The sequence below is a fragment of the Lampetra planeri genome, chromosome 35, assembly GCF_965212315.1.
Source record: "Lampetra planeri chromosome 35, kcLamPlan1.2.h2, whole genome shotgun sequence".
Classification (NCBI taxonomy): domain Eukaryota; kingdom Metazoa; phylum Chordata; class Hyperoartia; order Petromyzontiformes; family Petromyzontidae; genus Lampetra; species Lampetra planeri.
In genome coordinates, this window is record NC_136141.1 from 6,994,954 (window position 1) to 7,283,311 (window position 288,358).

Here is a 288,358-nt window from a genome sequence, read left to right on the forward strand (position 1 = left end):
TTTGTTCATGTCCTCAATCTGGTGTTAAACCCCTTTTAGTTGTGAGCGTTTGGCTCTGAAAGGGGGCAATTTTTTCCGTTCACTATATTTTTCACATCTAATTTTTGCTTGTTGTAGTTTGACCTTTTTCAATACTAGTTTATTATTCCACTTGTTTAGCCAGAAAAAAGCCTCATGGAGTCTCATGACTCTTTTTCAGTGGGGTCCAGCCACGTTTTTACGAAGTAGGGGGGCAATGATTGCTATTTCAGATTTCAATGGAGTAAATTTGCCGTGAGAGCCTGAACAGCGAACTCTGGTCATCCTCACAGCAGCGGCTTTTGGCTAGCGATTGAACAAAGACGGCCACCTCATCGTGCGTTTTCAGATGCGCTTCTGCGGCCGTCTGGAACGCTCTTCCTTCCGATATTAGGAAGCCACTGGAGCTATGCACTTATAAATCGAGATTGAAAACGAATTTCTCTATAACGAATTATTTTGTTTAGTTTGTTGTCCTCCCGCATCTCTGATTATCATAGTTGGCTCAATACGGTGCGAAAGAAAATCAACATGCATACATACAGTAATAGGTTTTTACCCTTTCAACTGGTACAAAAACTGATACCTTTATACAAGGCATCATGTTTTCAATAACCACAACACAAGCAGTCAAAATGCAAACAAAAAGAAGCAACCCTGATAATGATATGCACTGTCCTTGAAGTTGATTGGTCCACACCCGAGACAGCTTTTCTTAGAGCCTAGTCTCCATTGGTGTTGGACCAGATGACACCAAAATGCGTACAACTCAAAAACCGTGCACTATCAGAGTATTTAGAGCTCGGGGTAAGCATTTACACTATGAGATATCTCCTTTACCAGTGGCAAAATATAGTAATAGGATTTTACCCTTTCAACTGGTACAAAAACTGACACCTTTATACAAGGCATCATTGCATTCTGACCATAAGCATTGTGGTTAATGCAGACATGATTCCTTGTAAAAGGTTTCAGTTTGGTGTTTTAAGATCTTAACACCTGTTTTGTTGCCAGAAAAAAACCTATTCTCATATTTTGGGGGGAATAATAGCCATTTTCTGTACTTTTGAGGCATAAGCAATTAAGAAATAACACTACCCAGGAACAAAATAAAAATTGTTACACAGTGTTATATTACATCGTTGTCACGACGCTCTCATTCTTGGCTTAGAGTTAAACAAAGTTTACATTTGCAATTGTAAATTTTATTAGCGTTTTCTCGTGACAACCCCACTCTGCAGCGGTGGCACGATCGAGTTTAGTGAAATATTTGTGAAATGCAGCTCAAACACCCTTTTCCATTTCCTTTCATTTGGACCGGAACAAAATTCTCGCATTTCGTGAAATGCCAAAGAAGTTGTCAGCCTAAAACAACTTAGGATTGCTTGCCTGTTGCATTGCAAAGAAAGTTAAAGGCGCAGCTCTGCTATAATATTATTGGTTCTTTCGGTAAAGTCACGTAGAAGGGAAATAATAAAATAATAAAAATTTAACATAATAAAATATTATTTTCACGACGTTTCAGCCACAATGCAAGCAGCTCCGTTTCTTCACCTGAGGACGGCTGCTTGTGTTGTGGCTGAAACGTCGTGAGAATTTGATTTTATTATTTTAATTTGTATTATTTTATTATTTCCCCTATACGTGACTTTACCGAAAGAACCAAGAATATGAATCCCTGCAGTCACGAAAGCTTTAAATCGAAAAAAGCTCTGCAATTGCTTACTCAACACCGCTGCTGGTTGAAGCGCCTCCACTGGCCCAGAGGCGTAGCTAGGATATTTTGCGCCCGGGGACGAACTATAAAATTGGCGCCCCCCCCCCCCCCATTTAATCACATTTTCCTATTACATCGAATAAGGAATAACAATTTAAAATTGAATGAAACATTGTATTTAAAGAAGTAAATTTATAGAAATTATATTACATGGCTCACTCAGTCACTGTCGTAGACTGGTTTCCATAGTCTACAAAAGATTAATTTTTCTTGATTTCACTGTCGCAAACTGGTCAATCAGGTAATCTAAATCTGTTTTTTACAATGTTTCTCTTTCAACGCTAAGAAGAGCAAGATTGCTGAGACGATCTTGTCCTATTGAAGCACGCAAATACGACAAAATAAGTTGCAATTTGCTGAACGACTGCTCACAGCTTGCAATTGAAACTGCTATTGTTAATCAAATTTGCAGTGAAATTCGCAAATTCGGAAATATGTCGTCTCCATAAAGCACAATAAAACCAAGAAGATCCAAAGGAGCTTCTGGTAGAACTTCATTCCGGTTACTGAGCAGCATTTTGCAATCTCCAATTTCTGTGAAAGGTTCGTGGCCATTGATGTCGGTGTCATAGAAATTTCCAAAATCTGTGCAATTTCGACGAATTGCATCGACATCTGATGATCTGTGTCAGATAGAAGAGTTTTGACGTCCAGCAGAAATCCAAATTTTGTGTTCAGGTCTTTTAGTCGTAAAAACCGTGTTGACATCTCCTGTTGAAGTCGATAAAATACGCTCTTCATAACGCGCAATTTCTTCTTCTGCTGAAAGTCCTGCATCTCTTGCCAGTTCTCCTGGCATCTTCCGACGTCGCCTAATTCTTCTGTCCACATTGGTCCCCCAGGCTGTGCATCTTGTTTTGGCGTTTTCTACAGCAACTTGGGCTCAAATCATCACGAAGCTTGACAAATTCATGCTCCAAAGATTCAAGATCAGTTGCTGCTTCCTTGAAATTCATAGTAGGATCCTGTAAGCACTTCTGAACACGATCAATTTTTCCAAGAATGACATTCCAGAAATGTAATAAAACTATGAAGTTAAAATTTAATACGCGTGCCTGTAACTGTTCTGCATCACTTCTGGTTTCAGGCGTCATAGTTACGTCCTCCGATAATTTGTCTAGCAGCCTTACTAGTTCATCCAGTCCTTCATAGATAGCTTTAACAGCTTCTGATCATGCACTCCAGCGTGTTTCAGACTCCCGCTTTACTGTGATTGGCACAGCTTTTTTAACTCTTCCCTACGAATTGTTGAACGAGAGAAAAACATATATATACTTTCAACTGTTCCAAAAAATGTGGCGACAAGTGGATCCTGTTTAGCTGAGTGTATTCCTGCTAAGTTTAAGCTGTGGTTGTCACAGTTGACAAACAACGCTCTGTGATTTTTGTCACATGTTCGTTGTTGAAGGCCGGATATATGCCCAGTCATCACAGCAGCATTGTCATAACATTGTGCCCGACAGTCGGCTAGAGGTATGTTTGTCAGATTTCAGTCTCTCGACGATGACTCTTTCTAGGCTTGCTGCATCTTTTGCATGTATCTCGATATAACCTAAAAAATATTCTTTGATAGCTACTTTTTTAGTTTGAAAATCCACATCCACAAATCTTATGACCTGAGAAAGCTGTTCCCGATGTCCTAGATCAGGAGTTGAGTCAAGTAAGATACCGTAGTACTTGTTTTTCCTGATATCACTCAACAATTGGTTCTTTACAGTCGACGCAAGTATGTGGATAAATTCATTCTGGATTTCCGGTGACAAATAACAAACTGATCCCGGATTTTCTCCTGCGTGCTGTACGTGTTTTGCTAACAATGGGTCATACTGAGCAACGAGTTTGATCAGCGCGAGAAAGTTTCCAACATTTTTATCCTCATCCGCATTCAAATTTTCCTCATGGCCACGTAGTGCCAAATGTTGTGAAACCAGAAACTTAATACAGGTGAGTATTCTTTGTAATATATCTCGCCAACGTTGTTTTTCCAAATGAATCTGAGCTTGAACCACTGCGTCAATTCCAGTACCATCAATTATCCTTCGTTCGGCTTCCTTCCATGTGTATTAAAGGACTCTTTAGGCGATGTAGGTCTCTGTTTGTCCTTTATTGGGTTCTTGTCTCGCACCCCGCGATGTCCGCGTTCTGGACCCGCGCCTCTTCTGTCGTGCGCCCCGCGCACCCGTCGTGTGCTCCGCACACCCCGCAGCCACACCGCTGCCCCGTGTGCCCCGCACACTCTTCTATCTCCTCACACCCCGCTAGCTATTGCTACTCCACGTACACCGCTGGCCGACGGTGCCGTGACTCCGACCACGTGGCAAATGGCGCCACTCTTCCACCACCACACAGCATGGCTCTCCCCTATTCCCACTCTCTCCCGACTCCCAGATCTCTTCCGGCTCTCACCCTATATCCTCCTTCTCACGTGACCCTGACTCCTCCTTCCCGCACTGCCCCTGTCTCCGCCCCCACTCACCCCAACTCCCATTGGAGCCGAGGTGAGCAGTGGCTCCTCCCACACGCCCCGTCGACCAGGCTCCGCCTCCCCAATACTCCGGCTCGTGTGAGTGGTGCGGAGGCAGCGCCCACCCTGTCCTTGCTCGCATTACACATGTAGTAAAAGCTGTGCGGTGACTAGGATTGTTTTCATGAGAATTAATTTTTTTTGGCTTTCTCCACTTGTTGAAACCGTTTGTTAACTCAAACGAAGCTCGTGAATTTGAACTCGATTATGTAAATAATAGACAACAGAAACAGTAAGCAGCTTTATTGATTGGTGAATATAATAGCCACGAACGATTCACTTCCTCTCCGTTCGCTAGTCGGCGTTTACACCATGCTGATGTAATTGAACGTTCTCTGGATACTGATGATAGATTGTCTCTGTGCTGAAAAGGCAAGGATCCGAGAGTAATCATTTCATTGCGAAGAGGCTGTGATATTTTCGATAGCTTTGTCGTTTTATCAAATTCTAAGTAGCCAACATCGTGAAACCTTAGTACAGCAGGAACAGCATCATAATGAGTATTTTCAGCTTTTCTATCAGAAGATTCTTCTATCTCATCTTCCCCGTTACTGTCAACAAGTTAATCATCATGTTGAACCTGTTAAACGACGACGCCCTAGTATTCAGTGTTTTCGGAGTCTTCCTCAGCATAGACAGTAACATCTGTCTGAACCATGTTTTTCTCCGAGTCCTCAATGTCTTCAACCTTCTCGTTTACATGCTCTGAAATAGGTGGTTGATAGCCGCCATCTTCTAATTCTGAAGAGTTGGAGTTTGCAGCTTTAGCTTCTTTCTTCTTGGCTTTCTTTAAAAAGCAAGCCAGTAATGAACTTGACTTTTTTGATGCCATTTCAGCTTCTTTTTTTCTTTTACGACATTGAGCTCCACTTCATTTTCTTCCTGACATGGCTGACAACAATTATAAATATATTATTATAACACTGAGTACACTGAAGTGAAAAAAACATGTTTAGGCCTAGACAATAACATAGTGGCACTGGCATAGCGCTACTACAATAAATGGGCTATACATGCAGATTAAAAGTACATAATTTATACGCTTAAAGGCAGATTATGCTGCAGATATAAAAACATATCGATATAATAAATTGTATTCTATATTTAACCAAAAATATTAATTTATTCAAAAAAAAATATCATAAAACATACCTCTTGTTGTTCAAGTAACCAAAATAGGTCGCCGCTTTGGACGCCACCGCCTATAAGCTTATACTGTCGGTCGTACGCGGCCATGTAACGGCATAGACTTACCCGTCGAGGTTGACGCTCGTCCGGTGGCTTGTAGTCGTGGCACGGTGGTCTAGCTAACACAGTAACACTCTCACTTAGTGTCCGCCAGCGAGCATGGCTCGGCTCTTAGGTCAGTTCAAATATAAGGTACGAGCGACGTACATGTATAAGTGAGCCTTGTAGTAAATGCTGCTAATTGAAGGCCACGCTATGTTGATGTGCGTGGGCTGCTCCAGCTGCTGCAGCCGCCTGGAGCGTGGTGTCACTAATAAGAACTAAAAATTGGCCGTTGTAGTTTCCGCCACCAAAAAACAGGCCAGTGACTAAGGCTGAAAGACTGCGCCTGTCTGTTGTTTGGGACGTTCCTCCATGTAAGTTCTTAATAGGCGCGCGTACCAAAATGTAATTACATGACTTGTAGGCTGTGTGTGGCGGGATATATAAACTTTTAGGTTGAGGTGTAGATTTGTGCAGTCGTTTCAGGCTGCCGCGCCCGCCGCAATAAGTTATAATGTAACGTTGTAACCCTCATTTTGGCGCCCCTTTACCTTGGCGCCCGGGGACATATGTACCCCCTGCCCCCCCCTAGCTACGCCTCTGCACTGGCCTACTCTTCCATGCTGGCCAGATATCTTAGAAGAGGTAGGCGTACAAACACATTAAATACGCACTGCAATGACAATAGTTTATAGCGATTTGAAGCATGTTTTTTTTTTTTGGGGGGGGGAGGCAGAGCTTTGTGACGTCATATTTGAGGGGGGTGGGGTCTGACTTTTCGTGACGCCGTGTGACGAGGGGGGGGGGGGTCAAAAATCGTCCAAAATCGCGTGACGTCATTTATGGACGGCCCCTAAACGACGAGGAAAACGCACGCACGTGAGAAAGTGCAGCATGCAGGCTGGGCAACAGTCGTCTGGCGCGAGTACACCTCTGTAGGTGTTTGAGGCCGCGGCGAGCGTGAGGTTACGGGAACACAGCCAGCACAGGGGACCAGTGTAATGATAGCAATGGTGAAGAACGACGAAGAGGCGCGAGGAAGAACCACGAAGGCGGATAGCCAGGCGGTGAGCTCAGCGCCAACGATTGCCCAAGCTCTGCGGTCCTCTACATATGAAGGTGTTATCGGCCAATGAATGAGCGTTTACATGTGGGGAGGAAACCGGAGCGCCTAGAGAACACCCACGTGTGCGAGGGGGAAACACTCTATCCCCGTGCAGATGGAACGGGTGGAGTCCACGTATGTTTGCTCTGTCACCTTCTCGTGGCGAGACAGGGTGTAACGGCGCCTCCTCGATGGCCACGGGCAGGGAGATGTTCGCAACATTTGGCGTGCCATCCATCAACCCCCTCGCTGCTGTCTCCGCAGTACCGGACCCGCGGGCGCATGCGTAGCAGCCACCGCGGGGCATCATAGCCAGGCCGTGGGACGGCGCCGTGGGAGGCTCACGCTTGGGGGAGCATGGGGCCGAGTTTTTGAACTTCGCAGCCCAGCAGCGGGACAGATAAAGAAAATAATCCCTCCCAATCAGAGACCCCCCCCCCCACATGGCAACGGTAGAAATAAAAACATCACCCGCCGACTCGAAACAGTTTGTATAGGGCCGTAAGCCCACTGTGAATAATTGAGCTGCATGGCGTGACTTGTCAATAACGCCTCCGATTATTGACAAACTGCATCCAGACAACGGTGGAGGACGGGGCGGGGAGGTCGAAGTCTTCCTCGACGAGCATCGGCAGAGATTTCAACAACAACGACAAAAAAACTCATGAACTTACAAAGCGCGGCAGATGAGCGCGGTCACCACGAAAAAAAAACACCCGCAAGTCAAAACACGCGAGCGACAATGGCACTTGGTTTTCACGCGCAGGAGGAGTTCGCTTTAAACGCGTGATTGGGGTGAACTGAGTTAGAAGCGACGTTTTGGCAGCCCTGTGTTTTTTTTGCCTTCGGTGTGACAAATCGCTAACTTTAGAGAACCGTTCGCATTTGTTAATCTCATGTGTGTGTGGCTGTGGCTTCATCCTCACCCGGTGTCCTCTCTCTGCCCTGCTCGCACGGCCACTTCAACACTTTCAAGACGGGTCGCTCGCCGGCTTCAGCGAACGCGTGACAATTGCTCCAAGCTGTGAAAATATTTCTTTAAGCGGTATTATATTGCGGTAACTTCCTGCAAATAGCTCGCCGTATTATGTTGAGTTCGAGACTGCCTTTGGCAAGAACGTCAAAGACCAGACCTGTCCTCCAGTAACAACATCGGAATAATCACGCTTGATTTTCTTTTTCAAGCCGACGCTCTTTCATTCTCAGTCAGTTTTGATGACGTTGGGCACGCCTTTAAAACATTTGCGCACGCTATTGATTGAATCACGCTGCACTGAGCCAGCCTTGCATGCATCCGTAGGTTCGGGGTATTGCCCACGCGACTTTCTGCGACTCACGCAGGCGCATGGACGCCGCTCAGTTGATTCACAAGTCAAAATATGTTTTTTGTTAACATTTTTACTTCATCAAATGTTGCACCGGGAAAATCCTTCGGAGATGTCACATGAGTCGACGTGCACTGCAGTAAATTTCTCTCTAACAATTTCAATAAAACTGCAGACGTTATGGGACAACAATGCATGCAGGCAATCGGCTGTTGTGGGGAAATGCATGGCTACCCTCCCCTCTCCCCCAAGCCCTCTTGGCCTCGACTGAGATGACACCCACTCACTGCCCCTCCGACCATGCAACCAGGGAAATTAGTAAGATTGAGGGTAAAGGATTTTATTTAAAAAATGCATCTTTTAAAAAAGAAATAAAAATGTGTGCCTACAACCAAATCGCCACGAATATATTGAGTAATAGTGTAAGACCTCAGAAGCTAAGCAGGTTCAAGTCTGGTTAGTACTGCCAGTGAATACCAGGTGGTATAGGATTTTGGCTGCAAGTTGGCCAGAGTAAGAGACTGACTATGTGTGTGCGGAGCTGTATGTATCTGCGAGTTTCCCCCCTCCAACCAAACGACCCTGAATGTATTATTTGGATCTTTCGGTAAAGTCACGTACGGTAGATAGGTTCAAAGAAATAACAAAAATAACAAAAAACTACGTTTCTATCGCAACACAAGCGGTCGTCAGCAGGAAAATTAAGACGACCGCTTGTGTTGCGATCGAAACGTCGTAGTTTTTGTTATTTATTTGAACCTATCTACGTGACTTTACCGAAAGACCCAAAAAATATGAATTCCTGCAGTCACGAAAGCTTTAAGTCAAGATTTACCCTGAATGTGCCGGCTCTCTTGGCCCTATGAAGTTAAGCCGGTTAAAACCTAGCTGGTAATTAGAGATGGGTAACCCCCAGCACTTGCCAAGGTACTTGCGACTTGCGATGTGGACTGGGGGTAGCAGTATCGAGGGTTACCCCTCGTCGTGTGTGCGCTGGGTTTTATCCGAGTCTCTCGTTTCGTCCTCCCTCATGAAGTAACACATTGATGAAATAAATTGGCCAAACTTCATAATGAGAGTCCACCATTACTGTGTTTTGTCAGTTTTGTTGTTGTATGTTGTGCAGGCCTGGACATTGCTTCAATCTGATTTGGATCGGTCGCAGTTCTTCCACGTGCGATGTCACCGTCGCGTCTGCGACCAGTCTCAAAGCGATCGAGGGCTCAGTTCGAGAGGGAGACTGCCGTCGGCTTTGTGGACACGTCGCGCCGGGCCCCACGCGTAAACTCCAGCCGCGGACAGCACCCACTTCAGTTGGCGGTCGAAGTTCCAAGTGGCCTGCGAACCTGGAAGGAATGGCGCCATCCCCCGTGGTCGGCCCCTGTCGTGATCCGTGGATCAAACAGGGCACTCGAGACGCCGGTATGACCCCTTGCGAACACAAGGGGTCACTCTACACTACATTACTATACACTACACGATACACTACACATTGGGCTCTATGGAGGCCCGTCGTTAAGTGATTAGTCGTTCACAGGGGTGGTCGTTGAGAGGGGTTCAATTGAATGTTGACACGTACCGGCAAGCCGACAGCGAGGTCTGGTCCAATAGACCCGTGGGCCGGCAATTGGCATGTTTTGTTTACGTGGCTAACCTTACTAATTGGCTGTGTCGGGTGGTGGCGACTTTAACGGCACATTTATATTCATGCGATCTCACCCCCCAAAAAACCTCTCTATTATGGATTATATTGGTCGCGAAAGCCTGCTACGTGTTAAACGGGTGAATTTGTGTTGAACTGGGAGCGAACAGCAGGTGCACAAAGCTCTGACACACGAGCGCCTTCTGCAGCTTACCTGTGGTTTGCTACTCCGAAAAAAAGATGCATCAACTCAAATTTAGGCTCAAAGACCTCGGTGTTTTTTTACACGCTTTTATTTAACTCACTCTGTTGTTGTTGTCGTTGTTGTCGTATTCTCAAATCTTGTAACGCAATTTTAACCCACTTCCCAATGTGGTATCGACTGCTAACTTGGTATACTTATGTCATACTGATGACAATACTATATTCTATCATAAAAATATATTTGTAAACAATATTTTTACACGCTTTCTATTAACTCACTCTGGCTGTTGTTGTCGTATCCTCAAATCGTGTAACTCCATTTTAACCCACTTCCCAATATGGTATCGACTGCAAACTTGGTATACTTATGTCATACTGATGACAATACTATATTCTATCATTCAAAATAAAAATTTACATTTTAAACAATTTTGTTATGTTATGTTTCCGCTTGGGTCTAATTGTCCACGCTCAACTCACGTTGGCTGTAAATCACCACGGCCCCTTACGTTATGTCAAGCCTCGGAGCCACTTCCTGGAGTCGTGGAGTTCTGCCATTACTCGTATGGTACATTTCATTAAAGCGTGTTTAAAAAAAAGTATTTTTTAATGTTACTTATTTCTGTCCCTGCATACGACCTCCTCTCTTTGAACTGGATAACTCCCCACTGGTCCTGCGCAGCGTCTTGTCGTGCAGTCACATTTAGAATGCATATATTTAGTGTCGAACCGCGTTGATGGTCATTTTGCCGCGTGAGAGCGCGAAGACATGTGCTTGGTAACATTTGGTTGTTCCATTTCATTACTTCAAAGTTTCTTTTCAACCACGGTCATTTGAAGGTTTTCTCATATCATACATTTTTTTACGTGTTTGCTTTCTTTGCTGATACATGCTTGGCCAACAAGATAACCATGGCCATTGCCAACCTTCAGGTATTTAAGATAACTCAGAGCCACGCATGCTGTTAACTAATTCGTTCTCCTAAACATTTCAAGAATGTTATTTTAGGTGACCGTTTTGGCAATAATAAATACAGTCAAATGATAACATGTATTACCCACAATGCTCTACTGCAGCACGGGGTGACATGTGACACAATGTTGTCTTCATAAATGGTACACGGTGGAGCGAGACGTCTCTCGCCAATACCATGTGGTCAACCTACGGGCTATCTGCCCATGGATCGTGACGATGATGATACCATCAGTACGGTATTTATCATGCAAGACTCTACAACTGCGTCTTGTGAAACCGGTCCAGTTCCGCCGGTTAAGATCAGCCTGGGAGGCCAATAAGCTAGCACATATACTCTTTGGTTCTTTCGGTAAAGTCACGTAGAGAGAAAATAGAACGATAAATCACGACGTTTCGATAGCAACACAAGCTATCGTCTTCAGGTGAAACAATACAGCAGGCGGACTGCTGAGGAGGAAATATAGCGTGAGAGCAACTGCAACCAAAGGTTATACTGGTTGGAACCTCCTGGTTACACAAGCCCACAGGGGATTATTGTGTCCGTCCGTCGTGTAGGGAGGGGCTGGGTGGGGAGGGGCTGGGAGGGACTGGGTGGGGAGGGTGGGGAGGGGCTGGGTGGGGAGGGGCTGGGTGGGAGGGGTGGGGCTGGGTGGGGAGGGGCTGGTCACCCCGTGGTGCCCTTATAAAACTCAACGTTTAACCTACTCACGCCGGCTTGTGCCCGCCCTCACATGGCATATTTGCGGAATACACCACGCCGCCGTTGACCCTGGCCATTGACCGAGCAACCCAACGTCCTACCAGCTCCTTCCGCAGAAATGTGTTATACGTTTGTGGTGGGCACAACCCAAGGGTAAGTGGGTGGGACTAGGGATGGAATTTGCAAGTGAATGTAATCGCTCTACTGCAGCACTGGAGGGGAGGGGGGGGCTGCTGTAACGGGCAGTCCGCCTGCTGCATTATTTCACCTGAAGACGATGGCTTGTGTTGCTATCGAAACGTCGTGATTTATTATTTTTTTTCTATCTACGTGACTTTACCGAAAGAACCAAAGAGTATGAATTCCTGCAGTCACGAAAGCTTCAAATCAAGCTAGCATATGTTGAGGTTTTATACAACTGCTTATTTCGTTTGGATTCCGTGAATAAATGCAGCCCGAGATTTTCCCGCGTGAAAATATAATTTATTACATTACAATGAGATTCCAAAAGCATCACATGGCTTTAAACAAAAGAAATCATGAAGTGCTTGGTTTTTCTAAGCACTGATAATACAATGCCACACATAGCGGAGATTGTTTTACATCAACTGACAAGTGACATGAACACCTTATTGTAGACCAGTGTTTTTACTTTTTGTTTCTTTCGGTAAAGTCACGTAGGTATCAAATCAAATAAATCACGACGTTTCGGGCGCAACACAAGCGTCCATCATAAGGTGGGAAAGCATGGTCTGCTGCTGAGGCAGGAAAGCATTGTCTGTTGCCCGAAACGTCGTGATTTATTTTATTTTCTACCTACATGACTTTACCGAAAGAACCAAAGAGTATAGATTCCTGCAGTCACAAAAGCTTCAAATCACCAGCGTCTTTGTTTTTATGTCAATGCAATTTCGTCTTATAATTACTGGGACTGAGAAAGATGGTATTATATCCGAATATTACACTTATCAGGATTGTTGCTACAATGCACGAAACTCTTTTTTCGAAAAGTGCCATTAAACTAACGTTGTAAACTGCACGCTAACAAAGAGACTGTATATCAATCAAGAGATTGGAATGAGCTGACAAAACAGCAACGAGTGTAAAACACAACCATCAAGAGCACTAAATTATAAATGCAAAAAAAGTTATTTTCCAACCGAAAACACAACACGAATCCCAGCATCCTTTGCGTGTGCAGATGACATCTGCTGCAAACCTTTTTGTGTTCGAGAACAGCCCACGGAAGGGGATGTCACAACAGAACTACTTCTTGAATCCCTTCGAGTGACCTCTGATCCACAAAATCGAGGGCAACACCTTAGCACCCACTTTGTTGTGTGACAAACAAACTATTATGTTTAATTATCAGAGCTAGAATGTCGTCAAATTAAATGTAAAACCAAATATAATGTCGTTTGGATTCTAACCCAGGACCTCAGTAGTGCCAGTTCAGTGTCCTGACCTCTGAGCCCACTAGGCCATTAGTATTGTGGCATTTGACAAGAGCCAAAGCGGATAAAATGAGAGCGAGCAAGTCAATTTAAGCACAAGGGAGGGAGAGCATGAGAGAGTTGAGTGACTGTGATACAACTGTTCAGTCACAACCATACCAGGGTTATTGCCACTGCCTCTTGATACAGTGCCAGCCAATACTACACCTAAAGGTGCACATTCATAGCTTGACGTACTTATGACCGGGGCTCGTTGCGGTGCAGTCCCGTCACAGTAGAGTGTGCATGCATCCATCGCTTATTTCTCCACAACTTCCTAAATCACAAAGGCGCGTTATGACCCGTCACTTGCTAGAGCGGCACCTGCTCAAATCCTGCCTGTCCACCACGCGTTGCCTGGACGGAGGAGCTACGCCTGCTGCATCCTGGCTCTGAGCCTCCCTGTTAAGCTGCTGCCCCTGGGACCGCCCGGTGCAAGACCTCAATTCGACTAAGCGACTCGGCGAGGCCTGGGGGCGGTGGGTTCCTTTATCGGCGGAACCCAGCCGGCTCAGGGCCGCGCCAGCGCCCGGGTGCCCAGGATGGAAGAGCATCCTCGTGTCGCCAATAGGCCGCTCGGCCGACGTGGTGAACCTGCCGACTCGGTGCAGCTTCGGGGAGGCCGAGGTTACCGAGCGGGGCCGGGCCCGTGCCGCGCACCGCGCGCTGCCCGGTGTCTCGCAGAAGCCGAGGCTGGTGAGGGCCCGTGCGAGCTGGGGCCGGGGGATGGAGGAGCTCGCCACTCTGCCGCTCGGCTCTCGCTTGAGCTTCGAGTCGAGCACCTCCAAAGGGGTCGCCATGGTTTTCACGAACGTCAGCTTCCCCAGCGCAACGTTCAGAACCGACGGCTCGGGCGAGCCGACGCTGCTTCGTGCCGCCTTGCCGCGTTCATGCGCTGTGGAATCCTGGCTCTGCCTGACGCCGTTTGGACACGGTGACTTAGGGCGTTCTGCTTTCGGCAGAACAATCGCTTCCGAACTCGTGGAATGTGAAAGCTCTACTTGGGGAGATTTCAAAGGCGATGGTTGGACCGCCGTCGATTTGATTGGATCCAGTTTAAGCCCTTTAGTGTTCAGCATCCCTGGCTGGTGATTTTTTTCGGTGTTGATGCCAAGCTGCTCTGAGCTCTGCTTCTGCCGCATTGCAGAGATCTTGAGATATATTTGATCTGCAGTCATTGGCCTCTTTTGCCAGTGGAGATCAAAGCTGCGCAGGACATCTTGTGACAGAGGTAGTGATGCTGTGTGTCCTCTCTCTAGAATAACAAAATAAATAAACAGTGCATCAATAAGAAAGTCACATGCTTCTCTTGAGTTAAACAGTGTTCCATTATCTTAATATCTTTGAAATGAAAACATTTTATATTTTAATCTGACATGAATATTTTTTTGTATTTAATATAATTATTTTCAAACGTATATGATTATTAATATATGTGCAAATACAAATAATTCATATAAATGTCACAATTAAAACGCTACACACTCTAGTTGAACAATTATCATAACATCTGACAGAGATTCATACAGTGATTCATACAAATAAGGCCACAAAATAAGCATTTAGCTGTTGCAACATATTGCATGACTAATTCTACAAACTTTTATCAACCAATTTATGTTGTTACTAATACTGTCTACACTGTTTATGTACACACACCTCGACCTTTGATGTCAAAAGATTCACTTCCAATGCGCGATGGGGAGGGATTCTCAACATGGGTGGCCCTGACTCACTGGCCAACACTCCTTGTTGCATACTTGAAGGCTCAGCCATGGACGAGAACTTTTTCTGCATTAATGGTAGCTTTGCATATTGCTGTTATCTTTAACACTTAGGCTGGCGCGACCAATATCATCCATAATACAGGTTTTTTAGGGTTTGATTGCGTAAATATGAATGTATAATGAATAAGCCAACCGGTAGTGGATACCCATTGTAATTTATACGCATTCATTAATCCCCCCCCCACTTCGTACAAGAATGGCTCACAAGTGACGTCATCACATCTACCCCTCTATTTAAGGAACCAAACGGGAGGAGGATTTCTCCACAAATCTGGCTGCCGCCTTATGGCGCCGGTTGTAATTACTGGCGAAACGTCGTACTCAGATTGTAAATGTTGTGGATTTGCTCTCCAACTGTACTAGTAACGAATTGGCATGTTCTGTTTACGTGAAAAAAAACTTACTAATTGGCGGGTTTAACGATACATTTATATTTACGCGATCTAACCCAGAAAAAGCTATATTATGGATGATATTGGTCGCGAAAGCTTACATGTTAAACTAAACCCATAACATTTATAATTCAAGTACGACGTTTCGCCAGTAATTACAACCAGCCTCATCAGGCGACAGCTAGAGTTGTGAATATATCCTCCTGTTTCGGTCTTAAACAGAGGGATGCATGTGATGTCGTCACTGTGTCAATTGGCTGTGTCGGGTGGTGTCGGGTTTAACGAAAAATTAATACTTTGGTTTAAAGCTTTCGTGACTGCAGGGATTCATAGTCTTGGTTCTTTCGGTAAAGTCACGTAGAAGGGAAATAACAAAATAATAAAAATATAAAACAATCTCACGACGTTTCGACTGCAACACAAGCAATCATCATCTGTGGATTTCACACCTGATGATGATTGCAACACAAGCAATGATTGCAACACAAGCAATCATCATCAGGTGTGAAATCCACAGATGATGATTGCTTGTGTTGCAGTCGAAACGTCGTGAGAATTTTTTTTGTTTTATATTTTTTTTATTTTATTATTTCCCTTCTACGTGACTTTACTGAAAGAACCAAGAATATGAAAAATTCACAGTTACGTGATCTAACCCAAAAACCTCTATTATGGCTGTTATCTGTGAAATACTGGAACGTTGCGCGATCAAATCCCAGCTAGGGGGTTAAGCAAAACCTTCACTCTACAGACATTATAACGAGTACTGCTTAGTACACGTGTACATGTACACAGACCCGTTTTGTCAATCTACTCCTGGATGGGGACATCCCCAAGCCGTGCGGGTCATGGAGGGGTTATTTTAATATGCTTCACCACACTGGCCAGTGCCGGTTGGTGGAAGTATATATGTACGTATGTTGAACTTCTTTCGCACTGTACGTTGCCAACCAATGCTAATCGGAGGTGCGGGGGTGGCGGCGACGGCGAGGGGGGGGACAACAAATTAAACACAAACAGCAGAGGTGTGGAGCACAGACGTGGACGTGACACAAAGTACAATTTAATTTTCCTGCACTGCCCATTGCTGACCACCACACAGCCCCGCAAGCCCTATAACAACCTGTTGTGCATGGTGGCAACCCATGCAAGCACTATTCTGGCTCAACCCTGCTCACCGTCCGAGATCTGATGAGATCGGGTGCACCCTGGGTAAAAATTGTTGTCGTTATCATCGGCACTTGGTGCATAATACGTACGTTTTACTTTGCGCGAAGTGGGAATTTTAACAGTGGGTTATCCTTTAGACATACTGGTCCCCACCATAGGAATGTGGAATTCACATCACTGGCTCAGGGCTACGAGCAGCCATCGTTATAATCGTCGAGACAATGTGAATGTTTTTCTTTTTTTTGTAACAGCGGCTGATCCACCATTACGGCTGAACTGAACAGGTGCCAGTGGCTGCACGACACCTGACTCACAAGGAGAACTTCAAATCCAAGTGAGAGTTTGACTCATTCCATCATCCTTCCAGGACACGATAAAATAAGTACCACTATGTAATGCATCAACAGTGGTTGCCCTGTGGTTAGACAGGTTCCGTGCTATAAACATGTATAATTTCCACTACAGCACAAGTTTAGGGCCGCCGACAAAGACGAGTGCCCTCCAGTGCTCGACCGATCATGGGAGACACTTTGACAGTGACTCCGTCGTGACTCCGGTTTCACGTGACGAACAGAAGCGACTCTTCAGCGATGCGTCAAATCGTGAAGACTCCCCGCGGTATCTTGTGGTGGCGAAAGCTCAGTAGGGAAAATACAACGCTCAACGTGCGGCCTACCACTCAAGAGATTATGAGTGGCTCGGATGAGGAAAGCCTACGGGCTTTAAACCGACGCTGCGGTAACTTCGTCCATTTACACCCCGATCGGAGGCGCACCTGTCAGTAGAAGCGGATGCGTCCCGGCTGCCCCGGTTTTGCCCAGTAATGCCGAGCGAGGTTTCCGGACGCGCCGGGCTCGTGTGGGCAATCGCCGCGGCGCTGGCGCTGCCGGCTCATTGCCGGGCTTCTCCTCCTCTCCCTCCTCCTCCTCTTCGACCGTCGTCTTATCCACGCACTCGCTCGCCGCGTCGTAATCCCACCGCACGTCTTCAAACTGAAACACCAGCACGCTCGTCGGCGTGTTGATCAGCAGCCTAACAGACGCGACGGGCAACGGGAGGGCCACTTCCCAGTCAGGACACGCCGCTGTTTGGTATATTCACTGTGGTATTTGTATATCTGTGATGTGTTTATGTAGTAGAGGTGTATCGTACGGACAGTGCGAAATAAGTTTAACATACATACATATTCGTATCTCCGCTTCACGAACAAGTCTACAGAATCAGGCCCGATCACGTCATATTTTGGAAACTAAGAGGGGATGAGACTGGATAGTGCTAAGGTGAGGGACCAACATGCACAACAGGTTGGTATATGCTATTACAGGGTTATGCTGTGAGCAGCAGAGGGCAGTACAGCACAATCCAAAGTTATCCTGTACTTTCCATGCTCCCTTGCCTTTACCACTTCGCACTCACCGGCGTGGTGAAGAATGGTGAGATAATGCCCACGACCCACATGGCGTGGGGCAGTCCTAGGGCTGTACACATGATCATACCCGCATATAACTAAGTAACTGTTATTATTGCATATAAATTAAATGTAGCTCATAATTTAGTGTCACACAAATGTCTTTTTTCTGAGAGCATACGTGATTCAGAATCATTTATACTGTTTAAAATTACTTCCAAAGTATTGACTTTTTATCGATATATGCATACAATATATAAATATGAGTGCTGAGCAGAGGTGTGGACTCGAGTCATGTGACTTGGACTCGAGTCAGACTCGAGTCATGAATTTGATGACTTGCGACTCGTCTTGGACTTGCATAACAATGACTTTGTCCCACCTATGAGATGTGGACTCGAGTCATGTGACTTGGACTCGAGTCAGACTCGAGTCATGAATTTGATGACTTGCGACTCGACTTGGACTTGCATAACAATGACTTTGTCCCACCTCTGGTGCTGAGTAATGTGCATTTCACAACTTTGCAGTGATATTTACGGTCTGCCTCGCATGCAAGAGGTGCCAGGTGAATGTTGTATTTGGCTTGAGCATCGATGTCATTATTATCATCATCACGCTTGTTTACCCAGGAAAGCCTCGCTGAGTCTCAAAACTCCGTTTCAGGAGTGTGCTACTAAGTTTTCGTAGTAAGGGGGGCGATGCTACTGTTTGTAATCCCAATTGAAACATCTGCAGGAGTGTTTTTTTTGTCAGAATTGGAATGTGTTGGACCAATACTAGTTACCTTGTATGTTTTTTTAAGCTATGGAAGAAATCTGGAGAACCCGGAGGGTACCCAGGCAGAACAAGGGGGAGAACGTAGATAATCCACACAGAAAGGTGACCGAGGCAGGGAATCCAACCCGGAAACTTCTTGCTGTGGGACACGAGTGCTCCCCCTGCGCCACCACCCTGCCACCCTGGAGTGTGATGTCACGGGACAGGGGTGCCACGGTGGCGAGATGTTAACTGCCTCACCTGGTATGCAGGAGGTCGATGGGTTCGATCCCAACCCCGACACCTGTATATTTGGAGTTTGCGGTGTCTCTTTCCCCGTGGTTGTGTGGATTTTTCTCCGGACCCTCTGGTTTTGCGCTCCACGTTTAGAAACGTGCGTTTAGAGTATTTGGCTGCTATAAATGTCCACATGATCAGCCACTTCGTTGGGCTATCATTTGTGGCCAGGTCGCTTTTGAAAAATAGCTATATAGCGAAGTGGGGCCTTACCTGGTAAAATAAAAATATTTTTTCTTAAGTTCAGTTTAGACACCTGCTGTCGCTTGTGGCCAGGTAAGTGATCGGCTCGGAGTGGCTGTTTCCCCGCATGACACGGAGGCAGTCGCCAGACAGCAAGTTGAACACGCGGATCTTGCCGTCGGCACAGCCGGTCACGACTCGCAGGTACAGCAGGGCCACGGACAGCACCTCCCTGTACTCGCACGCAGACCCACGCTCGCTTAGGTTAATGCTCGCGGTCACGCTACATTTCAGTGTGTGTGTATGTTGACCTTCTTTCACACCGTACATAGCCAACCGTGCTAATCGGAGGTGCTGGTGAAGTACAACAAACTAAACACAAAAAACTGTTCGAAAGAAGTTAGCTTTAAATCAGTTCATAGCTCCAGTGGATACGTAATATCAGAAGGGAGAGCATTCAAGACGCCCACAGAACTGACCCTGGAAGCGTGCGATGCGGTGATCGTCTTTGTTTGATGGCCAGCCAAAAGCCGCTGCGAGGATGACCATAGTTTGCTTGATTGTTTATGCTCCTTGACGAGATCAGCAAGGTATTGTGGTTTATTTGTGGCAAGCACTTGGTGTGTAATGAGTGCAACCTTATAATGTATTCATTCGGAAAGCAGAAGCCAATGCAGCTCGGCGAGCACTGGACGGACATGGTCGGATCTTGCAGTACCCGTCACGACACCGTGCCAGAGAATTTTGTACACACGTCCACACGGTCCCTCCGATGCGGTTGTTAATCCTCATCAATGAGTACTCGAAAACAATGACGTGAAATGTTTCTCCATCTCACTCTCACACCCTTTCTCATTCTCCGCAGTATCATGTGAACGCGTGTCCTTGTATCTAATAGGATCTCCACCTTTTAAAGAGACGTGCCGGCTAAAATGGGCTTAGGAATTTTTGTGAATAGTGCTATTACTGCTGCTGTTGTTGTTACTGATGGTGATGCTGATGATGAAATCGGTGTTGATGCTGCAAAGGCTGATGATGATTATACCTATAAGACTTGCTGCTGCTGATGATCATAATGATGATGATAATGATGGTTACTGCTGCTGCTTTTGCTGTTGCTGATGAATAATACGTTAAACAATGTGCCCTGAACTATACCTATTCATTTTAGGACATGTTTTCCACATATGTGGAAGGTGCAATGGTGCTCATTTAAAAATGAAAATATTCAAATTTAACCTTTGATGAATGTGGTATATAAAAAAGCATATATTTCAAAGATGACAACTGTGTGGTTATAAAAAGACATTCATGCAAATGCATTACGGTAAAGGTCATGATTGACTTCACAGTTAACCATCGAATGCACCATTCCAAGTCTACAATGCATCATGTTTTATGAGTGTCTATTTCACGCATATATACCCAACCTTACTGCGATTGTTCCAAATAGTTGTCATTCAGCATCATCAGGATTCTGAATACCTTCCCCATCATGAGCCATGTGAGCTGCACCTAGACTGTAATAACCATTGTCTTTGCATGTCAAGAGGTTGACGAGCATTGCTATTTTTAAGACAAATCACAATGCTCATTTTTACATATTGCCTTTTGAGAATGTATGTTCATCTTACTGTTATATTCGTATCGCTGTCCCTGCTGGTTTTAATGTACAGATGAATGTATTGGTTGATAAACTATGAACTAAACTATTTTTATTTCACCAGGTAAGGCCCACTGAGCTATATAGTTATTTTTCAGCAGCGATCTGGCTATCACAAACGATAGCTCAACAAAGTGGCTCATCACGTGGAAACTTATAGCAGCCGAATACTCTAATGGATGCTTCGAAATGTGGAGGGAAAAACCGGTGTCAGGGTCGGGATCAAACTCGCAACCTCCTGTATACCAGGCGAGGTAGTTAACATCTCGCCACCGTGGCACCATCGTGGTGATTCTCAGGTCATGCTGGCTAAAGACGAGCCTCACCGGGGATGCCTGAAAGCTGCAATGGAGAGTCTGTGCCTTCCCAGCATGCTCCAGGTCATGGCGAATCCATCCACGCCTCCTGTCACGAGGTGCCATGCGTCCAGCGCAAGGCTTGTGATGGCTCCACGATGACCCTCCAGAACCTTGATGAGAGGTCAGCACCACCACCATGATCAACATTACCACTGCGGCCATCACTACCACCATCACTTCCACTATTACCAACACTATCACCATATCCCCCTCCACCAGCACCACCACCATGATCAACATAACCACTACGAACACAACTACCACCATCACCCCCACTATTACCAACATTACCACCATATCCCACTCCACCAGCACCACCACCATGATCAACATTACCACTATGACCACCACTACCATGACCAGTACTACTATCGTTATTACAAAGACAAAGACCCCCCATATGGCCTTCACAGACTTTTGGGGCAAGTACTGTTAGCGAGCAGCTATGAAGGTCGGCACGGCACACGGGGTGGATAGCCAGCAACACGCCCGGCCGCGTTTTTCTAGTGATGATGTTTATACACCGCACCAGGTACTCATTTGAGGCTGAGTTGATCTAGGGAAGGCCCAGGACCGGTTTAGAAAATCGTCACGTGTTGGTCATGAGTGGGAATCGAACTCGGGTCGCCAGGTTCTTAGCGTAGCATGATAACTGCTACTCTGGCTACCACCATTACTACCACCATTTCCATCACTATTATCACCACCATCACCACCTTCTACATGTCTAAATCCGCTCAAGCCTCCTGTGAATCACGTGACTTCTATGTGGCAGCCCCCACTCTGAATCCCTCACACTCTCCCCGCCCCCTGTGAAAACAGACGATGCTTCGTGCATTAGTCGAGGCCCTTATTTAGCTTCCCTATCTCATCTCTCCCTTGTTTCCCTTTCTCCTTTCTTTCTCCATCCTTTTCCTCCCATCTCCAATTATCTCTCTCATCTCTTCCCTCTCTCTCCCATTCCTTTTCTCTTTCTATAGATTATATCGGTGACTCTACTCCCATTAACGTGGTGTGCCACGTGTACAGAGACGCTAGTCGTATTGATTCTTGAATAAAATTGCGAATCTCAATCAGAAACACTTCACCGTCACATGCTGACTTTGTCGGCGTACAAACTGTCGAGAGTCCAGAGCACAGAATGAGAAGAGTACTTCCTACAGTGCCGCGATATAAGCATGACAAATGCACGATTTGAGAGCGAGTGGGGCTCACCTTGATGAGGCTGCCGGATTCCAGGTGCCACACCTTGACTAGGCCTCCCTCGCAGCCGCTGGCCACGTGCCCGGCGTTCGCCCCGACCGCTCGGATGCACCGCCGGTGCTTGAGAGTGTGCAAGCAGCGCCCCGTGTGAACATCCCAAACTGCCGGAACATGGAAACAAACAACACAGGCCTCCCATCGCTTTACGCGGTCGATGCTGCGTTCCCAAAAAAAAGCGCACAAAGCGAAATCGCGTAGCATCAGAATCGGAATCTTTTTTTTTATCCTGGAGAAATCCGATGAGCTATGGAGCTTTTTTTCACAGATGTCCATTAGGTGCCGGTGAATTCGTTGATAGTTCAGCACATCGGTGTGTTGCAGAGTAAACCCACAACATTTATTACACTGGTAAATGTTGTGGGTTTGCTCCCCAACACACTCCAATGATAAATGTTGTGGGTTTACTCTCCAACACAACGGTATGATTAACTACAAACGAATTGGCACGTTCTGTTTACGTGACAAACCTTACTAATTGGCTGTGGCGGGTGGTGGTGGGTTTAACGACGCATTTATATTTACGCGATCTAACCCAAAAACCTCTATTATGGATAATATTGGTCGCGAAAGCCTACGTGTTAAACTGGCAATGATAGTAGCGACAGAGATGGGTTGTACTGAGAAATTATTCTGTGAGCGTAGGCATTGCGGACATCTTTTAAGCTTCCCCCCGAGGCTATCCTTTGGCTATCAGACTTCGACGTGGACTCGTGAGTTTCGATACACAGCAGTTGAGATAAGCAGGCGCAAGTCCGTGGATTGCTCTAAACGTCAGCACCTAGTACGCTTCGATGATCGTTCAGAGCAAGTGGTGCTCATTGCCGCATATCCGCGCGTACACAGAAGGTGAGCAGCACCTTTGACATGCGCGTCCTTGGCTCCAGACACTAAGCAGTCTCCGTGCAGGGCTAAGCAGGTGACTGTGCCCTGGTGTCCACGGAAAATCCGCAGGCAGGCACCGCTGTGCATGTTCCACGACCTACAGCACCACCAAATAAAGTAAAAAAAAATAACTTAAACAAATCTTGTCTTTTTTACCGGGGTGGTGGTGGTGCATGCCTGTAATCCAGCATTGTTGAGGCGAGGGTTGGTGGATCACATGTTTTGAAACTTCCTTTCGTCTGTATGGGATAGAGTGTTTCCCCCTCGCACACGTGGTTTTTGTCTGGGTGCTCTAGTTTCCTCCGACCTGCAAATAAACAGTAATTGGCCGATAACACCATAATTTCGAGGGCATTTGCTGGCGCTGGCTCATCACGTGCTGTCTTCCCGCTTGTCTGTGGCTCCTCGCGCCTCTGAGTTGTTCTCTCTCTACGAGAGTGAGTGGATACTGTTGCGGTGCGTTACATGTTGAAGTTCTTTTCACATAACTTTTCGCAGGCTGTTCTACAACGATGGGTGATGCGCGCTTTCAGCAAGTGTTCTGAATAAACAAATCATCTCGTGATGTGATGCTGAGAGCACAATTAGAATACATTTGGGAAAGAAGGCCCGAAAAATAAAATAACAAGCATGCTTGTGCATGGATTCTGTAACAGTGTCCAACATGTGTTTGTCCTTTAAACTATTTATTCGCAGTAAAGAAGCCGATGGGTAGGGCAAAATGTGATTGCATATTTCAATAAAGTAATTTTGGCTCTGGTTTATGTCTGCTAGCTTTGGCCATTTTTCTAAAGGGTGAGTCTCGAACAGCAACACAACTCCAAACTAAATTTACATTAGATCATCTTTGCGATAGTAATCATTACTCCTTGTTGCAGACAGATGGTCCGACTGACAGACGGACGGACGGACGTACAGACTGTTGTTAATTGCATTCACGCTCTCCAACTCAGTTGGAAAGCGTTAAAAGAAAAACCTGATGCTCAGGTCGTAGCTGCCGCTGAGGAGGAGGCCCCTCTCCTGGCACACAAGGACAGCGCGGACGCTGCCCGCGTGGCCGCGGATCACGGGGGGCACCTCCTTGGCTCGCTCCACGTCCAGCAGCCGCACGTGCCGGTCAATGGAGCCCAGCGCCGCCAGGTGGCCTCCCGCGTACGCCACCACCCGGCACGGCTCCTCTCTGCAACCACGGGAACACCACGTTAGCCGTGAGATTCATATATATGTATATATATTTTTTATTTAACCCAAATCAACAGTCGTAACGGAGGGCACATAAACGTACGAGCAAGGCTTGCGTGTCCAGATACATTTATTTTGAATTCTCCAGCAATTCAGCAAAGCAGAATTACTTTTAGCGGTTGGCAATTTTGTTGAGACAAGTGGGATGAGCGAAAATTATTAAGTGTGTTAGGTGTGCAACGATGTATCCGTTCATCAATTAAATGATGCTCACGATACAAGCGTTGAATTAAGATTCTAAGTATTTTTGAATTTCATTCATATGCCTTGTGTTTTATTTTTTATCGCGGACGCTGAGCACAAGCCCAAAACGCCAAGCGACAAACAGCACTTTCGAATGTGTTTCATGGACACAAGACTTTAATACGTTTCTGCAATTGAGTGAAGATATGAGAACTTATAAAAAATAAATGATGGGAGGGAATTCCGAAGTTGAGTAGTGCGAGGAAAGAAGCAGATTGATAGGTGTTGTGACCTGCAGGATAGTAGTTAAACACAATATAGATACAATGTGTGTATGGCTGTTGAACTTATTTTGCACCATACGTAGCCAAGCGTGCTCATCGAAGGTGTGGAAATAGCCAAAATGAAATAGCCAGTCTGGTAGACACAAAGCCCCTGACACTGGTGGAGGAAGCAATGTGTGGAATTCGCGTTACCTATTGGGATCACCTGACCCCTGCTGCTACGTTGACCACAGGAGAAAAAAATCACAGAATTCTTGAATCGAATCGCAGCCCCCAAAACTGTGACAATTCAACGAACTGTGAGGAACGTGAATTATGACGAGCTTAAAATACACATGTCAGCACCATAACAAGGTGACAACGTGCCTTATTTACAATGGAGACATTGACATTCATGAACAACTCATAAACACTGCCTTAATGTGGGAAAACATGAACAGTAGGTTGACGGCCAGTTGTTGTTATGTTTTAAGTTGTTGACACGTTCTAAGTTGTTGACACGTTCTGAGTTGTTGACACGTTCTAGGTTGTTGACACGTTCTGAGTTGCTGTCACATTCTGACCCCGCCCCCACTGGAAATCTGAAATAGAGCTTTGTAGTGCATCGGATTCCATCGGATTCCTCCAGCATGATTCTGAAGAGTGTTTAACTCGTGCCTGCACACCACCGCCAATGAAGTCCATACACCGACGGTACGTGTACGCGCCACGTAGAAGAATAAGCCAAGCGGCGCTTACTTACAAACAGCAACTCTTACTTTTGTAGGACAATGAGGACGTTGTAAGCGCTGCAGTAGACATTCCTCTCCTCCATGTGTACCACCCGTGTAGTAATGCCCTGCAGTGCAGAGGAGAAGCTGCTATTCACCTGCAAAACGCAAACACAACCAATCCGTAAGCCCATCTTTACATGTCACGAAAATAGCCATTACCTTCTCTGTGAAAATTATCAATGAAAAAGGTAAACACACTACATTTCTCCTTCGTATATATGTCTCCCCACGTAAAAACACACACAATAGTATATCTTACACAACCCATTGTCCCAACGGTCTTCTTGGAGTGCATCATTTCAGCAGCATTGAATAAGTACAAGCAAACTGTAGACCGGATTGAACAACTATGTTGTTAATTATATTCTCCAGAATGACACCATTTATTATTTTTATGCATTACATAATTTGGTATCGAACTAGGACCTATATCTTGAAGAAATGGTCCTTGACTATAACATCTGGCAGTTCACCAGGATTGATTCAACCTAGCCCAATTGTGCTGATGAGAAGCTTTGTGTCAAAACCAGTCCAGAAATTGGCAGGACTGAACCAATGCAGCTGAAGTAATGCACTCCCAGAAGGCTGTTGGGTCTGATGGCTTGGAAAATACACTTTTAGTTTTTTAACGTGGAGAAACAGACATAAGAAGGAGAACTATTGTTTGCGTATCTTATGTTGCCTATCTTTACAGATCATTGTCATTTATTGGCACATTCCCTCGCCGGTATGGATTTGGTTTCAATCATCAAAATGGACCGCAGAGCTTAAGCCTGATAGTTATTGCTCAGTCCTGTTGGTCACATCATTCACAAATGGATTATCTGTGAATCCCACAGAGAGTCGATTTTTTTACAACTGTATTAATATGGATCGTGGCGCAGTGGTGAGCTGGGGTGCGCTACGAAGCTGGCGCCCCGAGTTAGATTCCCAGCCGGAGCAACTCACGTCAGTGGCAAGTTATATCTGAACCGATCATGGAACCCCTCCCCACCACCCGTCCGTTCACCAACCAGCAATGACCAGCGTGGCAAAGTTTGGCCAAACAATCCCAATGACCAACACGGCGTGGGGACGCTTTCATCCAGTGATGGATTGACAGAGGGCTGTAAATGATTATCATTAACGAGTTCGTGTAGTGTCGCTGAGAGTGGCCACCTTGGTGGTAGCGCTGTGAGATGCCATGTCTCCAGTGGAGATGAGGTCCAATCCATTTTCAGCGAGCGCTGGCACTTCCACCTCTCGTAGCCTGGCGTACACTGGGTTCACCCTCTTGGCCGATGTTCCCTATTAAAAATACAATCACAACACGATCGGCATTCCTTTTCAAATGTATAGCCACTAAGCCTCATAATTTAAACACATTGCATACAGCATATATAAATAGGTAACGGTGCAGCCTTGCAATTGCTTGTTGTATACTCATTTCTACTGCTAGGTTGATAGAGGTGGGTGGGCTTTGAGAAATTTCCATGATTATTTCACCTGCTGCGCTGGGAGATGGAATCAAACCGGAAACCTCTGGACTGCAAGTACAATGTGCTAACCATTACACCACAGCAGTTCCCAACATAAAACATATGAATCTAAATAAATTTATTTTTACGTAAGAAGTTCAATGCATATTCCGTGATCTTCAGAATCGATAATAGTTAATGAACCTATTTATGATTATACCCCCAGTATTCAACACTGTGAGTACTGCACTGTGTTTGCTTTCAGAAATAACAGCGCTAAGTACAACAGGGGTAGTTGGTTCATATATTCGACCATGTGGCTGAAACATTAGCTCTTAAATTGTGAAAGTCAGTGCTCTTGCGACGCAGAAGTAAACAATAGTTTCAAGTTTACTCTGTTTAATCAGGCGAAAGTTCCAGAGATCAGGATCGTCCAATTTGCAAGAGTGATCTGGAAAATTGGTCTGTCAATAGGGGGAAATGTTTGCAAATGGTAATCCCAATTGAGCAATGTGCAGTGTAATTTCCGAATTTGGCAAATATTGACCCTGATCCGGGGCCCACAATGCCCCCCTCTTGTGAATGACGTAACGTCTGCTGTGAAGTGGATGGCGCGTAGTGTTATTAAGGTTAATACCGCGCCACAGTAATACTCAGGGCAGCCAAATGAGTCAAGAATCCGTGATTTTTCTCCTGTGGTCAACGCAGCAGCCTCTTGTGGCAATAGGGGGTCACGTGAAACCAACAGAAAATGTGAATTCCACTCGTTGATTCCTCCACCCATGCCAGAGACTTTGTCTACTCGACGGGCTATTTCATGTTGCAGCTACCTCTCGTCTAAGTCATTGGCACCATCGATGATGGTCAATGTTGATGGTGGTTGCAGTTGCCACCTGTTCGTGGTTTCCCAGGATCATGCTCTTGTTGAGGGCAGCTGTCCTCAGATATCCTCCAGTCTTCCGGGACGTTAAAAGTTCTCTGTTTTCTGAGTTGCGTAATAATACACTGCTCAAGACAATTAATTTACTCATAGTCCTCCCCTATCCTGGTTTTGTGTATATGTATGTTGAACGTCTTTTGCACCGCATGTAGTCAACCGTGCTAATCGGAGGTGTGATATACTTTTTCCCATGATGTCTCAGTTTTTGCTGTACCTCAGAGGTGGAAACCCTAATGGGTAGTGGATGAAGGAGGATGCTGTATATAGAACGTCGATGACTATGCTCAGTGGCAAAGGTGGCTTTGGATTGATATGGCGTGAGAAATAAATGACAGATGACGTCATTATTTGAGTCGATTTCGTCAGCAGTTGTGTCTGCAGAGCTAGAGCAGCTTGATGATTCCTGGACATTGCAGGCTATGCTCAAATGAGGGGAGGCTTTACCTGCAATGCCATGGCCTCGTCCCTGACCACCTGTTTGACGATGCTCTCCTTCTGCACCTCCGTCACGAGGTACCGCCAGTGAAGTGACACGTGCCGGCAAGCCGACAATGAGGCCTGGTCCAATATACCTGTGGGGACAATAATAATTATTTATTCATCCAGGAAAGCCACGTTGAGTCGTAGAACTTTTTTCTGGAGTGTCCTGCGTTGCATTTTTATGCTAAGTGTATTTTAAGCCAATTAATGAGCTTCTATACACGTGGGAGTATGTATGTATGTTGAACTTCTTTCGGGCCGTACGTAGTCAACCCTGCTAATCGGAGGTGCAATGGTGGGAGGAAACCGGAGCACCCGGAGAAAACCCGCACGTGCGAGGGGACAACACTCTATCCTCGTACAGATGGAAACAGATGGCGGTTGGACCACTCGCTGTACTGCTTGCTCCTAGCGAGTCAGGGTATGGCACCTCCTCGACGCCCACGGGAAGGGAGTCCCACAAAACCATTTGTGCGTTGCACCAACCCTAGTTTGCCTAAAAATTGCTGGATTACAGGGGTGCACCACCACTGCTCAGAGCAGGCATGTCGTACAAGTATCTGCTAGGACATTGTATAACCCAGGGGTCGGCAACCAAAATAACAAGAAGAGACATTTTTTTCTAAATCGGTAAAAAAATCTTTAAAGTGAATACGAGACGGTGGGTCCTTAATAAATTGCGTCACGAGCAGTCCTTAAAGAACCGCATGTGGCTCCGGATCCGCGGGTTGCCGACCCCCTGTATCAACGGTGCATTGTTTCCAGTGGGTTCTCTTGCTTCACGGTGGATGCATGCACAGTTGGTCAAAAATCGAAGTGTTTCCCTGCAGCATCCCCCTTCTTCACTTGAAGCCCTCCCTGCGCAAGTGGTTTAAATTCCATATTGCATTGACAAGGGACAGTCTCTTCAAAGGGCAACAGCAGTTAACCTCCCATTAGGAGGTATGGTGTAGTTTTTTTTAAAGATAACTTGACATCGATTCAAAACTACTTCACTCCCGGTATTGTCCACACATATATACGTGAACTTTATTTAAAAACTTAGGTGTGTCTTGAAAATAACAGTGGCAGGACATTTAAAAGCAGTCTCAAACTGAATCTGGGGATCTCGGTATGATATACTGCTACTGGCTGCCCCTCTAAAACCTATCTTGGCAAGTGGCAGTGCAAATCTGAAGAGATCTTTACGTAGCGGTAGACTGGGCATAGTGGCTGCTGGTCATGGTAAGCTTACGATGGCGCATAACTACAGTGACTCGATTTTAAAATTAACACACAAAAATGGTTTGTCAAAGTTGGTATGCGGGAATTAAAATGACAGAAAATGAATCTTTTACAGCAATGCACACAGTGCTAATTATGCCTGCCAAGAATAGCACACCTATAAGTTATCATACGTGTATTTCTAGACCTCAAATGCTTGACTTTACATTGGAGAGAGCAACAGCAGCATATTGAAACTGTCAGTGTTAGAAGAGCTGTGTGCACGTTACGCATGTCCAACGTTGCCATGTGGAGAAATGTACTATCATTAAATCCTGCATAATTTTCATTGATTTACAAACCTATACATAGCATGTTCTACAGATAGCCGTAATTTTTGCGGATATTAGTTATTTAAAATGTTTTGTCATGTTTTCTTACCAGATTATACAATTGTTTATCCCAATAATAGTTTGCTAGGCATGTACTGTAAGCCCACACATAGTTTTAGAGCTCATTAACATTCACATTTGCCAAAAATAAAATGCGTGTTTATATATATACAAATATTTTTGGCCAATTTGCAACTGCGGTATTTACCCAGTATGTATTTGGCGAGATGCACAGGAAGGCTCCGGATTAAGTCCCTTTGATTTCCCACACCAGCAAGGTGCCTTGAGAAGGTTTCCATTCCAATACGATCTCTACGTCTCTTGGTCTTGCTCTTCTTGGAATAAGGCGTCACCTCTGACCCTGAAGGGGGAGAGACAGACAGCTGTGACCTTTACACACCATCCCCGCACCGTCTCTCCCCCCCCCCACAGACGTTCATGCCCTAAACTGGGATCCACACAAAGCTTAAACATTTTTGGACACTCTTAGAAACACAAACCATGTTAACAATTTCAGAAATGCATTCATCATCTCTATAATTTCAAACATGCATTCTCCAAATTCAGTTCCGAGAATGCCAAGCGCATAAATACCAGGGCAGCATGTTTCTGCATAAAAGTTATTCAAAACTTCTGCATTCGAGTTGAGACTGGCCCAAGATATTATTGTTCTCACGTTATTAAATCCATCTTCTGTACCATAACAATGTGGGCTTTCATTATGGAAATCCACATAAAAGCTCTGTACGTGAGCAAAAGTGCCAATTAGAGAAATACAAGATTTTAAAAAAATGTATCTAGTTATAATAATGCTCTTGACCAAGGAAAGCCTCATTGATTCTAGACTCTACTTTTTCGGAGGGTCCTGTATCCGGATATTTTGCAATTTCGTGTCGGAGGAAACTGGAGCGCCCATAAATACAAGAGGGTAACGCTCAAAAGCTCTGCACAGATGTATGCAATAATCTATTGCTATAATGCCATCTCATGGTCACCATGCAGCCTAAGCAGGGCTGTATGCCTACGAAAACTAAAGGGCTTAAGACAAAAATGTGACCATGTTTTTGTTTGTATGAAAAACATGTAACCAAGATATCGTCTGGAATAAATATATTTATATGGCAAGGATAGGCACAGTGCATATACAAAGAGGCAGAGTCCTGTTAATAACAATAAAAAAAATCATAAGGTGAGAAAAATTTACACCGGAGATTAACTTTTCAAGATTTTTTCATTGCAAAATTAGCAATGACATTTTTTTCAATAATTTCAAATTAAATCTGCTTATTTGCGGCACACAGCATGCTCCCATATAATTTGAGCACAGACTAAATAATGAACATATCAGCAGTAACGACATCTGTCCACCGGCTGGACGAAGTCCGCGTGAAACAAGCGAGTGACAGTGGTGGTAGAAACACGTGGCAGCAACAGTAGCGACTGAAGTTATCACTGAAGGAGTAACAGCGGCGGTAGTAACACGGGGCAGCAGCAGTAGCGACTGTAAAAAGTTATCACTCAAGGTGTGACAGCGTTGGTAGTAACACGGGGCAGCAGCAGTAGCGACTGAAGTTATCACTGAAGGAGTAACAGTGGTGGTGGTAACACGGGGCAGCAGCAGCAGCAGTAGCGACTGAAGAAAGTTGTCACTGAAGGAGTGACAGTGGTGGTAGTAACACGGGGCAGCAGCAGTAGCGACTGTAGAAAGTTGTCACTGAAGGAGTAACAGTGGTGGTAGTAACATGGGGCAGCAGCATGGAATGATGCCGTCACCCTGCTGCTCTATTTAAGATCCGGAGGAGGTGGAGGGCTTCTCTATTGTGGCAAATCACCCGATGATGCTGGATGTAATTACCAGCGAAACGTCGTACTCAAAAAATGAAAATGTTGTGGATTCACTCTTCAACACACCGGTGGGCTAAAGTAGTGAACTATTTGTCTTGTGTCAACGTGACACATTTTTTACTGATTGGCCGTGTCGGGTGGTGGAGGGTTGCGACACGCGATCTAACCCAAAAACCTTTATTATGAATAATATTGGTCGCGAAAGCCTACGTGTTAAAATGTGCTTCAATCGAAAAAACGGGTTCAAGCATTCGGACAGACGTGGGGAAACAGGGGTTGTGCATGGGTGAAACAACGTAGCACGGTCCAAAATTGACCTCTCGACTTCATAATGGATGTGCCACTCCACATCTCCAGGAAACGTCAATCTATGCTCGCACCATTGCACGCCGTCACGCAGGCGGCATGGGAAAATACGGTACGCGCTTGAAAATCCCCGTGGGGAAAAAAAATGAGTGGAAGCTATCTCCACGTACCCATGACACCGACAATGTTTCGGCGCAGGCTCGGTGGCACCATGCCGGGTAAAATGGCGCAGTAATCCCGTCTGGCAGCCACCAGCAGCTGCAAGTCGGGATGATCTTGTGTCCGGAAGCTGTCATTTGAGCTTCGAGTCTCGCCAATTTCCTCTTCTTCCTCTTCTCCTCCTCCATGCCTGCCTTCTTCTCCTTCTGGAAGATGTGATTGCACACATAGTCAGGTTATTCTTATTTCAAAATACACACCTTCATTTTGCTTTTTTATCTACGTTGAATATAACCTTAGCATTCAAACGTTTTACGTGCACCAATGGATGCAACTCATGCACAAACATAGCATAATGACGTCGTTTGGATATTGAATGGTGGAGGCGATGGAGCGGTGGTGTATTGGCTGGTATAGTGGCGACCAAAATTTGATTCCCGGCCACAGCTAACATCGTTGGTGAATGATATCTGAACTAGTTCTGGGCCTCCCTCTTCACAAGCCCACAATAACCAACATACTTAAGAGGAAGCATTCATTCAGGAGCAGATGGACAACGGGCTGTGAACTATTTAATTAATATTATACTGTAATATTATAATCTAATCCAGCTAGCTGGGTGGCACTCTGCCACCCATATGTGGTCATTGGCTGACATAAATAATTTGTACATACATGACATATCCTATGGTCCACAAAAGTGTATTCATGGTGATTTTTAGGTAACCTCTTGCAATAAAACAATGAATGTATGTACTGTATGTTGAACTTCTTTCACACTGTACGTAGACAACCATGCTAATCGGAAGTGCGGGGGAAGGACAACAAACTAAACACAAAAAGCAGTTCTAAAAAAAATAGTTTCAATCTAGAATGAAAACTGCATAGCTCCAGTGGCTTCCTAATATCGGAAGAGCGTTCCAGACGGCCGCAGGGCATCTGAAAGCGTGCGATGCAGTGACTGTCTTTGTTCGATGGTTAGCCAAAAGCAATATTCGTAATATTAGTAATAATGACAATTTTTGCAGCACCGTAACATGGCAAGCCATTACTGCTGTATACTATTTTTCATATGGTTCCTGATTTGGTATGTTTGGTTATATCAGTGTTAAGGAGTGTTTGCTCGGCTTGCACCGCCTGTTGTTTGGCCAGATGTTGACTCCCCAGAGCAGTTCCTAGCACGTCAAATGAAAACCGGCACGTCATGCCGAACAACGCGCTACGTAACCTTCAAGTTCAAGTTCAAGTAACCTGAAAACACATCGGAGGCAGATAACCAATCGAGTGGCGGCACCTTTCCAGGCACCGTGCTCACCCGTTCGCCAGAAATGCTGCCGCTCCACGAGGGCTTGCACGAGTTCACTGAGCTCGAGGGAGAGGCATGGGTCGCACGCACGAAGCGCTCCCAGCAGGAAGAGGGCCTGGCTCCAGACGCCGGCGGACGAGAACCACTGCCACGCGCGGGAAGCCTCCCTGCCGGGGTGTTCCACGCCACGCAGGCTCTCCGGCACGTCCGCCCACACGAGCAGGTTGCTGGCTGTCGGCCAGCTAATGACCGATCGGGCGTACGTCAGGTCTTTGGCCAGGGCTGGAAGCTGGGGGAGGTGTTACACAGCCATCATAATGGTTTTCGTTAATATCCAAGATATTTTGGAAATACATTAGTCACAGTACTGAACTGGCACTGGTTGAGATCCTGGGTTCTCATCCAAGCAGACAGCTGCCATTAAACTGGGTTCTCGAGTGTAGAGAATTGATGATCTCAGCCCGACCACCAATGAATGCACAAAAAAACAGTGGCGATAAAGAAGACGATTGAAGAGACCTCACAGTTCTGGAGCCTCATCTTCTCAGCCCATTTTCTGACACAGTGTGATGAGCCGCTAGCTGCAGAGTTGCAAACGTAAATCTCTTTGTCTCACGCCGTGGCGCCAGTAGCACTAATGGAATGCAATTGAGAATAAGCCAAACAATAATTTGAGAATTATTTTAGATTACTTAGAATTATTTTCCTTTGCGAAGGATGTTTTTGTACGAATGCAAAGTTGACTAATTCCTCCACTCCAATGTTGCTGCATGCTGGCCAACCTGGATCGTCTGGGCGAGTTGACTCAGCGACTTCCTCGCTCTTGTGCGCAGCAGAAGGCCGGCCACGAAGTCTCTCTGTGCTGAATGTCCCAAGTGGCCCAGCCAGGCCGTGGTGCGGTCCAGCCAGCTGGTAAGCATGCACGCCTGGCAATGCCCGCAGCTGGTGAGCTCCCGGGGCACCGCGTGGCATCGCAGCTTGGGGTCAGCGTCCACACCTGCCGTGGTCGCTTCCCGCATGTCCAGCGGATGCCGATTGCCAACCTCGCAATGCCTGCTAAAGACGTACATGATTGACAAATGGCCACAATCACTGGTGTGGCCGTCACCATGCCAGCGATGCTTAGTTATTGCCGCAGGGTTTGTTTCAATTTCCGTAAATCCAGTGACGTTTGGGTAAAGGGTGGGTGAGTGGTGGCAGGTAGGAGTGTGTTAATGTGCACGTGCAGTCTACTGTATATACAACAACATGCTTTCACGTCAGGAGTAAATACATATGTACGATGGAGTAATGTATGTGTGTTGAACTTCTTTCGCACCATATGTAGCCAACCGTGCTAATCGGATGTGAGGAGGACAACAAACTAAACACAAAAAGCTGTTCAAAAGAAATTAGTTTTCAATCTTCATTTAATGACATATTTACTATTTACTGTAATGTATTCAAGGAAAGCCTCATCGAGTCCCAATACTAGTTTTCATATGGTTCCTGAATTGGGATGTTTGGTAATATCAGTGTTAAGGAGTGTTATGCATGTGACAAGAAACTGCCATACAAGCACAAACCATAGTCATACAAGGCGATAACAGTAAAGGGTTCACATGGATGGGTTTTAGAAGCCTTTTGCTGGATTACTATCTCCTGGTCATTTCGTAGGCCAGTGGTTTTAGGATTTCACAAATCTCTATGATATCCACCAACCCATGCTTCAGAAGAAATGCATATGGATGGGCATGCGCTTAAAGCTTATGCTCTTACCAAAGGCATATAGATTGATTTATATTAATACAAAAGAGGATGGGTATACGCACACCCCTTGGGAGCAAGTCCAGACAAGACAAAAATCCCCCGTATAGCCTTAAGAGACTGTTGGGGCAAGTGCTGTTAGCGAGCACCTATGAAGGCTGGAACAGCACACGGTGGGGGTGGGTGGCCAGCACCACGCCCGGCCGACTTTGTCTCCTTAGTGGCGATATTTACACACCGCACTAGGTATATGAGACTGAGTCGACCTAGGGGAAGCCCAGGACCGTCTCAGGTAATCGTCATTGGTGTTGGCCATAAACGGGAATGGAACTCGGCTGGGTTCGTAGCGCCGTACGCTGACAGCTTAAACAACACACACTGGTTTGTCCAGCAATGCTTATATCCAAATTGAATGTTTATTCTGAAGTTGCCCTTTTCTGTCCCCTCACCAGTGTCATATAAGGATGTGTTGCTTATATCAGAACTGTGCTTATGTGAGCTGTGCTCCTATTCAGCTTATACTGCACTGCCAAAATTTGCTTTGACCTTCAAAAGATATGTAATGTGTTTTAGTTTCATTGTTAAATGTTCCCAGCTACACCTCTGTAATATGAAGCTGAAAAACATACATTGATGGTAATTCCATATTGCCCATTGCTCACAGTTGGCATCGTCCATCTCGTGAATAATTGCTTGTGATTGCCTTATGGCAGCCTGGCACAGACAGATCTGCCTCCCGCTGGGCAAAGGGCATCTAATGCCAGCAATCAAACAGTAATTGGTCTGGCAGTGTTGACTGCAAATCAACTATTCTAAAAACACTACATCTCATAAGAATTCCATGCAATACCGGAGAGCGTTCTGTAGTTCGGATTTTGCCGTGTTATACAATCATTGGTTAGATGGATCACTGGTGTGTTTCAGATTAGGAATAAGTTAATATATATACGAGATAAATAAATACTGTTTTGAGAAAATAGCTTATGGTGAAATCACTTGAAATGTGCCCAACCTCAATGACTTTCGGAGGCAGAGCAGGGCTGTGCCTGGCTAGTCATTGTAAAGGGAACCACCAGACACGTGGTTGTGAGGTGGCCAGAATGTGGCAGTGTTACTCCTTTAATGTGTCGGGTTTATTTTATAGATGCTGTAACGCCAGTTTTCTGCTCGTGCCAAATACTAATGCAGACGCCTCCTAAATATGAAAAACAAATCGGATTTTCTGCTTAAATAATACATATAATTATTAAGTATTAGTCAAATTAACTGCAGTGGTTTCATGATTCCACAATACTGTACAAATTAAATCAAATATAAAAAAAACTTGTTGAAGGTGCAAGTTTCTGAATAAATTTCATCAGCACGTTGATTTATCATGCAGCAAAATGGTACAGTTTAAGAATAGTCTGCATTCCATTTACATTCTACACCACACTTAGCTGGACTCTTTAAATCATCATTATAATGGCCATTCAAAAACTTGAAATGTTGCAGCTTTTTCACTCCAGCTTCAAGTGAGTTGAGGACCTGTTGCCCTGGGTCATGTAAGTGGTAATATTCTAACACATGCATTCATTGCTGTCAACTGCATAGTGCTGTGTGTGTGTTTCGGATGTATGTGAATCGTATGATTAACGCAGGACAACTTTAGAATGTATTGCTTGGTCATACCTGAAGTGACCTTTTCTGTTGAAGAATTAGTATTGAATCGTGAGTACAGTTGTAGATCGCAATCCACGTGCGTCAGTAGCGTATTAAGTAGCGTTAAAAACGTTTTGCTTGCACAATACAAAACACAATTTGCACATTGTTCACGTAAATTCTCCGCTTTTTCTGTCCACAATTTGGAACCTGCGGTTAGAGTATTTGGCTGCTCTACATTCCCCCATTCATAAGCCACTTGATTGCGCTATCATTTGAGGCCAGGCCGCTACTGAGAAAGAGCTATATAGGTTAGTGGGCTTTACCTGGTAAAATATAATAAAACGTGTGAATGACAGGCACAATGGATGTGCGGATAACAGCAAGGCCCCCAATCGACTTAGGAGCATATACTTGGTATGGCGGGTAATAGGAGGGCAGAAAAGAGAGTATTCACCATACAGTGTAATACATTTAATCCAAGTGAAAGCACATTCAGCCAAGTCTAATTTATCACAAGGCGGACATGAATTAGACACACAGCTGGAACACGGGAATGGCCAGAATACGAGAAGAAAGGAACCAGGGGAAAACGCATACAGTAAAATGACTTTAAACAAACTCCATTAACTTTTAAATAAAATGATATTGTATTCCCCGTAAATTGAACGTAACATGGCAAAAACAATGAAAATATGCGCTTTAAGAGCACTGTACAGCATTACTTATGATACAGAAAAACATAAATGTAAAAAACGATTACCGTACACTTGAGTTACTAATCAAACAAATCAACCTTGTGTAAAGGGAAATAAGAATGTAGTATTGTTTACACAGTGCAATACAATATGTACTCAGGGTTGACTGCTGGCGCAGTAGTTAGCACTATGAACCCAGCCATTTGAGTTCCAATTCCCGGCCAAACCTCCCATCATTGGCGATATCTGGACCGGTCCTGACCTTACCACCTTCACCAACCAGCGTGGCTTACCTAGTAAGGTCAAAACATTTCCACGACACGACCAACACGGCGCGGTAATAAGGCCTTCATCCAGCAGTGATTGATTTTATTTTGTTTTATTTTAAAGCAAACGGCAATACATGATTACGTTTTACGAACATAATTTCAACTTGCACCTCGCACAGTATACGCTCACTCTCGAAAAGAGAGAACGACTCACAGGCCCGAGGAACCACAGACAAGCAGGAAGGCAGGCGTCAAAGTTTGCCCAATCTCTGTAGTCCTCTATGTCAGTGACTCCATCAATATTTATTTTACGTGCCAATATCGCCCTTAATAAAGTGGGAATCGGTGCACCATTACAGCAGAACCGGGAGCGGTACAGGGGGGGGGGGGGGCAGAGAGCAATAGGAATGAGAAAAAGAGACTAATCACGACCTCAGCGGCTAACACCGACTAAGCAAAGTAAATTTAAACTGCGCGCAAAATAAAGTGCAACCGCGTGTAACAGATAGCATAAGAAAAGTAAGTAGTAAATAACACATATAAGTGAATGAAATAATTTTCCTTCTTAAATTGTATATATTAAAGTTGGACTTGGTGACAGCCACACACATTGGAAGGGTAGACCAATTACCCTCTAGGCTCTGGAGCTCACTTGAATGAAGGCACTTCTGTCAGCAATGGGGTGACCACGCAATTGCAGCCCTGCGCCTTTAACTGTTGTGTGTGTATCAGCATTGAGGACCCTTTAATAACTATAAGCCCTTGTAGGCACTACAAATTGTACATAATTAGATCACAGCTAGAACACAATGCCTTTCTCCACTACAATTTGTTACAAACCCACGCACCGCGTAAACTTACACATGCACAACGGGCTAATTGGATACGCAGTACATCACAGCAGGGCAAAGTATATTGATTTCTTACGAGTGATTTCCATAATTTGTTTACCAATTAAAGCCTTATTGAGTCTCAAGGCTCATCTTCAGGGAGGGCCCTGCATTCCAATGTTTGGCCACATTCGTCAGTGGCTTTTCTTCGCGTGGAAGGACATAGGAAGTGCCCGGAGTAGCCCCAACCCATGAAACACAATGAGCGATAAACACTGGATAGGACCGCACATATGGGTTCATAAAACACATATTTGCTGTACTGCCACACGCGCGCAAGCCACCTCGGGTCTTTTTCATTTTAAATGCCACAATTCTCTACGTCGTCCACCAACCCTTGCTGGACTGCAGGACATACGGAATTATAATATTACAGTCACCAGGGCTTCATTGCAGACGGCGGAGCTATCCAGGTTACAGTTTCGAAAAAAAATGTGCTCCGAAAAAGCGGGCAGTTTTGTGGTTGTCCTTTAGAATATTCCATTGGACATCAAGCCCTGACAATAATGATGATAACGACGACGACACGCAGTATAAAACGGTGGATTGAACACGGCACACACAGCGTTTCTGAAACAATAGCGTCTTAAATGTAAGTGACCCTAACGTGGCCGCGGCTGAGTCGTTAAAAGTTAACACAGCACGGCGCAACAGAAGAACTCACCGGCTCCGCGCGGGTCTTAAACCACTTTTTTTTTGTAACCGTCTCACTCAACACCACCCCCTCCACCCCCTAAGTCACTTTGACGTACCGCAGGGATACTTCGCTTTGCCGGCGCTCGTTAGACCTCTGCCTTTAAACTCTTTCGAAAAAAAAGCGTCGCGGCTTCTTCTGTGGCGCCCTCGAGGCGCGTCGCCGCCCGTTGCTATGAGGCCCTGCAGAGATTCGGTACCGTAATGCGCCGAGTAGCGCGCGCACTCGTCTCGAGTTGCCATGGCGACTGCTGCGCCGCGGGCGCGCCGTTCGAATTGTCCCTCCCACCCGCGCCGCTACGCGGAGTATTACGGTACTAAACAACGCGGTCGGCAGCGGAACAAATACTCTTTTAGCTCCGCCCATCCCCCCAACACGTTCCATTCATTGGCTACTACATTCAAATAAGCCCCTCCCCCCTCCCCCCCTTAACTTGTATTTAAGAGCTTGTCTTGGAATTTTGCCTCACTTAAATTTTAGCTGTGACGGTCCCACCTGATGACGGAGACTTGTGTTGCCTCCGAAACGTCGTGATTGATTATTTTATTAATATTATTTTTATTATTTATTATTTATTTTTACCTACGTGACTTTACCAAAAAAACCTAAGAGTAGGAACAAATACCGTCAGTGCAAGGGGGCAGGGGGGGCATTGCAATTTGCGTGCCATTGCCTTATCTGATGTCGACAATTAGGGTTGTGTTCGACGCGCTGTATTAAATTGGTTAAAAGCGCTGTATTAAATTGATTTAACACGAAGGCTTTCGCGGCCAATCTTATTCATAATAAAGGGGTATTGGGGGGGGGGGGTTAGATAAGATAGAAATATTCTTGTTTTTTTCGGTAAAGTCCCGTAGAAGGGAAATAATAAGATAAGAAAAAATATTTTTTTTATTACTTTATTTCCCTTCTATACGTGACTTTACCGAAAGAACCAAGAACATGGATCCCTGCAGTCACGAAAGCGTTAAATCAAAATTTAATCAAACATAGCAACAAATATCATGCCGCAGACCATCAGCTTTGAGAGTTCCAAACATCTCTACTTGATCCACAAACCCTTACCTCCAAAGTCTCGAGCAGAGGTGTACCACCACAACGCTGGGCTCTTCGTATATGCTGGACTATGCATCGCCAAGGCGAGCAGGAGAACGTGCGAGAAATGCGCCTCAGTCAGGAATCGAACCCAGGGAACCCGGTCAGTACTGATTGCTGAAGGCGGGAGACAAAATACGTGGTAGCGTCGAATTACAATTCAACACGATTTGTTTCCAATGCGGTCTGCGAACCACCATGTAGGCCCGCATTTCTTAGCACCTATTATGAATGTTGGATTCCAATCCGTGCATGTACTATCCAGGTTTCTCCCCTGCTTATCTTCCTAAATCTGATGGGATGGGGCGAATTATGGCGAACTTGGTCAGAGGCAGTGATGTAAAAGGTAATAACGGGAATCTGAATAGTTACAAAAGCACGTTGTGTAAGGTTTAGGTCGTTTCCCTGCTCGGTACTCACAACTATGCTGGCAGTCGTGGCCCATTGGTGTAAATCTTACATTCCCACGGCTGGGTCAGTCTCTCAATAGGACGAGGCCAGCGTTGATTTCCCACAAATTGGTACTCGTTTTTACGCCATCGCGGGGACGATAGGCTTGATTTGACCCCAACTCGCATCTAACCCTAATCACAATCTTCTGGTTCAATCACTATAGCCGCAGCGCCACCCAGCCGTGATTATTATATTTGTAAGCCTCAACTAACTCAAAATAACATATATAGAGACCATTCAATATACACACGTAGCCGTTTACATTTCTAAGATGCTGTTCGCGAAGCTTAAGGGTGGTTACACGTGCATGAACATGACCCTTTGTAAATCCACTCAATGGAACATTCATGGTTAAATAAATATCAACTCTAATCCAGGCTTATACTTAAGATGCTTAAGATAAATAGGCTACTGGATAGATTATATATGTCTAATAGAACGCGTAATTTTACATATTTACAAAATACAATGTTTATATAGATGCACTTTAATCAAAAAATTGCTCCGCCTTTGTATTACCACATGCTATACTCGGATGCCAGATGACATCTATCACGAGTGATTTCTGAACGGGTACTCCACCAACCCACACTGATAAATGTGAAGTATGGCCAAACAACCCCCATATCCACACGTGGGAAGGCCTCCGTCCAGCATTGGATAGATTTAGAACCATACATAGTTAAAACAATATATTATTTATATAGTACTAGCAACCCACATGTCATTTGGACTTGACTGTCCATCCGTTCGTTCCACCCTCTCTCCAGATAGCGAACATTTTTTTCTAATATCGTATTATAATCCTGAAAGACTCTCCGAAGGGGCTTTGGACGCCTTTATGCCGCGCGGAGACTTATAGAGACCTCATTTAAAGCAATACAATGAACAGCACTTCGCACAGATTGCTATGAGATACCGTACAACAAAAGCGTATTTAATTTGCTGAAATTAAATAATAATCGGGCCAGCAGGACTGTCGTGATCAAAGCAATACTTTTCTTTTGTCGTGGTGCAATTTCATACCTTGGCAGTCATTATTCATCCACAGATGGTGACACAATTGACAAAGTGGGGTGCCTTGCGTGAATCACACAGGCAAGAGCCAACACCGTCTTCAGCAACATGGACAGCGTCGTCCTCCTGCGACTCATCATCCTCGTCATCCCCTTATTCCAGGCTTCCTTAGGAAATGCCACGAAAGACCGAACCCATGGGAAGACCAAGCATGGGCTCGATGCCCCTCGTGGCCTTCGTCCGAGAAGCCCTGAATTTAGAGTTGGCTTAATCGAAGAGCCTAAGGAGGCCGGCGAGATTGTGGGAACAGAATTATCCAGCGGTGAAGGATCTGAGAAGTTCAAGCATGATGCACCGAGACTCACGCAAGCACAAGTGATGGCCAGCGATGTTGGCGATGGAAAAGGCCGTGCAGAGGAACATCATGCTCTCGTCAATAGACTTTTTGACAACATCTTGCAGTATGCAATACGATCTACCTCCGGTCGATCCAACGACACCAAGATTCACAGTCGCACGGAGCCGGATCAGAAGCTTCCTGTAGAAGATGTCGATTCTGGAAAAACGCTTCAGCATAGCAAGCCCAGCCAAAGGTACCACGACCACCACTGTCACTCATGTACTCCAGGGGATGGCGATGGTGTTATTGAACATGAGAAGCACGACACTTCTCGGACAGAGGGAACACACCCAGAGGATCATCCTGCAAGAAAAACTAAGCAAGACCAACGCTCCTCCATAATGAAGTATTCTCATAGGAAGGTGAACAACACTGCCTCCATAAAAACGCTCAAGGTGTGGGTGCACGAGATTGCCAATGCGCTGGAGCAGATGACAGACCTGCACGACAGAGCTGCGTCGACCTTGGCCCTACTAGGTCAGCGAATGGCCGAGGTGGAGGCCAGGCTGTCGGCGAGGATTGACGCTTTGGAAAGAAAATGCGAGGCTTATGGAGACACACTGCAGCGCAAAGGTGGCCTCCTGGAGCTGATGGAGACCATCGTGGGGCAACTCCACGTGTTGCACAGAGAGGCATCCTCTGCACTAATTGGTGTGCGTGTAACGCCTATTCCTTAGCAATAATATCAATCTACGTTATGTGTAGAGTACAGTAGTCGACGTATATAATACAGAAGACGTGATTAAATGTAATTGTTCGAAAAAGTTAACTTTCAAACTGGGATACGATAAATGTTTCGTGGCTGTTTTGTGGAGAGCCTACAGACCCCTGCCGACATGAACGTGGATTTTCCACAATTGGCTCATGGTCTCTCATGAAGATGAACGCCACCGCGTTACATATTCTTGTATCTCAGTGTAACTCCAAGCAATCGTATATCTCCATGCTTCTCTGTGCACTGTTGAAATTTTGCTCCGGTTTTTGTTCGAAGCTATATTTAATTCGTGTCATAGCTGGCAATATGCAGTGATTTATAGTGATTTTCAGGTGTAGTGGAGTGGGTGTTTTTCACAAGCAAATTCATATTTACAAAAGTGCCATATCCTGCTCTCTATCGGCATTTTGATCAGAATCTACAGCACCTTCGACAATTGCTCTGAGTAAAATCTAGTGTTGTTTCCAAGTGGTTTCCCTCCGACGATTATATAATTTCGTTTAGCAAACCAATAAAAAAAATATCTTTAACTTTGCTTACATTTTATGTTGATTCCAAACGTGCAGCCTTCTTTACGAAGTTCCGCAAATCACTCGCCGTATTTTCTCGTGGCAATATTAATACACGAATATTAATTAACATTTGAGATCATGACCGTATCGTTGTAAAATTTGAGCCAGCTAATTCTCCTTTTTAATATTTCTCAAATCCAGTTTTTCGAAAATACCTAATGTTGCGGTGCCTGGGCAAAACTTAACATATCCTTGTCTGACTCCTCATTTTTTTATTCTGCTATTCTGTATGCAAATTCAATTAATCTGTTCTAGCTGTCTTTTTTGACAGCTTCTAAATCATTACAGCTAGTTCAAAGGGTAAATGAGCATGCATTTATTACATTTTCCTTCAATTTATTTAAAGCTGGGGTCGTGGCTACCGACACTGTAATTACAAAGTGAAAAAAAACCTTTCTAATCATGTTCGATGAACGGTGAACGTCTAAAAGTGTGCCGTTCTTAAAATACGGTTTGATATATTTTTTTAACCGAATTATAAGAAAATGGCTCTTCTTGTTAGTTTGGTTGCCGAACCATGATTTAACGCAACATCAGTGTCAGCACTAAGGCTTGGTGTTCATGTCATGTAAGAATCTTCACGCGGAATTGTGCATACACGTTGTGGACGTTTTTAATCGATACTTTGTAGTGCAAGATCGTACGTGTACGCAATTACAACGGCTCTGTAACCCAGTAGATTTACGCAAATCGTATTGCATTACTCTTTGTCTGTATTGTAAATTGTTGTAATCACTGCAATACATGTTTCACATGAGCAACGTCATCGTACATTTGGAATACACCAATGCAAATACAGTACGTCACTGTGCACATTGTAGTTTGAATAAACCAATGCACAGTCCTTTGCGTGCGTATTGTAGTAAATACAGGTATCCCTCGGTTTAGGAACGTTCGATTTACAAAATTTTGCGTGAACGCAAATTGACAAATTCAGGACACTTTTTGATTAACGAAATAGAAATTTTACACGGCATGCGCCCGTAAGATCAAACGAGAAGCCACACGGAATGCTGCGTCGTCAGTCATCCGCCACAGCGTTCACGGTGTCCCTGCAGTGCAACAGTAACGCCTCCACATCGCATTTAAAGTCATTCCTACATGCAGCAGATCTTGTTTGGTTGAGGTTTCCCAGAAAAGGTTAATTATTTTTGAACTAAATTAATTGTTATGCAATCATTGTAATATTAATGTTTTATTTTTGTGTTGTGAAAAGCCATGAGGTGGATATTTTTTAGGCTCGGAGTCGAGTTGTAATGACAGATTCTAGATTTGAAGCTTTCGTGACTGCAAGGATTCATACTCTTAGTTCTTTCGGTAAAGTCACGTAGGTAAAAAATGAAATTAATAAAAATAAAACAATAAAAATCACGACGTTTCGGAGGCAACACAAGTCTCCGTCATCAGGTGGGACCGTCACAGCCAGATTTGCTGCATCAAGTGAGGCAAGGATTCAAGATGTAAGCCCTTAAAAGCAAGTTGAGGGGGGAGGAGAGGGGGGGAGCTCATCAGAATGTGGTAGCCAATGAATGGAATGTATCGGGAGGGAGGGGGGCGGGGCTAAAAGAAGGCACAAAGTGCTACATAGAACGTATCGGGAGGGGGAGGGGGGCGGGGCCAAAAGGATGCACGAAGTGGTACGCGAGAGTCGGCGACGTGGAAGTGGTTGTGCGCAAGTAACTATTGTTGCACATGCTAACGTATTGATCGGAGAAGGGGGAGGGGGGCCAAAAGAGAGTGTGGGGTGCAAGTGTACGTGGACATGTGTATGTACAAGCACCTGTTGATACACATGATAGAAAAGAACGAAAAAGCCCATGTTTATACCAGTGCTGGCTGAACAATAAAGAGAGTACTGTTAAACACTGGGGATGTTAACACTCGGTAAAGTAAAGTAAAATAGTGCCTGTCAGATAAGATGGTCCAAAAATGTGTAATTACGTCTTTTTTGCATGGTTGATAACATCTTTCCAATGATTACTAAGTTTGTACCCATCATCACGGTTGAAATTATTTCTGTGTTTGTATATCTAAATGGCTTCGTGTACAAACCTTTGATGGTAGCCAGAGGGCTTGCCGAGCACCTTAGTCTCGGAGAAAACAATCTCATGAGAGCCCACCGCGTTGTAGCAATGATCGGCAACGGCGGAAGACTCAATTTTGCCGTGTTTGTAATGACAGGTTCGAAACACATCCCGAATTATTTTGTCTTGAGTTAATAGGAAAAGCCATTCCGATTTATTAAATTTCGTTTTAAGAGTGTTTTTGAAGAACAGATCCCTTTCGTAAATCGAGACATACTTGTAGTTATATTATCGTAAAGTAGTTTGTAGATTGAACTCGTGGGAGTACCCGGTCATTGAGCGGTCCCCCCTCCCCCCAATCTCCATTGTAGATTATTTAGATTATTTTGCTGCCATAATCCACTTTGTTGAGCTATCATTTGTGGCTAGGTCGCTTTAAAAAATAAGTTAATATCTCAGTGGGCTTTACCTGGCAAAGTTTTTTTTATTTGTATATTTTTGAAGTGATCTGTTTACCTTTCAGCCAATCAGAACGCTGGCAAATGACAACAGCAAGCAGACTCTGGCGTTGTTGTTTGTACTCTGTACATGATGATGACGTGCTATGAAGAAACGTCAAACTCAGCATCACCAATATGTTTTGATTATTGGGTTACAGATTCACTCTCCACATCCTTCATCCCCTGTAGACCTGCCTGTATACCCACACACAAACACCTCCTCACATCTATGCACACCAGATCTCTCCAGACACACACCCACGTCTCTCCACAATGTTGGGTCCTCCATATAAAGTAACTACCCAAAGGCTCACACACATATCCACATACTGCATACAAATATATCCACGCACCAATTTCCGTGAACTCGTACGCTAAGTACACACAATGATGCACACTGAAATTTGCACAGCCCCTGAACATACTTTTTGGGATAAGTGCTATTAGCGAGCACCTATGAAGGTCGCACTCATGTAAAATGCTTGCCACAAATGAACCACAAAACCTTGCTTATCTCATAAACCATCATGCGAAAACAGGTCATCCTCGCAAAAACTTTTGGCTAACCATCGAACAAAGACAGTCACTGCATCCAGTGGCGTCACTAGGGTTGGTGTTACCCAGTGCGGTAACTCATGGTGTCACCCCCCATGGACCTCCTCCCGTACCAGACCATGCAGAATCTTTAGTCATGTGTTTTGTACTAATGTTACTCGTAAATCGTAATTCTCGTGTATCACTGAATGTAATGGCAATAGTAGTGACATAAACTAGCACAATTAAAATTACACCTTTAAATTACAATATCATACGTACAGCCTGAATGTATTTACTTTTACATAGTTTCATGTGGTTGAAGTGAAAATTCTGAAAGAAAACAATAGAATTCGAAGTAAAAAAGTAAAAACATTTAAAATCAGATATATATTTGCTAAACAGTGATGTGTTTAAAGAAAATTAAAAAAGACTAAACATTTTTAAAAATTAATTTAAGATGTAAGTTATATTTCGAAACATGTATCAAGAAACATAGCATTTCCCCCCACTGCATGTTTAAAATTGTCAATTTCTCTATTTAGTTATCAAAGTTATATAATCAATAATTGTTCTACATGTAAGTTTATTATCAAATTTAATCAGAGAATAATATGTGATATCGTTGTAAATTGCTTAAATGTAATATTTCTTAGATTATATGAATACTAACAACATTTATTGTAAAATCTTTCTACATGAAATGACAACATTATTAGTTCCAAAATTATTTGTAATGGAGCGGACGCCTTTTTTTTCCTTTATTTACTACTTAATTCTCAAAAAAGTTAGTGATATAGGTTCACAAAAACGAATTACCACAACAATGTAGCTAAATCACCAGAAAATTTAACAAAATCAGCGACTATAAAAACACGAGCAGCGACGAACACAACAGCACGTGCTTGTAGCGCGTGCAGACGAAGCCACGTGACTCGACGCGTCACTGTAGTTGGGTAACAATGACAGCTCTAACCGGAGCACCATCAGAAGGTTCAAAAAGTAAATTAGCAAAGAGTTTTAGCCTTGTAGGTATATTGATACAGTACGTGTAAGCAGGGCTTACCAATATTTTTGTAATAACTAACTACAGGGATATTTTTTATATAAAAAATAATACATTTCTGCTGAAACACTGCACAACATTTTGTATCGACAGTCATTTTGGGGTCACCCCATCTGATGGTGTCACCCGCCACTGACTGCATCGCACGCTTTCAGATGCCCTTCTGTGGCCGTCTGGAACGTTCTTCCTTGCGATATTAAGAAGCCACTGGAGCGATGCACTTTTAAATGTCAATTTAAATACATTTCTTTCGAACTGCTTTTTATGTTTAGTTTGTTATCCTTTCCCCACGGTTGGCTACATACGGTGCGAAAAAAGTTCAACATACACACACACACGACGGGGTGGGTGGCCAGCACCACGCCGTCGTTTTTGTCTCTCTAATGTCGATGTTCACACACCGCACGAGGTATTGATTTGAGGCTGAGTCGACCTAGGGGATGCACAGGATCTGTTCAGATAATCGTCACTGGGTGTTGGCAGGGTTCGTAGCGCTAACCGCTGCGCCACCGCTCCCCATACACAACATCACACAAACACACAAGCCCACACACAGACTATTGTATTGCACACACATGCCTTCACACACGCTCACGACCACACATTAACCACACAAAGGCCTACAAACACATACAAAGATAAAGGGCGCCCGTGTAACCTACATAAGCTGTTGGCGAGGGAGATTTGGAAAGCACCACGCCCGACCGCCTTTGTCTCCCAAGTACTGACATTTACACAGCACCACGTACTAATTTAAGGATGTGTTCTGGACCTCTCCTGTGTCTACGATAATCACAGCAATAGCCGCTATTCGCCACTAGTTCGAGGCGACGTCTACACGGCGCATGTGCCAGGCTAGGTGCACTTCGAGGCTATCACGTAAAGTGTGAAAGGCCCGCTCGCTCGCTATAGCAGCAGGTCACGGGACAGACATAGGTGTTATAGGTTAGAAATCGCATACAAAGATAAACACACACACAGCTCAAACGAAGAGCAGACCACACACACGCAGTGCCGACTGTGATTTGTTTGCGTTGCCCATAGCAACGCGGTGGGTGGGAGTGGGGGGGGGAGGACGCTCGGTCGCGGTTGCATAGCAACAGTTGCTAGGCGATTGGGACGGCTCCCGGCGATACCAAGTGGACCTGAACACCCCCCCACAACCACCACCATTCCCGTTCTACGGGCTGGAAAATACCAAATGCTGAGGGTTCGAGTAATGCGCCTGATTTAATTAACTTAAAACAAAAAAAACTTAACGAGCAGAGAACGTATTTATGAATTAATCTGCCGTTATTTTACGTTGTGGTTGAGATTTGCGTGTGTGCGATATGGTCTCACTTGGTATGGTCCGGCTCGCTCAGCTGTTCGTACGCGTGAGCACGTGGAACTGACGCCTGCTTGAGCTTGTTAGATTTAGTAAGTTGGTGTCGTCGACCTTAAATTAAACGTTAATTTAAACGATTACTTTCATTCTTTTCGGTCAGTTATAGGTGAGGAATGTCAACTACGGACCCGTCTAATGTGCAGGTACTGTAAGATAAACACAAGTGTGCACGTGAGTTTTAAAACTTTCAGCGTTAATACTTATGCATTCCTTAACACCAGCCATGCCAAATTAATTGAGCGTTGTAACTCGCATAATATACGAATAATAATACAAATTATCCATTCACTGCTGGATGAAGACTGGCCATTGCTGGGCATTGCGGGTTGGCGAAGTGAGCTTAAAGTCTGGATAGGCCACTTAGCAGTGTTAACTTTGCTAAGAGGCCGAGTGCGAGAGCAACCTTTAATACACATAACACGGTCTAGTATAGTTTTAGTTTAATTTAGTTCGTAATGTTCGAACGACCCTTTTAATTATAATGATTGTGTCGTCCTCACCTCCGAATAGCACGGTTGGCTCCGTCCGGTGCGAAAGAAGTTCAACATACGTACATCTGTATGGGATATTCCTCCCACGTGTAAACACTCATGAATTGTCCGAGAATATATTAATATATAGAGAACCGTAGAGTTTGGGCAATTATTGGTGCCGGATCGCCATGTGGCTTGCTGTCTTTTTGTGGTCCTATGCATAGACATTTTCAAACGTGTTTTGAGTTCTCTGGCTTATTTATTATTTTCCCAATTATGTTTGAGTTTAGTGTATTCAATGTTTTGTCTTACATCTTCCTCCCTTTTCATATCTGCCCACTTCATTGTGTCCTTTGTGGGTTTAGTAATTCTCTTTGCCCTTTTCACCTTGCCCTCCACTTTCCGTGTACTAACCATTAATATGCCAGTAATTGCATAACGCTCAATAGATGTTACCGTCTACTTTCTCACTCCAATCCCAAATGTACAATCATCCTTAAACAATCATCCTCTCGTCACCGCCCCTTTCACCTATCTTTTACATGAGCACGGTTAGCCACGTAATAAGTTCAACACACAAACACACAAAGTCACCCATTACAATGTTGACATGTGATTTTCCCTCACGGAGAAATGTCTTCATTTATTCATGCATTTGGTCCATTTGTGCATGTTTGTGGCTTGTTGTTAGAGCCCATATTTAAATTACTGCATATTAACTGGTCTAGTTTTGAGAGCTTAACTCCATCAACTCTAATTCATATTCTCGGTTCTTTCAGTAAAGTCACGTAGAAGGGAAACAATAAAATAAGAAAAAATAAGAAGAAAAAACCGCCACTTTTTTCAAAATTTCTTGCTGTGGATTTCACACCTGATGATGATTGCTTGTGTTGCAGTCGAAACGTTGTGATAATTTTATTGTTTTATATTTGTATTATTTTATTGTTTCCCTTCTACATGACTTTACCGAAAGAACAAAAAATATGAATCACTGCAGTCACGAAAGCTTTAAATCAAAATCTATTGGATGTACATATTAGCATATTTGTTTATATTAAAGTTTTGAGAGCCTCAATATTCACTGGGAAACTCTATCCGATGTACTCTTACTTACAAAAAACTCGATTATTGATTACCTGAGAGACTTAAGAGGGAAATAATGGTCCTACTTGGGGTTTAATTTCAGCAGGAGCTGTTTGGGGCTGTGCTCTGGACCTTGGAGTCGGAGGTCGACAGTTAAACATCCTCGATAAATAAAACTTAATCCCCGGTCCTACTACATAATCCTCAAAACAAACCCAAGCACATGGCTTTAATGTTTTTACAACCGTGTCGGTCCACAGGTTTCCGAAGGGTCAGCATTTGGGAATGGAGAAACACAATGCAATATTGGTTCCATACCATCGCAGTCATCCTCCCACGCTGGATTCTCAGAGCTGTGCAAGGTAATTGCTGCATCCGCCTTGTTGCACGGCAGCTATAACAATAAATACATTGTCAACATTTCATTAATAGTATTTTCACTATTGCACCATGTTGTAGTCAGGGATGTGTTAATGCTGTGAAAGTCATATTTGCTCGTGTAATGGTAATAATGTTTGACAGTTCATTAGATTAGATTAAATAATCAAGTGGCTTGCCTGGATTTTGTTGGTTAATTTCCTGAAATTATTCCGTAAGATGGATAAAATTAGGACATATATAAAATATAAACACATCTATGCGCATAAACATGACGGCGAACCAGGCCTTTGTGGAATATTTCGGCCGTTAATTGGATCAATTTTGGCTCTTGCCGCCACTGAAACGTTCGAGTTTGAAGTAATTAAATGCAGTATTTGGACATGTTGCAATTGTTAAAGGACGAGTCGTGACCTTTCATGAGTTTTTTTTTCTTTCCTGGTAATCAAATGGAAAATAAAAATTGCGAACAAAAAAACAATCCAGTTTGCCGCACATGTAGAAATGTCTCGAGCAATAAACACAAGTGGTTATACTCTTAGGTTTTTTCGGTAAAGTCACGTAGGTAAAAAAATAAAAAAATAAAATTAATGAAAGTAATAATTGAAATAAAATAATAATTATTATAAAATAATAAATATTTTATTTTATTTCTATTATTTATTTTATTTCTATTATTGCTTTCATTAATTTTAATTTTATTTTTTTACCTACGTGACTTTACCGAAAACCTAAGAGTATGAATCTTTGCAGTCACGAAAGCTTCAAATCTAGAACAAGTGGTTATCTTTTTTTTTTACTTTGGAATTAAGGCACTTGTCATGGTCTAAACTTTGGCACATTGGACTTGTAATCCAGAGGTTGACGGTGTCCTGTCACGGCATTTTAAACAGTGGTGCAAGTTTATTAAATCCTGCGGAGTAATCGCCCCCCACCTCTACCGATGATGGTACCTAAACCCACTTGATCCAATTGCCAGTGCTATTACAGCTGCTTCCACACGAGATAATCCCAAGAAACTGAAGCGAAACACAGGGGGGCAGTGGCCGAAACCCAATAAACTGAAGAAAACCCTAAGATAAGACAGAATCCAATAAATGGAGTGACCAACCTGAAAAACTCGTGGCAAGATGTTAACTACCTCGTCTGGTATGCAGGAGATCCTCGGTTCAATCCCGACCCTGACGCCTGCCGTATAATTGGAGTTTGCATGTTCTCCTTGTGGTTAAGTGGAATTTTCTCCAGGTCCTCCTTCCCCCCCCACATTTAGAAACATGCGTTTTAGAGTATTTGGCTGCTATAAATGTCCGCACGATATGCCACTTCATTGGGCTATCATTTGTGGCGAGGTCGCTTCTGAAAAATATCTATATAGCTCAGTGGGCTTTTACCTGGTAAAATAAAAATAAACGTGTAACAGTTTAGTTTAATATCAGTCTTGTAATTCTTGTAAATGAAGAGAAACTCCAAAAAAAATGGACGCTGCTTGAAGAAACCCACAAGGTGGCGGTGTCGGACTCTGGCCAATTCTTTCCCTTTTCGGAAAGCCCTTGGCTGAGTTCACACGCAAAGCTGCCTTGAAAGAAAAACCATGGAGGGACAGATCCGATTGTGAGGGCCCATTCAATAACGCTGAACCCACAGGTGTGCTGTGCCACTGCCACGGAGAAGCGAGGCGTACAATTGAATCGCACACACGGTCGCTGCTGCTGGCAGGGGCCGTGGTGCCGCAGCAGTTGGGACGTGTGATAACCAGAGGTGTGGACTCGAGTCATGTGACTTGGACTCGAGTCAGACTCGAGTCATGAATTTGATGACTTGCGACTCGACTTGGACTTGCATAACAATGACTTTGTCCCACCTATGAGATGTGGACTCGAGTCATGTGACTTGGACTCGAGTCAGACTCGAGTCATGAATTTGATGACTTGCGACTCGACTTGGACTTGCATAACAATGACTTTGTCCCACCTCTGGTGATAACACCCTGTTACACATGGTACGAGGTGTAGGATTTGTTTTAAGCACTGCCGAGTGGAATCGTTGTTAGATTTGATTCATCGTGAGTTGTGTACTCATCTTTCTTTGTAACAGTTCTTATGAGATCTGTTGAGTACCGCAGCAGATCTTGGCTGGGTTCTTGGCCAGTCAACAAAAGGTTTATTTTGTTTAACCAGGTGACAACTGAGGAGACCTGGAGGATATATTTTGCAGGCGTGATTTGGGTCACCAAATTGGCAGCAGAGGAGAGAAAGTGCAGCGATTGTAGGTGGTCAGCCAGCTCCAGAAAACGTGCGACAGTGTCATCGTGACTGCTGTCAGTGTAGTCCATAGCCTGCTTGCAGGTCTTTAGTACTGTCAAATTTATTCTCTGCAGTAGTCCAGTATCGCACAGCTGCATTTTTATGGAGAAATGCATCCTCAAGTGGTGGTTGAGGCAGTGCTCTCCCAGGTGATGGAGAGGAGGAAGTGGTGGTGGTGGTCCCTTTGGGTCTGGTCGTGGTCCCAATAACGAACCTGATGGTCTCAGTGGTCTTGGTGATGTTTGCAGCGGTCATAGTGATTGTTGTTGTTTTGGCCATGATGGTAGATAAGTGTGGATAATAAGATTCATGAACGTGTTGACAGTATGATTTTTTATGGTTCTATTTGATTGCGCAGATACTAGAAAGAGCGGTTAATTGGGAGACAGCTACGTTTCAATATTATATAGTGCACGGAAGTTATTGGAATAACGCTTAGATCTAGATTTGAAGTTTTCGTGACTGCAGGTATCCATACTCTTTGGTTATTTCGGTAAAGTCACGTAGGTATAAAATAAAATAATAAAATCACGACGTTTCGATTGCTTGTGTTGCAATTGAAACGTCGTGATTTAATTAATTTTATTTTTACTGAAAGAATCAAAGAGTAACGCTTAGATCGTGTTCATATTTGTGTATTTTTGTTATTACTTTATTTGAAAGTTTACCCGCTAGCCAATACAGCCAAGTTAATGCCGTTAATCAGGTGTGAGAACTCAAGAGATCAGGATGAGTCTCACTTGCAAGAGTCACCCGGGGTCACCAAAATGAGCGGAGCAAAACAATGACAAATCAGCGACATCAATGAAGCAAATAGAAATCGCTGCAAAACACCCGGCGCGTGTAACGTGTGGAAATCGCAACATTTGCACAAACATGAATCGTTGTAAAATAATAACAATGTCAGCTCAGGAAGATTTGTTTTCATATTCATCACAATACAATTATTTATAAGTTACAGAAACATTAAGCAGATGTTTCCGGTGACTATTGTACTAATGTGTAAACAGACGAGGATAAATGTCGAATATGATTGCAATACCTAATGCTGCTGAGATAAGAAAGCTGAAAAGGTATTTTGTTATGTTATAAGCTTTTAAATTTTCACAAAATTATGAATGCACTAAATATGCGTAAGTGTTAATGAAATCATCGGCGAGGCATTCTCAGCCTGTGTTTATATGAGCATTTGTTCACACTTTGATATTGTGAGCTACCCTTCATAATTAATTTTCACAAAAATGGTGATTGTTTAGTGTAAAAAGACAAACATCCCCCATATAGTCATAACAGACTGTTAGGGCAAGTGCTGTTAGTGAGTACCTATGAAGGTCGGCACGGCATACGAGGGGGTGGGTGGCCAGCACCATGCCCGGCCGTTTTTGTCTCCCCATTGGCGATGCTTACACCACCGAACCAGGTGCTCATTTGAGGCTGAGTCGACCTAGGGGAGGCCCAGGACCAGTTCAGAGAATTGTCACTGGTGTTGGCCGTGAGGAGATGTTGAACTCGAGTCGCAGGGTTTGTAGCGCAGCGAGCTCACCGCTTACACAACACACACACACACTGGTTTGGGATTTATTCTGTCTTAATGGATAAAATACCACCTAGGCATTTTCTGGCTATGTATCTAAGCAGCCTGAGAGCTCTTTGTTGAAAAGGCACTCTACCTTTTGCAGCGATACAAACAGTACAATGGAGCAGATGGGTTTTGTTGAAAAGTAATATGTTTGCAAAACTAACACAGCTTTTCTGAAGCATCCGATTAATCCCGGTACATGACATTTTGGCTGTACAGCAAACTTATAAGTGCCACTTTCGTATATCAGACATCCACTATAAAGCTTTAAAGATTCCCAGGTCAATTCGGGGCACATTTAAAGCATGGATTTGGTTTATTTTTGGGTTTAATTTTGAAATGCATGTACATACATTTATTAATGTTGTATACTAGTTTATGTCATAATTTCAAGTGGATGAATTGAAAACATAATGAGCAGAAAGTGTTTATTTTGGAAAATCGACATTATTACATTTTATAACGCATTTACATTTCACGTATTTACCAAACGTCGTTTCTTAACTACTTACACTTCTTCTGCGTTGCATGACGTTAATGGACATAGCTGCAGACGATAATTCATACGGTAATTAAGAAGTGCCACCTAAACGTGTCGCTTGTGTGCTCTCGTAACATCATAATATGAATTGTTTCTACGTCATTCGTAAATTGGGTTATTACACAGCATATTTACGATATGTATTATATGAACGACTGCCATAGTTGAATTGTGAGCAAAACTTGTGAACGTTGCAAGGGAAACGTCACGGTAATTGATCAAGTGCTGAAGCCAACTGTAGTGCTCTTGTTTTTATCATGAATACCCTGGCTTTAGTAACACTTTGCACTCCTCTCCTCAGACCCCAAACGGAAGTTGCTACAGAGCCATTCGTAATGCCCAAGAGCATAGCAACGGCCTTGTGGTCTCTTTTGTACTCTCACAACAATCTTGGAAACCATTTCACCTCACGCATTACAGTCGTAATGTGCGTCCAGTTTGTTAATATTGCTGAAAGTAAAATATCTGCAGTGCGCGTTCCCATTCTGGCACGCAACACATTGATTGGCATGTTCTGAATTGACCAGGTAAATTGTAAACGAATTCTTCGATGATGTTGCATTGGCAGTGGTACATATGCACAATTAACAAACAAAAAACTCGACATACTCATCAACAACACTGTGGCCTTAAAAGAAAAAAATGTATAATTGGTGAAGTTTTGGGCAATTGTCCTTCTTTATAGCACATAAACAGAGAGGCCTGAGAGAGGGTAAAGAAGGGTTGGAGATTGCACTTAACATCAACAATTGGTTACTGCTTACTGGTGTTGAATCCAAAATCACAGTTTTGAAAATGACCCACAGCTACAATAAATGGATGTATTGGCTGTTACACCGGTACAGCATAATACACCGGTCCTCATAAAACCGTCTAAAATTAAAATGTTTTAAACGATATTCGTTTAACGACTGCTTCGACATCACGATAACTGATTTTGATGCATCACCACTTCGCAATAATTTCTGACCGGGGTTGCGAATCATTTCCTTTTTTTTAATACCGCACACTGGTGTACCGCCAATACGTTCAAATGTATAATTTTTCATGCGTGAAATATCAACGCAAGTTCCTACCATAAGGAATATACCATATTTTTGAAGATAGGAACTTGTCCTCCCTTGTACAAATCTGACCACACACACAAACACACAACCAACATTTTGCTTGAAAGTTGAAAATGAAAGGGCATCATAATCTGGGGAATACTTTTGGAATACATTGTCAGCAGAATATGAATAAAGCCACTTGAGTGGAAAAGAAAACCGTTAAAATATGTTTTCACGCAAGCAGCTTTTGGCACTCATACTGTTGTTTAAGTGGTGCCGTTAAAGCCTACACATAGGCAAACGTCGACAACTCGGTGTAGTGCATCTGTGGGTTTAAGTAACCTGCTCCTCAGCCGAAAGGTCCATACTGTGGTGCGGTCCGAGGTTTGAAAGTGTCAAGTGCCTGCATTGTATGCACATTGTTTGGACTGTTATTGACAAGAGCCGCTACATTCCACTATCTTAGTGAAAGGGTTTCCAATCTTTAGTACCTGCCTGCTGATGTATAAAAGAACACTTTACAAAACGTCATATTCGGGAGTGCTTTCACTCGGCCAGCTAATGCCCTAACTCGCTTGAACATTCTGTCCCATACAAGGGTATTTCAGCCTCCGTCATTGTATACATATATTATTTGCTAAAATCTTTTGGTGCTACGTCGTTTCTGGTCTTGTATGGATGAAAATCATCTGGCATGCTCGGATCAATGTTCAGACGTATGTTATCACGTCCCTTCGAACTAGTTCCTTCTGTTGGCCATAACACATTCACAATATGTTTTGCTTTCCAGGAGTGGAGTTAGTGGCACAATGGATCGTGCACTGCGCTTTGATTCCGAGAAACTGAGTTCAATTCCTGGCCACAGATAACATGAGTGACGGATGATATCTGCTCTCAAACCGACGCTGAGTATCACAGTGAACTGTGGTGAAACAACCCCCGTAAATTACACAACGTAATCAGGACCTTAATCAAGCAGCAGAATGACACATGGCTGTGACTCATTATTGATTTCCAAAGATACATTGCCATCCTTTATTGCAAAGTGTCCTGTTGGAAATCCTCAATTATATTATTGAATTGTTATATTATTGTTGCATCTCCAAGTTGTTAGGAAGTTAACTGATTATGTGTTTTGAATTTGTTGTTTTCACTTAAAGTCACATGGACCAATTTGTGAAGAATGCCCAATCAATCTAATGGCAGGATGTACTTACCCTCCTTCGTTCTGCTGCGTTTGTTTTTGTTGCTCGAGTTGGCTGGCTTGGTGGGTAAAACTTTAACAAGAGGCCCCTAATGTGAACAGAACAAAGAAAAGGGCAGCTTAGAAATCCCACGCAAGGAATAAAAGCCCACGGAGTCTGTGTGATGGCATTGCAATTAAAATCAGTCGTGCAGGATTTTATTCGCAAGGGATATCAATTATCTTTATTTTTGTACCCAGTTTTGGGTAACCCCCCCTCTGCCCCCAACCTCGCCTGAGAAGTTTGGCCAGCAGGGAAGAGTAGGCCAAACATTCCATATAGAGGAGCTCTCTACAGGTCCCCGTAGTGGAGGCTCTTCCACCAGCAGTCCAGCAGTGACGTGAGCAAGCAATTGCAGTGCTGCACCTTTACCTTTTTTATTGTGAACGGAATGTTGTATTGTACAATGTTGCATCTTACAATTTAATGGCGATTCATTTATCCATACATATCGTTTATTTGTTAGTACTAGTCAGTAATATATTTTAATGTAATAAAAATTGCATATATTTTGTTCCGCGCAGAACTGTTTTGGGCTTTTAGTTTCAATGCAGTTGAGCTCCATCACGCCGGTTGTAGCCAACAGGCAGCAACATTTCTCCACAAGGCGAGCCATCGTCCCTTCGTATTCTGTACACGGCAATTACGTGCATTGTATAATTGAAATTAGGAATTGGGACAAATCCGCCTAAGCTGAATCACATTTTAATTTCCGCAGCTGAGATTCCGAATTCAAAACGGAGTCTGAATGAGCCTGCGGCTTTATTGCTCGAGATTTAAAATGCAAAAAAATGCAATGATCTGTAATTTTATTAAGCGCTGCCAAGAGTGTGTGTGACAATAACTCAGCTCATAATTCTAGGGGTGACCCTGGTATGGCTCAGATGTGGTACAATGTGCCACTTATGGTCTAGGCTGGGAGTAAACCTCAGTTTTCTGTGACCACAAGTGGGTGTTGAAATTACATTTTGTAGCTTTAGTCAAGGTCTAACACAAACAAAATACTATTTTCATAGCGATTGGATTGTTAATTTTTCAAGTTAAGCGTGTTTTTTATGGCAACATGTATTAACCTATTTATGTTGTGTGGAGGTAGTGCAATTTAAAGACACACAGCCAGGTAAGGTGGCACCTGTCCTCCCATTTTACAATTCACATGTCTGGCTTGATGGATATCTTGAGCACAGGAACACTTTGCCCTCAGAGTTTTTGCGGGCGTTCGTGCCGAGACTTGCTGTTATCCTCGAGCCGTGAAGCACCTCACTCCTGCACAATGAGCAAGCTGAGGTTCATACACAGAGCAATTTTTTGTTCTCTGAAAAATGTGAAACCCTAACCCTGCCTTATTAAAGGTGCCCAATTGCCTTTATTTAATTGACTGCTACTGACGTCAGTATAAAAATGCGTACAGATCCCGATACCGGTAGAAAACTTCGTGTACCTTTATGCCACAGATAATTCAAAGCAACGGTCTCTCATTTTTGCCATTGCAAATCTCTAACGGCAATAATTTCGTTTGATATTTTTCTGTTATTGTTTAGAGCAAGTAAGACGTACTTTGGCAGTTTTGTTTTAGGTTAATTGAAGAAATGTCAGTAAATGGCACAGCACAGTAGTACTGCGTGGGATGTCAACAACGATCGTCCAACTATAGAGAGACTGGTTTGCTGTTGTCACTTGCTGACCCGCCCCCACTGGACATCCCTGAAAAATATCTTTATAGCTCATCGGATTCCCCCTGCAGTCTAAATAAATATTCAGATTTTGAACTGGGAGTTCAACTTGGAACTTTCCAATTATGAGCTGAGTACTATCACCAGTGCTCCTTGGTCAAAGAGTGATGTTACAGTCTATGCAGTTGTAAACACAGTGATATATATATAGTTTATATATTCATATACAGTAATATACTTTATTACCAACCAATAAAAAATTCTATAATGGAGGTTTTTGGGTTAGATCGCGTAAATATATAAATGTGTCGTTAAAACCTGCCACCACTCGACACAGCCAACTAGTAAGGGTTGTCACGTAAACAGAACGTCACCAATTCGTCACTAGTACAGCACACCGGTGTGTTGGAGAGCCAAGCCACAACATTTACAATTTGATTCATAATCAACGTTTTTTTTGGGTTAGATCGCGTTATTTATAAAAGTGTCGTAACCCTCCACCACCCGACACGGCCAATCAGCAAAAAAGTGCTCCCGGTCTTAAATAGACCTTAAATAGACTGGGAGCAAGAGCAGAGCCTCACCATTCTGGCGAATTGCCCGATGATGCTGGATGCAATTACCAGCGAAACGTCGTACTCAAAAATTGTACATGTTGCCGTTTTACGCTTCAACACACCGGTGGGCTAAACGACATGACACTTTTTTGCTGATTGGCCGTGTCGGGTGGTGGAGGGTTACGACACCCAAACACGTTGATTATGAATAATATTGGTCGCGAAAGCTTACGTGTTAAATTTACAATCTGAGTACGACGTTTCGCCAGTAATTACAACTAGCTTCATCAGGCGACAGCCAGATTTGTGGAGAAGTCTTACTTTTTCGTTCCTTATATAGAGGTGTAGATGTGGTGACCACGCTTCTGCGCTCTTGCACAATGTGGGGGGGGGGGGGGGTATTACTGAGGCAACGTACATTATGCATGTGCATTATGCGAGCCCTTTGAACTTGTCATTCCTGTCTATTGTGTTTATTAAAATAGCCCTACCAACGGTAATCCCTATTGAAGTACGCTGCCCTTTGTAGGCATGTAATTAAATAATGTATAATTGGATGATGTACATGACAACCCTTACTGGTTGGCTGTGTCGGGTGGTGGCGGGTTTTAACGAGACATTTATATATTTACGCGATCTAACCCAAAAACCTTTATTATTGATGATATTGGTCGTGAAAGCCTACGTGTTGAACCAATAAAAAAAATAGAAAGCAATCAATAACTTCACTTTAACTTCATATTTAATATCCATAAAGGAGATACCTCCATTACATGCAGACAGCGTGGCACAATGTGCCTATGAGCGTGATGCGCTGTTGTAGAGCACAGGTAGGCAATTAGGAATAACAATTCAAGACGTCTCACGAGGCTCACCCCATTTCGTTTGATGAATTATAAGTGGCCCGCATAGTGAGTTACAACACTGCCATTGCCAGTGGCATTACACAACCCCGAGGACAGCAGGCACCGTCGTTCCGTTGACGCGTGCGGCGATGACACGCGGGGCACTCGTATCTGGGGGGCACGACGGAGCTGGTGCGGCAGGACCGCTTTAGAGATGTGGTGTAGGGATTTAAGCCAGAGGACTTGCTCCACCTGAGCAATTCGTGAAAGGCTGGGTGAGGCAAATGCGAATGCATATTGGGAAAATATTCCGTTTTGTTTCATGAAAAGACATTATCCACCCGTTGACACGAACACCACGGCAGCAATCGCTTCTGACTTTATTTGAACGCAGAAGCTGTCCTGGAGTAGTTTGCAAGTCCACAACTGGACTTGCCAATCTAGAGGTCAACCGGTTTAATTCGACCTCTTGGCACGGCAGTTACAACAATGGGACAAGTTTTATTAAATCTTCCCACACCTGCCCACCAAGCAGTATAATCGAAGTACGTCACAGTTTAGTTGATCAGCAGATCACGCATTTTGATGGGATAAAGTGTTTGTACTCCTACCTCTTTTAAGAATAGGCCAACAATTTCCCTGAGTGGAGGCCCTTCAACCAGCAACAGTGTGAACAAACAATTGCAGAGCTGCTCCTTTAACTTTCTTGCCAATGCACCAGGCAAGCAATCCTAAGTTGTTTTCGGCTGACTTAACTTCATTGGCATTTCACAAAATGCGAGAATCTTTTTTTTCTGGTCCCAATAAAAGGAAATAGAAAAGGGTGTTTGAGCTGCCTTTCACAAATATTTCCCTAAACTCGATCGTGCCACCGCTGAAGAGTGGGGTTGTGATGAGAGAGCTTTAATACAATTTACAATTGTAAATGTAAAGTTTGTTACCTCTAAGCCAAGAACGAGAGTGTCGTGACAACGATCTAATATAATCTGTCTCTTCCGCTCCCTCCACTTGGATTGCGCTGATTGTCGAGGCTGTCATCAACGTACATGACAGTGCTTTTATGTCTTCTAATGAAATTCCTCCGCTAAACCACCCTTCTCACTCCACGGACCACAGCAAACCGCCGTGTCCTACAGAGTACGTCTAGCAATCACGACGTCTCCAGAACCAGAACTCTTCTGGCTCAGCGGAATTTCACCATAGCTGCACCGGCAGCCGTCTGGAACGCTCTCTCTCCCCGCTGCATATTCGCGGCAGCAACATCATTCATCTTCAAGCAGCTGCTCAAGACTCTCACCTAGATTCCTCCTGCAGTCTAAATAATGATTCTGATAGTATCAATGGGCCATGTATAATGTTTCTCCAGGTGCTGCGATCCATCGCCCCTCGCCTGGCCTCCCCCTGGGCAGGCTTCTTGTCTGCATGATGGAGCACGATGATGATCCGCGAGCAGCGCGGATCACCATCGAGCGCGATGATAATCAGTCAGCAGCACGACATTGAGCCTGGGCATCCCCTTGGGTCAAGCGAGCTCACGTTCGCTCGGGTTTTGTTCCGAGTCTTTTTTCGACACTCAACTTTGCAATATATAACACTTAAATGCACATCATGTCAGTTGTACGAGAACAATCCATCAGTGAATTAATTGCTTAATTAATTGTATGAAGCACCATGACCCACACCGTGTGAAGCCTTTGCCCATCCGTTGGTAGAAAAAGGGCTGTATGTGTACGCAATACTGTAACAAAAATATACCATAATGATTATAAAGGTTTTCTTTTGTCACGGGGCTCCATAAATGCGTTTGTTTTACAACTAGTATTGTCATTGTATTCGCAGACGGTGATGCACAGCAATGCACATCCCCCCATCATGCTGAGCGCATCCTGGACGCAGGCGGTGCCGTACAAGGAGCAGAGCTACCACCGCACGCCCAGCGAGTCCATCGCCAACAACTACACGCCCAGCGTGAGCGGCCTGCGTCTGCAGGCCCTGGCCCGGCGCTACGAGCCACCTGTTCCTCACGCGCGCACGACTCGCCACTCCAGCCCCAGGAAGGCTTCTTCCCGTATCCTTGTTGGCCGCAAGCTACGTTTGCCTTCGTTGTGCGTAACAATGAGTCCAGCGGGCGTATGTAGAGTTGCTTTAAGGGCGGCTTTTGTATACGCCACGAGCAGTCCACACGGTGAGCAGTCTACATGTAGGGAGGTCTCCAGTGGACCTCGAGCTTTCCTCGCCCGTCCCTCATATCCTCTCACGACCCCTCCTTCCTGAACCTCCTTTAAGCCATTAACGTCTTGAAAAACCCACGCACATTTTAATTTTAATTCCCCCAGCCAATCCCACAGTCGCTGGTCGAATAGACCATTGATCATTATTGGCTGTTCGAAACATGATCGATGGTCAAAAAGCTCTTTTCATGTTATAAGGATAATACATGATTGACTATTTAAAGTAGAATAAGACATGCAATGTGCAAAAGACATTCTCCGAATTATAGCACTCAACAGGAGGGAAAACTTACTCCAAACGTTTGGGTCATGTTAATAATGACATCCCAGGATAGGGAAATTCAGAGTGGAAGCTGGGAATAAACGTGCGTCGTAATCTATCAAATACGCTAACGTTGTGATGGCAATAACGTTGTCCACTGTACCCGTTGTAAATAAAGTTATTCACATCTGGCCACATATTGATGGCGGAAGTGGTCGTGGTGTCAAAATGTGGGGAGGGGGGGGTGGAAATTTTCTCAAGTTTGGAGAAGACGATATGCGACGCTCTGTATGGGGGCGTTTTTGTCCCTAACCTTCAAAAATACACAGCTACTCGATCTCCACTCTCCCCCAGGAAAGTGGCTCCTCTTCGAGACAAAACCAGGTCCGCCATCAGAAGGAAGGATCCGTCTCTAAGGCAAGGGGCACGAGTGTGTGAACGTATTTTGTTCGGGAGACAGCGGATCGTGCATAATAAGCAGTATTGTGCTTCCGGGGCATTCATGTTAATTCACAATTGTGGTCGGCAGCCTTTAATTTACGAAATAATTCGGAGCGTTTGCGTGCTCGGATAGCAAAAGCTCCTGAGTGATTCCTCAAGACCATGAGGTGAAGGAGGCATTTGTTTGCCCGCTGCATTGGAGACATGAGTGCTGGGTAATGCTCAAACGGGCATTTGGTCGATGCTCATCGCCATCGCCACTTCTGTGCCAGTGGTGGAAATTCCACATTCCTGTCAATGGAGCCAACCCTCTCCATAGACCACGCACTGTCAGCTTCACACAAAGCTGCATTGATTTTATCGATCCCCTGGACAACCAGTGTGTTGATTGCGAGTCGAATGCTTGATTTCTAAACCGATGAAGGTAAAGCTGAGGTCCTCCATTTTCAAAATGCGCCCAGGGATGTGGAGATTGACGCACCGATGTTCCCAGATGCGCAGCACAGCGTCATGGTGTGCCAGGAGCAGGTGGAAGTGGAAAAGCGAGGAATCCCTTCCGACAAGGATCTAGAGGTACTGTCCCATCAGTAACCAGCACCAAGGCTAAACAAACATCGCAGCTTTGCGTCGTAGTAGGAAGTTGATCTCGTTAAGGATTATAAACTAACATTAAGGATTATAAACATTAAGGATTATAAACTAACTAACATGGCCATCCTCACAGCAGCTTTTGTCTGTCCATCGAATAAAGATGGTCACTACATCACGCGCTTTCAGATGCGCTTATCAGCTGTTTCGAATGCTCTTCCGATATTAAGAAGCTACTTGAGCTATGCACTTTTAAATCATCTAGATTGAAAGCTCATTTCTGTTCAACTTCTTTTTGTGTTTAATGCGTTGTCCTTCCCCCGCACCTCCGATTAGCACGGTTGGCTACATACGGTGCGAAATAAATTCAACAACATTGAATGCCGTGGACCAGAGCACTCCGCGAATACCTTCGGGAGCTCTCATCTCAACGAGACGTGACAAAGTTGGTGCGATGCGCTCTGTGCTCGTCTCGCCGCAGAGGTATTATTACTACGTCGTGCACGGCGTTTACGGGAACATGCTGGCGCCCCCCGAGAGCGGGCAGTGGGAGAGAGTGCTCCGGCTCCTGCCGGAACAGCTGGTGGGGGACTGCACGCTCGCCAAGATGCTGCCGGATTTACGCGACGAGAGCCTCGGCGACTACGACTTCAGCCTGCGCAGGGCGATCGGTAATCAGGGCTTTGCCTTGGGCAATGAATCGGTGAACACTGCGAGAATGATGATGGAGATGAGGATTGATACACGGCACCTGTCTTCACATCCGTAGAAAATAATGCTTGTTTGTGTGTGTTTATATAGGCCTTTATAGGCGCTCGCTAACAGCACTTGCCCCTACAGTCTGCTAAGGCTATACGGGGGATCTTTGTCTTTGTTTTTTGTATATAGTTGGGAGCGGTAGTGTAGCGGTTAGCGCTTCGCTACGCTACATAACCAGCATCTCGAGTTCAATTCCCGGTTACAGCCAACAGCAGTGGCGATTATCTGAACCGGTCCCAGGTGTCCCCTAGGTCGACTCAGCCTCAAATTAATACTTGGTGCGGTGTGTAAACATCAAAGGCGGTCGAGCGTGATGCTGTTTAGTTCCTCTACTTATTACTGGTGCTCTGGATGCTGCTTCTGTATATGTTGACCGTTGCTGCTGCCTATTTGGCAGCTTATCCTGAAGTGGATGCTCCCAACTGTTTATATTACTGCTGCATATGTTGCTGCTGCTGCTGTAGTTGCTGTTGGTTGTGTTACGGCTGCCGCTGCTGCTGCTTATATTGCTGCTCATGCTGCTGTGGTTGCTCCCATTTATGTTACCTCTGCTCAGCGCTCTACGGTGACGAGATGTTAACTACCTCGCCTTGTATGCAGGAGATCGTGGGTTCAATTCTGATCCTGATGTCTGTATATTTGGAGTTTGCATGTTCTCCCCGTGGTCGCATTGATTTTTCTTCGAGTCCTCCAGTTTTTCCCTCCACATTTAGAAACGTGCCTTTTTCGTATTTGGCTGCTACACATTTCCACATGATAAACCACTTCGTTGAGCTATCATTCGTGGCCAGGTCGCTTCTGAAAATGAGCTTTATAGTTCAGTGGGCCTTACCTGGTAAAATAGAAGGTTTATATTATTTGCTTCTTTCGGTAAAGTCACGTAGATAGAAAAAATTATAATGATAAAAATAAAGCGAATAAAATATCACGACGTTTCGATCGCAACACAAGCGGTCGTCATCAGGAAAAGGGGTTAGCCTCTAAAGGCAAACTTTTTATAAAGGTTTGGAGATGGGCGTAGCCCAAGTGTATCAGCAGCGAGACTAGAAAGTTTAGTTTTCGTGATTGTGTATTCCTTGATAACAGGTGTTAAGATGTTAACATCAGATGTTAACATCTTAACACCTGATTTGTTACCAGAAAAAGGGGAAAAACTTTTATCATATTTTGGTATGGCAAAGGAGATCCCATGATGTGTATTCCTTGATTAACGAACGTTACCTAATCATTAGCCATGAGCTGTCTCTTGTTAGATCGAAGGCCTCTCCAATCCGTTGCCATGTCTCACGTCCCTGTGACGCAACAATCCGCTGAGCACCTACATACAAGCTGACATCATATGGCCATCCGTCCATCCACTGGCTTCCCGTTGCCGAATTAATAACAGCTATACAGCTCAGTGGGCCTTACCTGGATAGTTATAACTATTTGCGCTATCGCCGCCGCTACCGCCGCCGCTCCTACTAACCGCCGCCACCCCTCCCCTGCGTTTGCACCCTCCGCTGAGCTGTGTCCATTGTGCTCGTCCCCTTTCCCCCGCCCCGTCCGTCAGTGGACTACATCTTGGAGGACCCCGCAGAGCGTCGCAGGCTGCGCGTGGCCAGCGTGCCGCGGCCGTTTGCCGTGCGCACCGTGCGCGCTCCCGTGCCGTGGCACGCCGCGTTCCAGCAGGCCCAGGCCTCGGCCACCTCCGACCTCTTCAGCATCCATCCCATGATGCTGCACATCCATTGGCTGTGGCTGCACCAGTACGGCCGTTTGATATGAAAACGTTGTGTTCTACTTCTTTTGCTTTTATGTCCATACTCTTCACCTTCACCAAGCTGCACGCTAACCAGCGTAGAAGTTACGGGGCATTCGGCCAATTTCACTTGACAAATTCCCACCAAATGCATTTACACAATTAAATACGCACACAGCATGTACATTGAAGAATAGACCTTCCATCGCAGTGTCTCCCAGCAACTGCTGTTTGAACAGATCAAACACTGATGCCAAATTCCAGCATGCCCGTGCCTGGGCCACTAAAGTCTTGTACAACGTGGACTCATTAGTGCAGACAGCTCCTTGATTGATTGGCAGATCAAGTTTTATATTAACGTTGAAGTGTGTGCCTCACCATTCATAGGTGCTCACTAACAGCACTTGCCTCAAGAGTCGGTTGAAGTCTATATGGGAGATCTTTGTATTTGCTGCACCCTGTGCTAGGTTCAGTGAGCTGCGCTTTGTCCGAGTGGCCGACCTTCACGCAGCCGCCCTGCCTCTCCCGCCACTGGAGTTCGAGGAGCTCGTGCGGACGCACTGCCGCGAGGCGCGCGAGACCCTCTGCTCCAGGTGCCGGTCGCAGAGCGCCACCACATCCCTCCTTCTCCAGCTCCAGCTTGCGCTTCGCCTACGGCCGTTTCGGATGCGAAGACGGCGTTTAAGACGCCGTTCGCACGAGCAGAGGATTGCGTGGCGGAGCCCGTTGCGTGAATCATCTGTTAGAAAGGCAGTGTGGGCAGATTACTTGGGTTGTGGATTAACCGTGCTTGCGGAAAAAAAACAGTCGAATATTTTTTTTTTTACACGCCAGCGTGTTTCTGTTGTTGTTATTGTTGTTGTCCACTCACCAATCATCGAAGGTCCGTTGACTATGTGGCCACGTGACTGCAAAAGACTTTGAGCAATAAAAACCGATGCGTTTTTTTGTATCCACCACTATTCTAAACGGCTAAACAGTACATTCTCATCGTCAAATCTAAATGCATCTGGTTGCTAGATGTTAACTACCTCGCCTGGTATACAGGAGGTCGTTGGTTCGATCCTGACCCTGACGCTGGTATATTTGTAGTTCACCCATCTCTTTCCCGGTCGTCAAATGGCTTTTTTCCCGGGTGCTCTGGTGTTTTGACTACTATATACATTTCCACGTGATAAGCCACTTTGTTTTGCTATCATTCGTGATAGCCAGTTCGTTTCTAAAAAATAGCTGTATAGCTCAGTGGGCCTTACCTGGTAAAATAAAAAAAATGTTAAATAAAGTATATCCGTGCTGTTGTTTTAATCCGGACGACCTGTCCTCGCATTACCCCGGGTAGTTGAGACCCCCTGGCTGTCAAAACGAGTGGACTAAGCTCTGCCCGTCTGGTGCGCTGCACCGCTTGCAGCTGGGTGCCCGCCTGTGCCAAGCTGTTCGTGGAGCACCAGGCGCTTTGGACGCCGCTGGTGCCGCACAGCGATAGCGGTCCATTGGAGCAGGTGCAGGGCTTCTTTGCATGCGCCGCCACGCTCATGTCGCAGCAGCTCCGGCAGATGGTGACCGAGTCTCTCGGGGACCTCCTCTCGTTCCTAAAGATGCACCAGGTGAGGTGGCCCGCCTGAGTTGTTACTTGGTTATTCGAGGACAAGCAAAATGCCATTAATGGCGTCACTATTTTCTAATAATTATTCTAAGAATTGGGCTACCACTCTTTTATACACTACGGACATTGCCTGTGCTTACGCATGTACATGTTTGTTTGTTCGGTTGACTAGTTAGCGCACTTCTGTGTGAGTTGGACTGCTGCTCACGGCCAACATACATGGCGAATGTATGTTGGCCGTGGTGTGTAAACATCAGCACTGGGGAGACAAAGCCGGCCAGCGTGGTGTTTACTGCACCATCCGCTTGTGCTCCGTGCCGTCCTTCCAAATATGCTTGCTAACAGCACGTGCCCAAACAGCTTGTGTAGGCTATACGAGGGGTCTTTATCTTTGTTTAGGGCGGCAATGACTTTGGCGAGGCTTACGGTCACCTGCGGTTCGTGACGATCCCAGCGCTCACGCTGCAGCTCAAGGTGGAGGAGCCCAAGATCAGCTTCGATCCAGACTTCGCCGAGTGCTGGCAACTCCTCCTCCGCTGTTTCCACGTGATCATCAGCAGCTCCGAGGGCATTTCAAGGGTGAGGCACATCCAGTCAAAATTCCCGCTTTGACGTTTTTATATTTTTGACAACAGTGAAAGGTGCAGGTCGATGTCAGTGTCCAGCCGACTAATATGAAAACACGTGTAACAATGGACGCCCCCTAGCTATGATCCAGGACACAGCAGAGAAGGAAAGCGGCAGAGAGCGAAGGAGAAAAGTAAGCGCTTGGTACTTTTAACTGACAGTGGCAGGTGGACATGTGTCACTGCCAGAGTCACTTCCAGGTCGACCAGTGTAATTATCTGCTAAATAAATTCCCATCATTGCTTTGGAATAAAATTGGGTTGTAATTCGTAAGGGTAAAAGGTGCATCCATTCATCGACTGCTGTCGATTCTTAAGTTCACCATACGCGCAGAAAATCGCGTGCTTCAGAATTCACGTGCTCTGCTCGGTTTTTGTCGCGCGTAAATGTGGTCACGTCACCCCTACCAGCCACTCCAACTTTACAAAAATTGATCACTGGAAAAGGAATCGTGTAATCGCGACATCGCACCAAGTCATTACCGATGGGAGGCGAATTTTTGCGGAGCCAAGTTTTCACGGCAGAATGTATTCATTTTCTCTTCGGAGGCCCTTTGGAATGTTGGCCTCACCCTGCTGCCTTGCGGTTGCAGGTGGAGCGAGAGCTGTTTGTGGACCTGAGGAAAGAAAACCTGGTGCTGCGTTCAGTCCACCAGGAGGAGGCGTTCGTTGCGGACATTCTCAACAGAGCCGCTCGGATATTTAACTCGAACACCGTTGGGCCACTCAAGTAAGCTGAGCCTGGTGGAATTATTCAACGTCAGGCCAGGATGTGTTTTGACGTATTTATAAGTGGCCAAGTTCAAGTGAGTTGATGGAAAAAGGTCGCACTCGTTAACACACACAAAAGTACTGGCCACAAATGAACCACAATGCCTTGCTGATATCCTCAAGGAGTGTAAACCATCATACTAACTCCGGTCATCCTCGCAGCAGCTTTTGGCTAGCCATCGGACAAAGGCGGTTACCGCATCGCCGCTCTCAGATGCACTTCTGCGGCCATCCGGAATGCTCTATTATTAGGAAGCCACTGGAGCTATGCACTTTTAAATCTAGATTGAAAACTAATTTCTTTAGAACTGCTTTTTGTGTTTAGTTTGTTGTCCTTCCCGACACCTCCAATTAGCACGGTTGGCTGCGTACATTGTGAAAGGAGTTCAACATACATACATACGTACAAAAACAATGGGGATTTTTTATGTAACCCTGTTTGTTTCGATTTAAAGCTTTCGTGACTGCAGGGATTCATCTTCTTGGTTCTTTCGGTAAAGTCACGTAGAAGGGAAGTAATAAAATAATAAAAATAAAACATAATAAAACAATTCTCACGACGTTTCGGCCACAACGCAAGCAGCCGTCCTCAGGCGAAGAATGAGAACATTATCAAGCTAGGAGCTTATATAGGTGTAGCGAGGAGGAGCGCCTTAACAAAAGAATGTGCATATGAAGAGGAATTTAGCATACCAATGGGCAATGCATAGGAGGTGGGCGGAGGGGTTTCAAAGTCCCATTATGCCCATGCATTATGCAGGATCAACAGCACCACGGGGGGGCGCAAGGAACAGCGTTAATAAAGGAAAGGAATGTTAGTGATATGTAGCTGCATTTGCCAAACAACCACGTAGAAAACCAAAGTGAAAACTACATAAAAAACTAAAATATAAACTGATACTTACTATACTCTACAATAAGCTGAGTTACTAACAACAAATAATAAATTACAATTCTACGTCGTAAGAAGTATATAATATACTTCCATCTAAACTTTATTCTCTTAGCATATACAGTACTATATACTGCCATAGATAAACCCAACATTAAATTATATACTTTATTGCTGTAAACCACCCTATACTTTATACATTTTAATATAACACTATGTATTATTCAACTCACCCTAATGTGTATCGAAATGGTTTATTACGTCCTTCCAATGATTGCTAAGCCTGAATCCATCTTCTCGGTTAAAATTGTCTCTGTGTTTGTATATGTGGATCGCCTCATGAACGAATCTCTCATGATAGCCAGATGGCTTGCAGAGAACCTCCGTCTTGGAGAAGTCAATGTCATGTGAGCCCACTGAGTTATAACAGTGGTCTGCCACGGCTGAGGTTTTTGTCCTACCGTGTTTTAGATCAGCTTTATGTTCACGAATGCGGTCTGAGACGTGTCGTTTGGTTTCCCCAATGTAACTGCTACCACAGAGGCAACTTAGTTTGTAGACGCCAGGGTACTGTATGTCTGGAATCACATCTTTTACAGACGGTACCAGATCACGGATTTTATGTACTGTGTTGAATCGGACCTGGATCTTGTGTTTAATCAGGATTTTGGAGATCTTTTTTGTGACCCCAGCAATGTAGGGTAAGGTGATGGTCTTGAAAGGCTCCTCAACAGGATCTTTCTTGATGGTTGGAGTGATGGCTTTGCGGATTGTGTAGTCGGAGTAACCATTAGCTTTAAGAGCTTGGCGTACGTGTTTGAGTTCACTGGAAATGTGTTCATGGTCGGAGATGCATTGGGCTCTATGATATAGAGTCTTGATGAGGGAATTCTTCTGGGATGGATGGTGGTGGGAATCCGGTTTTAGATAAGCATCCGTGTGGGTGGCTTTCCTGTAGACAGAGTGGCTCATTGAACCATCAGGTCTCCTTTTGATTAGGACATCCAAAAAGGGTAGCTTGCCATCATTTTCGACTTCCATGGTGAATCTGATGGCTGGGTGTATGGAATTGATGTGGTCGAGAAATTGGTCTAGAGCAGGCCGGCCATGTGGCCAGATGACAAAAGTGTCGTCTACGTATCTCTTCCATAAGGTCGGGCGTAGAGTGGCAGTCTGGATGGCGTCCGTCTCAAATTTCTCCATGAAGATGTTGGCTACAACCGGAGATAGGGGGGAGCCCATTGGGGTGCCCTCAATTTGCTTGTAGAAGGTTCCATTCCAGGTGAAGTATGTATTGGTTAAGCAGTGTCTCACCAGGGGGGGTACCCCAGCATTTAGTCCTTGATGAACCAAGTCTTCAATGATTGCGATGGTGTCAGGCACAGGCACCTTGGTGAACAAGGAAACCACATCAAAACTGACAAGCAGGTCGTCTGGGGACAGGGCAATCCCCTTGATTGTCGATACCAGGTCAGTAGAGTTTAGTACTGCAGAGGTGGTTTTTCCAGTGAAAGGCCGTAGGATTTCGGACAAAAAACGAGCCAGTTTGTAAGTGGGGGAGTTGATAGTAGAGACAATGGGACGAAGAGGTGTATCTTCTTTATGTATCTTTGGCAAGCCGTACAATACAAAAATTCAAGAACTACTCAACGATGGCAGCTATACAAAAATAAAAAGAGACCCCACCAACAGCCTCGTCTCCAAAACCAACAACATCATTTCTGCTTCAACCGCATTAATTGATCAGACCAAACAGTTCTCGTTGAAACCTTCTGCAGCCAGGCCACCAAGATTGTACGGCTTGCCAAAGATACATAAAGAAGATACACCTCTTCGTCCCATTGTCTCTACTATCAACTCCCCCACTTACAAACTGGCTCGTTTTTTGTCCGAAATCCTACGGCCTTTCACTGGAAAAACCACCTCTGCAGTACTAAACTCTACTGACCTGGTATCGACAATCAAGGGGATTGCCCTGTCCCCAGACGACCTGCTTGTCAGTTTTGATGTGGTTTCCTTGTTCACCAAGGTGCCTGTGCCTGACACCATCGCAATCATTGAAGACTTGGTTCATCAAGGACTAAATGCTGGGGTACCCCCCCTGGTGAGACACTGCTTAACCAATACATACTTCACCTGGAATGGAACCTTCTACAAGCAAATTGAGGGCACCCCAATGGGCTCCCCCCTATCTCCGGTTGTAGCCAACATCTTCATGGAGAAATTTGAGACGGACGCCATCCAGACTGCCACTCTACGCCCGACCTTATGGAAGAGATACGTAGACGACACTTTTGTCATCTGGCCACATGGCCGGCCTGCTCTAGACCAATTTCTCGACCACATCAATTCCATACACCCAGCCATCAGATTCACCATGGAAGTCGAAAATGATGGCAAGCTACCCTTTTTGGATGTCCTAATCAAAAGGAGACCTGATGGTTCAATGAGCCACTCTGTCTACAGGAAAGCCACCCACACGGATGCTTATCTAAAACCGGATTCCCACCACCATCCATCCCAGAAGAATTCCCTCATCAAGACTCTATATCATAGAGCCCAATGCATCTCCGACCATGAACACATTTCCAGTGAACTCAAACACGTACGCCAAGCTCTTAAAGCTAATGGTTACTCCGACTACACAATCCGCAAAGCCATCACTCCAACCATCAAGAAAGATCCTGTTGAGGAGCCTTTCAAGACCATCACCTTACCCTACATTGCTGGGGTCACAAAAAAGATCTCCAAAATCCTGATTAAACACAAGATCCAGGTCCGATTCAACACAGTACATAAAATCCGTGATCTGGTACCGTCTGTAAAAGATGTGATTCCAGACATACAGTACCCTGGCGTCTACAAACTAAGTTGCCTCTGTGGTAGCAGTTACATTGGGGAAACCAAACGACACGTCTCAGACCGCATTCGTGAACATAAAGCTGATCTAAAACACGGTAGGACAAACACCTCAGCCGTGGCAGACCACTGTTATAACTCAGTGGGCTCACATGACATTGACTTCTCCAAGACGGAGGTTCTCTGCAAGCCATCTGGCTATCATGAGAGATTCGTTCATGAGGCGATCCACATATACAAACACAGAGACAATTTTAACCGAGAAGATGGATTCAGGCTTAGCAATCATTGGAAGGACGTAATAAACCATTTCGATACACATTAGGGTGAGTTGAATAATACATAGTGTTATATTAAAATGTATAAAGTATAGGGTGGTTTACAGCAATAAAGTATATAATTTAATGTTGGGTTTATCTATGGCAGTATATAGTACTGTATATGCTAAGAGAATAAAGTTTAGATGGAAGTATATTATATACTTCTTACGACGTAGAATTGTAATTTATTATTTGTTGTTAGTAACTCAGCTTATTGTAGAGTATAGTAAGTATCAGTTTATATTTTAGTTTTTTATGTAGTTTTCACTTTGGTTTTCTACGTGGTTGTTTGGCAAATGCAGCTACATATCACTAACATTCCTTTCCTTTATTAACGCTGTTCCTTGCGCCCCCCCGTGGTGCTGTTGATCCTGCATAATGCATGGGCATAATGGGACTTTGAAACCCCTCCGCCCACCTCCTATGCATTGCCCATTGGTATGCTAAATTCCTCTTCATATGCACATTCTTTTGTTAAGGCGCTCCTCCTCGCTACACCTATATAAGCTCCTAGCTTGATAATGTTCTCATTCTTCGCCTGAGGACGGCTGCTTGCGTTGTGGCCGAAACGTCGTGAGAATTGTTTTATTATGTTTTATTTTTATTATTTTATTACTTCCCTTCTACGTGACTTTACCGAAAGAACCAAGAAGATGAAACCCTGTTTGTGTTTCAGGTTACCCTTTTTTGGATCGGGATCAGTATACGCCTGATGTATTCATAGGAATAGCAGTAGCTCATTTGATCGCGTCTGTTTATTTATTCATTTCAGGTATCTGAACATTTATAAGGAATACAGTGACTTCTTGAACAACAAAGCAAGGCAGGAGATCAGTGCCTTTTTGCAGGAGCGGCATTCCCTGCAGGCCTTTGATAAGGTATCGTTTTGAAGGACTTTGCCAACAAACGCGTGGCTGATTTTTCGCGTGGGGTTTTGGGAGCGGGAAATGCTTGAGTGAACGGCAGGTGACATCTTTGAGTTGGTGTTATGGCAGCTCGCTCAATTTACAATGGGGAAGGTTGCGCATTCAAATCTTGGTTGAGAGCGAATAAGGACAATGGGCCGAGTGGATTGAGGGTGGTCGGCACTGATTGTCCTATGGGCAGGAGACTGGCTTCCACCATGAGAATGTGGAGTTTCAACAGCTGGGTGAGATGAACGCCACCCGATGCTTGCTTTAAACGTAGAGACCTCGTCCTTATATTTTACTTTTAACGAACGTTTTTAAAAGAGCGGAAATGAGTGCTTAATTCCATCCCGCTTGCCGTGGAGCAGAAGCTGGAGGCGTTGCAAGCCGTGCACAGCAAGGTCGCCAGCAAGCCCGTGACGGTGCACCTGGCGCTCGTGTGCCTGCACGCGGAGGAGCTGCACCAGGACCTGGCGGCACGGGTGCGGAGGCAGAGCGAGCGGCTCGTGCTCTTCCAGATGGAGGAGAATCGGCTGATGAACAGCAGGTGTGTGCGTGCACGTGGATGTACATGCCGAGTCATCTCAGTTAACCCATGGCAGTTGGGTCTGTCCCGTGACCGCCTGTCAGCAAACTTTCGACACTTTACTTGGCCTCAAAGTGCCACCTAGCCTGGCACAAGTGCTGTGGTGACATAATCACCACTTAGTGGCGAATGGCAGTTGTTGTTGTACATGGAGAGTGGCAGCGTAGCAGTTCGCGTTCTGCGCCATGAACCCAGTGACCCGAGTTTGTTTCCCGCTCACGACCAACAGCAGTGGCGGATATTTGAACTGGGCCTGGGCCTCCCTTAGGTTGACTCAACCTTGAATGAGTACCAGTAGTGGTGTGTAAACATCAGCACTGGGGAAACAAAGATGGCTGAGCATGGTGCTGGCCACCCAACTCCTTGTGTGCCGTGTTTGGCCTTCCTAGGTGCTCGCAAACAGACTTTGTCCCAACAGTCTGTAAAATTCTATACGAAGGATCTTTGTATTTTTGCACTTGTGTGTACATGCGGGGAGCGGTGGAATAGTACAAAATGACATTACGTGATTGATGTTCAAATCAAATCATGAGGTACATTGTGTATTCGTGCCATTCTTATAGTGCAAGGCTATCACAGATGAAGCTGCTGTATTTCATGTAATCATTTCACGGTAGGGGATGTTGTTGACACATGGGTGTACTCAGTTAGGTCATTTGCAAGCAGTTTTAAATTTGACAAATTTCAACTGTGACAACAGCACTCGTAGCCTACTTAAAAAAAAGTTTTTATTACGGTAATAGCACAAGCCCATTACGACACATCGATGGTTTCTGGGGAAGGGGACATAAAAACCACGAGGGGCGGGTGGACTTTCGGCACTTGACCATGCATAGGTGGGGAGAGGAATGTTCGGTGCTCTACTTTTTTTAAATCATGCCCACCGGGTGGCACACGTTTCGAATTTTATAGTCAAGAAACCCGCACACAGTATTAACCGGGGCAGCCGCTTGCCTCGAACCACAATCCTGTGCAAGCCGGTGGCAAACGCGCCAGCCGCTTGGCGGCGTCACCCTCCCCTCCCTCCTCCCCGGGTGATCACTGAACGCTTGGGCCACCTTCGCATCGCAGCATCTGCAGGCGCTACGACGAGCTGGCCCAGCGGGCCTGCGGGCAGCCGGGCAGCACGGAGGAGCTGGTGACGCTCACCGAGTTCCTGCGCAAGGACGGCGAGGCCGCCGCGGGGCGCCTGCGCGACGAGGTGCGCGACGCCGTGGAGCGGCTCAGCTTCCTGCTCGACCACGCCGAATTCACACGTGAGCGGTCTAACCCCGCCCTACCACCCCCGTTGCCAGGGCAGGGTCATGCTGGCGCAGCATCCAACGTGGCTGATGGCACCTCCAATAAGCACGGTTGGCTACGTACGGTGCGGAAAAAAGTTCAGTATACATACGTACACAAAAATAAACCATTTTTATTTGACCTGGAAAGGCCGACTTAGCTATATCGCTCTTTTTCAGAAGCGACCTGGCCACAAATGATACCTCAACGAAGTGGCTTATCACTTGGAAATTTACAGCAGCCACATACTCTCAACGCATGTTTCTAAATGTGGAGGGAAAAACCGGAGGACCTGGAGAAAAATTCACACGACCGCGGGGAGAACATGCAAACTCCAAATATATAGGCGTAAGAGTTCGGATCGAACCCACAAACTCCTGTTTACCAGGAGAGCTAGTGAACATTTTGCCATACATATACGACTGCCACCCGCACGCATCGGCGAGGGGGTTATCAGCTACTTGTGATGTTCACGGATGGGCCTGTCACGATCTTTTGGATGGGGTTGAAGAACCCTTCTTTATTTCCATCTTGACGCCGGTCTGTAAAAGTAATGCGGAATGTAATCCTTTGCATAGTTCACAATACATTACCTTTCCATCTTCTCTGCTGTGAAGGGGAAAATTGTTTACAGGCATCCCTCGGATTTTATTTTGTATGATGGAATTTGCTTTGCTGTTTCCTATTATTATGCTCACAAATAGTGCATACCAAGAAATTATTATTTGAATGATCTTATCACTGCCTAAAATATTGAACTTTTGTTAAAAACTTCGTAGCTTTAGCCTAAAGGTGGAACTAACATTATACCATCGACACGCTGTTTGACCTGATGGTGTTACAATGTAAGTTTGTTACCTCTGCTTTGCAGCTGAATGCCCTTGTGACGGAGCAATGTTGTTGTGATTGCCTCCTCTTGCTTAGCTTTACAAACCTAAACTCCGCGCCCTTGACCCGTGATGCCGTTCTTAAGCCACTCGTGCTGCTTTAACATCGGGCTCAAAAAACAATCTTAAGTGATTTCCTGCTCAAATAAGCTTTGAGCCATCGGTGCTCATCTACTGCTTGCAGCTCTGAGCCAATGTTGAACATTCCTATGGCAGGGTCGAGTTTATCCACGGGACAACCACCGTTGATATCCCCACAGAGTTGTACCTATTGTATAAACCCCAGAGGGATGATGGGCTGAGTCAAGCCCTCCCCTGATAGAGGTTTTTCTGCCTTAGATCGCGTAAATAAAAATGTGTCATTAATCCACTATCACCCGACGCAGCCAATTATTGAGGTTTGTCACGTATACAAAAACGTGCCAAGTCGTTACTAGTTCAGCGCACCGGTTGTGTGTTGGACAGTAAACCCATTACAACATCTACAACTTTACAATTACATGCTTTGAGCTCCAACAATGACCCAGCAGGCCGGAACATCGGCCTATTGCAAAGCTATACTTGGAAGAGGGGCGGGCGGTGAATTTACGATGACAGAGTTTCGATTGAGGCGTGCTCTCGGCTGCGTGTGACAGTTCCGTCCCATAACACAGGTTTTTTTTGGCTTAGAACACGTAAATATATACGGTAAGTTTATCGTTAAACCCACCACAACCCAAACACAGCCAATTAGTAACAGGGTTTGTCACGTAAACGGAACGTGCCAATTCATTATTAGTACAGCAGTCCGGTGTGTCGGAGAGCAAAGCCACAACGTTTACAATCTGAGTTTGACGTTTCCCCAGTAATTACAATTAGCTTCATCAGGCGACAGCCAGATTTGTAGAGAAATCCTCCTGTTTCGTTCCTCAAATAGAGGGGTAGATGTGAACGGATCGCTTGTGAGCCCTTCTTGAGAGAAGTGGGGGTGGGTTGTGAGGGGGGGATTCATGAATGGATATAAATGACAATGGTTCCTTCCCGGCGTGCAACAGCCGAGGATATCAAACTGAACGGTCAGGTGTTCCACTGGCCCGACCACATCCGCTCCGTGTTCGAGGCGAGCGTCACCCGACTGCAAACGCGACGCGAGCAAGCCGAGGACGAGCTCCGCGCAAAGTAAGACACAATCCACTGCCTTGTGTGACGTCAACAACAACAATAATGAAAATAAGTTACAGCCCTTGCGTTTAGTAGTATTTGGCTGCTTTATATGGCCACGTGATAAGCCACTTGGTTGAGCTATCATCTGTGGCCAGGTAGCTTCTGAAAAAGAGCTATATGGCTCAGTGGGCCTTACCTTAATAAAATTAAAAGTTTAGTTTAGTCCGCAATTTCATAACTGGTTCTAAAGTCGAAAAACATACAGTAAATAAAACATCATCACTATACAGGAGTACATTAATTCTGTAAACATAACATCATTATTATAATGAATGCAATTCAGTGAAAGAATAGCTCAGTAGGCTTTACCTGGTAAAATAAAAAGTTATTTATTCTAATTTTAGTGATTTGCTTACCTTTCCATTATGTTGCACTCCTATTGAGTTTTTCTATTGTTTGTTGTTTGTAACTTTCTTACTCGCCCCTATTGGACTTCATAGCTCATCAGATTCCTCCAGTATAAATAAAGATTCTGATTCTGTATGGAGGCCTCATCGCCTTTTGTAAAAATGTGTCGGTTGCGGAGTGAAACGTGCTGGGGGGGGGGCACCATTGTAAAATCTCATCTCCGTCCATGCTCCCCCCACCCCCCCCTACCCACGAAACCTTTCACCGTGTCTCCCGGTAGGGTCCGAGAGTTCGAGAAGAAGCTGCACCTCTACAGCAAGGAGGTGGACGCCTTCAAGAAACGCGAGACCATGAACCTGGAGGAGATGAAGAATAACGTGGAGAAGCTCGGCGAGCTCGCGGCCCACCTGAACGCTGCCGCCGAAGAGCTGGCGGTAATGGCTAGACATGGGAACGCAAAGAAATTGTTTCGTCGGCAATGGCTAGGCACACTGGTAATCCAGCACTGTAGAGGCGAGGGTTTGTTGGATGACCCCACAAATGCTGTGAAACTCCCTTACTGTGGGCGTCGAAGAGGCGCTTATGCCCTGACTCGCCATGAGAATGTGGTACAGCAAATATGTGGACTCCATCCGTTCCGTCTGTATGGGATAGAGTGTTTCCCCCTCGCACGTGTGGGGATTTTTTTCCAAGTGCTCCGGTTTCCTCCCACATGTAAACACTCATTGTCTGATAACACCTTAATATATAGAGGCCCGCAGAGTTTGGGCAATTATTGGTGCTGGCTCACGTCATGGCTGCCTTCCTGCTTGTGTGTGGTTCCTCGCACTTCTGAGTCATTCTTTCTGTATAAGAGTGAGAAAGTACTCTGCACGTTATAAGTTGAATTTCTTTATAATAAAGGCTTTTGGGTAAGATCGCATAAGTATAAATGTGTCGCAACCCTCCACCACTCGACACGGCCAATCAGTAAAAAATGTTTCACGTTAACAAAAGGCCAATTCGTTACTTCTTCAGCCCACTGGTGTGTGAAGACAAATTAATCTACAACGTTTAGAATTTGAGTACGACGTTTCGCTGGTAATTGCATCCAGCATCTTCGGGCGATTTGCCAGACTAGTGAAGCCTGCTCCAGGTCTTAAATAGTGCAGGACGACGTCATCATTGAACCCCATCAGTTAATTAGTATGGGATTCCTTTATAAGGAATTGTAATGTGTATTGTGTCTTACTTAGTAATACGCTTCCAGGCTGCGCTAAGTTTGTAGCTATCAGAGCGGTTAAAATTATTTGTATTTTTCTCAATTTCGATGGATTCTCTAATTAGTCTTGGCCAGTAATAATTAGTTTTGCATAACACTTCAACGTTATCAAAATAAATTGTGTGTTCTTGTTGGCAAGCATGTTTTGCCACTGCTGACAGTTGTGTTTGAGATAATTTAATGTTCCTTTGGTGTTCTTTTAGTCTTACGCTAATGTTACGTCCTGTCTGTCCAAAATAGCATTTAAGCAATTGATCCTATATACACCTTCTGTTGATAACTTTGGTAATTCATCTTTGGTACAAGACACTCGTTTTTTAATTTTGTGTATCGTATCAAATCTTACTTTAATGTTTTGCTTTTGCAAAACAAGGGCTAATTTGTCAGTTTCTCCTGAGATATATGGTATTTTAATTGTTTTGATAATCTGATCACTTTCAGCAGTATTGTTGTTTGGTCTTGGTTTGGCATTCAATGCTCTGTTAATTTGAGCATTATTGTAGTCATTCAGTCGTAGTGCTTCTTTAACATGTTTAATCTCTCTCTTTAGACTTTCACCATTCTGATACTGTTTTTTCCCGATGTATGAGTGTCTTCATGAGAGAGGATTTCTGTGCTGGGTGATGATGCGATTTGCATTCAGATAGGTATCAGTGTGTGTTTTATTTCGGTAAACGCTGCGTGCGATTTTACCATTTAGGCCGCATCAAAGCAAAATATCTAGGAAAGGGAGTGTGTTGTTCACCTCCATTTCCATGGTGAACTGGATGGCCGGGTTTTGTGCATTGAGATGATTTAAAAAATCATTAAGTGTATCTTTACCATGTGGCCAGACAACCAAAGTGTCATCGACATATCTAAACCAAAAATATGGTATTAATGTACTTGAGGCAAGTGCTCTTGTTTCAAAGTTTTTCATGTACAGATTCGCTGTAGCAGGAGATAAAGCAGAGCCCATTGCTGCTCCTTCCTTTTGTTTGAAGAAATCACTTCTCCATAAGAAATAAGTTATTTATGCAATGGTCAGCTAGTTTTGGAATATCTTCTGGTAAACATGTCTACTTTACCAGTGTATCAAGTAATTTAAGTGACTCGTTAACTGGAACCTTAGGGAATAGAGAAATTACATAAAAACTTACCAGACTATCATTAGGGTTAAGTTTAATATCTTGAATCACATTCACAAGATGTTCTGAATTTCTTACAAATTAAGATGTCCTACCGATGTAGGTCTATATTTGTTTAGTTACATATTTTGCTGATTTATATGTGGCAGAGCCTATTGTACTTACTATGGGTCGTAATGGGATACCGATTTTATGAATCTTTGGGAGCCCATACAATCTTGGTGGCTTTGAGGCCCGTGGCTTAATTTGGTATTGCTCATTCTTGGGGATTAATGAATTTGCAATGAATTTGCAATGATTGCAGTATCTTCTTGGTTCTTTCGGTACAATCACGTAGAAGGGAAATAATAAAATAATAACAATTAAACATAATAAAATACAATTCTCATAGTGAGAATTGTGTTTTATTATGTTTTATTTTTATTATTGTATTATTTCCCTTCTACGTGATTTTATATCTTTACCATGTGGCCAGAATTGTTTTATTATGTTTTATTATTGTATTATTTCCCTTCTACGTGATTTTACCGAAAGAACCAAGAAGATGAATCCCTGCAGTCACGAAAGCTTTAAATCGAAATTTAAAAATGATTGCAGTAGTATTGCATTCTAAAGTATTATTTGGATCTCGTTTAATTTTAATATAGGTATCTTCCTCCAGTAAATCTTGAATTTTATTATCATAATTTATATGTTCGTGACATCATAACAGTAGTTTGGCCTTTATCAGCTGCCAGAATTTGAGTATATTTATTTAATCGAAGCTCTCTTAAGGCTTTTGCTTTGCCAAAGCTAATATTTATTTTTGGTACTTTGCTATTCTCAATTATTTTGGCAACCTCGTGTCTAGTCTTCTCTACCTCATTATGTGGAAGATGTCTTACCGCTGATTCCACCTCGGCAATTATCTCATCTGCTGGAATCGTGCGTGGGGCAACGGCAAAGTTAAGGCCTTTAGAAGGACGGAAATCATGTCACTGGTTAAATCAGTTTTAGTTAAGTTCATTACAATTTGGTTTTAAAATTGTTCGTTATTATTTGGGACTTGTTTGTTATGTAGTCTGGAGAATTTATTAATTTGCATAGTTTGAGTTAGATTAAATACATTATCAGCCGATTGTTGTGTTATAGTATAAATTATATTCCAATAATGTATGGATACACTATTGCTGTTATGCAAGTGTGTCAGAGACTCAGAAATTTGAGATAATTCACTCCTGTTGTGTTGTCTCTGTAGCAATAATAATTCGCTAGCTTTGTGTAGTATTTGGTTAGCTTTAACAGACTTTACGTGATGTGTTATTTTAACTGCGTTTGGTATTACCTTTTAATCTCTGCACCTTTTGAGGAACGTCAGTGGACAGCTTCACTATTCTTGCAAATCGCCCGAAGATGCTGGATGTAAATACCAGCGAAACGTCGTGCTCAAATTCTAAATTTTGTGGATTCACTCTTCTTCACACACCGGTGGGCTGAAGAAGTAACTAATTGGCGTTTTGTTAACGTGAAACATTTTTTACTGATTGGCCGTGTCGGGTGGTGGAGGGTTGCGACACATTTATACTTACGTGACCTAACCCAAACACCTTTATTATGAATAATAATACTGGTCGTGAAAGCCTACATGTTAAATTGAATTTATTTTAATAGTTTTTTTTGCTTATTGGCCTTTTTATAGCCATCATTACTGGTTACATGATGAAAGGGATATCATACAATTTGCTGAATTTAATTATCATTTCTCCTGTGAAGCGTTACCTTTTTATTTATATCCTTGTGGGATATTTCTTGTTAATGATGTGCGCAATGCTTTGCACACTTACGCTATGAACCTTGCAACCCGAGTTTAATTCCTGGCCACGACTCACATCAGCGGAAAGTGATGTAGCTGCTGCTGAGCGGCGTATATTGACCCTCCAATTGTAAGGTTACAAGTTGAAATCCCATCCTGTGGTCAACACATCCCCATCATCCTGTTATGGTCAATCAAGTGAGTCACACTGCATGCAAGTCATCTGTGGTGGTTCTATTACCAGTCCCTCCAGAAAAACGCGATTATGCGATTGCAAGATTTCACGCAAAATCAGCCAAAGTCCGCATAATTATGCGGGGGGCGCGTTTTTTCAAATACGCCGCACTTTCGCCGCATAAATTGCAGATTTCCGCGCGCAAAATATGCGGGCTTGCATTATTTCATAATCCCCGCATTTTCGTTGCAAAAAGTCACATATATCTTAGCAGAAAGTTGAAAAATGTTGCGTTTACTTCACACAAGCGCAGCCATTTCCCCTGTTGCCATGGGAACGTTATGAAGTGACGTCACTCATTACGTGACATCATTGAAAAGCTGCAAACCCCGCGATGCCAATGAAACCATGATGAAGCCCGCAAATCTTTCTCATTTGCCAACAAACATAAGCGCAAAAGACCGCGCAAAGCAGTTCCCCAGGGTGTTACATGACAGTGGGGGCAAATTATTTTGCATAGCTACCTCTGTAAAACAGGAAGCACACATTTTATTTTTTAATATTTTATTTATTCATTTTTACAGAAGTTGTAGCATATTCATTTTGTAAAGCTACAGAACTTGTTCGACTCAATGTTTTGTAAGTTTGAGCCATCTGTTTGTTAAGGTCTGAAATAAAACAAGATGAGAACTTAAATATTCCCAGCACTTTCTGTGATGTAGTATGCTTGCTTATCATAGGAAGTAATAACATTAAAGTAGTAGCCTAGTGAATAGGGTGTTGGGGGAATCACTTTTTTTTTCTCTTTTTCATCAAACCGCAGTTTTTGCAAGTTCCTGCAATTTTTGCAAGTTCCCGCAATTTAATCGCATAAAATTGCATAAATATCCCGCATATTCCATCGCATTTTTTAAGAAAACGTGCCGCATAATCAACGATTTTTGCCCGCAACAATCACCAAAAAACTCCGCGTTTTTCTGGAGGGACTGTATTACAGACCAGTCTGCGCAGCAATGAAATCTAATTACTTTATTTGGCTCAGTATAACCACTGCCGAATGGCTAATTAGAGCATGGCAACGCTTGGACTTGAGTGACTCTACCCATTTGGATTGCTAATAACATTCAATTATATTCAACGTGCACTTTAGAAAACGCCCTAACCTTTTCTTCTTTTTTTTACAAACTTCATTACCCAGATAAATGGCATTGAAAATGATCATGCCATTGTGACATTGCCTGCCAATGAGCATCTCTTCGGTGCAATTTACTTATAACGAGGGTCAACCCCGAGTGACTGTTTTGTTAAATACCTCATTGGATTGGTCGACCGAGGAATGGAGCGCGTTGGCAAGTACGGCCACCGAGGAGATGAAGCGATGAAACCAGTTTGTGTATGAGTGCGAATTTGAACTTCTTTCGCACCGTATATAGCCAGCCATGCTAACCGGAGGTGCGGGTGTTACAGTGAGGGAAAAACGTATTTGATCCCCTGCTGATTTTGTACGTTTGCCCACTGACAAAGAAATGATCAGTCTATAATTTTAATGGTAGGTTTATTTGAACAGTGAGAGACAGAATAACAACAAAATCCAGAAAAACGCATGTCAAAAATTTTATAAATTGATTTGCATTTTAATGAGGGAAATAAGTATTTGACCCCTCTGCAAAACATGACTTGGTACTTGGTGGCAAAACCCTTGTTGGCAATCACAGAGGTCAGACGTTTCTTGTAGTTGGCCACCAGGTTTGCACACATCTCAGGAGGGATTTTGTCCCACTCATATTTGCAGATCTTCTCCAAGTCATTAAGGTTTCGAGGCTGACGTTTGGCAACTCGAACCTTCAGCTCCCTCCACAGATTTTCTATGGGATTAAGGTCTGGAGACTGGCTAGGCCACTCCAGACCTTAATGTGCTTCTTCTTGAGCCACTCCTTTGTTGCCTTGGCCGTGTGTTTTGGGTCATTGTCATGCTGGAATACCCATCCACGACCCATTTTCAATGCCCTGGCTGAGGGAAGGAGGTTCTCACCCAAGATTTGATGGTACATGACCCCGTCCATCGTCCCTTTGATGCAGTGAAGTTGTCCTGTCCCCTTAGCAGAAAAACACCCCCAAAGCATAATGTTTCCACCTCCATGTTTTACGGTGGGGATGGTGTTCTTGGGGTCATAGGCAGCATTCCTCCTCCTCCAAACACGGCGAGTTGAGTTGATGCCAAAGAGCTCATTTTTGGTCTCATCTGACAACAACACTTTACCCAGTTGTCCTCTGAATCATTCAGATGTTCATTGGCAAACCTCAGACGGGCATGTATATGTGCTTTCTTGAGCAGGGGTACCTTGCGGGCGCTGCAGGATTTCAGTCCTTCACGGCGTAGTGTGTTACCAACTGTTTTCTTGGTGACTATGGTCCCAGCTGCCTTGAGATCATTGACAAGATCCTCCCGTGTAGTTCTGGGCTGATTCCTCACCGTTCTCATGATCATTGCAACTCCACGAGGTGAGATCTTGCATGGAGACCCAAGCCGAGGGAGATTGACAGTTCTTTTGTGTTTCTTCCATTTGCGAATAATCGCACCAACTACTGTTATGATGTCACCAAGCTGCTTGGCGATGGTCTTGTAGCCCATTCGAGCCTTGTGTTGGTCGACAATATTGTCCCTGACATCCTTGGAGAGCTCTTTGGTCTTGGCCATGGTGGAGAGTTTGGAATCTGATTGATTGATTGCTTCTGTGAACAGGTGTCTTTTATACAGGTAACAAGCTGAGATTAGGAGCACTCCCTTTAAGAGTGTGCTCCTAATCTCAGCTCGTTACCTGTATAAAAGACACCTGGGAGCCAGACATCTTTTTGATTGAGAGGGAGTCAAATACTTATTTCCCTCATTAAAATGCAAATCAATTTATAACATTTTTGACATGCGTTTTTCTGGATTTTGTTGTTGTTATTCTGTCTCTCACTTTTCAAATATACCTACCATTAAAATTATAGACTGATCATTTCTTTGTCAGTGGGTAAACATACACAATCAGCAGGGGATCAAATACTTTTTTCCCTCACTGTATATGTGGATTATTATATCTCAGGATTGTGAATGGTGGTGGCACCTTGAGGAGGCCTTCATCCAGCAGTGGATTGACCATGGCCGACGATGATGCTGAATATGTGTCCTCGTGGCTTGGTTTCAGCGTAATAAGGGCTCACCATGTGTATGTATGTTGAACTTATTTCGCACCGTACATAGCCAACCGTGCTAATCGGAGCTGCAGGTGCTCTAGGTGGATTAGCCTTGGGCAGGACAAGTCACTCGAATGGATAATATATAAAATGGACAAGACTGGTGACATAATGGATGGCCAAAGGAGAGAGGGCATTAAAGCGGTTGGATGTCCACTCTGTAGAGATGGAGCCATGAGATCGGTTCATGTGCAGGAGCAAGGAAAAGTGTGGAATTGCAGGACCATGAGAGGTGGTGGCACCTTGGGGAGGCCTTCATCCAGCAGTGGATTGACCATGGCCGATGATGATGATGATGCTGAGTACGTGTCTTTGTTTGCTTGGTTCCAGCATAATGAGGGCTCACTGTGTGCTCTGCTCCTCAGGCCATTAACAAGGAAGAGGAGCTGCTGGAGTGGGAGGCGAGTCAGTTCCCCATTCTTCAGGCCACCATGGTGAACAAGCAGCCCTATGATCAGCTCTGGACCACCGCCCTCAACTTCCACCTCAAGTCTGACGTCTGGATGCACGGTAACGATGTACAGGTTGTACCTCGCGTTCGTCGTTTCTCTCCCACGCTGTGGGAGCTTGTTCCCAGCTCCTTCATTTCTATGATGGGCGACACGTGGTTAGTACAACACAAAAACACATCTAAACTAACTAAACAATTATATTTTACCGGGTAAAGCCCACTGAGCTATTAGCTCTTTTTCAGAGGCAGCCTGGCCACACATGATAGCTCATGGAAGTGGCTTATATCATGTGAGTGGGAATTTATAGTAGCAGCCCAGTAATCCGAACACATCCGGAGAAAAACCTACGTGAACACAGGGGGAGCGAGAGCATGCAAACTCCAAACATACAGGCGCCAGGGAGCGACAGAACCCACGACCTCCTGCTCACCAGGTGAGGGAGACAACATGTCACCAACGCGGCACCCACGGAGGGTTGTAGAGCATGACCGGCAAAAATCTATGCAGTTCAAAGGTCTACACTTGAGACTTATATCACAGGCTCTTGAACATCGACACGAGAGTGCAGGATCTTTGATGACACTGGCGCACATTACGGTGTCTGAGCCGCAAAAACCTTGCATGTCTTCACCCCAATTATGGCCTGTCAATAACCGCTCAGCCTCTCAGCCGCCCATAAAATTTAAGCCGTTGCTCCCCCTGAACTCGGCAGGGTCCTTCCAGGGCTTGAATGCGGAGGAGCTTGTCGACGAGGTGGGCACTATGTGGAGGAACATGTACAAGCTCACCAAGACCTTTGCGGACCTGCCGGGCCCTCGGCGCATCGCCGATGCCGTCAAGTCTCGCATAGACAAGTTCAAGCCTCACCTGCCCATCCTGAGCACCATCTGCAACCCGGGCATGAAGGATCGCCACTGGGACCAGGTCAGGGCAGCAGTGTTCACGGGACGAGTTGGCCCATAGTCGGCGATGGGGGTCGACGGAGTCGCGCACGGGGTTGGGTAGCGCTGGGGCCGGCGACTTCCATTCCGTACGAGCTGCGACCGCACCAGTTTCTACCGCTTTGAACCGGGCCCGCACAATGACGCCCATTGCGGGGAGCCTCGTGCGGCAACACCAGTCACTTAGCTGTGTGCTAACGGGTGGTTGCCCGCCAAAGGTGTCTGAAAGTTCTGTTCGGCCCTCGGTAAGGAGAAGGCTCCCCACCCCTGCTTTCATAAGTTTCAAGTGCTAGCGAGCATCATCATTATTTTAACTGCTCTTTGTATTTATTTAGTAGTTTTATTTTGGGGTTGGTTTGGTGGGTGGGAGCTTGCTCGGTTTAATTTGGGGTTTTTTCCTCAGTATAGCATCTTATGACCTCCAGGTGAAAGGCGCTTTTGACGTGTAAATTATTATTATGTTAAATTATGGCAAACTTTTGTGTTTGGTGTTGACATGGGAGTACGTCACTGTTCCAATTTGCGACATTTGAAGAAAATGTTTCGACAAATTGACTCAATAGGAATCTATAGAGCAATAATTTTCCCCCTTCCACGAAAACTTGGCAGAACCTTCCTGAAAGAGAGTCATGGGATGCAGTGAGGTGTTCTCTAGTAAAACAAGCAAAATATCTAGAGCTATCTGATTACATCAATCTGTTTGTCTGCCTATCTGTGCTGGTGTTTGTCACATGTCATTTCAGGCTACTAAGCATAATCCAGCCTTTCACCTGCATCTCCTTTAGAACATTCGCTGGATTATGAGAAAGTCACTTCTGGCTTGACTCATTCTTGTATAAATGTATCCAATCATTATTATTATTTTCCATAAATGTAATCTATCTATCCATGCAGCTTATATATATATCCCCACAGAGTTTTATTTTTTTATTTTGTTGCCTACGTTATTTTGGATAAATAAGACCTTCGGCTGTTGTTGATAATGTAATTTACCGTTGTTCTTTTTCCCGTGACAGATCAGCGAACTGGTGGGATACGACCTGAAGCCCGGGGAGGACACCTCCCTTGCCAACATGTTGGAATACGGACTGTCCAAATACATCGACAAGTAAACCCCACAAAACGCTCACTCGTAGTACAACAACAGCAACGACTGCCATTCGCCACTACGTGGCGGCGACATATCACGACACAGTTCTTGTACCTGGCTAGGTGCACTTTGAGGCCATGTAAAGCCTTGAAGGCTTGCTGGCGAGAGGTCAAAGGACAGATGTAGAAGCCACCGCTTCCCTCGCAAATGTTGAAATTGTTTATCAAGGTGATCTTTCATGCCTCAAATCGCCTCTATAAGAATGCTTTTTGCTTAGTTTATATATATGGTGTTTACAGTCAGGTCACGTGACGTCTGCAGCATCTAGAGGTCGCTACATTCACCACAATGTAAAAATGCATAGTCAATTTCTGCTTTAAATAGTTACCCTGAATTTGTGACAATTCATCGAATTGCCATGGGGGGAGAATCGTTGCACCCCTATATAAGCTTGACCTCCCGGCCACCCTTGTTTTAAACTATGGCGATATTAACCGTACGAATACGTGCCGTCTGCTTCAGAGTGGACGTTAAAGATGCTGCGACGAGAGCCCAACTTTCACCCCTTCCCACCACCCAGGAGCATTGAGTTGGTGCTTCGGTCCGCAAAATTTCTGTACCCACCCCCCTTTCCCCTTTTGTTATGGTTTGTGCCATGTACTGGGCTCTTTGTCAACGTATATCTAAAAAAAAAAGACATTACAAACAAAAAGATGCTGCGACGTCACTCGCAAGCGTATGCCATTGTGTCGGAATCATGGTACAAATTTTGGAAATTAGAAACATTGCACGCACATTGCTTAATTGTATGTATGTTGAACTTCTTTCGCGCTGTACATAGCCAACCGTGCTAATAATTTGAATATACTCAGCAATCATCACCCCCAACTGCAAAAAAGTAATGAGACTCAATGAGGCTTTCCTGGGTAAACAAGTGTCATAATTATCATAATTTACATCTGCGTTGAATGAGACACTGGGTAGTGTTCATCTTCATCGTCAGCTGCGGCCTACATGGCTTTTGTTGTGGTAATATTTATCATGCATTGACTGTGTCTCCTTATTTATCAACTTCTTCAGTCATTTCCTGAAAGTGGCAAAATGCACATCGGATTAAGAGTCAGGCAAGGAAGACAAACTTGCACCCACGTGATTTACACATCCAGAATAAGATATTTTTCCATAATTTGGGTTCGAAAAATAAAGGAATTAACATGAAAATATAGAACGTGGGAAATTGCCGATGAACGCAGCCATGAAATTGGTAGGTGGCAGACATCCGACCGAGGGACATCTTTTAGACCGATCGTTGCTGCTGAGCAGATGACTAGGACCTGAAGAACAAGGAGATGAAGAGGCCTTTACAACAACCGATGAACCAGGATATTGCCATGGTGCCAATATTTATGGGTTGTCCTCTGGCAGGACGTGTTCTCTGAGATTCATCATGCAATATTAATAACAAAATACATCAATAAGAGACTTCTACTTCTGTGATATTAGTTTTTGTATTTTTATATCGCATGTAAATATTTGCTTTGTTATTCTCTGTAGGATGGAGGAGATTGGCGCGGCAGCCAGCAAGGAGTATTCCCTGGAGAAGGCACTGGCCAAGATGAAGTCAGAATGGCAAGAAACGAGCTTCAGTTTTACGAGCTACAGGGACACGGTGAGCACCACACAGTTCATTCACGCGCTCGTTCTCCGCATGACCGTATGGCTCACCTCCGTCAGGAGATAATATTGCCTGATGACGGACGCTTGTGTTGCGCCCGAAACGTCGTGATTTAATTTATCGTATTTTATACCTACGTGACTTTACCGAAAGAACCAAAGAGTATGGATCCTTGCAGTCACGAAAACTTCAAATCTAGATGAATATTACCTGTCGGTGATGAACAGTGCTTTTTCATTTGGTGGAACATGCAGCAACTGGCACTCTGAAGGGATGGCTCACTCACACGCTGGCATTTGATACATGCTTACCAACAGAGTGATTGAGTTTGCATTGATGCACATACCCCCCCTCTCACTATATGCCTTGTGTCTTTTATTAAAGATGTTGGCGATCATGCCCTTCTGTTTAGCTCTGCTAATGTTTTCTCAAGAACGCTGCATTAGATACACCCAGTTGCATCCAATTATTCAAATTGCTAAAACACGACCTTTTTTAACGATATATTATAGTTTTTTTGCACTATGCATATATTTAATAACTCTTGATAACTCTGATGTCACGATGACATAATGTCAGAAAACATTCAGATTAAAGTACTGGATGTATAAGATGGAATAAAATTGATGAGAAAATATTAAGCATAAACTTTTCCTTGCTTTATTGAGCATTTGGCAGTGATCATCTTCATGGCACTAAACCAGTGGCAGAAATTCTACGTTCCCATACAGTGAGAGTATTTGATCCCCTGCTGATTTTGTACGTTTGTCCACTGACAAAGAAATTATCAGTCTATAATTTTAATGGTAGGTTTATTTGAACAGAGAGAGACAGAAATAACAACAAAAAATCCAGAAAAACGCATGTCAAAAATGTTATAAATAGATTTGCATTTTAATGAGGGAAATAAGTATTTGACCCCTCTGCAAACATGACTTAGTAATTGGTGGCAAAACCCTTGTTGGCAATCACAGAGGTCAGACGTTTCTTGTAGTTGGCCACCAGGTTTGCACACATCTCAAGAGGGATTTTGTCCCACTCCTATTTGCAGATCTTCTCCAAGTCATTAAGGTTTCGAGGCTGACGTTTGGCTACTCGAATCTTCAGCTCCCTCCACAGACTTTCTATGGGATTAAGGTCTGGAGACTGGCTAGGCCACTCCAGGACCTTAATGTGCTTCTTCTTGAGCCACTCCTTTGTTGCCTTGGCCGTGTGTTTTGGGTCATTGTCATACTGGAATACCCATCCACGACCCATTTTCAATGCCCTGGCTGAGGGAAGGAGGTTCTCACCCAAGATTTGACGGTACATGGCCCCGTCCATCGTCCCTTTGATGCAGTGAAGTTGTCCTGTCCCCTTAGCAGAAAAACACCCCCAAAGCATAATGTTTCCACCTCCATGTTTGACGGTGGGGATGGTGTTCTTGGGGTCATAGGCAGCATTCCTCCTCCTCCAAACACGGCGAGTCGAGTTGATGTCAAAGAGCTCCATTTTGGTCTCATCTGACCACAACACTTTCACCCAGTTGTCCTCTGAATCATTCAGGTGTTCATTGGCAAACTTCAGATGGGCATGTATATGTGCTTTCTTGAGCAGGGGTACCTTTCGGGCGCTGCAGGATTTCAGTCCTTCACGGCGTAGTGTGTTACCAACTGTTTTCTTGGTGACTATGGTCCCAGCTGCCTTGAGATCATTGACAAGATCCTCCCGTGTAGTTCTGGGATGATTCCTCGCCGTTCTCATGATCATTGCAACTCCACGAGGTGAGATCTTGCATGGAGCCCCTGGCCGAGGGAGATTGACAGTTCTTTTGTGTTTCTTCCATTTGCGAATAATCGCACCAACTGTTGTCACCTTCTCACCAAGCTGCTTGGCGATGGTCTTGTAGCCCATTCCAGCCTTGTGGAGGTCTACAATCTTGTCCCTGACATCCTTGGAGAGCCTTTTGGTCTTGGCCATGGTGGAGAGTTTGGAATCTGATTGATTGATTGCTTCTGTGAACAGATGTCTTTTATACAGGTAGCAAGCTGAGATTAGGAGCACTCCCTTTAAGAGTGTGCTCTTAATCTCAGCTCGTTACCTGTATAAAAGACACCTGGGAGCCAGAAACCTTTCTGATTGAGAGGGGGTCAAATACTTATTTCCCTCATTAAAATGCAAATCAATTTATAACATTTTTGACATGCGTTTTTCTGGATTTTTTTGTTGTTATTCTGTCTCTCACTGTTCAAATAAACCTACCATTAAAATTATAGACTGATAATTTCTTTGTCAGTGGGCAAACGTACAAAATCAGCAGGGGATAAAATACTTTTTTCCCTCACTGTAAGTGGGGAACCAGTCTGTCCGCATAGCCAAAACATTTGCATTTCCACAAAGTGTTCATGAGAAACATGATGTTGCTATGACAATAGGCGAAACGGCCTACTTGTGATGTTAGTTGATTGTTTTTTTTTTACATGGGCAGTCTGCACTTACTCTCGTATTATTAGGAAGCCGCTGGAGCTATGCACTTTTAAATCTAGATTGATAACTACATTCTTTAGAACTGATTTTTGTGTTTAGTTTGTTGTCCTTCCCGATACCTCCAATTAGCACAGCTGGCTGCGTACAGTGTGAAAGAAGTTCAACATACATACATACGTTTTGTTGAAATGATAAATTGTTGAGATATACATATTCGTGGATGCGTACGTTGTGTTGCGTCTTCTTACAGGGGCTGAGCATTCTATCGGCTGTGGATGATATTCAAGTGCTCATGGATGATCATATCATCAAGACACAGACCATGCGAGGGTCCCCCTTCATAAAAGCAATCGAGACGGAGTGTAAGGTACGCGTGCCGCCGACTTGGCCTCTGCTTAAAAATTTGAGTGAAAAGTACGGGGATGTTCCGAATGTTTGATTTGTCTGTGAATATTGGCTCCTTTTCGGGTATTTATGTTCAACCGAATCAAGGCCGTGTAAAGAAAACTTAAGCGGAATATTTTGAACACTGGAATGCTATAGTAACGTGGCAGCAGCAGCTCTCTCCATGAGCACAGCGTACGGGAGGGAAGCCGAAAGAGATGAGACAGAGACGGACAGTAAGAGACGAAGAAAGAGACAATGACGGGACACACAGAGACAGGAAAATAGAGAAAGAAAAAAGAGCGATGGAGATAGAGGGTAATGGAGAGACACACTGAGGAGGGGATAGAAATAGATAGTGACAAAGACAATGAGACAAAGAGAGAGCAGATAGACCCACAAAGGGAGAGGCAGATGGATAAAGAAAGACAGAGAGAACAAGACAGAGACAGACAAGGAGACAGAGACACGCAGAAAGACGGACGGTGTCATTCCCGCATATCCATCGGGTTTGTCCGCTTTCCCCCTACCTTTCAAAAATATTCAGGAGAAGGAATTGCCCACACTTCCTAAATTGGAACATTTTGAAAGATTCTGGAGCCTCAGTGAGGCTTGCCTTGGGTAAATAACTTAGTTCATATTGTTGTCGTCATATTTCCAACCATGAAATCTAGTGGCAGTGGCGCACGTGTCGGTGGCAGTTTGATTAAACCGTGCCTCGCGTTGCATGCCGATCTGAACAGCATTGGGAGGAGAAGCTGGTGCTCATGCAGAGCATCCTGGACAACTGGCTCAAGTGCCAGGCCACGTGGCTCTACCTGGAGCCCATCTTCAGCTCCGAGGACATCATCGCTCAGATGCCAGAAGAGGGACGGAAGTTTGGCATCGTCGACGCCAACTGGCGGGACATCATGACTAGCGCCGTGAGACTTTCCCCTGGGACGTCGGTCTTGTATTGTTAACAGTAATAATATAATTTCATTTCGTAGAGCCTCATTCATGCAAATGCATCCCATAATGCCACGCATCAATTAGCCTGTCCCTCTCACTGATGATACAAAAACAAAACCCCACTACTTAGAAAATCCAAAATGAATAACGAGAAAAAAATACACATAAGAAAATTATCATCACAGAGAAAATAAATTAAAATTTAAGAAATACGTATTGTATTGTATTAACTCTAGTCCTTTACAGCAAGCAGAGTGGTGTAGTCATAGACCCGAGGCTGGGAATGAAAACAACAAGAAAATACATTTTTTCCCGAATTCAGTAAAAAAAACAATATGTCAAGAGCCTCAATGCACTTGTTGAATACGAGAGACGGTGTGTCCTTAATAAATGATGTCAAGAAGCAGCAGTCCTTAAAGAGCCGCACGCTCCCGAGCCGCAGGTTGAGTTACATGGCCACTGCATGGTCACTCACCACTGCTTAAATGAGTACTGAGGTGGTGACATTTTCTCATTCCTACAGTGCAGTGTTTTTCACAAATTTTTAGAGGTGGTGCCACTTTCGCCAATAAGACATCATTAATGAGGGCCGCCAGACATTTTAAACCATTGGGGTTTGATGGCGCGATGGGGTGTTTTCACATTTGTGTATTGTTGGGGGTTGCACAAAAAGCCACCAGGGGCTGCCAGTGGCCCGCGGGCCTTGCAATGAAGAACACTGCTATAGTGGGCGCGAGTCCATGCATATGTAAAGGAGTTGCAGACAAAGCAGGTGCTGGAAGGTGTCGTTTATCAAAGGCAAAAAACACACCATGTGCACGTAGGGAGCTTGTTACAGAAGACTACCCGAGATACCCATCCCTGGGCCTTTCAAACTCTTTTTCCCGACCTTCTCGAATGTTCCAGGACTCTCATCCCATATTTCCTCTCTATCATTATTAATGGGGCGTGTTTCTCCATTTCGAATTGGCTGTCCAATCAGGTTCAAACGTCTCGTTTCTTAGCCAATCAGGCAAGCGCTCGTCGAGTAGCCAATCAGCTCAGACCAAGTATATATGTACCTCCGATTAGCACGATTGGCCACGTACGGTGCAGAATAAGTTCAACATATATGCATGCATTCAGTGCGACATTATTGTGACCCACAGTTGAAGGACACTGGCGTCCTTGTGGCTACCAGTCAGCCCAGGATGCTCGAACGCCTCCAGGAGTCCAACGTTCTGCTGGAGGACATCCAGAAGGGCCTCAACAGCTACCTGGAGAAGAAACGCCTCTTCTTCCCAAGGTAAACGTAGTAAATAATGTGGGGTGGTCGGGTAGCTCAGGGGTCACAGCGAAGAGCTGGCACCATTGAGAACTTGGGTTTGAATCGAGGCTAACCAACTTATGATGAAACCAATTTCTCAACTGCAACGATGTAATTTTCTCAGCGGAGTCACCAATAACTACATGAACAATACATTTTGGTCTTTTTCGCTTAATTTTGCAACTTCCAGCTGTGAGACTTTGAAATTGCTGTTTGATTACCATACGATGAACATGCCTTGCAGGCTGTTCAAAGTTGTCCACCCCCCTCGTGCGGATATCACTTGACAAATTAACGTTGCAAGTTCTGAATTTGAAGCACTTTCTAAGCCATCGATGAGTCACTGTGTAGTTGTGTGAGAAGAACATTGTGTCTTGTGCAAACTTTCTCCTGAAGCCCTCTCGTGGCAAGCAGACCGCGACATTGGCATTTGTCTCCTGAACATATTGCCATGTGCTAGAGTAGAATTGTCTCTTGCATGCAACATCGACAGTGGTTGGTGCAGTGTTGTCAACTCTTGTGACGCGCCATCTGTGTAACGCTCATCTAGGTTCTTCTTTTTGTCCAACGATGAGCTTCTTGAGATCTTGTCCGAGACAAAGGATCCCATGCGAGTGCAGCCGCACCTCAAGAAGTGCTTTGAGGGCATCGCGAAGCTGGAGTTCACCGAAGACATGGAGATCACGGGCATGATCAGCTCCGAACGCGAGACCGTGCCCTTCAACAAGAAGATATATCCGGCCAAAGCTAAGGTATGCAGTCCTTCTGCCTGCATTTCTTTTACTTAAAACTTTCGTGACTGCAGGAATTAATATTCTTTGGTTCTTTCGGTAAAGTCACGTAGATATAAAATAAAATTAAAATAAAATAAAAAAACCCTCGACGTTCTCGATCGCAACGCAAGCGGTCTTCATCAGGGGCAGAGAAGAAAATAAAATAAAAAAATATGGAGAGCTAAATCAAAGGTGACCCGGAGAATAATCCACATGACCAAAGGGAGAATATGCAAACTACAAATAGACAGGCGTCAGTGTCGGAATCGAACACATGACCTCCTAAGTTTGGTAGTTTATGCTGTGATAATCTGGGGGTGAACTACCCAAGCTGATTTTCGGTGCGGGGAACTTACCGTTTAACTTCAGATTTTACCTTGAATCATGTTTTCATTCCTCAAGTGATTGAGTTGTGTTTTTGTTCTGATTGCTTTGTGCTATTGCTGTTCTTGTGCATAGTTTTGTTTATTACTACTTTTGTCATGTTGGTGACCCAGGTCACTCTTGTTAATGGGACTCCTCCTGGTCCCTTTGGGTTTCTTAGCTGGTTGAACAAATACACATGGACTTGTCTCGGTGGCTGCATTGGTTGCCGCTGTCACCGATGTCACTCTCTGATTTTGGACGTGACAGGGGATGGTGGAAAAGTGGCTGCTCCAGGTGGAAACCATCATGCTGAGCAGCATCAGGAGCGTCATCAAGGAGGCTGTGAATGCCTACAATCAGGTTGGACATGATGCATCGCTCCGTTACACTTCATGATTAATTTATGGTCCTTAGGCCACATTCTGTCGAGATCAAATAAAATCGGAGTGCATTTGGCATTGGCGCCATTATTATAGCGAAATGCTATAACACAAGGTCGTTTTATGTAACAGGCACAGACCGCAGTTTGTTTCTCGGTCAGGGGTGATGTTGCTATGAATAATTCCAATTGATTCTTTTGTGGGTACATTTTCAAATGTGGACTATGGTGCCGACACACATTGGCCTACTCTTTTCGAATGGCGTAATGCGATCTTTAACGTCCACTGTGAATCATCCGGTGTGTATGTTATGGCTAATACGCGCACGGTATTAAGCAGAGCTGCATTCCCGATCTGACCCATGGACCTCTGCATCAAGTGGCGAACGTGCTACTGCTGGGCCACATAACTGCCCAATATCTATACGTGATTTTTCAGCGCAATAAAATTGGCTGCGTGCATTTGCATTTTTTGTCACTTGCCGGTGGTTGTGCATGCATGTGTCGAGTTCGTTGGGGGGGGGGGGGGGGACGCGCGTGGTTGAGATTGAGCATGGGGGTCACGAATAGGACAAGGGACCACATCCCACAGAAATAATGAGCGAGGGGAGCTGGCAAGGGAGGTGGGTAAAAGGAGTATGGGGATTGGGGGAAAAATCCATTGTTTGCTCAAGAGGAGAAGGTATATATGGGAAGGGCAGACAAAACAGTGAAGGGGGAGGGAGGGGGGGGGATTGGGGGGTGGGGGGGGGCCTAGAAGAACAGGCTGGTTGTGAACAATCGTGTCCGTGCCCTACAAGTGTTACTGTTGCTGGAACGATAAAGTTCCCCCTTAGGGCCACTCATGTATGGATGTGCTTCCTCGGTCGTTTGGAGGTATTACACCGAAATAATAAAGGGAGGTGAGGCTTTTTATGCATACTTTAATCAGGTCACTGGCAAAGCAATTGAGTAAATGGAACAAAAGCTGATAAGTGCACAATGAAGTATGGAGAGGTGTACACTTAGCATTACGCTTAGCATATGTGCGATAAACAAAGGGACACGTGGATCAGGGAACAAGCACAAATCCTTGACATTGAATTCACAATGAAGGAAAGTAAATGGGCTTGGGCAGGATGCGATTGCTAAATGGGATGATGGCCGATGGATGAGACTGGTAACGGAGTGGCGGCCACATGAGAGAAAGCCATCCCTCACCCTGGACTGTGAGGGATTGCGACGGAGTGGGAAGCCTTCATCCAGCAGTGGATAGACAATAGCTGATGGTGACGCACCCCTGTAAACTAGCACTGTGTAGGGGAGAGTTAGTGGATCGCGCACAGATATTGCGAAACTTCCTTCCCGTGGGCGCCATATAGGAGCCATACCCTGGCTCGCTAGAAGGCGGTAGGTACATTACAAATGTGGTCTTCTCTCTGTATGGGATAGTGTTTCCCCCTCACTTGCATGGTTTTCTCTGGGTGCTCCGGTTTCCTCCTCCATATAAATGCTTATTAATTGGTTGATAACATCTTTATGAACAGAGGACCGCAGAACTTTGGCAATTGTTGGCGTGGGCTCACCGCGTGGCTGCCTTCTTGCTTGGCTGTGGTTGCCCGTGCTTCCGAGTCGTCTCTTTTTGAGAGTGAAGCGAATTCTGTTTGGCGGCGCGTTACACGTAAACATCATTACTATGACAATATATTACAGTTCAATGTGCCTGTGCCTGCAGGTGCCACGGAGGAAGTGGGTGCTGGACTGGCCTGGGCAGGTGGTGATCTGCAGCTCGACCATCTACTGGACCAGCGAGGTGTCTGAAGCCATCAGGACGGGCACTCTCACGGTAGGATTCCTGCAGAGCACACGACTTCTGTCCCAGTGCCACCCCAGTGTGTTCTTCAATGTGTCTCATGGCAGCAGTATCACCATCGCCATCGCAAAATAATTGTGAAATGAAAAGTCGAGCAAGGTAGACTTAATTTAAGCAACCAAAATTCGATATTTATTCACTTCGCTTTTGTATTTTTTTGTTACTTTTGTAAAGTAGTTTTTTTTTCTCTTCTGTCCATAGGACTGTTAAAAATGCATTTGCGGTGGTAAGGATGCCAACACTACACTGACCTTTTCGTCCCTATAATTGAGTCTCTAAATGGTGGGTTTTAGCACATTCCATCAAGAGCAGTCTCTCTCTGCACCGCTTGTTACGTGGAAAGCCCTCACAAAATAAATACGGTGTACCAACGTTATTTTAGTGTATTATTGTTTATCGTCATCATCATCATCGCAAGCCATGATCAATCCACTGCTGGATGAAGACCCCCCCCAGCTGTCATCCCTCACAGTTGTGCAATGGAACAATCCACCTTGCACCTGCATGCGAGCTGACCCCATGGCTATTCTATTCTTGCGAATGATGGCAGCAATATGCTCAGGAGCGAATTGCGAATGTCGAGGTCTGCTAGCAACGACGAGAGGGACTTCAGGAGAAAGTTGGTGTAGTTTTGCTGTTCCACCTCCATTGACGGAGCGCAGGCTACAGTGGTTCACTGTCATCCATAGTGTGGGTTTGCAAGGCCACAATCGCACTCCTGTAGCTTGTCTTTAATGTATCACGATGTATGTCTATGGGTCTCAATGTATATGTATGGGTTTCTATGTGTCTCTATGGGTCTCTGTGTATCTCTGTGAGCCTTTATGCATCTCTATGTGTCTATGTGGGCTTACAATATGGCCCATAGTTTGAGTTGCATGGCCACAGTCTGTGGCTTGTGGCTTTATTTTTGTTGTAACTTGCTGACCTGCCCCTACCGGACATCTGTGTAAAAGAGCTTCATAGCTCATCAGATTCCTCCTCCAGTCTAATTTAACATTCTGATGATTCTGAATTTCTCATTCACAAAGGCGATGTGTGCATCAGCCTGAAGATGTTCTGATGCGATTGATAGGCTGTGCCAGTCTGTTTGAGCAATGGCAAAGGCAGGAGGTGCGATGTTTTGTTCTCCGAGGTAACGTTATTAGTTTAAGGCAGTGATTCTTAACCATCACTGCAGCCTTGCACCCCTTTGCTTGTCAATCGTTTAAAAAATCTGTAATGTGAAAAAAATGCATAGGGTTTGATGAAACAAAGTACTTGAACCTACGTGCCTGTGCTTAATTTGTGTTTTAGACGATTTACCGTCTAAAAGAATATCTGTCCATGTCTCGCTACCCCCAGAAAGGCACCGCACCCCCAGGGGGTTGCGTGCACCCCCGTATCAAAATATGAAAACATAAGAATAGGTTTTATCCATTCTGGAAATAAAACAGGTGTTAAGATGTTCAAACACCAAATAGAAACCTTTTTCAAGGAACCAAGTCTGCATTAATCACACGTACCTGTGGTGAACATGCAAACAAAAGGCTAACACCTATTCTTATTTTTTCATACTTTGATACTGACAAAAAGGTCCCAATTGGTAGCAGACCACCCCAAGCTATGAATGTTCTCACAGTGCATGGTCTTTGTGCTGTTCACCTTTTGGCGTTCTCTGGTCTGATACTAGGCCCTAAAGAAGGCTCTCTCCGGTGTAGGCCAATCAGTTTCAAAGACAATGCATATATTACCGGAGCGTCTCTCAACGAGGAGGCATCCAGTGAAGGATCAACTCCACAGTTAAAAGTTCACCCCTTAGGCTCACAATACACGCATGAAATCGCGTTGCTGTCCGTAAGAGCGTCTCGGATGCACCGTAGAGATTGCATGTCATTGATTCGCAGGATCCCCTGCAGCCACCAGAGGTGCTAATATTCGCCACAGTGTTTAATTTAAAAAAAGATATATATACCCTTGAATCGAAACGTGAACCCTGAATCGTACCAATGTGTCGAACTGTAAGGGTAGCAAATAGTCACGTGACTATTAATTAAGTTATTTACTCTTGTACAATATCTCATTTTTGCCATAACTTTCTGATTAGGATTTGCACGCTTGCTCAATTTATGTTTTTGCAGAATGTTGCTATTCATATATAATCAGAAAAATATCATTGAAATAACCTAAAGCCAAACTTTTACTATAAACAGCTTGGCAATATCGTAATACTGAGCTTCATTAATTTTACCTTACTCATGATCAATGCAATATAAGGGATTTAATTTAAGTGCTCTGTGATCTTATTAAAGGAATTATACCAACATAGACTGATGATAATTACTTAAGTGGCTCATAGCCCTTTTGAAATGCATTAGCGCATTGATGTAATATTTGTGCTTTGACATCAAAGCACTCATAAATAAAGGACTATACAACGATCTTCATGCTAATCCAATGAACATATTACGTATAAATCTGATTAAGGTTTCTTTGGTCTTATATGGAAATAAAGCAGGGCCATGATCCAGCACACACGGCCAAACATTTCAGACAATTTTCTGGGTTGATAGCTGGCAGTCTCCTGACCTTCATTCTCAATCATTGAGACCAGAGTTTCTTAACGCACCAACATGTGCCACTTCTCTCTGAAGTCACCAAATGGCCCTCGTTCGAATACAAATTACCGTTTGTGTGATCATGCCCGACGATTGTGTAAGCATGTTCAACGTGCGCATATGCGCAAGCTCGATATGATCCGAATGTAAGTCAGCTGTCTCCACATGGCATGTGCAGCGTGCACCAACTGAAGTCGTATTTGAAAGGCGATACATTGGCATCCTCGGTGAATGTACGCTCGTGGGGCATGAGAAATGGTGTTTGTCCCACCCATCATCACCATCATCATCATCATTATTATTATTAAATAAATACGTCATCCATTCATCAATCCACTGCTGGATGAAGGCCTCCCCACTGGTATTATAGTAATCGATACAATCAAAGACAATCAAGTGTAGTGTGCCATGTGCCTCTTTACTCAACTGCTCATTCATCTTTGTGAGCAGGTCTAAGCCAGTGATGGAAATTCCTTTGATGGAATTGTAGTAGAGGGATCATTATTTCCTAATGGCAACCACTGCTGGCATATGACAAAGCGGTACTTATTTAATCAACTTTGGCGGGATGATGATGGACTGAACGGACCCCATCGATCCCGTGAATATATATTCTTTGGGTCTTTCGGTAAAGCCACGTAGATAGAAAAATAATACAAATATCACGACGTTTCGATCGCAACGCAAGCAATCATCATCAGGTGGGAAAAAAAACATGCAAAGAGCCCTATCCATAATACGCGAAAGTCTGTGCGTAAAAACTCACAAAGAGCCCCAACCGTAACCCCGACCAGCTAGCCACGAGTACTCGTCCTGTAACAACTGATCACCAGCCAATCGGACACGAGTACTAGTCCGATCCCTAACCGTCACCAGCCAATCAGACACCCCTATATTTTCACCTGATGACGATTGCTTGCATTGCGATTGAAACGTCGTGATATTTGTATTTTTGTTTTTCTATCTACGTGGCTTTACCTAAAGATCCAAAGAGTATGAATTCCTGCAGTCACGAAAGCTTTAAACCGATGAATATAGTTAACTACCTCGCCTGGTGTACAGGAGGTCGTGGGTTCGATCCTGACCCTGACGCCGGTATATTTGTGAGTTTGCATGTTCGCCCAGCGGTCGCGTGGATTTTTCTCCAGGTCCTCGGCTTCTTTCCTCCACATTAGAAATGCCATACTGTACACTGACAGGTGATGATAAGCCACTTCGTGGAGCCATCATTTGTGGCTAAGTTGCTGCTGAAAAAAAAACGAACGACGTAGCTCGGCGGGCCTTACCTTGTAAAATAAATAAGACTGTGGTCTCAGTTTTGAGTTCAAAATAGTCGTCGGATGGTTTTGACGGCGAGCGCGAGCGCTACCGCGGTTACAGCGGGCAATGCACGCGTGCGTGCGTGCGGTCGGTGTGTGAGTGGTGCAGGCGTACCTCGGGAAGAGCAACGAGCAGATCAATGAGATTGTGGAGCTGGTGAGAGGAAAGCTGTCCGGCGGGGCTCGCTCCACTCTGGGGGCTCTCACTGTCATCGATGTTCATGGTATGCACGTGCGTTGAACTTCTTTCGCACCGCACGTAGCCAACCGTGCCAATTGGATGTGCGGGGGAAAGGACAACACAGACTAAACACAAACCATGTGTACCTCAACCCCAGTAATAGAGGTACAGGTGCAGCCCTGCAAATACTTCCTGACTACGCTGCTGATGGAAGGCCCTCCACTAGAGGGAGCTCAAGGGAAACTACCTCTGGAGTTTTGTCCCGAACGTCTTAGAAGAAGTGGAAGTACCCACACTTTACCCCACCACACGCCACCTGCCGATAGACTCCCTGTTGAGTGGCACTCAAGCCTGTTGTTACCTGTCAAGGGCAGTGCTTCATTCATTTGCTTATGATCTTTTGCTTATGAATGTACATTTTTTAGGAGAGGTCTTTCTTTCATCATTTCACCCCTTATTTGAATATTGCATGGGGATTTGGAAAGGTTACCAAAAAAACAGCATTTACCATTACCCAATGATTATCCTGAATCTTTTATATTCACGGGACAAGAGACTAACAGGTCTGTAGTTCATCAGGTCAGCTTTAATCTTCCCAAATATGGAATTGATTGAGGCATCGTTCCATGATTTCCGTATACATTACGGTTGCTTTTGTTGTGCCGCTCATTTAATGTAGTTAAATTGAGCGTCAGGGACACTCCGGCAGTGCGATTGTTAGCACGCTGGACTTGCAATTATGTGTTCGCCGATTCCATTCTATCTGCCGGCGTGGCAGTTGAAACAACGATGCAAGTTTCTTAAACTCCCACTAGCTATGTCCACCCAACAGTTTAAATGGGTAGACAACAGTCAGTCGTTCAGCAGGTTGTGTGTACTGGGGAGCAGTAGTGCAGCGTTTAGCACGTTGCGCTACGAACCCGACGACCCGCTCATGGTCAACACCAGTGACGATTATCTGAACTGGTTATGGGCCTCCCCTAGGATGACTCAACCTCAAATGAGTGCCTGGTGCGGTGTGTAAACATTGCCACTTGGGAGACAAAGGCGGCAGGGCATGGTGTTCGCTAATGGCACTTGCCCCAACAGTCTGTTCAGGCTATACGGGGGATCTTTGTATTTGTACTGCTCCCACCTCTTCCAAGTCATTTGGCCAACTTGGAAGAGTAGGCCAAATACCCTCTCTCCAGAGGGGTTATCTCGAGAGCTCCGTTTTAGTCGAGGCCCTTTTATCCAAGGAGTGGAGTTGAACAAGCAGTTTCTGGGCTGCACCTTTAGCTTTTTTTGCGATCCGGAGTCTTTACCGCATACCGCATTTCCCCCCCCCCCCCGCGCTCGTGAACATCCGGACGCCGCGCCGTGCGAAGCGCGCGACGTCGTGGCCAAGCTGGCGGAGATCGGCATCGCGAGCACCGACGACTTCCAGTGGCTGTCGCAGCTGCGCTACTACTGGGAGCAGGACGACGTGATGGTGCGCATGATCACCACCGAGCTCAAGTACGGCTACGAGTACCTGGGCAACTCCCCCCGCCTCGTCATCACGCCGCTCACCGACCGCTGCTACAGGCATGTGACGGTCTTTGCTCGCGAGCGCGCATCATGAAATAGTGAGAATGGATTTTTTTTTGTTGCAATCGACGGGATTCGCACGTCGGCACGTGCCCGGTGGATGGCGGTGAAGCGCAATCGACTTGCAAAACATCAATAATTGATTTTCTGTGAAATCCTTGCTAATCATGGATATGTGCTTTCTGTGTTCACTTCCCTTTGTCAGATAGTAGACATTGATTATAAAAAAAATGGGCGTCTACTTATCATTTACTTATGTATTGATAATGCGTCTTGCACAAGTGTAAAATACATCCATAAGCAGCAATGAAATTGAGTGGCACATAGGTAACAGACATTGCCAAACGATCGTGAGGCATATTTTCCAACCAAGTCCATGAACAATGACTGCTTCGTGACTGAAATTATACCAAGTAGGTACAATTGCAAAATAGAGTCTAAATGGATCGCCCCGTTGCTCTGAAGATTGGGGGTCATCGCTTGGAAAGTTATCGCCAGATAAATGTGTCCGCACGAGGCGTTGGGAAAGAGAGTGGTGGTGAAGTGCTCTTAGCCTCATTGGAATTCAGCTCAGCTGCTGTCCATCCGAAGTTCATTGTCTGTAAGCTGCGGGATATTCTGCAATTTTTTTGTTATCAAACAGAACCCTCATGGGAGCTCTCAAGCTGAACCTGGGAGGTGCTCCGGAAGGGCCAGCAGGGACCGGGAAAACAGAAACAACCAAGGACTTGGCCAAAGCGCTCGCAAAGCAGGTAGACTGGCGATGGTGATTTACACGGGAATGGTGAACACTACTGCTTTACTCTCTGGTACTTTCGGTAAAGTCACGTAGGTATCATAATCAACGATTTTTGGGTTTAGATCGCGTTATTTATAAATGTGTCGTAACCCTCCACCACCCGACACGGCCAATCAGTAAAAAAGTGTCACGTTGACAAAAGACAAATAGTTCACTGCTTTAGCCCACCGGTGTGTTGAAGCATGAAACCACAACGTTTACAATTTGAGTACGACGTTTCGCTGGTAATTGCATCCAGCATCATTCTGGCGAATTGCCCGATGATGCTGGATGCAATTACCAGCGAAACGTCGTACTCAAATTGTAAATGTTGTGGTTTCATGCTTCAACACACCGGTGGGCTAAAGCAGTGAACTATTTGTCTTTTGTCAACGTGACACTTTTTTACTGATTGGCCATGTCGGGTGGTGGAGGGTTACGACACATTTATAAATAACGCGATCTAAACCTAAAAATCGTTGATTATGAACAATATTGGTCGCGAAAGCCTACGTGTTAAACTCACGTAGGTATAAAATAAAATAAAAATAAATCACGACGTTTCGATTGCAACGCAAGCAATCATCATCAGATGGGAAAACCACAGCGAGAATTTTTTTTTTGCTGAAGTGGAAGCTTCAAATCTAGATTCACTACTGCTTTGTAGCATTATTGTTTACACAAGAAAGCCTCGCTGGGTCTCGTGACTTTTTCTTCAGGGGGGTCCTCTCAAGCTTTCACGAAGGTTGCCCTGTATATTCCGATTGGGCAATTATGGCATGCTTTGATGAAGGCAGAATCCTGACATTCCTCTTGTTTTCTATTCATTAAGTTTGGACGTGATTTGTGTGCCTTGCCGAAATCTGCTCAGCACATGTTGTACATTTACAGTTGTACGTGTACGAAGGTTGAGCGACGGCCGAATGGAATACCTCTCCTATACTTTGCACTCCTGTCGTGTTTGTGTACTGTTTGTTTTTGTAACTTTATAACCCACCCCTACTGGACATCTGTGAAAAGAGCTTTATAGGTCATCGGATTCCTCCAGTATAAATGTATATTGTGATTCTGATACGGTCACAGATGGGATTATTCTCAAGCGCAGTTTTCTTGAGATGAAAGTTTCAAGTTTTGTACGTTTACTTAATGGGTGGTTTCTATGTTTATCCCCAAGTGTGTGGTGTTCAACTGCTCTGATGGCCTGGATTATCAGGCTATGGGCAAGTTCTTCAAAGGGCTAGCCCAAGCCGGAGCCTGGGCCTGCTTTGATGAATTCAACCGAATCGAGGTATTCTCACGCAGCACGCAACAGATTCGTCAATTCATGGAACATTAAAAGCACGAGCCACAGGAGTGTGATTGTGGCCATGCAACCCAAAGTAGTATGGTCGGCTACGTACGATGTGAAAGAAGTTCAACACACATCTGTACAGATGGTAAACCACTAGTCTGCACCCTGTCAACGGAAGAGGAATAGCAAAAATGCACAAACTCTCTCCTAAAGCACTCTCTTCGTTTGCTAGCACACCTCGACATTGGCATTTATCTCCTGAACATCGCCATTCGCAAGAATAGAATCGCGAGGGTGACATTCTATGCCACTTTTGGAGCTCGCATTGACTCGATTTGAGGATCAAAGTTAAAGCGTGCATTTATGAAACCTTTTACGCAACACCATCGGTGTGTGAGGAGCCTCTGCTATAATCAAGGATTCCTTTCTTGTTCAGACTGCAAGGCTTTTATCAGCATTCCACGGTTATAATTAATGTATTGAGTTACATGTTTGTTTTGCAAATTATCTTCTTAAGGCTAATAGAGGCAATGATTTGTTTAACTTTTCTCCCACTGTTATTCTATTTCAAACGTAATTTCTAAATGTCTAATTAGGTGGCCTAGTGGCTTTCTCGCTTGTTATTGATCCAAGTTTAATTACAGTAAATCTCCCACCTCTGCTTACAGCTGCACAGCAATATCTCGGGGAAATTGCCAAAGCGAACAGTCTGCATGAAGTTGAATGTGCAAAAAACCTGACTTTATCCAATTTTCAATAGTTCATATTCTTAGGTTTTTTCGGTAAAGTCACGTAGGTAAAACATCAAAATTAATAAAAATAAAATAAAGATCACGACGTTTCGGATTTTGATGTTTTACCTACGTGACTTTACCGAAAAAACCTAAGAATATGAATCCTTGCAGTCACGAAAGCTTCAAATCTAGAATTTTCAATAGTTGTTTATTGTGCACCAGCATCATCATCATCTAAATGTAGATGTATAATGTTACCTACTCAACCACAATAACTGCATCTATGCACTTGGTCATGCACATGTACAGAGTGCTGTTTTGCAGCCTCTTGCTTCTCATCTGATGCTTTGGAGAAATTGGTTGGGAGATCACATAGACATGGGTTGGTGGTGTCACAGGGACATGGGTTGGGAGATCACAGGGACATGGGCGATGAGAGATCACACACAGGTCTGTGATGTGGCGAGGAGATGGCTATTTACACTATTTTGTTTTCTCTCGGGGAGACCAATTGCAGTTGTTAACAAATTGCGCTATGAACCCGGTAACCTGAGTTCGATTGTTGGCCACGGCTAATGTGGCATCAGTGATATCTGAAGCAGTCCCTTCATCAGCCTATACTACACTGTCGTGGGGAAATATGGTCGATCATAACACCGCCGTGTGTATGAACTATGCGTGTGTATTAATAATTTTAAAACACTACACGCCGACTGTTTCACAGCGGACGTTAAAAATCCCTGCATGTCATTTGCACGAGTAGGCCATTGTACGCCGGCGTCATGGTTACAATTTAACAAAATTTACATGATTGTTTGCAAATTTCCTCAATTGGAATATATACAGTGCGTACCAATCATCGCCCCCGACTGCAAATATTTGGCAGAACCCTCTTGAAAAGGAGTCATGAGACTCATCGAGGCTTTCCTGGATGAACAAGTAAAATAATAAAAATGAACCTTCACGAACACGGCATGGGGAGGCCTTCATCGACCAGTGGATTCACAAAGGAGCTTTAAACTATTGTAATGTATTTTCACTATTAATAGAGGTCGTCTTCCTTGCAACAGAGGGAACGACTGTCCAGTGAGCTCTCAGAATAGACAGGGAATCGATGTTGTGCGGCGCTGTCCAGGTGGAGGTGCTGTCGGTGGTGGCCCAGCAGATCCTGAGCATTCAGCAGGCGATCGTGCGCAACCTCAAGCGCTTCAACTTCGAGGGCACCGAGCTGTCGCTCAACCCCACGTGCGCCGTCTTCATCACCATGAACCCGGGCTACGCCGGGCGGGCCGAGCTACCCGACAACCTGAAGGTGCTTCCGCCCCCTGTGGGCAAAGCGGTGGAAAGCAACCAAATCACGAACGGTGGCCACTGCCTGAAGAGCCCCATACGTTGCAGTGGGTAGAGGAGGGACGAGACGGTTCGGAGTTGGACCACGCTAGCCTAGCACATGTTACACCCACATACCGCTTGGCGATTGGGTATTTGGGCTGCTGCTTTACCGACCGCGATATAACACATTTCTATTTACGCAATCTAACCCAAAAAATATTTTTTGTAAGTAATGTTGGTCGCGAAAGCCTACGTGTTAAACTGATTTAAAATTAGCCTAATCAACTGGCCAACCAGCCACTACTAGCCACCCCACTGACCAGAATCCTTAGGCACGATTTGTCCACGTCGTGTTTTTGATTGATGAATCGTCATTTGAGTCTCTCAGGCTAAACGTGGGACATTGTTGAATTGTTTTTCACCATCAGGTGCTGTTTCGTACCGTGGCCATGATGGTGCCGGACTATGCCCTGATTGGAGAGATCTCCCTCTACTCCATGGGATTCATCGACTCTCGCAGGTACATATCTGTCAAGCGCATTTTTTATTTGTTTCCAAGTAGGCGAGACTACCATGAGCCCCACCGCTACTGTCACTAAGAGCACGCGTGTATCATTGCACAATGCCAGTGGGTAAATGTAGCTTTTAATTAAATTAAATCAACTCTTGCCCTCACACACATATAAGTGGTAAATTTGTTTTATATTGGCCATTGTGAATTCTACCAACACAGATGATGAGTCATCAGCTCACTGCAATTTAAATTTATTTTCCAGTGCTAAGCTTTTTCCATGGCATTTCAAGCTGATGTTTTTTGCCGTTTCATCGATGGCATTGGCCGTGATGACCTCTCGAGCTTTGTAATTGTTTCAGTTTTTTATCTCAGCTTTAGTATTTTTATGAATTGACAATAACAATAAATTATGATGATGAGGACCTGTGTTTTATAGAGCCACCCTCATGTATGCCAGGGCATCTCAGAGTGCTTTACACGTGGTCAATGACCTGCATCACATCTCATTCCAGCACATTTGAAAGGGCACTCCCTGAATGGTAGCTGTGCACCATAAGGTGGCTCTGCTTCTGGCCTGTCAACGAGCATTAGCCCACACTCTTTGGTTCTTTCGGTAAAGTCACGTAGGTATAAAATAAAATAAATCACGACGTTTTATACCTACGTGACTTTACCGAAAGAACCACGGAGTATGGATTCCTGCAGTCACGAAAGCTTCAAATTACGATTGGGCATTAGCCTGTTTAACACGTAGGATTTCAGAGTGCAAATGTTGTGGCTTTGCTCTCCACCACACCGGTGTGCTGTACTAGTAATGGCACGTTCTGTTCACGTGACAAACCTTACTAATTGGCTGTGTCGGGTGGTGGCGGGTTTAACGGCACATTTTTATATATTTACGCGATCTCACCCAAAAAACCTGTATTATGGAGCATTAGCCTGTCAGTAGAGGGCGATGATTGCTGTGGTAAACTTACTTTAGTAATTTGCAAGTAATTTTTAGAATTTAGCACTCTGTATCGTTATGCACTTTTAAATGTCGATTGAGGACTCGTGTCTTGAGAACTGCTTTTGGTGTTTAGTTTGTTGTCCTTCCCCCGCACCTCCGATTCGCACGGTTGGCTACGCATGGTGTGAAAGAAGTTCAGCATACATAGATACATGAACCTGGCCTACTTTTGTGAATGACATCACAGGATCTGTTACGTGCACTGTGAAGCAGATGCCACATATTTTACAATTATTCCACCACCAGTATTAATCAGGGCGGCCGTCGGGCACAAACTGCGAACTTCTGCAACAAGCGGCGAATACGCTACCACTTTGCCACATCATTATCTACGATTCGATTGAGATAAACATATCATGTTCAAGAGAGACCTGGCAGGAATTCAAAGTTGTATATACAGGAGCACAATTCAATCTTGATTTGAAGCTTTCGTGACTGCAGGAATCCATGCTCTTTGGTTCTTTCGGTAAAGTCACGTAGGTAGAAAAAATTATAGATCACGACGTTTTGATCGCCACACAAGCAATCGCCAACAGAAAATTCCTTGCGATTATGTATGTATGTATGTCGAAATTCTTTCGCACCGTACGTCGCCAACAGTGCTCATGTATGACACAGATAAAACATGACACGGCAGTCATCTTCTTAGAAATATAAACACAACTAGCTTTACTACCTGGCTTCGCCCGGGACTTGGATTCACCTTTGTCTCCCCAGTGGCGATATTCACACACCACACCAGTTACTCGTTTGAGGCTCAGTCGACCTAGGGAAGGCCCAGGACCGGTTCAAATAACCGTCACCGGTGGTGACCATGAGCGGGAATCGAATTCGGGTCGCCGGGTTCATAGCGCAGCGCGCTAACCGCTACACTACAATGCGTCATGCTTCCACATGCGCGGGTCACGTGACAGATTTGACGTCACAGCTCACTTGCCGTGCAAAAAATATATGCATTATTGAGCTCCCCCCCAAAAAAAACAAGTGTATTTTTATAATTTTTGCATGGTGTAAAGTCTGGAAAGTACCCACATGGCAAATTTCCAGTTTGTTGCATGTCAGGAAGTACGTTAAACATTTTGAACAGACACACATTCACAACTTTGCCTTTTATATATATGGAGATAACCAGATGTGTTTGGCATATCCGGAATTGCGTTTGCGAGCTGTACCGTGTTTTGTTTCGACGCGACATCCAACGGTTCCGATCTGAACGCGCGGACACAGCACGTCAAAACAGCTGTGCAGCACAACCGAAAAAAAAAACCCTACCACGGCAGTGTTCACAAACGTGCGCGCTTACTACCAAGCCTGTGACTCAATCGTGAATTCGGCTCGACGCTCTGGGCCCCCCTCTCCGCCCCCGTGCAGTCTGTCCCACAAGATCGTGGCGACGTACCGCCTGTGCTCGGAGCAGCTGTCCTCCCAGCACCACTACGACTACGGAATGCGCGCCGTCAAGTCGGTGCTGACGGCTGCCGGCAGCCTCAAGCTGCGCTACCCCGAGGAGAGTGAGAGCGTGCTGCTCCTCCGCGCCCTCATCGACGTCAACCTGGCCAAGTTCCTCGCTCAGGACGTGCCTCTCTTCCAGGTGCCGTGCCCCCCCCCCCCCCCGATTGTGCCGGGGGAGGAGGGTGGGGGGCGGTCGGGGGGGGGCGGTGAAAGCACTTAATGAGATGTCTGACACCTCCGATTAGTGCAGTTGGCTACGTACGGTGCGAAAGAAGTTGAACATGCACACACAGATGACACGTCTAGTGCCATAGTGCAAGTAATAATAATAAAAAAACATAACCACGTACGTAATTTAAGATCGAAATCAAGAAGTCATCACGGCCCAAGCCGTTGATGCCATTGTGCCACGCCCATGCTTGAATAATCATATTTTAATTTAATAGAGCATCATTTACGCTAATTGCATCCCATAATGATGTACATTAATTAAGTGCTTCTGAAAGTGCGTGATGTGGTGACCATCTTTGTTCATACAGAGGAGGGCACTCGTCCTGTGAAACCCCCTTTGTCTCCCTAGTGGCGATGTTTATACACCTCACCAGTTCTTTTCAGTCCTGACAGGAAATTATCAAATAATTTCAATCCTCTCAAAAAAGTGAGAGCTGAAAGCCCATCGTCTTCACTTGACAAAAGGATGCCATGAAACTGCATCGGTAATAATTTCCATTCTCCGAACCGTGTTTATGCGGAAACACTTTGAAACATTCTATTAGTAAGAGAGCCATTCTCTCTGTTCCATTATGAGAAGAGAAAGAGAACGGGGTGAAGGAGAACCCCAAGAGTGAATCACTGCAGGCCTGCCCAGGTGTCTTTTTAAAAAGAGCTGTATTGTCATTTTCCCAGCAAGTGGATATTTTGACTATGCTAAGGGTCACTTGCTTTCTCTCTCTTACGCATTTTTCATACGTCCACGTAACCAGGCTCTGACTCAATGTGATTAATAATTGTGCTGTCATTGGTCACGAGCCTGCTACTATAAGATAATCAGAATCAGAATTCTGGAGAAATCCGATGAGCTTTGAGGCTCTTTTTCACAGATGTCTTGTTGGGTGTTGGTCAGAAAGTTACAACAACAAACAAAAACAATACGAGTGGGAAGTATAGGAAAGGTAAGCAAATTACAAAAGTAAATAAACTAAAACTACATTTTTTTTATTTTATCAGGTCGCCCAATTAAGTGACTTATCATGTGGAAATTTCTAGCAGCCAAAAAATCTAAACGCATGTTTTTTTCTGCTATAAGAACACATTTATATGTGTGGTAACCGTGTGGTTACATTTAGGCTTTCAAAGCTACTGGAACATTAATGACAATGCTAATGTTCGTAAAATATTTGGTGTGCTGAATGATCACAATTCAGCGTCATGATTTAATTCGAGAATAGATTACATTGGTTTTACATTATGATGAACGGTGGCTACAAGGGTGATGTGAACCCATTACTTACGACTTACATGGATCGACAAACATCGATTCTCACACACGTAGATTCAATGCCTGCATCGTGAGCTTGGAGTTATTGCCACGGTGCAATGGTGAGCACACTGGCATTCCAGAATTCGCCAGATCTCCCCCCCCCCCGCCGCCACCCATCTCCGTCGACTCGGCAATATAAATGGGTAAACCGCAGTTGGTCGATTGGCATATCACGTGTGATCGGGTAAAGTGTGGGTACTACCACATCTTCCAAGACCAAATACCATCTAGAGGTCCTCTGTAGAATTCCCTCTGGCGAAAATCCTTCCACCAGCAGTGGTGTTTACTTATTGCTTCCAATTAGCACGGTTGGCTACGTACGGTCCGAAAGAAGTTCAACATACATTCATTATGATATAACAGGCAATATGAATCGACGAATCAATGTACTCTCAAACACCTATTTCACACACGCACACATCACCACTGTTAACGCAGGACTGTTTGAGTACCGGTGCCTCTTCCGCGTGTTGTCTTGACGGGCCTGCGCAGGGCATCATCTCCGACCTGTTCCCGGGGGTCGTGCTCCCCAAGCCAGACTATGACGTGTTCGTCCGCGCTCTCAATGAGAACATCGCCAAGCTGAACCTTCAGCCCGTGCCCTGGTTCATAGGGAAGATAATCCAGGTGAGCTCTCATCTGCCAACCTTGTGCGCGTGTGTGTATGCGTGAGGCAGCGGTAGTATAGCCGTTAGCGTGCTGCGCTACGAACCTGCCGACCCGAGTTCGATTCCCGCTCACGGCCAACACCAGTGACGATTATCTGAATCAGTCCTGGGCCTCCGTTAGGTCGAATCAGCCTCAAATGAGTACCTGGTGAGGTGTATAAACATCGCCACTAGGGAGACAAAGGCGGCCGGGCGTGGTGCTGGCCACCCACCCCCTCGCGTGCTGTGCCGGCCTTGATAGGTGCTCGCTAACAGCACTTGCCCTAACAGTCTGTTCAGGCTATATGGGGGATCTTTGTATTTGTGTGTATGTGTGTGTATGTGTGTGTATGTGTGTGTATGCGTGTGTATGCAGTGATGCAGCGGTTAGCACACTGGAATATGACCTAGGTTCGATTTCCACTCAATGGTCAACACCAGTGATGATTATCTGAACCGGTCCTGGGCCTTCCAATAGGTCGACTCAGCCTCAAATGAGTACCTGGTGCATTGTGTAAACATTGCCACTGGGGAGACAAAGGCGGTCGGGCGTGGTGCTGGCCACCCACCCAATCATGTACCGTATCGGCCTTTATAGGTGCTCGCTAACATTACTTTCCCCAACAGTATGTTAAAGCTATACAGGGATTATTTTTATGTGTGTGTGCTGACAGCAGCAGTGGCGTAGCGGTTAGCAATGCTGCGCGCTGCGCTACGAACCTGGCGATGCGAGTTTTTATCTAAGCCTTGAGTCTTTTTTGCATGTGGGAGGAAAACACACGAGTGCCTGGTAAAAATGTATTTATATCCATACGTGCAGGTAATCAACCTATACTCTGTACCGCCATCTAGCAAACCTCAAAGCCCAGCAGATTAGGAATTGTTACAGAACGTGATGGATTGTATATGAGTCACCAACCACAGCTTCCAAGAGCTGGATTACAAGCCGCGTGTCATCTCGCTCAGTAAATTATCTTTGAGCGGCATGGCAATAATTGTGGGTCGCATTCTACTCCTTTCATTTCCATAATGAAAGGTGCAGTGATGTTTAGTTGGACAGCTTACATTTTATTGCATTAACATTCATGGTTTAGATGTTTTTCTTCTTCATTAATATGCTACCCAGAGCTTTCCATGGAAGCTAATTTTAGCATTTTCCAAATCAATTTAGACAGTTAAGCCTCTGGTGGTCGGGGTTTACATCTGGCTCTTTGACGCCACTTGTCATAAGCGTGGCAACTTACACCAATTAAGAGGTCCACTCGTAACAGCACTGTAGAGGTAGCATTCCAGCCTGTATGCTGTAGACATTAGTAGTCTGTGTCAGTCTGAAGGATTCTTATAACATGCGCAGGCTATGTTTATGTATGTGTGTTGAACTTCTTTCGCACCATATGTAGCCAACCGTGCATAATATCAGCAACAAAACTTTGCACCGGTTTATTTAGAATTGGAGTCGTTGAGCGGCTTGTAAAATTTGTGCCCACGTTTCTCATCACAGACTTTTTTTTGTCTATCTCCACACATAATTCTGAAGCAGTAGTTGCAGCAGTTAGCGCACTCGGCTATTTACCCATCAGTCTGAGGTCGATTCTCTGCCCGTGGCTGCGAATTGGAATTCCTCCCCCCCTTTTCACTAACCCACAATGATCAGTAAGGCAAGGCCTTAATTCGGCAATGGATTAACAATGGTTTTCAAAATAATTATCGCTGCAGATGTGTCGTGTAGTGGCTGGATAGGCCACGTCGTAACCCTTTCCGTATAACATCGTTAAACTATTAGACCATTAGCCAATGGGGTGGTGGGGCAGTCGACACTTTGAACACCTGTGTCCTGGACTAAAAAAACACTCGGTTTTTGTGTGGACTTAGACAAATGAGCCACCTCCACGACGCTACCGTATACACGGCGCCAGTGAATATTAAATGTGCATCACTGTTAATGACATAATGCTTTTAATGCTCCTGATTGCTTAGTTGGGTAAATCCACGTTGAAACATCGCCCACCTCGTGGTGGCCTTGCGCTGTAAGAATAGCGCAGAGATAACAATTTGCAAATGTTAAATATAAAAAAAATGTATCGTGATCCTCATGTAGATTTACGAGATGATGCTGGTGCGTCACGGGTTCATGATCGTCGGGGATCCTCTCGCGGGGAAAACGTCTGCCTACAAGGTGCTGGCGGGCGCGCTCGGGGACCTCTTCGCAGGCGAGTGACCGCGACGCTGCAGATCAAACGTCACCCTCCAGTTTTCCCAGGCAGCCCGCAGTCCAGTATTCTCTCTTTGCCTTCCCTAATATGCGGTACCTCCTACCAAACTGCAACAGCAGAGGCCCATGTGGCAATCGACCCACTGGTGATTACAACCAGCTTCATCAGGCGAGCAGCGCTCAGAATTAGATCACAGGAGAGCTGAACCCCACGCAGTGCCCCCCCCCCCACCCCCCTCCTGACGCTAACTCGGCGAATGCCTCCTCGCCCCACGAACGGTCCGCTGCCAGAGGGCGCGATGGACGAATTTGCGGTGGAGTACCGTGTGATCAACCCCAAGTCCATCACCATGGGGCAGCTGTACGGCTGCTTCGACCCCGCGAGCCACGAGTGGACGGACGGCGTGCTAGCCAACACGTTCCGCGAGCAGGCGTCGGCCGCAGGGCCCGAAAGGCGGTGGATCGTGTTCGATGGGCCCGTGGATGCCGTGTGGATCGAGAACATGAACACGGTGCTCGACGACAACAAGAAGGTAACCGTGTGTGGCGTCCAGCGTTGGTTTGTCGACGCCTAAGGGCTCCATCCATTGCAACTCGCTCACTCTATGGGACGTCTGGTAAAAACGTTACCAAGCTGCGGCATCTACAAGATTCCCTGGGCACATGTCGTGACGAATGCTGTAAGATCCGTACCGTGTCGTTGCATGAGCTGCATTGGTTTTCCGGTTGCCGAACTAATACATTACATAAGTCGCACTCGTTACAGACAAAGTGCTTGCCACAATTGAACCACAATACCTTGCTAATATCGTCAAGGAAAACAAACCATCACGTGAACTCCGGTCATCCTTGCAGTGGCTTTTGGCTGGCCATTGAACAAAGACGGTCACCGCATCGTGCGCTTTCAGATGTGCTTCTGCAACCGTCTGGAATGCTCTTTCTTCCGATATTAGGAAGCCACTGGAGCTATGCACTTTTAAATTTAGATTGAAAACACAATTTTTTAGAACTGCCTTTTGTGTTTAGTTTGTTGTCCTTCCCCCGCACCTGCGATTACCACGGTTGGCTACGTACGGTGAAAAAGAAGCTCAATATACATAACGGTGACCATGCGACATTCACCCTCCCAAACTCGTGTTGAGTTCACAGCAACAGTAGTTGTCGTCAGGTCAAAAGTTATTTATTACTCAAGTGAGCATCGAGCCGGTGGATGGACATCCCACGTTCCTACGATGGGGACGGAGTCCCGCCAAAAGGACAACCATCGTGGACTTCCCCGCAGTGGTGCTCGGTTTACCAAAAGGATGACGAGGAGCTGAGTCACCCCCCAACCGGGATTTGAACTCGCAACCTTCCGATTGTGAACTAATGGTTCCACCGCTGAGCCACCTGCACCATTTGAATAGGGGGAAAAAACAAACAATGCATAGAAAACGAAAGAAAAATCAAACACAATCGGTATATAATGCATTATCAAGTGCACGTACCCTGTGGGATGCTTTTTATTTCTCCTCGAAGCAATTGACCTTCAAGCTCTGCATGTCAAGTGTTGCCTGCTCTTACGTCATACGTTGAACGGATGAAATATTTCACATTGTGCTCATTACGTGAACCTTTTGATCTCCACAGTAAGATCGTCGTGCTGGCTTAGAAACGTCTGTGGAAGTGCGTGAACTTTCACATAGGACTTGAATTTCAATATAGCTTCTTCATTGTTTTCATTGCACGCGATGTAAAATGCAGAGTTGAAATTTTTGACGACGTGTTTCAACCAGCGGAAATGTTTCACCCACCAGATGAGAGCTCAAACAAGGTGGAGTGGTGCGGTAAAGCATTTATTAATTTCTTTTTTGCCGTCGATTTGTTTCCCTTTCGCAGCTGTGCTTGATGAGCGGAGAGATCATTCAAATGAGCCAAAAGATGAACCTCATCTTCGAGCCGGCGGATTTGGAGCAGGCGTCTCCAGCTACAGTCAGCAGGTGCAGAGGCAATGCCACTTGATTGTACACGTTCAAGCAAATGCTGGGTGGGTGCCCTTGATTACGAGCATGGCAATTTCTGGCATGGCATCTGAATCAATATAGGTGCAGGTTTATTAAACACCCCGCCCCCTGCCTGCCCGCTGGCCTCTGTCCACCGGTGACGGTCGACCGGCAGGTCAAACGTGGTGGGGTGAAGTGTGGGTACTCCCACTTCCTCACCTTTTTCAGTACGGTAGAGTGGGTCAAATATTGTCCAAAGGGGCTGTGTAGTCTCGTAGTGGAGAACCTTCCGCAAGCACAGCGAGAGATTTCAGAGCTTGGTGGCAATTCTTGGGGGGCTATGCTGAGCGATCGAACCCATGCCCCCCCCCCCCCACTCTCCCATGAGACCCTGTAAATCGTTGATAATTGTTTTTTTACCCTTCTATCTGGCAACAAAAACTGACACCTTTTTACAAGGAGTCATGTTTACATAGACCGCAATACCTGCAGTCATAATACAAACAAAAAACATAACTCTGATAATGTGCACTGTCCTTGAAGTTGATTGGTCCACACCCGAGACAGCTTTCCTTAGAGCCTAGTCTCACATGGGTTGGACCAGATGACGCCAAAAGGCGCACAACTCAAAGACAATGCACCATCAGAGTATGAGAGCTCGGGGCAAGCATCTACACTATGGGAACCTCATTTGCCAGTAAAAATATGATAATTGTTTTTTTACCCTTCTATCTGGCAACAAAAACTGGCACCTTTTTACAAGGAGTCATGTTTGCATAGACCGCAATACCTGCAGTCATAATACAAAAAAAAACATAACTCTGATAATGTGCACTGTCCTTGAAGTTGATTGGTCCACACCCGAGACAGCTTTCCTTAGAGCCTAGTCTCACATGGGTTGGACCAGATGACGCCAAAAGGCGCACAACTCAAGGACAATGCACCATCAGAGTATGAGAGCTCGGGGCAAGCATCTACACTATGGGAACCTCATTTGCCAGTAAAAATATGATAATTGTTTTTTTACCCTTCTATCTGGCAACAAAAACTGACACCTTTTTACAAGGAGTCATGTTTGCATAGACCGCAATACCTGCAGTCATAATACAAACAAAAAACATAACTCTGATAATGTGCACTGTCCTTGAAGTTGATTGGTCCACACCCGAGACAGCTTTCCTTAGAGCCTAGTCTCACATGGGTTGGACCAGATGACGCCAAAAGGCGCACAACTCAAAGACAATGCACCATCAGAGTATGAGAGCTCGGGGCAAGCATCTACACTATGGGAACCTCATTTGCCAGTAAAAATATGATAATTGGTTTTTTACCCTTCTATCTGGCAACAAAAACTGACACCTTTTTACAAGGAGTCATGTTTGCATAGACCGCAATACCTGCAGTCATAATACGAACAAAAAACATAACTCTGATAATGTGCACTGTCCTTGAAGTTGATTGGTCCACACCCGAGACAGCTTTCCTTAGAGCCTAGTCGCACATGGGTTGGACCAGATGACGCCAAAAGGCGCACAACTCAAAGACAATGCACCATCAGAGTATGAGAGCTCGGGGCAAGCATCTACACTATGGGAACCTCATTTGCCAGTAAAAATTATGATAATTGTTTTTTTACCCTTCTATCTGGCAACAAAAACTGACACCTTTTTACAAGGAGTCATGTTTGCATAGACCGCAATACCTGCAGTCATAATACAAACAAAAAACATAACTCTGATAATGTGCACTGTCCTTGAAGTTGATTGGTCCACACCCGAGACAGCTTTCCTTAGAGCCTAGTCTCACATGGGTTGGACCAGATGACGCCAAAAGGCGCACAACTCAAAGACAATGCACCATCAGAGTATGAGAGCTCGGGGCAAGCATCTACACTATGGGAACCTCATTTGCCAGTAAAAATTATGATAATTGTTTTTTTACCCTTCTATCTGGCAACAAAAACTGACACCTTTTTACAAGGAGTCATGTTTGCATAGACCGCAATACCTGCAGTCATAATACAAACAAAAAACATAACTCTGATAATGTGCACTGTCCTTGAAGTTGATTGGTCCACACCCGAGACAGCTTTCCTTAGAGCCTAGTCTCACATGGGTTGGACCAGATGACGCCAAAAGGCGCACAACTCAAAGACAATGCACCATCAGAGTATGAGAGCTCGGGGCAAGCATCTACACCAATTATCATATTTTTACTGGCAAATGAGGTTCCCATAGTGTAGATGCTTGCCCCGAGCTCTCATACTCTGATGGTGCATTGTCTTTGAGTTGTGCGCCTTTTGGCGTCATCTGGTCCAACCCATGTGAGACTAGGCTCTAAGGAAAGCTGTCTCGGGTGTGGACCAATCAACTTCAAGGACAGTGCACATTATCAGAGTTATGTTTTTTGTTTGTATTATGACTGCAGGTATTGCGGTCTATGCAAACATGACTCCTTGTAAAAAGGTGTCAGTTTTTGTTGCCAGATAGAAGGGTAAAAAACCAATTATCATATTTTTACTGGCAAATGAGGTTCCCATAGTGTAGATGCTTGCCCCGAGCTCTCATACTCTGATGGTGCATTGTCTTTGAGTTGTGCGCCTTTTGGCGTCATCTGGTCCAACCCATGTGAGACTAGGCTCTAAGGAAAGCTGTCTCGGGTGTGGACCAATCAACTTCAAGGACAGTGCACATTATCAGAGTTATGTTTTTTGTTTGTATTATGACTGCAGGTATTGCGGTCTATGCAAACATGACTCCTTGTAAAAAGGTGTCAGTTTTTGTTGCCAGATAGAAGGGTAAAAAACCAATTATCATATTTTTACTGGCAAATGAGGTTCCCATAGTGTAGATGCTTGCCCCGAGCTCTCATACTCTGATGGTGCATTGTCTTTGAGTTGTGCGCCTTTTGGCGTCATCTGGTCCAACCCATGTGAGACTAGGCTCTAAGGAAAGCTGTCTCGGGTGTGGACCAATCAACTTCAAGGACAGTGCACATTATCAGAGTTATGTTTTTTGTTTGTATTATGACTGCAGGTATTGCGGTCTATGCAAACATGACTCCTTGTAAAAAGGTGTCAGTTTTTGTTGCCAGATAGAAGGGTAAAAAAACAATTATCATATTTTTACTGGCAAATGAGGTTCCCATACTGTAAATCGTTATTTTGTTATTTAACAGAAAATAGGTAGGGTTTTGTATTATTAATGTAGGTCCCTGTTTAAAAACCTTGAATTTTGCTGGACCTCCCCACCCTGGGATGTTTCTAGATCCACCTCTTTGTCTGCCCGCGCTGCACCTTTTACCTTTTTATATTTAGATTTCAGATATACTTACTTATCCTGGGAGATGGGAATAGGTGGGTCTACTGTGGTAATTAATTTTGTTTAGAATTATGTTACCTTTATATACATCGCAGGAAAAATATATATATGCAAACAGCTATAGTTTAAAATTCAAATTGCAGCCATAACAGCTGGATAATAGCCCCCATACCACCTTCATATGACTTGACGTGTTCCCAATTCTCTCAAAGTAAATGTGTACATATAATGCCCCCAATATATTTGGCAAACTCAAACACAGGCGTAGCAGAGAGAGAGAGAGAGCAAGCAGGTCAGTGGGTTCATGGGGAGTGTTGAGCAGGGGTGGGGGATCGTGCATCGATTGTATTAAAGTGCTTGCCACAAATGAACCACAATACTTTGCTGATCTCAACAAGGAACATAAACCATCACGCAAACTCCTGTCATCCTCGCAGTGGCTTTTGGCTAATAATCAAACAGAGACGGTCACCACATCGTGCGCTTTCAGATGCGCTGCTGTGGCCGTCTGGAACTCTCTTCCTTCCAATATTAGGAAGCCACTGGAGCTATGTACTTTTAAATCTAGATCTGAAAACTCATTTCTTTAGATCTGCTTTTTGTGTTTAGTTTGTCGTCCTTCCCCCCATACCTCCAATTAGCATTGGCGGCCCCATCCCTGCGACCGAGACACGTGGCTACGCCAATGTGGGGAATGGTACCAGCGCACCTCGCGTGCCATGCGCTCAGGATTCATACCCATGTAACCAGCGTCGGTCGTGGGTTCAATCCCGACCCTGACGGATGTATATCTGGAGTTTTAATTTTTTTATCTCCCGGTGGTCACGTGGATTTTTATCTGGGATCATCGGTTTGGCCCTCGACGTTTAGATTCCTTGGCCACTACCATAAATTCCCACATGTGATTATATAAGCCTCTTCGATGAGCTATCGTGTGTGGCCATGTAGCCTCTGAAAACTAGTTAACAGCTCAGTTGACATTATATAGAGTATGAATTCCTGCAGTCACGAAAGCTTTAAGTCAAGATATAATAATAGTTTAGTAGTTTTAAATACACAGTGGAGTGTGTCCATACCAGCACAGAGGTTACATTGCATCGAGCTGCCTTCCCCTCTCCTCAATAGATGCTCGCTAACAGCATTTAGCCCTGCAGTCTGCTTTCAGGAGAGGAGGAACTTCCCCCACATGCATCCATCATTAGCATCATCATCAGATATCGTTGATCCACTGCCAGACAAAAACCTCCCCATGCCTTCACCACCCCTAAGAGGCGTGTGATGTCAGAATCCGTCTCACTCTCATCTCTATGGTGGTTACCCTCTCGCTGTGTTCTACACTTGGACGGCCATTCTATTAAAACTATTAAACTATGACTAAACTATATATTTTTATTTGACCAGATAAGGACAATTGAGCTATATAGCTCTTTTTTCACAAGCGACCTGGCTATCAAAAATTATAGCTCAACGAAGCGGCTTATCACGTGTAAATGTGTAGCAGCCAAATACTCTAAATGCACGTGGATTCTAAGTGTGAGCGGAAAAACTGGAGGGCCCGGAGTAAAATCCACGCGACCTCGGGGAGAATATGCAGAGCAAAGCCCAATTATACAGAAGTCAGGGTTGGGATCGAACCCACAACCTCCTGCATACTAGCCATGGTAGCTAACGTCTCGCCACCCTGACGCCACCGCTCTTGTTCATTGGCCGTCATTTCTTTTTTAGCGACGTGGCCTCCTGCAAGCACGCTTGCCGTGCTTGAAGGTTAAAGGCGTGGCGTCTCAGTGTTGCGTTTCTTCCCTAATCCCCTCTCTGTCTCTCAGTGTAATTCCCAACACGCCAACCCTCAGCGCTTCTGTGCAAACTCTTCTTGCCTGCGTGTACGGACGTGCTAATGGCGCCGCGTATTTGTTCTCCACGACAAGTAATTTCTTGCAATGCGTGTCGTGCCCCTTTTGCGCGGACAGGTGCGGTATGATTTATATGGAGCCCCATCAGCTGGGCTGGAGGCCTCTGAAGGATTCCTACATGGAAACCCTGCCCAGCAGTCTCATGGATGAGCACCGAGAGCTGGTGCGTACCTTTATGCCCTACTGTGGGCATGGCCCTTCTGCAAATCGATCTCATGGCCCTTGCTTCGTCAAGGGACGTCGCACTGAATCATCAGACTCTCTTTCACGAACTACATTTGGTTGGGATGTTTTGCCCTTGCTTTGATTAATGCTTTGCATGCTGGGTGGAAACCGGAGTATCCGTAAACGAGGAAGAAACGTGATGCACATGCATGGATTCTTTCATGAATTCTAATTAGTGATGGGAACGTTACCCTCCGAGTTGCGTAGTGAGATGGCGTCACACGGTACGTGACGTGTGATGTCACAAGATTATGTCACGCGTAGTCACGTGATGGTGTGGTGAGAGCGTTCGTGCCGTGTTTTCTGTTGTCAAGTTATGGGTAACCTTTTAATCAATTTGACCAGTTTTCTATGGGCGAAGTGCCTAATACCAACACACTTTAAATACAAATATATATACATTTATATTGATTATCTCTAATAGAGTCATTGTGACCCCAACGATAGATAGAGCTAATGCATTAATAACTTCAACCTTCGTTGGAAAGCATTAAAAATTATCACACATTAGGTGATAGCACGTACAATGACATGCAAATGCCACGCATATACTCAATAGTGAAGTTACTTGACTTTCAAAGCACGATCTGTGTTCCCAGTTTTTGTCTTGTCAGCGTAATTGCAAGCGTTCATCTCTCCCTTGCTTCTTTGCGTAGGTAAAAAAATAAATTTTACTTTTACCCTCAGTAAAAAATTTTGCTGTGGTTGTCACACCTGATGATGATTGCTTGTGTCGCAATCGAAACGTCGTGATTTAATTTATTTTTTTTGACCTTTTTTTTTTGCCTACGTGACTTTACCGAAAGAACCAGAGAGTATGGATCCTTGCAGTCACGAAAACTTCAAACCTACAAAGTTGTTGTTGGTAGAGTACATTCACGCTAATCATCCGTGTCCCTCTAGCGAATACCGCGCGTGGTGCACAGTGGCGTTCAAAGTTGCTTCAATCCTCAGGTGGGTGACCTCTTTGAGTGGCTGGTGCAGCCGTGCTTGGACTTCATCCGCTCGGACTGTCGCTTCCTCGTGCAGACGTCGCCCATTCACCTCGCCTACTCCCTCATGAGGCTCTACAGCTGTCTGCTCGGTACTGCCGGCCGCCCCACGTCTCACACACCTTACACACATCGTGCGGCCCTCCTGTCAATGCAATAACGTCCGGTATTTCGGCAGTTTTAGTTCTGTTTTACTGGGCACGTCGATTCATCCTCGCAGCGGCTTTTGGCAAGCGATCGAACAAAGACGGTCACTGCATCGCGCGATTTCAGATGCGCTTCTGCAGCCGTCTGGAACGCTCATTAGGAAGCCACTGGAGCGATGTGCTTTTAAATCTATATAGAAAATGTATTTCTTTAGAACTGCTTTTTGTGTTTAGTTTGTTTGTTTTCCCCCCACACCTCCGATTAGCATGGTTGGCAACGTACGGTGAAAAAGACGTTCAACATACATATATACATACAAAATGTGTATGTAAAGACGGGGCCCCGCAATTGCTTACTCACGTCACTGCTGGCAGAAGGGCTTCCGCTTGGTGGAGCTTGGGGCTCGAGAGAGCCCCACGACAGGGTATTTGGCCTCCTGTTCCTTGCGGGCCAGATGACTTGGAAGAGGTGGGAGCAGTACCCACACTTACCCCACCAGACACATTGCTGCTGATCGACCAATTGTCATGCACCCATTTATAATATTGAGTGGACAGAGACGGGGGGGCGGGGGGATTAAGAAATTTGCACTGTTGGTTCAGCTGCCATGCCAGGAACTTCCAGTATCTTAATTAAGCGCATCCAGCATCTGCTTGAATGTGTTTGATTTGTGATTGCCTCCGTACCTGCCGTACAAGGACAACGGAGTAGTGACCTCCGGATTGGCATCTCATCGTGTGCTATTAAGATGATTTTGACATTTTGATTGTGACGTCACCGAATTGGGCTTTGTACAAACTAAACTAATTTTTTTTCATTTTACCAGGTAAGGCCCACTGAGCTATGTAGCTTTTATCAGAAGCGACCTGGCCACAAATGACAGCACGTGATGTGGCTTACCATGTGGATATTTATATCAGCCAAATATTCTAAATGCATGTTCATTATAAACGTGGAGGGAAAAACCAGAAGACCCGGAGAAAAATCCATGCAACATGAAAACTGCAAATATACAACAGGCATCGTCAGGGTTGGGATCGAACCCACGACCTCCTGTGTTCCAGGTGAGGCAGTCAACATTTCGCCACCTTGGTGCCCCACCAACTTGTGACTCTGCCCCCGCTGTATTTTCAGACGAGCTGTCGGCACCGCGAGAGGGCAGCAAGGAAGCCCTTTCCAGCCAGCAGGTGACCATGTGGCTGCAGGGCCTCTTCCTCTTCGCCCTCGTGTGGACCGTGGGCGGCACCATCAACGGCGAGAGCCGCAGGAAGTTTGACATCTTCTACCGCAACCTGCTCATGGGCCAGGACGACAGCCACCCTCGTCCCAAGAGCGTCAAGCTCACCAAGAACAGCGTCTTTCCCGAGCGAGGTGAGGGTGGCATGGAACGGTCGGCGCGGCGGGAACGCAGTGGCTGGATCGGTGATCTCCTTTTTGTCATATGTTCTCGTTGCAGAGATGAGCGGCTGGTTTTTAGAACAGCGACGAATTGAATTTCCATTAGTACATTTGGCTTTCGGGCTATTCTTATAGTGCAAGACTATCAAGTGCCTTTGTTCAACAGGCGCAGTCTGTAGTAGTTCTGCCCGCCACACACACGGCCTTGACATTCCAGTTACAGCAATAACTCCACTTGCATTTGCATGGCAACTAAAATATGAAAACCCGAAGTGCAGTTTGGCTCCCAAAACTTGGTCTGTCCCTAAAAATTGTAACTGTGAGTGTTGTCCAAGAGTGGCGATTGATGACCAAATTCAAGTGTGAGAATCCAAGTGCATATTTTCCAGGTTGGGCTGCATGTTGAGCATTTATGCTCTGAGGCTTTTGCCACGCACTACTGCAGCGTGCACCTTCAGGCGTTGAATTGAGAGAAGAAATTAAAAACACAGCTGAATGTGCAGAAGCCATACTTGGATTACTAGTGGCTACTAATAGTGACACCAAGGCCTCTAAGATTTGCAGATGCCGATCTTCTCTGCATTCCCAGGTCATAGAGGCTTTGACCTATGGGTGAACGAGCTTTTTCCCACATGGCACCCAGACTCTGGAACTGTCTCTCCAATGAGATATTAGGATCATTAAGTCTGTGAACATTTTTAAAGCTCGTCTTAAAACGTATCTACACAATTTTGATTTGAAGCTTTCGTGACTGCAGAACTCCATACTCTTTGGTTCTTTCTGTAAAGTCACGTATTTTATTTTATTTCTAACTACGTGACTTTACCGAAAGAACCAAAGAGTACGTATCTACACACTTCCATTTGTTCAACTTTTGGCTAATTCAGCAAATGGCTTTTAGTATTTATTTTATTACTTACTATTAAAAAAAAATGTTTTACTGTCATGCCAAGTGTCTGCTGTGTCTTGTACGGCGCTTTGAGATATTTGATGAAAGGCGCTTTATAAGTAAATTTCTTATTATTAAGAGCAGGGGAACACGAAAAAGGAAATTTTCTTTAAGGCATGAGTGGGTACCATTACAATGTCAAATCAAACGCTATTGCCAATGATAGCATTATTTCGGTGTGCTTGGACCTGGCAGATAGCTCGTGGCACAATGTTCGAGGTAAATGTAGCATGAAAACGCCAAAGCTCAAGCCTGTTCTATCCTTCGTTTGGGAATAGAGACATTTTGACCTTTTTGCAGGTTCATCAGAACCAAATAACTGATGCCCTATCAATTCTTTAATCATTATTTTTTTTAATGCCACGACTCTGTATTGCTCTTGCATAAGGAATAGGACACGTTGAGCAATACTATGAAATGCGGCTCCTTGGACTAAAACTGTGCGTATGCCTCTACGTGTCGTCCCTCTGCAGGAACGGTGTACGACTACTATTTCCTGAAGCAGGGAAATGGCCAGTGGAACGTGTGGACCGATTCCATCCAAGCGGACCAGCTGGTCATCCCGCCTGGGGCCAAGGTGAATCATTCCTTATTCCCCAGGCCCAAGGGTCAGCAACAGAAATAACAAAGAAGAGACATCTTGACTTAAAGCTTTCGTGACTGCAGGAATTCATATTATTGTGTCTTTTGGTGAAGTCACAGAGATAGGTTCAAAGAAAATAACAAAAAATAACAAAACACTACGACGTTTCGATCGCAACACATGCATTGGTCATAAAGTAGTGCTTGGAAGTAAGCCTTGGAATAAGTCCTTGAAAGTAGTCCTTCGAAGTAGTCCTTAGAAGTAATCCTTCAAAGCAGTCCTTCGAGAGCCGCATGCTGCTCCTGAGCCGCAGGTCGCCGACCCCCGCTCATGCCTCAAAAGGAAATTATTCCATTTCCTCGACATATGCTATTCCTATTTTTAGATCTGAATGTGAGACAAGTGGATGGTAGTGGTTAGCCGGGGTATATCTTCCATATCTGCACTGCATAACATGGGTGTCTTACATTGCAGTGAGTTGTATGTATGTATCTTGGACTTCTTCACACCGTACGTAGCCAACCATGCATGGTAATCGGTTGCTGGAATGAATGTATCTTATGCTCTGTCATTGGAGTTGTTTGACCATACTTCACCACTCTGGTCAATGCAGATTGGTGAAGTGGTGGTCCTAGAACAAATTCATATATGACTTGACGTTAGCCGTGACCGGGAATCAAACTCATGTTTCCAGTTTCAGAACGGACCCCCGACAAGCACCGCAAGTAACAACTTTCCTCCTCATGACATTGAGTACCCAACTCTGTCCCAACAGGAAATCTCACCCAGTCACACGTGCAACGTGCATAAGCATATACGTGTACGTTCACATTCAGGCTGACACGCGCACTGTTGTGAGGGGGTAGCTAAAGACCCGGCCCCCCCTGATGTCTCCCTCGCATTGTGCCACACACATTGCAACCGCCCAACAAAAACCCCACGCAGCTGTTACCAGGCCCTTCCCCCCCGTCCCCGCATGAACGAGCCCTCTCCGGGTTAACACCACCGCCCATCACCGTGCCTCCCGCCAGGTGTCGGACCTCATCATCCCCACGATGGAGACGGCGAGGCAGACCTACTTCCTGAAGACGTACGTGGAGCACGGCGTCGCCTCGCTCTTCGTGGGCCCCACGGGCACGGGAAAGTCGGCCATCGCCGGCAGCTACCTCCTGAGCCTGCCCAAGGAAAGCTACATCCCCACGGTGGTGAACTTCTCGGCGCGCACCTCGGCCGCGCAGACGCAAGACATCGTCATGGCCAAGCTGGACCGTCGCCGGAAGGGCATCTTTGGGCCGCCCATCGGCAAGAGGGCCGTGCTGTTTGTCGGTGAGCCACGCCCGCGCCCCACGCAGGGCTGAGGTACCTCTTTGCTTTTTTAATAGGAGGCGTGACACACGAGTGGTGCCTTCAAGGAGCGGGTGCATTGGTGGTATTCGAGTGTCTCTGTAAGTAAAAGAGTGCTGATTTCCATTGGTCGGTCTAAGCCGGTAGTTTTCATTGAAAAGCCTGCGGGTCCACTGGCGGCCCCTGGTGACTTTTAATGCGGCCCCTGGCGTGCGGCCCTTGGCAATACACGACATGTGAAAACACCCCATCGTGCTGTCAAACCCAATATGGCGGTCCTCACATTGATGTCTTATCGGCGAAAGTGGCCCTCTGAAAATTAGCGAAGAACACTGGTCTAAGCCATTCATTGAGATGCTGCCTTGCCATGATGGGTTATGCACATATTTACGTTGAACTTCTTTCGCACCGTTACGCAGCCAACCGTGCTCATTGGAGGTGCAGGGGAATGACAACAAACTAAACACAAAAAGGAGTTCTGAAGAAATGTATTTTCAATCTAGATTTAAAAGGGCACAGCTCCAGTAGCTGTTTGGTGATGTCACGTGGAGCAGTGATCACAATAGGACCCCAACGCCGTTGAGAAGTCGCCTCTCCCGTGCGTCAGTATCGACAGGCGTCATCGCTTGCCCGCATTGACCCCACCGCCCCCGCCCCCCCCTGGGTTTCCTTTCTGCGCAGACGACCTCAACATGCCGGCCAAGGAGGTGTATGGGGCGCAGCCTCCCATCGAGCTGCTGCGCCAGTGGATCGACCACGGCCACTGGTACGACAAGAAGGACACGTCGCGCCTCGACATCATCGACGTGCTCTTCGTCTCGGCCATGGGACCCCCGGGCGGAGGGCGGAACGACATCACAGGTGAGGTTCCGGCTCAGGGCCCACGCCCACATGGAGGTGGGGGGTGAGGGGGCATTGGTCAGGCTCAGCACCAAGTATCTCGAGTGCGGTTTGATGGTGACCAATGTAGGTTCATTTTGTTTTACTCTCGTTTTGCTGTGCTTGTGTTTACGCAGACAATCCTCGCCGAGTGTCGAGACCCTATTTCAGGAGGGGTCCTGGCCAAGTTCAGAATCAGGAGAATATTTATTTAGACTGGAGGACTCCGATGAGCTATGAAGCTCTTTTTCACAGATGTCCAGTAGAGGCTGGGTCAGAAAGTAACAAAAAACAAACAATACAAAAACTAGTCAAGTTGTCGCAGGAGGGGGGCCGATGCGGCCTTGTGTATTCTCAATCGAGAAACTTGCAGGTAATTTTAAATCCTTGAGATGTTTTGGCAAATACCAGTTACATTTTGTTGGGAGAGGGGGGTTTAGTTTTGGAAGGAAACCAGGGAATTTTGACAAACCCATTCACATCAGGGGGAAAATATACAAACTGCATGCAGAAAGGTGCCTGAGTCGGAAATCAAACCCAGGCCCCCGTGAGGCACTACAATAGTTCCTTCCACTGCTACCTGCAAAGGTTGACAGCTGAAACTTTATTGAAAGAGTTATTTACTTAGTAAAATCCACGGGCAAAGCAGAGGGAATAAAAATGAAAGGGAAGTATTATTCTAAAAGTGTCAAAGCAACCAAAAGTAAAAAAGCCTATATATTAAAATTACATGTAAAGAACAACAACTCATTTATAAATAATGACTCGTACATTTTTTGTTCATGAACTACATTCGTGTCGTATGTACTTTTTAAAAGGTAAAGATACAGGGCAGTTTATATAAGGTTCTTCAAATTACTTCATTGAATCACATTTTTTTTCAGGTTCATTAAAAACGAGAACAGCCCTGGGACCGCCCGCATTGTTAATCGCATGAGATCCCCTCAACCAACACGGTGGCGAGATGTTAACTACCTCGCCTGGTATGCAGGAGGTCGTAGGTTCGACCCCGACCCTGACGCCTGCTGTATATTTGGAGTTTGCTTCTCCCCATGGTCGCCTGCATTTTCCTCCGGGTCCTCCGGTTTTTCTCTCAACATTTAGAATCAACGTGCGGTTAGAGTAATTGTCTGCTATACATTTACACGTGATAATCCACTTCGTTGAGCTATCAGCTGTGAACAGGTCGCTTCTGAAAAAGAGCTATATAGCTAAGTGGGCCATGCACAGCTCTTTACTCTCATCTGTCAGCCACTGTCTCCCCTCTTCCTCCCTCCCCTACCCACCCCTCTAATGTCCATTTTATTGAAATAATGCAATCCTGTAGAATTCCAATGATAGACTCTGCAATCAAGGACGCATACGGGCAGTTTGTTTCTTGTTGGAAGTGAAATGCGAATAAAAAACACAATACATAATGCAGAATGGTTTACTGGCAATGGCAGTAGATGGTTGTGTAAGTTTCGGTGATTGTCTCTTGGACAAAATAAGAACATTGTTTAGAGTCAGAGAGCTTGAACCCTTCTGCGCATTGCAGGTAGCGTTGATAGAAAAGCAGCTCGCAGACGATAATGGTTGTTATCAGTCTCATTTAAAGCATTCTGAAAGCAATACAAAAGTTTATAGTGGAGCAGATTGAGCCGAATTAAGTATATTGAGTTTTCAAAGCATGAGGGTTTTGAAAGCGATGCAGGAGCTTAGCAATGAGATGAATGGGTCTGTTTAATGAAACCTTTTGTAGTGTGAAGAGACCGATTATAATTATCAGAAGATATCAAGTCGGCACGATGGATGTTTCCATCAATGACACACACACACGTGCCTTCCACACACAAACACACACACATGCATGTGTGGTTGACTCAGCCTCAAATGAGTACCTGGTGCATTGTGTAAACATCGCCACTCGGGAGACAAGGCAACTCGTGATGCTGGTCACCGACCCCTTCCAGAGCCATGTCGGCCTTCGTAGGTGCTACTCCCTAACAGTGCTTGTCACAACAGTCTGTTAAGTCTATACGGATGATCTTTGTGTATTCTGGAAGGCTATCTGGAATTACAGGAATGCTTTAACGCACCATATTGTACACGTGTAAACATAATGATCGTGCTAAGTGGAGAGATACAGCATCATCATCATCCATTGTGTATGAACTTATGAATGAAAGCCACCCCTTCCATCGCTGTCCCTATGAACATGGTTTTTCTTTCAGTAAATCCATCAATGTATTCGACATGACATAGATGTTCACAGAACACCACCCATCTTTTATTTGGCAGTGGGGTGGGGAAGGTCAAGCTTGTGATGTTTAGCCAGTTACTTTTTTTTTACACGAGGGGATAACAACTCAAGGTCATCATAGGTCGGTCACCAACTCACCTGCAGTCGCCTTGCCGCCTTTCAGGTGGATGTTTCACACACATAATTGATGTTTGTGTGATCCACCAACCCTACTTCCAATGGTCATTATGACTACTGTTGTATGTGTCGGGTTATGAAATTTTGATGAAAATAATAAAAATTTATAATTTTCCGAAAAATGCGCAAATCGCATTAATTGTGTTAATGTGTGAGTTAATATGCATAAATTATGATAATGCGTGTAATTATATGCATAAATTATGATAATCGTGGAGATAATCGTAGTAATTTATGCGGATGCTTGCGATGATGTTAATGTGAGCAGTTGTGATAATTAGGCTTAGCTTCGTTTATCCAGTGTTATATCAATCAAGATAACACGATTATCATCGATTAAACGTTTACCGATTATCTTAGTGTGTGTTATGATATTTTAGTCACCAGTTCAGATCTCATCACAGGATACAGCTCTTATGAATAAGATAGTTTTGCATGGACTTGGAAAGAAGCACTCGAACAGTTGGTGTTAAGCAATTTTATTCCAACAAGCATGTGACATTCTATCATGCAGGTCAAACATGCGTCAATAATTCATGAATAACCAAACTCTTATGCATTTGCGATACTATGCATTCGATTAATATGAATAACTCAAAACTCTTATGCATTTGCGATATTGTGCATTTAACGAACTGAATGGCTAAAACCCTCCTAACAACCAGGCATCTCATTAGTTCGTTTTTGTATCGATCACAATCGGCGACTGGCCGAGTTTGAAAACAAGCATGACACACTTCATTTTGCGGTAATAAAAAAAAACTTATTGTATCCCAGAGGCGAAAGTATATGTCAATAGATTCGTCAGCAAGTATAAATCCTTTAAAACGGAATGTTTGATATAGTGGTGGGTGAGGGCGTGTTCGTGTGGGAGAGCGAATCTGGCTCTGTTTTAATTAATTCTTCGGCGAGACTCTATGACAAAGGAAACTGGTTTGACAAGATTTCCTCTGTGTTTCCTTGAGTCTGGATGTGGGGAGCAATACGACCTCTGTCCGTGCGAGTTGCAGCCGAGACTTTCTCCGCGGTGAGGTGAGCGGCGGCGCTTGGCGGTCCTTGGTAGCTGACGGCGCTCGTTCGGAAGACTTTGACCCTCTTTCTCCACGGCGGGATGACGAGTCGGTTTTGGTTGATGCTGGTCGATCTGGGTGTCGCTCGGTGTCGCTCGGTGTCGCTCGGTGGCGCTCGCTTGCGATCTCCGCCTTTCCTGCGGGTTGTTCGCTGGTCGTCACTCTGATGAGGAGCGATGCTTCGTTCGTGGCAGGGTGGACGTTGGCGTCTTTGTTGGCTTCACTCGCAGCTCGGCGACTCAGGGTAGCGATTCTTCTCAGTTGGTGCAGACCTCGGCTTGTAGCGGCACGTCGCTAACCCGCGAACCTCATCATTCTGGATGACGAAAAACTTCTTGACGATCTGTGGTGGAGTCGAAGCCCTGGCGACGAGATGGGGCTCAGAGCCCTGGCGATCTGTGGTGGGGCCCGTGGCCCGGATGATCTGGTGGGGCCCGTGGCCCGGACGAAGTGCTGGGGCCCGTGGCCCGGACGAAGTGGTTTGTATGGATTTTCTTTCGGTATATATTGAGAAAATCCACTCAGTTTCCCGAGTTGTTCAAAGTCTGTCATAAAACCTTCCTGTGGGTGGGACCATCTGCATCCGTGTGTGTGTGTGTCGTGTGCGTGTCCGTCCGTGTGTTTCGCGTGCGTGTTTGTCCGTGTGTTTATTAGCTTTGAAGACACAGCTGTGTGTCGTTCTGGAAGGGGGGGGGTGGGGGCCTCGTGACGGCGCCACCGAAGTTATCCATTAGCCAGACCGATGATTCGCGTCGAGTTATATATATATATATATAAAGAAATATTCGAATCCATGTTTTTGTTACTGAATAATATTTGTCGCGAAAACCTACGCGTTAAGCGAGCTTAATTATTCCCTCCCTTGCTCGGGATCATATCTTTTGTCTCACACAGCTTAAGTTGTTTTGGTTTGGAAGTTGAAATGCGACTTATTTCCATTATGCCCCAGTTATGCCGAAACCGTGTTCCCGATGTTTCATCGTGACCCGATCTCTCATGGAAATGTTATTTCCTTGCGTGTGCAATTTTTGCTGTCCGTGTTGTGGGAAGACAAAGACGGTTGTTTCCACGGTGGAAGCACCCGGCGCATGCGCTTATTTATTTATTTCCGAGAGCGTGTTAATTTCCTTTGAGCCATTGCCCGGGAGTTTTATTGGGGTCATTTCCTCGCTTTTGTGTCTGCGTGTGGAGATCCTCTCGGAAAGACAAAGACGGTCGTGTTGCTCGCTTCCCATGGGATGTTGTGTTTGGTTAATTTTGAGAGCCTTATCCGCCCTTGATTCCTCTTCCACTTTAATTCCGTACTTATTATTTGACTTCTTGTGATTATTTAATCTGATATCCTGGCTAGGGATCTTTGTTTTGGAGCGAAATAGATGCCATAATTATTCTTCGATGCTTCGGCCTGGCCGTGTAGAAATCCTTTAAAGGTAAATAATGTCAGTATTTAATTAACAATGATGAGTCGCGATTCTGGTGCAGACTGTAGTCTGATTTCCAATTGGAGTGAGGATGGATACTGTTTGCTTAATCTTCATGGCTAAGTTGGTACTTGTGCATCTAACATGGTTCAAAGACCCGTATGTGCTTTTTGTCGTCAATGCTGTTTCTTTGTTAAGAACATAACCATCTCTTCCTCCGTGGTGCCCGGCCCTGCAAGGCTTTTTTTACGAGAGGGTGTCATTCCAACCCCCCGCCTGCCATTCCCCCCTCCCTTGTTCCTCCTGTGTGAAATTCGGGGAGTTTTTATGATCTTGATTACCCTTCTTTCATGCCCTCTTTCCTTTGAAATGAGGTGTGCGCACATCTGTGGAGTGTGGGGGCGTGTCCGTTCTCACGTTGCCGCGTCTTATAAAAAAAACGATATTATATGTTGGCAGAATAATTCTTAAAAAAATATCATTTAAAAAAAAATAAAAAGGGGGCATATACACAACACTACATTATCTCCAAATGCATGGATTATAAGCCAATATGATGATTTCTGACATATTTGACATTTAGCTATGGTTTGTTATTATATTCTTGGTTCTTTCGGTAAAGTCACGTAAAAGGGAAATAATAAAATAATAAAAATCGAACAATAAAATTCTCACGACATTTCGATTGCAAAAGAAGCAATTATCATCAGATGTGAAAACCAAACCTGATGATGATTGCATGTGTTGCAATCGAAATGTCGTGATAATTTTATTGTTTTATTTGTATTATTTCCCTTCTACGTGACTTTAGCGAAAGTACCAGGAATATTAATTCCTGCAGTCACGAAAGCTTTAAATCGAAATCTATGGTTTGTTCTGTCATGCGGTAAAAAACAATTGTATTGACAAACACTAAGAAATGCACTGTGCAGTTTCTGAAGTCCAAATGTTTGTTTAACACATAAGCTTTCGATCAATATTATCCATAATAAAGTATTTTTTTATTTTTGGGTAAGATAGCATGAATATAATTGTGTCGTTAAACCCGCCACCACCCAACAGCCAATTAGTAAGGTTTTTACGTGGCAAACCTTACAAATTAGCAGTGTAGGGTGGTGGCGGGTTTAACGACACATTTATGTTGAAGTTTCGTGAAAAACTAGCTACTACTGGCCAAGACTAATTAGAGAATCTATCGAAATTTAAAGAAATAAAAATTATTTTAACCGTTCGGATAGCTACTGACTTAGTGCTGCGTGGAAACGAATCATCAAATAATACATTGTTTAAATGCATGCCTATACAGGCCACCATACGTCAATAGGGATTACCATTGGTACGGCTATTTTAATGCACACAATGGACAGGAAGACGAGATCAAAGGTTTTGCATAATGCGCATGCATAATGTACGTTGCCTCAGTAACCCCCCTCCCCGTCACTTTGCGCGAGAGCGCAGAAGTATGGTCACTACATCTACGCCTCTATATAAGGAACAGGTGGACTTCTCCACAAATCTGGCTGTCGCCTGATGAAGCTAGTTGTAATTACTGCCGAAACGTTGTACTCACACAGGTGTGCTGTACTAGTGACGAATTGGCCACTTTCTGTTTACGTGACAACCATTACTAGTTGGCTGTGTCGGGTGGTGGTGGGTTTTAACGGCACATTTATATAGTTACGCGTTCTAACCTAAAAAAAAATCTCTATTATGGACACATTCATATTTACACAATCTAACCCCAAAAAAACCTTGATTGTGTTCAAATGTTTGTTTTCAGGGCATGTTTTCCTGAGTTACTGCAGCTCATGTGGCTGCATTGGCAGAATACATCTTTACCCGTGGTTAATATATATATTTTTTATTACCCACCTTTAGGGCGCTTCACTCGTCACCTCAATATTCTCTCCATCGATTCGTTTGACGATGAGACCATGACGAAAATATTCAACTCCATTGTCGACTGGCACTTCGGAAAGGGGTTCGAAGGATCTTTTCTCAGGTGGGTGCCACGGACGCTGTTGCACATCAGCGAGATGCCCAATCGTTGTTTTTCAAATAGCATGAGCTTGATTAGACTCGTGATATTAAATTGTTTTAGGAGCATTTGTTCGATGGGCCACATCGTCCGGATGAGACTCATTTCACATTCCCACAACCACGTCGCAGTGGCCTGGCCCAATATCATGTTTCGGGAAAGTGGACCTGGTCCAGATTCCCCAATTCTCACAGCAGCAGCAGCAGCATTACCGGGGCAAGCCAGCACAAACACCAACTGTGGGCCTTGTTACGCCACTTCTCCACTGGGCCAGCTTGGACTTAGCCGTCATGGAAACAGCCTTGGAGAAAGAAAAACAAGCCTAGTTGTTTTCCTCATTAAATGCTGCTGGAAAGCAAATTGTCAGGAAAGCCTATTGACTTAATACTTTGTGAAACAAGCTTTCTCTGTGTATTGACTGTTATGCCAATTTCATGCTCGACAGCTGCAAAAACATAACCTCTCAAATGCTACTTGCCATGGTTACCTACCAGATTACGTACAGAAGCTCCAAATACCACAATTTTGGCTTGATTGCCATGCTGCGAACACCTTTGCAGTGCATTAAGGTATCCCACATAGCGTGGATAAGAAGCCTATTGAAGCGACTTCAGAAATATATTCCCGTGGTTCTGTGATGACGTCTCCCTCGGCTCCCCGCCCTGATGCCACGCAATGCATCGCTCACCGTGAGAGCTTCAGACGGACGTTTTTTCGTTTCGTGATAACGACACTCGACAGCACGGCTGGAGCGTAATAGCGGATAAGCGCATTGTGCTTTGTCAAGCCAGCCTGCTTGCATTTGCAGACTGGGGAGGATGATGGTGCAAGCCACCATGGGGGTTTACAAGGCCGCGGTGGAGAACTTCCTCCCGACCCCGTCCAAGTCCCACTACGTGTTCAACCTGCGCGATTTCGCGCGGGTCATCCGCGGGGTGCTCCTCTGCCCGCACACACACCTGCAGGTGACTCAGAGTTAGAATGTTTAGATATACTGGAGGAATCCGTTTAACACGTACGTAGGATTTTGCGACCAAAATCAGAATTCGATCACAGCTGTCCTGTGATAGAATTCTGAGCGCAGTTCACCGAGATGGTCATGGTGCATTTATTCATAATCAAGTATTTTTTTTGGGTTAGATCGCATAAATATAAATGTCTTTAACCCCGCCACCACCCAACACAACCAATTCGCAGGATTAGTCACATAAACAAAACTTGCCAATTAGTTACTACTTTAGCACACCGGTGTGTTGGGGAGTAAACCCACAACATTTACAATTAGAGTTAACGTTTCGCTCGTGAATACAACCAGCTTCATCAGGCGATTAGCCAGAATTGTGAGCTGGTTGTAATCACCAGCAAACTGATAGGAGTGCAATGTATAGGAAATCTAAGCAACTCACTTTCAAAATCAACTTTTTGTTTTACCAGGTAAAGCCCACTGAGCTATTAGATTCTTTTTCAGTATCGATCTGGCCACAAATGATAACTCAACAAAGTTACTCACTATGTGGAAATTGAAAGCAGCCAAATACAGCAGCACTGAGTCGGCTCAATTCACTCGGCGTTGACGAAATGACCTGCCATCTTGTAGTCTAGAAGCGTTTGTTCAACAGGCCTAGTTCTGATGATGAGACCCAGAGGGCAGGGTCGACCAAGATCCACATTTTGCTTGCTTTGATAACATTACTGTGGATAACCAATAAAGCTGATATGGAATTAAAAAAAAATGTATGTATGTATGTTTCGCACCGTACGTAGCCAACCATGCTAATGTGTACAGAGAAAGAATATCATTCCGTTTATCTTAATGTGCAGGTTTTCACAGCCAATCTGATTCATAATTATTTTTTGGTTGAGGCCACGTAATGATAAGGCCAAATTTTTTAGACAGTTTAAGTTGTTTGGCTATGTGAGGTGGTGGATGGTTACACGACACAAATCTGGCCAGATCACTACGTAGCGTAGCTTTACCCAAAAATCTATTATGAATTGATTCTGCTTATATCTGCTCTTTACAGGGTGAAAAATAAACCGGTGTATTGTTTACTTCAGTGGGAAAAAAAATTTAATTGTCAGCTTAAGAAGTCATTGCAGTCACATGGGATGACGTGGCTCAGCTGGCTGAAGACTAGAATAAAATAAAATAAATGAAAACAACTAAATTAAATCACGACGTTTCGGGCGCAACACAAGCGTCCTTCTTCAGGTGGGGACAACATAGCGAAAGCACAACCGCTTAAGTGTGTCTAAGAGATGGCTGTGACGAGGAATTATATAGTCGCGGGGGGATGGAGGGAGGGGAGGGGCCATGGTGAGTGTGTGGGCGGGCTGTGGACTGGGAGGCATCGATGTGAGGAACGGGGAGGGCGTTGGGAGGCAACGCATGGAGCTCAAACTGAAGCTTTGTGATGCAGGGGGCGGAAGTAGATAGGAAAGCTAAGATTAAGCAGCCTTTTGTTATGCTGCCGGGGGGTCAAATTAGAAATGCGCAAGATGAACACTCACGTGTGGTAATGGTGATGGTAGTGTGTGAAGCTGGGGAATAGTAGTGTGTGAAGCAGATTTTTTACCTACGTGATTTTATGAAATCTTCAAATCTAGAATGAAGACTAGACGTTGCGACGAAGCTCTGTTGCCCGCTCCGCGGCACGGGGAAGCTCCGAGCTCTTAACCCCTTCCCATTGCGATGACATACATGTATGTTATCGGTTTTGCTTCCGATTGCTTTCCGACGACGTCTGTGTGCGACATCGGAACAAAATCAGAAGTAAAAGGCCATGCGGGGAGGGTGTGTGGTACAGTTTGGCGCCAGCGATCGTAGAGTGCGGCCGTGTCGCTACGGTTCTCTGCGGTGAGCACAATGTCTATAAAAGCAGCGGCGCTACACCTCTCTAAATAAAATTAACACCGAGCTGCTTGCAGCACTCCGAGATTCGGCGGTGAACAGGGGGACCCACCCTGCGACTTGCATACGTCCCGGAACGGGAAAGGGCTGAACTCCAAGGAACACGGCGTGGGCTCATGACCGATCGGCGTGTGCGTCGCAGGATGGAGAGAGGCTGGTGCGCCTCTGGATCCACGAGGTTTACCGCGTTTTCTACGACCGCCTCATCGACGGTGGCGATCGCGCCACGTTCTTCGACGTCGTCCGCGAGACCACGTCCAGCTACTTCAAGCAGAGCGTGGACAAGGTGCTGAGCCACCTGACGCCGACGGGCAAGCTGGCCGACGAGCACGTGCGGGGCCTCTTCTTCGGCGACTACGCTCAGCCGGACGCCGACCCGCGGCCCTACCAGGAGATCGCCGACCTCAAGAAGCTCACGTCCCTCATGGAGCACTACCTGGAGGTGCGCTGGGGGGGGGAGGGTGTGGGTTGCGTAGGTCATGGGGTAGAGAGAGTTGGTTAACCGTACTCTTTATGGCCTAGTCTCACCGGTGTCCGACCAGAGAACGCCAAAACGCGAACAACACAAAGCCAATGCAGGTGTCAGTGCATTTATAGCTTGGGGGGAAAAGCGATAACATAATACCTATTTTATTGCCAGAAAGGGTAAAACCTATTCTTATTTTTCGTACGTATGTTTGTTGAAATTATTTCGCACCGTACGTAGCCGACCGTGCTAATCGGAGGTACAGGGGAAGGACAACAAGCTGAAATTAATGATTATAATCTGTGCAAAGTTTGCTCACTTAAACAAATGCTGCTGGATAATATTGGTCTGGAATAGACAATTGGCTGACGACTAAAATATTTTTTCTTTCATAGAGACACAGAATGGAGATGTGTGTTGTATATGCTATGCAGTATTCCCTCGCTGTTCGCGAGAGGTACGTACCGGAGATGCTCATGAAATTTCGTGGATAATGATATTGACCTATGGAAACATATCTTTTAATGAATTTCCTTAAATAAATAAATATATGGAAATGACCATAATAATGCAAAAATACAAATGGGTTCTAATACACATAAAATAAATCAATATTAACGTATTCAATAATTGTTTATGAATGAACTCGCCTTCATCTCAACGCTTTATCTCTCATGACTTTATCTCATCACTTTCTTTCTGTCTCTCTCTCGATGCAATCTCCGAGTCCCAGATTCTATACTCAGCAGTTCTACTGCTAGATTATTTTTTTCCCGCCTGAGGACGACCGCTTGTGTTGCGATCGAAACGTCGTATTCTATTATTATTATTATTATTTTTTCTACCTACGTGACTTTACCGACAGAACCAAAGAGTATGGATTCCTGCAGTCACGAAATCTTCAAATCAAGATTCCCATATTCTATTCGCGGATAGCCAGACCTCGCGGACAGCAAGTTCGCGAACAGCGACGGAACACCCTATCAACAGACATGCTCCACAACAGCAACAACGCGCACTGCTGGGTTTGTCCACCACACATACTCACCGCCCGTCTGGCGCCCCCTCTCACCCGCCCCGCCGCAGGAGTACAACAACGTGAGCAAGGCGCCCATGCCACTCGTCCTGTTCAAGTTTGCCATCGAGCATGTGTCACGCGTGTCGCGCGTGCTCGCCCAGGACGGCGGCCACGCACTGCTCGTCGGCATCGGGGGCAGCGGGCGACGGAGCGTGGCGCGCCTCGCCGCCTTCATGGCCGGCCAGGATCTCTTCCAGATCGAGTTAACGCGCGGGTACGGCGCCGCTGAATGGAGGGAGGACCTAAAGCGCGTCACGCGCAAGGCGGGCGTCGATGGCAAGGCCACCGTCTTCCTCTTCAGGTGCAGCGACGGCATGGAGTCAAGGGGAGGCCGGAGGTGGCGGGGTTGTGTGGTGGTGGTGGAGGAGTGGTGGGGTGGTGGGGTGGCAGGGCTATGTATATTTGGAGTTTGAATGTCCTCCCCGGGGTCACGTGGATTTTTTTCTCCTGGTCCTCCGGTTTTTCCGTCCACATTTGGAAACATGCGTATTTAGATTAATTAACTGCTAAAAATGTCCAAATGATAAGCCACTTTGTTGAGCTATCATTTGTGGCCAGGTCTCTTTTGAAAAATAAGTTCACACCTCAGTGGGCTTTGCTTGGTAGGATGGTTTAGTGTTGTATTTGTTTGTGTTTGGGTGATTTGTCTACCTTTCTTGTACTTTGCACTCCTATCGTGTTGTTGTGTAGTGTTTGTTGTAACGTTCTTATCCGCCTGGACTGGGCATCTGTCAAAAAGAGCTTCATAGCTCATCGGATTCCTCCAGTATAAATACATGTCCTGATGTTGGTGGTGATGGCGTGGCAGTGCAGTTAAGTGGTGGCAGGGAGCCATGATGGTGGCATGGAAGTGTTATCTGGTGTTGATGTCCGTGGTGGTGGCGGGGCGGTGGGGTTATGTGGTGGTAAGGAAGGGGGTTGGTGGGGTGGCGGTGGGGCTGCGGTTACATCTTGGCGCCGCGGCGCTGAATGAGAGGGGTGGTTTGGATAGTGATTGGGCAGGGGCAGCTGAGTGTATATGTTTTACCTCGGCCAGGGGTCAAACGTTATACATCTATACCATACTGCCCAGTTTATTCTAGTCAGCACGAGCCCTTGCTTGACTTTGCGAGATAGAAGTGATTCAAGTAAGCGCTGAGACCGACACAAAAACCGACACACAAAGACATACTGAAACACACACACAAAGACCGACACACACACACAGACCGACACACACAAAGAGATCAATACACACACATATCGACACACACACACCGTCACACACCGACACACACTCACACAGACTGTCCGTCGCTCGCTCGCGTTCCGCAGCGACACGCAGATTAAGGACGAGGGCTTCGTGGAGGACGTGAACATGCTGCTCAACGCGGGCGACGTGCCCAACATGCTCGCGGCGGACGAGCGCGCCGAGATTGTGGAGCGCATGCAGGCGGTGGCGCGGCTCGAGGGACGCAAGGTGGATGCGACGCCGCTCGCCATGTACAATTACTTCGTCGAGCGCGTGCGCGCCAACCTGCACATCGTGCTGGGTAAGCGGCCCCCCTCGCTCTTTCCAAAGCCAGATGGTCTGACTTTCGAGGCACCACGGTAGCGAGATGTTAACGACCTCGCCAGGTATACAGGAAGTCGTGGGCTCGATCCCGACCCTGACACCTACTGAGTTTGCATGTTCTCTCTCCACGTGGTCGTGTGGATTTTTCCCCGGGTCCTCTGGTTTTTCTCTCCCCATTTTGAAACGTGCGTTTAGAGTATTTGGCTGCAATACATTTCCACATCGTATGCCACTTTGTCAAGCTATAATTTGTGGCCTGGTCATTTCTAAAAAAATAGCTACGTAGCTCAGTGGGCCGATGGATTCTAACCGTGAACCTCTGCATTAGGTGTCGAACGCGCTTCCGCAAGGTCAAGTCACTACCCTCTGATCCCCATCTAGAAAGCCCCTTAACTGCAACAAAGAAAAAGATCCCCCCTTTAGCCTCAACAGGCTGTTGGGGCAAGTGTTGTGAGCGAGCACCTAGGAAAGACAAACATGGTACACAAGGAGGAGGGTGGCCAGCACCACACCCGGCCACCATTGTTTGTGCGTTTACACACAACAACTGGTACTCATTTAAGGTTGAGTCGACCCCAGGGGAGGCCCAGAACCAGGTCAGATATTCGTCACCAATGTTGGCCGTGAGTGTGAATCGAACTAGAGTCGTCGGACTAACCATGATACTAACACTCCCCACTTTAATACAAATGTATGTGAAAATATAAATCTATTCATTGACTAAAAATTTTTTTTTCACTGATAAGCATTGCTTCCAGAAGCAGTTTTCCATCCCGTTACCAAATTAATTCTCACCAATTTCAATGTGCAATGCTACACTGCACGGGATTAGGATCTCCAAAAATTGAGAACTAATTTACAATGTAATCTCGGCACATTGTGCCTTTAAATTGCACGGCTGTAGTAAAACGCAACACAATTTATTGTGTCTTGATTGAATGTTGTGTTACTGCCCAACATGTAAAAATAAGCGATTGCTTATAGTTAACAGTCCTGCGTCAGTGCACTGCTGGACAAAGGCCTCTCCTTGACATACGACTCGTTTGTGTGACCTATACATCACTCCACTAGGCAGTGCGTGTTGGCGAATGGGAAGCGTAGAATTTGGTGGGGTTTTCAACTCGGCTCCCCGGGCGTCGTGCGCAGCGCACCCACCACCGTGCCAACCACTACCTCCAGCCTACCCTGGCTGATGCCACGCCAAACATTTCCAAGAAGTGGGGCTATCCCAGTGGCCCCTTTTCCCAAACGAGCGAAGCAGCGCTGCCTCATTGCGTACGACGCGGCGACAGCTGCATAACCCTACGAGCCGAGATGTCGAACTGGGGCCACGCGCGCGCTCGGGTCATGCTCTCGCCACTGTCCCCCCCACAGCGATGAGCCCGATCGGCGACGCCTTCCGGAACCGGCTGCGCATGTTCCCGTCGCTCATCAACTGCTGCACCATCGACTGGTTCCAGGCATGGCCCGCGGACGCCCTGGAGATGGTGGCCCACAAGTTCCTGCGGGACGTGGAGCTGGAGGACGCCGTGCGCAAAGAGTGAAGGCCCCGCATCATTCATTCACACGCCGTGTTCATCTTGTGTGTATATTGTGTATATATTGTGTATATATGTGTAAAAAGGAACACAGAGGCTCAGCACACGGGGAAAGGGCTCTCTTTGTTGACATGTCCAGCTCCCAGTCTCGGCCGCCATCTTGTCCTGCTTCCCCCTCCTCTCTCTCTCCCCCTTGCCCCTGCTCTCAACTGATCCGTGCTTGCCTCCCCTCCTCCCTCTCACATGTTCCCACCCCCTGTCCATGTAAAAGCTCTGCTGTTTTATGCTGTTTTGCTCAGGATGCTTTATAACACCCTTACATATGTGTCTACCAGTCTTCCCAGTCAGGCAACCCATAACACCTGGGTCCGTGCCGTGACCTCCTGTTCGCGAGCCAATGGACCCTTGACATTGCCTCAAAGTGCACTTAGCCTGGCGCAAGCGCCGTGGTGACACATCACTGCCACTTAGTGGCGAATTGTGGTTGTTGCTGTTGTTGTATATGTATAGTGAGTCATTCAGATACAATATTTAGGAGGCAACAACGTCTATTCTACACTTTATGCAACACCATTACACAGGGACTAAATACACCTATTCTCACGCTTGTTACGCATAGGACCACAATACACCTATTTCTCTCGCATACGGGATGACTTTAATCAGGTCAGAGCAGCCAATGTGCTGCCTGACCCACGATGTGAAAGACGGGGACTAAGATGAAGACGTAGCACTTAGATTCCACTTCACCTGCGGACAGCCTCGATCACAGATCGGGGCTTCCCTTTTATCTCTCTCGGCGCGGCCTGGCTCCACCCTCAGCCGCGCCTACTTCTGGAATATTCCCGACGGTTCCAGACTACACTGCACCTGTTCCCTCTCTGGCTCCGCCCTTAACCACGCCCCCTTCGGGAACTCTCCAGACATTCTCAGCTACTCTTCCCGTGTCCCCTCGTTCACCTTTGGCCCACATTCCTCACCCTGGCCCATCACGTGCTTAACCTGGTGCCTGGGTGACTCGTCCTCCCATGCCCCCTACCGCCAGCCGCTCCCACCACTCCCCCAGTGGCCGACTCCGTGGCGATTACCTGCGGCGCTCGCGGAGGCTGTTATCCCCTACTCTGTCGGTAGGACTCATCTGGCTTTCTTCTGCGAGCACCCAGTACCATGCCCCTAGTGGCCCATTGTATGGTACTGCACGGTGTATTAGCCTCTGCCCATTTCTACGGCACTCAGGGCTACTCGCCGTAGTGATCCATTTAACATCACTACATATGTATACCTGGGTGGGGCGGGTCGCGTCAACCATGGGGGTTGCAGAGTTGGTTGACCGTACTTCACCACGCTGGTCGGTGCAGGTTGGTGGAGCACATTTTGTCTCGCCTCTTGCTGCGTACCTGACTGGTATGGGTGCCTCTATCCAGTATGGCTGCTCAGACTTTGAAGCCTCTCCAGCTTATACACCAAGTCGAGGCAGTGCCGCATTGCAATTGACTGCAGGTAGAAGGCCGGGGCACAGTATTGACTCTCAATCGGAAGGTCACAATGCTTGTATGTATGTCATACCTGTCAACCCATACGATTTACCCGTATTCTTGTACAGGGAAATAGAGTTTTCAGTTCCATAAGGTGTACAGCCCTTTTTGTTTTGTCTTTGTGTTTCTCCCTTGTGATGGGACTTTGTAGGATGAACGTTGAGATTTATAAGGGCACGGGTGACCAATAAAGCCTGAATAGGTCTGTAATAAGGTAGGCACTGATCAGGGGTTGACAGGTATGATATGTTGAACTTATTTCGCACTGTACGCAGCCAACCGTGCTCATCGAGCTCATACCTCCAGGGTCTGCAAAACTAATACTTTTGTAGGAAGTTAGCTACTAGTCCCCATCATAATAACGTGGACGTTGTACCACTGGCTAAGGACCACTGTAGGAGCTTAGCACTGGCTAATGCTGGTTTGTATATGGGAAACTGTAGACTTGTCAAACGAGACAGACACGATCAGTAATACTGTGGCCGGAATCAAACTATTTTTTCAGCAATTGTAGAGTTATTGTGCAGAATGCAGCATCACTGCTCGATCTGTACTCCTGCCCTCGTGTGTGGGTCAAACACCATTATCGGTTGACAATAACATTGGGAAAATGGCCATGTCCTCTTTTTGAATTCGATGCATTGTGTCAAAAAAGCACTTATATCGTGAAAATTGCAGTGATAAATTATTTTAATGGCATCTTCTCTGTGACCTTAATCTAGTGTCCATCATCTGGCAATCCAATTGTCATTGACGTCAGGGTTTTCGTTTTTGCACGCCAAAATACTAAAGGGATTATTGCCTATGAAAAGAATGCATTGAACAATGCTGAATTGTATATAGATATGGGCTGTACATACTTTTTTCCACTGTTTTCATGGCAAATATTCTAATTTCATGGAGCATGCTATCGGGAGGTTAATCTATGCATTCCATGAAGTCTGGATCGAATAAAAATCAGAAGTAAATATGCCTAGATACTACCATTAGCACGGTTGGCTACGTTTTGCACGGTTGGCTGCATACAATGCGAAAGAAGTTCAACATACATCCTTTCAAGATATGAATCCGTAAATGTTCAACCTTTATTCACAGCCTATATTTCCCATGGGATCATGAGGATTAACTCTGACTGGCTGTGTTGCGTTAATTTAATTTACTGTCATCCACAACCACCTGTTGTGGATGACGATCGACGGACAGTGCGCTGGGAAGAATCTCCGATCTCGTCCCCCGCCACGGCAGCCCTCGCTGACCCTGCCGCCCTCTCCCGTGCGCCAGGGTCGTGTGGATGTGCAAGTACTTCCACGAGAGCGTGTCGCAGCTGTCGGAGAGGTACTTCTCAGTGATGCGGCGGCACAACTACGTGACGCCCACGTCCTACCTGGAGCTCATCCTCACCTTCAAGGCTCTGCTCAACTCCAAGCGGCAGGAGGTGTCCCTCATGCGCAACCGCTACGTTGTGGGCCTCGACAAGCTGCAGTTCGCCGCATCGCAGGTCCGCCGCGCGACTCCCGCTGTAAATTGCTAATGTCCACGCGACGGCGATGATGAGCCACTTCGTTGAGCTATCGTTGGCGGCCATGTCGCTTATGGAAAAAGAAGCTAATGACTCAGTGGGCCTTACCTGGTAAAATGACAAAAAATAGTTTAGTTGAGTTTGTTATTAACCTCCTCATAGCTGTTAATAAAAGTAATGTGGCTTGAGCAGGATACGTTGCTAGAGGGATGCTGGCCGATTGTCAAAAGTAATAACAGAGTGGCAACCAAGGAGTGGAACGTGTCTGAGAGCACGTCGGCCACGGAGATGGAGTGATTAATTAATTGTGTGTGCAAGCGCTGAGTGCATTATCCACTGCTAGGTGAAGGCATCTCCATGCTATTGCCATTCTTCATGGCCCTGCAATGGCACAATCCATCTCACCCCTGCAAATAAACGGATTTGATCGCTCCATCTCCGTGCGAACATCATCCCGGGTGCTTTCAATACATCGCAGGATCATGACAGATGACAGCGGCTTGCAGGAGTCCTTCATCCGGCAGTGGATCGATCACAGCTGTTGACGCTGACGAACCTATCGGTGGTCGCACACAGGTGTCGGTGATGCAGAAGGAGCTGACTGATCTTCAGCCAGAGCTCATCAAGACCTCGGCCGAGACCGAGAAGATGATGGTGAAGATCGAGCAGGACACGGTGGAGGTGGACGCCAAGAAGGAGCTGGTGGCGGCCGATGAGGCCGTGGCAAATGAGGCGGCGGCCGCGGCGAAGGCCATCAAGGTGAGGCACGGGTGGGACCACAGGGCTTCATATGAAATATTTCATGAAATATTCAATCAGCTGTTAAATTAAATACGCCCCAGCATCCGGCCGAGAGGTTCTGCGGCAGTATTTTATTTTCATAGCGGTCGCTGAGCACAGGTGTCAAAAGCTAAATACGCCAAGCGGCCAGCAGCAAACAGTTCTATTGGTAAAGAGATCCATAATAAAGGTTTTATGGGTTAGATTGCGCAAATATAAATGTATCGTTAACCCACCACCACCCGACACAGCAAATTAGTAAGGTTTTGTCACATAAACAAAACATGCCAATTAGTGCTTCAGTCCATTGGTGTGTTGGAGAGTAAACCCACAGAGCATTGAAAATTTGAGTACCACGTTCCGCTCGTGATTACAACCAGCATCATTGGGTCTTAAATATAGTGATGGTGATGTCAACACTGTGAGTCTATCAGGTGCGAAGACCAGAGGGGGGTTAATGTAGTCCTATAAATTACAATGGATTATGTGAATCTGAAAATATGCACAACAGAGGTCGTACGTATTGTGCTCGACTTGTGTTCGGGAGGTTGTATGTTCCCTCCCATCGCGATGAGTTGTGAGCGACTCTGTCATAAGTCAACAGGCGTTGTGATTGTTCTGAATGAGACTTGACGTGTTAATGGCTCGCTCGTATCTATCCTGACATCTCAATCGAAGGATTTATGAATGATCACAAAGAGGCAGTGTTTTAAAGACATCTCAAGCAAGGAGGCAGGTCAACTAAGGAGGTGCAAAGTTGCCCATTGACCTATTTGGGCATGAATTGTATCTTGCTAATCTCCCGACTGTGGTGAGATCTTAACTTTGTGGTTCGCCACTGCGGGGCACACAACGCTTGACTGCCGAATAAAACGCACCACGAAAAGTTTTCCACGAGTTCCCAGCATGGCGTGGGGGGGTCGCCTTTGCAGGACGAGTGCGAGAGCGACCTGGCGGAGGCCATGCCGGCGCTGGAGTCTGCCCTGGCCGCCCTGAACACGCTCAAGCCGGCCGACATCACCGTCGTGAAGGCCATGCAGAACCCGCCGGGCCCCGTCAAGCTCGTCATGGAGAGCATCTGCGTCATGAAGAACATCAAGGCGGAGCGCAAGCCCGACCCTAGCGGCTCCGGTGAGGGCCGACCGTAGCCTCGGTGCCGTCGGGAAGCCGTGGTTTGGTCGTGTAGGACATCTTTTTTCGCTTTTTTTAATTTGTTTTAACTAAAAAAAACCTCGTCGCGCGGCTTGCATAACCGGGTGTCACAATTCACTGAGGATAGTCCCGATGCAACTGGACCATATAAAGGAGGGGAGGTAAAAAAAAATTCCACTTGCACATCTGAGCTGCGCTAGGGCTGTTCCGAGCCAGTGCAGCACAGGTCAGGAGGCGCGGGTTGCTTTTCCACTGCACAAAAAGCCCAAGCCGTGCCGCTTGACGTTCACGAGCGACGTCAAGATGCAAGTACATGATGCCATCACGTTGCGTCGTTAGCCCTGGTCCCAGCACGGCTTGACCCCCGGGCTAAATTCTGATGTTTTGTGAGACCAGCACAGCTCAGCTCTGTATAATACCAAAGCAAACCACCACTGCTGTGCTGGCCCTGTGCTGGCTTGGCTCTGATGTGCAATTGTGAATGGGGTGGTAGTGTAGCAGTCATCGCGCTGCGCTACGAACCTGGAGACCAGAGTACGATTCTCGCTCATGGCCAACACCAGTGATGATTATCTGAACCGGTCCTCGCCCTCCCCTAAGTCGACTGAACCTCAAATGGTGCAGTGTTTGAACATCACCACTTGGGAGACAAAGGCGGCCAGGGAGTGGTGTGGGCCTCCCATCCCCTTTGTGTGCCGTATCAGCCTTCATAGGTGCTCGTTAACAGCACTTGCCCCAACAGTCTGTTAAGGCTATACAGGGGATCTTTGTCTTTTGGGGAATAAAAGGCCACTTTGTAGCTTGAAACATTACTCAGTAGGTATATTATGATGCGTCTATTTATAGACTTAAATTATTGTTTTTACTTGTGATATATGCATTGAATTCTGTGTGTGCATGTGTATAAGATTGAATAATTTTCATTGTTATTTAGTGTTGTATGCAATCTCTTCACGTGACCCCTGCAGCCACTAGAGGTGCTACAAGAGTTTTTTGTAGAGGAAAACGCTAAAATGCCTGCACAAGACTCGGGGTCATAAACCGATTCGCCCTATCCTGGCCACCTTGCGGCACAGTGCATTTGGGAGGTTCACAAATCGGTCAGGCGCCAAACCCACGCATGATCGGCTCACTCGCCCGCGTCGCTCTCTGTCCCACTAGGCAAGATGCTCGAGGACTTTTGGGGGCCGTCGAAGAAGCTTCTGGGCGACATGAAGTTTCTGGAAAACCTCAAGGCCTTCGACAAGGACAACATCCCGGCGGCCGCCATGAAACGCATCCGCGAGAAGTTTGTGGACCACCCGGACTTCCAGCCGTCCATCATCAAGAACGTGTCCTCCGCCTGTGAGGGACTCTGCAAGTGGGTGCGGGCGATGGAGGTATACGACCGTGTGGCCAAGGTGAGACAACCGAGACTTTGCACAACAATGATGATGATGTGCACGTTGAAGAAGCGGGCTGGGCGGTGCTGCGGTTAAGCATTTGACTCTTAGTCAGGAGGGTCTAATTCTGGGTCAAATCAACCCATCATCCTCCCAGAGCCTGAGCCCTATCACAGTCCAGAGCAGAATTTTTCAACCAGTGGGGTGGGGAAAGGACTGTGGCATGGATACCATACAGGAGATATTTTTTAATATTCACAAGGAACGTCAGCGCCATGTTGCAGTGATAAAACACACTTCTTATGCACAATATCAAACGATTGCCTGACTCAAAACACACTAAATGGGACAAATGCCAAGCCGGCACCAGCAGCGGATAGAGTGACGATGACGGCGACTTTCTCACCAACGCACGCAGGTGGTGGCGCCCAAGAAGCAGCGGTTGCGCGAGGCCGAGTCGGAGCTGAGCGTGCAGATGACCAAGCTGAACGGCAAGCGTGCCGAGCTCAAGGCGGTGCAGGACAAGCTGCAGGCCCTCAACGACACGTTCGACGCCATGAACCACAAGAAGGGCGAGCTGGAGGCCAACATCAAGCTGTGCTCGTGCAAGCTGGAGCGCGCCGAGAAGCTCATCGGCGGCCTGGGTGGCGAGAAGGATCGCTGGACGGAGGCGGCGCGCCTCCTAGGCGAGCGCTACACGAGCCTCACAGGCGACGTGCTCCTCTCGGCCGGCACCGTCGCGTACCTCGGCGCCTTCGCCGTCGACTTCCGCCTCGAGTGCCGGCGGGAGTGGCAGGCGCTGTGCGCCCGCCGGCAGGTGCCCTGCTCGGAGGAGTTTTCGCTGAGCGGCACGCTGGGCGACCCGACGACGGTGCGCGCGTGGCAGATCGCGGGGCTGCCCGTCGACTCGTTCTCCATTGACAACGGCATCATCGTGACCAACTCGCGGCGGTGGCCGCTGGCCATCGACCCGCAGGGACAGGCCAACAAGTGGATCAGGAACATGGAGCGGGGCAACAACTTGTCGGTCATCAAGCCGTCGGACGCCGCATACGCGCGCGTCCTGGAGAACGCGGTACAGTTCGGCACGCCCGTGCTCCTGGAGAACGTGGGCGAGGAGCTGGACCCCGTCCTGGAGCCCATCCTGCTCAAGCAGACGTTCAAGCAGCAGGGCGTCGAGTACATCAGGCTCGGCGAGAGCGTTGTCGAGTACTCGCGCGACTTCCGATTCTACATCACGACGTGCCTGCGCAACCCACACTACCTGCCCGAGGTGGCCGTCAAGGTGTGCCTCCTCAACTTCGTCATCACGCCCATGGGGCTGGAAGATCAGCTGCTCGGGATTGTGGCGGCCAAGGAGAAGCCGGAGTTGGAGGAGAAGAAGAACCAGCTGATTCTGGAGGGCGCTGCCAACAAAAAGCAGCTAAAGGAGATCGAGGACAAGATCCTGGAGGTTTTGTCGAGCTCGCGGGGAAATATTTTGGAGGATGAGACGGCCATCGAAATCCTGTCATCCTCCAAGCTGCTGTCGGAGGAGATTTCGGAGAAGCAGACCATCGCCACGGCCACCGAGAAGGAAATCGACGACACCCGGATGGGCTACAGGCCAGTCGCCGAGCACTCTTCTATCATCTTCTTTTGCATCTCAGATATGGCCAACATCGAGCCGATGTACCAGTACTCCCTCACCTGGTACATCAACCTCTACGTGACCTCGATCTCGCACAGCAAGCAGTCGGAGGACCTGCAGGAGCGCATCGCGAACATCGTGGAGCACTTCACCGCGAGCATCTACAACAACGTGTGCCGCTCGCTCTTCGAGAAGGACAAGCTGCTCTTCTCGCTGCTGCTCACCATCGGCCTCCTCAAGGGCCGCGGTGAGGTGGACGAGGACACGTGGCGGTTCCTGCTGACGGGCGGCGTCGCACTGGAGAACCCGCACCCGAACCCCGCGCCCGAGTGGCTCTCGGACAAGTCGTGGTCGGAGGTGGTGCGCGCCTCGTCGCTCGCGAACCTGCGCGGCCTGATGGACGACGTGAAGGCCAACGCGGGCCGCTGGAAGAGGCTGTATGACTCGGCGAGCCCGCACGAGGAGGAGCTGCCCGAGGGCTGGGGCCTCCTGGCGGGGCTCGACCGCATGGCCGTGCTGCGCTGCTTCCGTCCCGACAAGATCGTCCCCGCGGCCCAGGACTTCATCGTCAGGAGCGTGGGCCGCACATTCGTCGAGCCGCCCACCTTCGACCTTGCGGGCAGCTTCAGCGACTCAGGCTGCTGCGCCCCGCTGATATTCGTACTCTCGCCCGGAGCCGACCCCATGGCGGGTGAGCGCGTTTTATCTTCCCCCTTTACAACGCGCCGCAAAATCGATGTCGGTGAATGCGGCCTCAAGGGAAGAGAGAGTTAATAAATGAATTCTATTATGTTGGTAGCCCGCTGTTGAGACACACCTTCCCTTTTGCAAGAGATGTCTTATTTTGTATATATATATATTTTTTTAATACAATAAACTTTCGCTATAGGAACATACAGCAATTTTAAAAAGGTATTGACTTTTTTGGCCATTACTGTTAGATCAATAATGTAGGTTTTTTTTTGTTAAAGCGGTTAGTTTTAACATAGCATCCCTTCAAAGAAACTATATGCGGTGTATAGATCTGCAAGAAATGCAGGGGGTTACAATGGGTTGCTAAATCACCATTTTCTGAAAATGTATGCGTTCCCAAGCGTGCAGTAATTTAAACCGCGTTATTATTCACACCGAATTAGATTTTAATTTCTGTCAACGTTAGAACCGTGAAAAAAAGGTGTGACCTTTAGCGGCGAGGACAACTCGGAACGATTTGTTCCCGTTGTGGTGTATTACACAGACCCATAATTCGCAGCCATCAAATCAAGAGACATTTCCGTAACATAGAATCTGCCCCATTATTGTAGTCAAATTAAGCCTGCAAAGTTAGTGATTTAGATTCTTGACTCACCCATCCTGCTTCCAGAGTCGATAAAATATATACCACTTTGTGGGGAAATCTAACAGTGGTTGTCCTATGGATGGACTCGCCCCTGCCATAAGAACATGAACATTTTCACCACTGCCTAAGGGCTGTTATCAGGAGATGAGCACCGCCTCAGTGCTCATTTGAGCAAGAAAACACTTTTACTTGTGTAGGGGTGTTAGAGAGAGAGCCCGTTATGCATGGCAGCCTATGGTAAACAAACACAGTAGGCGGGGCTACATGTGTGCACAAGCAGGTGCCCTCTGCGACGTCCGCGCCAGACACCCTGGGGGGTCGATTCGGTCGTTATGATCCCCCGGGGCCCCACCCCTCAGGGAGGGGTTGGGTATAAAAGGGGAATGTATCGAAGGGCTCGGGAGTGATGTTTAGCTAAAGAAGAGGAGGCGGAAGACGTCTGAGATAGAGCCCTGGACTCCCCCTGGTACGCCGTCCTTATCAGGACCGCGCAGGCTCGAGCCAGTGGCGTGGTACCAGAGCCAGAGCCAGTGCTGGTCTGGACTCTGGGTACCGGGCCCGACTGACCAGTGTCGGGCCAAGATAGCCTCCCCTAGCCCATTAGTGGAGGACTCAGAGGCAGGCTAGGGTTAGCTAGAGAGGTGTGTCCTCAGATAGACGGGTGAGGGGGCCGATACCCCCTCAATTGTGTATGTCACAACGTTGGTGTTAAATAAACAAGTGTGCCTCCAACTCCGGTGTGAACGAGTCGTGAGCGTTACTACATCTGGCGTCAGAAGTGAAACAAAGTACGAACATGGATACACGCCGGACGACTCGAGTCGGGGTACCAGAGGCAGAAGACACCACTGCAGTCGGAGGGCCCGAGACGGCTGAAGATGCCATCGACCAGCCGGGGCTGGGCGCATCCACGCCACAGCAGCTGGAGGAAGGGGAGCCGTCGATGGAGGGGCTGAGGGAGGCGCACGCGAAGCTGACCGAGCTGCTGTACGCCGCAGCCGCCATGCTCGACACCATCACGCAGCTGGGGGCTGCGGGACCGCCACGGGGCAACGGCAGCCGACGATCACAGCGCCTTCCCGCCATTTCCACGGAGCAACATTTTGAAACTCCCGCCATCGCTGCAGCTGCTGTTGAGGGCGTGGCCGCTCTAAGCATCGCGTCCAACGGCGGGAGTACAGTACCTGCCGCGTCACCACCAACGGGCGGAACGTCACCACGGGTGCGACCGGCGATGCCATCGCTGGTTCGTGCCGACGCTGAGTTGAGTGAGGCGGACGAGGGAGTGCGTTCTTCCTCTGCAGCCGCTGCCTTACATCAGCGGCTACCTCCACTCAAGGAATTTGTGGGCGAGGATGGCGACTGGGGCGGCTTCCAGCGGCGCTTCCTCGCTCACCAGGAGATGGCACAGTGGACAGACGCCGAGGCTCTCCGCGCGCTGCCAGCACTTCTCGACAGCGACGCCCTCGCCACTCTAACATCGGCTTCGAAGGAGAGGCGCTCCACGCTGCGGAAGGCGATGCAGGTGCTGTCGGCGGTATATGGTCCACCATCGGACTGTCGCCAACTCTTTTACGATCGCCAGCGGGGGACGAAGAAGTCCCCCCTGGCGTACCGCACAAGCCTCCTGGCACTGGCGAAGGAGGCCTTTCCACGAATGGATGACGAGGGTGTCGACGCCATGGTGACAGAGAAGATACTTTTGCTGGCGGACGACTTAGACATCGTCATTGTCGCACAGGACGATGCAGAGATGTGCTCCCTCCAAGCGGCCCGTCTTCTCCACGCAAACCTGTCCTCTCAACGACGGAAGGCCAGCAAGGCGGCGAGCGGGCGTGCCGTCGCTGCAGCCACCCTCCCGGCGGAAGAGGTTTGCGCCATCGACCATCAACGGCAGCATGGAGCGGGAGTACGGGAGGACCGGGCCGGTTCAAGCCGTCTACAACATCCATCGTCGTCACCAGCGCTTCCACGCTGTTACAACTGCGGCATCCGGGGCCACGTCGCCTCGGGGTGCCGCTCTCCTGGGCAGCGCAGGACGACACCTCAACGGGACGCCGGCCCTCGTCACAAGCTCCACCATCATAATCCGGCGAGTCGCGGCACCCCTCACGTTTGGCCCACGCACACGCCCGTCGCACACTTAAACACCGCAGCGAAGGGGGGGCCAATATCGCGTACCATGGCACCAACACGCACCGCTCTGGGTACTCAGATTGAACCCAGCCAGTGGTCCGTGTTGGCCCATCGGGTTGTAGCCGCGTCGTCAGGGTCGTCGGCCGTTGTGGGTCACATCGATGGGGTCGAGGTGCGCATCCTGGTCGATACAGGAGCATCGGCGACCATTATTTCGGAGTTGATTTATAACATTCTCCCTGCCCAAAGCCGTCCTTTGATGCCTGTTAACGTGCCATTCTTTGCTGCTAACGGGGGTTCACTTGGCATCATCGGACAAATTCGAGCCCAAATTTGTGTCGGGGATATTAAATTATCTGGGCCGATTTTTGTTTCCTCCTCGCTGGCGGTTCCGTGCCTGCTGGGGACGGATTTCCTGGCCAAAATGCCGATTAGGATATTAATCGACCAGGGATGCATTGAGCTCCCATCGGGCCGACGCATGGCGTTTTTGCCATCCCCCGCTACGAGCCGGACGGCGTTCGCGACGGTGCCGGCGTTCGTAGATAGAACGGTGCGCGTTCCTCCGGGGGCGCAAATGTTAATTCCTTTGAGACTTCGGCGGCCCTTCGCTAAGGGCATTGGGGCTCAAGGGGTTTTGCTGGGACCGTCTAGGGCCGGGGTCAGTGGACCTAATTTACTCCCAGGCCAGACCATAGTGAGAGGGGATGGAGAACCCTTCATCGCGGTCCTCAATGTGGGCTCGCAGACGGTGGTGGTCCCACAGGGGACCGTGCTTGCTCACGCAACGCCGGTGCCCTGTGAGGAACCCGTCGCGAGTCATGTCGGCGCTGCCCCTGCACCGCGACCACATTCAGACAGCGATGAAGGGTGGCTCGAGGCGCTTTGCGCGGGATCGACGGACCTGTCAAATTTAGAGCGCCAACGTCTTAAGACACTACTGAGGGAATTTTCCGACGTTTTCAGTCGGGATAAATACGATTTGGGCTGCACTCATCTGCTGCGTCACCATATTGATACGGGTGACAGCGCGCCAATACGCCAAAATCCTTTTCGGTTGAGTCCCGCCGAAAAGGACCATGTCAAATCGGCTGTTGATGACATGCTAGCCGCCGACATAATTTCTCCCTCCAACAGCCCTTGGGGAGCGCCGATCGTCCTGGTTAAGAAGCAGGACGGTTCGTTGCGGTTTTGCGTTGACTTTCGGCGCCTTAATAAAATTACGGTTGCCGACGCATACCCGCTCCCACGGATGGACGAATCGCTGGACGCCTTGGCGGGAGCGCGATTCTTCTCCACATTGGACTTACTTTCGGGATTCTGGCAGCTTCCTCTGGACGATGATTCAAAGCCTAAAACTGCTTTCCGTACTCCGCACGGCCTGTTTCAATTCAACCGGTTGCCGATGGGCTTACACTCAGCGCCGGCAACTTTCCAGCGGTTGATGGAATTGGTTTTGGCTGGATTGCAATGGGAGTCGTGCCTGATTTATTTGGATGACGTCATTGTCTTTGGCAAAACTTTTGAGGAACATCTCCAGAGGTTGCGGGCGGTTTTCCTAAAGATGCGGGCTGCTAATTTGAAATTTAAGCCCCAAAAATGCCATTTGTTACGCGAGTCGGTGCGTTATTTGGGGCACATCGTGGGGCGCTCAGGTATTTCTACCGATCCCGCCAAAACGCAGTGTGTAAGCTCCTGGCCGACTCCCACCTCAGTGGGAGAGGTTAGGAGTTTTATTGGGTTTGCGTCGTATTATAGACGCTTCGTCGCTAATTTTGCGACTATCGCCAAACCCCTACATGCTTTAACATCTAAAGGGGTTCGGTTTTGCTGGGGTCAGGAGGAGGAGGCTGCTTTTTGCTCCCTTCGGGATGCTTTGGTAAACGCTCCTCCCCTGATTTACCCTGATTTTTCAAAACCGTTCTTGCTCGACACCGATGCGAGCAACACGGGTATTGGGGGCGTGCTCTCCCAGGTGGTTGACGGCGTGGAACATGTGGTTGCGTACGGCAGTCGGGTGTTGTCTCCAGCGGAGCAACGATATTGTGTCACCCGTAGGGAACTGTTGGCAATTGTCCATTTCATCCAACAGTATCGCCCATATCTGTACGGTCGGCGTTTCACCGTCCGCACAGATCATGCGGCACTGCAGTACGCCCTGAGGGTTCAACAGCCATCGGGACAATTGTCCCGATGGTTGGAGGTCATCCAGGATTACGATTTCCAAACCACATACCGTAAGGGCGTTCGCCACACCAACGCGGACGCTCTGTCACGCTTGCCAACCGCCTCCGAGTGTGCATGCCTCCTGGGGTCTGGACGTTGCAGGCCTCCAGGGGACACATCGCTACCTGTCTTGGCGGCCGCCAACGACGACGATGCAGTGGTTCCTAATTCGATCGAACAACAGGGCAAAGATTCCCTGTTGGGGTTGCCCGTCATTGAATGGGGGCGCCTCCAGATGGAGGATGTCTCCCTCCTCGGGTGGCGACGTCGCGTTGGCGGTGCGGCGGGGGGAAAAAGAGGTGGTTCCGACGCATGGGAAATGTGCCAAGGTCTGCTGATGCATTGGGACGGGAAGTCACGCCGACATCGGCTGGTGGTCCCTACTGGGTTGCGGGGTAGGGTGGTATGGGCCGCTCATGAGCGCCTCCTACACCTGGGGACCCAAAAGACTCTCGCCTTGTTGCAACTTGATTTTTATTGGCCTGGCATGACGAGGGATGTTGGGGATTTGTTGGGATCATGCCCTCAATGTGCACAACGCAAACCGCCGGCACGGGAGTCTAACCCGCCTTTGCAATCGATCAAAGTGTCCAGGATAAACGAGCTGGTCGCTCTGGACATTTTGGGACCATTCCCCGCCACCCCCAGGGGGAATAGATATTTGTTGACTGGTGTCGAGTATTTTACACGCTGGCCTATGGCCTGGCCTCTGGCCAACCAGTCGGCAGCAGCCATCGTGGAGGCCTTTGTTCAGGGTTATGTCCTGGACAAAGGTGCTCCGGAGAGGTTGCTGACCGACCAGGGCAGAAATTTTTCCGGTAAACTACTCAGACAAGTCTGCGATCTCCTGGGCACAAAGAAAATTCGGACCTCCCCATATCACCCACAAACTGACGGGATGGTCGAACGTTTGCATCGCACCATCTCGTCCATGTTATCACAACAAGTTTCGGACTCGCAAACGGATTGGGACCTACAAATTCAGGGGGTCTTGGCGGCGTACCGGATGGCACCCCATGCAGCTACGGGGTTTTCTCCCTTTTACCTCATGTACGGCCGAGAACCAGACCCGCCTGTTCGTGCCCAGTTGCGGATCCCCGTGCCGCAGGGAAAAACTAATCTGGCTGACCATGTTAAATTTAATCTGGACAAATTGACCGAGGCACGGGATGCTGCAATGCAAAACTCTGACCTCCGTCAGAAGGCGAATGAGCGCCTCAGATTGAGTCGAGCGCACATACTGCAGTGGAAGCCGGGGGACAAGGCATGGTTGCACTGCCCCCAGGTGCCACTGGCAACCTCCTCTAAACTGGTGCGGCCGTGGCGGGGCCCTGTGGAAGTGGTGGAGGTGTTACGTCCGCAGTGCGTGCGCATAAAGTGGGGGAAGCGGAGATGGTTCGTGCACCCCTCTAGGTTGAAACCCTTCGCAGCGGTACACAATCCCACTTCACACGCGCGTGGCCAAACGTGTGGGGGGTCGGCCGACTCGCTGGGTCCGTCTCCGTCGCTCTCACCTAATGCCTTGCCGGCTGTGCCACCTTCAGGAGCATCGGGAGTGACGGGCTCACGCCCGATCACCCCTCCTGCGGATACCGAGGGTCACGCGGAGTCGGATGAATGCTCACCCCAAGACGGACAGTCGCCACCTGATGGTCCGCCACGCGGGGTTACCCCGTGCGAGGGGCCCGCTGCAAGGACGCGCGCTAAAATGCGCAAACTGTTGTGAGGCCGGAAAATGTGTACATAGCTGTTGTGTTTATTGGGTGTTGTGTGGGTGGTGTGTTCCCCGCTCCTCGGATGTACATATGTTGGGTTCACCGTGTGTTGTGTGTGCGTGGTGGGTTCCCTGCTGATTGTATATAGGCTGTTTTTTTACGGAATTCGTATTTATTCGGGGGGGGGTGCGTCGGGTTGTTTCTCATCTTGTTGTTGCGTTCTTGTTCTGGTTCCTGTTATTGTTCAAAAATAGTGAGGCACACGCGCGGTCAGGGGGTGAAGGCACCTTTATTGTCAAATTTTTGTATGTTGGCAGCCGGGACGGCTGCATGCTATGCGGGGGGGAGTGATGTAGGGGTGTTAGAGAGAGAGCCCGTTATGCATGGCAGCCTATGGTAAACAAACACAGTAGGCGGGGCTACATGTGTGCACAAGCAGGTGCCCTCTGCGACGTCCGCGCCAGACACCCTGGGGGGTCGATTCGGTCGTTATGATCCCCCGGGGCCCCACCCCTCAGGGAGGGGTTGGGTATAAAAGGGGAATGTATCGAAGGGCTCGGGAGTGATGTTTAGCTAAAGAAGAGGAGGCGGAAGACGTCTGAGATAGAGCCCTGGACTCCCCCTGGTACGCCGTCCTTATCAGGACCGCGCAGGCTCGAGCCAGTGGCGTGGTACCAGAGCCAGAGCCAGTGCTGGTCTGGACTCTGGGTACCGGGCCCGACTGACCAGTGTCGGGCCAAGATAGCCTCCCCTAGCCCATTAGTGGAGGACTCAGAGGCAGGCTAGGGTTAGCTAGAGAGGTGTGTCCTCAGATAGACGGGTGAGGGGGCCGATACCCCCTCAATTGTGTATGTCACAACGTTGGTGTTAAATAAACAAGTGTGCCTCCAACTCCGGTGTGAACGAGTCGTGAGCGTTACTACACTTGTTTGACGAAGAGCAGAATAATTTACCAATGTAAGTCATTTGTGCTCAGACCACCGTCACATTCTCAGGTACACTTATGGTTGCACGTGTCATTCTCTTCCATACGCTACCGCATGGTTGCAAAATAACACATCTCTGCATTGTCTATGATGAGGAGATAATGCTTCTTCTGTCACTCCACGTGATGGGAAAATGATCCATCATAATAAGCTAATGAAAGCAACGACCACAACCGGCACTCTTTAGTGGCACGTTTCAGGTTAGGCTTGGCCGTGTCCAGCAAATAGCGGATGCCAATTCTCAAAAGAGGGTCAGGTCTTGCTCAGTTGTAAAGTTAATTTTGCCTTTTCCAGGAAATTGACAAATGTGTTTCTAAGGCTGCATAGCTACAATTTGCAATATTCCCATTACAGCACAACATTAGCTGTGACTCATTTTCTATTTTTGTGAGATCTGAAATGGCTTCATTTCTCGTGAGGCGTGTCCAGTGCTGTTTGTATATGGGTCTCATCCCATGTTTTCCATGTACGTGGCACTTGATGCCCTGGAAACCCTTGAAAATGACATTCCATCTCGGCCAATTATCCAGGTAAAAGGCCATACAACCCAAACTATTAACCATATATTAAACCACTGCAGCCTGCGCTCCTTCAACGGAGCAATACCAAAACTGCATGAACTCTATTCTGAAGCCGTCTCGTCGTGGCCAGCTGCATTCAGCTTCCAAACATATTGCCATACACAGGATTAGGATCGATACTTAGAACAGAAAAGTCCTGCTCACTCAGGCAATCACACATTTTGCTTCACTCTACGTAGATTTATAGTGACAATAGATTGATGGATAATTGTCGAATGAGTAATTAAAGGACTAATTTAAATGAATGACAAATTGAACGAATTGATGGCTAGGTTTGCTCAAGTTTGCCGAGGATATGGGCATGGGCGGCAGCAAGACCCAGTGCATCTCGCTGGGCCAAGGTCAAGGCCCGATCGCGGCCCAGATGATGGAGAGTGCCATAAAGGCCGGCACCTGGGTGGTGCTGCAGAACTGTCACCTGGCCACCAGCTGGATGCCCAAGCTGGAGAAGATGTGCGAAGAGGTCATCACACCCGAATCGACACACCCTGAATTCCGGTAAGAGAGGCTGTGTGCGTATTGTATGTGTCTACGTTGAACTTATTTTGCACCATACGTAGCCAACTGTGCTATTGGGAGGTGTGGAGGAAGGACAATAAACTAAACACGAAAAGAAATTATAAAGAAGTGAGTTTTCATTCGAGATTTAAAAGTGCATAGCTTCAGTGGCTTCCTAATATCGGAATGAAAAGCGTTCCAGATAGCCGCAGGAGCGCATCTGAAAGCGCGCGGTGCGGTGACCGTCTTTGTTCGGTGGCTCGCTAAAAGTCGCTGCTAGGATGATCAGAGTTCGTGTGATTGTTGATTATCCTTGACGGGATCAGCAAGATACTGTGGTTCATTTGTGGAAAGCACTTTGTGTGTAATGAGTACCACCGTATAATGTATTCGTTTCGTGAGCAGCTCACGGAGGGCACATCGTTCAGCGTGGTGTACAATGATGAAAAGCTTGAGCAAGTGTTTCATGCTGTTTTGCCAGTTATTGTGTGTCTGTCTTTTTTATATAATCCAGCATATTTGTGTAAGTTAGAATTAAGTAGGTGTGTCAAAATATTGGTTCGGTAAAAATGTATTCTTCTGCTTACACACTACGCATCAAGTCGTGCTTATAAGAATTGATTATTGACTAAATGTACATCTTGTGGGTTGATATCACTTCTGCTATGAAAAGTCATTGAATTCAACAAAGCAGACAGCAACAAACACTAAAATGACAACCCAGAATCATGACAATATATCACATTAGGAGGGGAAAATTGGTTCCAGGCCAAATCACAATGCAGTACATACAGTTATCACCAAAACGCTCTTCATTCAAACAGACTGCATAGAAAAGCCTCTCTAAGCTCGACTCGGCAAGAGAGAGCAAGGTCACCACTACCACAGAGCACGTGGGAGACCAACGCGATTGGTCAACCTGTGCCCTCGGCCAATGTCATTCCACCAAGGGGTCGGCAACCAAAATGACAAGGGCAATTATTTTCCAATTCGGTCAAAATAACTCAATATTTAAAGAGCCGCAATGCATGCGAATACAAGACGGTGGTGGTCCTTCATAAATAACATCACGAAGCAGTCCTTAGAGAGCCGCATGCGGCTCTGGAGCCGCAAGTGGCCAACCCCTGTACATTACTATTCTAAAATAAATAAATAAAATTATGTAAAAAAAAACTACGTGATTCGTTAAAAAAAATATTTCAGTATCACTAAGAACATCTTCTGTCACCTTTGCCACCATGCACCCATTCCAGGAGGAAGTGACATCACAGGAATTGATGTCATGTCACCCTTTCATCTGCTGATGCTCTTCGATGTGGGCGCGAGTCACTCCGCCTCTCATTTATTGTCGCCACTTTATTGAAATTCCTGGATTTCATTCCCCGGGGCCTGTTGCTGCCCCCCCTCTGCCCATTCGACACACAGCCTGTGGCTCACCAGCTACCCGTCGGACAAGTTCCCCGTGAGTATCCTGCAGAACGGCGTCAAGATGACCAACGAACCGCCCAAGGGTCTGCGCGCCAACCTCCTGCGCTCGTACCTCAACGACCCCGTGTCGGACGCCACCTTCTTCGCTGCCTGCTCCAAGCCGCACGCCTGGAACAAACTCCTCTTCGGGCTGTGCTTCTTCCACGCGCTGGTGCAGGAGCGCCGCAACTTCGGCCCGCTCGGTGAGGGCTCCTTCTCGTGTGCTGGGCAACTGGTTGCGATCGGCTGCCCCAGAATGACGGGTTTCATCCGCTGCTCTCCGATGTGGTTTCGGCCTGTTAACTGCGCGTCGTTCGCCATTGGATGACGTGTTGACGTTTCGCTCCGTGCACGAAGAGCTTCTTCAGGACCTGCGTGGAGTTTTTTCTCCGGGTCCTCTGGTTTTTCCCTCCACATTTAGTATCGGCGTACGTTTGTAGAGTATTTGGCTGCAATAAATGTCCACTTGATGAGCCACTTCGTTGAGCTATCATTGTGGCCAGATCGTTTATGAAAAAGAGCTATGCAGCTCATTGAGCCTTGCCTGGTAAAATAAATATTGTTCATAGTAATAGTGCTCCTGGAACTGTTCCTCGAAGAAGCTCCCAGCACGTGGGGCGAAACTACAACATCGGAGAGCTATACAGCACAAGTGCAAAACCTATGCAGTGGGTTTCTCGTATTTAAATTAAAGTTGGGTGCCGGTTTTTGGGGGTAGTTGGAGGGAACTCAGCAATGAGCTGGCATTGACTGCTTAGATCCTGAGTCCGAATCCAGGTTTTTCAGCCACCTCTTTTTAAACTTGTTTCTCAGGTAGAAGGAGCTGATGGTCTCAGCCTGGTCACTAGCAGGTTACCTATTGATTGAATTCCCACTCTGAGACTCGGTTTGATAAACAAACTTTGCGTGGTCCTTCGCCGTCATGAAATGTCGTACCCTCTCATTCCCCGGCGTTTCCCTGGCCTGACCCAACTTCCCACTCCCCTTCTACAAGAATGTGGGGTTTTCTCATTTTTAGTAAAGTGTCTTGAGATGAATGGCACTTAGACCCTATATAAATGCAATGTATTGTTATTTTTATTATGGGTATGAAACGTTCCTTTATTTATTTATTTTTATTGAATCAAATAGGTTTGAGATGTGTTTATTCTCTCCTCGTATGCATGGGTATTCTTTAGGAATTTCGCTTCTCCCCACCACAAATACACTGAAGTATTAAGCGAAATATATCACGAATGGCCCGACTGAAAAACAAAGTTGTTCAGATGCAACAATGAGGATTTTTTGTCTGATCAAAATGCATTTTTTTTTTAATACAGAATTTTGATCACGTAAACATGAATATTCTACAAAGCTGAACTATATATCTGCACCGTAATTGAATCAGACCACGGGCTTCGAGAGCTCTGAGAGACACATGGTTTGATACAGCTTACATTCAAGAATAATATGCAAGTGTATAAATAAATGGCAGTGAGCAGCCCTTTGAGGTTGAGTTTGTGGAGTTAGCTAAGTGTGTCCCGCGCGTGTGTTTTTGTTTTTACACGTATTGTAGCAACATCCTTGCGAAATCAGATTGTAGAGGCCGAGTGTATTGATATTGTAATATAATGATCCACGTCAATCAAGGGGCTCTGCGTAGCGAAGCTGTGGTGTGTTTGTCTCCATATACCTTGAAGGAAGCACTCGTTTTCCTCTTAAATGGCTCTCAACAGAAATGGATTTGTGATTAGTTGAATGAAAATTACCATCTGTTTGTTTCGTCAAAAAATTTTCCCTTGCACACTTGAAATGGCTTGTGCAATGGGGCATGAAGCCTAGGAACCATTTCTACGATGGGGTTATGAAAGGGACCTCGGAGATGAGCATAACAACCGTCAAGATGTCTATGTCATCTAATCCATTTGTCTTATGTGTCCAATTCACAACCGGAGGGATCTGAGTTCAAATCCCCATTGATAAGTGACTCAGCCTAATCTATCGATTAGCCAGAAGCCTCCCGGGGTCGAGGCTTGCAGGCTCGATTCGATCTCCCACCACGGCAAATTAATCCTTCCCGCCACTGTTGGTCCAGGAGTATAGATGGATGCTCAACAGGGAGTCTATCGGCAGGTGGCGTGTGGTGGGGTAAAGTGTGGGTACTTCCACTTCTTACAAGACGTTTGGACAAAATATCTTCCAGAGGTAGTTTCCCTTGAGCTCCCTCTAGTGGAGGGCCTTCCATCAGCAGTGTCGTGAGGAAGTAATTGCAGGGCTGCACCTGTACCTCTATTACTAGGGCTGAGGTGCAAATGGTTTGTGTTTAGTCTGTTGTCCTTCCCCCTGCACCTCCAATTAACACGGTTAGCTACTTACAGTGCAAAATAAGTTCAACATACATGCACACATACATACACACATACATGCGTTGTGCTGGCTCTATTTGCAGGGTGGAATATCCCGTACGAGTTCAATGAATCTGACCTCCGGATCAGCATGAGACAGATCCAGATGTTTTTGAACGAATACGAAGAGGTCCCCCTGGAAGCCCTCACGTACCTCACAGGTAACGGTCTCGTACAAGCGATGTGGAACATTGTGAGCCATGCGCAATCCACCGTCTTGGATGAATGCCTCCCCAATTCATCATCATCAGCTCTCACGATCCTGCAATTCGGTTAGCGCCTGCACACAGAGCTGTTTTTATTGCTCCGTCTCCTCGCTCAAACGCCCTGTCACGTGTACCTTCCCGTTGCTGTCACAACAATGTGCATATGCAGGCCCTGGATCATACACAATTGAGACAGTGTTTCAGTGGCCATCATTTCTTCTTGAAATGTTTTTCTTATCAGGGCGCCATGGTGGGGAGATGTTAACTACCTTGCCTGGGATACAGGAGGTCATGGGTTCGATCCCCACTCTGGTGCCTGTGTATTTTGAGTTTGTATGTTATCTCTGTGGTGGCGTGGATATTTTCTTCGGGTCCTCCAGTTTTTCCCTCCACATTTAGAATCAACACGAGTTTAGAGTATTTGGCTGCTGTAAGTTTACACGTGATAAGCCACCTAATTGGGCTATCAATTGTGACCAGGTCACTTCTGAAAAAGAGCTATATAGCTCAGTGGGACAAATCTGGTAAAATAAAAATAGGTTCGTTTTATAGTTTAGTTTTTAGCATTTTATGATTTTTATTCTTCAGAACGCTATTTAATGGTCTAATTTGCATCCTAGCTTTTTTTATATCTATAAAATGTTCATTGAAATTTATTTGCTATTTCTTCTGTTTGGTTTGGTGATAAAATAAGAAAACGATGTTTCATTGTGTAGTGGTGCATCAATCACGTGTGCTTATGATGAGTTGCTTGTGTTCACAATGTGGCAGAATGTAGCACAAACCATCAGTATCCACCATGGGCAGTGTGCACCATGGGCAGTGTGCACCATGGGTAAAATATCTACTGTGAGCAGAACGTTTAGCGTATACAATAGAACTATTCCCATGTATTCTCATATTTCGTGGATGTGTCAAATCATATTGGTTTCTTTTCATTCCAAAGCGAGTATCTCCATCAAACACACTATGGTGCCCATTTAATATGTTCTCATAAAAGAAAAAATGCGACCGTAGTGACCTTGCTATCATACGAATTTGTAATATAGAGATGAAATTCTTCTGGAAAATAATTGTTAGCATTTGCCACCACGGGTGGTACCCATAAGCACTCTGGTTGTATCCTCCACATAAACGCTACAGTGAATTGGCCTAACATCCCCAGCAGGTCGTGCCTGACAATGTTTTTTTGAGACTCATTGATGATGCTTCCACAAGGAGAAAGATATAAATTAATTGTGATATTGAGAATGTTCTGCTTTTAGCTTCCCAATGTTTTTAAAATACATAAACACACCAACTCATGCCACACAGTGTCACAGATAAACTCACTGGAGATGGTGAAATCTGCAGTATTGGAATGTCCATGGACTGTGCTGCTCTTTGATGGTTCGTGGTGTTGTGAATGAACAGCAAAGACGTGTGAAAGTGGACCTCACATATTCCTGTTAAAGTGACTGTTTACTCATTCTCCCCTGCGCTAAAACCACATTCACAATTCACACACTCCCTCACGTACACAGGTCCGATATAACCAAGGGATCATTCAACGTTAAATCCATGTATCAACAGTATATCCAAATTAAGTTTACAAAACAAGCTTGTGATATGATGATTAGCTCCCCACCCAGTGATATAATAATGTCATGCTTCAGGATTACGATTTGATTCAAGAATATATTATTATTAAGTTCTCTTGTTTTTGCTGGCTCATTTGCCCGGTCTCATTTGCTCACTTGTATTCGCTGCATACGTTTAAATGTTACATTCACGTATTGCAAATGAGCATCACATATACATTATTATTAATACACATAAAATGTAATAATCGATGTGAATAAATAAATGCATGCATTGTCACACACCCAGCATGAACTGTAATAGATAAGGGGTGAAGGCCTAATCTAGGCTTTTTTTTACATATAAACTATATATTTTTTTGTGACAGCAAAATGTTTATAAAATCATAAACTAATGATCAGCATTTAAATTCAGTAATTTCGTTTATCCATGGCAGTTACGCTTTCTAAAATGTTGACAACGACCCCATAATTAAATGCATGTGACGGTGTGAACCAGACTTGTTGTCCAAGCTGTGATCGGAGGCCAGGTGAATTTCCCTTCGTTGTTTTACCCAGGGGAGTGCAACTACGGTGGTCGAGTAACGGATGACAAGGACAGGCGGCTTCTCCTGTCTCTGCTCACAAACTTCTACAACCAGAGTTTGCTGCAGAAAGACAAATACCCTCTCTCTCCCATTGAGGCCTACTTCGTACCACCGCACGGTGAATACCAGGTATCGATCAAACTTTATTTCTTTGAAGGTGCCTTTCTTTTCCTCGCAGCAGCAGCTTTTGGCTAACCACCAAACAAAAACAGCCATTGCATCACGTGCACTTCTGCGGTCATCTGGAATGTTCTTCCTTACAAAATGAGGAAGCCACTGGAACACTGCACTTTTAAATCTAAATTGCAAGCAATTTTTTTTGAACTCCTTTTTGTGTTTAGTTTGTTGTCCATCCCATGCACCTCCATTTAGCACGGTTGGATACGTTGTGTGCGAAAGAAGTTCAACACACCTACTTTCTTAAACCAAGGGTCCAGTAAATACATTGTTATTCTCCTTTCAAACTTTAGAACCATGCAATTAATATAATACTTTGGCTTAACAGACATGTTTTAAGTTATTATTTAAAATTTGGAAGCTGCTATAAACACATTTATGCACGTGCATGCTTATTAACGCACCGCACCATGTTTAGTGTTTAAACATGTGTTCATCATCATCAACAGCCGTGGTTAATCCACTGCTGGATAAAGCCTTCGCAAACCACCAACACCACCACCTCTCAACCCTGCGATGTAATAACCCACCCACAGCATCGGCACATGACCTGGTGTCCTCGTGACATCTCCTCAGAGAATGTGCTCTCAAAAGCATTCCATTCATTGTGGTGCATCACAAAGGATACTCACTAAATATTATAATAATGATTCACATCGGGAGTAGTTGGTGGAGTGGTTTGCACATAGTGCTGTTATGCAGCTGGTGAACCGAATTCGATTCCATGCCGTGGCTAATATAGGTGATAAGTGGGGGACCTTCATTCAGCAGGAGAAGGAGACCATGGCTGCTTAATAATGCCGAATTGGTTATAATTAAAATCATAACGTCTTTATCTGTTTGTGACTCCTTGATGAAGCAGTTGCTGGAAGTTCAGCGGAGATAAATTCAGCAATGTATCAACATTTAAAATTAAGTTTTGAGTATTGCTTTATTTTATTAATGGCATTAAGAAATGGACAAACAGTCCACATGCTCCGATGAGCACTTAGGTTTTGCTCATTTCAGTTGGTGTCCTGATCCACCATAATTTTCATCATCAAGTGTTTCGTCTGTAGACAGGTCTGATGTGTGATTTTCTTTTATTCGTTTTTGACATGTTCCATTTTCAGGAGAGGTTTTTCCCCTTGCCTTCCTCAATGGATGTTTAACGTCGTTCCCAGGATGATGGGGACTGCTGTTTGTCTGGCTGCAACCCATTAATCTGAACGATTTAGGTGACCTTGGTCACCCTATTCTGTAAGTGTCCTGAACCAGTGGTGGAAATTGCATATTGTCATGGCAGGACTTGAGTCTCTCCATGAAGACAATCACTGTTGGAATTTCTACAAAGTGATACTTATTTTTCATTTTCTATGAGATAATGGACTGAGTGAACCCTCTATTGGCATTACAGCTGTCAACTGTGTGATCATGAGTGGGACAGTCTATCAACAGCAGCACTCTGCGGAATGATAATCACAATAATGAGCAGCTTGACGCTGTAATGATTATAGGTACCACAATAAGCCGGGGAAGAGAGCGAATTGCGTACATAACCAATTTAAACAATTGGATGCAAATGGGAGGAGTATCCAATGCAAAGTTCTTGAGTAATCTTCTTGGTTCTTTCGGTAAAGTCACGTAGAAGGGAAGTAATAAAATAATAAAAATAAAACATAATAAAACAATTCTCACGACGTTTCGGCCACAACGCAAGCAGCCATCCTCAGGCGAAGAATGAAACACCCCAAGCTTGGAGCGTATATTTAAGCTGGGTTAGAGGGGGGGGAGGTGGGAAGAAGAGCGCCTAAACAAAATAATTTGCATATCAAGAGGAATTCAGCATATGGAAAATGCGTAGGAGGTGGGCGGGGGGGGTTCCAAATCAATACTATGCCCGTGCATTATGCAGGATTAGCAGCATCAAAGGGGGGGGGGGAAGGGGGGGAGCATTAACAAAGGAAAGGAATGTTAATAGTATGTAGCTGTAGTTACTAAACAACCACGTAAAAAACTACAGTATAAACTGCATGACAAACTAAAGTATAAACTACATAGCATCATCAGTAAACTTACTATACTCTACAATAAGCTGAGTTACTAACAGTAAGTAATACATGAAAAATTCTACGTTGTAAAAAATTATATAATATGCTTCCATCTAAACTTTATTCTCTTACATCACACGCGTCTATACCGTACTATATACTTCCATAGGCAAAACCAACATTAAATTACATACTGTATTGCTATAAACCACCCTATACCTTATACATTTTTAATATAACACTATGTATTATTCTACCCACCCTAATGTGTATCAAAATGGTTTATTACGTCCTTCCAGTGATTGCTAAGCCAGAATCCATCTTCTCGGTTAAAATTGTCTCTGTGTTTGTAAATGTGGATCGCCTCATGTACGAATCTCTCATGATAGCCAGATGGCTTGCAGAGAACCTCTGTCTTGGAGAAGTCAATGTCATGTGAGCCCACTGAGTTGTAACAGTGATCTGCCACGGCTGAGGTGTTTGTCCTACAGTGTTTCAGGTCAGCTTTATGTTCACGGATGCGGTCCGAGACATGTCGTTTGGTTTCCCCAATGTAACTGCTACCACAGAGGCAACTTAGTTTGTAGACACCAGGGTACTGTATGTCTGGAACCACATCTTTTACAGACGGTACCAGATCACGGATTTTATGTACTGTGTTGAATCGGACCTGGATCTTGTGTTTAATCAGGATTTTGGAGATCTTTTTTGTGACCCCAGCAATGTAGGGTAAGGTGATGGTCTTGAAAGGCTCCTCAACAGGATCCTTCTTGGTGGTTGGAGTGATGGCTTTGCGGATTGTGTAGTCGGAGTAACCATTAGCCTTAAGAGCTTGGCGTACGTGTTTGAGTTCACTGGAAATGTGTTCATGGTCGGAGATGCATTGGGCTCTATGATATAGAGTCTTGATGAGGGAATTCTTCTGGGATGGATGGTGGTGGGAATCCGGTTTTAGATAAGCATCCGTGTGGGTGGCTTTCCTGTAGACAGAGTGGCTCATTGAACCATCAGGTCTCCTTTTGATTAGGACATCCAAAAAGGGTAGCTTGCCATCATTTTCGACTTCCATGGTGAATCTGATGGCTGGGTGTATGGAATTGATATGGTCGAGAAATTGGTCTAGAGCAGGCCGGCCATGTGGCCAGATGACAAAAGTGTCGTCTACGTACCTCTTCCATAAGGTCGGGCGTAGAGTGGCAGTCTGGATGGCGTCCGTCTCAAATTTCTCCATGAAGATGTTGGCTACAACCGGAGATAAGGGGGAGCCCATTGGGGTGCCCTCAATTTGCTTGTAGAAGGTTCCATTCCAGGTGAAGTATGTATTGGTTAAGCAGTGTCTCACCAGGGGGGGTACCCCAGCATTCAGTCCTTGATGAACCAAGTCTTCAATGATTGCGATGGTGTCAGGCACAGGCACCTTGGTGAACAAGGAAACCACATCAAAACTGACAAGCAGGTCGTCTGGGGACAGGGCAATCCCCTTGATTGTTGATACCAGGTCAGTAGAGTTTAGTACTGCAGAGGTGGTTTTTCCAGTGAAAGGCCGTAGGATTTCGGACAAAAAACGAGCCAGTTTGTAAGTCGGGGAGTTGATAGTAGAGACAATGGGACGAAGAGGTGTATCTTCTTTATGTATCTTTGGCAAGCCGTACAATCTTGGTGGCCTGGCTGCAGAAGGTTTCAACGAGAACTGTTTGGTCTGATCAATTAATGCGGTTGAAGCAGAAATGATGTTGTTGGTTTTGGAGACGAGGCTGTTGGTGGGGTCTCTTTTTATTTTTGTATAGCTGCCATCGGTGAGTAGTTCTTGAATTTTGTTGTTGTATTCTATTTTGTCCATGATGACAGTGGCATTGCCTTTGTCGGCTGAGAGGATGACAATGTCATCCCTCTTTTTTAATTGAGCTAATTCAAAACGCTCATCTTTGCTGATGTTGCTAGCTGGCATCTTAGCGTTTTTGAGGGTTACAGAGATTTCCGATCTTGCTACGTCTGCAGCGATGTGACTCAAGCCCTTGAGAGCTACATCTACTCGAGCAATTATATCATTAACTGGTATGTGTCTAGGTGTGACTGCAAAGTTTAGTCCTTTAGCTAAAACGGATTTCAAACCTTCAGAAATAGGACTGTTACTGCGATTAATTACGACTTTGTTAACATCTAGCTTTTCAATGTGTGGGTCCGGTTTCTTGTTTGAGAGGCGGTTGAATTTGGAAATCAAGTTGTCCTTACATTTAGTCGACATAGCGGCAGCTGAAGAGGCAGTCATTTTTTCCACATGTTCCCAATCCGATGTGGACATTGTTGCACTCAAGGATAAGTGTGATTTGTAGAGTGTCTTGTCTAACTGATCTAGTTCGGTGCGCGTAAGTCTGATTTTCTCTGAGATAAGAGCTAAGCTAGTTCTAGACAGAATTCGTTTCGCATTAGAAGAAGTTACAGCAGCAGATGTTAGTGTAAATGCGTTCGGTATTACCTTAGAGTCGCGGCATCTCTTCAGAAAGGTGAGAGACTCGATTAGCTGAGCCTTCTTGTCCCGGAGCTTGTTGAAGGATCTCAAAGTTATGTGGAAACCCTCCCCGTAGAGGCGGTTAAATTTCGATTTAAAGCTTTCGTGACTGCAGGGATTCATCTTCTTGGTTCTTTCGGTAAAGTCACGTAGAAGGGAAGTAATAAAATAATAAAAATAAAACATAATAAAACAATTCTCACGACGTTTCGGCCACAACGCAAGCAGCCATCCTCAGGCGAAGAATGAAACACCCCAAGCTTGGAGCGTATATTTAAGCTGGGTTAGAGGGGGGGGAGGTGGGAAGAAGAGCGCCTAAACAAAATAATTTGCATATCAAGAGGAATTCAGCATATGGAAAATGCGTAGGAGGTGGGCGGGGGGGGTTCCAAATCAATACTATGCCCGTGCATTATGCAGGATTAGCAGCATCAAAGGGGGGGGGGGAAGGGGGGGAGCATTAACAAAGGAAAGGAATGTTAATAGTATGTAGCTGTAGTTACTAAACAACCACGTAAAAAACTACAGTATAAACTGCATGACAAACTAAAGTATAAACTACATAGCATCATCAGTAAACTTACTATACTCTACAATAAGCTGAGTTACTAACAGTAAGTAATACATGAAAAATTCTACGTTGTAAAAAATTATATAATATGCTTCCATCTAAACTTTATTCTCTTACATCACACGCGTCTATACCGTACTATATACTTCCATAGGCAAAACCAACATTAAATTACATACTGTATTGCTATAAACCACCCTATACCTTATACATTTTTAATATAACACTATGTATTATTCTACCCACCCTAATGTGTATCAAAATGGTTTATTACGTCCTTCCAGTGATTGCTAAGCCAGAATCCATCTTCTCGGTTAAAATTGTCTCTGTGTTTGTAAATGTGGATCGCCTCATGTACGAATCTCTCATGATAGCCAGATGGCTTGCAGAGAACCTCTGTCTTGGAGAAGTCAATGTCATGTGAGCCCACTGAGTTGTAACAGTGATCTGCCACGGCTGCAGTCACGAAAGCTTTAAATCGAAATTTAACCGCCTCTACGGGGAGGGTTTCCACATAACTTTGAGATCCTTCAACAAGCTCCGGGACAAGAAGGCTCAGCTAATCGAGTCTCTCACCTTTCTGAAGAGATGCCGCGACTCTAAGGTAATACCGAACGCATTTACACTAACATCTGCTGCTGTAACTTCTTCTAATGCGAAACGAATTCTGTCTAGAACTAGCTTAGCTCTTATCTCAGAGAAAATCAGACTTACGCGCACCGAACTAGATCAGTTAGACAAGACACTCTACAAATCACACTTATCCTTGAGTGCAACAATGTCCACATCGGATTGGGAACATGTGGAAAAAATGACTGCCTCTTCAGCTGCCGCTATGTCGACTAAATGTAAGGACAACTTGATTTCCAAATTCAACCGCCTCTCAAACAAGAAACCGGACCCACACATTGAAAAGCTAGATGTTAACAAAGTCGTAATTAATCGCAGTAACAGTCCTATTTCTGAAGGTTTGAAATCCGTTTTAGCTAAAGGACTAAACTTTGCAGTCACACCTAGACACATAACAGTTAATGATATAATTGCTCGAGTAGATGTAGCTCTCAAGGGCTTGAGTCACATCGCTGCAGACGTAGCAAGATCGGAAATCTCTGTAACCCTCAAAAACGCTAAGATGCCAGCTAGCAACATCAGCAAAGATGAGCGTTTTGAATTAGCTCAATTAAAAAAGAGGGATGACATTGTCATCCTCTCAGCCGACAAAGGCAATGCCACTGTCATCATGGACAAAATAGAATACAACAACAAAATTCAAGAACTACTCACCGATGGCAGCTATACAAAAATAAAAAAAAGAGACCCCACCAACAGCCTCGTCTCCAAAACCAACAACATCATTTCTGCTTCAACCGCATTAATTGATCAGACCAAACAGTTCTCGTTGAAACCTTCTGCAGCCAGGCCACCAAGATTGTACGGCTTGCCAAAGATACATAAAGAAGATACACCTCTTCGTCCCATTGTCTCTACTATCAACTCCCCGACTTACAAACTGGCTCGTTTTTTGTCCGAAATCCTACGGCCTTTCACTGGAAAAACCACCTCTGCAGTACTAAACTCTACTGACCTGGTATCAACAATCAAGGGGATTGCCCTGTCCCCAGACGACCTGCTTGTCAGTTTTGATGTGGTTTCCTTGTTCACCAAGGTGCCTGTGCCTGACACCATCGCAATCATTGAAGACTTGGTTCATCAAGGACTGAATGCTGGGGTACCCCCCCTGGTGAGACACTGCTTAACCAATACATACTTCACCTGGAATGGAACCTTCTACAAGCAAATTGAGGGCACCCCAATGGGCTCCCCCTTATCTCCGGTTGTAGCCAACATCTTCATGGAGAAATTTGAGACGGACGCCATCCAGACTGCCACTCTACGCCCGACCTTATGGAAGAGGTACGTAGACGACACTTTTGTCATCTGGCCACATGGCCGGCCTGCTCTAGACCAATTTCTCGACCATATCAATTCCATACACCCAGCCATCAGATTCACCATGGAAGTCGAAAATGATGGCAAGCTACCCTTTTTGGATGTCCTAATCAAAAGGAGACCTGATGGTTCAATGAGCCACTCTGTCTACAGGAAAGCCACCCACACGGATGCTTATCTAAAACCGGATTCCCACCACCATCCATCCCAGAAGAATTCCCTCATCAAGACTCTATATCATAGAGCCCAATGCATCTCCGACCATGAACACATTTCCAGTGAACTCAAACACGTACGCCAAGCTCTTAAGGCTAATGGTTACTCCGACTACACAATCCGCAAAGCCATCACTCCAACCACCAAGAAGGATCCTGTTGAGGAGCCTTTCAAGACCATCACCTTACCCTACATTGCTGGGGTCACAAAAAAGATCTCCAAAATCCTGATTAAACACAAGATCCAGGTCCGATTCAACACAGTACATAAAATCCGTGATCTGGTACCGTCTGTAAAAGATGTGGTTCCAGACATACAGTACCCTGGTGTCTACAAACTAAGTTGCCTCTGTGGTAGCAGTTACATTGGGGAAACCAAACGACATGTCTCGGACCGCATCCGTGAACATAAAGCTGACCTGAAACACTGTAGGACAAACACCTCAGCCGTGGCAGATCACTGTTACAACTCAGTGGGCTCACATGACATTGACTTCTCCAAGACAGAGGTTCTCTGCAAGCCATCTGGCTATCATGAGAGATTCGTACATGAGGCGATCCACATTTACAAACACAGAGACAATTTTAACCGAGAAGATGGATTCTGGCTTAGCAATCACTGGAAGGACGTAATAAACCATTTTGATACACATTAGGGTGGGTAGAATAATACATAGTGTTATATTAAAAATGTATAAGGTATAGGGTGGTTTATAGCAATACAGTATGTAATTTAATGTTGGTTTTGCCTATGGAAGTATATAGTACGGTATAGACGCGTGTGATGTAAGAGAATAAAGTTTAGATGGAAGCATATTATATAATTTTTTACAACGTAGAATTTTTCATGTATTACTTACTGTTAGTAACTCAGCTTATTGTAGAGTATAGTAAGTTTACTGATGATGCTATGTAGTTTATACTTTAGTTTGTCATGCAGTTTATACTGTAGTTTTTTACGTGGTTGTTTAGTAACTACAGCTACATACTATTAACATTCCTTTCCTTTGTTAATGCTCCCCCCCTTCCCCCCCCCCTTTGATGCTGCTAATCCTGCATAATGCACGGGCATAGTATTGATTTGGAACCCCCCCCGCCCACCTCCTACGCATTTTCCATATGCTGAATTCCTCTTGATATGCAAATTATTTTGTTTAGGCGCTCTTCTTCCCACCTCCCCCCCCTCTAACCCAGCTTAAATATACGCTCCAAGCTTGGGGTGTTTCATTCTTCGCCTGAGGATGGCTGCTTGCGTTGTGGCCGAAACGTCGTGAGAATTGTTTTATTATGTTTTATTTTTATTATTTTATTACTTCCCTTCTACGTGACTTTACCGAAAGAACCAAGAAGATGAATCCCTGCAGTCACGAAAGCTTTAAATCGAAATTTAACCGCCTCTACGGGGAGGGTTTCCACATAACTTTGAGATCCTTCAACAAGCTCCGGGACAAGAAGGCTCAGCTAATCGAGTCTCTCACCTTTCTGAAGAGATGCCGCGACTCTAAGGTAATACCGAACGCATTTACACTAACATCTGCTGCTGTAACTTCTTCTAATGCGAAACGAATTCTGTCTAGAACTAGCTTAGCTCTTATCTCAGAGAAAATCAGACTTACGCGCACCGAACTAGATCAGTTAGACAAGACACTCTACAAATCACACTTATCCTTGAGTGCAACAATGTCCACATCGGATTGGGAACATGTGGAAAAAATGACTGCCTCTTCAGCTGCCGCTATGTCGACTAAATGTAAGGACAACTTGATTTCCAAATTCAACCGCCTCTCAAACAAGAAACCGGACCCACACATTGAAAAGCTAGATGTTAACAAAGTCGTAATTAATCGCAGTAACAGTCCTATTTCTGAAGGTTTGAAATCCGTTTTAGCTAAAGGACTAAACTTTGCAGTCACACCTAGACACATACCAGTTAATGATATAATTGCTCGAGTAGATGTAGCTCTCAAGGGCTTGAGTCACATCGCTGCAGACGTAGCAAGATCGGAAATCTCTGTAACCCTCAAAAACGCTAAGATGCCAGCTAGCAACATCAGCAAAGATGAGCGTTTTGAATTAGCTCAATTAAAAAAGAGGGATGACATTGTCATCCTCTCAGCCGACAAAGGCAATGCCACTGTCATCATGGACAAAATAGAATACAACAACAAAATTCAAGAACTACTCACCGATGGCAGCTATACAAAAATAAAAAGAGACCCCACCAACAGCCTCGTCTCCAAAACCAACAACATCATTTCTGCTTCAACCGCATTAATTGATCAGACCAAACAGTTCTCGTTGAAACCTTCTGCAGCCAGGCCACCAAGATTGTACGGCTTGCCAAAGATACATAAAGAAGATACACCTCTTCGTCCCATTGTCTCTACTATCAACTCCCCGACTTACAAACTGGCTCGTTTTTTGTCCGAAATCCTACGGCCTTTCACTGGAAAAACCACCTCTGCAGTACTAAACTCTACTGACCTGGTATCAACAATCAAGGGGATTGCCCTGTCCCCAGACGACCTGCTTGTCAGTTTTGATGTGGTTTCCTTGTTCACCAAGGTGCCTGTGCCTGACACCATCGCAATCATTGAAGACTTGGTTCATCAAGGACTGAATGCTGGGGTACCCCCCCTGGTGAGACACTGCTTAACCAATACATACTTCACCTGGAATGGAACCTTCTACAAGCAAATTGAGGGCACCCCAATGGGCTCCCCCTTATCTCCGGTTGTAGCCAACATCTTCATGGAGAAATTTGAGACGGACGCCATCCAGACTGCCACTCTACGCCCGACCTTATGGAAGAGGTACGTAGACGACACTTTTGTCATCTGGCCACATGGCCGGCCTGCTCTAGACCAATTTCTCGACCATATCAATTCCATACACCCAGCCATCAGATTCACCATGGAAGTCGAAAATGATGGCAAGCTACCCTTTTTGGATGTCCTAATCAAAAGGAGACCTGATGGTTCAATGAGCCACTCTGTCTACAGGAAAGCCACCCACACGGATGCTTATCTAAAACCGGATTCCCACCACCATCCATCCCAGAAGAATTCCCTCATCAAGACTCTATATCATAGAGCCCAATGCATCTCCGACCATGAACACATTTCCAGTGAACTCAAACACGTACGCCAAGCTCTTAAGGCTAATGGTTACTCCGACTACACAATCCGCAAAGCCATCACTCCAACCACCAAGAAGGATCCTGTTGAGGAGCCTTTCAAGACCATCACCTTACCCTACATTGCTGGGGTCACAAAAAAGATCTCCAAAATCCTGATTAAACACAAGATCCAGGTCCGATTCAACACAGTACATAAAATCCGTGATCTGGTACCGTCTGTAAAAGATGTGGTTCCAGACATACAGTACCCTGGTGTCTACAAACTAAGTTGCCTCTGTGGTAGCAGTTACATTGGGGAAACCAAACGACATGTCTCGGACCGCATCCGTGAACATAAAGCTGACCTGAAACACTGTAGGACAAACACCTCAGCCGTGGCAGATCACTGTTACAACTCAGTGGGCTCACATGACATTGACTTCTCCAAGACAGAGGTTCTCTGCAAGCCATCTGGCTATCATGAGAGATTCGTACATGAGGCGATCCACATTTACAAACACAGAGACAATTTTAACCGAGAAGATGGATTCTGGCTTAGCAATCACTGGAAGGACGTAATAAACCATTTTGATACACATTAGGGTGGGTAGAATAATACATAGTGTTATATTAAAAATGTATAAGGTATAGGGTGGTTTATAGCAATACAGTATGTAATTTAATGTTGGTTTTGCCTATGGAAGTATATAGTACGGTATAGACGCGTGTGATGTAAGAGAATAAAGTTTAGATGGAAGCATATTATATAATTTTTTACAACGTAGAATTTTTCATGTATTACTTACTGTTAGTAACTCAGCTTATTGTAGAGTATAGTAAGTTTACTGATGATGCTATGTAGTTTATACTTTAGTTTGTCATGCAGTTTATACTGTAGTTTTTTACGTGGTTGTTTAGTAACTACAGCTACATACTATTAACATTCCTTTCCTTTGTTAATGCTCCCCCCCTTCCCCCCCCCCCCTTTGATGCTGCTAATCCTGCATAATGCACGGGCATAGTATTGATTTGGAACCCCCCCCGCCCACCTCCTACGCATTTTCCATATGCTGAATTCCTCTTGATATGCAAATTATTTTGTTTAGGCGCTCTTCTTCCCACCTCCCCCCCCTCTAACCCAGCTTAAATATACGCTCCAAGCTTGGGGTGTTTCATTCTTCGCCTGAGGATGGCTGCTTGCGTTGTGGCCGAAACGTCGTGAGAATTGTTTTATTATGTTTTATTTTTATTATTTTATTACTTCCCTTCTACGTGACTTTACCGAAAGAACCAAGAAGATGAATCCCTGCAGTCACGAAAGCTTTAAATCGAAATTCTTGAGTAATATTGCGGACAGGGCTAAATGGAAGTAAGGTCATGATCGCCAATGTGTTTTGGAAAGGACACGGCGCATGGAGAGAGAGAGAGAGAGAAGTGGTCAGTGTCATGTAGCACTGAAGTCTGGCTCCTGATAAGTTTCTAAAACAGTTAATAGTAACAGTTCACACCATTCTTGTAGCGCAAGGCTATCACGAAGTTGCCACGTTTCACATATGGATGTTGTTATGTCGGGGGTCATGTTGCTCCATCATTTCCGCCCGATCAAGTAAGTTGGAGGTCATTTCTCAATCTTGACAAATTTGGACCACGGCGCCGGCACACTCTCCTTGAACGTGCACCGGAGCGGACGGCGAGCGGCGGTAATGACCAGAGCAGCCGCTGGGCCCCCGAAACCGCGAACCGCGGCCACTGCAAGCAACCGAACGTGTCAAGCGCTCGGCTACGTCACCGCGTTCACCGCCATCGAGCTGAGCTGGCGTTTGCCCCTTTCCCGCAGACCTACGTCGGGTACATCCGCGGGCTTCCGCTCATCACCCACCCGGAGGTGTTCGGGCTGCACGAGAACGCCGACATCACCAAGGACAACCAAGAGACGAACCAGCTCTTCAATAGCGTGCTGCTCACGTTGCCCAGACAGTCCGGGGGCACTGGCAAGTCCTCGCAGGTAAGACCTGCGGGGGGTGTATTCATCGTGTGCCGTACCACGTACCGCACTGTTGTTGACCAGCTTAGTGATAGCACTCAGGCTACCGCCTGGGTTTTTTGCGGTTGTGCCATGTGGCTCTCCGATGTAAGCAATTACGTCTCTCCGTTTGATTGGAGTTTTTCAGGTTTTGTGCCATTAAGGTTTTATGAATGCACATCTTTACTTCACGTCAGTATCGCAACAGTGGTGTTTGCTCTTCATATCGCAATAAGTACTCAGCTTTGAGAGTGTGTAAAAGGAGCACATGAAAGGTGCAAATTACTAGCTGCACTGAAATCCCGGGTGAAGAGGTCAGTTTGCTTGATAGTAGTAATGTACAAGTCCCATGAACACCTTTGACACCCAGGCTAGATACATAGCGTGTCTTCCCGTCAACGAATAGAGCTTCTGCGATTCGCTGGAAATATCACCTCGCTTGTTTGCTCACTGTCGACCTTAAAATAATCTCGGAAGAATTTGTCTTGGCCAGGCATTTACTCTTACAACTCTTGCTCTAGATGTATACTGTATGTGTGTACGTCGAACTTCTTTCTCACCGTACATAGCCAACCGTGCTCATCGGAGGTGCAGGGGAAACATATACATGGTTGTCAGTTGTACAAGGCGTGTAACTTAGATGACTGCACATGTCAAAGATGTTGGCAAGAACTCCTCTGTGCTGAACTGTAACGCAGGACGTGATAGAGGAGCTGGCGTCAGACATCCTCTCCAAACTTCCCAAGGATTTTGACATGGAGGTGGTGATGGCCAAGTACCCTGTGGTCTACCAGGAGTCCATGAACACCGTGCTGAGACAGGAACTCATTCGTTTCAACAGGTAGGGACAACCGCTTCTCCTCGACGCTTTCCTGACCAACCACTACGATTGCTTTGCCACTTTTGTGTGGCAACTAAACTCATCGGTCACGATGACCGCATGGTTTCTTGCAGCTGTGCTGTACAGCTCGGGTTGTATCACGACATGATGTATCGACGTTTCAATGCACGTTCTGGGAGCTTCTTCAGGAAATAAAGAAGTTCCTAGCACGCGGAGCAAAAGCATCATGCCGAATAGCACGTGCAGTCTGAAAACATCAGAGAGCGAGTTACTTGTTCATACCGGGCAAGGTGGCGTGCGTCTGTAATGAAACATTTCAGCTCGGTGGGGTTGATAGTTTCTGCAGAGATGTAACTATCTCTTGAGTGACATGCAGTTGCAAGGGGAACTGGGTTAGAGGCTGTACAACAAGTAGGTTGAAGCCCTGAGTGATGCCTTCCTTGATATAAACACTCCTGTCAAGATAGTTTCAACCATGGCATATGTTTTGGATGAATAACATATACATGTGCTAACTAATATGCTGGTGTTCTCTGGAATATAAGATGCCCCCCCCCCAAAAGTTGGGGTGTGCGTCATATTATCTGCTTCGTGTGTATATGTGAGCAGATTTGTGTAACTTTATTGACACCGGGCACAAGTATCGGGGTACATCTTACTTGCTGGAGCATGTTGTAATGTGGAGTATACAGGAGACGCGGCGTCGTACGCACGACAAAGTGTGCTTATGTGCACTGTAGCAGCGTAAAATGATCATTCGAAAGCGAATCATCAAATAAAACATTGTATAAATGCATGCCTCTACGGGTCACCATACTTCAATCGGGATTACCGTTGGTACGGCTATTTTAGTACACACAATCGACAGGAAGTACAAGAACAATTGGCTTGCATAATGTGTATGCATAATGTACGTTAATTACCTATAAATAACCCAAACGGCAATGGATACCCATAGTCATTTATATCCATTCATTAATCCCCCCCCCACTTCACGCAAGAAGCGCACACAAGTGACGTCATCACATCTACCCCTCTATTTATTGAACGAAACAGGAGGATTTCTCCACAAATCTGGCTGTCGCCTGATGAAGCTGGTTGTAAATACTGGCAAAACGTCACTCAAATTGTAAATCTTGTGGATTTGCTCTCCAACACACCGGTGTGCTGTACTAGTGACGAATTGGCTGTCGAGTGGTGACGGGTTTAACAACACATTTATATATTTACACGATCTACCCACAAAAAACATGTATTATTGATGATATTGGTCGCGAAAGCCTACGTGTTAAACATACAGACATTTATCAACATAAATACATACATTTCCGACATTCGCGTTTCATTTTCAGACTGACGACCGTTGTTCGCTCAAGTCTCATTAACGTCCGCAAGGCCATCAAGGGTCTGGTGGTCATGTCTGAGGACCTGGAGGACATCTTCAACTCCATGTTGGTGGGAAAGGTGCCGGGAAAGTGGGCTGCCAAGTCCTACCCTTCGCTCAAGCCGCTGGGCAGCTACGTCACCGACCTGCTCGCACGTCTGCAGTTCTTCCAGGTGCGATCGGTGTACCATGCACGCAAATGCAGGTGAAGGTTCCCCACGTTTCATCTCAGTCAATAGGCAGGTCGCTTGTGGCTTCCGGTTGCTGAATGAACACATTGTAAGGTCGCACTAATTACTGAAGAGTGCTTGCCACAAATGAACCACAATACCTTGCTGATCTTGTCAAGGAGCATAAACCATCACGCGAACTCCGGTCATCCTCGCAGAAGCTGTTGGCTAATCACTGAACAAAGACTGTCACCGCATTGCGTGCTTTCAGATGCGCTTCTGCGGCCGTCTGGAACGTTCTTCTTCCGATGTTAGGAAGCCACTGGGAGCTACGCACTTTTAAATCTATGTTGAAAATTAATTTATTTAGAACAGCTCTTCTTCTTGGTTCTTTCGGTAAAGTAACGTAGAATGGAAATAATAAAATAATTAAAATAAAACATAATTAAATAATTCTCACGACGTTTCGGCCACAACGCAAGCAGCCGTCCTCAGGTGGAGAACAGGTCTGTCGAGAAGACAAAGTCTGAATGACACGCCCCAGGCTTGGAGCGACTATTTAAGCTGGGATGGAGGGGCGAAGAGCGCCTTGACAAAAGAATTTGCATATCAAGAGGAATTTAGCATATTTATGGGAAATGCAGATATGCGATTAGTACTACTTGTGAAATGCGTAGGAGGTTTGGCGAGGGGTTTAAAGTCATTATGCCCGTGCATTATGCAGGATTAGCAGCATCAAAGGGAGGGGATAGGGGTATACATTGTAATATTACACTATGTATTATTCTACCCACCCTAATGTATATCACACTGCTGTATATTCACTATACAATTACGATACTATATATATTACTTTGTACATTGTATTAAGCATTACAATTTTATACTATTTATTATTATACAATCCGCTATACACTGTACCATTGACCGTCGTGTGAAAGATACTAAGAGGAAGCAACGAAATATGTCAATGGGAGAGTAGAGTGGGAGACTTGCAACGGTAGTTTCTTGTCCTTCCCCCACACCTCTGATTAGCACGGGTTGGCTACATACGGTGCGAACAAGTTCAACATACATAGATACAAATACTCTCTCGAAAGGCTGTCTATAGCTCCCTCTCGTGGTGGCCCTCGTAACAATAAGTCCGATTTGTAACGCACACAAGGTAGTGTGCAATGAGTCGCTAACACAAGTAAGAGGGACCTAGGGAAGGCTATACCTTTACTACCTATGCAGTTCAGTAACGTACCATTGGCAAGCACCTACTAATGCTAACATAGTACCTACATACGAAGGTATGGTGTAGTAGCACCACCCTTCACACACCACACCTGTTTTTCTGGAAGGTTGAGTCAACCTAGGTGAGATTCAGGGCTCCCAACCACTAGCCACCCTTTAAAGCCCAGGCTCAAGACCTTCCTCGTTTTCCTCTGCTATGATTGAATGCCACTCTCTCTATAAACTACATATGCGCCACTGTTTCTGCCCAGCGTGTTGAGATGCCCTCACATTTTAGATGCTGCACAAGTCCAAACTGTATCATACTGAGCTAACTACCTAACCACAGCTTCCCAAATGTGTACATTTGGACGCATACCCATGTGTGCGTACAAAGAAAAAGATTCCCCGTATAGCTGTACAGACTGTGGGTGCAAGTGCTGTCAGTGAGCACCTACGTATGTATGTATGTTTAACTTATTTTACACCGCACATAGCCAACCATGCCATTCAGAGGTGCGAACCCATGAAAGCCAGCACGGCACACGAAGGGGTGGTGTGACCAGAACCACGCCCGGCCACCTTTTTCTCTCCACTGTTGACGATTCCACACACTGTACCAGGAACCCTTTTAACGTTGAGTCTCGCTACGGTAGGCTCCGGACAGATTAAGCTATTCACAACTGATGTTGGTTGTGAGCGGAAATCGAAATCGGCTCATGGGGGTTTACAGTGAAGTGTGCTAATCGCTGCACCACAGCTTCCCACGCACAAGTATACACAAAATAATTGTATTTTTCAATCTTCTCAGCAAGCACCTGTGCCTGACCCACCACATCAGAATCTTTGTCAGAATCATAATCATTATTTATTCTGAAAGAATACGAGAGGGAGCTATAGACAGCCTTTCGGATAACGAGGCTGGCATCAGAGGCCTTTGTGTCTCCAGCATACTTGTGGTGACTGAGTGAGTCAGCCCGAACATACGAATACAAACAAACAGAGTGAGGTCATAATATAACAATTATTTTGTTATATAAAGAGCTCTGATGAAACACAGAATGTGGATTCATGTGCAATTTACTGCTCCGTCCACAGATCCAATGTTTTTAGTTTTAGGGAACAAAAAGTTTTCTGATGTCTTGCCCGTGTGTCTCTAGCACACTTGAGCTGACAGAGTCAGCCCAAATATGCGAACACAAACAAAGTGAGGTCATAATATAACAATTTTTTTTATATATAGTTCTTATGAAACACGGAATGTGGGATCATGTGCAACTTACTGCTCCAACCACAGATACAATGCTTTTTAGTTTTAGGGAACATACATTTTATTTGATGAGATCACTTGTTCAAATTCCGGTTCTTAGTGGTAACGAGTTGACGGTCTTGGCTAGATACATGTTAATTAAAAAGTAGTATTTTCACTCCATTAACCTTTTTCCAGCTTTGAGGACTGAGCACTTTGGGGTTTTATTTCTATGCCACACGTATCCTTAAGGCAGAGCCATCGAGAGTCAGACATGAGAGGCCTAGTGAGAAGGCTTTAGAAGTCTTTCAAAAACCAAAACTCCCTGGGGTAGTCTTGACAACGTGTGCATGTAATGGTTTAACACTCATAGCACAAACATACAACGGTGAATAAAATACATAATAATAATTAACAAGAAATAAAATACCACCCTTGCTTCTCACGTGTTTTTTATATCTTGCCAAACATTTTTTTTATCAAGGACACGTAAATATTTACACGTGAAAGTTGAAAAAGCCACGACACGACGACGTTCCTTTGCTGTGTTTTGTTTCTCCTACACTGTGACCAGGACTGGATAGACAATGGTCCCCCGAGCGTGTTCTGGATCTCAGGCTTCTATTTCACTCAGTCCTTCCTGACTGGTGTCTCCCAGAACTACGCGAGGAAATACACCATCCCCATCGATCACATCGGCTTCGAGTTTGAGGTGCGGTGTTATTGCATTGTCTGTGTTTATTACTGGTAGGAACCTCCTGGTTCCACCAGCCCACAGGGGATTATTGTGTCCGTCGTGCATCCAAAAATGGGAGGGGTTGGGTGGAGAGGGGAGGGTGGGAAGGGGCTGGGTGGGGAGGATGGGGCTGGATGGGGGGTGGGAGGAGTGGGGCTGGGTGGGGAGGGGCTGGTCACCCCATGGTGCCCTTATAAAACTCAACGTTTAACCTACTCACGCCGGCTTGTGCCCGCCCTCACAGTCGGGCATATTTGCGGAATACACCACACCGCCGTTGAGCCTGGCCATTGACCGAGCAACCCAACGTTCCTACCAGCTCCCTCTGCAGGAATGTGTTTCTCTGTTTAGTTAGCGAACTGCCCTATGAACCCAGGTACCCTAGTTCGATTCCCGCCCATGGCCGATGTCAGTGATGAATATCTCAACCAGTTCTGGGCCCCCTGTAGGTCGACTGAGCCTTAAAATGAGCAACCAGTGCAGTGTGTAAACATCATCACCAGGGAGACGAATGAGGCTGGGTCGGGATTGGTACTGGCCACTTATATGCCATGTCAGCCTTAACTGGTGTTCACTGACAGCACGTGCCCGAACATTCTGTTAAAGGCTATATGCTGGTGTTCATTGTGCTTTCTTAACCAAGTGGTTACCTGTATGCAGTGGGAACGAATGTGATAAGCACTTGTCGGTGCAAGGGATCTTCACATCTAGTTGTGTTTTTTTGCTGGAAAATTGGTTTCAGTTCAGTGACAGCATCATGTTGCCCACCTTTAAATTTCACCGAAGCAAAGATTTGACGAGATTATGGACTCTTTTATAAGCGATGTGATGCTCCATGCTCGAATGCGCATGGAACAGGGATCAGCTACTGTTTACAGCCCTCAGGCAGTGGTGTAAATTGCACATTCCTATGGCAGGGGAAGTTCAATCTTCAGGACAACTCCTTTTGACTTCCCACAAAACAGTGCTCACTTTTGGGGGCCAAAATATAGGATTGCCGCTCGGCGTGCCGTGCTTCTGTGCAAGCGCGCGACAACCGCTACTCTGCTCACGCGTTTCTGCTCTCCGTGCAGGTGACAAAGGCCGAGTCGGAGATGGAGAAGAAGCCGGAGGACGGCGCTTACATCAAGGGGCTCTTCCTGGAGGGCGCCCGCTGGGATCGCCAACGCATGGCGATCGGGGAGTCGCTGCCCAAGGTCCTCTTCGATCAGATCCCCATCGTGTGGCTGCGGCCCGGGGACCAGGCGTCGTTCCGGCCGGCGCCCTGCTACTCCTGCCCCGTGTACAAGACAAGCGCCCGCCGCGGCACGCTCTCCACCACGGGCCACTCCACCAACTACGTCATCCCCATCGAGCTGCCGTCCGACCGGCCCAGCAGCCACTGGATCAACCGGGGCGTGGCTGCTCTCTGCCAGCTGGACGACTGAGGGGCCCTCGCGAACCACACGGATACACGGAGCAGGAGTTTCCCCTCAAATTCGTTTGGGTATTTTTTTCCCGCCTGGTTTTCATCCCGATCGTGCCATAGCTGTCACGTCACGAAAGAAGCAATCGTTCCGATCTCGCACGGAGCAGGGATGACCCTTAGTTTTGAGAGAATGGCCCACAGAAGTGGATAACGCAGAGCTACCCTCTGAGATCCCTTCAAGTGATCATTGGGCAACACAGTATGGGGCAGCACTTTCCCACCCGCCCTGCCATGGAGGGTAATGTTTGTCGCACGATGGTCAAACCGCCATCTTTACTTCTCAGAGCGGTATTTTAGCCAAATTAATTGACAAACCAAATTTCTTATTTCACGAAGCCTTTGGCGACGCAAGACTTTTCGAGTGCCATTCTCCGTGTCCCACCGTGTTTCGAGTTTTAGCAGTCTTCGGATTTGTGCAATGTGTAATTACTTGATTTGGATTTGAATGAGGAATATTGGTGAATGCACACCATTCGCGAGGTTTTTAATTTGGGAGACAACGTGTCAATGTGATATCTAATTTGTTCAAAATTGAAGGTCGATGGTAATAAAACTGTTATTTTGTGAGGAGACCCAACTATAGCTATGCAAAGAATTTTGGTAGGAGTGGATGATAAACCTCTAACTTTTAGTTACATATTATATAAAGTGTTCTAGTTTCACGGTTAAATTCTGCCTTATCCACGTCATTAAATGTCACGATTTGGGGTCACTGTGTGATTTGTTTTTAACTTTGTGGTGAATGTAGTGCCTCTGTTGGCTGCAGGGGTCACGTAAATTGCATACATAATTGACAAATAATCGATTCTTAGAATGCACCGTCATCACAATAATCTATCTTAATCGATGCATTGTTGAATGCCTACTATCCACCCAAGCCCAGTGTTATGATGTAAAAGGATCTTTTTTAAAATACATTCACAGCAAGTTACTTGCTCAAGTCTTCCAGCCTTTGCAGAAATTGAACCTTGAACCTTGTGGAACGTGGCTCTGAACATTAATGAACACTAATCGCGGTGAGGCGTGGTGCGATATTTCAACCCTCGCCTCTTTCATTCTTCAGCTGTTGTAATCCACCCTCTGATGATCCATCACAACGGCAGCCTCATTTAGCACCCAGCTAACCGCTTAGCATTTAACACCCAGCGAGCCGCTTAGTATTTAGCAAGCCACAATTTGCTCGGATCAAATGGTTCAATTCCGACTGCTACCAGGCAATCTATGCATGCAATCGCTCAAAGTATTTTGTTAAAGCAGACAGTAAACAATACCTTGACGTACTGCGTAGGTTTCTCTGCGGTTGTGCTGTATATCTCTCCGATGTGTTTGTGGTACGTTCCTGGAGTTTCTTCAGGCATGGGGGAAGATGCTGAAGAAGCTCCCAGGATGTGGAGCAAAAGGTCCGACATTGTAACAAACACCTCGCGTTACAACCGTAAACTACATCAGAGAGCTATAAAGCAGAACGGTGTAAACCTAAGCAGTAGCTGATAGAATACGTCTTGTTTTCATGTTATTTAACTTTTAGGTCCGATGGAGCCGCAGGCCGTTTTGTATACTATTGTTCCAATGCAGCAATTCACAGACGGCGCTTCTGTCCAATTACCATGATGCCTTGCTTAATGTTAATGAACGAATACGAATTGAGAAGACTTAAAAAGGGCAAATTATCTCGTTACTGATTTGCGCAGTGGAGCAACACAGCTGCAGAATGCCATATTTATCACTTCACCAGAAATGCATTCGAGTTTCACTTTCAACAATGTAAATTGTTTAATTAACCAAATGTCACAACACATACAGGCAATTCATCGGTAAATACGAAATAAAGTAGTAAAGCACTTGTAGTTTGAGATGTATGTGTTTCAAGGCGACAATAAGTGAACTATATTTAAGCATGAATCTTTCAAAGTAAAAACGTTGCCGTTGAAAACAATGCACGCAGTCACCGTGTTACCGTATACTCGTATCTAAAATTACTTTCTCTATCACGGGAATAGAATGTGGCATGCGAGCATTGTAGATGCTATTAGGAAGGAGAGGTTGTGATGGGCTTTGAACGTGAACTGAATGGAGTAGGATTAGTAATTGACATGGGCATTGTAGGTCTGACAGGCAAGGCGCAGACCTTGAACCCAAGTCATGGGATATTAATAAATGCACGCTTTAATATAGAAGCCAGCACTCCTCACTTGAAATCCACGGTATCCAGGTTAGATTGCCGGCAATGGCCATTTTTCATCCAACATTATCCTTGTCCATTCATGCTGCGGTCAAATAGCTATCCTGCAGTGAGCCAAGTCAGGATATCTCATCATCACAATCATCTTCAGCCGTTGTCCATTCCACTGCGAGATGAAAGCATCTCCACGCCATTGCCATTCTTCATGATCCTGCAACGCCAAAATCCATCTTACCCCTGCAAATGAACCTGATCTCATCACTCCATCTCTGTGGCGGTCGCCGTTCCCGGGTGCTTGTCAGTTCCATTGCACGGTCGTGACAGATGGCAGCAGTTTGGGGGGAGGGGGGGGGGCTTCAGCAGTGTTTTCACCATGGTTGATGATTTTGTTTAAGAATGCCTTACTACACAGATGACATATATCATCTTGCAGCGCCATTAACACTTCGCACTGTGCGGAGGGTCAGTATCTCCCATTGTATTCTCGCGTGCCATCTGACCCACTATGACACCAACGCACTTTTGAGTTTGTCCGCAGCATACACAGGCAACACACGTCTGCAGTGAGGAAAAATGTAATGTTGCTCTGCAAATAAAAACGGTTTGTAAACTTCAAATGTTCACCATTCGTTGTGTTGCGTACAACCACTGCTTTGCCCATTGCATCTGTAAGCATCGACGCGGAATGGGATAATGACATTTGTTTTAAACAATATCGATTTTGCATTGCCTCGTGTTACCGTATTCTCCTTAACATAAGGGGCCGTCCATAAATGACGTCACGCGATTTTGGACGATTTTTGACCTCCCCCCCCCCCTCTCGTCACACGGCGTCACAAAAATGCAGACCCCCTCAAATATGACGTCACAAAGCTCTGCCCCCCCCCCCAACCATATTTCCATTTTGAAAATAAAACATGCTTCAAATCGCTTTAAACTATTGTCATTGTAGTGCGTATTTAATGTGGCGCTGCACTCTGATGTTGTAGGAGTGTTGTTATAACAATTAGTGTTATAACAATTCTATATTTATTTAAAGTTGCGCATTTTTATGTGACGTCACATTTCTCAAACCCCCCCCCCCCCCCTCGTCACAAATGTCTGACCCCCCCCCCCCCCCCCTAGGTGCGTGACGTCATTTATGTACGGCCCCTAAGACGCTCGGGAAAGTAAGACGCACCCTACAAACATGTGCCAGGTTGGCAATAGAGTTATAGAAATCTAAACACCTTCAAACACACAGCTTACTGGGGTTATAAGACTTAATGCCAGCGATTGCTTTAAATACATGGGGGCTGGGGAAAGTGTCATTATACAAAGAAAACAGAAGCATGCAATTCCAGAACATAAGGGACAACTTGAAATGCTTGGCGATTATATTTAGGAAGTCAAATTCTCAATGGTTGTTTAATTATAGTCAATAGTCAGTGTTGTCCCGCTCAATGCAATACTAAATTCTGTCATCTATATATATTTTTTACTTTTTTCGGTATTAAGGTATTGTATTCAGGTAAGGTATTGTATGTAGGTATTGTATATATATATATTATATTCAGGTAAAGTATTGTATTTAGGTATAAGGTATTGTATTTAGGTATATGGCATTGTATTTAGGTATCATATATTGTATTAAGGCAGGGTATTGTATATAGGTTACTGTATTGCATGTAGGTATCAAGTATAGTATTTAATTGAGGTATTGTATTCAGGTATAAGGTATTATATTAAGGTAAGATTGTATATGGGTATTGCATATAGGTATCAGGTATTGTATTTAGGTAAGATATATCGGTATTCGATTTAGGTATAATGTATTATATGAAGGCGAGGTATTGTATAAATGTATACAGGTGTTGAATTTATAATTAAGGTATTGGATTTCTGTTGCTCTCCATCAGCTACGGATACGTGATGACGTCAAGTGGGTGTCCCATTCACGGAGTTCATTCAAACGGAGACTCGGGGAATAACTCAACCCAGGCCCTTATTATTTTTGACCACAAGCCATTCAGCCCTTCTTGTTTTCACTTGCCCTTGTTCGAAACAACTCACTTGTATTCGCAATTTAAATCATGCCACGAAATCCGCGTGTTTTCTCTGATCCGTGTTCTCTCTTTTTTGTCTCTCGGTGTAATCGCAAGGGCATACATCTCCCCCTACCTCTTAGCACACATTTGAGCTACCGTTCCATGTTTGTCATTCATGACCGCGTTCCTCAACCGCGTGTCGCATAGCAGGTCGTACACACCACGTGAGTAGGGGGAGATGTATGTTCCTTTTTCATGATCAAGTTTAAAATCTCCCAAATCACTCCAAATCAGCCGCTCTCTCTCCCTCTCCTGCATCATCATTCGGATCCCCCCCCCCCCCCGCTGTCGACGACGATGCCACGTGCAAATATTTTTGGTAACCCCTGCTATGTACGGTAAAGTGATGGTTTTTGTTGGATCCTCAGAAGGTTGTCTCCGCATGGCTGGGGAGACAGCTTTGCGGATTGTACGGTATCTTACATTAACATGCTAATTTCTCACATTAACATAGCCACTTCTGTGCCCTCGTCGAGGAGGTCGCTCTCCTATCTTACAGTTACATGCTAATTTCTCACATTAACATCACTATCCCCGGCCACTTCTTTATGACCCTTGGGCTACACCCATTTCAAACCTTTTAAAACAGTCTGCCTCAGACCATGCTTTCCCACCTGATGACGGACGCTTGTGTTGCGCCCGAAACGTCGTGATTTATTTTATTTTATACCTACGTGACTTTACCGAAAGAACCAAAGAGTATTGATCCAACAGGTTTGCAAAAATTGTTGACTCCCCCCCACCAAATAAATATATGTAGGCATATATGCCTACACACCCTACATGCAAGAGTTGAGCTTTATTTTGTAGCCATATATGCCTACGCACCCTTTTTAATTCAGGCCTTGGTGTTTGAATATCTTGACAGCTCTTTCATTGCCATGTGGGGTAAAACCTATTCTTTTTTTTCATACTTCTGAAAGGCAATTTTTTTTAGAAATCGCCTATCAGAGATATGCTCGCCCTCCCCTCGTGTCTGGATTTTATCGATTTCGCTCAGTCGATCCGGCACCGCCCGGCTCAATCCATCTTGCAAATGTGCAGTTGATTTTTTTAAATCTTAAATTACATTTCTACGGTTTCACGGATACAAAACGACGCTATTTATGTCCCGATTTGTATGTAACTTTTTTATAGCAATTTGTTCATATAGTCGATCAAAGTGCCGTGTTAAATCGCTGTTCAAAAATGTTATTTTTTAAATGTTTATAATTCAATGTTATGCTTAATGTCCGATTTTATCACAGCCGCGATTCAGTGTATTCTAGTTGTAATATGCGGTACTCAGATCATACAAAACAACGATGTTGATGTCGTGTTAAATCGCTGTGTAACAAAAACACATTTTTTTATGCTTAGAAATCAATGTTAGGTAATGATGTGACACGCCGCCTTCATTTGATTGGTTAAGATCGGTGTTTCCGTTGTCTTAGTTACCACATTGCTGTGGGAACAGTGGACGGGGACTGGGACGGAATCACCGATCTTACTGATATTCTTTGGTTCTTTCGGTAAAATCACGTAGGTAGAAAAAAAGAATAAAAATTATTTTTCTACCTACGTGACTTTACCGAAAGAACCAAAGAGTATGGATTCCTGCAGTCACGAAAGCTTCATATTAAGATCTTACTGATATTAGCCAATCAAATGAAAGGGGGCATGTCACATCATTCAAAGCTGTCAACCCCTTATCAGTGCCTACCTTAATATTGCCGACCAATTACAACTTTATTGGTCACTTTAACACATGGGCAATTCGCGACCAATATCATCCATAATACAGTATATGGCCTTTTTGGGTTATAACCCCCGTGCCCTTATAAATCTCAACGTTCATCCTACAAAGTCCCAACACATGGGAGAAACACAAACAAATAGACAAATAAAGATTGCCCGTATTGAAACGGCTGTACGCCGTATGGACCTGAAAACTCAATTCCCCTGTACAAGAATACTGTTAAACTGTATGGGTTGTTCAGGGATGTGTTATTACTCGATCCATAGATTGATTGGACGTGAATCGACACAGTGATTAACCCGAAAATTACGAATAACCCGGTGATGTTTGTTTATATTTTTTTACGTCCGTTTTTACATTAACGATGAACGTTGAATTATGACTTAACACATGCGACACGGAATCAAGTTACATGTGAAGTAGGAGATCGGAATAGAATGATCGTGTATGCACTCACTTCATGAAGTTTAATTTAAAAAAAGATCGGAGACTCGCAAAGTCCAATGTAAGATGAAGTAGGACCATCATAATACATTGCATCGTGTGCGATTTGGTCGTATCGCAGAGCCAGTCCTTCGAGGGTCGCACTCGACTTTGGAGACGTCGCCCACCCAAACTGAAGTGCGTGCACAATTTTTGTTTTCTGCTGGAGAGTTTGCCCAACACAATTTAGAAACGTGCGTTTGAGACCATTTATTATTTAGATTACTTTTTGCCACTATAAATGGTCAAATGACAAGCCGCTTGGTTGAGATATCATTTGTGGCCAGGTCTCCTTTTTGCAAAATAAGTTAATACCTCAGTTGTATTTGTATGTGTTTGGGTGATTTGTTTACCTTTCTTGTACTTTGCACTCCAATCTTGTTTTTTAATTGTTTGTTGTAACGTTCTGTGAAAAAGAGTTGTATAGCTCATCGGATTCCTCCAGTATAAATATGTAACGGTGTTATTGGACGAACGTACACCGTCTCCGGGTGGTATCTACTATTTACCAACGGGCTGAGCCGGGGAGAATGGCCCAAGGGGCCAACAGTCAGCCAGGAAAACGGATCCTGGAACGAATGGGCACAACCCCCAGGTAGGAGAATGTCATGCGCAAGGGGCTGTGGGGAAATAATGTCACCCTTCCAGAACCTGGTGGAAGGTTCGGGAAGGGAGGCGTGGGCTAGGGCGGAGCAGGCCACAGAGCAGGCTAAAAGGCCGGACCCCAGGAGGGTCTGGGCAGTGTTGCCAGCTGAAGACAGAAGAGCCAGTTGAAGACAGAAGACCAGCCAGCCAGGACCCTGGGACTCACCTGACCCGCCGTCCTTATCAGGGCCGGGGCAGAGTGGGCCAGTGGTGCGACCCTGGGAGCCTCGGAACCCGACGTCCTTATCAGGGCCGGGTCCGTGTGGCCAGTGGTCGAGACCTGTACCTTGGCTGGGTCAGGTCAGACTCGCCTCCCCTAGGGCCCCCTTAGCCGGAGGACCCCGAGAGCCTCGCCCAGAAATTGGGCGAGTAAGCGAAGGCATACCTCCTCAGGCAGCGGGTGAAGGGGCCATTACCCCTTCAAGTAGAAGGCTGTATTGTGTTGTGTTAAGCCCTTTGTAATACATTAAGCGTTGCCTCTACCGATTCGTCTTAAATTACCCACTACAAATACATATTCTGAATGCTTTTACACGTGACCGTCATACCGTTAGAGTGTCAGATATGCAAGAAAAATAAATATGCTTCATCAGGCAGCAGCCAGAATTTTTTAAATTACTGGCGAAACGTCGCACTCAAATTATAAATGTGGATTTTCGCTCCAACACACCGGTGTATTGTACGAGTAACTAATTTGCATGTTCTCTTTACGTGACAACCCTTACTAATTGGCTGTGTCGGGTGGTGGCGGGTTTAACGACACATTTATATTTACGCGATCTAACCCCAAAAAAACCCTGTGTTATGGATACTATTGGTCGCGTAAGCCTCCTACGTGTTTGAACATACTTCACTGCGCCTGTCAGCTAGACAGCACCTGCGTGTAAGCATACCACATGGTGGCACTGGTTTGCTGTGATGCGTATGTCATGAGATGTACTGGCTTTTTAATATGTACTTGTCAAAGAATACTTTAGTCTGCAATGGGAAATAAAATGCAGCTGTCATTTTCATTCCCTTCTCACAATCCTGTACTCGGAGCACCATAAGTAATCTGTTTTTTAATGTAATAACATGCTAAGATAATACATGTATTGTGATGTTTTTTTTAATACTCTCTGGGATTTAAATGCAATAATAGGATCACAAATTGAAAAATTAGAGCATTTTTTTATGAATCGTGTCAGTTTTCTGTATCCGTTGCTCCCACCTCTTCAGTGTCGCTATTCTGTCTTCAGAACTTCGTCCATCAATTCAATTCAATGTTTATTTGTAGCACAGAAATTTTCTTTAGCCAGTTACCCAGCTAGTTTCAGTGGCAACGATCCGCAGCTGCTAACAACAGAGTTATCGTTGGGTGGAGAGGTGCGTAAACCAGCATCCAGAAACTCAAAAACATAGATTGTTTCACAATTGTATGATAAAGGTAAAACATCGAAATGAATACACAGAATATGATTCAGACGAATTATATTGGAACAAAACAACTCATTCTGCCAGCTTTGTATATGTAGTTTTAAATCTGTACAGGTCACGTTCTGGTTAAAAAACTATTTTTTTAAAATCCACTTCGATGCAGAATCCTTATAGAATATGTTTCAATACGTGTGTCCTCTCCCCAGGATTATTCTGATTGTCCTGATGGCGCAATGTTATGAGATGAAGACATGTTCATTCACAACTCTCACAGGGTACAGTAGGTCTCCGGTTTACGACATTCCGGTTTAAGACCGTTGATCCACATTTACGGAGATTAAAATATGCCACCATGGATCGATTGACTCCGCAGAAACTTGATTTACGACGTGTCTTCCGACAAGACTCTGAACACATTTGAACAGTCTGGTTTCCGATGTGACTTGGCGTGGAGCTTTTGTTATTCTCAAGTATTTTTTATCGTGGATTTTGCCGATTAAACCCTGCTAAACATGGCTGATAAAAGGAATAACACATCGTCAAGTGATACTTTCTACTGTTTCTACTGTCGATGGGAAAATATGATCCTATTTATGACAGGGTTTATACAAACGCATTACGTCGTTGGATAACGACCTGTGGAAGAAAGCATCGTAGAACTACCACTCGAGATCTTCAGTGACCCTTATTGTTTGGTGCACGCTAGCGTTTGCCAGCTTCCCGTGTGCCTTGCAATAGCGTTATCTTAATCACGTGGCAGTCAAAGTGAAAAATTGTAACTCTCAGAGCTGATTTTTTTAAATCTCCAAATGGAGGGGGAAAAACCTAATTTAAAACTGTAATGTTATTCTTTTTATGAAGGAATTGGTGACTGGACTGAGGCCATCAATTTGGGTTAGCTGAACCTTAATAACATCAAGTATAACGGATCTCAATGGTGGCAAGTCAGTGTTCTAACTCCTAAGCTACCTGGCAACAATGCGTGAATATATTTATTTGGGTAATAGGGGGGGGGGTGTGGGGCATTATACTTAATTTGGAAAAACTCCATCTCTCAAAATATAAATATTGGGGTAGTTTGGAACATTCATCGCAGTAGGGCCTGTGGGAAAGTGCAGTGCTCTACTGGGTAAGCCTGTGAAGTCTCCTTGCCGTTGACAATTTTCTGACACACGATGGTAATGCACTGCTCTGCTAGAGATACGAATGAGTTATTTGTCTCATGACATGTGGCGGATAGCATAGTTTGAATATTTGACAAAAACAACTTCAAGATAAAAAAAAAAACCCAACACAGTCATGATCTCATTAATTTACAAGTGTCGTGTACCCTTTTAAATGCTTCTTTCCCCAATAGGCAATTAACCTTCAAGCTTTGTGCATCAAGTGCTCTTGCTCTATACCTATAACAGAATGCCCAAAATGTATAATTGTGAGAAACATATGCGGGAGTTCTAGATTTGAAGCTTTCGTGACTACAAGGATTCATACTCGTTGTTTTTTTTGGTAAAGTCATGTAGGTAAAAAATAAAATAAATGAAAACAACTAAATTAAATCACAACGTTTCGGGCGCCACACAAGCGTCCTTCTTCAGGTGGGGACAACGTAACGAAAGCACAACCACTTAAGTGTGTCTAAGAGATGGCTGTGACGAGGAATTATATAGTCGCGGAGGATGGAGGGAGGGGAGGGGCCATGGTGAGTGTGTGGGCGGGCTGTGAAACTGGGAGGCAATGATGTGAGGAACGGGGTGGGCGCTTGGAGGCAACGTATGGAGTTCAAACTGAAGCTTTGTGGTGCAGGGGGCAGAAATAGATAAGAAAGCTAAGATTAAGCAGCCTTTTGTTATGCTGCCGGGGGGGGGGGTAAATTAGAAATGTGCAAGCTGAAAAACGTGTGGTAATGGTGATGGTAGTGTGTGAAGCTGGGGGTAACAGACTGGGAATATGGATATGATTATAAAAATTAATCTAAAAATCTAAACTGACTGTCTAGCAGTAAACTGCATGGCAGCTAAAGTTTTAAATTGGTTAATTACATCGTTGCAATGATTGCTCAATTTTAATCCATCATATCGGTTGAAGTTATGTCTATGTTTGTATATCTGGAAAATTAGAAAGGCGCAAGCTAAACTTGCATGCTCGAAATAACATGTGGCAATGGTGATGGTAGTGTGTAAAGTTGCAAGTAGAAGACTGGGAATATGGATATGAATATGAAAATAAATATAAACTGGCTGTATAGCAGTAATCTGCACGGCAGCTAAAGTTTAACTTGGTTAATTACATCCTTCCAATGATTGCTCAATTTGAATCCATCCTCTCGGTTGAAGTTATGTCTATGTTTGTATATCTGGATGGCTTCATGGACACATCTTTGGTAGTATCCAGGAGGCTTGCAGAGTACCTTGATATCGGAGAACACAATGTCATGAGAACCAGCGGTATTATAACAGTGGTCAGCTACGGCTGAAGAATTGGTCCTGCCGTGCTTCAAATTCGACTTGTGCTCGCAAATGCGATCAGAAATATGTCGTTTCCTTTCCCCGATATAACAATCACCACAGGTGCAACTCAGTTTGTAGACACCAGGGTACTGTAAGTCAGGAATGACATCCTTTACGGATGGGATCAGATCACAAATCTTGTGTACTGTACTGAATCGCACCTGGATCTTGTGTTTGTTTAGAATTTTGGAAATAGTTTTGGTACTGCCTGCTATGTATGGCAATATAATGATTTTGATCGGAGTCTCAAGGGGTCAAGGGGTTGTTTCTCCATGGTGGGAGAAACAGCTTGGCGGATAGCACGGTCCGTGTATCCGTTCATCTTGAGGGCCAGATGTACATGTTCCAATTCACTGGCCAGGTGGTGTTGGTCAGAGATGCAGTGGGCCCTATGGTATCGTGTTTTGATGAGGGAATTCTTTTGTGCCGGATGGTGGTGGGAATCAGGCTTCAAGTAGGAATCTGTGTGGGTGGCCTTCCTGTAGACAGAATGTCCCAAAGAGCCATTGGGCCTCCTCTCAAACAGAACATCCAGGAATGGTAGCGTGCCATCCTTCTCCACTTCCATAGTGAATTTGATGAATGGGTGTATGGAATTGATGTGGTCTAGAAATTGATTCAATGCTGGGAGGCCATGTGGCCAAATGACGAGAGTATCATCCACGTATCTCTTCCACAGGGAAGGACGCAGAGTGGATGTCTGGATGGCGTCTGTTTCAAATTTCTCCATGAAAACATTGGCAATCACTGGTGACAAGGGGCAACCCATAGGGGTGCCCTCATTTTGTTTGTAAAAGGTACCATTCCAGGTGAAGAACGTGTTGGTGAGGCAGTGCCTAACCAGCGCAGGGACATCAGGTTCAGTCCATGTTGGACGTGCTTGTGCACTCATACAGGACCTGAATTTCAACGGCGTATCTGCTGGCACGCAATGCAAAGTGCAGAGTTGTCATTTTCTGACGATGTGTTTCACCTTTGTGTCCAAAACACACAGTACTGGACTGTGATGTATGTCAAACTTCTTTTGCACCATACGTGGCCAACGATGCTACTCGGAGGTGCCTGTTGCACTCTTAGGTACACGATGCTGCCTTCGTGCAATGGTTTGCACACTGGGCTTGCAATTCAGAGGTCGCTGGTTCAATCTCCCGTTACAGCAAGTTTATTAAATCCTCCCTGCCTATGGCCACCCACTAGTGTAGTGACATAGAATGGGACACTACGGCGCGTAGCGCTGGTTACTGGTAGAGAGCGGGATCGTGGGTGTAATAGCCTGGTCTACCAGCAGGGCAGGTTAAGTGTGCCACTGGAGCGTGTAGCGCCGGTTGCTGGCAGTGAAGGGCATTTGAGGATACAGCGGCCGGTCTGCCAGAAGGGCACGTGACAGGCACGGATGTAGGGTAAAGGTGACAGAGGGGACACGTGGGGCAGAGCCCAGAACCTTCTGGTAGGTTCCAGAAGGGGGCGTGGCCGAGGGCGGAACCAGGCCAAGCTGGGGAGGATAACAGGGAGGCCCCGACACTGGGTCGGGGCTGCTGCGGTTTGGGAATGGAGCCGTCTTCCATGAAGTCTTCGTCCTCCTCGTCGGTATTGGGTCAGGTAGTATGCCAGCTGTCCTGACCCGTATATAGTTATCCCCTACACTGTGGAAAGTGTAGAATAAACGTGTATTCCTCCTACTATTAGTGTCTTCGAAGTGACTCACTACACTAGTATAAATGGATCAACTTGCAGTTCGTTGAACAAACAGGTCACATTTGGTGGGGTAAAATATGAGTACTCCCACCTCATCCAAGATGCCTGGGCAGTGTGGAAAGTTTAGGCCAATATACCCCTTAAAGGGGTTCTCAAGAGCTTGCTCTTTTATGGACCGTTCCACTGGCAGAGGCGAGCATTTACAGGGTTGCACTTTTATCTTCACCATAGGCACATCTTCGTGGAAAATGTCATTGGCAGTGATCCATCGTCTAAAAATACCATCTCTTTGATAAACGTGTGAATCGGTAGAACAAGATCTACCGAAATCTATGATGTCACAACAAAAGGAGCCTTAGCTTTGGGAAATTGATATACAGCGGAAGTTGGATGTGAGCACTCACCTTGGCTGTACCAACCGAGCTGAGAAGACACAACAACACCTCTCCAAAACTCGCATTGCAGCAATCAGCTGTACCAACCGAGCTGAGAGGACACATCGCTCACTCACTCCACAACATGCACCCTGAACAACTTAAGGTTACTGCCACAACTTAACAGGACCACTACTCCTGAACTCCGCGAGCCTCCGGCCCACTGTTCCAGACGTGCCTCCGAGTGTGTCGATCTCCTGTCCGTCAGATCGAGCCTACAGCTCCAGACGCGCCATGGAGGGTCTCAACCACCGGGCCGTCAGGTCAAGTCGTCTGTATCAACCCGACAGGACCACTACTCCCAGGCACTAGAAGCCCATGTCTCACCGTACTAGACGCGCCGCGGAGGGTCTTGATATCCAGGCCATCATGTCAGACATGCGGTAATCACAAGGGCATCCTGTCAGGATCTGTGCCCCAGGATAGGCCACAGCCAACATCCCAATTTCAAATCACTGGCACCATATGTTGCACTCATAAGCAATGTTCCATACAGTCCGCACATAGTCAACAATCGCGAGCAAAGCTCCATACAGTCTACACATCATCAACAATCGCGATCAAAGTTTCCTACAGTCCACACATCGTTAACAATCGGGATCAAAGTTTTTTACAGTCCACACATCGTTAACAATGTCGCAGTCCGTACATCATCAAGAAACGCGACTCCGCAACAACAACAAAAAACTATGTCACAACGTGAACCATTAACAGGGCAACCCACGGGATATTAACGGGCTCAGGGCACCCAACCATGACCTAAAAAAACTACCTCAACAGCCCCCTCAAAGATAAACGATCCCGACGCCGTAATTAACAACAAACAATGTTACAACGCGGACACCTGCACGGACGCCGCGTCCATCCGCCACTCACACAACCCGATTAACACGCTCCGCAACCCAGCGAGTAAAAATTAAAAAAGATACGCAATCGCAACCCGGCGCACGCAAGATGGGTGAAGTTACAAGGGCCGGGTATATGTCGTGTCACGACTCGCCTGAGAGGCTGTGAAGAGTGGAGGACAGCAGGGTGGAGACTTGAGACACCCTGAAAAATCTTGGATGGTGAGCGCGGCATCCTCTTGCGAACCGACCCGGCCTCCCGCACTCGAACAAAAGAAGGGGGCACCACCGAGACGGCCGACGATCTCTCTACGCAGGTGTTGAAAATGTCGGGAACGGCATTTTGGCGGGAACCACGTCCCAACCGGCTACCAAAATGGCGGCTACACACGCGTGCTGAGCATGCGAATTTCCCACCTGAGCACCAGCAGCAGTGGCGGCGTCCTCTCCCCGCAGCTCCGGTGCTCTCTCTCTTTCGACGGCGGCAAAGCAGCGCCGTGATGTCCGTCCCGCCACCCCGCCTGCAGCACCATCTCACTCATTCACCGGGGCTGCAGACCCCAGGGCTATCAGGAGGATGATCTTCCCGCCGTGCCCGTCATATGAAGGCGTCCAGGTAAGTCGTTGTGCGCACATTGCACTATACTAGGATAACACCTAGCAATTAATTTCCGGAACTTCTGACACCAGTTGTAGTGGGTTAAATGCAGGCGCACACTGGAACTTTGGAGGCAACACTATTTATTCTCTAAACACAACGGGTAACTCTTAACATTAAGAGGATAACGACATAGGGTGGTAACCACCATTCCTACCTTAGCTAAAACACAGGGATACTACATTTCTGGACCGGAGACCGAGGATCGTAGATGGTGGCTTCATCCCAGAGTTGACACAGCAGAACAGCCCAGCTCTCTGTTCACACTCCACTTATAACCACATCCCCTTTCCCGATCCTTCGGGAATGCCCGAGCCCCCTACCACGTGACCCCCCTGGGGCCCCTAGCCCGCCTTTATACTTTCACGTGTCCTGTTGGGTTCACGCAGAGTGTCACGGCCTGACACGACATCCGTGACACCCGCCTACAGCCCACATAACGAGCCAACACACTAGTGTCGTTCTACTGCACTACAGTAGCAAGAACAGGTGTGTTTATATGTAAAGTACGCTTGTACCGTATCATAAATTGCCATTTGCGTTTATCCACCTACAGTGAGGGAAAAAAGTATTTGATCCCCTACTGATTTTGTACGTTTGCCCACTGACAAAGAAATGATCAGTCTATAATTTTAATGGTAGGTTTATTTGAACAGTGAGAGACAGAATAACAACAACAAAATCCAGAAAAACGCATGTCAAAAATGTTATAATTTTTTTTTTATTTTAATGAGGGAAATAAGTATTTAACCCCCTCTCAATCAGAAAGATTTCTGGTTCCCAGGTGTCTTTTATACAGGTAACGAGCTGAGATTAGGAGCACACTATTAAGGGGAGTGCCCCTAATCTCAGCTTGTTACCTGTATATAAGACACCTGTTCACAGAAGCAATCAATCAATCAGATTCCAAACTCTCCACCATGGCCAAGACCAAAGAGCTCTCCAAGGATGTCAGGGACAAGATTGTAGACCTACACAAGGCTGGAATGGGCTACAAGACCATCGCCAAGCAGCTTGGTGAGAAGGTGACAACAGTTGGTGCGATTATTCGCAAATGGAAGAAACACAAAAGAACTGTCAATCTCCCTCGGCCTGGGGCTCCATGCAAGATCTCACCTCGTGGAGTTGCAATGATCATGAGAATGGTGAGGAATCAGCCCAGAACTACACGGGAGGATCTTGTCAATTATCTCAAGGCAGCTGGGACCATAGTCACCAATAAAACAATTGGTAACACACTATGCCGTGAAGGACTGAAATCCTGCAGCGCCCGCAAGGTCCCCCTGCTCAAGAAAGCACATATACATGCCCGTCTGAAGTTTGCCAATGAACATCTGAATTATTCAGAGGACAACTGGGTGAAAGTGTTGTGGTCAGATGAGACCAAAATGAAGCTCTTTGGCATCAACTCAACTCGCCGTGTTTGGAGGAGTAGGAATGCTGCCTATGACTCCAAGAACACCATCCCCACCGTCAAACATGGAGGTGGAAACATTATGCTTTGGGGGTGTTTTTCTGCTAAGGGGACAGGACAACTTCACCGCATCAAAGGGACGATGGACAGGGCCATGTACCGTCAAATTTTGGGTGAGAACCTCCTTTCCTCAGCCAGGGCATTGAAAATGGGTCGTGGATGGGTATTCCAGCATGACAATGACCCAAATCAGACCTTAACCCATGGAAAATATGTGGAGGGAGCTGAAGGTTCGAGTTGCCAAACGTTAGCCTCGAAACCTTAATGACTTGGAGAATATCTGCAAAGAAGAGTGGGACAAAATCCCTCCTGAAATGTGTGCAAACCTGGTGGCCAACTACAAGTAACGTCTGACCTCTGTGATTACCAACAAGGGTTTTACCACCAAATACTAAGTCATGTTTTGCAGAGGGGTCAAGTACTTATTTCCCTCTTTAAAATGCAAATCAATTTATAACATTTTTGACATGTGTTTTTCTGGATTTTTGTTGTTGTTATTCTGTCTCTCACTGTTCAAATAAACCTACCATTAAAATTATAGACTGATCGTTTCTTTGTCAGTGGGCAAACGTACAAAATCAGCAGGGGATCAAATACTTTTTTCCCTCACTGTATGTAATTTATGGTCAACATCATAATGATTTCCTACTCAAACAAACATTGAGACGGTACTCACCTCGCATGAACCAGTGGTAGCCATTCTACATTGCTATGGCGGGAACGAGTTTATCCACAGGACAACCACTGTTCCACTTCCCCACAACGTGTTAGCAAGTGTATCGACCCCGGAGGGATGATGGGCTGAGTCAACCCCCAAACAAGGAATGGCACTCGCAACTTTCCAAACTGTGAGCCGTTGCCTTCACCACTTGAGCCACCTGGCCGAATGTGATGATGTGTTTGCTCGTATCTAGAGTCCACCGTACAAGACATAACTATGCGTTTGCCAGTATACTGCAGTGCCTATGTAGTGAAGCACGATTGCCTAATTTAACATGTTAACGTGGCGTGCAGTTGCAGATTCATTTTACATTTCAAACGTGCGATTTCATGGAATCATTACTCTCACTTGCATTGCGCACTAATTTAATCATGTCACATCAAATGTGTAGTTTCTACGCTATCACTGTAAGATTACCAGTGATCCTATTCTGCGAGGCTTGGTGTTTCAGCATTGGTGGCTTTAAATTCATTATCGAGAGACCAGGAAACCGGTTCTCTCCGGCTCACTTTGTGGCCTGAACCGAGTTTGATTTTAGTGACCTCGCGCTTGCAACGTAATTAAGATAGAGCGTGTATGTTTACGCGCTTGTCCTGTCAGGATCGAAAATAATACAATCGGGGGCTGTATTTCACCTTGGAGGAGAGAACCAATTGAGAAAAAATATCTATCTTTCTGTTACTGAGACATGTACCAATTTGCTCATTTGTAATCCAAAATGTGAAAACTAAGGGTACGGCTTTGCTATCACTTGCTCATGCCACTGTTGGTAGAAGGGCCAGCTATAGGGAGCCCCTCTCAAAGGCCAGGTGTCTCTGAAGAAGTGGGAGCACCCACACTTTACCCCACCACACACAGTCTGCCTGATTGACATATTGTGATTCAATCTTGATTTGAAGCTTTGGTGACTGCAGGAATTAATACTCTTTGGTTCTTTCGGTAAAGTCACGTAGTTAGAAATAAAATAAAATAATAAAATTAAATTAAACAAATCACATCTCCCCTTTGCCTGATGACGACCGCTTGTGTTGTGATCGAAACGTCGTGATTTGTTTTATTTTATGTTATTTCTAACTACGTGACTTTACCAAAAGAACCAAAGAGTATGACTTATTGTGGTGGACAAATTTATACTAATGTAGTAGGTTTTACGGAGGCACACACTTGAACTGGGAAGCAACACGTTAATTCTAACACCCCAACAGGGTAACTGCATAACGTATGGGATAACGACATAGGTGGTGACTACCATGAGTAACTCAGACCACAACGGGGTAACTACATAACCGGGTCAGTCAGTAACACACTGCCTGACCCACGAAGCGTAACGACCGAATACTGCAGAGACGTAGCAAGGCGGGTTGATTCCAGAAGACAACCACTTTTGATTTGAAGCTTTCGTGACTGCAGGAATCCATACTCTTTGGTTTTTTCGGTAAAGTCACGTAGGTAGAAATAAAATCAAATTAATCACGACGTTTTGAACGCAACACAAGCTTTCGTCTTCAGGAGAAAATCGCAGTAGCTGCGATGTCTGCTGCGAGCAGCACGATGTCTGCAGACATCGTCGTGATTTATTTTATTTTATTTCTACCTACATGACTTTACCGAAAGAACAAAAGAGTATAGTTCCACTCTTGTGACAGTAGCTAGCGCTAAACACCATAGTGACTCCATTTACGTCACTACACTAACATAGACGGTGGGAGGGGCGGGTGGGGATTTAAGAAACGCGTCTATTGTGCATGGAAATCGAACCGACGACATCCAGGTTGCAACTCCACTGTCCTGCTAACCATTACACTATATCCATCATACCACAGCAAAATTCAATTTATGTATGTTTGTTGAACTTCTTTCGTACCATACATAGCCAACCGTGATAACACTGTGTAACAACTTTTTTTTGTTCCTGGGTAGTAAGTTTTATTTCCTAATTGCTTATGCCTCAAAAGTACAGAAAATGGCTATTATTCCCCACAAACTTTGCTTTTGTGACCAGGACAGTGATATTTAGAAATTTACCTATTTTCCAGAACATTCCAGATAGATTCAGTGCTGAGTAAACTTGGAGTAATTTCTGAACATTCTAGAACTTGACAGTAATATAAATAGTAGCATAAATACAGGCGCCTTAAGCCTACCAGTTCAGTTTAGTTCCAGCTGCCTAAGTGGATACATATGAAGTATTGGAAAATGACGGCAGGAAACTCCTTGACGGGAACACACTTCTTTTATTAAATCTTGACTTGTAACAATACAACGCGTGGCCTCTCTTCTTCACACCGCACTTCTCTTGACTCAGGATTCTGTGCTGCCGGCTCTCTGTGCCTCGTGTAGACTCCGCGCCTCGGCTACACTCTTCTCTCGCCTCGTGTAGACTCTGCGCCTCTGCTACACTCTTCTCTCTCTCCTCGTGTAGACTTTGCCTCTCTCTCTCGCTGGCTACACCGTATGCATACTCGGCTCGTGCAGACCGTTCTCTCTCGCTGGCTACACCGTATGCATACTCGGCTCGTGCAGACCGTTCTCTCTCGCTGGCTACACCGTATGCATACTCGGCTCGTGCAGACCGTTCTCTCTCGCTGGCTACACCGTATGCATACTCGGCTCGTGCAGACCGTCCTATCTCGCTGGCTACACACTATACATTACTCAGCTCGTGTAGACCTTTCTATCTCGCTGGCTACACACTATACATTACTCAGCTCGTGTAGACCTTTCTATCTCGCTGGCTACACACTATACATTACTCAGCTCGTGTAGACCTTTCTATCTCGCTGGCTACACACTATACATTACTCAGCTCGTGTAGACCTTTCTATCTCGCTGGCTACACACTATACCTTACTCTCTTCTACTCTCCATTTCTCTCCTCTCCGGGCTCTATCTCTACACCTTCGTCTTCATTCTTAGATGGTTCCACTTCTGCCCCTTGCTCCTCTGTGCATCACCTTATATACCCCTTCTTCCCGGGAGACGGAGCGGATGCGGACCTCAACGTCGGCACCGCTCCTCCGTTACCCAATCCCCACGCGCTATCCCCACGATCCGGTTCCGCTCAGCGCGTGTTTCCACTCTCCGACCAATCACACCGCGCTGCTACCCGATCACTCCCTCTGGGCGCGTCACCGGCACACAGCCAATCAGCAGCACTACCCCCACCCGCGCACTGACGCCTGCTCCTCCCCGTCAGCGCGCGTCACCACACACACACCCGTACATACGCGCTGGCACACGACATATACACCCAGCGCGTATCACCACTACATCACCCCCTCCCACATAGCTCGCAGCCGGCCCGGCTGCTAACAACAACCAACCACGACGATAAAACGACAACCAACAAAAAAAAACCCCATAACCCCCCGAGTGTGCCCCGTAACATAACACAACAACAACAACAACAAGAATAACTATGTACAGATTGACAATGAACGCGAAAAGTCAACAATAACACGATACGAGCAAATACGAAACGAACGCGCCCCACGTCCCTGCGACTACACGCAGTGACGAGGCGCTCCAGCTGCCCCGACTCCTCACGAGGCAGGTCATGCAAAGTAGCACGACCTGGCGCGAGTCCGTCTGGCTGGTCCATCGTATGGGGCGGGACACTGACGACCGTCCGGCGGTTCCGGCCGCTCCAGACGGCGCGGAACGGGCCTGAAAGGGCCGGCCCCGCCGCGGAGATCCGGCCGCCGGTGATCGGCAGCTGTCAGTTCCGAGACACCTGGGAGCAGATCAGGCGACAATACGTGTGGATCAGGCAGAGACATTTCCCCCTCTGGGTCGCCGGTCACGTCACACGCCCGGCCATCACGACACAAGGGGAGGCCATATGGAGGCGAGAACGGTTTCAGTCGGGAGGGGTGAACGTACCACCGGCGCTTTCCCCACTTTATCTGAACGCACTGGGGCCGTGCAACGCGCACGACCTCCACGGGTCCCCTCCACGGTCTCAACAATTTAGGCGACGTAGCCAAGGGTGCCTGAGGGCAATGCAGCCAGGCCCTGTCACCTGGTTTCCATTCATGCATGGACACCTTCCGTGCCCGCAACCGTTCATTAGCAATTTGGCGAGCCCGCGAATTAAGCCGTGCGGCCTCCCTCGCCTCTGTCAGCTTATGAATATTAAACTTAATATGTTCTGCCAAATTAGAATTAGTTCGTGGAGCGGACAGGCCAAGTTGCGTTTCTATTGGCGGGTCAGCTTCCCGACCGTACATCAAATAGAATGGGGAAAACCCCGTAGCTGCATGGGGGGCCATTCTATACGCGGCAAGGACTCCCGGGACCTGCAGGTCCCAATCTACATGTGCCTCGCACACCTGCTGGCACAGCATGGAAGTCAAGGTTTTGTGGAGTCTCTCCACCATCCCGTCAGTCTGCGGGTGGTACGGGGAGGTACGCACCTTCTTGGTACCCAACAGATCGCACACCTCTTGCAACAATTTACGCGAAAAATTTTTACCTTGGTCGGTCAGCAGGCGTTCGGGAGCCCCCTTGTCCAGGACATAGCCCTGGACGAAGGCATCCGTCACAGCCGCTGCCGATTGGTTAGCGAGAGGCCACGCCATAGGCCATCGGGTAAAGTATTCGACCCCCACTAACAAATATTTATTCCCTCTCGGCGTGACTGGGAAGGGCCCCAAAATATCGAGTGCAACGAGCTCGTTGGTACGCGAGACCTGAATAGATTGCAGCGGTGGATTAGCTGCCACGGCCGGTGGTTTACGCCTGGTGCACTCAACGCACCCCTTCAGAATATGCACCACATCACTTCCCATTCCCGGCCAGTAATAGTCACGCTGAAGCAGGGCAAGCGTCTTGTTAACTCCCAAGTGCAAGAGGCGTTCGTGTGCCGCCAAGACAACCCTCCCCCTCACAGCGGAAGGCACCACGAGTGCGTTCCGCCGGGACAAACTGTCCCATTTCAATAACACGCCCCGCTCAAGTACATAGGAGCCGGTACGCTCCTGGTCCCCCTCGGGACCCCCAACCTTGCGGCGCAATGCTAGCAGCGAGCTGTCCGCCATCTGGAGGCGGCCCCATTCGCTGAGCGACAGCGAGAGCAGCGAGTCCCGACCCTGAGAGGCAGTGGAATCATCCCCACTCGGTGCGCCCGCTGTCGCAGCCAGTGCCCCCATCTCCCCCGCAAGCGTCGGTTTACAGCGCGCCGATCCCGACAAACACGCGCATTCATCACAAGGCAACAACCGCGACAAGCAATCGGCATTCGTGTGTCGCAACCCCTTACGGTACGTAGTCGTAAACTGATAGTCCTGGAGGACTTCCAACCAACGCGACAACTGGCCCGAGGGCTGGGCGACCCTCAATGAATACTGTAGCGCCGCGTGGTCCGTTCGGACTGTAAAGTGACGACCATACAGATATGGCCTAAACTGCTGCACAAAAAAAACAATGGCAAGCAGCTCGCGACGGGTGACACAGTAGCGCTGCTCCGCCGGAGACAACACCCTACTACCGTAGGCGACAACTCTTTCGACCCCCCCAACGACTTGGGATAGCACCCCCCCAATGCCCGTGTTGCTAGCATCCGTGTCCAGCAAAAAGGGACTGGCAAAATCGGGATAACACAAGGGTGGGGCACCCACCAAGGCGTCCCGGAGGGAGCGAAACGCGGCCTCCTCCTCCGGTCCCCATTTGAACTTCACTCCTTTCGCCGTTAGAGCGTGCAAGGGTTTTGCAATAGTGGCGAAGTGCTCAACGAACCGCCGATAATAAGAAGCAAACCCGATGAAACTACGCACGTCGGAAACGGACGTAGGTGTCGGCCATGAACCGACACAATCCGTCTTCGCGGGATCGGTGGAGATCCCCGAAGAATCGACAATGTGACCCAAGTATCTAACGGACCTACGAAGGAGGTGACATTTGGCCGGTTTAAATTTCAACTTAGCCGATCGCATTCGCAAGAACACCCCTCTCAATCGCCGGAGGTGTTCCTCAAACGTTTTACTGAAAACAATGACATCGTCCATATAAATCAAGCATGTATCCCACTGCAAGCCCGACAAAACCAGCTCCATAAGTCGCTGAAACGTCGCTGGAGAGGAGTGAAGTCCCATGGGTAACCGGTTAAACTGGAACAGCCCCCCTGGAGTCCGAAATGCTGTCTTAGGTTTCGACTCTTCGTCGAGCGGCAACTGCCAAAACCCCGATAACAAATCAAGAGTCGAAAAATATCGCGCACCAGACAATGCATCGAGGGACTCATCCATCCTGGGGAGCGGATACGCGTCAGCCACAGAGATCTTATTCAGGCGACGGAAATCAACGCAGAATCGCAGGGACCCGTCCTGCTTCTTAACCAGCACAATAGGCGCTCCCCACGGGCTAGAGGAGGGTGAAATAATATCGGCTTCTAGCATATCGTTAACAGCCGACTGAACATGTTCCTTCTCCACGGGACTCAGTCGGAAGGGATTTAGCCTGACCGGCGCCGCATCGCCCGTTTCAATGTGATGGTGCAACAAATCCGTGCACCCAATGTCATACTTATGTTTACTGAATACATCAGAGAATTCAATGAGCAACTCGCGCAGCGCACCCAACTGCGCCGCCGACAAATCGTCCGAGGCGGCACATAACGAATGGACCCACTCAAGGTCTTCCCTTGGCTCAACGTTCCGCGCGGGGCTCGAGCCCACCTGCGCAACCAACCCATCATCCCCAGGAACCTGCGCCGCGTGAGCCAGCACGGTGCCCTGCGGGATGACAGCTGGTCGCGACCCCGCGTTCAAAACCATCACAAACGGATCCCTGTCAGCCCGCACCAAAGTGTGAGCCACCGATAAATCAAGACCCCCGACAGCCTTGTTAGAAGGACCCAAAAGCATACTCTGTCCCGAAGCCTCCCTCACCCATGGTTTTCGCAACCGGAGGGGAATCAACATCTGTGAACCCGGGGGCACTTGCACTGTCTGCGTCGCCACCGCTTGTATCGTAGCGCACGCCGTCCGAATGTCAGTAGGGCCCGTCAAAAATGAAATCCGGCGACCCGATGGCAGTTCAATGCATCGTTGATCGATAAGAATTTTAATGGGCATTTTAGCCAAAAAGTCAGTGCCCAAAAGACACGGAACTGCCAAGGAAGACGAAACGAAAACGGGTCCCGATAATTTGATATCTCCAATGCAAATGGACGCCCTAACCTGACCGATAATGCCCAACGATCCCCCATTAGCGGCGTAAAATGGCACATCCACTGGAAGCAGCGGACGACATTGGACTGGAAGAATATTATAAATGAGGTCCGATATAATAGTTGCCGATGCCCCCGTGTCCACTAACACCCTAATCTCAACCCCATCAATAGATCCCGTAACAACGGACGAACCCGCCGAAGCAGCCACAATTCTATGCCCCAATTCCGCCCATTCAATGTCTCCCTGGTCCCGGCCGAACCCCCCTCGCCGAACCGAATCCCCGAACCTTAACCGGCCCTCCTCCGCCGCAACGCGGCGTCCCATGTGTGCCGAATAAACAGGCCGAGCGTGTGAGGTGCCGCGACTTGCCGGGGATTGTAGAGATGACTTGGGCTCTCGGTCGTCGTCCAGCCGAGCTCCCATGGCGCGCTGCCGCGGAGCGCGGCACCCGGACGCCACGTGGCCCCGGAGGCCGCAGTTATAGCACGTGACGAGGGTCGGAGTAGATCTCGGTTGCTCCGACTTTCGGCCCGATCGCAGAGGCGACCGGGCCCCCGGCCTCCAGTCCCCTGGTCGTCCCGTGGCGAACGCCTCCTCTCGTGGGCTGACGACTTGGGGTTCGGCGACCACCAACCCCGGGGCTGCGACGACAGCAGCGTTGCAACCAACGCCTTGCTTCCGTTGTAGGGCCTCGTGCGCTTGAATACTCGTGGCGACTCTCAAAGAAGAAATATCAATGTCGTCAGCTGTGTTGATAGGGACCCCCAGGTCCTGCGCCAACTTGAGCAGCTGCTCCAAAACCATCGCGTCTTGGCCCTCCTCGTCCATCCGAGGGAACGCAGCATCAGCAAGAGCCAGCAACGCCGTGCGATAGGCCAGCGCGGTCTCCGTGGCCGCTTTCCGTCTTGCGTAGAACTGATGGCGGCATGTAGAGGGAGGCCCGTAGACCCTGGCCAACAAACCCAGCGCATCCTTCAGCGTGGAGCGGTCCGACTTCCGTGCAGCCCTGAAGGCCGCGAGCGCATCGTCGTCCAGCATGGCGGGCAATGCCCGCAGCGCCGTAGCATCGGACCACGCTGACATCTCTTGATGCGCCAAAAACCTTCGCTGAAATTGGCCCCAGTCTCCGCCTTCCGCCTTGAAGGCTGACAACGTGGGCAGGCGCTGCTGAAAAATGAAGTCATCCGCCTCGTGGTTCCTCTCCGCCTGTCCGTCGGTGTCTAAGATGGCGGCTCCAGCAGCAGACGTAAGATGGCGGACCCCCTCGCGCGCTGATGAAGTCGATGCGCGCGCTTGGGAACCCACCACCACGTGGTGCTCGCCGTTCCCGCCAAAAGTAGGCCCAGGCGCAATGGCGGGAATCCCCCATTCGTTTTGGCGGGAATCTGCGGGGCGACCTTGTAAAATGTCCCCCACCGTCCCCGCTCCTCCCGACGAGCTGATCTCCGCCAAGATGGACGCGGCGGCGAGCAGCAGCTCCGCCAGTCGGGAGTGCGCCTCACGAAGCCCGGCGTCTGTCCCCGGTCGCTCGGCCGGCGCCGTCGACGGACCCTGCAGCGTGGGCAAGTCCTCTTCCTCACCCCCCGCCACCAGCGGCTCCGAGTCGTCCAGGTCTTCCTCGCGGTCAATCCCGTGGGTCCTACGGGTCTTCCTCGTCTCCATACTTGGAAGCCCGTTTCACTTCTGACGCCAGATGAAGTATTGGAAAATGACGGCAGGAAACTCCTTGACGGGAACACACTTCTTTTATTAAATCTTGACTTGTAACAATACAACGCGTGGCCTCTCTTCTTCACACCGCACTTCTCTTGACTCAGGATTCTGTGCTGCCGGCTCTCTGTGCCTCGTGTAGACTCCGCGCCTCGGCTACACTCTTCTCTCGCCTCGTGTAGACTCTGCGCCTCTGCTACACTCTTCTCTCTCTCCTCGTGTAGACTTTGCCTCTCTCTCTCGCTGGCTACACCGTATGCATACTCGGCTCGTGCAGACCGTTCTCTCTCGCTGGCTACACCGTATGCATACTCGGCTCGTGCAGACCGTTCTCTCTCGCTGGCTACACCGTATGCATACTCGGCTCGTGCAGACCGTTCTCTCTCGCTGGCTACACCGTATGCATACTCGGCTCGTGCAGACCGTCCTATCTCGCTGGCTACACACTATACATTACTCAGCTCGTGTAGACCTTTCTATCTCGCTGGCTACACACTATACATTACTCAGCTCGTGTAGACCTTTCTATCTCGCTGGCTACACACTATACATTACTCAGCTCGTGTAGACCTTTCTATCTCGCTGGCTACACACTATACATTACTCAGCTCGTGTAGACCTTTCTATCTCGCTGGCTACACACTATACCTTACTCTCTTCTACTCTCCATTTCTCTCCTCTCCGGGCTCTATCTCTACACCTTCGTCTTCATTCTTAGATGGTTCCACTTCTGCCCCTTGCTCCTCTGTGCATCACCTTATATACCCCTTCTTCCCGGGAGACGGAGCGGATGCGGACCTCAACGTCGGCACCGCTCCTCCGTTACCCAATCCCCACGCGCTATCCCCACGATCCGGTTCCGCTCAGCGCGTGTTTCCACTCTCCGACCAATCACACCGCGCTGCTACCCGATCACTCCCTCTGGGCGCGTCACCGGCACACAGCCAATCAGCAGCACTACCCCCACCCGCGCACTGACGCCTGCTCCTCCCCGTCAGCGCGCGTCACCACACACACACCCGTACATACGCGCTGGCACACGACATATACACCCAGCGCGTATCACCACTACACATATGTAATGCGAGCGTAAATGGGGTTGTTGCTGGGCTCTGGTCCAATCACACGGCCCGGGGTATTGGGGGGCAGAGCCTGGTCTGCGGGGCGTGTGGGAGGGGCCACCGTTCACCTCGGCTCCAATGGGAGGCGAGGTGAATGGGGGCGGAGCCAGCAGGGTAGTATGGGAAGGCCGGATCTGACGATCCGGGAGGGGGGAGTCAGGGTCACGTGGGGGGAATGGATATAAGTGGGAGCTCGGAAGAGATCGGGGCAGTTGGGGAAGTTAAGAGTCTGAGCCACGTTGGGTGGCGAGAGAGAGATCCGCGCCATCGGCCACGTGGCCGAAGGACCTCAGCACGCCGTCGGCTAGCGGTGTGCGGAGTGCGGGAGTAGAGGAGCTAAAGGAGGAGGGTGCGTGGCACGCGAGAGGGAGCGTGCGCGGGGCGTGCGAGAGACGACGCTGGTCCGTGGAGGAGACCAGTGCGGTGCGGAGAAGAACCTGAATAAAAGACAAGCGGAGACCAGCAGTGCCTGATGGAGTCTTTTATTACACATATTTGCATTTTTCTGAGATGGCATCAACAGGCTGCAAGCATCCGGCAGACGCATTTTGCTATGCCTGTGGCCAATATATCAAGACAAGAGCGAAAAAGTACTCTGTGGAAGCATCTGCTAAGATGTGTAAGGCCGACAAGGCATATTTCGGCATGCCAAACCCTGGGCACCTCATTTCATCTGCGAGCAATGTAAAAAATACTCTGGAAGGTAAGATGGACAATTATTGCTTGGAATTTCAGGTTGCTTGGAATTTCAGGTTGTAAAAGTTTTTAATTTTCAAATGTTTTACAATTTTCAATGTTATTGAAAAAATATATCATATATGAAAAATGTTGCGAGAATCTCTTACACATTAGTCATGGGTGAAATAAATGTATTTTCGTAGGATGGTACAGAAGGGAAAAGGGATCCATGAAGTTCGCTATCCCAATAATTTGGCGGGAACTCACTGACCACTCAAGCAACTGCTACTTCTGCATGGTGGACCCTTCCAAACGTCGGACTGGCAAGAATGCACTTGCTATCATGTCTATCATGTATCTGGACCTTCCTCCATCCATTTCCCCAGTGCCACACTGCCATGAGCTCCCTGTGCCCACTCCTCCAGAGAGAAAGCAGCCGTCTTTAGAAGAGAGCAGCAAGTCAGAGAGCAAGGAAGACATTGTCGATCCAGATAACAATTTCAGAGGTGGAGCTGAGGAGAGAACCCCATACGACCCCAACCAAAAAAACCTCAACAACTTGATCAGAGATTTTGGTCTCACTAAGTCCAATGCTGAGCTTTTGACATCTCGGCTCAAGCAGTGGAACTTGTTGGATGAAAGTGTGCAAGTCGCAGATCAGAGGAAGCGTCACCAACCTTTTTGCAGCTTCTTCACCCATCAAGATGGGCTCTGCTTCTGCCACAATGTGACCAGTCTGTTCGAGGCAATCTGAATCACCTGTAACCAGAATGAGTGGCGCCTCTTCATTGACAGCTCATCCAGGAGCCTAAAAGCCATGCGGTTCCATAATGGTAACAAGTACCCGTATCTTCCCCTGGCTCACTCGGTGGACCTCAATGAGGATTACAACAGCATCAAGACCTTGCTGGATGCCTTGAAGTATGATGAGTACGGCTGGGAGGTCATCGGAGACTTAAAAATGGTGGCATTCCTGATGGGTCTCCTCCTATGCGGTTTTACCAAGTTTCCCTGCTATTTTTGCCTTTGGGACAGCAGGGACACCAAGGCGCACTACCACAGGCGGGACTGGCCACAGCGGACCGAGTTCTCTGTGGAGAGTAACAACGTCAAGTGGGAGCCACTGGTGGACCCCCGGAAGGTGCTGATGCCACCACTGCACATCAAATTGGGCCTTATGAAACAGTTTGTCAGAGCTGTAGATAAGAAGTCGGCAGCCTTCAAGTACCTTCAAGACTTCTTCCTTAAGCTGTTTGAGGCAAAGGTCAAAGCCGGTGTCTTCGTCGGATCACAGAAAAAAAATATCCTGGAGTGCAATTAATTCCCCAAGAAGCTCACTAGTAAGGAGAAAGCGGCTTGGGACAGCTTTGTCGCAGTGGTTTGTGGCTTCCTGGGCAATCACAAGGTCGAAAACTATGTGGAGCTGGTTGAGACTCTGGTGAAGAACTTTGTCACAATGGGCTGTAGGATGTCCCTCAAAGTCCATATCCTGAATGCTCATCTTGATAAATTCAAGGAGAACATGGGAGCGTACTCGGAGGAGCAAGGCGAGCGCTTCCACCAGGATATACTGGACTTTGAACGCTGCTACCAAGGACAGTATAACGAGAACATGATGGGAGACTACATTTGGGGGCTGTTTCTTGAAAGTGATTTACAGTAAATCGTAAATCTCGAAAAACTACTCACTTCTAAATCTTTTATAGTAATTTTGTATTACTTTAGTATAAATACATGTTCATTTTGATTCATATGTTGTTGTTTTCTTACTTTATTTGAACGAAAAGACACAAATTCGCCGTTTTCTCATTGAAAATAGGTAAATTTCACAATATCACTGTCCTGGTCACAAAAGAAAAGTTGGGAATAATAGCCATTTTCTACACTTTATAGGCATAAGCAATTAAGAAATAACACTTACTACCCAGGAACAAAAAGTATGTTACATAGTGTAATCGGAGTTGTAGGGACGGCCAACTAACTGAACACAAAAAGCTTTTTGAAAGAAATAAACGTTTAGTCTAGGTGATTTGAAATTGCATAACTTCAGTGGCTTCTTAATATCGGAAGGAAGAGCGTTCCAGACGGCCGCAGAAGTGCATCCGAAAACACGCAATGAGTTAACCACCGTCTTTGTTCGATGGCCAGCAGCCAACAGCCAATCTCAAGTTAATTTACATGCAAATAAATTCCTATAGCTTGCAGGCAAGAAAAGCGTTTATGAATTTTTTTTAAATTAACAGCTGACGTTTTCATTGTAATCTCATAGTACTACCAACTATCGATAACAGCATTGTAATATCTTGAACTATTATTACACATACGTTCTTGTACGGTGATGGATTAAGGCAAGTGTGGAGGTGTTATACTTGAAAATGAGTCAGTCACAGATGATGAATGTTCCATGAAGTGCTCATCTTTGATCGGTGGGCACAATTCATGGAAATAAGTTTTGCGAACATTCTCATCATCGTGCATTGTGCTCCCTCAAAGTGGCATTGTCTCCTCGTCTTTTCACCATCGCGATAACATTTTTGTGCATCTACCCGAAATGTCTACATCGAGAGTATCCAGGACCTTTCACCGCCCATTGCATATTATTTATTTTAAATCTTGACTGTAAACTACTGAAAGTAAATTAATAAAGGTGCCCAGTTTGGGAGGGCGTCCCCCCCCCCCCCCCCCCATTCTTCCCATGATAGTTTTGGCGTCAAACTAGAACTTTATTCGTATTGTTAAAGGAAGGGTCTCGCCCTTTCACATCTGGCAGTTCAGCATTGATACAAGTACACCCCCCCCCCCCCGAATAGGATCGTTATCTTGCTTTCATGTGACTGGAAACGTCGTGGCAGCATATGATGGCAGTGTCCTTGGTGGGGGGGGGGGCCTGATGCGCCCCCACGCCATTTTTTTCCCCCGCAGAGGTTTCGATGAAAGGCGCGGCAGCTATAGTACACGGCAAAGCATCCCTCACCTCCAAGCTTCAAATGATCCGTCACGTCGTATCGTCTGCTACCTCGGCAACCTAAGAAACATACATAGAATTAGAAAAAAACACAAGAGAATTATCAAAATAAAAAATGAGGAAAAATTGTCAATGACGCTGCACTGCTTTGGCAGTGGTGTACAAGCACAGACAACAACAACCACTTGACACATTCGTCAATAACCCTGTGACCTTAAAAGGAAATAATATATAAATTAAGCAGAAACACAAACATGAGCCGCACAGATCGGAAATCAGTACATGGTTATTGATGGTCATGATGATAATGAACAATGATAATGATGATCTATTGCTCTCGACTCCCAACCCCTGTTCAGGTTTAGGCTTGGGACCTTTCTTTTTTTTACCTCTGCATATGAGCAACCGGCTGATCTCTTTGTATGAATTATTCAATATATATAAAAGTAAAAAATTGTCTGTGTGGCTTTGTGTGTATTCGCGCGCTTGCGAAGGATTTGTCTCTCTAACGTGAGAAAGCGCTATTCCTTTTTCACATCCGTCAACTTTTAATAAGTTTAGTGAACGATTTAGTGCGAATTTTTTGCGCTATCTCTTTATTTATCTCTTGGTGGGAGGGACGACCCATGCCAAGTCGCACGCCTTCGGTGGGAGTGAGGGGGACATTTTCTTTTGCGTTAAAAATGCAATAAAAATACACTAAACGCTGAGCTTAAATATTCACAGTGTGATGTCCCCTCCACCTCGATGCGTGCAGTTACTAATATATACAGTCGCTAGATGCTACCACTATAGGTCGTAGATATTACTGCAGAGCGGCCGGGGAGATCATGGCTGAGGGGGGGGGGGGGTCAGGGATAGCAGCCCAGCCCCAGCCTGCCAAGGTGCCACCTTGGCCGGCTGGACAATCTAGGCGAGGCCGGAGGCTTTGCACGGGACTAGGCCTCACCACGCCACTCTGTCAGGTGAATACTTTGTGCTATAGAGTTGATAAATACTGCTATAGAGTCAGCATGTACTACTGTAGTGATAGCAGGTACCACCACAGTCGGTATGAACTGCTGTAATCATAGCAGGTACTACCAGTCAGTACGCACTGCTGTTAGGTTTTTAAGAGTAGTTTTGAAATATTTTTTTGGCCCGGGCAACGCCAGGTATTTCAGCTAGTTCATCAATAAAACATGCCCACTGTTTCTGTACAGCGTCAGGGAGATGAGGTCGCATTTGAAACGCTATGACAATCCAAATTGTATTGTGCTGGTTAAAAGTGACATTGACGATGATGGACAGTGAAGAAGATTATGTTATTGAAACGAATGACATTTAGATGATGACTAATGACCCGGACACTCCTCCGTAAGGCATCTATCACCCCAGCGGAATCAACTTACCCACTGTACGTTTGGGTTGCTCTATTCCAGGGGTCGGCAACCAAAATAACAAGAAGAGCCATTTCTTTCCAATGCGGTACAAAATTCAGTATTTCAAGAGCCGCAATGCATCTATGTACATACGTACATATCGTCAAGAAGCAGCCCGTAAAGAGCCGCATGCGGCTCCGGAGCCGTAGGTTGCCGACCCCTGCTCTATTCTCTGTATCACATTTTTCCATTGCTTTAAAGGCGTTTGTCTAAATATTATTTACGGCTCATAATCAGGGATTGATTTCAGCTGGTTCGGTCCAGGTTGACGATCCGGGAACTATTCTGCACCCGGCACACCACATCAAGTATCGATCTAGCTATGCTTGTACTAGTTTGTTGCCCTTCCCTGGACATCCGATTAACGCGGTTGGCTACGTATGGGGAGAAAGAAGTTCAGCATATTGTATATACATGCATACTCCAGTCTGCCAGTGACCCAAAAACTATACTCAAAATAGAGGCTTGACTCATGGACAAATTGCAACAGAATTGATTTTGATCGTACGAGGCTTAGGAAGGCCTCTAAATGTAAAAAGACGTAAAAAATATCACAAATCTAATTAAGGTAAATTAATGTAAAATTTGCGTCACATATTTAGCCGATGGTCCGTCAAAATATTGTGACGGAAGGGAGGGGGGTTATGAGAGTGGAAGCGTGAAGTGTCTGGGAGAGAAAGGGGGGTGGCGGCGACGTCTCACATGGCTTAACTTGCATCTTTGATACTTCATTCTCGAAGGAGCCCTGTCAGACTTTAAGTTTACAGATTCCCCATCACTTTCCTTTGGGTGGAGGAAAAATTCCAGCCGTTCTTCCTCTGAATAGCGTTAGAGCTCCATTATTTGTAGTGCCTTCCATGCTTTCATAGAATCTGTAAGGTGTCCACTGATTGTCTCTATGTTTTTTTGTCTCCAGGTTGTGTAGCGCTTCCTGCAATCTATGTGAGGGCATCTCTCATGCTCTCTCTCCAATTTTGCCAGGTGTTCAGGTTAATTTTGAAATGTCAAGATGTTTGGTTCTTGCCTCTGCAGTCTGCTGCTTGTGAATGCGTTGAATCTTCTGGTTCAGCACTATGAACAAGGGTCGTATGTTCACTGCTCCTCGTGTATATTTTACCGTGTTTATCTCCTGCAGGAGTTGTAGAAATTATTCTTGCACAGGAGAGGTGCCTATCTCCTCGTCTTTCCTTCGTCGGGGAAGCCAGCGGTGAATTTACTTTGGATTTTATTTTGTCCAGGCGTTCTTTCTGTTATTGCAAGATGCAGCGTTAGGGGCCGTCCATAAATGACGTCACGCACCTGGGGGGGGGGGGGGTCAGACATTTGTGACGATGTGTGACGACGGGGGGGGGGGGGGGTTAGAAATGTGACGTCCCATCAAAATGCGCAACTTTAAATAAATGTAGACAACACGTTCTACTTAATTAAATATGCTTTTTAATAAATGTTTTCTCCTACAACATCAGAGTGCAGCGCCACATTAAATACGCACTACAATGATAATAGTTGAAAGCGATTTGAAGCATGTTTTATTTTTTTTGGGGGGGGGGGCAGAGCTTTGTGACGTCACAAAGGGAATCAACAAGATACACAGTCAATGCCAGTGAGTGTATCTTGTGTTCTCCACAGGGAATGCATTATTTGCTCCGCTGCGGGTCTCCTGCTTCTACATACTATTAACATTCCCTCCCTTTGTTAATGCTACCCCCTACCCCCTCCCTTTGATGCTGCTAATCCTGCATAATGCATGGGCATAATATGACTTTGAAACCCCCCAGCCCACCTCCTACGCATTTCCCATAAATATGCTAAATTCCTCTTGATATGCAAATTATTTTGTCAAGGCGCTCTTCTTCCACCTCCAACCCAGCTTATATATATGCTAAATTTGTCTTGATATACAAATTATTTTGTCAAGGCGCTCTTCCCCCCCTCCAACCCAGCTTAAAAAGACGCTCCAAGCCTGGAGTTGTCATTCAGACTCTGTCTTCTCGACAGACCTGTTCTTCACCTGAGGACGGCTGCTTGCGTTGTGGCCGAACCGTCGTGAGAATTATTTTATTATGTTTTATTTTTATTATTTTATTACTTTCCTTCTACGTGACTTTACCGAAAGAACCAAGAAGATGAATCCCTGCAGTCACGAAAGCTTTAATTCGAAAGAATATAAGCAGTTGTTAAAATCCTAGTAGACAACATCGTGCAATAATGTGACTTTTGGCGAAGAAAAATAAGATGCAATTCCTGGTTTAAGATGTCGTGGTGTGTTCAGAGTTTTATAATGTAATGCAGTATTTCTTGCAATTGTATTACATGCAACAAGGCTCTCATAAAAAAAATTATCACTTAGAAACCGATGCGCCAGTATGCTAAGCAGTGGTGCATGTAATACCATTGGCATATATCACACGGCTTGCTTTCGTTTGTGTTCGTGCACACAGTATTAATATGAATAATTTATAAGCGATTATCACCTTTCGATACGGTACTTATGATTCAGAGTCATTATCCGCAATGGTGACCTGCAGTGTTTGTTAAGTGCATTTTTTAAAAATAATAACAACCAAGATTGTATTCGTTGTATGTGTTTCATCGAACCCACAGCCAGCGATTTTAATTTCCCAACTGCTTAGAATCCACGTGTAGTCATTGACATATCCACAGCTATGCGCAAGACAGATTTGTGACCCTTGGCGTGACTTCTTTGCTTGACTGGTGTTGTAAAAAAAAGTTACATTTTTGTGGATGTTAAATCGGGCCATAGCCATGGATTTGGGACTTCTTATGTGTGAATATGGTTGTAATCAGCTGATTTACGAAGGTGTATGACTGTGAGCAGGTTAATATGCAGTTGCGATGCAGGAATTTATTTTTTGAGCACAAAATATGTTCGCTCTTTCCGTGCAGTGCTTGCGTTCAGACACTACAATTTGTGATCAAGAAATGTCCATTTCGAGTGAATGCAAAACACGAAACCTGGCTTAACAATGATGCCGTTTCGTTGGACTATACATTTGCTGTACATCATAGAAAATGACAATTTCGATAGCCCCATCACAAGGCAAGCTATTACAAGGGTTGCTGAACAACCAACGTAAACATTAATCATGGGCCCATTGTGGCGAGAAATACATCTAGTTGTCACTCTTAGCTATTGAACGGGGGTTTGAGTGAGTTTTATTGAACGACAGCAGTGACTCCAACAGCTTGCACGTCCACAGTGGCAAGGACTCTTTCCAGGCCACGCCAAACATCGTTTTTTTTTTTTGCCAACACGCTGATCGCCATGCCCAGCGGATGTCAGGCGACGACGTGTAGACCTCAGGTGATATATCGTAATGCAGTGGTTCTTAATCTGGGTCGCACGGCACCTCCTGGGGATGCGAGATGCTCTTTCTGGGGGTGCGAGACACGGCCATAATTTTTTAGAAGACACAATAAAGCACGGGTACCGAAGTACAACTACTTTGTTTAATCAAATATATGTATTTATTAACAGTATACATGTGTAATGACTTCGGACTCGATCTGTAGAGGGTTCTTTTATTTAACAATATAGCAAGCGACAGCGATGAGACAGCAGCAACGACGATGATCAACCAGCGACGACCCCAAATCCAGCCCCGAATCTCGTTCCTCGCCCCCCTTTTATCCTCGGCATGAACCTCACCCCGCCCTTGGTCCTGCCTTTCCTTCTCAAACTCTCTGGCAAGTTTCCGAACCTTTTTGGAACTTGCAATCCTTCCATTTTTCTCTCCCTTTCCTGTTGTCACTGCTTGTCCCTTAATTTGACTCACTATCTTTGCACGTGTTTTAACGATTAAGAACGAAAGGGGTGCGGGCTGCAAGTGAAGGTTAAGAACCACTGTTGCAATGGAGATTACTGCATTGCTGTGCTGGATGCTGCTGCTGTGCAACGGTTAGCAAGCCGGAGTTCGCGCGGTTCAGTCTCCCCAGGCGCGGAAATTGAAGCAATGGGATATTTTCTTAAATCTTCCCGCAGAAGGACTTCCGCAAGAGGGAGGCCTAGACGCCGCCTCTTTAGGGTATTTGATCAACTCTTCCACGCTCGCTAGAAGGGGTGGGAGTGCATACACTTTACCCCACCAGGTGCTACCTGCCGATCCACTCACTGTAGACTATGTACACTGCTGAGTGGAGACAGGTGAGGGAATCAATAAATTAATTAAACCTTTCCAATTTGTTTCAACTGACACACCGGGAAATCGAACAGTCCAGTTCTGAATTGCAAGTCCAACTTGCCAACCTTCACACCACGGTAACATCCACATATCAATGTTAATAACAATAATGGATCACAAAGGTTATGTTCTCATAAAATTGCATTGATACGCTGCATTTCTTTGGCAAGCTTTCCAACGATAATTATCAGTATGTGTGCTGGTTTCCCCAGGAAAGTTTCCGCCAGTCTTAATACTCTTTTTCAGGAGAGTCCTGCCAAGTTGTCGCAGTAGGGGGCGTTGTTGCTTCGTGTAATTCCAACTGAGTAATTTGCAGGTCATTTTACAACATTGGGATGTAATTTCGCGACAAAAGGAAATCAGAGAAACTGGAGGAAATACATGCAGAACAGGGGGAGAACATGCAAACTTCACACAGAAAGCCACCAACGTCATACATCGAACCCACTGCGCCACGCCACCCTGCCGCCCACACGACAAGCCGTACAGCTACAACTGCTCTTTATGGAAATCCATTAAACCCCCACCAATTGGAGACTCAATTGTAGGGATGAGCAGATTAGTTAAGTATTAGCATCCTAACCTCTGTAAGTGGATTTTTAACGGTCCAATGTGGAGAATAGATGAAAGAAAGTTGTGTATATTAAAAAAAAACACTAAAAAAGAAGTAATTGAACAAATGTGCTTATTTGCTGCGAATAAATTGTATTCATTAACAGCGATTCCATTTCGCCGGGCCACTTTCATTTTCATTCCCATCACCACTATAATCTTCATCTGAATTGTCAACTATTCTGAATCATATGCTAGATAAATGCTGCCACCATCAAGTGCAGATACTTACAATCGTATAGACCTAAAAGTGGCTTGGCCTTTCAGAAGTGCCTCGATTCTGTAGCTACATCTCTCCTCTGCTCATCTTGTTGTCGAGTGTTTTTTTGAGATCACTGTGTATCACAATGAATTGTCTTTTAGCGCAAGATCCTCACTTCGAATACTCGGTTGCCAGTAAAACTACATTGGCACGTCATTGTGCAGTAAGTTTGAAAGTGTCAACTCGCCCACTGACGCACGTGCAGGAAGCCAATAATTGTGGCTTTGCATTTATTTTGGTTGTGCTGCAACTGGTAGCGTGGTGGATTTACGCTCTAGGTCGTAAAGGCACCACTCGGTTTGTTGGCTGAAGTAGTGTCTTGTGGTTGTTGTGGCCTTAAGAGAGGCCTTATGAGCACCCCCCTCACTGAAAATAGTACTGTTGCATCTGTCGCTCACAGGTTCACTTGGAGCCATAATGCTTGTAGGTAAAAGTGAGATATATAATAATAAATATGATAAACAGCCTTTTCTCAATCATCTGCTAGATGAAGGTTTCACCGTACCTGGTCAGTGGTAATGGAGGCAGCCCAGAACTGTTTTGGATATCACCCGCCACTGCGGCTAAGAACCAAAATAAAGCGCCGGGTTTAGAGTGCAACAGGCACCGGACCACCGCTTTTACCCCTGAAAAAAGTAAAAAGAGGGATATGATTGATTTTTGAATACACAAACAATGAAGGAACGTTTTTACCAATGCCATTCGACACAAAGAGGTGTGGTTTTAATTATAACCATGCATTTTTATTCGTCTCTATTTTACTTATATAATCCTCTGCCGTGTATTGATCGGTGAGCATGCATCAGGAGGCAAAACGAATGGTGCATTCAAAATTCTGCCTTTGACTTGAAATTCTTGGGACTCTGGCCAAATACTTATTCCACTGTTAGCAGTAAACACGAAACTGAAACCGTAGAGTGGCAGGTACGGGGTGTGTGCTCCCATGCCACTGTTTTACCCATTGACAGCTCAAGGGGAAGGGTTTGATGTCGACTTTTGACCTGAAAGCGCCCGCTGTGGAGACATCAATCACTCCGCGTTTCAGAGGGGAGAGGTTGGGGAGCAGAGTGCATGCCGAGACGAATTCATCTGATATAGTTTCCACTTTCAGTCAATTGTGTTTTTTTTTTACTTTCCAAAGGTTTACCAACACGACCCTAATTTCGGAGTGTTGTCAATATTTGGGACAATCGGATGTGAAGTAGTGATGTTTCACCCCCATCCCCACGTTAAAGTTCACGGTTGCTGGGCACAGGGCCCAAAACGCCCAGAATCCCAAGCATGCAGCAACAAACAGCACCATTAGGGTTGGAAGACATACGAGTTAATTTACCACGTAGTAATACACTTTCTAGACCAATATTATCCATTAGAGAGGTTTTTTGGGGGGGTTCGATCATGTAAATATAAATGTGTCGCTAAACCCGTCACCACCTGACACAGCCAATTAGGTTTGTTACGTAAACAAAACAGCCTGATGAGGCTGGTTGTGAGTATCGGCTAAAGGTTATATGTTTACCGGCGAAACGTTGTACTCAAATTGTAAATATTATTGGTTTGTTTTGTTTACGTGACAAACATTACTAATTAGCTGTGTCGGGTGATGGTGGGTTTAATCACGCATTTATATTTACGTGATCTAACCCCAAAAACCACCCTCTGTTATGAGCATACAAGTGTAATAAAGGACTCTTTCTCAGTGTCGATCTCCGTTGTCCTTTATTTGGGTTCGTAGAATCTCGCTCACACGGCGTCCTCGCTCAGGCCCGCGTCTCCTCCGACGATCACTCCACAGCCACTCTGCTGCTCCGTTCTGCAGCCTCACTGCTGCTCCGCCCTGCAGCCACACTGCTGCTCCGCTCTGCAGCCTCACTGCTGCTCCACTCTGCAGCTAGCCTTCCACAGCCCGCTAGCCCTCTGCGTCCTGACACCGATGGCTGACGGTGCCGTCGTCTCCCAACGCGTGGCGATCACGCCACCCTCCCCGTACTGCCCAGCGTGGCCTCCTCCTGTTTCACTCCATCTCAACTCCCCGAACCCCTTCCGGTTCTCCCCCTAAATCCTCTCCCCCACGTGACCCTAACTCCTCCCTCTCCTCACGTGACCCAGACTCCGCCCCCCTCAATCCTTGCTCGCATTACACGACCCCCCCATGATGAAAACCCAGCCGTCCCCGGCTGTAACAGAATAAAATAATGCGAGCAACATTTTAACCATCTGACATCACCGGACAACGGAGATTATAACAAGACGATAACAAGAACAACAAGAACAAGAACACAATCAATGAAAGGAAAGGGATTTGGAACGCGTGCGGGTCGCCGGCCCGTCCCGAACAGGCGGCGGCCCCCCCACAGACCGAGAACGCGACGGGGTTTTAAGAGCGACGAAATTAGAACCCCCCGCCACTGTGGGAGGCCCGTCCCCGCCAAGGTCCCGTTCCCCAGAGAGACCCGAGTCCGGGGTCTCCCGCAACCGTGTCTGTGGTGGGGTTGGAGGGGCAGCGGGGTCAAGTGTCCCCATCGCCGTGGTAGGCCCACCCAGAGCAGGATTCGCTGCATCCGCCTGTGTCACGGCCTGTTCGTCTGTAGAAGACATGACAGGCGCGCTTGCAGGGTCAACAGGCAAAGGCAGAGGTGCGTCGGGTGCAACAGACACCGGCAAGGCAACATCAGGAGATGACGCATCCGTCAGCGGGGCCACGTAGGGCTTCAACCGAGACGTATGGACGTACCAGCGCCGCGATCCGAACCGAACACGCACGGACTGCGGGTTAGGGACCTCAATGAGCTTAACCGGCCCTTGCCATGGTTTGTGAAGCTTAGGGGAGGTCCCCGCCCGCACCTGCGGGCAGTGCAGCCAGGCCATGTCCCCCACTCGCCAGGGGCATTTACCATTCGAGCGCCGGGCGAAACGTTCGTTTCGCGCCTGGGTTTTGGCAGTAGCCAATCGGGCCCCCTCCCGTGCCGCGGAGACGCATCGAACAGTGTCTTGGATGTACTCGGGGAGAGGCTTAACAGGACCCTTCACCCCCGTACACAGCTGTACGTCCACCGGCGGCACATTCTCGCGGCCGTACATTAGAAAAAATGGAGAATACCCTGTGGACGCATGAGGCGCCATCCGATACGCGGAGAGTACCCCAGGTATATGCAAATCCCAATAAGCTTGTTTCTCGTTAACCGTGTGACATAGCATGGCCGACAGCGTCCGATTAAGCCGTTCCACCATGCCATCCGTCTGCGGGTGGTAGGGAGACGTACGAACCTTCTTGGTTCCCACACTTCCGCCAACAATTTAGAAGAAAAATTTCGGCCTTGATCCATGAGCAGCCTTTCCGGCGCCCCTTTGTCCAATACATATCCAAACAGGAAGGCGTCCGTGATAGACGCCGCCGACTGGTCGGGTAAGGGCCAAGCCATCGGCCAGCGGGAAAGACATTCCACCCCGACCAGCAAAAATGTATTGCACCTAGCGGATGGCGGGAAGGGTCCCAAAATATCCAACGCCACCAACTCGCTAATCCGAGACACCTGTATAGACTGCACCGGCGGCACATATGGGTTTTTAGGCGGCTTCCGCCGGGCACACTCGGGACACGCCCGAATGTGTCCGATGACATCCGTCGTCATACCGTGCCAGAAGTAGTCTCGCTGCAACGTTAACAGAGTCTTCTGCACCCCGAGATGTAATAAAGTGTCGCAGTGCAGAGTCCGAATCAATTCGTACCGTAACGACGACGGTACCACCAGACGCCAGCAGTCGTGCAACCCCTCCCTCCACATGAGCAACCCATCCCGGAGAGCGGCCCCCGGCGTCCCACCGGACAGCAGTCCCCCCGCTCCCTTCGCAGCCCGACTCCGTAAAGCCCCCAACGAGTCATCAAGCAATTGCTCGCGAATCCATACCGAGCGCAGCAGGTTCAGAACCCCATCGGCCGGTCCTGGGCACACCGGAGCCTCAGGCACCTCGACAGCTGACACAACAGGCCGAGGGGATAGCTGAACCGGCGTACACCTATTCGTACCCGACGCGCAAGCGCAAGGGGACCCCTGCGGTAATCTGAAGAGCGCGTTCGCGTGACGCGACCCCTTCCGATATTGAATTTCGAAGGAAAATTCCTGCAGGGTTTCCAACCATCGTGCCAGTTGGCCAGATGGTTGGTCAACTCTCAGGGCATATTGCAGAGCCGCATGGTCCATGCGCACAATAAACGAACGGCCGTATAGATACGGCCGATATTGGCGGAGAAGATAGACAATAGCCAATAGTTCGCGGCGAGTAACGCAGTAGCGGGTTTCTGCCGGGGACAGCACGGGGCTACCGTAGGCTACCACGCGTTCCACGCTGCCCTTAGACTGTGACAGAACGGCCCCGATCCCGGTGTCACTAGCGTCCGTATCCAGAATAAAAGGTCGATCAAAATCCGGATAGTCCAATGTCGGCGCCGTCGCCAAACGATCGCGTAGGCCCTCAAACGCCGTTTCCTCCGGCTGTCCCCAACTGAACCTCCGACCCTTCCCCGTAAGGAGGTGCAAGGGACTAGCGATCATAGCAAAGTTCGGAACGAACCTGCGATAATATGAGGCGAACCCAAGGAAGCAACGTACGTCCCCAACTGAGGCCGGGGTCGGCCAGTTGCGAACGCACACCATCTTCTCTGGGTCCGTGGCCACCCCGTCCGCACTGACTATGTGTCCCAAATAACGTACGGATCGTTGCAGTAGGTGACACTTTTTGGGTTTAAATTTTAGATTGGCGGAGCGCATCCTAGCAAACACCGTTTCCAATCTCTGTAAATGTTCGTCAAATGTGCGGCTAAAGACGATGACATCGTCTAAATATATCAAACATGTCTCCCACTGCAACCCCGTTAACACCAGCTCCATCAACCGCTGAAAATTGGCGGGGGCAGCATTCAAGCCCATCGGAAGACAATTAAACTGAAATAAGCCCTGCGGCGTACGGAAAGCCGTCTTTTCCCTCGAGGACTCATCCAGGGGAATCTGCCAGAATCCCGAGGAGAGATCAAGCGTTGAAAAAAACTTCGCCCCGGACAAGGCATCGAGGGAATCATCCATACGCGGCAGGGGGTACGCGTCTGCCACGGACACCTTGTTTAATTTGTGAAAATCGACGCAAAATCACAGTTTCCCATCCTTTTTCTTCACAAGGACTACCGGCGCGCCCCATGGACTGTTAGACGGGGATATTATGTCAGCAGCCAGCATGTCCTCCACTGCACCGCGAACATGATCCCGCTCCATCGAACTCAACCGATGCGGGTTCAACCGAATCGGAGTGGCGTCCCCCGTATCAATGTGGTGGGAAAGCAAGGAGGTGCGTCCCAAGTCAAAATCGTCCGAGCTGAACACGTCGGAATAGCGTAGCAACAGCGCGCGAAGCGCGGACCGTTGTTCCCCGGTCAGGGATGAGTTTTCCCCGCACAATTCGACAACCCAACGATCATCCTGCCCCGTGGGCCCCGAAACCCCCCCTACCATGTCCCGGCGGCCCCGGTCGTCATGGGCCGTGAACGCGGTCGTGGCGTGAGCCAAAACCGTTCCGGCCGGTACGCTAACATTCTCCGCACTCCCATTCAGCACTTGTAAAAACGGAGGCTGGCCCGGCCTGACAATCGTTTGTGCCCCAACTAGCGCCGAGCCGCCCGTTATAGCCGTGGACGGCGACAACAAAACCCCCGCCGCTCCCTCAACGCCAGGCACTGGTTTCCGATATCTCAACGGGATAAGCATCTGCGAACCAGGTGGAATGTCAACAGATACCTTGGACAGCGCCTGCACCTGGCAGACAGGGGCAGACTGGCCCCAGGGCGACGGCAAGAACGAAATTTTCCGACCCCCCGGTAATTCAATGCCATTTTGATTAACCCTTATTTGAATGGGCATTTTTGCCAGGAAATCGGTCCCCAACAAACAGGGCACCGCGAGGGACCTAGAGATCAAAACGGTCCCTGAAGCCGACACCCCCCCAATCGATATGTTGGCGTCCACCTGGCCCATACTTCCCCCGTTCGCCGCTATGCAAGAGTCATAAACCGGTCGCACTCTCCCCGGCGGAATGCCCAAGAGATGGAAAATGACGTCCGAGATAATGGTCGCGGTCGCACCGGAGTCCACCAAAATACGCACCTCGACCCCCTGCATAGAACCCGGCACAGTGGATGACCCATTAGCTGCCGCAACCACCCTCCATGCCAATCTCCGCCATTGCGTCAGCGAGCGACACGGGTCAATCGGCGGCCCCCCGTTGTTAATGACACACGGACCGCGCGGCAATGGCGATGCATCAGGTGACAGGCCTTGCCGGGTGTCTGATGCGCACCGACTTGCCTGTCCTGGATGGTCCTTTGGCGTCACGTCCGTGGTCGAGGCCTCCTGCTGGGGCGGCCCCGGAATGCGAGCACAACAATCCCTGGAGAATTCGCCCTTTCGACCGCAGCGGAAGCACTCCACGTCGTTTCGGCGCACGGCACCCCCTCTGTCCCGACACTCCCGCGTCGGCGACCCGGACCTCGGCCCCGCTCCCCCCCGAGCAGGCCACTGGGCGGAGGCGGCCGTCAACTCCTGCGGACCCTTGTCGTCAGGAACGTAGACCGCCTTCTTAGGATCCCACCCCGTAGCACCGCCTTCGACGATAGGGCCCTCTGTCCAAGCTGACACCTGTTTCCAGCATCGGAGGTTAAATTGAGCATCCAAGCACTTAGCTGCAGCACGGGACGTCAACTTATCATGGCTGCACACCGGCATGGGGATCCCCAAGTCTCTAGATAATTCCAGCATCTTGCCCAACACGAGGGGTTCCAACAAATCCGGCTCCGTCTCGGGATATGCGGCCATCGCCAGTTCCAGAACGGCGCCTCGGAATGCCACCGGCGATTCTTCAGGCGCCCGTTGCCGCTGTACGAATCTAAGATGGGCATCGTCCGGAGGCTCATACGCATCCGCCATTTCCTCAAAGATACCCTGTAGCGTCCTCTTCTTTTCGGCCTTGATGGAGCGGAAGAACCTGACGGACTCGTCGTCGAGAAGTGTTGGTAGAACTTCCAGGGCCTCCGCGTCCGTCCATTTGGCAGATCGTACAGCCGCTTGAAAACGGCAGGCGAACGCGCTCCAATCGCCGCCAATGGAGAAGTCCTTAACAGTTGTTAAATGACGGCTGCGGGTCCTTGCTCCACCGTCCTCCGTCGATGGTGACTCGCGCGGCAGTGACAAGATGGCGTCACTCCGCAACGTGTTCAAGATGGCGGCTTCTTGCGGTGGAGGGCGTAAGATGGCGGCTTCCCGCCGTTCCTCCTCGGCCACGCCCAAGATGGCGTCCTCGTGCCGCGTGGTGGAGAGGGCTGACGGCGACGGCAAGGCCCCGGCCCGCTGTTCCCCGCTGGGCCTCCCCGAAGTCGTCGCCGGCGTCACGAGGTCGCACAACTGCGCCAACACCGTCTTCAGTGCCTCCAGTTGGGCCGCCACCTATCGCCATCCTTCATCAGCGTCCATTCGCGCGGATGGACCCACCGAAGCAGCAACGTCCTGCACGCCCGGACCGTCGCTCGTCCCAGCGTCGCTTCCCCCCTCCATCATCGGTAGCGCCACCGCTGGAGGGAGGTCGTCGTCAGAAGATGCTGCAGAAGATGGTGCAGGGACGTTCTTTCTTCTGAGCTGTTTTGACATGCCGTTCCACTTCTGACACCAATGTAATAAAGGACTCTTTCTCAGTGTCGATCTCCGTTGTCCTTTATTTGGGTTCGTAGAATCTCGCTCACACGGCGTCCTCGCTCAGGCCCGCGTCTCCTCCAACGATCACTTCACAGCCACTCTGCTGCTCCGTTCTGCAGCCTCACTGCTGCTCCGCCCTGCAGCCACACTGCTGCTCCGCTCTGCAGCCTCACTGCTGCTCCGCTCTGCAGCTAGCCTTCCACAGCCCGCTAGCCCTCTGCGTCCTGACACCGATGGCTGATGGTGCCGACGTCTCCCAACGCGTGGCGATCGCGCCACCCTCCCCGTACTGCCTAGCGTGGCCTCCTCCCGTTTCACTCCGTCTCAACTCCCCGAACCCCTTCCGGTTCTCCCCCTAAATCCTCTCCCCCACGTGACCCTAACTCCTCCCTCTCCTCACGTGACCCAGACTCCGCCCCCCTCAATGCTTGCTCGCATTACACAAGTTAACATGCATTTCTTGAATTGAGCAAGATTATAGGAGTTTTTGGCGAAGAGGTGATTGGAGGATTGGAGAGAATTTCAAAGTCAAGCAGTGTGAGGGGGAGAAGTGGCTCATAATGGGGGTATCAGTGCCTCGGTTTAAACCTTGGCTCCATCCTCTCATAATTAAACCAAGGGCTCACGTTTCCTGATTTGTGTCGTATCAACCAGATCTTGAACACCCCCCGAAAAATGATTGCAAAAAATGTTTTGCTTTGGACTAAATTTGGCACAGCTTGTCTGAGTGATAAGCTTTATTACATTTTTCAGATAACCGACACGGGGCATTGTGACCAGAAGTGGTGTGGCATGAACACCGTGTGCATGAGACTGAGCAGTCCGGCTGGTAGAGCAGTGTAAACCCGGCGTCAATGTAGCCTCGTCTCTCCAGATTGCTGCACGTTTTTATTTTGCGGGCGGTTGCAATTTACCTTTCTCGGTCGGTGTTGGCTGCTGAGGTCGTGACGGTTTTCTTTTTTAATTGCTGTTGCTCCGTGTCCCCTGTGCCGTTCTTGTTCTGCTGTAATGTGCCTATTTTATTGATGGCGATATTACCACGTAAAATCAAGATTGACTCTACGTTCTCTGATCCATGTGTTCCTCTTGCTGTCCCTAGCACGAAACTCGCCACGCTTTTTTGCGCACTTTTGTCGCTTTTGTTCCATGTTATTCATGACTCTCCATATTTCTGGCACCGTGCCTGATAGCGCCATGTGCGTGCCCCTTAAATTAAGTTCTCGGCTCCCGGCCCAGTACAGATGTGAGGTGCGGCATTGCCAGGGCGTAATCTCGGCGGCGTTTGTCCAGATCCGTGACCTGGAAAAAATATTTCTGTGCCTGGCGCACCACAGCCAGTATGCCCACTTAATTTACCCATCCTGGCTGGACATCGGTGAAAAATAGCTTTATAGCTCATCGGATTCCTCCAGTATAAATAAATATTATGATTCTGATATGTGGTGCCACTCACTCCAGTCTCCTAGTGACCTGGAACATATTCAGTGAGTCCTGTCGATTAAGTAAATTACAATTCTAGATTATATCAGAAATAGAAGGGTTTTAAATAGACCACAAGAATGGAATATTAATCGGTGACTGAAGCTTATAGACATTCCTCGTGGGTAATTTGTAACGTCGTGAAAGAACATCAGCTGAAGAAGAGCACAATACATCTCATTACCCTCGCGATAAGAATGTGCTTTTCGGAGCAAGAGAAGCCATCATATTGTGTCAATGTAGACGTGCAAACATACCGATGTCATTCCTTATCGTAAACAGCCACGATCAGTCCATTTGTGGATGAAGGCTTCCCCACATTGTCACCATATGTCATGGACTTGCGAATTCCTAAGGCGTCTCATTCCCGCACATGAGCTGATCTCAAAAATCTGTCTGAGGAGTGGATGTGGTTTCTTCTCTGGCTGCAATTTCATCACCGGCGTCCACCATCGGCTAACGTCCCTCCCAGTCATGATGCATTCTGCCCAAGCCCATTTGCTTTTCTCAACAGTCAGTTTGGTGTCTCGAATTTGTCTCTGATGCCTTTTTGTGCGTGTTCCTCCTATAACTCTTTTTCACAAGTGACCTGGCCACAAATTATAGCTCAACGAAGTGGCTTATCGCGTGAAATTATATAGCAGCCAAATACTCTTACATGCAAGTTTCTAAATGTGGAAGGAAAAACCGGAGGAACCGGAGAACAAAGCCACTGACTGTGGTGAACACGTGACTTTACCGAAAGAACCAAAGAATATGGATTCCCGCAGTCACGAAAGCTTCAAATAAAGACTGCAGTGAACACAGTTTGCACTGGCGGGTGGACAGGGGGGATTTAACAAACTTGTCCCATCGTGGATTGCAAATCCAGTGGGCCGACCACAACTTCATGGCAGCATCCCAAAAGAGGTGTCTTGCGCTTGATATGGCAATTGGTACTCAGCTCTGAGAGTGTGTAAAGGCAGCACATGAAAGGTGGAAATTACTCGCTGCACTGAAATACCGGGTGAAGAGGTCAGTTTTCTGGATAGTAGGAATTGTACAAGTCCCATGAACACCTTTGACCCAGGCGAGATGCATGCCCTGTCCTCTCGTCAACGAATAGAGCTTCAAATCCAGATTAGAGCTTCTCCGATTCGCTGGAAATATTCCTCGTCTGTTGCCTCGCTGTCGAGCGTAAAATTGTCTCTCGGAAGAATTTGTCTTGGCCAGGCATTTACCCTTACAACTCTTGATCGAGATGTATACTGTTTGTATGTTGAACGTCTTATGTAGCTAACCGCACTAATCGGAGGTGCGGGGGTATGTACAGTACATATGCATATCTATTGCTAGGGCTTAGCTTCTCACTCAGAAGCTTTAGATAAAAGCAGATGCAAGTGCACTGCATCTCACACTGCTACAGCATCCAAGCAAGGGCTTTGTTCTGGTCAGTTATAGTTATTTCAGGGGTTAAATTTTCCCGTCATTTTCCAGGACGCTGCTGTGATGATCAGAATAAGGCGCTCCCTTATCCTTATTAATCCTATATTATTGTATCCCATATCCATATAATCCTACGAGGTCTAAATAAATATCATGAGGAGAAAATATTTCCCCGGAACAATGTTCCGAACTATTCCTGTTGAAATGAATCACTGGCGATGACATATGGACAAGGAAAACAGCAAAGAGTCCGATCAGATTAAATATGCTTGTCGTGAGCCATTCGGTGAACTCTGAGCCAGCGGTGCTCAAATTGAGAATACATTTGAAATACAATGTAACTGTTAAAGCAACCATGTTAGCAATGCACTGAATTTATTTTAGCACCAAATCATTACCTTTGTGGATTGTGGGTAAAAAGCGGGGAAATGTTCTGTTTTATTACGCGCAAAAATATTACATTTAAATTATTGAGACTGTTTGTTTTACTATACTATTTTTGTTTATTTTACCAGACAAGGCCCACCCAGCTGATAAGCAATAACATTACTTATCATGCGGAAACATTTATAGCAGCCAAATTCTCTAAACGCTTGTTATTTCTAAATGCGGAGGGAAAAATTGGAGGACCCGGAGAAAAATCCACGCGACCACGGGAAGAACATGCAAACTCCAAATATACAGGCGCCAGGGATTGCGTTCGAACCCACTGCCTCCTTCATGCCAGGCGAGGTAGTTAACATCTCACCACCGGGATCCATCGACCATCATGCCTTCCAGGACCAGCGTTCTTCAGCAGCGTTTGTTTAAACAAGGCAATCCCCGAGACTGGATGCAACGTCCCCCGAGCCTCGTCTCCAAGCTGTGTCCCTTCATCCCGATTTCCCCCCCTCCACATTTAGAATCGACACGCGTTTGGAGCATTTGGTTTGCTATACATTTCCACGTGACGATGATGCGCCACTTTGTTGCGCGATCATTCGTGAGAGCCAGGTCGCATCTGAAAAAAAAGCTATATCGCCTCAGTGGGCCTTACCTGATCAAATAAAGATACGTATAAACGCTTCTGGATTATCGTCATGGTCGTGGTGTGTTACAGGCAACAGAAGGAGCAGGGCTCATCATTACGGCCCATGGGGCAGCCCCCCCCCCTCTTAATTCTTATCTGCTCATTACAAAGATTATAATCTGCAGGCACCTTCTCGCTGCCTTGCACCTCACACGCACAACCGCAGACATCCGTGCCTCCTCGAATAAATTCACCCACCCTGCCGCCACCGACAAGAACGGCACTATGGGGGGAGTTTGAGAGGGGGCACGGCGGGGGGGGGGGGGCAACGCCCCGCCCAAACTGGACACGTTAATTTATTTTCAGTAGTTTACAAAGAAGATTACAAATGAATTGTGTGAATCCGCGATTCCGAATGTGAGGGACAAAGCAAACGTCTGTTTCCCCCACCAAATATAGAAGTCAAACTTCGCCTCTGTGCAGCACACACCCAAACAATTGACAGGACTCCGAGACGTGTAGATGTCCCCGCGGATGGGCTCGTTCAAGCGACTATGGGGGTGGAACGCATTAAACCCTGCCTGCTGGTCAGTGGAATTAAATGTCATTTCATATTGACAAAGACACGCAAGCCTCCCGAGTTTAATTGATTTCTTTTCTCCATTTACATTGCGCTTTGATCAACCTCCGTGCAGTACTAAAAAAACATAGCAGTGTTCGCTCGGCGCGCTGTTCCGATCTGGCATCATGTGAGCAAGGAGGCATGACGAACTCACTCCGCCTCGTGTAATTTACCGGTGTAGGTCAAGGTGCCAGAAAGCCGAGGAACACGCTTCATTGTGTACCACTTTATCTCGGCAAATTGACTTGGGCCACCCTGTCATCCATTCATTTCGTGTCCATCAAAACCAACTTGGATCAATCTCAACCGCTGGCAGGGGGCAACGGCCCTCGCACGATCAGTTTTCTTTCTTGTTGTACGGCTGCCGATTATAGATTGCAGAGCCACGACTACAATTTCACATCGGGGTGGTCAAGCCGGACGACCACGTCAGGAGCAGCGGAGTTGTGATCATCGCCGTGACGTCTCCTTCGTGTTTGCGGATCGGGGCATTGCGTCGTTACACGTTGTAAATGACCACGGTCGCGCACTACTGGAGAGTTTTTAATTTCCCATTTGTGCATCAGGTATCCGCATCTGCCATGGTTTGTGTGCGGATTGCATGATCAGCGACGGTGTTTAAAATCATCGTCTGCGCACGACTCCCGTAACAGACGATGCTGGAGCATATAAGCGACGGGGACATCGTTTGCCCTTCAACGCAGACGCGGGTCGTGCTCTACTCCTGGGTCTAAGTGGCTCCACTCGCTGCATTTTGCCCCACGGCAGCCAGACACGGGGCACTGAGGCATTCTAGGCATCGCCCGAAGAGTGCCCCGTGGTTCCTCTGACCCTGATGGGAGAGTTTCTGCTCCACGCAGTCTCGTCCTAAATAGGTTTTTGCTAAATTTTGACTTAAAGCTTTCGTGACTGCAGGAATTCATATTCTTTGGGTCTTTCGGTAAAGTCACGTAGATAGGTTCAAAGAAAATAACAAAAAAATAATTTAGTTTTTTTTTCTTTGAACCTTTCTACGTGACTTTACCGAAATACCCAAAGAATATGTTGTTGCTACTTGTGCTGTGGGCTAACTGGGTAGTCGTGCGTGGATAGGCGCATGGGTGAGCTACGTTGCATCGGTGTGTCTCCGTATACTTCGGGGTAAATCCCTTTTATGTTGGCTCGCCGCACACGGCAGAGTGCACTGTCCGAGGTGCAGACGGCCAACACTCCGACATATACCACTGGCTGGCAGAGGTGTGGACTCGAGTCATGTGACTTGGACTCGAGTCAGACTCGAGTCATGAATTTGATGACTTGCGACTCGACTTGGACTTGCATAACAATGACTTTGTCCCACCTATGAGATGTGGACTCGAGTCATGTGACTTGGACTCGAGTCAGACTCGAGTCATGAATTTGATGACTTGCGACTCGACTTGGACTTGCATAACAATGACTTTGTCCCACCTCTGCTGGCTGGACTAGTGATGCCCAAACAAATCGTCCATCCGCGCTTGCGCCAAACTCCATGTTGTTTGACAGTTACTTAATGGCCGATATTGTGACGTTGATTTGTGTGGTTGCTATCATTCAAAATCCTCAGTCACGTTTTAGTAATAGACAAATAATACAACGTACGTGTCATTCACTTCAAATAAGCAATGTGTCGGATAATGAACTCAATTGGCAATCCTGAACCATTCGTGGAAATTCCACTTTTCTATGGTGGGTGTTTAATACACATCTCTGCCAAGTGCCACTCGTTTGATCTATCACGGAGGGTTTAGAGGTTGAGTCTACCTCCGTGCGGGATTTGAACTGGAAACCTTCGGCTTGTGAAGGATCGGAGTTCATTTGATCAAGTCACCCGTTTTGTCACGCATAATTTAAATGTAGAGCTTACATTTGCACGCGCGTGTTCCATCAGTCTTGTATTTAAATGTGCGGGCACGTATTGATCTCCCTGTCTGCTAGGCAGCTTTGGAATAATGTATTTCTTAAGGCTGTAGCCGTGACCCTGGGAAGTGTCCTTCAATCAGTGAAGCCACTCCACACATTCAAACCCGGAACAGACTCCGTGAAAGTTTCAGATACACAAACCGTGCAGTGCAATTTAATAAAAAAAAAATTGCGGGCCTGGCACAATAGGTACCTACCATGCATAATGCATGACCTTGGCACTGTGTGATGTGCAATATGTATGTAGCTTAGCTCGTGTTTCGTTGCGTGCCCCTTTTAAATCGTGAAGCCTTTGGATGTTTCATCGGGTTTTATTTTTTCTCTCCGTGGCCGATATTAAAAAGAAATACTCGCCATTTGAACGATTCTGGAAAGCACGAAAATAAATAATTGGGGTCGAGAATTCTGCCTGTTACCTAAGAAATTAGACTTCATATTTGTGTGCTGATGGGGTAATTTTAACCCTCATTAAACGCATGCAGCAGGTAAATGCGGATTTAATGTCATACTCAAACGTGCCTCAAATGCGTGTACGTGCTGAGTAAGGGGGTATAAACTCGAGAGCAATTTTAACAAACGCACCCAGTGCTTAATTTCAGCCAGAACAGTTCAACATTCTTTCCCGGGAATTATCATGCTTCTTCATGATCAGAATCAGAATATTAATTTAGACTGCAGGAGGAATCCGATGATCTATGAAGCTTTTTTCACACATGTCCAGTATGGGCGGGTCATCGAGTGACAATAGCAAACAATATAAACACAAAATAGGAGCGCAAAATAGAGAAAATGGTAATCCACGACGTTTAAATATATAAATAACAATATATGAAGTATATAAGTCCGATTTTTCAATACTATCTGCAAGTTTGGGCAAGGCAGCAAAAGAAAAAACAGCCCCAGGCCACACCAAGATAACACACAGTCGTCCCTCAATGAAAGTGCACGTTCGGATTGAGCTATCGATGCACGGATAAGGATCAAAATTACAAATCACATTTGAGAAATGTGGCTTTATCCAGGCACGAATCTTCTGCTTCAGGATATTAACGAAAGTCACAGTGAAAAACAATGGTCAGTCCATCCATTACAATTGTACAAACTTGTTCATAGGATTGTAAGATTAAAGGGTAAAAGAGTATTTGACTACAGTACTTATTCTTCTTTCGTATGCATTAATAGCAGCAAATGAATGATGTCATTTTAGATTTTTTATCCACTCAATTGTCTGTTCAGACGCAGAGTGGATCTCGTCCGATTGAAGACAGCAGTGTGGTCGATGGTTTGGGATTGGTGGCCGTACTAGTTATGCATAGTGGCCGATAATCCCCACTGCAAGACGATCGAGAATAATTTCAGAAAATATTTCAGAGACTGAGCCCCTGTATATACCTGAAATTGACCACAACAAAGAGTCATCTTCTTGGTTCTTTCGGTAAAGTCACGTAGAAGGGAAGTAATAAAATAATAAAATAATTATTTTTATTCTTTTATTACTTCCCTTCTACGTGACTTTACCGAAAGAACCAAGAAGATGAATCCCTGCAGTCACGAAAGCTTTAAATCGAAACACAACAAAGAGCTTGGATGGTGCAGCTAGCGTCAAGTGTGGTGCACATTGCATTTGTTGCATCCCGATGTGCAGAAGTCGTATGGTCTAGAAATAAATGTTGCGATATTTTTGAGGTGCGTGGGCTCAAGGGCACCACGGCTCAGTGCATCCAGAGTATTTTTCTCCGGCAAAAAGTGAGAACTCAAGAGATCGGGATCGTTTAATTTGCGAGCGCTGTCCCCAGAAGCATCTCAAAGGAGTTTATTTGGCTTTGTCAAAGTGTAGTGACATCGGGGATGTCACTGTATGGTGCCGGCCCGGAAGGGTCGTGCCGTTCGATGTTCCTACATCGTGGACAGCACCATGTGGGTGGCTGTGTGTAGCACCAGCCCTAGCAGGGACAACACGGTGTGGGTGGCTGTGTGTAGTACCAGCCCTAGCGGGGCTTGGCGAGCACTGGGATAGTGCGCGCACCACGCACAGCGTGTGGTGGGGGCTCCCCCGAGGAGGAGGGGGTGAGCGTCAGCCCAGGGGCAGGGTTGCCCCGGGCCATGGCACTCTGGTTGACCCCGTAGACACGTGATCCGGAATATCTATACAAGCAGGCCCCAGGTGGGGGGACTCAGGGGTTATCACGTGTCCGGAGAGAGCTCTTGAGAAGGATCGAGAGGGAACGAGAATGTTCGGAAAGGCGGGCGGGGCTGAGGGCGGAGCGGCCCCAACCGGAGATGGATATAAGGCGGTTTCCCTGAGAGGGACCGGGGTCGCTGCATTCTACAAGCTGGAAGCTCAACATCTACAAGCTGGAAGCTCAACATCTACAAGCGGGAAGCTCTACGTCTCAAGCTGAAGCTCTCCGTCTTACGAGGCAACCACGTGGTCGGAGACCCATGTGAGGGATCGACCCTTCGTAGCAGTAACTCGCTGTAGTCTGGCAAAGGTGCAGTTACCCCTTTGTGTTACGGTGCTACAAATAAAAGTGTTGCCTCTAAAAGGAACAACGTCTGCGACTCAGTTGGACCCACTGCAACTGGTGTCGGAAGTGGCCAACACGCTAGTTATTCAACTAAGCTGGAGACAATGTCTACACGTCACGGACCGAGTACCTGGACGTCGGATGACGAGGACGAGAACTTTGTGCAGCTTGCAGCTCCAGAGGATGCGGGGGAGACGCTGTCAGCGGAGCCAGGTTGCTACTCAGTTGGACCCACTACAAAAGTATAGAGCTGCGGAATTAGGCGTAACGTAAGTGCTCGCAACTTCGCGATTCGAAATGAAAATGTACATTCTGTCAACTGTCATGGCTATGCCGATGACACGCAGGGCCACATCCCCATTGGCACTGTGATCCCAGCCTCACTGTTATGTACAGTGTGTTGAAATTCTTTCGCGCCATACGTAGCGAACCGCACTTCTCGGGAGGTTGCCGATGATCGTAACTTTCTCACCGTCAACCCCCTCGTGTTGACCGTGTGAGCGACTCGCGTGGCTATGTCTCGTTCCTCCTTGACGCCGTCTCATCGTGCAACTGCCTTCAACTTTCTCCTCGTCAGGACCAAACAAAAATGCATATCGCACGCTCGCTAGATGCCAGCTCGAGGGGAGCACCTCCTAAAAGTGTGAGGTCGCAATGGCGAGGAGATTGTGTGTGTGTATGTGTGAGATGGCGTGGAGTTATCATCGATCCTGAGCCTTCTCGTTCGTTTCTCGCCATTCTGGACTCCGCAGGGCCTCTCGCTCCCCTCCCATCCAGCACAACGAACTCCTTGTGCACGCCTATGGCTTCCTCACCCCAGCCGCCGCTGAGTTCCTCGTTCCCGTCTTCGTCGTGACAACACCCCGACTCGGCCAGCGTAACTCTTTCCTCGACGGAACTTCCCAAATCCTTCGTCTTCGCCATTCCATACGCGTCCAACATTCCGCCGTTTGGACTCCTCACGCGCACGCCCCTAAACGTGGCCAACGCCATCCCAATGCCAGGTCCGCTTCGAGTTTGCACTTCACCGTTCTTCAAGATCCACCGGTAGGTCGCCCCTCGCCAGCAACTTTCTTACAAAGCCCCCAGTCAACCCTCTGCTCGGTTTGGAGGTCACTCGTTTTCACCTACTGCCTCCATCGCATGCTTTTCAAATGCGCTTCCGCGGCTGTCTGGAATGCTCTTCCTTCTGATGTGAGGAAGCCACTGAGAGCTGTGCACTTTTAAATCTAAATTGAAAACTCATTTCTTCAGAACTGCTTTCTGTGTTAAGTTTGTTGTCCTTCCCCCGCACCTCCGATCAGCACGGTTGGCTAAGTACGGTGCGAAAGAAGTTCAACATACGTACATAGTTTGAAACTTCCTTCCCTCAGATACTTGTGCTGTTGACCTTCTGCCCCTGTTTAAGTCGAGGCTGCTGAAGTTCCATTTATTCCATTGCCAATGACTGACTGCCTCTCTTTATCAAATAAACATGCTCACCGTTTCTGCACGGCATCGTGATAATGCCGTTGCATTTAGATGCTATATATTGCAACTTTATTGTAACATTGAACTAATTCCCAGTGATACGCGCTGGCAGACTCCATTAAAGTATGCTTTTACAGCATCTGCATTCCAGTATTATGGGGGGGGGGGGGGTTTCTTCCGAAAAAGGTACACGGTTGTAATAATAATCAGATGCTTCGGTGCTGTTACTGGAAGATGCCGCCACGCTTTAAATAGATTTCCGTATGAACGTGAAGATGACGAGCAATCAGCTAATGTCAAGCTCGAAATTTGCACGCCGCGATTATGGGCGCATGCCTCAAGTGAACATAATTCAATCGCATCATTTGTTACGCCGTCTACAAAGGAGTGCTTTTGGTCTCTTCGGGTAGGGAGGTGAATAGCAAATGCGTTGTGGTTTGAGTGTAAATGTACAGCTACAAAGTGAACAGCATCGTAAACTGAGACACAGGCATTTGTTGTCCTGGAGAAGGGTCAAGGGTCATCTATCCTACCCTACATTAGACGAGCTCTTTCAGATTTGATGTAGAGAATGATGGGTAAAATCGTATACATTATAAGAAAAACTCTCTTCTGTCTCCACATATATTTAAAATAACCCACAGTCCCGCAGTCGACTGGCTTTCCAGGCCAGTATACGGCAGCATTTGCCTTGGTCTCATCAACAGTCGGGCTGTTAAACAAACGCTCCTGCGTTGGCAGATACTATTGACAGGAGCCCTCCGTCTAAGTCCATTGCAAGGGTACGCGATCACAGCCAACCCTCACATGAGGAGCTTTGCGTGTTTAACGGGGCTTTGGAGCCAAGCCATGCACTTCGTTTTAATGCGCCACCAGACTCGACACGCAAACTTCGTCCGAACACATAGAATCTTAATAGGAAAATTAAAACGAACATGCCTGACCTCTCGTGACATGCGGGAGGCATTTTACACAGCCTCCACACCTTAAGGCCAACGAGACCAACAACTTAACTCACAGTCACAAATTGCTTTTAATTATTAGAAAAAATCCTTTCCCCCCCAATGAACAAAACAATGTAGGTGTAATGTAGTAACTCGGCGGGAGACGACTTCACGGGTAGCACACTCTTTATTTCACCAAACTCGTTCACAGGTGACTAACACCCACTTCGTATCTCGGGTGACAAACACCCACTTAGCTACTCGGCGACTAACGCCCACTGAGCTACTCGGGTGACCAACACCCACTTAGCTACTCGGCGACTAACGCCCACTGAGCTACTCGGGTGACCAACACCCACTTAGCTACCCTGGCGACTAACGCCCACTGAGCTACTCGGGTGACCAACACCCACTTAGCTACTCGGCGACTAACGCCCACTGAGCTACTCGGGTGACCAACACCCACTTAGCTACTCGGCGACTAACGCCCACTGAGCTACTCGGGTGACCAACACCCACTTAGCTACCCTGGCGACTAACGCCCACTGAGCTACTCGGGTGACCAACACCCACTCAGCTACTCGGCGACTAACGCCCACTGAGCTACTCTGGACACTCCCTGCCCGGGGTGTCCGTCTTGACTGTGGGTCCCCAGCCCGACCCACTTGGGCGTCGGACCCCGGGTCCCACAGTCTCGCCTCCGAGCCACACAGGGCCCCGGTCCCTACAAGGACGGCAGGACTAGGGGTCTCGGGGCACTAGGTCTTCAACTCCGTCTTCTGGTCTTCAACTGGGTAACTCTCCCCGAGTGCTCTCGCGCGTCCCCCTTTATACCCCACCTGCGGACGTCGCTGCGAGCACCCATCCTATTCGACCAATCACTGGGCGCTGGCTACGATCCTGTTTTCCCACATCTCAGCGTGCCTCACCACCCACGCCGCGCCGCCCCGTCATCTGTCACTCCCGGCGCGCGCGTCCACACCACGCCCACAACGCGTGCCCAACCCCGCACCCCGCGCCGCCCCGTGATCCATCACTGTCACAGTCGGCGCACGTCAACACCACCACTACATCACCCCCTACCACATAGCTCGCAGCCGACCCGGCTGCTATAAAAATATACAAACCCCCCTGTGTGCCCCGTAACACAACACAACAACAAGAACAACAACCAACGTAACAACACAAGACAACGCGAACACTACCATCCGCAACCATCAACCAATGCCACCGCGACAACAGAACAATATATACAATCCGGCGAGTGACAATAGCAATGTGTATGCAGAAAGAAAAATAAATGGAATTTTTTTTTTTTTTTTTTCTCTCGACTCGTGCAGCGTCCCATTCTTTCCGAGCGTCCCTACAACGGGACATTACCCCGGCAGAGGTGAACACCGGGCGAGCTCGGTGTCGAAAAAAAATGTCTTCATGAAAATTGTTGTGCCCTAGCCCGAGTCCGCCTTGCCGGTCCGTCGTACGGCACCAGACGCAGTTGAACGTCCGGTGGTGCCGGCAGTTCAGGAAGACATTGGCCAGGCATCGAGGACCCGTGCGTGCCGCGGGGTTCAGGTTCCCGACGGTCAGCAGCCGTCAAGCCCGAGGCACCTGGGGGTGGGTCAGGTGGAGACACGTGAGGATCAGCCTGCGACACCTCCCTCCCCAAGTCGACGGTCACATCACACGCCCGGTCGTTACGGCACAGAACGGGGTCACACGGTGCCGCATAGGGCTTCAGTCGGGAGGGGTGCACGTACCAACAGCGTTTTTCCCATTTAATCTGTATACTCTGGGGTCGTGCAACCCGCACAATTTCCACCGGTCCCCTCCAAGGTCTCAACAATTTGGGGGACGTAGCCAACGGTGCATGTGGACAATGCAGCCAGGCCTTATCGCCTGGTTTCCAATCATGCGTATGCACCCTCCCCCCATGCAATCTCTCGTTCGCGATTTGCCGAGACCGCGAATTCAACCTCGCCGCCTCCCGCGCTTCAGTCAATTTGGCGATATTAAATTTGATGTGGTCTGCCAATTTTGATTTTGCACGTGGCTGGGAAATCCCCAGTTGGACGTCCATGGCCGGATCGGCCTCCCGCCCATACATAAGAAAAAATGGGGAAAACCCTGTCGCCGCATGAGGGGCCATTCGATAGGCCGCGAGTACCCCCGGCACCTGTAAGTCCCAATCAACCTGATCGTCGCAGACCTGTTGGCACAACATAGACGTAATCGTCCTGTTCAGACGCTCAACCATCCCGTCAGTCTGCGGGTGGTAGGGGGAAGTACGCACTTTCTTTGTACCCAACAGGTCGCACACCTCGCGCAACAAAACGCTCGAAAAATTATTTCCTTGATCCGTCAGCAAGCGTTCGGGGGCGCCCTTGTCCAAAACATAACCCTGGACGAAGGCGTCCGCCACCGCTGCAGCCGACTGGTTGGCGAGTGGCCATGCCATGGGCCATCGGGTGAAGTATTCTACGCCAACCAGCAGGAACCTATTTCCCCTCGGTGTAGCAGGAAAGGGCCCCAAGATGTCCAACGCAACCAATTCGTTTGTGCGCGAAACTTGAATGGATTGCAGCGGTGGATTAGCTGCCAATGGTGGCGGTTTTCTTTTGGCACACCCTACGCATCCCTTAAGAATGTTCGCCACGTCGTTACCCATCCCCGGCCAATAATAGTCTCGCTGGATTAGGGCGAGCGTTTTGTGAAAACCCAGATGCATGAGCCGTTCATGAGCTGCCAGAACGACCCTACCCCGCATAGCAACAGGCACAACGAGCACGTGACGCCGGGACATGTTGTCCCACTTCATCAAAAGGCCCTGTCTGCACACCCAGGAACCGACCCGCGCATCCCCTACCTCGGGAGCGCCAACTTTTCGACGTAGCGTAAGTAGGGAGCTGTCGGACATTTGGAGACGGCCCCACTCAATGAGGGGCAACGACAACAGCGAATCCCTCCCCGTGGGGGCGTCGACTCCCGGGGTGTCAGTGGCGGCGAGCGCAACTCCCGGGGTGTCGGCGACCGGGGGTTTGCACCGCGCCGATCCCAACAAACATGTGCAGTCCGTGCACGGTGGCAACCGCGACAAGGCGTCCGCATTTGAGTGTCGCAATCCCTTGCGGTAAATCGTCGTGAATTGGTAGTCCTGAAGGACCTCTAACCATCGGGACAATTGGCCCGATGGCTGTGCCACACGCATAGCGTATTGTAGAGCCGCATGGTCCGTACGGACCGTAAAATGACGGCCGTAAAGATACGGCCTGAATTGCTGTGTAAAAAACACAATCGCTAACAATTCACGACGAGTCACGCAATAGCGTTGTTCGGCGGGGGAAAGAACTCTACTACCGTAGGCGACCACCCGTTCAACCCCCCCGACCACCTGTGAGAGCACCCCCCCGATACCCGTGTTGCTGGCATCTGTGTCAAGCAAAAACGGTTGTGTGAAATCGGGGTAACACAAGGGGGGAGCCTGCACCAAGGCGTCACGAAGGGAGCAGAACGCAGCCTCCTCTTCCGCCCCCCAGTGAAACCGCACACCCTTAGCCGTCAAAGCGTGCAGGGGCCTGGCTATGGTGGCAAACTGCTTGACAAAACGACGGTAATAGGAGGCGAAACCAATAAAACTGCGAACCTCCGTGACCGAGGTTGGCGTTGGCCATGAGCTGACGCAGTGCGTCTTAGCAGGGTCTGTCGAGATCCCTGAACGACTCACGATATGGCCCAAATACCTGACCGATTCCCGAAGCAGAAAACATTTAGCCGGATTAAATTTAAGCTTAGCGGAACGCATCCTGAGGAACACCGCTCTCAGTCGCTGGAGGTGCTCCTCAAAAGTCCAACTGAAGACGATGATATCGTCGAGATAAATCAAACAGGTGTCCCATTGGAGGCCCGACAAAACCAATTCCATGAGTCTCTGGAACGTGGCGGGAGCGGAATGTAAGCCCATGGGCAAACGGTTGAATTCAAATAGGCCACCAGGTGTCCGGAAAGCGGTTTTAGGTTTAGACTCGTTATCGAGTGGCAATTGCCAAAATCCGGAAAGCAGATCGAGTGTGGAAAAAAACTGTGCTCCCGCCAAGGCATCCAGCGACTCATCCATCCTGGGGAGAGGATATGCATCCGCCATCGAGATTTTGTTTAAGCGGCGGAAATCGACACAAAACCGCAAGGACCCGTCCTGTTTTTTAACTAGGACAATAGGAGCACCCCACGGACTAGAAGAGGGCGAAATGATATCGGCCGCCAACATATCATTAACCGCCGATTGCACATGCTCCTTCTCGGCTGGGCTGAGCCGGAAGGGATTCTGTCGAATAGGGGCCGCGTCCCCTGTAGCTATGTGGTGGCGCAACAGGTCCGTGCAGCCGATATCGTACTTATGTTTGCTGAACACGTCAGCAAACTCGAGTAGCAAACCCCTCAATGCTCCCAATTGCACTTTGGACAAGTTAGCAGAACCGGCACACAACGAGTCCAACCACTCTGTCCCCTCATCACTTGGAGGATGCGACTCGACAGTGAAATCTGCTTGAGCCACGAGCCGTTCCTCAACGGGTAGCGGCGCGGCGTGAGCCAGCACCATTCCCTGCGCAATTACGGCCGGCCGCGACCCCGTATTCAGGACCATTACGAACGGCTCACTGTCCCCTCTCACCATGGTTTGAGCAACCGCTAAGTCGAGGCCCCTTCTGGCCCTGTTAGACGGCCCCAACAGCACCCCCTGTGCCTCCGCACCCACCTCGAGTGGTTTCCTCAACCGAAGGGGTACCAACATTTGCGATCCCGGGGGCACCCGTACAGTCTGAGTTGCCAGCGCCTGCACCGTCGCACAAACCGTGCGTATTTTGGTAGGGCTCGTCAAGAACGCAACCCGCCGACCTGACGGAAGCTCAATGCAGGCCTGATCTATGAGAATTTTGATGGGCATTTTGGACAAAAAGTCCGTACCTAGCAAACAGGGAACGGCCAGCGATGATGATACAAAAATAGGGCCCGCCAATTTGATGTCACCAATGCAAATAGTCGCCCGAATCTGGCCGATGATCCCCAGGGATCCCCCATTCGCCGCATAAAATGGCACGTCCACTGGCAGAAGGGGTCTACTTTGGACGGGAAGAATGTTATAAATAAGGTCCGAAATGATAGTGGCCGACGCACCCGTGTCCACAAGCACCCGGACCTCAACCCCGTCAATAAACCCCGTTACCACGGACGACCCGGCCGACGCAGCCACTATCCTGTGGGCCAATTCGGACCATTCGACTGCTTGCGGGCCGTGTACGGACCCCCCTCGCCGAAGTGAACCCCCGGCACCCAGCCGCGAACCCCCCACCGCCAAGCGGCGACCCGAATGTGCCGTGTTTGTGGACCGAGCGTGTGAGGTGCCGCGACTTGCCGGGTTTTGTTGGGATGACTTGTGGGCCTGGTCGTCGTCCCGACGTGGTCCCGTGGCGCGCTGACGCGGGGCCCGGCACCCGGCTGCGACGTGACCCCGAAGGCCGCAGTTGTAGCAGACGACGAGGGACGTCGTAGGTTTCGGTTGCTCCAGCTTGCGGGATGAACGTGTGGGCGAACGACCTCCCGTTCTCCACTCCCCCGGACGCGATGCAGCGAAGGCCTGCTCCTGATCCGCAGCTGGCTGAGGTTCGGCGATCGTGGCGGCCAGTGCCGCATTCCCCGCCAATTTGCAGACGACCCCCGGCTTGCGTTTGAGGACCTCGTACGCGTGAATGCTCGTGGCGATCGCCAGGGAGCAGATATCCATTTCGTCCGCCACATTGATGGGGACCCCCAACTCGTGGGCCAACGCCAGCAGCTGCTCCGTCACCATGGCGTCCTTCCCCTCCTTGTCCATGCGGGGAAAAGCTGCGTCCGCCAAGGCGAGCAGCGCCGTGCGATAGGCGAGCGTCGTTTCTCCAGCCACCTTCCGCCGATCGTAGAACTGGTGGCGACAGGTGGAGGGCGGTCCGAACACCTTCGCCATCAGGTGTAGTGCGGCCTGGAGCATAGAGCGGGACGACCTTGCAGCAGATGTGAAGGCTGCAAGCGCGTCGTCGTCGAGCATCGCTGGCAACGCACGCAGGGCAGTGGTGTCGGACCACCCCGACATTTCCTGATGAGCGAGGAACCTTCGTTGGAAGGCTCCCCAGTCGCCCCCATCCGCCTTGAACGCCGACAGCGCGGGCAATCTTTGCTGGAGGACCCGATCGTCGTCGACGTCGGAGAGATTTTCCCGCGCTCCGCTGTAGTTGTGTAAAATGTCGGCTCGGTCGTCAGGCGCAAAATGGAGAGCTCCGGCGCGCGCTGATGACGTGGGCTGCGCTGAGCGGAGGTCTCCGGCCACGTGGTGTCCGTGCTTCCCGCCAATCGATGGCGGCCCCTCAAAAACGGCGGCAACTTCCAGACTTTTGGCGCGAAGCGCCTTTTGGCGGGATCCCTCCAACCTCGCTTTCTCCACCAACCCCGCAGCCGTTTTTTCGCTCGCCGGAACGGAGATGTCCGCCAAGACAGCGGCGGCGGCGAGTAGCAACTCCGCCAACCGGGAGTGTGCGTCTTGGAGGCTGGTGTCGGAGGCGAGCGGAGCGTCGGCCATCACCGCGAAGTGCTGCATCGGCGGCAACTCCTCGTCCTCTCCTCCCGAGGTTGGTGTCCCCGGTACGCCGTCGTCGTCCCGACCTCGCTCGTGGGTACGGGTAGTCTTCCTCGTGTCCATTCTTCTTGAAGACAGGTTTACTTCTGACGCCAGTTGTAATGTAGTAACTCGGCGGGAGACGACTTCACGGGTAGCACACTCTTTATTTCACCAAACTCGTTCACAGGTGACTAACACCCACTTCGTATCTCGGGTGACAAACACCCACTTAGCTACTCGGCGACTAACGCCCACTGAGCTACTCGGGTGACCAACACCCACTTAGCTACTCGGCGACTAACGCCCACTGAGCTACTCGGGTGACCAACACCCACTTAGCTACCCTGGCGACTAACGCCCACTGAGCTACTCGGGTGACCAACACCCACTTAGCTACTCGGCGACTAACGCCCACTGAGCTACTCGGGTGACCAACACCCACTTAGCTACTCGGCGACTAACGCCCACTGAGCTACTCGGGTGACCAACACCCACTTAGCTACCCTGGCGACTAACGCCCACTGAGCTACTCGGGTGACCAACACCCACTCAGCTACTCGGCGACTAACGCCCACTGAGCTACTCTGGACACTCCCTGCCCGGGGTGTCCGTCTTGACTGTGGGTCCCCAGCCCGACCCACTTGGGCGTCGGACCCCGGGTCCCACAGTCTCGCCTCCGAGCCACACAGGGCCCCGGTCCCTACAAGGACGGCGGGACTAGGGGTCTCGGGGCACTAGGTCTTCAACTCCGTCTTCTGGTCTTCAACTGGGTAACTCTCCCCGAGTGCTCTCGCGCGTCCCCCTTTATACCCCACCTGCGGACGTCGCTGCGAGCACCCATCCTATTCGACCAATCACTGGGCGCTGGCTACGATCCTGTTTTCCCACATCTCAGCGTGCCTCACCACCCACGCCGCGCCGCCCCGTCATCTGTCACTCCCGGCGCGCGCGTCCACACCACGCCCACAACGCGTGCCCAACCCCGCACCCCGCGCCGCCCCGTGATCCATCACTGTCACAGTCGGCGCACGTCAACACCACCACTACATAGGTAACACAACAGAGAGGATATGAAAGGGGGTTGACACCAGCACAGACACATTACGGATTACAGGTGTGCAATGGAAGCCTATCGAAGCCGCATGTTTACTTAATGTTGATAGCTCAGCTTATTGGAGAATATATTGAGTACATTGATAATATTGATGTAGTTTATATTTAGTTATTTCACATCGGTTTATTGTATGATAGTGGGTGGTTATAATTCTTTAGCATCAATATACTAAATGCCTCTGTTGATATGTAAACTCTGACTTTAACATAGCCACTTCCGTGACCAGTTACATGCTAATTCCTCACATGAACATCATGCTAATCTCCCAGTTACATGCTAATTTCTGACTTTAACATCCTGCTAATTCTCTCACATTAACACAGCTTATTCAATGCTAAATTCTTCTGTTGATATGTAAACTCCTTTGTCAAGGCGCTCTGCTCCTCCCACCCAGCTTAAAATGCGCTGCCAAGCTTAGCAGTGTTCATTGGAGCGCTGTCTTTCAGACAGCTCTGTCTTCACCTGAGGACGGCTGCTTGTGTTGTGGCCGAAACGTCGTGAGAATGTTATTTTATTATGTTTTATTTGTATTATTTTATTATTTCCCTTCTACGTGACTTTGCCGAAAGAACCAAGAAGATTAAACTCTATGTGGTCCATTCCTAATGTGCAACAACATATCTACAACCCTGTTGTCTTTAAAATAAAATTAACTGTATATAATTGTTTCGGTGTGCAATGATGTGACGATGGTGCTTTGGGTGGCGGATTTATGCAAGGAAGGTGCCTCGCGTGAACCAAAATAAATAAATAAATTGCGCTCACCGCTCGGTGCGTCACGAATGCTGAAGGAGATTCGAGCAAGCGAGCGGATGGTTTTCTTTTGTTTCATTTCCACTTTTCTCGAAAATTGGATTGAGCGATTTTGTGACAAGCAGCAGTTAGGGAAATAAAATCATACCTTTTTCGATTTGAAAGGTTACATTGTGCCTAAAATATAATAATAAATTCCAAATTTTGTGTTGATCGACCGAAAAGCAATCACCTGCTGACTTCTAGTGAAATTGAAGAAGGATTGTAAGCAAACTCCCTGGACACGATAAGCAGATTATTGTAAAAAATATATATGCTATTAAATTAAAGCAAAAAAGCATGAACATTTTTGTCCGTCTCATTAACTGTGATCCAGACACCCAAGATTAACATAATATTGACAAAAGACTATTCAGTGGGTCAACGTATTCAGCGCAGAGAGGTAGTCATGTCACATTGATTAGAATAAAATGTAGTGAGTGCGAATCGAGTGAGTGGAATTATATGAACCTGTCTAATTACAACATTGTATTGATGCAACTAGTGTATTATCCTTCTTATTTGGTTTGGAATTAAAAAAGCGACCGGCACAATGTTGGGAACGGAAATTGAAATTTATAACACTGTGTAACATATAGTTTTTTTTTGTCCTGGGTCGTAAGTGTTATTTCCTATTTGCTTATGCCTCAAAAGTACAGAAAATGGATATTATTCCCCACAAACTTTGTTTTTGTGACCAGAACAGTGATATTTTGAAATTTACCTATTTTCCAGAACATTCCAAATATGTTCAGTGCTGAGTAAACTTGGAGTAACTTCTAGAACATTATGTAACTTTCCAGTAACATAAATAGTAGTATAAATACAGGGGCCTTAAGCCCACTAGTTCAGTTTCGTTCCAGCTGCCTAAGTGGATACATATCTGCATTTTTCTGAGATGGCATCAAGAGGCTACAAGCATCCGGCAGACGCATTTTGCTATGTCTGCGGCCAATTTATCAAGAGAAGAGCGAAAAATTCATCTGTGGAAGCATCTGCTAAGATGTGTGAGGCCAACAAAGTATATTTCGGCATACCTGTCGGGGATCAAGACAAACTCTGAGCACCTCATTTTACCTGCGAACAATGCAAAAAAACTCTGGAAGGTAAGATGGACAATTGTTGCTCAGAATTTTATGTTATAACATTAGTGAAAAAAAAAAGTAATTGTAAAAGTTTAACATTTTAAATTGTTTTACAATTTTGAATGTTATTGAAAAAATATCCTTTATGAAAAATGTTGCGAGAATCTCTTACACATTAGTGATGGGTGAAATTAATGTATTTTGTAGGATGGTACAGAGGGGAAAAGACAGCCATGAAGTTCGCTATCCCAAGAATTTAGCGGGAAGACGTAGATCCAGATGACATTTTCAGAGGTGGAGCTGAGGAGAGAAACCCATACTACCCCAACTAAAAATACCTCAACGACTTCATCAGAGATCTTGGTCTCACCAAGTCCAATGCCGAGCTTTTGACGTCTAGGCTCAGGCAGTGGAACTTGTTGGATGAAAGTGTGCAAGTCACAGATCAGAGGAAGCGTCACCAACATTTTTGCAGCTTCTTCACCCATCAAGATGGGCTCTGCTTCTGCCACAATGTGACGAGTCTGTTCGAGGCAATCGGAATTGCCTGTAACCAGAATGAGTGGCGCCTCTTCATTGATAGCTCATTCAGGAGCCTCAAAGCCATGCTGCTCCATAATGGTAACAAGTACCCGTCTATTCCCGTGGCTCACTCGGTGCACCTCAAAGAGGATTACAACAGCATCAAGACCTTGCTGGATGCCTTGAAGTATGATGAGTATGGCTGGGAGGTCATCGGAGACTTCAAAACGGTGGCATTCCTGATGGGTCTCCAAGGCGGTTTTACCAAGTTTTCCTGCTATCTTTGCCTTTGGAACAGCAAGGACACCAAGGCACACTACCACAGGCGGGACTGGCCACAGCGGACCGAGTTTTCTGTGGGGAGGAACAACGTCAAGTGGGAGCCACTGGTGGACCCCCGGAAGGTGCTATTGCCACCACTGCACATCAAATTGGGCCTTTTGAAACAATTTGTCAGAGCTGTAGATAAGGAGTCGGCAGCCTTCAAGTACCTTCAAGACTTCTTCCCTAAGCTGTCTGAGGCAAAGGTCAAAGCCGGTGTCTTTGTCGGACCACAGATAAAGAAGATCATGGAGTGCAATGAATTCCCCAAAAAGCTCACTAGTAAGGAGAAAGCGGCTTGGAACAGCTTTCTTGCAGTGGTTCATGGCATCCTGGGCAATCACAAGGTCGAAAACTAAGTGGAGCTGGTTGAGACTGGTGAAGAACTACGGCACAAAGGGCTGTAGAATGTCCCTCAAAGTCCATATCCTTGATGTTCATCTTCATAAATTCAAGGAGAACATGGGAGCGTACTCGGTGGAGCAACGTGAGAGATTTCACCAGGATATACTGGACTTTGAACACTGCTACCAAGGACAGTAAAACGAGAACATGATGGGAGACTACATTTGGGGGCTGATTCGTGAAAGTGATTTACAATATAATCGTAAATCTCGAAAAAAACTACTCACTTCTATATCTTTAGTAGTAATTTTTGTATTACTTTATTATAAATGCATATGAATTTGATTCATATGTTGTTGTTTTTTTTATTTTATTTGAACGAAAAGACACAAATTCGCCCGTTTTCTCATTGCAAACAGGTACATTTCAAAATAGCACTGTCCTGGTCACAAAAGCAAAGTTTCTTGGGAATAATAGCCGTTTTTTATACGTACTTTTTAGGCATACGCAATTAGTAAATAACACTTACTACCCAGGAACAAAAATTGTGTTACATAGTGTAATCTGTCGGATGGCATCAGGATGGGCATGATGTATAGCGTTTGTACCTCATGTTTCTTGCGTATGGCAATAAGGTTCAGGAGCTAAATGCCAAACGTTGACTGCCACCACCGAGAGGGCTTCAGGAGAGAGTTCGTTTTGTTTTGCTTTTCCTCCTCCGTTTGAAAGAGCGCGAAACTGCGGCGGTTCACTGTGTCGTTCATAGTGTAATAAAGGTCATGGAAGCGACTTCTGGAATCAGGGTCTTTATTTGTCTTTAGTTCACAACTCTCCTCATGTAAATTCCACTCCTGTCTTACTCCTTCACGCTGCTAACAGACAGCGTGAGAGGGAGCGAGAGAGAGAGACTCGTGCTGCCACGTGGCAGGCCTGGACCCCCACTTCAGCGTGGCCTCACCCTTCGTTCGTTCCAGATCTGACCACGTGTTGCCCGTCTCCACCCCTTTTAATACCCGGGTCACGTGGTACCTTTCCACCAGTCCTGGTTAACCTCCATGGAATCTTCCAGACTCCATCGTGCGATCCCAGGACCACGCCCCTGACTCGTCCCCCCATTGGCTGTGGCTAAAGCCAGCAGATCCAATCATCTACTTGCAGATGTCACCTTCCCATTATGTCAGGGCCACGCCCCTAGACCTCTCCCCATTGGCTATGGGCCTGGACCGGTAGAGCCAATCATCGTAACGAGGTGTGATCAATCAACCACCCGGATATACCCTCACATTGCAATAGCTTTCTTTGCACAGCGACAGTTGCACTAACCGCGGCTTGTCTTTAATCGTCCACTTTTGAAGGAGATGCGCACATCGGTCCATTGATGTTCCTGATGCGGCTGATGGTTACACTGGTGTCTATGAGGAATGTCAAAGTGAGGAGGTTCAGATGTTTGTGTCTCGAATGAGGCGTTTACTCCGGACGCCTGCATTGTTCCAAGCGTTCTGCCTCCAAGAATATGCATATCGTGGCCCTGATGGGGGCCGCTCGCAGTTTGTTCCGTTACTTGTTCTCGCATCGTTTGATTCAATTACACGTCCCAGTTTTTTGTTTAATCACTCGTACGAGGGGAGGCCTGGGAAGGTCGCCATCTTCTTCTCCATTGTCCAAAGGAGCGTGGAAGAGAATCGTCTGACGTGAATGTGTACGCGACAGTCGACCGGTGTTTGAACTGTGCCAACATATAGTTTCGTCTTTGCAGAGTATCCACATTAAGGAAACATTTAATCCCGACCACCTGGCATGTGCCACGCTGGGGAGATGTTAACTACATCGCCTGGTATACAGGAAGTCGTGGGTTCTATCCCGACCCTGACACCTGCTGTATATTTGGAGTTTGCATGTCCCTGTGGTCGTGTGGACTTTTTCTCCGGGTCCTCCGGTTTTTTCCTCCACATATAGAAACATGCTTTGAGAGTACTTGGCTGCTATACATTTCCACGTGATAAGCCACTTTGTTGAGCTATCATTTGTGGAAACCGGAGGACCCGGAGAAAAATCCAGACGACCATGGGGAGAGAGACATGCAAACTCCAAATATGTAGGCGTCAGGGCCAGGATCAAACCCACGACCTCCCGTATACCGGGCGAGGTAGTTAACATCTCGCCGCCGCGGCACCACGTAATACGTTGATGGTCCGAGCCCAGTCAACAATGACTGCATGACAGAAAAAAGTTAAGTCATATTTAGTTCTGCATTCTATTTGAGTAAATTCCACCTCGTAAACTTAAAACATGCCAGACTCACTGCCATGCGTTGACCTTGACTCTATGTAGCAGGACAAGTGTGGAAGTGCCCAATGAAAGGTAACTTGAAGGGCATTAACTCGGGCACCAACTTCTTTGATATTTTCTTTGCACGCCTGAGAGATTGATTATTTTTCTCACTCTGCCGATAGCGCAATCAGAATAAATATAGAGGTGGAAAATAAAAAATAAACGTATTACCAGAAAGAAGCCATCTTATTTTCTGACTGAGTACAGCTGCTTCACATTGATCATTAATTATCCATGATTATATTTTCATCCTAACTTTCTCACCAATAGCCTGAACGTGAAACGTATTCGTGGCCATATCCCTTTACCAGTATGCTGTTGCGGAGTAATGGGCAGCAAACTGGACTTGCAATCCAGAGGGCGCCAATTCAGTCTCGTGGTGTGGCAGACAAAGGATGGTGCAAGTTTCTTAAATCTCCCCCCCTCCCCTTCCCCCCACCTGTCCACCCAGCGGTTTAAACCGGTCCACAACAGATGGTTGATCGGCAGGTCGCGTGTGCTGGGGAGAGGTAGTGTAGCAGTTAGCGCTAAGCTGCGCTCCAAAACCCGGCCACCCGAGTTAGATTCCCATTCACGGCCAACATTGGTAATTAATATCCAGTGCTCCCTGTAGTGGTGTGTTCGCCTGGGGGTTGTGGGGAGCATTGAGGGCCCATGAAGGGACAGGCAAAGCCTCTACGTTTGTCTTTTATCCAAAACCCGATATCCTACAGCTTCCCTGAGCAATAATCTATTGCTTAAACTCGACCCGTGTTGTCCGAGCAAGATCAAACCGAATGAAGGACTCCCAATTCCTCTCGCAGGTACGGCGGTCCATCACACTCGTGACTATTTAATGATGCAGCTTTAGCGTGCGTGGGTAGAGATGGTCTCTCGCTGATGAAATCCGACGCTACCACGGGCTCTGTTTAATTTTTTTTTCGATTTGCCAAAAAACATCTTGCACTCGTTTCGACATTTACATTAGCTTCACGGGTTTAAATTCGACGTTACCGGTAAAAAAAAGTGTAACTGATTGGAAGCAAAAAGGCTCTTCTTGTGATTTCATATTTAAACTGCGAGTAGAGGTCACGCGTTCTCTTGGACATTGGCGCTGTCAGACACGGACACTTGGCCACGTGCGGCGCCAAGAGGAGTTCAACATGCGTACATACTTTAATTTAACATTCTCCATCTTTATTGCCTGCTTGTTATATAAATAAATGCATCTGATTGTGACCTTAGCAGCAAGAGCGGCTCATGCGTTACTACAATCAACGCTGATGTGCTCACTTGGCGTGTTATTTTAAAACAACGGACCAGTGTTTTATTCTGTCGCGAGCACTTACAGAATTCGATTATAGGTATAGCGGTCTCTGAGATATTAACTGTGTTCATGATTCCAGAAGGTGGGGAGGCGGGGCGGGGGGGGTGAAGATGTGGGGTATTACTCAGTCCCATAATGTGTATGCAGAAGCCTTGCAAAACAATGTAAAAATATATACCAAATAACGTGAGTGCTTGTGCATGCATTATGATGCTGGGGCTCAGGGGCCGGCAACTGAAACAACAAGAAGAGCCAATTCTTTTGAATTCGGTAAAAAAAAACACCCTCAATATTTCAAGAGCCGCAATGCACTGTGGTGAATACGAGACGGTGGAAATCATATTATTTGGGTCTTTCGGTAAAGTCACGTAGATAGGTACAAATTAATAAAAATAATAAATATTTTAAAAAATTACGACGTTTCGATCACAACACAAATGATCGTCATCAGGAGGAAAGAGGCGGAAAGCTGCTGAATGCAGATTGTTTTATAGGGTGTAATCCGAGGGTTATAAACTAAGTGGGCGGCGCTAGTGATGTTAATGTGAGAGATTAGCATGTTAATGTACTGTAAGATATAAGAGCGGCCTCCACGACGTAGAGGTCGGCGTCCGTAGGTGGCCCCGTTGGCGCGAGAAATGCAACCTGTTAATGTGAAATCAGAGAGCCGAAGCCACGGGGAAAAAAGAAAAATTAACATCGGAAGGTGGCAAGATGGGAATGTCACAGCCAGTTATGACTTAAACTGCTTGATGACGTCTTTCCAATGATTGCTGAGTTTGCACCCATCCTCTCGGTGGAAATTGTGTTTGTGTCTGTATATATAGATTGCTTCATGAACGAATGAAGCTGGACTCCCATGGTGAACTGGACTCCCTTGCTGAGCTGGACTCCCATGGTGAACTGGACTCCCATGGTAAATTTGACTACCATGCTTAGGGGTCGGCAAACCAAAATATTTATTTAATTTATTTAGAATTTCAAAAGCCGCACTGCAGTCCCTAAAGAGCCGCATGGGGCTCTGGAGATGCAGGTTGTCGTGTTTTTGTTACTCCAATTTAAGACGTTGGTCAATATCTTCGTAAATGTTGTCTACATCCGCGTCTTCGTTGGCTTGTTAGTGTTGTAAATATGTTCAATATACGTATACACATATGTTGGAAAGTTTGTCGCACAGTACGTAGCCAATCATGCTAATCAGAGGTGCGGGCGACGGACAGCAACACAATATCTTAAACTTGTAGCAATTTTAAATCCTTAATGTTTGCTGAGCAAACTCTTGCTTTGCTGGAGATACTAAGAATCCCCACTCCTACATGATTTAGGCCAACTGTCCACTCGTCCCTCTCTGTGTGACTAGAACATTTTGCCACGACTGTAGGAGTACAGAGGTCTCCCCTTTTCTCCTTGTCCAACTCAACGAGGGAGTTTGCTTCTCTCAGTTCTGGCCCCCAGTCCAACAAGGTTTGGGGATTGAGACCAGAGCCGACGTGTTTGTCTGCAGAAATAGCTACGTAGAGGTTGTTCTGCTCGTAGCCAGTGATGCTGTTTTTTTAACGTTTTTATTGCAACAAAACGTGAGCACGGTACAATATGCCAATGCACTTGGGAGGAGGGGAATAGAAAATCTGCGAAAGTTCCAATTCGGTGCGACAGGACCATACATAGCAGGGGGTCGGGGGGGGGGTGATATAGGGCTCGCTGCCCCAGCCAAGTAGGGGGACCCCGCGTCGGCAGCGTGGAAGGGGGGAGGGATTTTCGATTTAAAGCTTTCGTGACTGCAGGGATTCATCTTCTTGGTTCTTTCGGTAAAGTCACGTAGAAGGGAAGTAGTAAAATAATACAAATAAAACATAATAAAATAAAATAATTCTCACGACGTTTCGGCTACAACGCAAGCAGCCGTCTTCAGGTGAAGAATGAGACACTACCAAGCTAGGAGCTTATATATATGCTGGGTTGGAGGTGGAAGAGCGCCTTAACAAAAAGAATGTGCATATGAAGAGGAATTTAGCATTTACAGCAGCAGATGTTAGTGTAAATGCGTTTGGTATTACCTTAGAGTCGCGGCATCTCTTCAGAAAGGTGAGAGACTCGATTAGCTGAGCCTTCTTATCACGGAGCTTATTTAACGTATGTGTATAAAGATATTTAGGCTCGCTGGTCTCGTCATGAAACTACAATGAAAAAGCACCAGGGGAGGCAGCTATCACATCTGCCTCACTGAGGGGGGCGTGTCTGTCATGCCCCCCTCAGTGAGGACACGCCCCCCTCAGTATGTAAATCTGGCTGATACCAGCCAGTGCCTCCCCAGCCATTGACTTCACCGCATGTGCCGTGCGGAAGGCGTCGTAGTCAGGAACGTCACCTAACGCGTTTTGCTTTTATTTTAAGGCCACATGGTGAGTTTTTTCATGTATAGTGGAATCAGAGCTCCTGTAGAAATGTTACTGAGCGAGAGAAGGAGTAAGCATATAGGTGTACATCAGCAAAAAAAACAAGGTATAAAACGTGATCTCTGTTTGATACGAGTTATTATATGCCCAGGGAACTTTTTAAATAGATTCATTGATGTATTTTAACTTAATGAGAGCACATTGAGATGCGTTATCGCTTTGGCAACTGACAGCAGCATAAATGGCATGATGCACAGGAATTTATTGATTACAGTTTGAGGTATATTTGAGGTATTAAGAGTGGTGATTTAGGCTAATATACAGCACAATTTCCTATTCCCTGAAATAATACAGCAGGTTTTTCATTATGATTAATATATAGCAAACAAATCCCCCTGGTAATGTCCCAACATCATTTACCAGCAGAACGTAGAGCCATTCATCCACCTAATATATACTCTCCCATAGCCTCATTAATACTTATATTCTACACAGCTCAAAAGGCATTATTTAATTGCATGCAGACCATTGATATGAGTAATTGCACACTGCATTAATTGAATTGAACGTTTTGGATATTTCAACATAAAAAAAGGTTTAATGATGTTGAAGGTTTGTCATTAGATAATGACTTTTACAACCTAACATTTCTGTGGGAATATTGCATACTTACCAAAGCATTTATCTAAAATGTGAAAAAATATATCATTTGTAATGTTAGCATTTATTAGGCAGTTTTTTAATATTTACCTCTGCACTAAATTAGCAAACGTGACGTCATAACATATGCCATATCATTCGAGTGTGTCATATCGCATCAGAATGTGGAGGTTAAGCATGGGTTGAGCCTGAATAGTGGCGAATGTGACCACTGTGTCATTACAGGCTGCTGTAGGGCTCCGTTATACTGGTAGGAACCTCCTGGTTATACCAGCCCACAGTGGATTATTGTGTCCATCCGTCCGTCGTGCAGGGAAGGGCTGGGTGGGGAGGGGCTGGGTGGGGAGGGTGGGGAGGGGCTGGGTGGGGAGAGTGGGGCTGGGTGGGGGGTGGCAGGTGTGGGGCTGGGTGGGGAGGGGCTGGTCACCCCATGGAGCCCTTATAAAAGTCAACGTTTAACCTACTCACGCCGGCTTGTGCCCGCCCTCACAGTCGGCCATATTTGCGGAATACACCACGCCGCCATTGACCCTGGCCATTGACCGAGCAACCCAACGTTCCTACCAGCTCCCTCCGCAGGAATGTGTTGGGCAACAGAGGGCAGTCCAGCAATATCCATTGTTGTACTATACCTCAATAATCCCAAATACTGCGCTCTACTCTCCCCACCTCCACCAACCTACACTGACCAAGGGTGGTGCGATGCAGTCAAATATTCCTCCATGACCCCCAAAAGGCGTGGAGAAGCCGTCATTCAGCATTGGGGCTCACAAAAGGACCGTAATTATTATTCACTCGCCTTTGCCCGTCCAAGGACGGGTGTATTGCAGTAAATCTGAAACTTGCAAGCGAAAAGCAGAATGCGACGTGATATTCATTGCATTAATGCATGTGCAATTTATAAGGGTGTGGTGACACGGACCTATTTCATTTAAAGGTTATTGTTGCACACTCGAAATGAAGGACGTGGGCAGGTGCTCCAAATCGAGGGCAGACACATTTATTGTGGTTAATCTGCAATTTTGTGAAGAACAGCACCGTCACTCTGTAAAATGCACCAGCACGTGTGTCACACACAGCAATTCTTCCGAGTCGCCATTAACCATGTGGCTGGTGTCCACGTCCGGTTAATCATCAACAGTTTTCTCTTAAACCCAATTCTACTACTGATAAACCATCTTTGTCTTTGACAATAACATTTGCACGTCACTCTTCGAATATTACTTTAATCCTAAGCTGTATGTCTATCTATACCATCTACTTATATTGGTATCTTACACCCATTATCTGTACTGTATGTGTACAGTATACGTACTGTATTTGTCACCATTGTACAACTTACTACTTTACATGTGTTCTATTTTCAATAGCATTTAAGTAGTCATACTCTGGGTGCATGGGCATGGTTATAGACTAAACAGTATTAGGGTTAGAGAATTACAATGACAGTAGGTAATTACAGTGTGTCATCCTTTACAATGCACAGTGCTAAAACGCCTCTAATCGCATATCTCACAAACGAACAATTCAAAGCTAAGCTAAAAGTCTAGAACAAGTCTGGAACAAGTCTAGAAGATTTATATAACGATCAAAAACAACCTTTGGGTCCTTTACCTGTAAAATGCACCAGCACGTGTGTCACACACAGCAATTCTTCCGAGTCGCCATTAACCATGTGGCTGGTGTCCAAGTCCGGTTAATCATTAACCCTGCCAGCCACCTACAGGCCCAACTCAGTCATCACATGCTGCTGTACACACATGCATTGATGCACTGCACAGCACATAAGGACTTCCACAGAACCACACTTTACTCCCTTGCTGCACAAGGACATAATTAAAAGAGTGGTCCCTTCCTAATTTCCCACACTATAATCCCTTGTTCATCATGACGTCCTTTTAACTTTGATGTCTCAACAGCGTCACAGAGATCGCGTGACGTGAGCGTTCTGCCTTTGTAGTGAGGGTTGCAAGTTGACGCTGAGCAGGGAGGAGGTGGTGCCTCGCCCCCCATGTGGAGTGACGTCAGCCGCGAATTATTATGAATGGGGGGGGGGTCCATTTGGAGGAGGTAACCTTATAATGATTATTAATGAGGGGGGCTGTTCGATGTGGAGTGACGTCACCTGCTCATGATTATTAATGAGGGGGGCTGGTCGATGTGGAGTTACGTCACGAGTGTTAAGGATAGACATTCATGGGTGATTATAGTACAGGGAGGAAAAAAAGTATTTTATCCCCTGCTGATTTTGTACGTTTGCCCACTGACAAAGAAATGATCAGACTATAATTTTAATGGTAGGTTTATTTGAATATCCTCTTGGTTCTTTCGGTAAAGTCACGTAGAAGGGAAGTAATAAAATAATAAAAATAAAACATAATAAAATGAAATAATTCTCACGACGTTTCGGCCACAACGCAAGCAACCGTCCTCAGGTGAAGAATGAAAGACCACCAAGCTTGGAGCGTATATTTAAGCTGGGTTAGAGGGGGGGAGGTGGGAAGAAGAGCGCCTAGACAAAATAATTTGCATATCAAGAGGAATTTAGCACATGGAAAATGCGTAGGAGGTGGGCGGGGGGGGTTTCAAATTAATATTATGCCCGTGCATTATGCAGGATTAGCAGCATCAAAGGGAGGGGGAAGGGGAGTAGCATTAACAAAGGAAAGGAATGTTAATAGTATGTAGCTGCAGTTACTAAACAACCACGTAAAAAACTAAAGTATAAACTGCATAAACAACTAAAGTCTAAACTACATCGCATCATCAGTATACTTACTATACTCTACAATAAGCTGAGTCACTAACAGTAAGTAATACATTACAATTCTACGTCATAAAAATTATATAATATGCCTCCATCTAAACTTTATTCTCTTACAACACGAGTCTACACCGTACTATATACTGCCATAGACAAACCCAACATTAAATTATATACTGTATAGCTATAAACCACACTATACCTTATACATTTTAATATAACACTATGTATTATTCTACCCACCTTAATGTGTATCACACTGCTATATATTTACTATACAATTACGAAACTATATATTACTTTGTACATTGTATTAAGCATATAAATGTTATACTATTTGTTATTATACACTGTACCATTGACCGTCGTGTATATTTAAGCTGGGTTGGAGGGGGGGAGGTGGGAAGAAGAGCGCCTAGACAAAATAATTTGCATATCAAGAGGAATTTAGCATATGGAAAATGCGTAGGAGGTGGGCGGGGGGGGTTCAAATTAATATTATGCCCGTGCATTATGCAGGATTAGCAGCATCAAAGGGAGGGGGAAGATGCTGCTAATCCTGCATAATGCACGGGCATAATATTAATTTGAACCCCCCCCCCGCCCACCTCCTACGCATTTTCCATATGCTAAATTCCTCTTGATATGCAAATTATTTTGTCTAGGCGCTCTTCTTCCCACCTCCCCCCCTCCAACCCAGCTTAAATATACACGACGGTCAATGGTACAGTGTAAAATAACAAATAGTATAACATTTATATGCTTAATACAATGTACAAAGTAATATATAGTTTCGTAATTGTATAGTAAATATATAGCAGTGTGATACACATTAAGGTGGGTAGAATAATACATAGTGTTATATTAAAATGTATAAGGTATAGCGTGGTTTATAGCTATACAGTATATAATTTAATGTTGGGTTTGTCTATGGCAGTATATAGTACGGTGTAGACTCGTGTTGTAAGAGAATAAAGTTTAGATGGAGGCATATTATATCATTTTTATGACGTAGAATTGTAATGTATTACTTACTGTTAGTGACTCAGCTTATTGTAGAGTATAGTAAGTATACTGATGATGCTATGTAGTTTATACTTTAGTTGTTTATGTGTTGGTTTTAGTTATTGCAGCTACATACTATTAACACTCCTTCCCTTTATTAATGCTACCCCTATCCCCTCCCTTTTATGCTGAATTAGTACTTTTCACATACCTGCATTTCCCATATCCTCTATGCTTAATACAATGAACAAAGTAATATATAGTATCGTAATTGTATAGTACATAAATAGCAGTGTGATACACATTAGGGTGGGTAGAATAATACATAGTGTTACATTAAAATGTATAAGGTATAGCGTGGTTTATAGCTATACAGTATATAATTTAATGTTGGGTTTGTCTATGGCAGTATATAGTACGGTGTAGACTCGTGTTATGTAAGAGAATAAAGTTTAGATGGAAGCATATTATATAATTTTACGACGTAGAATTGTAGTGTATTACTTACTGTTAGTAACTCAGCTTATTGTAGAGTATAGTAAGTATACTGATGATGCTATGTAGTTTAGACTTTAGTTGTTTATGCAGTTTATACTTTAGTTTTTTACGTGGTTGTTTAGTAACTGCAGCTACATACTATTAACATTCCTTTCCTTTGTTAATGCTACTCCCCTTCCCCCTCCCTTTGATGCTGCTAATCCTGCATAATGCACGGGCATAATATTAATTTGAACCCCCCCCCGCCCACCTCCTACGCATTTTCCATATGCTAAATTCCTCTTGATATGCAAATTATTTTGTCTAGGCGCTCTTCTTCCCACCTCCCCCCCTCTAACCCAGCTTAAATATACGCTCCAAGCTTGGTGGTCTTTCATTCTTCACCTGAGGACAGCTGCTTGCGTTGTGGCCGAAACGTCGCGAGAATTATTTCATTTCATTATGTTTTATTTTTATTATTTTATTACTTCCCTTCTACGTGACTTTACCGAAAGAACCAAGAAGATGAATCCCTGCAGTCACGAAAGCTTTAAATCGAAATTCAATTCATAACATTTTTGACATGCGTTTTTCTGGATTTTGTTGTTGTTATTCTGTCTCTCACTGTTCAAATAAACCTACCATTAAAATTATAGACTGATCATTTCTTTGTCAGTGGGCAAACGTACAAAATCATCAGGGGATCAAATACTTTTTTCCCTCACTGTAGGTATTTCAATGTATGACATTTGCAAGAGAGTCGAGCTCATGTGAGCAGAGTTGTGGAAGGTCAGCTTTATTCACAGACTCTGAGATAAATAACAAGATTATGTTTTATCCTTTCTGGCAAATAAAACAGGCGTTAAGATGTTCTAAAAAGGGAATAAATACCTTTTTGCAAGGAATCAGGTCTGTATTAACCACACGTGCTTGTGGTGAACATACAAAAACATACTCTGATCATTCTTGACTTAAAGCTTTCGTGACTGCATTAATTCATATTCTTTGGGTCTTTCGGTAAAGTCACGTAGATAGGTTAAAAAGAAACTATCTACGTGACTTTACCGAACGACCCAAAGAATATACTCTGATAATATATGCATTGTCTTTGAAACTGATCGACCTACACCAGAGACAGCTTTCTGTGCCATGATATAGACTCCGAGATGTTACACCAACAGCAGTCCACACCTTGGGGTTGTCAACTCTGAATGAAGCCATTCCGGGTGGGATTTATTTCCAACATGACCGGAATTTCATTAATTGTTTTGGCAGCACTTCCAGGATTACATTACATATTATGTCATAACACTACCGGGTGAAAGAAAAACGCAATCAGATGACACCGTTACGTTTTAACAATGAATGCACTTCTGCACGAAATATGTGCATTCATTATATTACTTTATTTTCTTTAAATATCCTCCGTTATTAAAATTTCCCAGAATGCTTTCAGTCGTCACCGGGAGACCGATGCCAATTCTGGTAGAGACCAATTCGGGAGTGTTGGCAAACCCCTATCAATCGTACGGAGATCTCCAACAAAACCGGAGCTCTCCTCCTCTCCTGTCCTTCATATCCTCCTTCAGCCCCCTCCTTCTACGACCTTCGATTAGCCATTGCAACTGTAACTAGACTCCCGTTTGTATCACATTGGAATCTCCCACCCCTCCACCACCGTCCATTCCGATGCTCGCTCGTCGCGCAGCCCATTTAATTCTATAGGAAAAGGTGCAGCCCTGCAATTGCTTGCTCACTTCACTGCTGGTGGAAGGACTCCACTAGAGGGTACTATAGAGAGTTCCCTCTAAAATAGGGTAATTACCTTACCCTTCCACGCTGGGCAGACGTCTTGGAAGACGTGGGACTACCTACGCATTACCCCACCATACATCAATGACATGCGGTGAGGTCAATGGCTGGGGGAGGCACTGGCTAGTGTCAGAGCCGGATTCACACACTGAGGGGGGCGTGGCCTCACGGAGGGGGCGTGTCCTCACTGAGGGGGCGTGTTAGACACGTCCCCCTCAGTGAGGCAGATGTGATAGCTGCCTCCCCTGGTGCTTTTTCATTGCAGTTTCATGATGAGACCAGCGAGCCTAAATATGTTTTATACACATACGTGAAATAAGTTGCCTGGACTATGGAAGGCGAGGATATGAAATGAAGGGGTCTACAAAAATTACATTGGTGACATACTGAGATAGTAACAGGCACGCGCTTATTGCCCACGCTCCATCCAGTTACTTAGGGGTTGTGCAATCAGAGGGGAGGCTGAGCTCGTCGCTGCCTCACCTCTCGTCTCTTCCTATATTTGCTGCGGAGCTCCTATAAAAATGATTGGAATCGTACAGAAATTACATTTATAACACATTTCAGTGGAAAAATCTTCATATTTATTTTATTTGATCATGTTTTTTTTTTACTTTTCGTAACAGCTATTTTCATTGGGGTATTATAGGTGAGGATCTGCTTCCCCTGCCTCCTCCGACTGCACGTCCCTGCCATACATGACCTGCCGATTGACCATCTGTGGTGTTAAATTTATCCTGCTAGGCAGACGGAGATGCCTATTCTTCCTACTGCTATGCCAGCGGATATAATCCTATACATTTGCCTAATTACACAATCTTGTTTTGTAACTCGGTGAACGGTGAAGTAACACGCACCATGCACATATAAAAAAAATGTTTTTGTAAAGATTGTTTTCTTGCATTTTAAATGTTCTGAACGTGAATAATCGTGAGGATGAAGTGGTGCATTCGAAAAAGGCAAAACAATGTGCCTTCCTTCGCATGGAGTTGACATTTCTTACGAAATCGGAGCAATTTGACAAGGATCAGCCAGTGTAGCCCCAATAACTGAAGCGCGTGGGTCGTGAAGATTGCAAGAACGCGCACAGTGTTTACGCAAATACTTTCTTTCCTTTTATTGAAATAAATATAACCCTGAGAAATTGCGTGTGGACAAGCTCGCTGGTAAGATATTTGAAATATCTGGAAGAGGTTAACTTCAGCGAAGTCAAATTGTCAACATTTATCAAGAAAGGCTTTGCCAAAAGTGGTTTCTTGCCCTGAGTCAGCTCAGGGCAAGAAACCGATTGTACCCTGCCCCTAAAAATGAAACCCGAGCGATGAAATTTATGTTGAGATTATTTCTATAATTTTGCTGCCATTAATTTCTAAGTGATAAGCCACTTCGTTGAGCTATCATCTGTGACTAGGTCGCTTCTGAAAAATAAGCTAATAGCTCAGTGGGCTTTACCGAGTAAAATAAAAAAAAAGTTTTATTTGTATAGATTTGTAAGTGATTTGTTTACCTTTCTTGTACTTTGCACTCCTATCTGGTGTTTGAATTGTTTGTTGTAACGTTCTGACCCGCCCCTAATTGGACATCTATGAAAAAAATCGTTATAGCTCATCGGATTCCTCCAGGACAAATATTATGATTTCTGGTGTTGCTGAGAAAATCCACAAATTATATTTTCCAGAATGTCTCATTCCCAAGAGAAAATTCAGCTACTTTCTATTAAAAAAAGCAAAGCGAAAGTCTTTCCTAATCTACTCACTAAGTCAGACAAATTAACTGACTATATACATTTTTCATTCTATTTTCGATAGCCTATCGAGTTCATTCTTATTCTCTCTTTGATTTAAAGAATTGTGCAGGAATGGACACCTCCATTGGCGCTGTCACTGCCAGTGCTTGTTTTGTGTGTTTAGTTTGTTGTCCTTCCCCCGCACCTCCGATTAGCACGGTTGACTACGCACGGTGCGAAAGAAGTTCAACGTACATACGTACAATCATCAGCCTCCGGATGCTGATTCGCAATGGCAGCAGCTGTGGTTGTCGTGTATACGAGGGCCGCCCAGACAGTAATGCTCCCTGGCAAGGAATACACCGTTCTCGTCTCCCGATGGTGTAAAGCCGTTGAGGTGGAAGGAGATTACGTGGAAAAGTCATCCGGTATGCATACAATAAAACCTATATCTATGGGTAGGTTTAACTTTTCTTCAATACATTCTGGCCGAGAAAATGAAAGTTGGGAATTACTTTATGGGCGACCCTCGTCATATGACATTGGAGGCTTTTTTTTGCTATTCAAGAACCCAGAATATAAAGTAGATTTCGAATAGGGGAAAAAATAACAAACAATGTCGAATAAACCCGGAGAGAGAGACAATGGAGGCTTTTAATTAAGCCAAACAATATTTGTTTCGTTCCGGTTTCTCTATTTACTTAATTGCTGTACTTTAATTAGTTTCGTAGGTAGAAAAAGAATAGATCACGACGTTTCGGATGCAACTTAAGCGTCCGTCATCAGGCGAAAAATGATTCCTGAGTCAAATCAAGATTTAATTAGTTTCTTTTGTTTTTGTCAGTGACCCAGGTCACTCGTGCAAATGCGAATATCCTGGTCGTTTGAGTTATCACCTCCTGATTAAATAAAATCACCCCGACAGACTTCACGGATCACCGTGCATTACTTGTCGTTATTGAGCACGTCCTTTTGCACTCGATGTCCTATTTTTTTTTCATCCGCAGAATCCTAAAGTCTCGTTTCTGTATTTAAACACGTGGCGGAGCACAAATCAACAATCACGTCGCATGGGAAGGCCGTCCTGAACTCCATTGGCTCAAGACATTGTCATGCTTGAGGCCCAACCTCCCACATTATATAACTCACAATAATCATTAGCTTACGTGTTGGGAATTAAAAAGAACATATAAAAAAAATCAGACAAAGTGTCTGTCTCCTTCACGTATTCACCGCTCCACATACAAAATATATACGTACAGCCCTCGGTAATTTTATTTGTTTTAAAAAAAAAAGCGTAAGCCTATGGATAATATGTCGGTGGCCATCGGTAAAGCCTGGGGGCATTGTGGCATAGGCCAGGGGGTCAGCAACCAAAAGACCAAGAAGAGCCATTTATTTTTAGAATTCGGTAAAAAAACCTCTATTTCAAGAGCCGCAATGCAATGTGGTGAATACGAGACACGGCGGGTCCTTAGCAAATAACTGGCACGAAGCCGTCCCTTAAAGAGCCGCGGGTTTGCCGACCCCTGACCTTGGCCATCCGGTCAGCTGAGGCCACCAACGCAAGTTTATACGCAGGAAATTTTGACGTAAAAATAGAATAATTTGCTAATCTTATCTCTAGAAACTATACATTCAATCTCTCGTTCTTTAACTGTAAATGCATCCCCGAGAACCTTCAAATTGTTCAACAAAATATTGTTATGGCAGTTTAAGTTCAGTCTGGTGGCTCCATGAGTTGGGTGAGCAACTTACAATTGGAAGGCCACAAATTCGAATGCCGCTTGGGGGGTTGACTCATTCTCCCTCTGGGGTGGAAAAAATTAGTAACCACTTTGTGGGGAACATAACTTAGGTTGTCCTATGGATAGAGTCACCCCCGTCATATGAATTGGCTCAAGGCTGTAAACAGGAATTAATCACTGCTTCAATGCTCATTAGCGGAAGAAATCACTTGGACTTTTGACGTAACTTCAAGACTGGAATATAACACTTCGGCTTTCTTGGGTATGCGGGAGCTTTAAGTAAAATTTTACCGTTTTTTACTGCATCATTAAATTCAATTGTATAACCATTTCCACTGTCAGCAGCAATCTAATTAATCTTGCTATACAACGTGGCGTGCACAAGATGACAAACAGACCCCCACTTCCACCCTTCAATTTTGAAATAATTAAGTTCATTTTCGAACAAACATGTCCAGAGAGTACAAAAGGGGGTTGTTAATTGAAACGACGATTCGGGATATACAAACTAGTATATTCTAGTTTGTATATCCCGAATAAATGTATATGCGATATGGTACACAGGGAATACATGAGCATATGATCACGCAATACGTATCACAGTAAATTGTTGATTTTTCACTCTGATGTCTTCTATGAGGTTTACATAAACCAGAACTGCAAACATTTTTTCAGGATTTGTATCACAATATTCCCCGGTACGGAAGAGCAGGCCAAGTTCCCTTTCGAATGGTTCCCTAGAGCTCGTCGTACTGTGCGAAAGAAGTTCAACATCCATACATACGTACGTACAGCGGTTGCCTGAGCAAGTAATTGCAGGGCTGTACCTTTGCCTCAACGTGTGTGTGTGTTCTGTCCACAATTGTAACAGTAGGGGGGCACAGGGAGGTGCATCAGCCAGTCATCTCAGTCAACCCGTGCCACCTGGGTCTGCTGCGTGACCTCCTGCCAGCGGGCGTTCGACACTTCACGTGGCCTCAACGAGCACATGGCCTGGCACAAGCGCCGTGGTGACGTCACCGCCACTTAGTGGCGAATGGCGGTTGTTGTTGTTAATTTTAGAACTTTCGTGACTGCAGGAATTATTATTTGGTTCTTTCGGTTAAGTCACGTCTAAAGATAAAATAATTAATTAAATTAAATAATAGAATACGACGTTTCGATTGCAACACAAGCAATCATCATCAGGTATAATGAAATAGCGACATAAAATCTAACCAGAAAACTATAGACAGACATATTAGCAGACAGATATCACCAAGATACATAGTGGGAGCAACACAGGTAACAGAGAGGGGTGATCGTCTCTGTGGGGTGGCCTTAAATAGACAGAGGGGGGGGGCGGAGGCAGAGAGAAGGAAGGGGGGTTAGAGAAAAAATTAGCATATCAATGAGTGGTCAACAGACGTGGTGCTGCACGGCAAGTAAGCCTGAAAATCAGGAGGACACACTCAAATTAAATAACCTAGTAAAATATCGAAATGTAATGTAATACAACACAGAGGGTCGGTCAACACACAATTAACGCATAGCCTGGTTGATTACGTATTTCAAAGATTGCTAAGTTAGAATTTAAGTGTGAACATTCTAAAGAGGACACAGGCAGAGAAAACAAGTCGCCAGAGAGAGAGAAAAAAAGATAAGCTTAAAACTTCCCCGTAGAAGTGGTTCAATCTTAATTTTAGAACTTTCGTGACTGCAGGAATTATTATTTGGTTATTTCGGTTAAGTCACGTCTAAAGATAAAATAATAAATTAAATTAAATAATAGAATACGACGTTTCGATTGCAACACAAGCAATCATCATCAGGTATAATGAAATAGCGACATAAAATCTAACCAGAAAACTATAGACAGACATATTAGCAGACAGATATCACCAAGATACATAGCGGGAGCAACACAGGTAACAGAGAGGGGTGATCGTCTCTGTGGGGTGGCCTTAAATAGACAGAGGGGGGGGCGGAGGCAGAGAGAAGGAAGGGGGGTTAGAGAAAAAATTAGCATATCAATGAGTGGTCAACAGACGTGGTGCTGCACGGCAAGTAAGCCTGAAAATCAGGAGGACACACTCAAATTAAATAACCTAGTAAAATATCGAAATGTAATGTAATACAACACAGAGGGTCGGTCAACACACAATTAACGCATAGCCTGGTTGATTACGTATTTCAAAGATTGCTAAGTTAGAATTTAAGTGTGAACATTCTAAAGAGGACACATGCAGAGAAAACAAGTCGCCAGAGAGAGAGAAAAAAAGATAAGCTTAAAACTTCCCCGTAGAAGTGGTTCAATCTTAATTTTAGAACTTTCGTGACTGCAGAAATTATTATTTGGTTCTTTCGGTTAAATCACGTCTAAAGATAAAATAATAAATTAAATTAAATAATAGAATACGACGTTTCGATTGCAACACAAGCAATCATCATCAGGTATAATGAAATAGCGACATAAAATCTAACCAGAAAACTATAGACACCTGATGATGATTGCTTGTGTTGCAATCGAAACGTTGTATTCTATTATTTAATTTAATTTATTAATTTATTATTTTATCTTTAGACGTGACTTAACCGAAAGAACCAAATAATAGTTGTTGTTGTGTGTGTGGAGTGGGGTGTGTTTGTGTGGTGTAGTGTGTGTGTGGTGGGGTGTGTGTGTGGTGGGGTGTGTGTGTCAGTCGACCCCCCCCCCCTCAGTCAGTCGACCCGTGGCACCTGGGTCTGCCGCGTGACCTCCTGCCAGCGGGCGTTCGACACGTCACGTGGCCTCAACGTGCACATAACCTGGCACAAGCGCCGTGGTGACGTCACCGCCACTTTGTGGCGAATGGCGGTTGTTTTGTCCAAGTACACAAATCATGTGGATCAAAATAATAATACGGGGTGTATTTATTATAACTGGTTTGAATTATATTGGATTAATGACACGGAGTAAACCGTCCTTTCAAGAGGGTGAATTTGTGCAGCCTGGTGATGGTTACAAAAACCATGTACCGGTGGCTGTGCAGAAGGACTTTTGAGGTGATGAGGGTTTGGTGTCATCATTGGAGGCCAATCCCTGAGATTGGCTGAAGGGGTTGAGGAAGGATGTTTTATTGACTCAAGGCTTAACTCTAATTCCACAATTACATATGGTGACAAAGAAACAATCCTCCCATGCAGCGTGTAATCAAATAAGCAAGTGTTTTTCAAAGAAAAAAAACAATGAAGCATTGATTTTTGAAGCAAACTGTTTTTGGAGGAAAGCTCTCCCTGGGCTTTTGATAAAACCCAAACACTAATTGGCGTGCGGATTCGGATGATAAGGTATAATGAGCCGTGAGACAACAAGTGCCGAAGAACATTTTTCATTACGTTTTACAGTCGCACAATGGGGCATTGTGAGCTGTCGGATGAGTACGGCGACGCGTGGTCAAGTACGCAAGCTTGAACATTAGGAAAGAGGGAGAAAGAACACACTAAATTAAATAACCTAGCAAAATATCGAAATGTTATGTAATACAACACAGAGAGTCGGTCAACACACAATTAACGCATAGCCTGGTCGATTACGTATTTCAAAGATTGCTAAGTTAGAATTTAAGTGTGAAAATTCCAAAGAGAGACAAAACATAAAACAAGAGGAACGGAGACACACAGACAGAACAGAACATAAGAACGACAAAAAACGAGTGGAGACAGAAAAAATACACTAAATACACAGGCAGAGAGAGAAAAAAAAACCCAGAGAGAGAGAAAAAGATAAACTTGAAATTTCTCCGTAGAAGTGGTTCGTTCTTGCTTGTGTTGCAATCGAAACGTCGTATGCTATTATTTAATTTATTATTTTATCTTTATACGTGACTTTACCGAAAGAACCAAAGAGTAATTCCTGCAGTCACGAAAGCTCCAAATTTAATATCGGCCCAGTAATTGTCGCAAGCGCAATCCAAAAAATATTGAATTTGCCATCAACGCTACCTTGCACCAACATTGTGTTGCTAAGATTGGAGCCAGTGGGCCATGATTGGGCAAGGACACAGCCCGACTTTCACCCAGGCAGAAATATATAGTTTGGGCAAAACTGTGAAAAGGTTTTTTTTTTCCTCACAGCAAGAAACGGAGAGGCAACCCCGGGTAGCGTGATGTTGTTTGGAGTGTCGGGCGTGACGCAGTCAATTTTTTTCAGCTCGTGAATTATTTTACTCTTATTTAGACGTGAATTCCGATCCATTGCCGCCCATGCATTTAGTGTTAAACTTTCAACAAATGTGAAATATTAAACAGAATGAGGAGGGACTCAACCTGTACATGGAGAAATGCCCAGAGGAAGATTACGATGTACTTACAAAAAAATGTATCATTCCGGATGACCGCTGCAAAGTATGATCTTGAGCTTTTATTGTGGTGTGCTGATCTTTAAAGCTGTATTGAGACATTTTTATTCTGCTGATGCTCCTGCTGTTATGGAGTGACTCATGCAGCCAGCTATCGCTGCGGGGTTTGGTCGTACATGTTATGTATATCGTTTGTTTTTCGGTTTTGAATCACAGTTACTATGATCAATGTTACATTGTTTTTGTGGCTTTATTTTGGTGATTTTGAGGACGGTTTGGTCTGGCCATGTTTGTTTGTTGTAGTACAGAGTTGGTCTGATAACTTTAATCTACATTGTCTTATGCTTGTTATTGTTTGACTTGCATCCCACTGGGATTTTTGCACACAGCGTTGAAATGCGGTGTTTTTTCTGGAAAACTTTGCTGTTTTTCCAGGATTTTTCTGTTGTGTGTAGTCACTTTAAGATGTTTCTTGTTCATGTGTTTGTTTTGTTGCGGTTGCACCCGAGTCAAGAGCCGCATGGCTGACAGGGTTATACCTAATAAATGAAACTGAAATAATTGACTTGCCGTTGGATATTGCACGGCGTTCACTGTGGAGTCCTGATACGCCTTACATTGTTGGTAAATTACTCGCGATGGGACTTTTTAAATGCTCGACCCGAGCTATAAGTGTTCCGATACTTTAATTGTCTTTGTGCTGTTCGCCTTTTGGCGTTCTCTGGTCTGACACTGATGAGACAAGGTTATAAAGAAGGCTGTCTCTGGTGTTGGCCAATCAGTTTCAAAGACAATATATTATCAGAGCATGCATGTCTTGTCACAAGTATGTGTGGTTAATGTAGACTTGATACCTGGCAAAAGGTTTATATTTGGTGTTTGAACATCTTAAGACCAGTTTAATTGCCAGAAAGGGTAAAACCTGTTCTTATTTTTCATCAAATGACTCGCTATCAGTTGGCAGTGTTAAGATTGTTCACGAGTAAACGTCGAGCAGAAGTCCAAAATATCAGTACCCTACTGTCCGGATTATAAGATGCTCTGGGAAGTAAGACGCACTTTTAATTTGCTCGCAGTATCAAAAAAATTACACAGATCTGGTCACCCGTGCACACATCGCGGCGGATGATTAGACGCACCCCAGCTTTTTATTTTTAACACGTAGGCTTTCGTGACCGATATTGTTCATAATAAATGTTTTTTGGGTTAGATGTACGTTGACTTCTTTCACACAGTACATAGCCATCCGTGCTAATAGGTGCGTAAATATAAACGTGTCGTTAACCCACCACCACCCGACACAGCCAATTAGTAAGGTTTGTCACGTAAACAAATTCAGGATTTTAAACTCAAGGGGAGCAGTGCATCGTAACATTCCAAATATACAATAATAAGCTTTGAATTTGATTAATTCTAGTCACATTCGGTGGAGTGTTAATGATGTCTGGAGTGAATATACAGGGTGCTTAATTTTTTTTAACACTTACATGGGACTAATGGAAAAGAACGGATAATACACTGTAACATGATAACAAATGTAAGTCAAAGAGTCTCCACTTGTTCGCCATCATTGTCAACACGTGCCTCGAATCTTCTCCAGGTGGTCTCCAGAGCCCGGAGGCGCATTGCTGTTGGCGTCGTTGCAAATTCTCAGATGTGTTCACGTTTTTTTGAAGCGCCCTGCATTTGTTGCTCTTCGCACTGGGAATGTGTCCGTTAAACGTGTGCTCAACATATATTGCATTGACGCCGTGGATGAACCCATGAACAAGACCTAAACGGCGCTGCCCTCTGTGCTCCAGATAAAACGGTGCCGTTGGGTAACGGAGCAGATGGAATCGCATTTTCGCACGACATATGTTGCAATTACAGTCATTCATGTTATACTGCAGGCTGCATGTGATCGTACGCACCTGAGTACACTGCATCATTTTTCAGAGGACATTTCTGCTTCTGAGCCACGATTAGAGATACAACATGAAAACGCAACATTCTGGACCGCAAAAGTCTGACATCAAACAGCATGGATCAAAAAGAATTGTTTTTCCTCTCTTCTGAATGCTCTCCTACAGATTATCTACTGTTTGCTGTTCATCTAATTTAATATGTGGTGCTCTCTTGTACTATCAGCGGTAACTCAAGAAGCTGGAGTTTTCCCGTGTAATAAAAAAAATGAATCATTTTGCTCAACGTTAAAACAATTTAAGGCCTACCTGCGAGCAAGCACGGGCGACGGGTTTGTATGTAATGCAGAGTCTGTTCTCCTATAATGCGCGTCGTTTTCATACAACGCGAATTGGATATAACGCGATGGATGATGTATTGGGGAACACATTCTTTTTTTTCATGACGCGGATGCGATTTGGATATAACGCGATCGAGTGAACGGAGCTACGTCGCGCGAGTAGGAATAAGCGGTCGTACGGCTGCCTCGGTGTAGCATCACGCAACAAGGCGGTGGGATGCTGCTGGATGCTTCTAGATGCTACCCACGCGCCTTAGTCTTTGTTCGGCCTGCATACGCATCTCACGTGTTATCGCGGACTGTGCTTTTCCCCCTATATGATTTATTATAACGCGAACTTTCCATAACGCGGTGATCTTCGGGAACGCAACTACTACCGCGTTATAGGAAAACAACTTGTAGTCACTTTGGACTGTATGGTTTTTTTCTATCATGCATAATTGAGCTCCTTGTGTCAACCTCCCAACTGAGGGTCGATGTCCATGACAGGTGCTTTGCATCTTTCATAACCGCCACCGTTATGTTTCCCTCCTCACATTCTCAAATGGCTTTCACTCATTCCCCATTCCTTAAATCCATTCGTCATCAATTACTGCGCACCAGTTTCACTTTCACGGAATTCACGCATCGCAGATTTGCCCCAATTGCTTCCTCTCATCCATTCCATTCACCTCATCTCCACCGTTGCATCCACACGTGATTCTGTGTAGAGCGCCTTGGGTAAGGCACGATATCAATTAATTTCAGATAAGATATGGCGATCGTCAGCCTCTGTCGTGGAGCATTGCCGTCCAACTCCTCGAAAATCCCCACGGTCTCACACTGTATCGCACTCTCTCCCACCAACAACTGCTCCATTCCCTTCCTCTTCCCATCCCACCCCTTTCCATGCACTCTTGCGGCACCACCTTTGTCGACAGCGTATATCTCCAGCCGTGACCCTCTAAGGACATCTCCCACAAACATCGCCTTCCTTCTCATCAGACCTCTTGTCAGTGAGTCTCTCTCGGCAACCCACTCTCATGGTCTCCTTTGCATCATGCCCAGCTTTGCTCTTGCACGATCTTCTGCGACCGCGCATCTCGCGACACACGAACTCGCGTTAAATGCAAACACGCACGCAAGTTGGGCAGAAAAAGTAATATTTAAAAAAAAAAAATTTAACACGCTTTAATGAAATGTACCGTACGAGTAATGGCAAAACTCCACGACTCCAGGAAGTGGCCCCAAAGCTTTCTATAATGTAAGGGACTGTGGTGATTTACAGCCAACGTGAGTTGAGCGTGGACAATTAGACCCAAGCCGAAACATTTTCAAAATATTGCTTAAAATTATATATATTTTTTTATTTTAAATGATAGAATATAGTATTGGCATCAGTATGACATACGTATACCAAGTTTGCAGTCGATACGACATTGGGAAGTGGGTTAAAATTGAGTTACAAGATTTGAGGATACGACAACAGACAGAGTTGAGGATATAACAGAGTGAGTTAAATAAAAGCGTGTAATAAAATGGCATCCCAGAGAGAGAGACTTTCGTTAGCGCAGCATCTTTTCCCTCACCCTTGCAACAAAATGTAATTAATTCAGGGAGGAGTAAACTGCTTTATTATAAGTACTGTATACGTGTATCATGGAACCTCATTTGCCAGTTCCAAAATTATGAGAATAGGTTTTCCCCTTTTTTTCTGGCAACAAAACAGGTGTTAAGATGTTAAAACACCAAACTGAAACATTTTACAAGGAATGATGTCTGCATTAACCACAATACTTGTGGTCAGAATGCAAACAAAAAAACATACTTTGATCAATATATGCATTGTCTTTGAAACTAATTGGTCCACACCAGAGACAGCTTTATTGAACATCTCAACACATCTTCTTGGTTCTTTCGGTAAAGTCACGTAGAAGGGAAGTAATAAAATAATAAAAATAAAACATAATAAAATAATTCTCACGACGTTTCGGCCACAACGCAATCAGCCGTCCTCAGGTGGAGAACAGGTCTGTCGAGTCATTCAGACTCTGTCTCCTCGACAGACCTGTTCTCCACCTGAGGACGGCTACTTGCGTTGTGGCCGAAACGTCGTGAGAATTATTTTATCATATTTTATTTTTATTATTTTATTATTTCCATTCTATGTGACTTTACCGAAAGAACCAAGAAGACTGTATACCTGGTTAAGGTTTTCTATAAATATAATGTAGGGCTCGCCGAGAGGGCTTATCCTATCATGATTTAACCACTCAGTCGTGGGAAACGGCATTCGCAGCCTCCAGGGGGATCAGGGAGTGTACCCAATTCCCTCATTGCCACTCGCTCGGGTTGCCGCGACTTGACAAGGTGCAGGTTCGGGACCGCCTCGTTTGGCCGGCTAGCGACGCGTACGTACACCTGACTGGGAGAGAGCGTGCCTTGTTGTTGTTGTTTCTTGTTGTTGTGGAAGCGAGAACTAGATTGAAAATCTTATGGGGTGGTAACAGGTGGGAGGGAGGAGAGTGTCGAATCAGGGGGGCGAGAAAGATGGAATGGCCGGGGGCGGCGGCGGCGGGGGGGGATCACGACGGGCTGAAAGAGATTCACCGATGATCAAGGGCGATACTGGAAAATGTATCTCTTGAAAAATATATATGTACACTGAATTTATTTCGCACCATACGTAGCCAGCCGTGCTATGTGTGTATGTGCGCTAAACTTATTTTGCACCGTACGTAGCCAGCCGTGCTATGTGTATGTGTAGTGCTGAACTTTACGCGGACAACTTCTTCCTTTTCTGTCGTCACTTTATTTGATCAAACTCAGCACATTTCGCCACCACTCTCTAGTGCGTTCTCCGCTCGCTCGCCGCGCTCCACCGGCCTCGCTCGCTCCGTTCCTCCCTCTCGCTCCGTTCCTCCCTCTCTCTCTCCGTCTCTCTCTCTCCCGACTCTCCTCTCTGCTTCTCCGTCCCACTCCAGCCGTTGCTCTCTCTCGACTTCTCCGTCTCACTCCAGCCGTTGCTCTCTCTCTCGGCTTCTCCGTCTCACTCTGACTGTCTCTCTCGTTCCCGTTCCACTGCTAGCCTATCCGTCCTCTCGTCTCATCTTCTTCCCCTGCTCCACCGCTACCCTATTCTACCTCTCATATCTTCCTCGTATCAGTCGCTACTGCTACCCTATACTTCTTCTTATACTCCACTGCTACCCTATACTTCTTCTTCCACTCCACTGCTACCCTATATTTCTTCTCATATCTTTTTCTTCTGCTTCGACCGTCTCCATCCAGCTCCCAGCACAACTCCCCATCTTACTCTGACGCTCCCGTATTTATCCCCGTCCCTATTAATTTCCAATTAATTAACTGGCTTCCCCCCCACGCCCCGCGCCCGCGGCCCCCGCCACCACCTGTTCCCATTCCCAGACTTACAGGCGCCACCTCGTCCCTGACACCAACAATCGGTCAATCACTGCCCTACATCCCATAATTGCCTAACGGGCCGTCTCTGTCCAGCCGTTGTCCCCCAGCAACACCAGCATGTCCTGATACGACCCCACTGTCCCCAACCCGCATGTGTTTACAATTACCCCCCTTGGCGCGCGTTAAACCACTGCATATGTATGTACGTTGAACTTCTTTCGCAGCGTACGTAGCCAGCCGTGCTCATCGTAAGGACAACAAACTATGGGTCACTGTGTGAGCACTGGGAAGACCACAATGTGCCCTCACACAAAGCCTTTCCCATTCCCCCCTGCACTTACACATCTGTAGGTTTTTTTTGTTTTTGCGCTTGCTTGCATTTGTTCCATTCAGTTACGTGTACCGTGAAACTTATTTCGCATTGTATGCTGTCAACCGTGATATAATCCGAGGGGGACTACAAGAAACTGAACACAACAATGATGGAATAAAAAATCGAGCGAAAAGTGGGGCCCAGTAATCTCATAGCTGTGATGGTCAAAGGACATTTGAGTGTGGACCAGAGTTGACGCGGGAGCCATACTCTTTGGTTCCTTCGGTAAAGTCACGTCGGTTTTAAATAAAATAAATCACGACGTTTCGGGCGCAACACAAGCGTCCGTCATTAGGTTGGACAACCACAGCAAGAATTGCTGAAGTGGGGCAAAAGGGCTGCTGTAACAAGAGGCTATATAGGTAAGAGAGGGGGAGGAGCAACGGGGGAGAGATAGAGAGGGGGGGTAGGGGGAGGGTAGCGCTGCGAGAGCGTTTAGGGGACGAGCAGACGTGATGCCGGGGGGAGGGGGGGGGGATCTAGATTGACGCGGGAGGTTGGCTGCAGAGTTGACGCGCTCGTTTATGTGCGAGGCGTGTGTGGCCGCGACGAGCGTGTTTGGTGTCTCTACCTGAAACTGATCGCTAATGCGATCAGTTTCACGTTTTTGGAATGCAAGTCGACGCTTTCCGGTGAACGTCTAAGGGGCTATCCATAAATGACGTCACGCACCTAGGGGAGGGGGGGGGGGTCAGACATTTGTCACACGATGTGTGACGATGGGGGGGGGGGGGGGTGAGAAATGTGACGTCACATCAAAATGCGCAACTTTAAACAAATACAGACAACACGTTCTACTTAATTAAATAGACTTTTTAATAAATGTTTTCTCCTACAACATCAGAGTGCAGAACCACATTAAATACGCACTACAATGACAATAGTTTAAAGCAATTTGAAGCATGTTTTATATTTTTTGTGGGGGGGGGGGCAGAGCTTTGTGACGTCATATTTGAGGGGGGGTCTGACTTTTTGTGACGCCGTGTGACAATGGGTGGGGGGGGGTCAAAAATCGTCCAAAATCGCGTGACGTAATTAATGGGCGGCCCCTAAAGGCGCTTTGATACAACAGCTGGTGGTGGTGGTGGTGAGAACCAAGTTTAACTGGTACTAACTTGTCGACGATGTATCCAAGGTTGAGGTTAAGTTGATTCAGCAAAGCTTTCGTGGACATGTGACTGTTTCTTACAAATAGTAGACTTTGTGGATATTAAACAACAATTACATTAATTAAAGGTTACTCCTCGGCATGGCCATGTGGGATTTGCACCTCTAATAAGGACAAGTACTGCCCAGTGGCACTTTGGAGTATGGGGATAATATTACCGTACCTGATAAATAAATGTAGGCTTCGTACAGATGTAGGGGTGTTACGGAGGAGCTGTATGTATGGGATCACACGGGAAACTAGCACAGTGGGCGTGGCTTCGTGAGCACACGGGAGGGTGCTCGCAACGACGTCCGCACAGGGCAGCCGGGGGGGGGTTCGGGATATAAGGGGATGAGCCGGAGAGCTCAGGGCAGAATGTTTAAGTAAACTCTTGAAGACCGAAGACTGCCTAGCTAGAGCCCTGGACTCCCCTGGGACGCCGCCCTTGTCAGGGCCGCGCAGGACCGAGCCAGCGGCGTGGTCCCGTGAACCAGAGCCAGGACTCTGGGACTCTGGGTACCGTAGCCCGACTGACCAGTGTCGGGCCAGACAGCCTCCCCTAGCCCAGTAATTGGAGGATTAGGAGGCAGGCTAGGGGTAGCTAGCCGTGTGTTCCCAGCTATCCGGGTGAGGGGGCCGATACCCCCTCCAGTACTGTATCTCCCCAGTGACTGTTGTGAAATAAATACGTGTGCCTCTACTCCGGTGTGCACGCGTCCTCAACGGTACTACATCTGGTGACAGAAGTGAACTAATACGAACATAGACACGCGCCGAACAGCTCGGGCCGGGGTGCAGGAGGCGGAGGACACCGCGGGAAGTGCGGTGCCAGAGACGGCTGATGGGGGCAACGAGCAGCCGGGGCCGAATGCATCCTTACCGGGGCATCGGGAGGAAGGGGAGTCGCCATCCGACGGACTTCGGCTGGCGCACGCGAGGCTGGCGGAGCTGCTGTATGCTGCTGCCGCCACACTCGAGACCATCACTCGGCTGGGGGCTGCTGGACTGCCGCGGGGCGAGGACGGCTGACGACCGTTGCGCCTTCCCGCCATTTCTACTGACTTCAACTTCGAATCTCCCGCCATCGCCGCAGCAGCTGCCGAGGGCGTGGCCAGCCTCAACTTGGGGTCCGACATCGACCTCGCAGTGGCTGCCGCGTCACCACCAACGGACGGAGCGTCACCATCAGCGCGACAGGCGATTCCATCTGTCGTTCGTGCCGACGCTCAGCCGAGTTGCGGGGACAGCAAAGCGCGGGCCTCCACGGCGATCGCTGCGCTACACCAAAGGCTGCCCCCGCTGAAAGAGTTTGTAGCTGAGGAGGGCGACTGGGGGGGGTTCCAGCGGCGCTTCCTCGCGCACCAAGAAATGGTGGGGTGGTCGGACGCCGAAGCCCTCTGCGCGCTGCCGGCGCTCCTCGACGGCGACGCCCTCGCCGCTCTTACGTCGGCACCGAGGGACAAGCGCTCCACTCTTCAGATGGCGCTGGCTGGGGTCTACGGACCTTCGGCGGAATGCAGACAGCGATTTTATGACCGCCAGCGGGGAGCAAAGGAGTCGCCCCTCGCCTACTGTACGAGCCTTCTGGCGTTGGCAAAGACGGCCTTCCCTCGTATGGATGACCAAGGCGTGGACGCGATGGTCACTGAGAAAATTCTTCTGCTGGCGGACGACCTGGACATCGCCATCGTCGCGCAGGAAGACACGGAGATGGGTTCCCTCCAGGCGGCGCGGCTCCTCCACGCTAACCTCCTGTCACAGCGACGGAAGGCCAGCAGGGCAGCGGCCGGGCGTACGGTGGCTGCCGTCACCCCCCTGACGGAGGAAGTCTACGCCGCCGACTTCCGACAGCAGCAGAGGGTGAGAGTACGGGCGGGCCGAGATGGGTCGGGCCGCTCCGACCGTCTGTCATCACCGCCTGCGCTCCCGCGCTGCTATAACTGCGGCATCCGGGGCCACGTCGCCTCGGGGTGCCGCTCTCCTCGACAGCGGGGGACGACGCCTCACCGGGACGCCGGCCCTCCTCCTCCTTCCAAGCTCCATCAACATGACCCGGCGAGTCGCGGCACCCCACATGTTTGGCCAAAGCACACACCCGTTACACACAAGCACACCGCAACGAACGGGGGGCCAACATTGCGCACCGTCGGGCCAACACGCACCACTATGGGGACCTAAATCGAACCCAGGCAGTGGTCCGTGTTGGCCCATCGCGTTGTGGCTGCGTCGTCGGGGTCGTCGGCCGTAGTAGGGCACATTGACTGGGTCGAAGTGCGTATCCTCGTCGATACAGGAGCGTCGGCGACTATCATTTCGGAACTCATATACAACATTCTCCCTGTCCAGAGTCGTCCTTTGCTACCGGTTAATGTCCCATTCTACGTTGCTAACGAGGGTTCATTGGGTATCATGGGTCAGATTCGCGCACAAATTTCGATCGGTGATATTAAATTGTCCGGCCCGATTTTTGTTTCCTCCTCGCTGGCGGTTCCGTGCCTGCTGGGGACGGACTTCTTGGGCAAAATGCCAATTCGGATTTTGATTGATCAAGGTTGCATTGAGCTCCCGTCGGGACGACGGATGGAGTTTTTGCCTTCCCCTACTGCGGCTCGGTCGGCGTTCGCGACGGTACCGGCGTTTGTCGTTCAAACGGTTCGCGTGCCGCCGGGGGCACAAATGTTGGTGCCCCTAAAACTTCGCAGGCCCTTCGCTAAGGGTGTTGGGGACCAGGGTGTCCTGCTGGGGCCATCTAGGGCCGGGGTTAGCGGGCCGCATTTAATTCCCGCCCAGACCATCGTAAGGGGGGACGGGGACCCTTTCATCGCGGTCCTCAATGTGGGGTCGCAGGCCGTGGTAATTCCTCAAGGGACCGTGCTTGCTCACGCAACGCCGGTGCCCTGCGAGGAACCTGTCGCCAATCACGTTGGCACTGCCACTCTGCCGCTTCCACATTCGGACACCGATGAAGGGTGGATTGAGGCGCTTTGTGCGGGACACTCCTGCGCGAATTTGCCGACGTGTTCAGTCAGAACAAATTCGATTTAGGCTGTACCCATTTGCTGCGTCACCATATTGATACGGGTGACAGCGCACCCATACGCCAAAACCCCTTCCGGCTGAGTCCCGCCGAAAAGGACCATGTCAAATCGGCTGTTGATGACATGTTAGCCGCCGACATCATTTCTCCCTCTACCAGCCCGTGGGGGGCGCCGATCGTTCTGGTTAAGAAACAGGATGGATCGTTGCGGTTTTGCGTCGATTTTCGCCGCCTCAACAAAATTTCCGTTGCTGACGCATACCCGCTTCCCCGTATTGACGAATCGTTGGACGCCTTGGCGGGGGCGCGATTCTTCTCCACATTGGATTTGCTTTCGGGATTCTGGCAGCTTCCTCTGGACGATGAATCTAAGCCTAAAACTGCATTCCGTACACCACATGGTCTCTTCCAATTTAACCGGTTGCCGATGGGATTACACTCGGCGCCGGCGACTTTCCAGCGATTGATGGAATTGGTTTTGGCTGGATTGCAGTGGGATTCGTGTTTAATCTATTTGGATGACGTTATCGTCTTTAGCAGAACATTTGACGAGCATCTCCAGAGGTTGCGGGCGGTTTTCCTCAAAATGCGGGCTGCTAATTTGAAATTTAAACCCCAAAAGTGTCATTTATTGCGCGAATCGGTACGTTATTTGGGGCACATCGTTGGACGCTCGGGTATTGCTACCGATCCCGCCAAAATGCAGTGCGTCAGCTCCTGGCCGACTCCCACCTCGGTGGGAGAGGTCAGGAGCTTCGTTGGTTTCGCGTCATATTACCGACGCTTTGTCGCGGACTTTGCCACCATTGCTAAGCCCCTGCACGCTTTGACGTCAAAGGGGGTCCGCTTCCATTGGGGACAGGAGGAGGAGGCTGCGTTCCGCTCCCTTCGCGACGCTCTGGGTAATGCCCCTCCCCTGCTTTATCCCGATTTTTCAAAACCCTTTGTGCTCGATACCGACGCGAGCAACACAGGTATTGGGGGCGTGCTTTCCCAGGTGGTTGAGGGCGTGGAACGGGTGGTCGCGTACGGTAGTCGAGTGTTGTCTCCAGCGGAGCAACGATATTGTGTCACCCATCGGGAACTGCTGGCAATTGTCTATTTCATCCAGCAGTACCGGCCATATCTGTACGGGCAGCGTTTCACCATCTGTACAGACCATGCGGCGCTACAGTACGCCCTGCGAGTCCAACAACCATCGGGACAATTGTCTCGATGGCTGGAGGTTCTCCAGGATTTTGATTTTGAGACCACGTACCGTAAGGGCGTTCGCCACACCAACGCGGACGCTCTGTCGCGCATGCCAACCACCCCCGAATGCGCATGCCTCCTGGGGTCGGGTCGGTGCAGGCATCCTGGTGAAATGCCTGTTCCGGTCTTGGCGGCTGCTGGCGACGCAGCGTCAATGACGAATTCCATCGCACAACAGGGATCTGATTCCCTGTTGGGGTTGCCTGCCACGGAATGGGGGCGTTTGCAGATGGAAGATACCTCCCTCCTTGCGTTGCGCCGCCGCGTCGGGGACCGGGGGCGGGGGAGGGGTGATGCCGACGCATGGGAAATGCTCGGTGGGTTGTTAATGCATTGGGACGGGAAATCCCATCGACACCGGCTGGTGGTCCCTTCGGGGTTACGGGGTAGGGTGGTGTGGGCTGCTCACGAGCGCCTCCTCCACCTGGGAACCCAAAAGACCCTGGCCTTGCTCCAACTTGATTTTTTTTGGCCGGGCATGACAAGGGATGTCGGGGATCTGTTAGGGTCGTGCCCTAGGTGTGCGCAGCGGAAACCACCAGCGAGGGAGTCGAACCCGCCCCTGCAGTCTATCAGGGTCTCCCGAGTGAACGAACTTGTCGCGCTAGATATTCTGGGACCGTTCCCCGCCACCCCCAGGGGAAATAGATATTTGTTAACCGGGGTGGAGTACTTCCACCCTGGCCAACCAGTCGGCAGCAGCCATCGTGGAGGCCTTTGTCCAGGGATATGTCCTTGACAAAGGTGCTCCCGAGCGGTTGCTGACCGACCAGGGTAAAAATTTTTCTGGCAAATTGCTCCAACAGGTCTGTGAGATCCTGGGCACGAAAAAGATTCGTACCTCTCCATATCACCCACAAACCGACGGGATGGTCGAGCGGTTGCATCGTACCATCACGTCGAT

At 46.6% G+C, this 288,358-nt stretch overlaps 2 protein-coding genes across 2 annotated transcripts; one reads left to right on the forward strand and one right to left on the reverse strand.

Moving 5' to 3' along the window:
- Window positions 1–11,973: 11,973 nt before the first annotated feature.
- Window positions 11,974–39,827, reverse strand: LOC144730352 (F-box and WD repeat domain containing protein 10B-like). Its single transcript, XM_078611110.1, has 15 exons — window positions 39,724–39,827; window positions 34,510–34,783; window positions 33,737–34,016; window positions 32,433–32,627; window positions 30,320–30,472; window positions 28,481–28,608; window positions 26,798–26,926; window positions 25,625–25,734; window positions 24,134–24,337; window positions 23,133–23,254; window positions 22,228–22,376; window positions 20,980–21,122; window positions 19,064–19,222; window positions 17,119–17,375; window positions 11,974–14,249 (listed from the first exon to the last, which is right to left on the reverse strand). Exons 2-15 carry the CDS (start codon window positions 34,744–34,746, stop codon window positions 13,300–13,302), a joined length of 3,216 nt encoding a protein of 1,071 aa, XP_078467236.1. The 5' UTR covers window positions 34,747–34,783; window positions 39,724–39,827; the 3' UTR covers window positions 11,974–13,299.
- A 9,386-nt stretch (window positions 39,828–49,213) lies between these two features.
- On the forward strand, window positions 49,214–191,656 carry DNAH3 (dynein axonemal heavy chain 3). Its single transcript, XM_078611111.1, has 63 exons — window positions 49,214–49,571; window positions 51,245–51,346; window positions 62,993–63,221; window positions 63,976–64,063; window positions 64,549–64,660; window positions 65,157–65,346; window positions 66,987–67,182; window positions 67,643–67,768; window positions 68,584–68,779; window positions 69,178–69,357; window positions 69,998–70,134; window positions 75,019–75,124; window positions 75,523–75,701; window positions 76,812–76,996; window positions 78,943–79,066; window positions 79,740–79,893; window positions 87,420–87,564; window positions 88,219–88,430; window positions 89,464–89,555; window positions 91,092–91,206; window positions 93,929–94,045; window positions 94,806–94,985; window positions 96,162–96,298; window positions 96,870–97,071; window positions 97,726–97,818; window positions 99,552–99,662; window positions 103,715–103,829; window positions 105,154–105,352; window positions 105,999–106,107; window positions 107,308–107,421; window positions 109,294–109,470; window positions 109,919–110,010; window positions 112,385–112,604; window positions 114,498–114,632; window positions 116,751–116,862; window positions 117,156–117,397; window positions 118,743–118,843; window positions 124,134–124,239; window positions 125,256–125,385; window positions 126,575–126,811; window positions 128,261–128,364; window positions 129,402–129,696; window positions 130,396–130,575; window positions 137,382–137,505; window positions 138,350–138,506; window positions 140,595–140,894; window positions 142,005–142,297; window positions 143,311–143,528; window positions 144,926–145,091; window positions 147,906–148,122; window positions 148,720–148,902; window positions 149,856–150,054; window positions 151,237–151,475; window positions 151,876–153,778; window positions 162,343–162,568; window positions 163,994–164,238; window positions 166,464–166,580; window positions 168,764–168,921; window positions 181,200–181,367; window positions 182,084–182,226; window positions 183,579–183,783; window positions 186,822–186,959; window positions 188,057–191,656. Exons 1-63 carry the CDS (start codon window positions 49,542–49,544, stop codon window positions 188,408–188,410), a joined length of 12,159 nt encoding a protein of 4,052 aa, XP_078467237.1. The 5' UTR covers window positions 49,214–49,541; the 3' UTR covers window positions 188,411–191,656.
- Window positions 191,657–288,358: the final 96,702 nt, after the last annotated feature.

Bases quoted from the DNA above. Each gene is read 5' to 3' on its own strand.
- LOC144730352 (XM_078611110.1), bottom strand. From the start codon at position 34,746: ATGCGGGAAGCGACCACGGCAGGTGTGGACGCTGACCCCAAGCTGCGA. The intron at 28,609-30,319 runs GTAAATACCGCA...TTGTCCCCACAG, and splicing joins TCTCGCCAAATACATACTGG to GTATATTGGACCAGGCCTCA. The intron at 17,376-19,063 runs GTGTCTAAACTG...CGCGTCTGTTAG, and splicing joins CTGGCCACAAGCGACAGCAG to GCTGCTGATCAACACGCCGA.
- DNAH3 (XM_078611111.1), top strand. From the start codon at position 49,542: ATGTCAACTACGGACCCGTCTAATGTGCAG. The intron at 140,895-142,004 runs GTGCGCTGGGGG...GCCCCGCCGCAG, and splicing joins TCATGGAGCACTACCTGGAG to GAGTACAACAACGTGAGCAA. The intron at 145,092-147,905 runs GTGAAGGCCCCG...CCCGTGCGCCAG, and splicing joins GAGGACGCCGTGCGCAAAGA to GGTCGTGTGGATGTGCAAGT.